The 288,358-nt window shown below is 45.7% G+C and overlaps 1 long non-coding RNA gene across 1 annotated transcript; it reads left to right on the top strand.

Moving 5' to 3' along the window:
* The first annotated feature begins 28,872 nt into the window (after positions 1-28,872).
* Positions 28,873-132,872, top strand: LOC138288600 (uncharacterized). Its single transcript, XR_011202482.1, has 3 exons — positions 28,873-28,970; positions 126,208-126,356; positions 132,517-132,872. It is a non-coding gene; the product is annotated as an uncharacterized lncRNA (long non-coding RNA).
* The last annotated feature ends 155,486 nt before the right edge of the window (positions 132,873-288,358 follow it).

Raw genomic sequence — 288,358 nt, forward strand, 5'->3', positions numbered from 1 at the left:
GTGTTCACTGCAAATATTTACTACCAAATGCATGTTCATGGAAAATGTTTACCACAAATGGCACATAATTACGTAAAGTTTCAGAATGCTGTAATTTCATGATTTGTGCACAATAAGTGTAACCAAACTCTCAAAATTAGGTGAATTACACAGTCTTAACTTTAATTGCACTCAGGCCTATTCTTTATGTTACTATATATTTAACCCTGCACCTGAACCTAAATATAGCCCCTATTTGAATTAATACTCGGACTCTCACATTAACTCTTTCCATGTACCATCACATTTTAACATTTCTTGGTTGTATCTATTACTGAAGCCATTGGTGTAACTTTATTCTTTATACTTATTCTCAAACTACACCTATCCTTAACCCTCCCCTAGCTTTAACCCTAATCCAAACCTATAGTCAAATCTCGTTTTCATACCATAGACATAAGATGTAAAATGACACTTGATTAACCAATCCATATCAAATCGTGAAAGACACTTGCAAACACAATTAATGGACAATCGAAGAAATTATCAGAAGAAACTGATCTCTAAAACTTTCTGGAAACTAATTAAATGATTTTCTCTTACAAGTGATCGTGGAGAAGTTCCTCATACATCACTTGCTGCATCAACATCTACACTTATGCTAGTTAGTTATTGGGATTTTGGGGTGAAGGGTTTGAATTGGGAAATACCTTCATCGGGCTCTACAGCTGAACTCACAGTGATAGTAGGTCGCTTGCCTATAACTGAGAGATATGTATCTTGTGGAAACTGGGGCTTATTTACAAGACCCTCGACACTGCTGTAACATCACCTTTATGACGGTTCGACGGCGCACACTGCAGATCCATGTCTACAAGGCCACGTAAAACCACTCTTGTCCTTGTAGATATGAAGTGAGGCAATGCACGCAAGTCACTGCGTTGCCTCACACTGTGAAAGGAAGGTGTGCCATGGGTGTTAAGGTGGGTGTCCCTGCGTCATTCCCATGGCATTTGAAACATTCCATGATTTTGGGATTTCATAAACCTGGGAATGTGTCAAAAGCCTACGCCTTCCCAGCGGAGGTATAATGAGAATAAATAACTTTATTTCCCTTTGTTTTTTCATCTTTCTATGTTTGCTGCATTCTGAGGAAAAAAACGTCCCTTGATTGATTGCAGGAAGGTGTCCTCTCCTGCACAAAAACAATTACCCCTACAACGCAGACACTCTTGCACCATGGTGCAATGGTGCTTGTGTTGGCGCATGGCAGCCCATTGTGCACCAGCCCCAGAGGGAAGGACAGGAATGGGCCATATTTCATAGATGTGCAACATTCCTGCTGTTTCCTTTGATGCAGGACAGAGCAGCAAGATTCCTTGCAGTGCTGCTCTGCCTTTACACCTTGTAAATGAGGCCCTGTGTACATTACTAGCACTCATGATGTATAATTAAGGTCTTCCTCAATTGAACTGCTGTCAATGTACCAAAGTCAATAGAGAAAGTTTGAGAAAAAACATAATGGTGACTATTGTGTCTCTTTACACGTAATTTTACATACATAGACTCAATTAACATAATTACATTTGAAACTAAGGGCCAGATGTAGCAAAGAAACATTTTGCGACTTGCAAATAGCGAGTCATAGCGACTCGCTATTTGCAACTCGCAAAATGTTATGCAGAACGGTGTCTCAGACACCGTCTGCGAGTCGGTATGGGGTCGCAATGACCCACCTCATTAATATTAATGAGGTGGGTCGCAAATTGCGGCCCCATACCGACTATGGGCACTCGCAAACATGGAGGCCTGCTGTAGTCAGCAGACCTCCATGTTCGTGACTGCTTTTAAATAAAGCAGTTTTTTTTTTTTTTAAGTGTAGCCCGTTTTCCTTAAAGGAAAACGAGCTGCACTTAAAAAAAATCCGAAACCTTTAGTTTCGGTATTTTTTCAGGGTAGGTAGTGGTCCCTTGGACCACTACCTGCCCTGAAAAAATAATTTGGGGTCCATTCACAAAGAGGAAGGGGTCCCATGGGGACCCCTTCCAATTTGCGAGTGGGTTACCATCCACTTGAAGTGGATGGTAACTGCGACACCATTTGCGACCGCATATGCAGTCGCAAATGGTATTGCATACCACTAGGAATCGCAAATAGGAAGGGAACACCCCTTCCTATTTGCGATTCTGAAATGCATTTTGCGAGTCGGTCCCGACTCGCAGAATGCATTTCTGCATAGGAAAATGCGATTTGCGACTCGCAAACGGCAGTTTTTGCCGTTTGCGACTCGCAAATCCTTTCCTACATCTGGCCCTAAATTCCGATGATGTGAAGAAATGCGTTTATTAATGTGATTTAGTTGTGCCACATTTCTCTGTAATCGGCCATTATAGACTAGATAGATGTAATTTCTGTTGCTCACTCCTGCTCCTCCTCTCATGCACACCCTCTTTCCACAAGCTCCACAGCAAATGTTCAAACTGAGGTCATTTTAGATTATGTTGATTGCTGTATTGCTTATATGAACATTCTATGACATGGATGTAGGATTAGAAAACGTATCCATCTCATTCATTCCTTCACTGGATCTTTTCACTGAGAGAAAGTCTTAATGTTAAATGTTTTATATTTGTTCGAACATCTATGGATGACATTAGCATAGAGAATATTGAATATTTTTTTTTATAGAATTGTGATAGTACTTATGTGTTAAGGTAATGACGTGTATTATTATTGTGTACTGATTTGCTAAACAAACTATGGTGGTCATTATGACATCAGCAGTAAAAACCTCCTACCACCGTGCTGTCGGCTGCCCAAATACCGCCACCGCAGCTACCATCCGTCTGCCATATTATGAGCACTGCCTGACTTCCGCCACAAGAAGGGCGGAAATACAGCAGTGTTCATGGTGGTGGAAGGTGGAAAGCTGGTGCTGCAACCACCAGCACCACCACGCCAGAAGCTTGCCTCCAGCCGTATTATGATAATTCATACGGCCTGGCGGCGTTCTGCTGGTGGGGTGATGCTGGTGGTAGCACTGCCCCTTCCCGTTTCCTGCCAGAAGACCCCCTTGCTCAAGGTAAGTCGGGCTTCCGACAAAGGAGGGGGGTAGGAGGGTGGAGGGTGTTGTGTGTGCGTGTCTGAGTGTGTGCATGAATGTGTGAGTGAGTGGGTGAATGCATCTGTGTGTATTGTGTTGTTTGTGTGGTTGTATGCGTGTGAGTGAATGCATGTAAGAATGGTGAAGTGAGTGCGTGTCTGCATGTCAGTGTGATCGTTGTAAGAATGTGTGTGAGCATGTCTGGATGTATGCTTCTATGAATGCATGTATGCCAGTGTGTGTATGAATGCGTGCTTGCCAGTGTGAGTGATTGGGTGTGTGCATGTATGGGGTGGGGGGTGTCTGAGGATCGGAGGGGGTGGGAGGGTGCTTGGATGGAGGGGGTGTCAGGTGAGTATTGGGGGGGAGCCTCCTACCAGTGACAGGGAAGGAATTCCCTGTCACTTGTAGGGACTACCACCATGGTTTTCGTGGCACTGCTAATGCCACAAAAACCATGGTTGCAGGCAGGCTCATAATGCCGCCAGCGGTACTATGCCGGCCGCAGGGCTGGAAATACACATCTCTAGCCCAGCGGCTGATACCGCCATGGTGGTATGAGTGGAGAAGTGGCGGGTTGGCTGCAGCCAAACCGCCAATCTCATAATGTACGGCCAGCCTGTTGGTGGTCATACCGCCACATTAACACTCACCGCCGGGGTCATAATGACATCCTAAATGTTTGCTCACACCGCGATGAGTTTGCAGTATTGGTAATTTACTATGCAAGAATTGTGTTTAAGAACCCCTTGATTTTGGGGATGGACCAGAAAGGTTTCTGATTTTCCCATGCTGCTAGTGATTCTAATTTTTCAATGTTTTATTGCTCATTGAGTCTCTTAGAACATGTTCTGATTTTACATATATCTGAGAGTCTTCATGGCATTGCCTTTGCATCAATTTTTCTTTTATGAAATTTTGTAATGAAACCCTTTTATTTTTCATTGACCAAGAACTTACTTATTGAGTGGACCCCCTTACTAATGAGCTGTTGTACTCTGCTAATTTGATATTTATGGAGTTGGTGTAACGCTGGGACACATTGTCTCATCATATTGAGATTTAACTCCATCTCTGATCCAGTACACTCTGTGAGGACAGAATGAGGTATATTTTGGGGTGTCCAAATTGTGAGGTCCAGTCCTGCTCCCACATTAAGCAGTAGATGGTTCAACAGGAAACAAGGTAAAAGAGTGAATCTGTGTTCAGCAAGGGAGCTATAATTGGCCGATGGAGGTGGCAGAAAAGTTCTACTCAGGGTTGTATGCCTTTTTTATCTGTACCTGTAGGGAGCTGGGTTCTGGTTGCAGTACCCCCCACTTTTTGCCTGGTTTCTAGATCCAACTTTGACTGAAGTGCTCAGGGTTCCTGCTAACCAGGTCTCCATTGCCATTGTTCCTTCCCCAAAACAAGACACTTGGTCACCTGATCCCCAAGTGACCAGGCCCTTTAGCACCTCTGTAAGTCCCTGGTAAAAGGTACCACTGGTACCTAGGGCATGGGTACTTGAGAAGGCCCTTCAGAGCTGCAGCACAACTTGTGCCACTCTGAGGGACCCTGCACCAAATTATGCAGACTGCTAATGCAGATTGCGTGACAAGGTGCTCCCAAAATTGAAAACACTATCTGACACACACTTGTGTACCATGTCCCATAAAACACAGCTTGTAATATCTGTAAGTCACCCCTACAGCAGGCCTTCCAGCCATAAGGCAGGGTGCACTATGTTACAAGTGAGGCCATATATGCATGAGCAAATATGCCCCTACTATGTCTTTGTCAATTTTTAGACATACTAAGTGTGCAGGGAAGCCATTCTAATTACTTGTGCTGGACACTGGTCAATACAAGTTCCCCAGCTACATGATGGCTTCTCTGAACATAGAGATTTTTGGTATCAAACATGTTGTATCATAAACCCTCACTGAATCTAGTGATGGATGTATTGCTACATGCACCCAGAGGACCCTTTAGAGGTGCCCCCTGAAAAAACTACTGACTGCTAGACTGCTGGACTCAATCAGTTCAGCCACCGTACACACATTTCTGACCTCCTGAAGTGAAAGCCTATGCTCTCAAAGGACAAGAATAAAGCCTGCTCTGGTCAGAGGTGTTGACACCTTCTCCATGCAGGATGTGCATTCTAGGGTGGGAAGCTTCAAAGGCCAAGCTGTCTTTGTTATGCAACCCAGATCTCTCCAGACGGCAGAGATGACCACTCCCTTGTCCTGAACCCGCTTCTTAGCAGCAAGACAGGTGGGATAATTAGTAAGATTAGGAGGTGTGCCCACATCATGCCAGTCCTACCTCTAAAGTGGGCTAGCTGATGTGGACACCACTTTTCATATTCCTCCATCATGTTTTAGATAGAATTAGCATCTAATTTCAGGGTCATGCTCACTTACCATCAGCAGTGGTCATATAATGGGTGTAGTCACCCTAAAGGTAGGCAACCCATTGGCTGTGACCTGGCATTCCCCTTAACACCCCTATATTGAGTAGGTGGCACCCCCAAACCCTACAAACTCAGATTCAGTAGCTCAAGAGAAGAAGGATGAAGAAGAGTTGCTGCCTGGCGAGAACAACAGAAGAACTGTGAACTTTTAGCACAAACCTTATCTGCTCGCAACTCTCTCGACAATCGCGATAGATCTAACTGCCAGCTGGAGAACTACCAAAGACTCAGGTAGCCTGCCAGCACTTCAAAAATTGCTGCCAGTCTCCCTTGGAGAACAGCAGCTACTTCCCTGCAGACCACAGGCACTAACAAGCAGCATCCGCTCCACCGCCTTGCAGCTCCCTGGCCCGACCAATGCCGCAGATGACCAGGAGAAGGTACTAATGCTCTGGAGGACCAGATCTGTCTTCCCACCAAGTGTGAAGACACTAGGACCAGCCGAAACCATGCAGCACAACAGTGGCTTTAGGACTTAGGCGGTCATTACAACATTGGAGGTAAAAGCCGCTTACCGCCGTGCCGAAGATCCCCAACACACTGCTGCGGCAGCGGAAATCCACCACAGCTATTTTGACCCGCAGTACGGAATCCGCCAAAATTCAGACACCCACACAAGTCTGCCACACCAAAGGTCAGTGATAAACTGGCAAAAACAAATCCTCCACCGTCACGCCAACAGAAATACGCCCACACTATCACGAACCACGAATCCACACGGCGGTCTTTCAACCGCGGTATTCCATTGGCAGTAAACACCGCCGCGCTCAAAATGCACACACATATACAAAACACTACCACATTGGACAATTTGAAATACACACACCTGATACACATACACACAACACTCCCACACACCCATATAATATAAAACACACACCCACATCACCCACAAACCTCTACGACAACAATTACTGAGAGAAGGCCAGAGAGAGACACCACCATCAACAATACTAGCATCCACAGGCACACAACACCATCACCCACATAACTTCTACGCACCTCACACTACACACCACTACATATCAGCACACTTATCACCACACACACCACCCCACACATCACCTACACCACCCCATGGCACGGCAAAGACACTCCAGGTTCTCGGAGGAGGAGCTCAGGGTCATGGTGGAGGAAATCGTCCGGGTAGAGCCACAGCTATTCGGAGCACAGGTGCAGCACACCTCTATAGCTAGGAAGATGGAGCTATGGCGAAGAATTGTGGACAGGGTCAACGCAGTGGGACAGCACCCAAGAAATCGGGAGGACATCAGGAAGAGGTGGAACGACCTACGGGGGAAGGTGCTTCCGTAGTCTCAAGACACCACCTGGCAGTTCAGCGGACTGGCGGCGGACCCCCACCTCCTCCCCCACAACTAACAACATGGGAGGAGCAGGTCTTGGCGATTCTGCATCCTGAGGGCCTTGCAGGAGTAGGTGGAGGAATGGACTCTGGTAAGTCAAATCTTAACTATTACATCCCCCACCCTACCTGCATGCCAGCACATACCCCCACCCTCACCCTCACCCCATCACTCTAACTCCTCACAAATGTCCAAACATCACAAACCACATGTCCTAACACCAAGCCCTGCATCCAACAACAAAGCATGGACACCCATCACTAAAGCATGCCCACTGCACATACCCATACACCCCCCTAAACCACCATCACACAAGGTCCCACACAGGAATGCAAGCACTGGGGTACATGGTCACCCACCCATTTCACACCATGCCACACACATATATACTAAGCATCCATTTATACCCCTGCAGGACCCCTACCCAATGTCACCGGACAGGAGGGTCCACAAATGTCCACACCACCAACAGAAGAGGCCCACAGTGATGACAGCACCTCTGTCCAACTGGATCTAGATGACCAGCCCGGCCCATCGGGGACCTCTGGACAGTCGGTTCCCCTCACCCAGTCACAGGCCACCACAGACCTTTCCCCCTCTGGAAACACCAGCACAGCACCCACCCAGCGGGCCCATACCTCCGTCCCCAGGACACGTCAATCAGCAGTGTGTCCACCACTACAGGGAACCGACGATAACCCACCACCCCAACAACAACAGAGACCTGGGGGCAGTGGTAGTGGGCACAATGTCCAGGGGACGGAGGCCCAGGAACACAGGGGAACTGGGAGGGCTGCTGTGTAACAGGGGGTGGACAGGCCCAGGGAACCCACTCTCCACAAGGCCCTCTCCAACATCATGGGAGCCTACCACCACTCCCAGGAGACAATGGCAACGGTAATGGCCGAGTTTCAGGAGACCCAGCGCCTGCAGGAGGAACAGTATTCAGGCTTCAGGGAGGGACTCAGAGCCATCAATTCCACCCTGGGTGCCATCGTAGGGGTGCTGAAGGAAGTACTCAACACCAGGAGGGACACTGTAACATTACAAGGGGCCCCTGACACTAGCATGGACGATGAACTGCCCACCACCTCTGCTGGTGCTAGTGGACAGGAGGCACCGCCAAAGGACCACCACACCAGCACCCCACCCCCTGCAGAGGGAGAACCACCTCGCAAGCGGTCCCTGAGATCCAGGACAAAGACAAAGAACGATGCCAAGACCCACGCCAAGAAATGAGACCACCCTGATTTGTCATCCTACTGTCCCACTTTGTCACCCTGTCCATCCTTAAACTGCCCCAGCTCCACTTCCAATGCCCAGTAGGGCAAGGCACCTGTGTGACTAATAGACTGGACTCTGCCATGGACATTCCTCCACCATCAACCCTCAACATTTTGCTACCCCCTCCAATATTGAGCACTTAAATAAACACCCTTGAATTACAAAACAATCTGGAGTCAGTCTGTGATTTCGGAATACTGTATTAGCAGTCACTGTGGCAAAAAGCTCTTTCATTTGTAATGTCAACATACCTATGTCACACAGCTCTAGTCCATGAGGAATCAAAGCAGATGTCACACTGTGGGACCCACATCTGTGAAATCGTAAGGGAAAGTGACAACTCAGTGACCATACACTGGGTGAAAACGACAGACAGTAGAGAGGTAGTAGTGTTTAAGTACATGTAGTAGGTAGGTCTGTATTCTTACCTGTGTTTCACTGGAAATATTGCTGGATCACTGAGTCCCTGTTGTCCATGTCTTCTTCTTCTGCTTCCTCGTCTCCACTGTCCACAGGCTCCACAGCTGCAACAACACCGCCATCTGGACCATCCTCCTGCAGAAAAGGCACCTGTCATCGCAAAGCTAAGTTGTGAAGCATACAGCAGGCCATGATGATCTGGCACATCTTCTTTGGTGAGTGGAATAGGGATCCATCTGTCATATGGAGGCACCTGAACCTGGCCTTCAGGAGGCCGAAGGTCCGCTCGATCACCCTCCTGGTTCGCCCATGGGCCTCATTGTAGCGTTCCTCTGCCCTTGTCCTGGGATTCCTCACTGGGGTCAGTAGCCATGACAGGTTGGGGTAACCAGAGTCACCTGCAAATGGTGAGGGACAACTGTTAGACATATACTAACCTGTAGGGATATCCTCAAACCCAGAAACCATTCCTACTGTCTTGCTTCCAGGTGCTCACCTAATAGCCACACACGGTGCCTCTGGAGTTGACCCATCACATAAGGGATGCTGCTATTCCGCAGGATGTAGGCGTCATGCAGTGAGCCAGGGAACTTGGTATTCACATGAGAGATGTACTGGTCTGACAAACATACCATCTGTACATTCATAGAATGATAACTCTTCCGGTTTCTGTACACCTGTTCACTCCTGTGGGGGGAACCAAAGCCACATGTGTCTCATCAATGGCACCTATGATGTTGGGGATATGTCCAAGGGCATAGAAATCACCTTTCACTGTAGGCAAATCCTCCACCTGAGGGAAAACGATGTAGCTCTGCATGTGTTTCAGCAGGGTAGACAACACTCTGGACAACACGTTGGAAAACATAGGCTGGGACATCCTTGATGTAATGGCCACTGTTGTTTGAAATGACCCACTTGCTAAGAAATGGAGCACTGACAGCACCTGCACTTGAGGGGGGATTCCTGTGGGATGGCGGATAGCTGACATCAGGTCTGGCTCCAACTGGGTACACAGTTCCTGCATTGTGGCCTGTATGTGATGATCACATGTCTTTCCTCCATTGTCGACAGGTCCACCAACGGTCGGTACACCGGAGGATGCCACCATCTCCTCACATGTCCCAGCGGACGGTGCCTATGAAGGACTACAGCGAGCACAGAGTCAAACAACTCAGAGGTACGTACCCACAGCTTACACAGAACACCAATCATAATCTAAAAAGTGGCCTGTATGTGTGTTGGGTCTAGGCCTAGGTATGTGTGACGCAGTGTGGGCCCTTGAAATGGCGACTGCCTGACCTCTAAAGTGGGACAATGGGATGTGAGGTAACTGCTCTGGCGTTGTACACCGTCGCGGTAGGCGGTCGAAGACCGCGGCGCAATGCTGCATTGGTTAACATTGGACCCTATGGGTCCCAGGAGCCAATGACGATGCATGCCGGCGGTGACGGTACGCACCGCCGCGGACGTGACCGCCATTTTCTATCTGTTCAATCACTCGATACCTGATCTTCGACAGGAGAGGACCTACACTGCAATTGCTGCTGTGACTTCGGTATGGAAGAGACAATGGCTCGAGTATCTGGGGAAAGGGCCCCTGCCTTCACATCGGAGGAGTTGGAGAAACTCATGAATGGGGTCCTCCCCCAGTACACGCTACTCTACGGTCCTCCAGACAAACAGGTAAGTACACTGGGAGCATGCTGTATGGGCTACGCCTGTGTGATGGAAGAATGAAGGGGGGAGAGTGCAGCGTGCATGAACCGACAGTGAGTGCATGTGCCACATGGCAAGGGTAGGGATGGGGGCCAATGACTGTGACGGTGCAGTTGGTAATAAGTGTCTCTTCCCCCTGTACAAATCATGTAGGTCAGCGCCCACCAGAAAAAATATATTTGGCGTGCCATCGCCAAGGACGTCCGGACCCTGGGGGTCTACCACAGACGGAGCACCCACTCCCGGAAAAGGTGGGAGGACATTCGCCGCTGGAGCAAGAAGATGGCGGAGGCTTAGCTGGGGATGGCCTTCCAACGTGGGAGGGGTGCCCGTCGCACCATGACCCTCTGATGTTCAGGATCCTGGCGGTGGCGTACCCGGAGTTGGATGGGCGCTTGAGGGCATCACAGCAGCCACAAGGGGGTGAGTACACTCTCATTCTGCTGATTTAGTGCGCAGTGGAGGTGTCTGGGTGGGGGAGGTGGGCTGTGGGTTTCCCTAGACCAGGGTGAGTTCCGTAGGCAAGGTCCCTCCGTAAACCAGGCCATGTGGCACCCCACCGCACCTCTGTAGAGTGCCAAGTACACCTAGTCATGGCCCTGTGTCATCCATGTGTGCAGATGTCGTCCATAGCCTAGTAGGCCATTTCCCTGGAATTGAACAGTGGAGCCCAAGAGCGCGGCGTAGTGCAGGGGGCTTTTGTGTCTCTCGTGTCCGCCAACGGTAGCGGTAATGCATGCACTCAACATGTCTTTCTTCTGCCGTCCCCCCCTTTATGTGGTCTCCCTGTTCTTGTGTGCATTAGCATCATCAGGCGGAGGAGCAGTGGCACCGGACCATGAGGGGGCTGCATCCCACATGGCCATGGAGGGCCACACTACGGAATCGGACTCCACCAGTGGGACGCAGGGCGAGGGGAGCTCCACAGCTGGAACAGGAGCTGAGACCAGCGACACAGACTCGTCCTCTGATGGGAGCTCCCTTGTGGTGGCGGCAACATCTGTGCCCCCCCATCTACAGGTACAGCCATCACCCCCCCCTTCCAGCACCGCCCTCCCAGCAGCCCCTCAGTGTTTGCCCCATGCCCGCTCACCCGGGAGGGTGGGCATCACCTTCGCCCCAGGCACCTCAGGCCCTGCCCCTGTCACCCCTGCTGCCCTCAGTGAGGAGGCCATTGACCTCCTCAGGTCCCTCACTGTTGGGCAGTCTACCATTTTGAATGCCATCCAGGGTGTAGAAAGGCAGTTGCAAAAAACAAATGCATTCCTGTTGGGCAGTCTACCATTTTGAATGCCATCCAGGGTGTAGAAAGGCAGTTGCAAAAAACAAATGCATTCCTGGAGGGCATTCATTCTGGTCAGGCGGCCCTTCAGCGAGCTTTTCAGACTCTGGCCTAAGCACTGATCGCAGCCATTGTCCCTGTGTCTAGCCTCCCCCTCCAACTTCCTCCACCCAGACCCAATCCCCTGTACCCCAGCCTCTCCCAAGCACACCTCTAGACCAGCATGCACACGCGTCAACACACAAGGGAAGCTCAGGAAAACATAAGCACCACACATCCCACAGGCACTCACGCAAGCATCACACACATGCAGACACACCAACATCCACTGCCTCCACTGTGTCCCCCTCCTCCTCGTCTCCCTCCTTTCTCCCAGTCTCATCTACCTACACTCACACATGCATGCACTACCTCTACAGCCACTACTACCAGCACACTCACCACCACACGCCGCTCACGTGCAGTCACCACCCCACTACCATTCACACAGTGTGTCTGTGACGCCCCCTCCCAAGATACACAAACACAGGCACACACCCACCCAACAGCCATCCACCTCACAACAGCCTCCAGAGCATGCACCTTCACCCAAAATCAGCAAACGAACACCTCCTACAACCACAACCTCTTCCTCCACTCCCAAACCCCCTCCAGCTACCGGTCCCAGTGTCTCCCAAAAACTTTTCGTGTCCAACCTTGACCTCTTTCCCACACCTCCCCCACCCCTTCTGTCTCCTAGGTCCCGAACTAGCACCTCAGCCACAACATCTCCGGGATCAGTGGTGCCTGTAGTCACCGGAATCTGGAGTGTACCGGCCACCAGGGCAGCCAGTGTGGCACGGAGCCACAGCACAGACATTACCCGACCTGTGAAGCATCAGAAGTTGGCCAGTGGCCGGCGGGAGAGGGGGAAGACTCCAGCCACCAAAGCCGCTCCCAGGGGTCCCGGTGGGAGTGTGGAGTCAGCTGCGACACCTTCCAAGGTGGGGAAGGGCCACAAGAAACCAGGAAAGTCTGGTAAGATCGGCACGGCGGAGGAGACCGCCATCATCCCCGCTGCCCAGGAGGCCACAGCCATCATCCCCGCTGACCAGGAGGCCACAGCCGTCATCCCCTATGACCAGGAAGCCACAGCCGTCTTCCCCGCTGACACAGAGAGGACCGCCAGCACAAGCCCCGCTGGGACAGAGAGGACCGCCAGCACAAGCCCCGCTGGGCTAGAGAGGACCGCCAGCACAAGCCCCACTGGGCTAGAGAGGACCGCAAGCACAAGCCCCGCTGGGACAGTGAGGACCGCCTGCACAAGCCCCGCTGGGCTAGAGAGGACCGCCAGCACAAGCCCCGCTGGGCTAGAGAGGACGGCCAGAACAAGCCCCGCTGGGACAGTGAGGACCGCCAGCACCAGCCCTGCTGGGCTAGAGAGGACCGCCAGCACAAGCCCCGCTGGGCTAGAGAGGACCGCCAGCACAAGCCCCACTGGGACAGTGAGGACCGCCAGCACAAGCCCCGCTGGGCTAGAGAGGACCGCCAGCACAAGCCCCGCTGGGCTAGAGAGGACCGCCAGCACAAGCCCCGCTGGGACAGAGAGGACCGCCAGCACAAGCCCCGCTGGGCCATGAAGGAGCGCCAGCAGCTGAGTCACTGCAAAGGAGCCCGCCGCCCCAAGCACTGCTGAACAGGGCACCGCCATCTCAAGCACCGCTGAACAGGGCACCACCGTCTCAAGCACCGCTCAAGCACCACTGGCCCATGAGCGCCAAGGGCACTGACTTTACTGAGTCCGTCATGGGCAGAATGAAGCACTCTGGGCACCATGCCCCCTCCAGAACCAGTGGAGAGATCCATCCACTACCTCTGTCCTTAGCAGGATGAAGCACTCTGGGCACCATGCCCCCTCCAGAACCCGTGGAGAGATCCATCCACTACCTCTGTCCTTAGCAGGATGAAGTTCTCTGGGCACCATGTCCCCCCCAGAACCAGTGGAGAGATCCATCCACTACCTCTTTCCTTAGCAGGATGAAGCACTCTGGGCACCATGCCCCCTACAGAACCAGTGGAGAGATCCATCCACTACCTCTGTCCTTAGCAGGATGAAGCACTCTGGGCACAATGCCCCCTCCAGAACCAGTGAGCGATCCATCCACTACCTCTGTCCTTAGCAGGATGAAGCACTCTGGGCACAATGCCCCCTCCAGAACCAGTGGAGACTGTTCTCCACTTGAGAGACTGTGCCTTTGCACTCCCCAGGATTGAACAGTGGGCAAACCACCCACTGGAGAGACTTGTGAGACTGTGGCTTTGCACTCTCCAGGATGGAACAGTGGGCAAACCACCCACTGTAGAGACTTGAGAGACTGTGGCTTTGCACTCCCCAGGATTGAACAGTGGGCAAACCACCCACTGTATAGACTTGAGAGACTGTGGCTTTTCACTCCCCAGGATTGTACAGTGGGCAAATCACCCACTGTAGAGACTTGAGATACGGTGGCTTTGCACTCCCCAGGATTGAACAGTGGGCAACCCACCCACTGTAGAGACTTGAGAGACTGTGGCTTTGCACTCCCCAGGATTGAACAGTGGGCAACCCACCCACTGTATAGACTTGAGAGACTGTGGTTTTGCACTCCCCAGGATGGAACAGTTGGCAACCCACCCACTGTATAGACTTGAGAGACTGTGGCTTTGCACTCCCCAGGATTGAACAGTTGGCAACCCACCCACTGTATAGACTTGAGAGACTGTGGCTTTGCACTCCCCAGGATGGAACAGTGGGCAACCCACCCACTGTATAGACTTGAGAGACTGTGGCTTTGCACTCCGCAGGATGGAACAGTGGGCAACCCACCCACTGTATAGACTTGAGAGACTGTGGCTTTTCACTCCCCAGGATTGAACAGTGGGCAACCCACCCACTGTAGAGACTTAAGAGACTGTGGCTTTGCACTCCCCAGGATTGAACAGTGGGCAACCCACCCACTATATAGACTTGAGAGACTGTGGCTTTGCACTCTTGCACTCCCCAAGATGGAACAGTGGGCAACCCACCCACTGTATAGACTTGAGAGACTGTGGCTTTGCACTCCCCAGGATGTAACAGTGGGCATGTGGCCCTCTTGTGGATTTGGCGTCGTCCACTCAACCGGCTGAGGTGCCCCCCCCTTTCCCTCCCCCTGAGGTGCCTGTTTTCTTGCTCTCTGATGCCCCTGCAGTGCTCTCTCCGTCATGGTCGGGGATCTTGTGTGGGCCTCGCCCATACCGTGTGGGCCCAGTGTTCCACGGACTTAATTGGAGCACTACCTGGACAACTATGCTTGGTGTATATTTTGTTTATGGTGTATATATATATTTTTGCCTACTTTCTTTTAATATATTACAATGCTTACACTCATTTTGTTTTGTCTTTGCATTCTTCCGAGGGTTTAGGGGGTGTAACTATAATGTATCATGATGTATTATTAGTGTGTGTGTTGTCGTGGGTGAGGGTGGGGGTGGGGGTGGGGGTGTTGAGTGTGTGTGTCCCTGTTTTTTCCTTCCCCTGTGTCGTAGGTGCAGTACTCACTGTTGTCTTCGCCGCCGACGTTCGTGCTCCTGGTAGAGGAGCAGGAAGACTGTCGCAGGGAGAATTTAGAGTTCCGGCTCCATGGTGTCCTAGTTCCTTGTGGGGTGTGTAGAGGTGAGGGTTTTCCCTTCGGAATCCTGTTTCCGACGTGTTTTTATGCGCGGTGAATCCGCCCTGGAAAAGGTGGCGGATTGTTAGGTTGTGATACTGTGGGCTGTACTTTGTCCTCCGCCTGTCTGTTGGCGGTGACCGCCGCGCTGTTTGTTTGTACCGCCGTGGCGGTCGGAGTGTTAAAGTGGCTGTCTTTGTTGGCGGCTTCCTCGACGGTCGTAATTGCAAAAATTTTACCGCAGGCCTGTTGGCAGTCTTACCGCCGCTTTAACACCGACCGCCAGGGTTGTGATGACCGCCTTAATGTTTTTTTTTTACAAATGTCAGACATGAGAGCTGTAAAGAGATTTATGGCCATATTTATACTTTTTGACGCACAACTGCGCCAACGCAGTTGTGCGTCAAAAATGTTAACGCCGGCTAACGCCATTCCAAAGTGCCATGCGGGCGCCTTATTTATGGAATGACGTTAGCCGGCGCAGCTGACTGGTGTGCGTCAAAAAAAATTACCCACACCAGGCAGCGCCGGCGTAGGGGAAAATGGAGCTTGGGCGTCAAAAAATGGGGCAAGTCAGGGCTGAGGCAAAATATTGGCCTCAACCCGATTTGCGCCTTTTTTTTTTACTCCCAACCCCCATTGAAATGACTCCTGTCTTAGCACAGACAGGAGTCATGCCCCCTTGCCCAATGGCAATGCCCAGGGGACTTATGTCCCCTGGGCATGGTCATTGGGCATAGTGGCATGTAGGGGGGCACAAATCAGGCCCCCCTATGCCACAAAAAAATAAATAAAAAAATACTTACCTGAACTTACCTTAAGTTCCCTGGGATGGGTCCCTCCATCCTTGGGCGTCCTCCTGGGGTGGGCAAGGGTGGCAGGGGGTGTCCCTGGGGGCACGGGAGGGCACCTCTGGGCTCCTTCCGAGCTCACAGGTCCCTTTACGCCTGCCCTGACCAGGTGTTAAAAAATGACGCAAAGGCGGCTGGACGTCATTTTTTTTGACCCGCCCACTCCCGTGCGCCATTTTTGCACGGGAGTTTAAATAAGGCGCACATGCCTTGGAGTCATTTTTTAGACGGGAACGCCTACCTTGCATATCATTAACGCAAGGTAGGTGTCCACGCTAAAAAATGACGTAAACTCCAAGATCTTTGGCGCTAGACGGGTCTAACGCCAAAGTATAAATATGGAGTTAGCTTTGCGTCGGATTTGCGTAAAAAAAACCGACGCAATTCCGGCGCAAACAGAATAAATATGCCCCTTAGGGTTCTAATTTATTAGTCTCAGATGTTGCTAAGTTCTCATTGTTTTCATTCATTATCGTAATTCATTTCTACTGTTTACTTAGCTCTTAATAGAATACTCTTTCTTTGTCTACAGTAGAGGGCCATTTAAAATGTGAAGCGGATGTAGAGACAAAATGTATGCTGCCAGACAAGCTGTATATTAAAAAAAAAAACAATAGAAATATGTGCAATGTGATTCCCACTTTATGTACACAATCGTTTGCCAACACCCCACGTAATTTATAATGTACAATTGTTCCATAGTTAAGTGAGTGCTATATACATACCAATAAATACAAACTTCCAAATAAAGCAAAGCACTGACTGCATATTGAAGTTTTTGAGTGTGAGCAAATATCCAGAACTAAAATGCACTCAAGCCCCATTTTATTTTTGGCTATCTGCTAACCCCGAATTATAATGCTGTCACTGAACTTTAGGAAGCGATGAAACCTATTATGTATAACTTTAATGAAAGCTTTTGAGAGGTAATTTAAAACCTAAGTTCTGGCTAGGCTGTGTTTTTTTTTTTAACTGGATCAACACTGTGGCATAAACAGCATTGTGCCCCAAACATTTGTAGTTCAGAACAGTCCCGCATGAAAGATATTTCACCCATGCTTATAGAAATTAATTACAGTTTGTTCCTGCTCGCCTAGCTATTTTCTGTGGTTGAGGAAGTGCCTGGTCTAAGGACACGGTGATGTGACAATTGTGAATGCAATACACTAGATTTTTTGGGAACAGTCATGACACTATTAGCTTTTTGGTGTGTGCCACGACCTGTAAAGAGCTCAGGAAATGCAGGGATGGGCGATCTGTTTTGGCCCCACCAGACTGCTGCATGGATCCAACCCTTACTTATCACCCCTCTTCACTGGTGCCTCAGCTGGAATAGGCTATCTTTAAGAGTGACCCAATACGCGCGGTAACATCCGTTAACACATATATAACACATATATCACACTTATGCATTTGCATTTGGCTTATTTTAGCCATCTGGCAAACACTCGGGGCCAGATGTGCACATTAAGAATAGCAATTTTCTAATTGCAATTATCTCCAAAACACAATTAGGAAATTGCTACTCCTAACGTATGGGAATGTTTATTTTAAAATATTGATTGATTTTGGGGCACAAATCGAAGTATCTCTTGAATATAAATGAGGTAGGTCGTAACTTGCGACCCACTAGAAATCACACCCATCACAGACATTGTGGCCTGCTGGGTTCAGCAGAACACCATGCAATTGCTTTTTAATAAAGCATTTTTTTTAAATGCATCCCATTTTCCAAAAAGGAAAACCTGATACATTTTTTAAAAGAAAATTAAGGGGGTGATTCTGATATTGGCGGGCGGCGGGAGCCGCCCGCCAAGCGGGAACCGCCAGAAGACCGTACCACAGTCGAAAGACCGCGGCGGTCATTCTGGGTTTCCCACTGGGCTAGCGGGCGACCGCCAAAAGGCCGCCCGCCAGCCCAGTGGGAAACAGCCTTCCCACGAGGACGCCGGCTCAGAATTGAGCCGGCGGAGTGGGAAGGTGCGACGGGTGCAGTGGCACCCGTCGCGTATTTCAGTGTCTGCATAGCAGACACTGAAATACTTTGTGGGGCCCTCTTACGGGGGCCCCTGCAGTGCCCATGCCATTGGCATGGGCACTGCAGGGGCCCCCAGGGGCCCCGCGGCACCCCCTACCGCCATCCTGTTCCTGGCGGGAGACCCGCCAGGAACAGGATGGCGGTAGGGGGTGTCAGAATCCCCATGGCGGCGGAGCGTGCTCCGCCGCCATGGAGGATTCTCAAGGGCAGCGGAAAGTCGGCGGTACACCGCCGACTTTCCGTTTCTGGCCGCGGCTGAACCGCCGCGGTCAGAATGCCCAGCGGTGCACCGCCAGCCTGTTGGCGGTGCTACCGCAGTCATTCGCCCTGTCGGTTTTTACCGCCAGGGTTAGAATGACCCCCTAAGTGTTTAAGTTCCATTTTTTTAAATGCATACAATGGTCCAAGGACTCCTTTCCATTTGCGAATGGGTTACCACTAGGTAAAAGAATAATGTTTTGCCCACAGAAATCAGTTGCAAAACATTAATACATAGCATTTTGGTCTGGTATTTGGAAATGACGGCCCACCCAAATATCAGATCGGTATTCGGTATTTGATGGCAAACACAAATTGTGATTAGGTAAAAAGTTACAGAATCGCAATTTGCCCTTTGTTCATTGGAAAAAGCATTTTTGCGCTCGCAAACGACCCAAAACTGTGAATCAGGCACTTTGTAAAGCTTTGTAAATCTGGCCCTTGCTGCGATATCAATGAATCTCCTGATATATTGTAGCAGGTCAAACCTTCTGATATTTACTGGGTAAAAAAATATCTGTTACTAAGAAATAATGGATTATCCATTCGAAGCATCAAATACCTTTCATGTGTTTTTAGTATGTGCTAAGTAAATAATATATCTGTTTGTTAAGGTTCTGAAGAATTTATGTTCGAAAAGCTACATATTTCTTCTATGCACAACTAAATTCCATAGCAGGAATCTAGAATTGTGTAAAGTTGTGTTGCATTACTCATTGTGCTTGCTCCCACGATTTCATAATTGGAAAAAAGGTAAGTGAAGGGCTCCGTCATTCTTAAGACCGGTGTCAAAGCGCAACCTGCCAGTAAATGTCCCTCTGAATATTTCACAGGCAGAACATCTGCTTCTGTTTCCTGACTGATCACTTTGTTCAATTTACTGGAAACATAGAGCTACTGTAACAGAAAAACTCTAATGAACTAGACGAGGAAGGAAATCTTGCATATTAACTTTGTATCAAGCAAAATCCGGATGTCAGGTAAATAAAATGATCCAGAATGGCATTATAAAAAAGGACATATGAATACAAAATACGGCACTTATACAAGTAAGTAAACAGTGAAACATCACACCTCCCAGATAAAAACAATCCAAGTTCCTTTTAAAAAAATAATAGAAACTAGGGAAGGAAAGTATCTAACGCTAACGATAACAACATGGACAGGATCTGTGGCATTAGCTAAGTGATTAGGGACTGGAGCACACATTTTGCAGGAAAAATATTTTAATATGTTATAATTGCTCCTCTTTGTCTCCATTTCCTTTCCTTTCCAGATCTCTTAACCTCAGAGCTTGCATAGGTCTCAAACAAGGCTGTGGCCTTACTTCAACCTTACCCCAACATTGGGCTTCAGAAGGATCCAGGTGCTGAGAAGTCTCTCCCCCCCACGTTCCACAATCAGGAGGATGAACAGCACCCTTCCAGCAGTTGCGGGAGTTGGTGCCCCAAGGCAGTCTCAGATAGCCAGGGTTTCTGGATACAGTGGGTCCATTTTCTTCACAGTTCCAGACTGTAAGTGGGTGAAGCAGCAGCGCTATTGTATTTGACTTCTGGACTTGTTCCCCAGACCCTCACTTGCCGCTGGGAATACTCCACCACAGCAGTGGCTCCAGTGGTCTTAGTGGCCCTTTTCTGGGTAATGGCTGTCACAGATACAGGAAACAGCCAAAATCAGGTCAGATCCTCCTGACTATGACCCCAACAATCTCAAAGCCCCCTCCCCCCAGGCATGCAGGTGTCACAGACACAGGTGACCACCCGCAGTTTCAGTTTCATGGGCAAGGTCCCCAACATCACAGGAGCCTGACAGAGGCTGCCGACTTCCACAAGAGAGAGGAGAGCTCTTGCAACAATGATCCTGATGGGAGCTGGGCACCTCACACTTCGTTCATCAGAATCCATTCACCAACATCCGCTATGTGCCTCGCTCCCACTGTGCTCTTTCCTCCTCCTTACAGGGCACACTTGTCTCGGCAGCCATGCAGAAGGCTGATGCTCCAAGCATAGGGCAATTATTCTTGACTCCTGGGTGATGGCCCCTCACCCAGATGGGAAACTGTCAGAGCTTGGTCCCCAGTCCTGGTTCCATCAGGAAGATGGCTTTGCAGTTGTCCCTCTCTTGATGAGACAGTGCTTTTCAACAAAGTATGGGGCTCATGTTCCCACCTTTGTAGCCCAATACAGAACATATATTATTTAGTGTCTGGCCTTTGAAATTTTTGTGGGGAGCATCAGCTCCTTTGAAGTGCTCGCTTCTCTGAATTGCCATTTGTCAGATGACATTGTCCCACAGCAGGAATGGCTCCAATCTTACATTACTCACAACACAGTCCACGGAAATAACTGAGGACCACATCTGGCTGTCATCCTCCACTGAAATAAGCCCCATAAAGGTTCAAAGGACTAAGCCTTCCTCTCATTCCAGATTCCCAGGTAGTGTCATCCTTATCAGTTCCATCATCTCCCTGACAATGAGCCTAGGCTCCACTGTCTGATAACTCTTCCTGGAATCAAGGAGCTATTTAATGTGCACAGAGGATGCTCTGCTCATCTCTTCATTGTGTGCCCCCCACTCCAGCCCTTAGGAATATCAACAATACACATCTCCTGTCTGGGGAATATAGTCCTCACCTCTCCAAGCCCTGGGCTTCCAAAATGGAACTCACCGACTTCCATGTTATGTACCATCCGCAGGCACACACATGCAACTCAGCACACACATGCAAATATCAAGTGCTGTCTGATGCTACACACAATACTTGTAAGCCAAGGATGAGTTAAGTGTACAGCCTCTGTACAAGTGGGCCAGTAGGCTCCATACCAATGACACAGGGAAAAAGGCCTGGTCACATTACTGAGTCTATTGAATACAATACTGGTATCATGCCACCTCTAAACGCATGTCATTTAACTCCAGGTAAGGCCAGTAGCCTTGGGCACTCAGGGCAGGGGTGCACATCTATTGCCATGCGGGGAACTTTTCTGTTTCTACAGCAAAAAAACATGAACATTTCAGTTTGCAATATTTTGTTGCTTGTGCAGTAATGGATAAAAAACAGATTTTGCTCATTTCTATATTACTTACAGTTCTTTTGAATGAGGAAATAATTGTAAAATATGTAAGGGAGCAACTGCTAGCCAAGTATGACATGTATGGCTTGTAAATCATTTTGGCCCTCATTACAACATTGGCGGTCCAGCTCCGCCATGCTGGCGGTGGCGGTAACACCGCTGATGGCGTAGCGGTGCTGGACCGCCAGATTATGACAACGGTGGTGAACAAGCTGCAAAGCAGCCAGTTCACTGCCTGTTCCACCAGGGCGGTCAGACTGCCGGGGTGAAGGTGGACCACCTTCGCCTCGGAGGTCCACCATAGACTGCCGACGGTATTAGGAGCCTCCTTTCCACCAGGGATTCCCCAGCAGCAACACCGTCAGGAAATCCCTGGCGTAAAGGATACTGGCAACAGGAATCTACATTCCTGTCACCAGTATGCGAGTCTCCCCACCCCTCCACACAGCCACAGTCCTCCCTCAGCCCCTAGGGACCACTCCACCCCATCCAACATGCAAACGCACACTTCCATGCACACACACTCCATTCATCATCCCCCCTCCCCTATCGGATGGGCACTTACCTTTTCACAGTGGTCGTCAGGGAGGGGACGGGATCTTTGGGACCTGCTCCGCTGTCAGTGCTCTGTCGCCACAACACAGGTGTGGCGGTGTTGTGATGACGTGGCGGTGCAAGCATAGCACTGCACCGCCGACCACTAGTATGGCTGCTGGAGGCTCTCCGCCCAAATTCTGGCAGAGAGCCGCCAGCAGTCATAATATGGCAGTCGAATGACCACCATCTTTGGTGGTCTAGTGGCTGGCGGGACTTCGGCGGTCTAGGTTTTAGACCGCCGAAGTCATAATGAGGGCCTTTATGTCTTTAATGGAGATTTTAGCAGAGACAAAATAGTGTATGAGTAAACTGCTTTATAAATAAATTCAACAGATTGCTTGCTATGTTTTCTCTTCAACTGAATGGAACAAAATAACATTGCCTCAATCCTAAACCCATATTATATGGTATAGAAATGTACTTTCTCCATTTCTCATTTTCTTTTGAATTAACCATTGCTTACGTAGAATGAAATCAGTACATTCAATATTTAGTCCTGGTGCACACCTCTTGTTTGGATCCAACATGGTGCACCCAGAGTTGCCTTTTTTCCTCCTTTGCAAATTTGTTTAATGTGGACACCGTCTATGGAGCTATGGAATTCTGAAATCTTCCTTTGTGGGATTAAGTAATACTGTTTGTTTACGTTCTAATTTGAGTACAAATATGAAGGAGGAACATTAAACAGAATGGGACCGTTGATTTGATTGTCTGTTTGCAAATGAGACTGGTAGGATCTGAACTAATGACCTTACTACCCACATGCTGTTGAGGTTTAACGCCTGTTAATTGCCAATTCCTCTTACACTGGATCTCCACATACCTGCACGGAAAGAGTTAACAGGGGTTAACACCCTCTTTAGAGGGTGCTTTCCTGCACTGAAAACTACTGAGAAAAGTATCACAGCAAATGTTTCAGCTGCTCATATCCTAGGGCAGACTTTCTAAGAGGAAAATGTAAAGTAGATCCGGATATCTCTACGCCGCTTCAAATGAAGTGAAAATCTATTCGTGTGTGCATTCAGGTCAGAGCACTTTAAGGCGTTGGCAAAATCCGAGCCACAACAGGTGCTCGTGTCTATCTCATTAGCAATTCAGATTTATATACCGACAGTAACAGTGTTACAAATAAGACTGACTGATAATAACCTGCACTAGGACATATATTAAAGATTTTGGGGGCCTGGCCAAACGGATTTTGGGGGCCCTGTTCAGAACAGCTTTGAAATTATGATCCAATTTCAGGTCCCTCATGCCCTTTTTTGCCAGGTAACTGACAGTACACACTCGTCTACATTTTTAATGTGTTTACATCTATTATTCTGGGATAGTGATTGTGTTTTCACTACTTAACACAGCAGCAGCCACCAATATTACTGCAAATAATCTCTGTGATGCCCTTCCACTTCTCATATGTGAGGTCCCGTTTTGTTCTGAAAGACACTTTTTATGGTTGCGCATAAAACATAAACACAGCATTTCTCCGTAAAATGTCTGTAACAGGCTCTCATACATCACTCACAATAAAAATACATCAAAGCAAAACAGTATTTAAAACAATGTGTTTAAGAATTACTCAAGGTCATCAGGGAAAGACTCTTTGCAGAACAGAGCTGGCTCAAGGGGACCCCTTGAAAGGCTGGGGCCCTGGGCCAGATTTAAAACGTCTCTGAATCTGGGGCCAGATATATCAAAAGTTTTTGCATTTGTAAACGGTTCAAATTGCAAAAATCAGGTGCTTGTGAATGCAAAATCGCCTTCCACAATGTATGAAAGGCATTCACATGCCAATTTTAAGGAATCACAAAATTAGCGATTCCAAAAACTGTGACTCAATTTTGCGAATCCCAAATTGCGATTCACAAATAGGTAATCACAAATTCAATGTATCAACCATTCACAAATTGCAAATGGTTGCACAAACGGGGATTTTGCATGTGCAATTTACCACAAACTCAAATCAGGTGGTAATCAGGTGCAACCTACAGAAAGAGGCCCAGAGTGATTCAGCATTTTGAACAATGGCTGCACTCTACATCATGGCGAGGAGGATGAGGATCCTGGTGGGTTTGAGGAGAGGGAGGGAGAGACAGTAGTGTATTTTCAGAGTGAACATAACATTGTTTGACCAAACAGAGGAGGAGATTTATGACAAGTATAGGTTAAATTCAGCCATGATTTTAGACCTAATAGCATATTTTCAAACACAAATGCAGTGACACACACACAGAATAAATAAAATACCCACTCATGTGCAGGTGTTATGTTCCCTGCACCTCATAGCCTCAGGAAGCTATAAGGGGGTAATAGCAGCACCTGGAGGTGTGTCCCAAAGTGAGTTCTCTCATTTCTTCCATGCATTCCTGAATGTAATGTTAACCAAAATGAATGAGCACAACAAATTCCCCAACACCCCACAGGACTTGCATTTCTATCAGATACCCAAATCCCACACATCATTGGCTGCGTTGACGGGACACAAAGTCCAATAAATATATATACAGAATTCTGAAATGTAGCAATTCCATGAACATACAGGTTATCTGCCTCACACATCATCACAGATTTAGTGGCCAGGTTCCCTAGTAGCACACATGACTCTATATATTCAGGCATAGTAGAATCCACACACCTCTCCTTTGTGGAGAGTTTGGAGAAGAATACCTACTTGGTAATTAATCACAGAACAATCTAGCATAGTGTATAGATGCAGTTAGATATGACAATGACTCAATATTCACTCCTGTTATTGTAGGAGACAGTGCATATGCAGTGCAGTCCTTTATCCTCTCACCACACCTCAATCCAGCTACGCAAAGTGAGCTGCAATACAATGCTGCATATAGGAGGACGCAAAGTATGATTGAGAGGACATGTGGCCTGCTGAAGAGTCACTTTCAATGCCTGCACAAAAGTGGTGGGGCACCACAATACAGTCCTGAGACCTGCAGCAAGATTGTGGCTACATGTGTTATGTTGCACAACATTGCAACATTGAGAGGCATACCTCCGGAACCCTCAGATACGGAGTCTGATGAGGAAGATGACCCATTACCACCCCGTCATCCAGCAGATGTATTAAAGGTGTAAAAGGCAGACAAAGACATGCTGAAATTACTCACAATTATTTTTGATATAAGTAAAGAAGAGGCCGCTTATTGTTCCTGATTGCTACAGGTATTGCATTTATTGCCTTAACTTCAGGTCAAATATATAGACATACAACATAGGTAGTCCAAAAGCACAATCTGTACTCAAATCAAATGCTTCCCATAAACATGACATAGGTATTGCAATGTCACAAAACAACAAACCCCGGAACATGTCCCCATTACTTTTTGCGTCCATGCACTCCACTGAAACGGTCAGTGGGCTCAGCGGAATCTCTTGTTGAGGCTTCTGAGACAGCACTGTGTCTGGAACTGTGGCACCTATTCTACATCACAGGGGCAGTCACACTACTGAGGCTAGAGAGCTCAGCACTATTCCCACCACCCAGGTTACTGGTCAAGCGATCCGGGCTGCCCGCAACCTCTCCAGTGCATCGGTAACCTACACCAATCCCCGTGCAACGTCTTCACTACAATGTACCATTTCCACTTGCATGCCCACGGCACGTCGTGACAGTAAAGCAGTTGCATTTGTGAGGCGATAGACAGATCTACTAAACCCATCCAAAATACTCATCAATTGGTGAGGACACCTATGGTGGGTGACATGGTCCTGCTGCATTACTGTACAGTGCCTTAATGGCATTCGTCATCTCCCTTAAATTGTCTGCTGTTGCTTTCTGTCCTTCCAACACTGTTGCATTCAGCTGGCACATGTTGTGATTCAGAGACACCCACTGTCTGTGCATTGATTTCATTTGCTTACATTGTAGGTGCTGCACCTTCAACATTGATGCCTCCACACCTTCAAACATAGATGGGCCCTCACTTTCCTCTGAGCTCTGCCTGACATCTGCTCTATGTCTCCTGAGGGGAGTGTGTTGGTGCTGGAAAAAGGACTGGCATCTGTGAGTGCATCTATTCTCTGAAGGTGGTGTATGCAAGTCTTGTGTCATGTCATCACACTCCAGGTCGAACGCAGGGAGTCATTCCACTGTTGTCCTGCGTCTGGGTTGTGCATGTTTTGTGGGTGGTATGGACACAATGCTAGCGACCTCAAAGAGTGGCTGGCTTTCCTCATTTCCCCTAGGTTCTGTTTCTGCTGCACATGGTGCAGGGAGATCTGCAACATCAATGAGCAGTATTTCAGTTACAAATTCCTTTTGCATGTCTCAGTTCAGAGTTTAATTTTGAAGTAAACAGGTTCCCTGGCATGGTGTTTCTGCTTGTCATTTGACTTGTCTAGCTGTGTGGGGATTCACAATGTTGCAATGTTTGATCTTGGTTTACTGTTGGAGTATGGGCTACCACTCCCTTAAGGCATTGTTGGTTTGCATGGAATGAGTGGCATGGACTGTTTTTATCACTGAGTGTTAACATTGATTTCCTCTAGGGGACAATTTTGCCTGCATAAATGGTAATTCAAATCATTTTTGTCCTTATGTTTGCGAGGTGCCTGATGTGGCTGAGGTGTCTATGTCAGTGACCCCAACAATAGTTTCAGGCTGCAGAGTTGCCTCCACCATGTCCCCCAAGGGAATGGATGGTGTCTGGGTGGATGGTAATCTGCCAGTGATCCTTGCCTTCTTAAGCCTGGTCACTACCCTCTCCTTCGCACGTGTACGTAAATCATACCAGCGCTTACGTATCTCCTCAATGGAGTGCTGCGTCACGACCACTGCGCTGATCTTTGCCAGGATGTCGGTTCATATTTTACGGTACTCACTCTGGGACATGTTTTTTCCCAAAGAGCTTGTCATGGTTCTTTCCACCTCTTCAATGAGTACCTCCAGTTCCTGCTTATTGAACTTCAGTTTCCTTTTTCTGCCTCCAGCATCCTTTGCATTCCCCTCACTGGCCATGGTGTGTTTTGGTTCTGGGTGACACTACAAACTGGCTCCCTAATGCTCAGCTCACTGAGTCCGTAGTGAATCCTAGTTTGTTTTAATGGGATAACAGAAGTTAGCTTAGCCTTTGGCTTGCAGACTCGTGCCCCCGTCACCTAGTGACTTTTAACCTACTTAGCTTGCTCTGTCTTAGCCCATTTATTTAATTAATTCTTCTAAGATGGCTGCCGTGTTTATAGTTAGGCCATTTGTTTAAGTTTATGTTATCAGTGCCACTGTGCTAATGCGCCAAATCAAGCGACAAAGACAAACAAACTGTAGGTGTTCACATTAGGTACTTTCCCTCTTCACGCTTTTGAGGGAATTGTTTATATTAATTACTGTCCAAAGCATGCTGTGTTATCTATTGTTTGGGAACAACCTATGTCAGGGGTCCAAGTAGATCTGTATAAATACACCTCACTTTAGACAGATAAACAGAGGGATTCCGACCAGATACCATCGCTGCTATCGATGCTGCATTTCGCCTTGGCGCTGACCTGGACTTTGTGTTCATACGGAGTCTGAGCTAGAGACCTCATTCCAAGGTAACAAGGGTTGGGGGCTCTTCTCAGGGACATGGCATTGGCAGGTTTGGTTTAACATACCCAGCTCTTCTTTAGGTAGAAGGTTAGGCCTATCAAAATAGGGTAATAGGACATATTATACCATCTATGTCTTTCTATGTTACTGCAAAATGGTGGGGGTCTTTATAATCATGACTCTTGTTTTTACAATTCTGTCTCTTGCATTGTTCATTATCCTAATCATTGCAGCCCATGCAATTTACCGCAGATTTCAGATTGTGTTGAATACAAACTATTGAAACATTACTGCATTTTCGTTATTGCCTGTGTTTGGTTGAGACATGATGTATCTGTAATAAAGGGGTGATCTCCTTTTAACCACAACACTCCCTGAGATGGCAAACTCTTGAGTCCATGTGTAAAGGCTGCCACAAATCACCTTCAACTGTTTGGGTTTTTGGTGAGGCACTGCTAATGAGCCGGAAGGGTTGGGACTACAGTTGCGACTTGTTGCAGGATAGGCATAGTCACCTACAAATATAAGTACTGTCATCCTTAAACCAGCAGTCTTGCCTAGAACAAGAGTCCAACTATGACAAGTCCGCCTCCTCCTGATGCTCAGGCTTCTGGAAACAGCATGGACTGACCCACTTCCTGTTTGTGAGGTCATCAAGCTGCTCCAGAATGCAAAAATTGCAAACTGTGATTACCAAATAGCAATTTTCAATTTTACAGACCCGCTATTTAGTAATTGCTATTTGCGAATATTAGGTAATCACAAACAATATTTCGAATTCTATGTTACATCGCATTTAGTGATTTCCAAATAGTGAATCGGTAAAAATCACTATGTGATCATCGCTAATGCGGTGCGTCATACATATACCCAATGGAGATTAGAGTTTAGGGCAATTTTCAAACAGTCCATGTTTGAAGCAAAGCAAAAATTATCTAATTCCTTGTTCCCATTTAATGAGTCCCAAAAATGCTCTAGAGCGAGTTGTGTAAAATAGATCTTTGTGCATTAAGGCCTGGATTCACACAACCAAATAAGAATTTACTCCTTCTAGTTTTCACCCTAAACAAGGAGTATACTTTAGTTTTTTAGGGTCGAGCCAGCGTCTCATGCGCTCACGCATGTGTATCACTAGCGAGACGCTTTAGGTATTAAAAAAGGGCTCGGAGCCCCCTCGACGTCACGTCAGTGTCTCTCACTGGCAAGTTGCCTTGCCTGTTAGAATCCGCTTCCTTTGATTAGTGGAAGGCACACATACGTCATGCCTTTTCCGGTGGCTAGCCCTCCTCGAGCGCACGACCAAGTACAGAAAACATACGAGGCTCGCTGTTTTCTTCAGGTTTGTTGACTACTTTTTCTCTATTTTCGCAGCGCGATCTCGCTTGGCAGAAGTCGAGCACTTCGCATACTATCGACCTTGTAACACAGTTAATTGCACTCTTGCCGGTTACGTTTATAATTGCACTTTTGCAATAGGTATTATTACGTGTGAACTGTACCAGTGCGATCGCGCTGTTTTTTTCTTCTTTTTTAAGCGGCTGCATGAACGTGCTTTAAGGAGATTTCGAAGGAAACCCTTGTTGAACAATACAATTTATTTAGATCTCTAGCTCACTAAATCTGTGCTCAAGGCTCCATACATTGTACTGCACTGGGCATCTGTTCCAACAAGAGGGCATCCTTACACCGACTCATGCTGAGTTACGCTGTAAGTGGGGACTAAGAATGACACACTGTGGACGTCTGATAGACTGATATTTGAAGAGATGGGTGGAAACTGTAGAATTATTCTACGCGGCTAACACGTGCAAAGGGTCGCCGAGCTTCTTTAGACTTTTCTAACTGTTCTTAATCCGAATCCGAGTTTTTTTCTCTTCCCAATACATTTTCTGAGTTTACTCCGTGTGCCCTTTATCGTCCAATGTACCTCTTCAACAATCCCTGCACACGTTTTGCTTACAGTATTACTTCATGTTAATGAACAGTTGACAAACAAGGATCCGCTTCTCCACGGTAAAGTAATCAGTGCAGAAAGCCACGGCGCCTACGTGTTTGTTCTTATCTCGTGTTTGTTCTCATCTTATTGCAGCTCCCATATATCCTTCTAACATCTTTAGAAGCTAAATACATGCAGGGAAGATATTTCAAGCACATTTCTTTCTTCAGGGTATAGTACAAAAATGTGATGATTGTGACATAACTCACCATCGTGGGTGAAGTTATTTGGGGAGGGGTAGAGGCTTTGTGCTCCGAGGTAGGTGGTAGGCATCCCTTTGTGAACCCTAGAAATCATCACATCACAACATTGTTAAAACTCATGACTAGTTCTCGAGGGGGAGGAGGAGGAGGTGGGCAGCCACACTTTTAGTGGGTCAGTAGCAGCACAGTAAAGCTATGTGTACACGAATTAGAAGACTACATACTATCCTTGGCAGGGTTTTCATGCCCTACTGCGGCAGTCCCAACATTCTCTGCAGGGGCACACCTGAGGAGTTCTTATATTAAGGAATCTTCAAACAAGCAATGCGGGGCGATGCAAATGTTCAAAATAAGTAATGATTTTATAGTCCAATTTAAAATGGTATTGTCCAATTTAAAAGTTGTCTTGAGCGTTGCTCCTCAAGAACGGTGCAGTGAAGGAAAACGTCTGCATTTGAAAGTTCATAGGGCTAGTAACGATAATTAAAACTTGAAATGCATTCAGTATTATTTACTGAATCTAATTTTTGCCCTTTCTGCATTTCGTTCTACGAACGTTTTTTATGTGTCCTCTCTCAAATATTCCGAAACACCCATCCCCACATAAATATCAGTGCTTTAAATGGGCCAGTACTGTCCGGTACTGAGTACCAGCACTTTTTTATTTTGAGACGGAGAGTACCTGCACTTCTCAAGAAAAACGTAATACTTTTAATTGGACAGTACCTGCACTTCTTAAAATCAAGCACATATTCTGATACAGAGTACTTGCACTTCTATTTTTCCATTTCAAGCATTGCCCATAACTCGGGTCTTATTCTTTAGGAATCGTTCTCCTGCCTTTGCCACGCTCCTGCAAGCTCTCTCATCTTCCATTTTCTCTCCCTCTCCTGTTCTTCCTACTTTCTCTCATTATTCTCTCACTATTTCGATCTACTTCGCTTTTTACATTTCTTTCTCGTGCTTTTTCCCTCCGTCTTCCCCTCCATCTCTCTTCTTCTTACTCCAATTACATTTCTCTCTATCTTGTGCACTATTAACATACTTTTTTAGGTCAAGCACATCAGCGCAGGTGTTGGTTTGTATCTGGGCTTTTAACCATGCCCACCTCACGCCCATCACTTTCACTCATTCCTGGGTTTGCCTTTCAAAAATCCTTGGTTTCGTTGGTAAATGCTTTACATTTGTCCCTCCTTGAGGTGGTTTTGTTACCGCCTTGTTACTTTATGTTTCCTGTTTTGCAATAATTAAATCATTCTTTGAGATCTGTTATATGTTTATTGTGACTAACGCTACAGAGCTGCCTGTTAAATCAACAGCACTCCAAATCATACACATATTGCTGTTTTTCACACATCTCCTTTACAAAATATGCCATTTGCACGCAGAGAATGTAATAAGAATGTTTAGAATATTCTAACGAGCTAGTGAGTAACTAGAAGCACACGTTACAGGTAGACATTACAGGTAGACGTATAAATATTTATATCCTCATGATCAAGAGGTTTGAACCACAGCAGGCCGATCATTAGGGTCGAGCGCAAAGCCCTCTGATCCTGCTGTAATCTCTCTTTGGGCTTCTACCAACACCCATGTTACCTCAGCCACTTTCATTGGTTCGTGGGCTTGCCTTTTAAAGTCCGCTTGCCTTCATTAGACAAAGGCATGCATATGTCATGCCTTTTCTGGTGTTTAGCTCTCCTCGAGCTCACGAACCACTGAAAACATAGGAGGCTACGTGTTTTCCGTATGATTTCTGGACTACTTTTTTTCTTTATTTCTCAGCGCGATCGCGCTCATTTTTTCCAATTAATGTGGCAAGAAAAGTCCAGTTAGGAGTTTACAACGCTAATAGCTCTAACTCGTCGAAATGCGAGACCCGTTGCATTGTAAATGCTTGTTTTAATTTGCCACAATTCTCAGGGATACCCATCAAATGCTGTTACATTTGTATTTTACCTTGGAACCATTTATGAATTCCTATTTGAGACTATGCAAACCGATGTACCATATTACTGTAATTGCATTTTTCGATTCCTACATTTTTTTCTCCACAGGGAATATATTTTTACCACTCGTCCTCTCTATGATCTCATATTTTGGGGGTGTTCACTTGTGATTCCCATCCTGGAAATTAATTTAATTCTGCTCAAGTCAGCAGTAAATCTCTCACAATTTCTATAGTAGGAATAATCCGTGGATGATTTTGTGGGTACCCAGACTAGTGATATTTCCAAACTCTCCAGTGTTCACCTGTTCTAGAATACTCACTCACCTCCTATGTCCCCTATACAGTGCGAGCAAGAGCACACGTGCAGTCTCCTCTGTTCTGCTGCTCAAAAAGACTATTGGGCTGCACAATCATGCTGCCTAACAAATCCAAGAAACGCTGTCCAGACCCAGCAGAGAGTGTACTGTACGTGCTCTGTTGTTATTCTTCTTGGGCTAGGGATCGTAAATCCCTGTCAGAGGCACATGGGGCCCGCCCTCCCCCACAAGGTGCTCCCATTGCGGCCTTCCATATGTGGGGGCTCCCCTGATTTGGGGGAGCCCTCTGCATATGGCCAGGTACTGCCGAGGCCTCCCACCAACCCCAGAGTCTTCCTTCCTAAGGCTCCGAAATCACTTTTAACCCCTTCTGTGCAGGGGACGTAACGGTTATGTCCACAGGCACAGTGCTCCTGTGCCGAGGACGTAAACATGACGTCCTCGGCCTGGAGCTCGGAGGGAGCGCCAAGGCAGGGATGGAAGGGGAAGCCCTTCCCCTTCCACCCCCGAGCCCCCTTGATCTCCCCAGTGACATCTGATGATGTCAGCACGCGATCGCGCGCTGACCTCATCAGATGCCACTTCCCCATTGTGCTGGAAGCTCAGCTTCTAGTGCGATTGGAAGAGAAATGCTCAGCATTTCTCTTCTGATCATGTGATGGGGGCCTGAGAGGCTTCAAAGGGAAGGAAAGGAGTTTCCTTCCCCTTTGAAGTATCTCAAAGCATTTCAGAAACTGGATCGTGAAACAATCCAGCTTCTGAAATGCCCACTAGACACCAGGGATTTCTTTTATGATAAGAAATTGGCATAAGGGGAGCGACCCCTTGGGCAAGGGTCGCTCCCCAGGGGGGCAATTTTTTTTAAGGCCTTTTCTGCCCCCCGGTGGTAATTCGGCCTATTGTTATTAGGCTGATCTACACCCAGGGGGGGGTAGAAACCTCTAGGCGCCAGGGATAATTTTTAAAAAACTTTTTTGTTTTTTTTTGTTTTTTAGAGGTGGGGAGCGACCCCTTAGGTAAGGGTTGCTCCCCTGGGTGGGGCAAATTGTATTGAGATCATTTCTGCGCCCCTTGGGGGCAGATCAGCTGAATTTTGTTAGGCCAATCTGCCCCTAAAGGGGGCAGAAACCACTAGTCACCGGTGATTTCTTTTTTGCGCCAATTGCACATAAGGGGAGCGACCCGTTAGGCAAGGGTCGCTCCGGGGGGGGGTGGGGCTAATTTATTTTAAGCCATTTCTGCCCGCAGGGTGGCAGAAACCTCTAGGCGCCAGGGATTATTTTTGTTATTTTTTAATTAATTTTTTTGTTTTGTTTTTTAGAGGTGGGGAGCAACCCTTGGAGGGCAAATTTATTTTAGGCCATTTCTGCTCCCCTTGGGGGCAGATCGGCGTATTTCATTTAGGCCGATCTGCCCTCGGGGGGACCAGAAACCACTTAGGCACCAGGGATTGGTGTGTGTGTATGTGTGTGTTTTCTTTAGGGGGCAGCCCCTTGGATAAGGGTTGCTCTCCATGGGGGCACATTACTGTTGGCCATATCTGCCCACCTTGGGGGCAGTCTGGCCTATTTTTGGAAGGCCCTTCTGCCCCCAAGTTGGGGGGGCAGAAAGCCCACCAGAGACCAGGGAAGTTTTTTTTTCTTCTCCAAAATAAGAGGGTGGGGGTATGGCACCCCATACTCCCACCCCAAATAAATGGGCCCAAAGTTGTACTGCCCACCAGTGGGCAGATGGGGCAATTACCCCGATCCACACCCGGGGGGGTGCAGAAAGTCTACTAGATGCCAGGGAATAAAAAAAAAAAGTGGGGTGGTGGCTACCAACCAGTATGGGCCTGGGAATGCCCCCACCCCAACTGAAGGGGGTAACAGTCTTTCAGCTCTCCCCCGCACACTAAAACATCTTATCCCACGGCAAGCAAGAGGACATTTGATTATTTTGGGTTTTGGTTTTACATTTGGGCCATGAGAGCTTGGCTAACTCTCAAAATCGTCCCACTTGGAATGGTGAGGGCTGCACTTCATGGACTTTGGGACGCTGCCATGTAGAAAAATCCACAAGACCTAGACACATCTGAAAACTAAACATCTGGGTGATTCCAGGGTGGTGTGTTTTAAATGTGGGGTGCACCATTTTCTTACCCACAATGCCCTGCAAACCTCCAACTTTACTGGAAATCACACATTTTTTCCCACATTTTTGTGATGGAACCTTCCGGAATCTGCAGGAATCCACAAATTTCCTACCACCCAGCATTGTCTCATCTATACCGATAAAAATTCTGCGGCACTTGTCAGCCTTAAAATGTTTTTTTCCAAACTGCCCTTTTGGACCTGCTTTGGTTCCCCCACAATTTCAACATGTTTTTGGATCTTCCCTGTCACAAGCACTTGGCCCACCTACACAAATGAGGTATCATTTTTACCGGTAGACTGAGGGGAATGTTGGGTGGTATGAAATTTGTCCCGGTGCAGTGATCCCACACAGAAATGAGGGAAAAATGTGAATATTTAGCTAAATATGAGGTTTGCTGAGGATTCTGGGTAAGAAAACATTGGGAGATCCACGCAAGTCACACCTCCCTGGACTCCCTCGGTGTCTAGTTTTCAGAAATATCTGGTTTGGTATGTTTCCCTAGATGGCTGCTGAGCCCAAGACTAGAGTCGCAGGTGCCCCCCGCAAAAACAAGTAGTTTTGTATTTGATAATTTTGATGTGTCCAGATAGTGTTTTGGGGCATTTCCTTTTGCGGGCAGTAGGCTTACCCACAAAAGTGAGGTACCATTTTTATCAGGAGACTTGGGGGAACACTGGGTAGAAGGAAATTTGTGGCTCCGCTCAGATTCCAGAACTTTCTCTCACCAAAAAAAGAGGAAAAAGTGGGGGGGGGGGGGGGTTGGCCAAATTTTGAGGTTTGCAAAGGATTCTGGGTAACAGAACCTGGTCAGAGCCCCACAAGTCACCCCATCTTGGATTCCCCTAGGTGTCTAGTTTTCAAAACTGCGCAGGTTTGCTAGGTTTCCCTAGGTGCCGGCTGACCTAGAGGCCAAAAATCCACAGCTAGGCACTGCAAAAAACAGCTCTGTTTTCTTTGGGAAAATGTGATGTGTCCACGTTGTGTTTTGGGGCATTTCCTGTCGCGGGCGCTAGGCCTACCCACACAAGTGGGGTACCATTTTTATCGGGAGCCTTAGGGAAATGCTGGGTGGAAGGAAATTTGTGGATCCTCTCTGATTCCAGAACTTTCTGTCACCGAAATGTGAGGAAAAAGTATTTTTTTGGCCAAATTTTGAGGTTTACAAAGGATTCTGGGAAACAGAACCTGGTGAGAGCCCCACAAGTCACCCCATCTTGGATTCCCCTAGGTGTCTAGTTTTCAAAACTGCTCAGGTTTGCTAGGGTTCCCTAGGTGCCGGCAGAGCTAGAGGCCAAAATCCATATCTAGGCACTTTGCAAAAAACAGCTCTGTTTTCTTTGTGAAAATGTGATGTGTCCACGTTGTGTTTTGGGGCATTTCCCGTTGCGGGCACTGGGTCTACCCCCACAAGTGAGTTACCATTTTTATAGGGAGACTTGGAGGAACGCTGGGTGGAAGGAAATTTGTGACTCCTCTCAGATTCCAGAACTTTCTGTCACCGAAATGAGAGGAAAAAGTGTTTTTTGGGCCAAATTTTGAGGTTTACAAAGGATTCTGGGTCACAGAACCTGGTCAGAGCCCCACAAGTCGCCCCATTTTGGATTCCCCTGGGTGTCTAGTTTTCAAAACTGCACAGGTTTGCTAGGTTTCCCTAGGTGCCGGCTGAGCTAGAGGCCAAAATCCTCAGCTAAGCACTTTGCAAAGAACATGTCAGATTTCAATGTAAAAATTTGATGTGTCCATTTTGTGTTTCCTGTCCCGAGCATTAGGCCTCCCCATGAAAGTGAGGTGCCATTTGTATTGGGAGACTTAGGGGAACACAGAATAGCAAAACAAGTGTTTTTGCCCCTTGTCTTTCTCTACATTTTTTCCTTACAAATGTAAGACAGTGTGTAAAAAAAACCTCTATTTGAGAAATGCCCTGTAATTCACATGCTAGTATGGGCACCATGGAATTCAGAGATGTGCAAATAACCTCTGCTTCTCAACACCTTATCTTGTGGCCAAGTTGGAAATACAATGGTTTTCTTGATACCTATTTTTCACGTTTTATATTTCAGCAAATTAATTGCTATATACCCGGCATAGAATGAAAACCCATTGCAAGATGCAGCTCATTTATTGGCTCTGGGTCCCTAGGGTTCTTGATGAACCTACAAGCCCTATATATCCCCACAACCAGAAGAGTCTATATTGCTTTAAAAAAATCTGACATCGCAGGAAAAAGTTACAGAGTAAAACGTGGAGAAAAATGGCAGTTTGTTTTCACCTCAATTTCAATATTCTTTTAATTCAGCTGTTATTTTCTGTAGGAAACACTTGTAGGATCTACACAAATGACCCCTTGCTGAATTACGATTTTTGTCTACTTTTCAGAAATGTTTAGCTTTCTGGGATACAGCATTGGTTTCTCACCCATTTCTGTCACTAACTGGAAGGAGACTGAAAGCAAAAAAAATAGTAAAAATGGAGTATGTCCCAGTAGAATGTCAAAATTGTGTTGAAAAATTGGGTTTTCTAATTCAAGTCTGCCTGTTTGTGAAAGCTGGGAAGATGGTGATTTTACCACCACAAACCCTTTGTTGATGCCATTTTCAGGGGAAAAAACACAAGCCTTCTTCTGCAGCCCTTTTTCCCATTGTTTTGAACAAAACAACATTTTCGCTGTATTTTGGCTAATTTCTTGGTCTCCTTCAGGGGAACCCACAAAATCTGGGTACCTCTGGAATCCCTAGGATGTTGGAAAAAAGGACACAAATTTGGCATGGGTAGCTTATGTGGAGAAAAAGTTATGAGGGCCTAAGCGCGAACTCCCCCAAATAGCCAAAAAAAGGCTCGGCACAGGAGGGGAAAAGGCCTGGCAGCGAAGGAGTTAATCAATAAATCACATTCTTCTTGTCGTATTTTATTTTCAAACAAAATCATAAAATCAGTCTTCATTTAACACATTTATATGCAATAACCACATCATGTTTACAGCTTAATTTACATTTGTAGATGTCTAACCTTAACAGAGTATGCTAATACATCCGTTTTCCTGACATTATCTAAAATTCAGGTACTGCATATCCATTTCTGTGACTGCGGATGAGAACATGACTAGTTCCCATAGAAGCACCCAGTCCGGTTCCACCCACGGCTAAGTGGCCCAGGTGTAGGCCCTTTATATGGGAGAGCCCCACCCCCACACAACCCTCCAGGGTACAGTCTGTGCAGGGTAGCAGAGAGATCTCTTTCCAGGATACCTACCTTGGGCACCCCCTTCACCCCTTGGACCCCACCCCCAAAGGCCAATGCTAGCTTCATGGCCATTGTGCATGCGAGGGTGGTTGGCCCTAGCGACCAGATGCCAGCTATCACTAGCAACCCCACACGCCCCTGGATGTCACATTTCATTCCCAGCCAGCACCCCTTGGAGGGTCCCATGACCTTTGTGTCCTGCTCAGGTAAGACAGGTAATAAGAATTGCCCCACCAATCATGATCTCACCCTGCCACAGTCCAGCATAGTAGACCTACTATCTGGTCTCCTCCCTCCTCCAGTCTCTCCCCTACTGTGGGCAGTGTACCAACCAGGCCAATAAGTTTTCCAAAAACATGTAATTGCCAGCCTGCGATAGGTGCACTCCGTCCTGCAAGAAGAAGAGCTCCCCCTTTATGTAACCATGTGAAATGTCGGCCAGTCTGGATGGCCTGAATAACTTGACAATCTTGTTTTTTATCTGTCTCACTGAGTCATTAAGTGATCTGACTGAAATGCCTCCCCTCCACTGCAACCGGGGGATAATACCCAACCAGGCAAGCACTGCATGCGGAAATCTCTTAGCCAAACAACTGACGTCCGACACCACCAGCTCAAAAAGCTGCTGCCATCCAAGGAGAACCAAGTAATTACCACATAGGTGCAGAATGATGATGCCCATTGGCGTGCACCCCCATGGCAGCATCAAGTCCAGTGCCAGCCTCTACTGAGCGAGTTGGAGCCCTCCATGACTGTAAAAGGCAAGGTGGCGCCCTGCCTGTGGTGTGTGATACAAAGGCACTTCTTGAACACGGTTCACCAGCTCACCGCACATAAGAGTTGCCAATCACCCAAACATCCATGATCCCCTCAGCTCCTGCGTGCACTGGAACCCTTGAGATGTCTGACTGATCGCACCAGCCACCTAACAGACAGAGAGCGAAAGGGCAAAACAGTGTGAGTCACAGAACTTAAAGCATATGCAGTCTCCTATAACGTTTATAACAATCTGAGGACCACCTGCAAATCCTCTGTACGGCTGCACCTGAGAGCCCTATCGCCACAGACGCTGTGGCTGCCCCAATCCTAAAAGACTGAGTTCCGAATTCAGATGAGTCAAACCTCGCTGCAAAGTGCGTTTCAGTGTTTGTGAGAATTGGTATCTGGTCAGCGAGACACTGTCTGCGTGTACCAACACAGTCTCCCTCACCCTCTGGGTGAGTTAAGAAGACCTCCAAGTTATAGACCGGACAGCACTCACTGCCAGGAGCCCTATGTAACAGTATGTGGTCCCCCCTCCCTCCTTGATCCACCTTAGAACAAGGAATGTTAATCGCCAGGGCCAGTGCTCCATCCAAACATTGAATGTCCACCAGTTGTAACCCTCCCGCATCATTCCTTTTGTTCCTGGCCACCAACTCACTAAGCCTGAGTTTCCCATAGAAGGCCAAGGCAAATGCCGCCCTGAATAGGGTGACCTCCCCAGGGATTTACATATACCTCCAAGAGCCTCCAAGATAGCGGGAAGCTTGGTCGTATCAATGGGGCACCTAGAATCCAGTCTGGCCCCCTTGAGCTGCTGCCAGCCCTTCAAAGCCCTCCTCACCAGGAAAGATTTTATTCCATCAGGGGACCCAAACAGTTGAGCAAAGAAAGAAATGCACAAGCACATGCAACTGACCTTCCCTCATCCCTAAGCTCCCCTGAGAATGCCATGTCTGACGATGAATCAGACCAATCAGATAACCCCACATGCCCAAGATATTCGGAATAACCATTAAAGAACCCCTCATAGGCCTTCCTGTTCCTGGGCACTACACTGGCTGCCATGAGGACTGGTAATCTTGAGCACTAATGCGGCACATATGTTCTGGAAAGGGCGTTGGAAATTCCCCCATTCCTGGATGGTAGGACCTGAAAACCTGCATCTTAAAATGAGACAGAGTATTGTTCAAAACATGGGGCATATGCTTAGCTCTAAACAGAACGTTCAACCACAGACACAGGAGCACAATTTCTGTCAGGACATTCAGAATCATTCTTCTTTTTGCAGCTTGCTGATGGATACACCATACCACTACCATATTATCTGAACAGAAAATCACAGACTGATTGCTTGGGACACACTCTCAAAGCTGCGGGTATCGGGAACAGCTCCAGAAAACCAATATTTGCAACCAACCCAGAGTGCACTCACTCCTCGGGCCAATGCTGCGCACACCATGCAGAGCCAAAGATGGCTCCAACCACATACTGCCTCCTCATTAGACCTAGGCTGACTCGGCCACACAACTGTTCCATTAAAGTCACTTAGGAATGACCCAAATCCTCATCTCCTGTTTGACCTCGCTGGAGAGCCTGGTGTGGTGAAGTTTCACCTTCAAGCCTGACATGGCCTGAACAATCGAACAGGAGAAGGGGCACCTCATGGGAATGATCTGCAGAGTGAAATTAAATTGCCTCACAAGCCCTTGCAGCTGATGGAGCATGACTTTCGTAGCTCTTAGACATGCATGCAAGGCTTGTGAGAACAAATCAACCTTCCCCACTGGAAGCCTAGACACTCCTGCTACAGAATCCAACTCAATACCCAGAACCTCTGGATAGGCTTATCGTCTTGCCCTCTGCTATTGGGACCCCAAACTCGCCCATCAGTTTCTGAAAGACACCCAAAGGTTCAGCGCACCGCTCAGAGCCGGGGGGGTGGTGGGGGCTATGAAACAGAAAATCATCAAGGTAGTCATCCTTCCTGCTTCTTGCTACCTTTATCTCTGGAGTTTTTCAAACACTTGGATTCAGGGTGGGAGGACTGACCACAGAATGAACAGAAATGCTTGAATCTACAGGTTCTAGAGGTCAGGTGCAAATGCACCAGTTAAAGTCCCAGCAGGCCACTTTTCCTGGTCACCCGCCATACCAGTGTCAGACACTGATCCTGCTCAAAAGAGCTGACACCCTGTACCGGGGGTGGGACTATTAGCCTTAATCTTCCCAAAACTCTTTATCATAACTCTTCCAGGCCGTACCACCATATTCATCATGTGCACCCACAATTTGATTCTGATTGCAAGCCAGCTGAGCCCCCATATCATTGAAGCGCTCTGCCAAAATGGCCTAATAGGTCAAGAAAGCCATGACCCAATTAATCAGAATCTCCCCAACCTTCCTTTTTTTTAGGCCAATGACCTCCTTCCCTAGAGTGTGCACAGGGCTTGGCCTTCTCTTTCTCAGACTTATTGACATGTACATCAAAAATGTTCAAATAACCCCTTTTCCATACCTTTTCTTTCACCTTCATTGTCACATGCAAACCCAAGTGCTCATGCTCAGAATGAATATCAGCCAGACCCATAGGGTGTAAAGAGGGTTCACTACCTGTACTCACTTCTCCCTGGGCAGGGGGAGATGCCAGTGTAGCCACCACTCCCCCAAGGCACTCCCTATTGCCCTTGCCACCACTAGTCTTGCCTCAAGGGCTGTGCAGTAGCTGCGGCCATGTGAGGGCCTTTACTTTCTACTGGGGCTGTTGAGATGGGGAACTGTCCTCTCAGACCGTCCTCTGAGTCTGATCCCTGCCGCACTACCTTACCACCTTTAGCAGTACCTAAGTGAGAAACCAGGCAGTGAGCCCTTTCCATATCATTCCTCTCACCAATCCCTGCTAGTGCGTCCCCCACTAGAGGGGCAGACAGCATACCGACCTCAGAGAGCCAAGGCAACATGGATGCCAAATTACCTACCAAGTTCCGCTGTGCCTGCCCCTCTGCGCAGGTAACCCCTATAGCCATACCAGAGCCCACATTCTACACAACTCTACCAGCCATCACTGCCCCAGAGATTTTCACGGCGGTACCTTGACCAGCCACCTGGTCAGCACAATCGGAAGCCAGGACGACTCCTGAGGACAAAGCCGGTGCAATCATGGTTACAGGTTGAATGTTGCGTGACCAGGAGTGTCCAGGGCCAGAGTCAGATCCACCAGTGCCACCGACACACACAGCTAGGATCCTGATTCAGAGTTACCTATTTAGAGCCCAGCAACCCTGATGGGGTCCCCCTACTCTTCCTCTGCCCATGAGCTCTCTCCAGAACAGGAGGAAATGCCTCTTTGGGAGGCACTTTTCCCTTCCTTGGCCTTTCTGCCTGCTCACTGGGCACTTCATTTGGGACTGGGGCTTGTGACTTCAGTGATGCTATGGCCTGATCTATAGCATCCATTCTAAGCATCAACGCTACCAACTGCGCTCCGGTCCGAGATCGCTTGGCACCTCTATGCTTACCTGCTGACATGCTGAATGATCCTCAGAGACAAACACTGCTACAACCCCTTAAGGACAAAAATGCAATGTTACAAAAAAAAACATGCTACACAAGCTAGGCAGATTAAAATGTCCAGAAAATCACCCACCAAATGCTGCCAACATTAAGCAATCCTAAAGCTAAGTGCGATTCCTGGGTGGAATGACTAGAAAACAGTTCAAGGAAAACACTTCGCTAAGCCGAGCTCAGACAGAACACCCCACTGCTAGGAATGTACTAGGGGGCCCAGGAGGAAGAAAACAAACTTAAGAATCAATAGCCAGCTACACCAGCTAAACTGACATCAAAGCATTCAAAAGTTGCTGCTTACCTTTCCAACTAAACTTGTTGGTTCCAAGAAGCACACACAACCCTTTCCCTTTGACAACTAATTTGTAGGGCATTCCAAGAAACATCACTCATGTAAAGAAAGCAAAAAACATTGTATTGTATGATGCTCTGTATGCAAGGGGATGTTTTTAAGAGACAAAAATATGTCTTCTCTGTTCACAATATTGAACTTTACTAGGAAATTCTTGTGCATTTCTGTGCATGTTCGTATACCTTGTTCCTTGCAAATAATGTCACAGGGCCAAGTGCTCTATTAATCTTCTCCTTATTTCAGCAAACCCTTAGTATTAAAATTCTATGTTAGGACCCAATACCAGCAATATTTGTTAACTATTTTTTTTGCCACAGTCTGGATTCAAAACCAACAATATTTTCCTCACTAGCCAAACTACAAGTCCCAAGACTCTACACAAGAAGTCAAAATGCACTTGAAACAACAAACAATGTGTGATCTCCGCACCATTTAGTGTCCATTTCCTGGTACTTCCATGTCCAGCATTTATATAAGACCCTCTTAATCTCTGCTGATGTTCATTTTATTAGGTTGAACCCTACATGACAGTGCACCTGCTGGTTTGCCAACCACATCTTGGGGACATTCGGAAAGCTTCCCTCTGAATGCATTCCACCCATTGCTTACCATTGTCTTTGTGGTTTGTAACTCACATCTGCTTCCTTTCTATTTGCTACCTCCATTTCTTTCCAGTTTGAGTTTGTCCCTTCCGTTGCCCACATCCTGTTTACTGTATTCTTCCACCAGTATTAGATTGCTGTAAACAGACCTTTAAATATTGTTCATATCTTGTCACATTTGCTGAACAATTGAAGGCAGAGGTCAAAATGCCAGGCTTTGTCTTCCAGGGAGCTTGATATTTACTTTTCTTTCTCTGACTTCAAAGTGAGAAGATTTATGTGACAGTCATGATGGCTACTGGGGGTATGCTTGAGGCAGGTTGTTGGATGTTATACATGTTTCTAGCACAGCAAAATGTAAGTGTCTGTAAATGAAATGCGCAGATATTTGAGAATATATCAGGATTAGAAAAGCACAAATGAAGCACATTTTTAATAGTTCTGAAGGGTGATGGAAACAAATATTTAATCAAGATTAAAGCAAATCAATACTATAGGTGATGCCATTTCCCCCATTATCGTTTGTATGCTGCATACTTTTATCAGTAAAACTGTATGTCTGCGCTAATATAATGGTCTTTTCAATTGAAGATGTATTGTCTGTAATGGCAATGCATTACCACACCTTGCATACTCCACTTTACCCCACTCCACTCCATGCCACTTTAATCTACACTGCATCCTATGCCACCCTACTCTATGCCACTGTACTCCATTGTGTATGACCCCACTCTACTCTGAAACAATCTACTGTATGCCACTGCACTCAGTGCCACTGCACTCAGTGCCATGCCACTCAGCACCACTCCACTCTATGCCTCTTCACTGCCCCACTCAACTGTATGCCACTGCAGTCGAATCTGCGCTACCACATGCTACACCAATGCACTCTGAGCCACTTTACTCAAAGCCAATGCACTATATTCCACTGCACTCTATGCCTTCTACTCTGCACCACTGCACTTCATACCATTATACTCTACAATACTTTAAGCAATTGCACTCAATGTAATTTTACTTTATGTCACTGCACCCTGCCCCACTCTTTCCTACTCTGCACCACTGTACTCTATACCACTGCCCTCTATGCCATTCAACTCTGCACCGCTCTATGGCACTGCACTCCATATCAATGCATTCTATACTGCTTTACTATACACCACTGCACTCTGCAACAGTCTATTCTGCAACACTGTACTCTCTGCCATTGAACTCTATGCAGCTGCACTCTACGCCACTGCACTCTATGCTGCTTCACTCTAATCTGCACCACTCTAATCTACACCTCTCTACACCAGTGCACTCTATGCCACTATGCTCTATACCATCACACTCTGCATCATGCTGCACCACTCTACTCTGCAAAACTGTACTCCCCATTAATGAACTTTATGCCACTCTACTCTGCACCACTGAACTCTATACCACTGCACTATACTGTGCACCACTCTACTCTATGCCACTCTACTGAACTCTTCACCAATGCACTGTATGCCTCTACACTCTATGCCACTCTATTCTGAATCTCTCCACTGTACGACATTCAACTATTGGCCAATTCACTCTAAGCTACTCTAGTGCACCATTGCAGTTTATGACACTGCACTCGAAAACAGTACCCTCTATGGGCCAGAAGTATCAGTTCATTAAATTTCAATTACCTAATTGCGATTCCCTGTGACCACTCCACTTCACCCCACTTTACACAAAACCAATACACTCTATGCCACTGCACTCTACCCCAATCTACTCTGCACCACTGTATGCCATTATACTCTAATCTGGGACACTATACTCTACACCATTGCACTCTTCTCAACCATACTCTATAATCTTTCACTCTATGTCACACTACTCTGCAGAACTCTGTACCACTGCACCCTGCACCAATGCACTTTGTGTCACTCCACTCTACTTCACTGCACTCTGCAACACTCTACTCTACACCACTGCACCCTCTACCACTGAACTCTGCCCCTCTCTACTCTGCATTATTCTACTCTGTGCCACTGCACTCTACTCTGCACCACTCTGCTGTACACCACTTTACTGTGCTCTATGCCAGTGTACTCTACACCACTACACTCTATATTACTCTAACCTACTGTGCACCACAGCACTGTATGACATTGCCCTCTATGCCACTTCACTCTATTCCTCTCTACTTTACTCTTCACGACTCCACTTTATGCCGGTGCGGTGTACCATAGTCTTGTCTGTACCATTCCACTCTATGTCACTCAACTTTATGGCACTCTACTCTGTAACACTGCACTCTATGCCACTGCACTCTATTCCAATGCACTGTAAGTCACTAATCTATGTTACTGCAGTCTACCCACACTACTTCACTCTACTCTGCACCAGTACACTCTGAAACAATCTACTCTATGCCACTGCACTCACTGCCACTCTACTCCATTCTGCACCAAGCTACTCTAAACCACTTTACTATACACCACTGTACTCTGCCCCACTGCACTCTACACTGCACTACTCTACACTACTCTACTCTACTCTGCACCACTCTCCTCTACACCACTGTACTCCAATACAGTGCACTCTATGTCAATGCACTCAAAACTGTTATAATCAAAACTAATGCACTCTATGCCACTGCACTCTACACTAACTACTCTGCACCACTGCACTCTATGCCACTGCACTCCACATCAATGAACTCTATGTCACTCCTTTATACACTGCTGTACTCTACAGCAGTCTACTCTGCAACACTGTACTCTCTGCCACTGAACTCTATCTCAATGCACTCTATACCACTGCACTTTATGCCATTGCACTGTACTTTGCACCACTCTACTCTGCACCACATCACTCTATGCCACTCTACTCTGCAACACTGCACTCTTGGCCATTAAACTCTACATTGCTCTTCTTCACCACTGCACTCTACTCTTCACCACTCTACTCTATTCCAATCTATTGAACTCTTCACCAATGCACTCTACCCCACTCTACTCTGCATTGCTCCACTCTATGCCATTGCAGTCTATGCCAATCCAGTCTAAGCCACTCTAAGCTACTCTGCACCATTGCACTCTATGACACTGCACTCAATGCCACTGAACTCTATTTCACTGCACTCTCCTCTGAAACAATGTACTCTACTCCACCACACTCCTTGAGACCCTCACAGGTGAATAGCAGTGCTCTACAAATCCCTGATTGATTGACTCTACACCACTCTACTCCAGTCTGCGCTATTCCACTCTATGCCCCTCCACTCTATTCCAGTTCAATCTATCCTGTACGACTCCACTCCACACTACTCCACTCCACTCCTCTACACTACACACCACTCTATGCTATGTCTCTGCACTCAATGACACTGTACTCAAACTCAATGCACTCTGCACCCCTTTACTCAAAACCAATACACTCAATGCCACTGCACTCTATGCCAATCTACTCTGCACCACTTCACTGTACACCACTATACTCTACTCTGAAACACTATACTCTACACCACTGCAATCTATGGCTCTCTACTCCACATCATTTCACTCCCTGTGACTTTACTCTATGTCACTTTATTCTCTCTATCACTCTGTGCCACTGCGCTCTGCACCACTTTAGTCTACACTACTGCACTCTAAAACACTCTACTCTGCAGCAATGCACTATCCTCTACTGAACTTTACACCACTTTACTCTGCACCACTCTACTCTGTACCACTGCACTCTACTCTGCACCGATGCACTCTATGGCACTACACTCTATGCCACTGCACGCTATGCCACTCTAATCTACAGTGCACCACTGCACTCTATGACACTGTACTCTATGCCACTTCACGCAATGACTCTCTAATCTACTCTGCACCACTCTACTTTATGCCAGTGCAGTCTACCATATTCTACTCTGTACCATTCTACTCTATTCCACTCAACTCTATGGCAGTCTACTCTGCAACACTGCTCCATATACCACTGCACGCTTTGCCAATTCAAACTAAGCCTTTACTTTTTGCAACTGCACTCTACCCTTATCCACTCCACTCTGCCCTGCACCACTCCACCCTGAAACTATCCTCTCTAAACCACTGCACTCTATGCTGTACCACTCTATACCACTCTACACCACCTTTCACCACTCTACTCTAAACCACTGCACTCTACCCAAATGTTCTCAAAACCACTTCACTGAAAACTAATACCCTGCACCACTGCATTCTATGCCACTGTACTATACTCTGCAACACTCTATATCACTGCACTCTATGCCACTGCATGCTACGTCACTCTATTTTACTCTGCACTGTTGTACTCTATGCCATTGCTCTCTGCACCACTCCACTCTGCACCACTCTACTCTGTGCCACTTTATTCCATGTCACTGCACTGTATGCCACTCACTCTGTGCCACTCCACTCTATAAGACTGTACTCTTTGACACATAACTCAGTGCCACTCTACTCTTCACCACTGCACTAAATTCCACTGCATACTACACCACTGCAAACTACACCACTCAACACCATTGCACGCTATGTCACTGACTCTATGCCACACTATTCTACTCTGCATTACTGTACTCTGCGCCACTCTACTCTGCTCGGCACCAGTCTAATCTACACCATTCTGTTTATGCCACTGCACTCTACAACATTCTACTCTGCAAGACTGCAATCCATGCCACTGAACTCAACAGCATTATACTCTGCACCACTGCACTCTATGCCACTTCAGCCTATGCAACTGCATTCTATGCCACTGTACAACATTGTGTTCTATGCCACTGCACTCCATGCCACTCTATTCTACTCTGTTCTATACCTCTTCTCCCTGCACCATTATATGTTGCATCATTCTACTCTGCACCACTCTACGCCAATGCAATCCATGCCACTGCATTCTATACAACTGCACTCAATTGTGCATCACTTGACTCTATACCATTCTACTGCACTCAATAGCAATGCACTCTACACCACTTTATCAAAAAACAATGCACTTTATGGCACTTCACTGTGCGCCCATCTACTCTGCACCACTGTACTTTATGCCACTTCATACTAGGCCATTCAACTGTACAACACTCTGTTCCACTCCACAACACTACTCCACTCTAGGACATTCAATGCAACTTCCTCTATGCCTCATCATGCCACTTTACCCCACTCTTTTCTATGACACACTACTTCATTCTATCTCCACTCCACTCTTTGCCACTCCACTCTATGACACTCTATGTCACTCCACTCTACTCTATGCCACTCAACCCCACAACATTCTACTCCAATCAATGTCATTTCACTCCCCTACGTTACTCCACTTAAAGCCACTCCACTCTATGACAATCCACTCTGCTCTACTTCATTTTACTCTAGAACACTCTACTCCACTCTATGCAACACCCTCTAGACCTCACCACTCTGCTCTACACCCCTCCCGACCACTCTATGCCACTCCACTCTATGACACTCTACTCCACACTGCCACTCCACAACACTGAACACCACTACATGATACTCCTCTTCACTCCACACACTCAACTCTACTATACACCACTTAATGCCACTCCAAGCCACTCCATAACACTTCACTCTACTCCATATTACAACACTCCATGCCACTCTCTTTTACCCCACTAATTTTTAGCCATGATGAACAGCGGCCATGTTGGTGTACAACATGGCTAAAACATATTGACAAAGCCAATAGGTCTTACATTGACGAGACCTATTGGCTTTACTAATGCCTGTTATTGAAATGACTGAATAGTAACTGTAAGGTAATTAATCTGCTTGGATCATCATACAGTAAAATACTTCTTGGTTCAACCACTATCTCTATTGATTTTGAATTCTCAAACGATTCTGTACAGAAAAGTCTATTTTTTTCTTGCTGATTAATGTGTGTTCTTTTTGTATCCTGATATGGAACAATGCATTTAAGATCCTGTGCAATCCTTGGATCCATTGTATGTGACACCAAATTCCTCTGTAGAACCTGACTGCCTGATCAGGTTTACAGTTGTGTTGTACTTGTCTAAATGTTTTCCAGAGATGTCTCTCAGAAATCAAAAGGCCTATTGCCGAATTTCCATTCTTTGGCAATATCTCTTCAAAATTCTGTTGACCTTGCCTTGGGCCACAGAACTTTGCGGAACTATATTGTGCACTGTTGTTTACAAAAAAGGCACATGCTTCTCTGGGGTAGTAATTCAGGAGTGTGGATACTTCTAAAGCATCAACAATAGAAAATAGTCATTTAAGTGCTGCTTCCAAAGAAGCGCATACCATTCTTTTAGAAAACTTGAGTGTTATACTGTTGTGCAGAGCGATGTTGTTTTGAGACTGCCTTTTAGTCGTGTTTGTTTTTGTTTCCTGCCAAAGTATACAGAGTATTCACTTCCGGGCTTGCATTCCTACAATACATGCTCCAGAAACCATAGAAAAACCTGGGCTGGATGAGTTATTCACACTTTGAACTGGGAAACATGACAGCTGTGAAGTGTCATTACCACTTTGTCATGTTTAGAATGTCTTTGCTTTGAATACCTCTGGCTGTAATTTCAGCACTGTTCTTCCAAATGGTTTTGCTGCCAAGTGTACTCATCCATATACGTCATGTGTCCTACCCTCAGCCATTCCTGGCTTTTTATAGAATACCATAATGAATTCTGTGTATTGTAAACAATGCTTTTAACATCACATGTTCAGCGTTCCAGAATACAAAGGTCTGCTGAATAAGAAGCCAGGGCCTAGCGAAGATGTCTCTTATGACATGAGCCACTACTTGGTCTCTGTATTGTAAGTAGAACAGGAATCAATCAATCAATCAAGGAATTTGTAGAGCGCTCTACTCACCTGTGAGGGTCTCAAGGTGCTGAGAACCTCAAGGGCTAGGAACCCAACCACTGGGAAAACTTGATCACAATTGTTAGGGCCAGTAGGACCAAGAGAATGAGCAGAAGAAGGAGGAACCCAAACAACAAGGCCACCAGATGGTCCAAATCCAAGAGGACCAGAACAATGAGAAGCGAGGCTAAGATAATAAGGATCAGCAGGTTTGTAAAAAGGGAGACCAGGAGAACCTAGAAAAGAAGAGGCAAGAAAAGGAGAAGGACCTGCACCGGGAAAAAAAAGACCATGAACAAAAGGATTCAGAGGCCCAGCACCACAGAGAGGAACATAAAGCAGGAGAGGATGAAGAGAACCAGGATACAATGATAAAGATGACCTCAACCAGCATGACAAGGGCTAGAAAGGCTAGGACCAGAAGGAGCTTGGCTAAGAAGACAATGATCAAGAAGACCAAAAGGCCAAGGACCAAAAGGGGCAAATAGACTGGGAGCACCAGAAGGCCTAGAATCACGAAGAGAAGGAAGTCACCAAAGGGATTCAAGTCCATATGTATTTACACTTAGTCGTAGAATCCACATCTTGTCTAAATGGCTCTTATTGCAGTCTCCTCCAACCTTTTCACCTCATTTAAAGCACTGAGGATGTCACTCATTTAAGCAGACTAATGGAAAGGAAATCTGAGCCTCAAAAAGTTTCAAATAACTAGGGAAATATATTTAGAAAACGTTAGAAAATATCAATTTTGCACTAGTTACTATATTAAAATTGAGAAAAATCTCAAACCCTCGTTAGAAGGTGGTAGCTACTTCATTCTGCTTCACAGAAAACCTAACTCTATCACTTGGTTGTGCAAGATTGTGACTGAGACAAGTGTGCACATAAAGCTCTAGTTTCCTCACACAGAGAAAAATAGTTCACCTCCCGAGAGATGGCCCACTCACACAAAAGGTTTGTGCATCATACATGTTAATTTTCTTCTGCTAAAGAGGTAATTTGCAGGTTTTAGTTGAACTTACATGCACAATTTTGTGAATTGTATGTATGTGATCATGCTGGCCAGAGGCACCTGCATGGTTAATCTGGATGCTAAAACTGATACATGCACTGTGTGAGGGTCTATGAATAATGATTTGACATTTGAGACTGCTTGATGGGGATCCAATATATTGTATTTAAGGCAGACATAGTATAGTCAGACTGCTTTTTGTAAGACTGGCTGCAAAGTTTAGAACACTGTGGCCCTTATTTATACTTTTTGATGCAAATCAGCGCTTGGGCAGATTTGCGTCAAAAAGTTTACTACCGGCTAACGCCATTCCAACGTGCTAGCCGGGCGCCTTATTTATGGAATGACATTAGCCTGCGCTGCGGCCTGGTTAGCGTCAAAATAAATTACTCTAACCGGGCAGCGGATGCGAAGGGAAGACTGGGGGTTGTGCGCCAAAGAATGGTGCAAGTCAGGTCAGAGTCAAAAAAATTGGCTCTAACCTGACTTGTGCCATTTTTTGATGCACATCCACCATGGAAATGACTCCTGTCTTAGCGAAGACATGAGTCATGCCCCCCTGCCCAATGGCCACGCCCAGGGGACTTCTGTCCCCTGGGGATGGCCATTGAGCACAGTGGCATGTAAGGGGGCCAAGTTAGGCCGCCCCATGCCACTTAAAAAATATATATATATCTACTTACCTGCACTCACCATAGATGGGTCCCCCCATCCATGGGTGTCCTCCAGGGGTGGACGAGGGTGGCAGGGGGTGTCCCTGGGTGCAGGGAAGGGCACCTGTGGACTGCTTCCATGGTCTCCCACCATGGAAATTAGCCCACAGGTCCCTTAACGCCTGCCCTGACCCAGGCGTTAAAAAACAGCGCAAAACCAGCTGGGCGCCATGTTTTAAGGCCCGCCTCCTCCTGTGCGTCATTTTGACGCTGGATGATAAATAAGGCGCACATGCCTTAGAGTCATTTTTTGCACGGGAACGCCTTCCTTGCATGTCATTATCGCAAGGTAGGTTTTCACGTACAAAAAATGACTCAAACTCCATAACTTTGGCGCTGGACGGGTCTAGCGCCAAAGTATAAATATGGAGTTAAGTTTGCACAGATTTTGTGTAAAACAAATGACGCAAATCGTGCGCAAACAGAGTATAAATATGGGCCTGTATGTCTTGTGTATATGTGTGGTAAATCCAGACAAATGTCATTGCATTACTCTAGTTGGTGCATTAACGCTGAAACAAAAAGAGAAATCCATACATCAGCTGTTTCGTTGTCATAAAGAAGCCAGTCCTGCATTGTCAGCTAGAAAATGCTAGGCATTTTTGGACTTGTAAACGCATATGGAAAATGGGAGAGATGTAAACAAAAGTGCGGCCTGATCAGTGCTGCTAGAAATAAAATCATGATTGGCAGAAATAAATCACCCCAATGACTCAAGGCAACGTAACAGTGACATTAAAACAGTAAATAGTGTACAAGGATACAAATTGTATCACTAAGGCATTTTTCTTCAATGGGGCTCAAAGATTTCGACGTTATCCAATGAGACATCCATGTTCCATTCCATTTTCGTAAGAAGAATAAGAGAACTTTCCAAAGCAGATTGTCGATTTCTAGAGACAGAATTAATTTTCAATGACAGCATACTCAAATATTTGTGCTGGCAGATCAAAGGCTCAAGGCAGGTTTACTAAATATTTCATCAATATTGCAGACTTGCGTTATCATTCTACATAAGAAGCAGCGATGGACACTGCTACCATTTTACCAAAAAACATAGACTCTGCACAACCACAACCACAATGTACACATCTTCCACTTATCAATGCCATGTGCCGCCTCAATACCTAAGTCACACTCTGCAAACAAAGCATGCTCTACACTGTTGAGTTGCTGTTTTCAAACACTCTGCCATGCAAATTTCTTCTACTGACACTTCCCCGCTAACTGTGTGTGTGTGTGGATTTCAGCTGGGGGGACACTCCTAGACCTGACAGCCTCAGGGTGGTCACCCCTAACTTTTTGCCTGCCTCCCTCCACTTTTTGGATATTGTTTTTGCTAATTTTAGGACTCTGCACACCAGTGCTAAAGTGCATATGCTCTCTCCCTTAAAACACAGTGACATTGGATCATACCCAATTGGCTTATTTAATTTACTATATAAGTCCCAAGTAAAGTGCACTCTATGTGCCCAGGGCCTGTAGATTAAATGCTACTAGTGGGCCTGCAGTACTGATTGTGCCACCCACTTAAGTAGCCCTTTAACCATGTCTCAGGCCTGCCATTGCAAGGCCTGTGTGTGCAGTTTCACTGCCAATTCGACTTGGCATTTAAAAGTACTTGCCAAGCCTAAAACTCCCCTTTTTCTACATATAAGACACCCCTAAGGTATGCCCTAGGTAACCCATAGGGCAGGGTGTTGTGTTGGTAAAAGGCAGGGTATATACATGTGAGTTTTATATGTCGTGGTAGTGGAAAACTCCTAAATTAATTGTCCACTACTGTGAGGCCTGCTCCCTTCACAGACTATTTGGGCTACCCTCACATACTGTTTGAGTGGTAGCTTCTGATCTGAAAGGAGTAACAAGGTCATATTTAGTATGGTCAGAATGGTAATCCTGCTGACTGGTGAAGTTGGATTTAATATTACTATTTTAGAAATGCCACTTTTAGAAAGTGAGCATTTCTCTGCACTTAAATCCTTCTGCGCCTCACAATCCTCTTCTGGATAGGTTTAGTTGATAGCTCCCTTGTGCATTTACTCAGACAAACCCCAAACACAGGATGTTTAGTCACACTTGCATTCATCTGCATATTGAATGGGTCTTCCTGGGCTGGGAGGGTGGAGCGCCTGACACTTACATGTCAATGGACTGTAGCCTGCCCTCACGCAAAGGACTGCCACACCCCCTACTGGGACCCTGGCAGACAGGATGGAAGTGAAAGGGGACCTTGTGCACTTCTTAGTTGCTCTTTAAAGTCTCCCCCACTTCAAAGGCACATTTGGGTATTTTAACAGGGCCTCAACCCCTACCAACTCAGACACTTTCTGGAGAAGAAACTCTGAACCAGAACCTGCAACCTGCCAAGAAGAACTGCCTGGCTGCCCAAGGGACTCGCCTGACTGCTTTCTGAGATGACTGCTGCCTTGCTGTTGCCCTGCTGCCTTTCTGCTCTCTGGCTGTGCTGAAAAGTGCTCTCCAAGGGCTTGGATACAGCTTGCCTCCAGTTCCCTGAAGTCTCAAGACCAAAAAGACTTCACTCCTGCAAGAAGAACTCCCTGCGTGGCAGAAATCGACACATAGCCAGCAGAAAATGACGCACAGCCATGCAACGCCCACCGGATCAACGCAGCCCCTGTGACTTCGTCCTGCAAGTGCCAGATTTCAACGTATCATCCCTGGTGCGTCCGAAAACACCGCAACCCGAAGAGGATGCCAGTCTACACGCCGGAAATCAATGCAAAGCCTGCCCTGCGTGAAAAATCGACAATGCATCACCTGTTTGCGCCGGCAAAAAATTGACGCACACCTCCTCGTTTTCCACGCACCTCCTCCTCTGCGGTTCCTTGCGGAGAATTTGAATGCAAACCAGGTACTTTGTGCTTGCAAGAGACATTTGTTGCTTTTAAGAGACTAAAGACACTTTATATCATTTTCACAGTGATATTCCAAAATATACTTATTGCATCTTAATCGTTTTGACCTGCATTTTATCAGATAAAATATTATATATTTTTCTAAACACTGTGTGGTGTATTTTTGTGGTGCTATACTGTGTTATTGCATGATTTATTGCACAAATACTTTACACATTGCCTTCTAAGTTAAGCCTGACTGCTCAGTGCTAAGCTTCCAGAGGTTGGGCACAGGATGATTTGGATTGTGTGTGACTTACCCTGACTAGAGTGAGGGTCCTTTCTTGGACAGGGGGTAACCTGACTGCCAACCAAAGACCCCATTTCTAACACATTGTACCTACATCTGGCCCTTAGTGACCTGTATAGTCACTGCCATGCACTGCAGTTGACTGTAATACAAAACAATCACCCTTGGACATAAGAATGCAACAATGCTACCAACCAAATAGTTATTTCATCCAAATAATAATCATGAAAATATTCCTTTATAAAAATATCCTCTAACGGCACAGTTGGTGAAAAAACTTGCTTGGCGCTCTCTTATCAGTGAGGCACATATGTGACAATAGCGATCAAAAATATATATCTAAAAACAAGAAAAGCACAGTCCATTCTTGGCTAATCAACAATATAGATTAGGGTCCACAATTTCAGTCGACGGTGCGATCCCTAAGGGGATAAGGGGATCATCATCAGGACTGCACATAATATTTCTCAGTTTCCTTTTCTGATGCTTCATTAAACTACAGACACCTAATTTTAATAAGCTGTTATCACAGCATACTGTTTAATGCATCCTTGATTTTTAAGTATGAATGTTATATTAATGATAATTGTATATTAGACTTGAACAAAATGATCTATTAGCAATATTAAATCACAAATGCAGATATCCACTTATTATACTATGTGGGCTAATATACCCCTAAACATTGACTGTACGATGAAACAACGACTTCAAAAACAACTACTGCCTTAACAACGAGGTCGGAACACCGACCTCGTTTCTACTACTAATGATTTTACCATGAATGCCTTAACAACAATATTTTGTTGTAAAGGCATTCCTGATAAAATCATTAGCAATAGGCACCATTCACCCTACATCCCTCACCCCACCCCCCCCCAATCCCACCCCAAAACCTAAAACCCTCTGACCCCCCACCCACTCCCCAAAACCAAAAACGCCCCACCCCCCCAACCCCACCCCAAAACCTAAAACCCCCTGACCCCCACCCACTCCCCAAAACTAAAAACACCCCACCCCCCCAACCCCACCCCAAAACCTAAAACCCCCTGACCCCCCACCCACTCCCCAAAACCAAAAACGCCCCACCCCCCCAACCCCACCCTAAAACCTAAAACCCCCTGACCCCCCATCCACTCCCAAAAACGCCCCATCCCCCCAACCCCACCCTAAAACCTAAAACCCCCTGACCCCCCACCCACTCCCCAAAACCAAAAACGCCCCACCCCCCCAAACCCCACCCCAAAACCTAAAACCCCCTGACCCCCCACCCCCTCCCCAAAACCTAAACCCACCACTTACCTTTGCCAACTCAGTTCTTTGTGCCTTAACCACGCATGTTCGTTGTTCAGAACATACGTAGTTAAGGCACAAAAAAACGGAGTCGTGGTTAAAAAAAGCGTTGTTGCGCTTTCGTTAACCACGACTTTCGGAAAAAAAAAGTCGTAAAAAAGGATGTTCCCCCTAAACATGTATTGCATATGGTAAGTTTTGAGTTTTGTGAAGTGGGATCCCTAACATAAATTGACTATGTAACTCTGCCCACACCCCACTCACTCATTTAGGGGCAGGAAAACAATAGGGCCAGATTTACAAAGCTGTCACCCAAAGCAGCGCAGCAATCAAAGTTGCCGCACTGCTGCGTGTGAAGGAGACAGCAGAACATTGACATATCCACTATGTTACTCTCTCCTTAGCACTGGTGCACATTCAGACTGCATCGTGCCATGCACGCACCTTTGCACCATGACTCATATTGGGGAAGAGCACACTCCAAAGCAAATCGAACATCAAAAGAGTCCAAAAATGTCAATTGAAATTTTACTCCTTTATTTTTCTTCAGAAAACAAGCAAAATAGCCAGTGTGTGTCATTCCTTTAGCATTCAGGTCTGAGACTAAAATAAATAAGGTGCATTTATGTCTATGAAAAGTACACAACTATACTTTCAAAGCTTAATCAGAATAAAAGTTACACCTATTACATTAAAAATTCATCACAATTCCTCAACGGAGGAAATAAAATTCCTCTGCATAAAAATGAGTAACATCTCAAATAGTTTTGAAACGAGAATATTTGCAATAATAGAATCACAAGTTATTGTCACAATTATGCCATGTTCATATACTTTCAATTACAATGAAGATCATACAGTGAGAAAGTGTGGCACGATATATTCATGTATCAATATTGTTGTTTCATATCCATATTACTTTTTATGTGCAGCCACATGATAATGACGCTGCAACAAATTATACAACAGTCCTTTAGTTAAAAGATTATATAATTATTTAATTGTATTGAACACACTTCAGTAATTCCGGTCATCATATATCAAAACAACACAATTCTGCCAATATATATATTACAATGTACAGCACATCCTAATCAAGTACTCTGAATCCTGCTCATATTCTCAGAGCTCTACAAGGTTCTCAGCACCTATTTCCTATGTGAAGTATTCAAAAGATTCACTACCTGACACTAATAATTCACATAAGGTGTCACGGTACTTCGTGCTTTATTCTGTGTAGAGACTATTTAACTATTAAGGGAAAAAGGTTTATCGAGTGTGCTTGGTAACTGTATAACACATCTTGCTGCCTCTCTAACACCCTAACAAAGCAAAAAACACTCTCCTTTCAGTAAAACTTTGCTAACTTACCATGGGAATCCTACTAAACTCATTATTATATCGTTGTTAGAACTGTACAAATACAGAAATGATCCCAGGCACCATGTTCCTATGGGATTCCCAATATGAGCATGAAATATAGAAGTGATAATTGGATTTCTGACAAAAAAGCAAAAGGTAAACATTAGATGTTGAACACAATTCCTAACAAACATTGTGGTCGTAGCTGAGCAATCTAAGCAGTACAAAACTTAGGGGCGGATTTATGGAAAGTGGCGCTGCACGTAGTGCAACGCCACTTTCTTTGTGCGACTTAGCACTCCCCTACCGCCACCATGTGTGAGCCGTATTTAAAATACGGCACACCATGGCGCAGGGTAGGGGGCAATAGCGTCATCTTTCATTACGCTATTGATGTACTCTGCAGGAGTAGCTCCAAAATATTGGTGCTACTCCTGCACTGTACATAGGGCCCTATTATAAAGAATGGAAGGCCCCTTTTAACGCCTGCTCTGGAGCAGGCGTTAAAAGTGCCATAAAAAATGGCCTTATGCCATTTTTCCGGCTCTCCTAATGGGGGAATTCCCCCTTTGCATATATTATGCCTGGTGCAGGCATAATGTAGCGCACAGGGTTACAGAGTGGCACAATGCATGCATTGCGCCACTCTGTAAATACAGGCCGAGGATTTGTCAAAATAAATGACGTTAATGTGGTGCAAGGTGGCGCTAGGGGCCTATAAATATGCCCCTTAATCCCAAAGGGATCACAACCTGACCATCATAGTTCAAGTGTGTCTGCAAACTATCTGTATATGTTTTCTGCTGGAAGGATCGTGTCCCAGTACACAATACTATGCCTAAATAAACTTTAAGACTTTTCCCACTTTAGATATATGCTGTGCAGTGCAGCACACATGCAAACTTGGACAAGTTAGGGGAAATAAAAACATTTCCCCTTTTTACGCCTGCCTGAAAGAGGTGTTATTTTTTGGTGCAAACCCAATGTCCTATTGTCTGTAGATCGGGATTTTCATCCAAACCATGGGTGGTTGTTCAGGACCACCCATGTACAAGTCATGTCACAAAGTACTTCCAGGCAGTTTTCCTGTGTAAAACACATTTTTTACTGGAAAGTATATTTCAAGTATATATTTTGCATTGGTTTGCATCACTGGTGTGATGCAAACCTGCTGCAAAATGTTACTAATCCGTCCCTAGGTTTCTGATAGTAGAACGTCAGCCTACTGCACATTTGGAAATCTTTCACCAGAGGCCCCTCAGCAAACCTATTTAGGGCTTGAGAAGCATGGCACTCATATGATGGAAACAGAGGAAATTCACCAGACGCACAGGGAGAAAACTCTCTGTGCTTTAGTGACTTTTTTTTTGTTTCTCAAAAACATCCCATCACAACAGGTATTTGCTGCTCGGAAGCAAAAACATTGTTTTTTTATTATTTTATGTAACAAACATAAAAGGCACCATTGTAAGTATCATCATACATGTCTGCATTTATACAGCTACCCAATCCAGATTAAGCATTTTTAGAACATTGGAATGCTGGGGGCTCCATTGAAAACAATGGAGTGCTGCGGGCTTTTACTGGCCGGTAAAAGCCCGCAGCGCCAACATTCCAATGTTCGCTTTGTTCACAGCAACAGCTGTGAACAAAGCTTCACGGAGCCCGAGGGGATTTTAATCCCCTCGGGCTCCGTGAACATTTTTTTTTTAATAGAACATTCTGCCCTGAGTGGCAGAATGTTCTAATAGCCTTAGAACCCGCCATAGCGGGTTCTACCGGCTATTAAAGTCCCTCTCCCTTGTTAAATGCCCTCGACTTCGGCTCGGGCATTTAACGCGGGCAGTGGGCCTTTAATAGCCGGTAGAGCCCGCTACGTCGGGTTCTAAGGCTATAGAAAAGCCCATCACAAACTTCTAATCTGCAAAATGTGACCATAATATTCAGACAGTGTGGCTCATATCGCAGAGGTTGCAGTTCTCAAACAGTAATGAGAGCATAGTATATTTTTTCATTCTGTCGACAGGAGACAGTAGACCAAGAACATTGGTTTAATTGTGCTAGAAATAACCTGAAAGGCACCCATGCATCTTTGGCACTGGACATTATTGTTTACATATTTATAAACAGTTCAGCATATATGTTCCAGAGAGTAACATTTTTGTCCATCCAGTGTGTTTTGGGTTGGCCCCTTCACCCAATTGATGGCTCTCTCTCTTTTAGTAAGCAGGAGCAGTTTCGGTCCCCCTAGGTGCCAGAATGCCCCCTTTGCATACAGTATGCCTGGAGTAGGGATAATGTGGAACATGGGGTTACAAAGTGGCACAATGCAAGCACTGCACCACTTTGTAGATATGGCACAGCGTTTTTGGCCTTCCGACTCCACATTAGCTTAACAAAAATTATGCTAATGTGGCATCGGAATGGCGCTAGGCCTCCTTAAATGTGGGCCTTAGTATTTTCCCCAATAGTCAGCAAAAACCTGGCATGCCTCTGTTAGATGAAGAAAAGCAGCCTGTGAATGGTTACATCAGGGACATTCACGTGGTCTAGTATTGTCAAATTTGGGTAATTTAGCAGGTGAATGATATGGTCTATGTATATATATTTTAAATGCAATCGTTTGAGTTTATAGCTCATTGGGACTGCGTCCAATGGGCACTACAAAGAGTCCAATTTTGAACCTCCAAAAGTTTCCTAAATCCTTTTCCCAAAATATCATTGTCGGTGTGGCCATCATGCAACTCTCCATTGCTAATTTGTGAATTTGCGAGACCCAAACCTTGGAACACTCAACGTTAATGAGCTGTGCGAGGGGTATAAACTCCTGAGATTCCTGCAGAAATCCTGAGGCATCGCAATCTGCAATCTATGAGAAATAAACATGTCGAGAGTGTTAGGTTTGCCACTGTCTCTGAGCTGCTTTAATGTTAGAAATGTTCAATTTACATAAATATGTCCCATTTCACTCATTTTATGTTTGATTAGTGACTCTTTTACTATTTTTTCAGAGGTTATGGGAAATGCTGGATTATCCATGAGGGGAGCCCTCCGCGAATACAGTAAAGGCAATCTTCCCAACCTTCTCAATCTATGTCAGGCACTATTAGTGGCTGAAACCGTTCCTTTATTAGTTCTAGGCTTTAATAACCTTTTAAAGAGGCAAGTCTGTAGATCACCCGATCCCACTCTGTCAGTTTTGATAATCAAGCGTGATATAGAAGTGGCTGTGGGAGGTACCAATAAACTGCAAAAAAGTCTTAGGTGATAAATAATACAATTCGTTGAGGTCTTGAACTGCCATTTCCCTTTTAGCCAGCAGTGAGGTCATGATCTCCCATAGCATCTCACCTTCACTCCTGCAGAAGCCGGTTCTTAGAGCTTTGAAGCCGTATGTTTATAAAGAGGTAGATGAACCTAGGCATGACTGCCATTTTTAAAATTGCTATTCTGCCAGCTAATGCGGGTTAGTTTTATTCATTTATATGTCTGTGTTCACAGTCTAGCTGCTACCGTGTAATAGTTATTTCTAAAAAACTACCTCCTTATCGCCATGCATTTTGATACCTCGGTATCGGATCAGACCCTGTCTCCACAGCATAGGATATTCCAAGTCAACCTCCCGAGTGGCTGGCATAAGTGCAAATCTCAGATTTGATCCAGTTTATCACTATCCCAGAGTAGGCCCTGAATTTTGTAATCTCCCAGAGTGCAGGCTTCAAGTTTTGCTCTGGACTTTTGTGATGAGTAACATTACAACATTAATGTATATCAACAGGACTGAGCACTATTTGTAAAGAACAGTCCCCTGTGTGCAGGGTGTTGCCACACTTTACGGGCCAACGGCTCCATAGGGATGTCCGAAGGAAGCAGCCTCGTCACTCTTGTGAGTCCGACAAAGGGTTATTAATCTGCACTCGGGCAGTCAGACACGTGTATAATAATGTTATCATGCGTATTATTTGCGTTCCCGGCCTTAGTGTTCACAATACTGCAAGGAGAAAAAGCTATTGCAGTGAATAAAAATCCTTTTCAGCTTCCAAGAAGACCCAACATGCCGAGAGCTCAGGGTTTATCTGATATATAATAGCAAACAGCAGGCGAATATTATGGGTGATGAATATGAACACTGTCTTGTCCTGGAGGACCAGTCCCTTTCCCCCATGTTAATCTATTTGCAATCTACTTTGCTACCTAAAGGAAAGACATGGAGGGGGCTTGTGGGTTTTTATTTGACAATTTGTCTGTAGGGCCTCATTATACACCTTTAGCAGATGCGGACAGAGTGCATGTTTAAATGTATAAGTCTTGATATTGGCCAGGCTAGTAATTACTTCATCTTGGTCTATGGCCAAAGGTTCATTCAGAGGTAATCTGTCATCATGTTCCAAACAAGTCACGACAATGTTATCCAAACAGTCAGACATTTGCAGACATTTGTGATTCAGTAAAGTACACCTTGGCGGTGTATAAATCCATAAAGCAGTTAGTAAAAACCTTCAGAAGTTTGTCTGAAGTCAGCTGGAGGTCCCTATTCTCATCCCTTACTCTTGAAATAATAGTTCTTTTCGGATGATCTCTGAACAAGTTCTAGGGGGAGGCTCCCCCTCTCCTTATTGCTTAGCTTCTGTCTATGTTCCCAGGACATTCTCCTCCTGTCTGCCGTTTTCCTAAATGCTAGTAGGGTCAGGCGCATTTCAGTTTTCACAGTCAAGTTATTTGTGGTCTGAATGGCAATTCCCAAAGTTTTAGAAGTTGACTCTTGCATTTCTGCTCCTGCATGTTTTTATTCTTTTAGACTGTCTCAGTATGTTTTATTACTTTGCTATGCGTTCATATAACTAATAGAAGTTCAAAATAATTTCATGTCTTGAAGAAAGTGGATAGTATAAGATCATCCCACCAAAACGCATCGTTAAAATCTCGCACTGAACAATTTCACTTGAAAAAGTGGTTCATATTTGTACAGTGATATATTTTGAGTGATGTGTGTTTTTAAAGACTGATGAATTTGTCTGTTTTTAATTCATCTGTGGTTATGTTTTACACTTAAGTATATGTTTGTTCTTTTATTAATGAATTATGCCTGAAAAGGAAATACATGTTTATAGAAATTTACAAAACATAATTTCTATATATTTGAAATAAAACAAAAACTATAAATGTATATATATATATATATATATATATATATATATATATATATATATATATATATATATATAATATATATGATATCTATGTTAGTTTAAACATTTGGAATTCATCTCTATTCCATGAAGATTTCATGGGGCGATCATACTTGTACTAGTGCAAATGTGAGTTGGCCAGTTAGTACTAGTGTTGACATTATTATGGTGAGTCATCATCTGATGTTGTGCCCGCACAGTAATAAAAATAAGAAACATCTGGCAACAGCTTTTCCATCCCACCCATCTCACAAAGCACCGATCCATCAAACTGTCCGCGGGCCCACCCACACTGGAAGCCCCAACTGTCACCGAATATACCACAGGGGCGGGGTGGGGGTTACAGCAGTTTTAGGAGCGGGGTGGGAGGGTTGGGATAATTTTAGTTTTTAGGGTGGGGTCAGAGTAGTTTTAGGTTTTAGGGGCGGGGTCAGGGTAGTTTGAGGTTTTAGGGGCAGGGTAGGGGGATCGGGGTAGTTTTAGGGGGGTAGGGGGTTGGGTTGTTTTAGGTTTTAGGGGCAGGGTGGGGGGTCAGGGTACTTTTAGGGGCGGGGTGAGGGTTCAGGATAGTTTTAGGTTTTGGGGATGGGGTGGGGGGTTGCAGTAGTTTTAGGGGCGGGTGGGGGTTGGGGTACTTTTAGTTTTTAGGGGCAGGGTGGGGGATCAGGGTAGTTTTAGGTTTTAGAAGTCGTTTTAGGGGCGGGGTGGGGGGTTGTAGTAGTTTTAGGGGTGGGGTGAGGGGTTGGGGTAGTTTTAGGGGCGGGGTGGGGGTCACAGTGGTTTTAGGGGTGGGGTGGGAGATCAGGGGAGTCGCATGCTGGAACCATGCATGCCATTCCACGCATGCCTTTACCAGGAATGCCTTTACAACAAAAAAATGTTGTTAAGGCATTCGTGGTAAAGGCATTAGTGGTAACAACGTGGTCGTTGTTCTGACCACATTTTTAGGCATGTGTGGTTCCAGCGTGCGTTGTTCCGACATATATTCGAAATCTGGTATTTTACAGTGAAGTCATGGAGATAGCATGTATGTAAAGCTGCCTATGGTTTGTTTAACTTCACTCCTGGCCTTTTAGTCCTGGTTTGTGTCTCCTGTCCTCAGCAAGGATTATGGCAGAGTTGCGGTGTAATTTGTTCAGTGATATTGTTCTGTAAATGTCAATACAGCCTTGTGGTCAGTGAAATATTTCAGCTTCTCTCAGTTTCCAACTGCAGTTCTGCTGAATGTTTCATGGTATACCTGATACCCTTGGAATGCAGTAATTTTTTGACAACCATGAATTAATTTCTGGCATCCTGTATCACAGCAAAAAAGTCAGAGTAAATAGCATGGGAGGACCCTCTTCCTTAGTAAGCAGCAGAACAGTATTGTTTTTACACTAGTTAAGTAGGTGTGCAATGATCAGGAATGAAGGCTCACCTGGTATGAAAATAGGCATCTCTGTGGAATGGGTCGACTCAGCTACAAACATGGCATTGAAGTTGTCAAGAATAAACAGTTCAGGTTTGATCATGTGTGTGGAATCTGTCAGTCCCTTAATCCTAACATTATTGCAGCTGGAAGGTGCCTCTAGATTCTCATTCTGCGCTATCACTACCATCAGCACCTTCTCCATACCTATTTATTTCTTAATTTGAACAGTGCCACCATCCTCTAGATTAGAGATCTGGCTTTCAGCTCCATCTAGGCAGATGTTATGCCTGTTCAGGGGTTCCATTAGGTTATCTATTTTGGTCTTCATCGTATCCAACTTCCCATCTATTGTTGTCTGCCTGTCTTCAAATAAAGCAGTAGCAGCTTGGTTTCACCATCCACGATCTAAGTAGAGGGAAACTCGATCTCTGATGCTCTTGCGATGCTAAAATTACAATTTGCCCTGTTTTTGGTCAGCTCTCCTCATAATGAACTGCCATGCATGGTTCACTTATGTTCACAACAGTATAACACTCTCGTGCCTTATAGAAAGTATTAATGTAGATGTTCCCCTGTGCTCTACGGCCTAATCAGGTATTCTCTGATTTTTCATGGCATGAATTGACAGTTCCAAGCAATAATAGTGGTCAAACCATCTGGCCAGTAACACCTCTTCAATAGCACAAGGTCTAGCAACAAACGTATCCAGGCATCCTCCACAGGGCCCTTTACCTCCAAGGCAGGCCAGTGGTATCATCAGTCTTTCGCTGCAGTGTGTGGCAGCAGGAGGAAAAATGAAGGGAACATGTTTTCTGGGATCCACAGTGCACCTCTGGCCTGCCCATGCACCTAGTGCCAGACACTCTGCAGTTTTCATGCCTGCCAAGGAAAGGAGACAGCTATCGCCAAAATCGTCCAAACACTGAAGATCTCACAGCCGTTGTGGGTTAGTGAAATCAGTGATCTCTGCCCCCAATGAACGGCACAGCACCAGGGTGATGAACACAAGAGCCCAGGAGACTTCTCTCATAATTCCTTGGGCCACAGCTTTCCCTTTACAAGATCCTCAGATGGTGTGCCTCACTACCTAAGTATTAGCCAGCCAGAGGTTAACGGCCAATGCTGGGGACAACCAAGGCCTAAAGGTTGCCTCAGATTCTTCTGGATGCACTGCATCTCTTACCGCATGCCAATTGCTGATAAAAACATGACCTGACAGAACGTAGTAGGGAGAATAATAGCAATTTTCAATTCCCTTGTTCTAGTGGCATTTCATAGCATTCCATGTCATGATGCCCACACCAAAATTGTAGAGTAGGCCACCATGACATGGCGGCCATCCCCGCAGTTATTTTTAAATCAAAAGTGCTCTCAACTTGCCTGCAAGAGCACTTAAGTCAGTCACAAATGGTCTGCTGCCTGAGTCAAGTACTGTAGTTTGGTCTTTTCTTTGCCTGGTGGGTGAAGGAGAGGTCCCCTCTACACCAGCAGGCTAACAGGCTCTCTGCCGTACTTAAATTCATACAATGAGTGATATTTTATTTTGGGGTCACAAGTACTTTATACAGAGATACACGAGGTCACATGAAATCTGTTGATAGTTCTTAGAAAATAAATCAGAAGCTAGGTATTCAGCTAAAAAAAAGGTATATTCACAGTGCCTCATGATATAAGAAACCGTTTAAAACTAAACAAAGACATTTTTACAGTGTGTTCAGTAAGGGGACTGCCATTTTAGAAGTGACACGACTACGAAGTGTCAGTTAAGCACTTTATTCAACTGCTGAGCAGGCTGCATAAATGTGTGCCTTGGCATCTCTTCCTCCAGCAACTGTCACATTCTAGAACCCCTTAATATGTGAGAATTCCATTGTGCATTATGGTATAACAACACAACACCTCCCCTCTTTGTATTAAAACCTAAAATATATACAATGAATAATACATCTCTAAATATAAAATGAATAATTATTAAAATAGCACAACACTTAAGATGCCAACAATGGCCAATATGTGAACAATGTATGATAATAACAGGAAAAATAAATATTAAAATAATACAAAGCTCATAAAGCTCAATGTAACAACAGTGGTATACATAACAATACAAAATACATTGATCAAACTACTTACTTGTTGTACATTATGTAATCTTTGAGCCAACAAAGAGGTTTCCTAGCTCTCTGAGAATTGTCCTTAAGGCAATTCACACTCTTCACTATCACCAGGAAAATTAGAAAATCCAGAACATTTTGTAGAGTCATGATCCACAATATCAGGTACTTCATCTTCACCACTACATTCAGGAATGTTTGGATTCACTGCATTAGGCACATCACATTATTCACTACATTTAGGAACACTAGCTAGAAGTGATCCTTCTGAGTTATCATCTAATTCATTGAAATCTTCCTCAAAAGCCACACTACAGTGACTCCCTTCCATTCGTTTAGACAGGACTGCAACTCTTTCAAGGTTCCACACCTTCTAATTCCTTAATTTTACTGCATTATGTAACACCTCAACAACTTATTCAAATTCATAAAGCTGAGGTTCACCTTTACAAATCTTGCCTAGTCTCCAAGGCCGAACTGGGAACCCAAGGCAGCCCTGGCATTTTTGCCGGACCGGCTGTCAGGAGGGGGGGGGGTGGCGGAACCATTGCTGCTTTTGTTCTTTTGTTACTGGGGACGATATTGCAGCACTGCTGCAAAATTAAAAGTAATAAACCTAGCTCCCACTGCTAGAGTACTGTCCCTACCCTTCCAGCCTCCCAGGAAAATGCCCAATTCCTGCTACAGCCAGTACGGCCCTGCTAGTATTTTGATGTGAACCCAATCACCCACCTCAATTTTCACAGATTTAGCTTCATCGTTGAGATCATAATACCTTTTACTCTTGTCTAGACACTGCTTCATTCTATCACACACTTCTTGTAAAGGCCGTTGCACCACACCAGTGCTGCATAACCAACCTGGGTTGTATTTAGACCTTGGTTTCCTTCCCCTCATAATCACAATTGGTGAAAGATCTGTGGCTTTAGTACATGTGACACAGTAAGCCCACACAGCCTTACCAATATGTGTGATCCAGCCCTCCTTGTTACACTTGGCCAACTGAATAGAATCCTTCGACAGGTGGGTGAATCTCCCCACCATTCCTTTACCACTTGGATTGTATAGGGAAGTGGTTCTATGTTTTATACCAAGTATGTCAAAATAAATGTTTGCTTTTTTATACATAACTGTACTCCTTTATCACAAACATACGATCCATAAATGCCAGTATAGTGTCTGTATCTGCCTTTTCTTTACGTCAACCACAAGCCATCTCAAAACTACAATATACTTATGAGAGAAATCCACTGGTCCAATCACATCAATTGCTACACACTCCCACTGATACTTGGGTACAAAACCCACACTCATTGGAGGCTGTAAGGTGTGTAACAGTTTGTCATCCTTCAGGCATGCAACACACTCATGTACAAATCCCTCCACAGCTAAATCTACTGCTGGCCATAAAAACAGTTTCTTCAACATGGACTTTGCCCTGATAATTCCAATATGGCCTTCATGACACAAATTCACTGAATGATTCCTTAATTTTTCAGGGGGAACAATTGTTTTACCTCTAATAATAATTTTGCCATCCACAGAGAACTCTGACCTCACCTCACAAAAAGACCTTATCAATGCATTCAAAGTTTCTTTCTTGGGTCAGGCCTTCAAAATGTACAATTTCACTTGATATAAAACCTTGTCACTCTTGTATTAATTTTCCCACTACTATAGTTTATTAGCAGAACAGCCCTAATTATGAATTGAGGCAACATTAAAGCCATTGCATCTTTCATCCTCACATTCCTCTATCTGAACAGGTATCCTTGACAGAAAATCCACAATCACATTGTCCTTAATGGCAGTGTAAATTATCCTATAACCTAAACCCTGCATACAGAAGCAAACTCTTGCCAGAAGCACTGACAGTTCCTTCGGTTGTTCAGATTTTGACTAAAGGTTTGAGATCACAGTGAATTATGTATGGTGTACCCCAAACAAAAGACCTAAAATTCTGTGAAGCGCAAGCACATGTCAAGATTTCTCTTTCAATGATTGGATAGTTTTCTTCTCAAGGAGGTAAAGTTCTAGAGGCATGAGCAATTATGTGTTCCAATCCTTTGGTGTCTTCCTGAGTTAATATGACCCTAAACCCTTGCTACTGGCATCCATGGTGATGATACTGTCTGCAGTAGTGTCAAAACTTTCCTAAACTACTGGAATTAGCAATCGCTGATATGATAGTACAAAAATGTTCCTCACATTCAACAGAGCAATGAAATGTTTACTTATAAATTTGCTTGATATTGTAGGTTTTCCTTGCAAAATTGGGTATAAATTTAGCACAAAACTCAGCCAACCACAAAAAGGATTTAGGCCCATATTTATACTTTTTGATGCAAAACTGCGCCAACGCAGTTTTGCGTCAAAAAAATTAGTGCCGGCTAACGCCATTCTGAAGCGCCATGCGGGCGCCGTATTTATTGAATGATGTTAGCCGGCGTTAGCCGCCGGCGCCGTCTGGTGTGCGTTAAAAAAAACGACGTACACCAGGCAGCGTCGGCGTAGGGGGATATGGGGCTTGCGCGTCAAGAAATGGGGCAAGTCAGGTTGAGGCAAATTTTTCGCCTCAACCCGATTTGCGCCATTTTTTACGACTCCCAACCCCCATAGAAATGACTCCTGTCTTAGTAAAGACAGGAGTCATGCCCCCTTGCCCAATGGCCATGCCCAGGGGACTTCTGTCCCCTGGGCATGGTCATTGGGCATAGTGGCATGTAGGGGGGCACAAATCAGGCCCCCCTATGCCACAAAAAAATAAATAAAAAATAGTTACCTGAACTTACCTTAATGTCCCTGGGATGGGTCCCTCCAGCCTTGGGTGTCCTCCTGGGGTGGGCAAGGGTGACAGGGGGTGTCCCTGGGGGCATGGGAGAGCACCTCTGGGCTCCTTCAGAGCCCACAGGTCCCTTAATGCCTGCCTTTTGCAGGCGCTAAAAAACGGCGCAAAAGCGGCTGTATGTCATTTTTTTTGACCCGCCCACTCCCGGGCGTGATTTTTGCCTGGGAGTATAAATCCGACGCACATGCCTCGGAGTCGATTTTTTAGACGGGAACGCCTACCTTGCATATAATTAACGCAAAGTAGGTGTCCACGCTAAAAAATGACGCTAACTCCATGGACTTTGGCGCTAGACGTGTCTAACGCCAAAGTATAAATATGGAGTTAGTTTTGCGTCGAAATTGCATCAAAAAAAACGACGCAATTCCGGCGCCAACGGAGTATAAATATGCCCCTTAATATCATCTTTACTAGTATGAGGAGTAGTAGTATTCACAATTGCACTCACCAAATTGAGTTATGTTTTAACCCCATGCTCATGATGATGTGACTCAAATATGTCACACTATCCTCAGCAAATTTGCATTTGGGAAATTCAACTGTAAGCCCCTTTTCTTCCAGGGTGCGTAAAACTCGCATTAGTCTGGAATCATGTTCTGTCTTGTCTGTTCCATTTACCTGACTACCATCCTGGAAAAAAGTTGCACCTTTTTTCTTTTTAAACAAATTGAACAAATCAACAGTTAAAAAAACGGCTGCAGACAATGCTAAACCGAATGGCATGCGTTTGAACTAGTAACTCCCAAATGAGTGAGAAATGATGTTCAAATCTTAGCTTCAGGAGGCAAGGAAGTCTGGTGATATGCAGAAGATAAATCAATTGTGGAAAACCATTTTGCACCCTTAAGGCAAGTCACCGTTTCAATAATCTTAGGTAAAGGGAATCTGTCAATAATGATGCTATTGTTTAGATTGTGCAAATCAATACATAGTCTAATCTTTCCATTACTGCATCTCACAGCACCAAAGGGAGAAATCCAATTAGAATCTTTAATTGGCTCAATTATTTGTGAAGCAACCAACTTATCCAGTTTGTTTAATACCTTGTCCCTAATCAAAATAGGAATGTTCCAAACTTTTTGTACCTTTGGAACCTCATCCTCCTTCAGTAATATTTTGTGTTCAAAGCCTTTAAAATAACTTAGTTTGTTACCAAATACACATGGAAATGTTTTCAACTTTTTATTATCAACAGTAGTTCCTTCATAAAACACAAACACTTGTTCACTACTGTTGGGATCAAGAATTGTATCAGTTTCCTTGATCAAATCAACCGAACACTAGTGGTCCATTCTTTGTTACATATAACTTTCCCCGAACCTGTCTGTTTTATAACATGAATGTGAACCATCTGAAACCAATTATGTAAATTCTTTCGCCAGAGTACCTTTCTGGCTGAATGTTGGGATGATTCAATTTGTCACACACCTTCTCCACAAAATATATTTTCCACGTATCTTCATTAATGATTGTGTAAGGTGAGATTAAGTCGGCAAATATTCACAAATAGTCATCCAACACTTGGGGTTGCTTTTGCACATTTCTTCATTAATGTTTAAAACTTAGGTATTGTCTACATTAACAACTAACTTGTTCTTACAAACATTGTGTTCAGACTCCTGTTTAGAATATTCACCATTTTCTTCCTCATTATTCACACACTTCACCTTTGCACCTTTCTTCTTTCACACTTTAAATTACCCATAATTCCACAATGACTACATTTTTGCTTGACTGCAGGACAGCTCATACTATATGCTAAATTGTTTTTACTGCACAATGATGCCATCTAGTTTGTGATTTAGATTTCCTATTGTGAAACAAAGCACTACAATTCTTTTCACTGCTTGAGGTAATTTTCACAACCAAATCAGCATATTTTACATCTTGTTTAAGGACTACAGCACACCTCCCTTATATTTCAGCCTTGCTCACTATGACTAACACATCCTTTAAGTCTGCATCTCCATTAACCCAAAGGCATTCTTGGATAACAGGATTGCTACCTGCATGACTATTTGACCCCTCATCATATTGTCATGAAGATTTCCAAACGTGCAATTCTCTGGTAATTTCTGTAGCTCTGCAACATATTCATCTACAGTTTTTTTATTAACTTAGTTTTCTTTGATAGAATTTAAATGTAGTTATGCCAATACACACACACTTTTGGCTTAAAATAATTATCAAGGTAAAATATGGCTGTATTGAAAACTTTCCCATCCCCAGAACCACTGGCTTTAGACATCTGATTGTAAGCCTCGCGGACCCAAAGAATGCAACAAAATAATTTTTTATGTTCAGTAGACATTTCTTTGAACACATCCACTGCTGCAATGTAATTTTAAAAATATTCCTTACATTCTGCCCATTTTAATGTAGGTTCCTAACCAAATGGTCAGAAAACTTGCAAAGGATTAATGCTGAAGCTTTGTGTGTTCATGATGTGGCTTCTATAATTGTTCAAAGGCAATACTTCACCAATTGCACTAGTTCTATTTCCTCACTTTACCAGTAGAGAAAGAAGCAGACTGAATTTCCAGAGGCCAAATAAATAAATTACTAAATTATTCACTCACTGAAAGAAAAAAGAAAAACTCTTTAATCCTATTTTTTAAGTAAATTACCATATGACTAATGTTTCAAGTCTTAACATCTTGTGCTGCTTTTCTACTGTGAAATATTTCCAGTTTCTGTATAGTATTCAAAGAGAAAACACCTAAAATGGGGGCTCTGCACAGTCACGTGACCACATGTGATGACATCACTCCTTTATTGATATTTCTGGACGTTTTCCAAATTTTCAATCCAATTTAAAAATGACAGCTGCACGTACCGGCCCAAACTAAAATGTCCGCTATGCGAGGTCATGTTGCATGAAGCCATGCGATGACATAAAGCAGCCTCTCAGAACTCCTTGCCCGAAGCAACCTCACTTGCGCCTCGTCGAACACAGGTGTGTACAGCATGTCAGAACTCCTTGCAGGTGGAGCAGCTCTCCAAAAGTCAGTCGCAGGTGCCTCAACAGTAGGTTTCAGACTATGCAGCAGTCGTTTTTTAAATTTTAAAGTAGCTTATTGCACAGTTGTAATTCGCTGAGTCTACACAACCCTGAGGTTGTAATTGTTTTTAAGAGTGTTGTTGTTGGTGTAGTTTTCCACTGAATAAATCATGCTCTCACACTGCTCAGGTTCCACAACTCACTCCAAGAATATTTCAACGCAAGTCTACTCCTCAGGTCCTTGTCTCTACTTGTTATGTTAGAAATGACACAACAACGAAGTGTATTCACCTGAGGAGTGCACCACAACACAACTACCTAGGCATCTCTCCTTCCAGCAACTGCCATTTTCTAGGACCCTTTTATATGCATGCATTTCATTGTGCTTTATGAGATAACAACACAAAATGGACATTATACAAAACTAATGGAAAATTGTGATTCCGCAGACATGGGGGGCATATTTATAGTCCGTTTGCGCCAAATTTGCGTCGTTTTTTTCGACGCAAATTCGACGCAAAACTAACTTCATATTTATACTTTGGCGTTAGACGCGTCTAGCGCCAAAGTTCATGGAGTTAGCGTAATTTTTTTGCGTGAACACCTTCCTTGCGTTAATGATATGCAAGGTAGGCGTTCCCGTCTTAAAAAATGACTCCGATGCATATGCGTCGTATTTATACTCCTGGGCAAAAATGACGCCCGGGAGTGGGCGGGTCTAAAAAACCCGCATTAGCGCCGGATTTTAGCGCCTGGGTCAGGGCAGGCGTTAAGGGACCTGTGGGCTCAGAATGAGCCCAGAGGTGCCCTCCCCTGCCCCCAGGGACACCCCCTGCCACCCTTGCCCACCCCAGGAGGACACCCAAGGATGGAGGGACCCACCCCAGGGACATTAAGGTAAGTCCAGGTAAGTATTTTTTTTAATTTTTTTTTGTGGCATAGGGGGGCCTGATTTGTGCCCCCCTACATGCCACTATGCCCAATGACCATGCCCAGGGGACAGAAGTCCCCTGGGCATGGCCATTGGGCAAGGGGGCATGACTCCTGTCTTTGCTAAGACAGGAGTCATTTCAATGGGGGTTGGGCGTCGTAAAAAAATGGCGCAAATCGGGTTGTGGCGATTTTTTTGCCTCAGCCTGACTTGCACCATTTGTGGACGCCCATACGCCATTTTCCCCCTACGCCGGCGCTGCCTGGTGTACGTCGTTTTTTTTAACGCACACCAGACAGCGCCGGCGGCTAACGCCGGCTAACGTCATTGAATTAAATACGGCGCCCGCATGGCGCTTCAGAATGGCGTTAGCCTGCGCTAATTTTTTTGGCGCAAAACTGCGTTAGCGCAGTTTTGCGTCAAAAAGTATAAATATGGCCCATAGTGTTTTCCTTGTAAATATTAATTTGCTACACACCTGGCCAACTTACTATCTATTGCACAATCAGGGTGGGACTGGAACAGAAAATCAGCCCTGGCACCAAAGTAAAAGTGGCCCTAATTAGCAAATTAAATCTCTAAATAAGTGGCCCATGTTGCAAACTAGGGACGTTTTGAACATGTACAGACTCACTTTAGTGCTTTAGAATGTATGGAAGACTGCACGGATGTGATCTTGCTGCAGGCAATGTTTGTTATGGGCCAGCGCAAAGCGCTCCGTCCCATTCTATAATCTCTCTTTGGGCTTCAAACCACTCCCATGTCACCTCAGTCACTTACATTGGTTCGTGGGCTTGCCTTTTAAAATCCGGTTGCTTTCATTTGTGAAAATCATGCATACGGCATGCCTTTTCCGGTGTTTAGCCCACCTACACAGCACCGGTAAACTACTAAAAATATACGAGACTGGATGTTTTCAGCCTGGAGTCCGGACCACTTTATATGTTTATTTTCCACGCAGCGCGATGCTGCATTTTACATAGTGCAATCGCGCTGCGTTTTTTTTTTCTTTACCACGCTAATAGCTCTAACTCGAGCTAATGCGAGACCCGTTGCATTGAAGATGCTTGTTTTTATATTAGGGAAATCAACAGTAAAAACTAGTAGAGTAGACCATTAAAAAGGCTCACAAACAGCTAAATCACCTTCCCAAACACCAACCTGTCAGACCAGCCCGTCGGGCACTCTCCCAACTACTTCATATTTTGGAAAATGTTAAGATATATTTTGCTTCTAGCTCAAACACATCAAAAGCTTCATCTATTCAATGCTGTATACAGGCATTTAAAAATGTCAATGTTTGAACGATTGTAAATTCGCAGTTCATGGACCGGTGAAGGTCTTTTGAATGCATCCGAAAACAAAGATATTATACAACTAAATACAATTCAATCAGGCTGGGAGGAATGCTTCCTCTTGTGTCAAGAAAATGTTTTGTTTCAGTGTTCGCACAAGTTAATGCTTACATCACTGACACTATTCTTAAAGCTGCCGTTTTTTTAGAAGGCATTGTCTAAAAGAATCCTAGACCAATTCCTCATTTCTAGCATCTCTTTCAATAATGCTTTACATTTTAAAGTGACTTCCGATCATCCACTTACATAAGAAGTCTTAATGAATGATGCTCCCTTACCGGGTTTTTTCATTCGAGAAAGGTGCTATTAGAGACAGTATAGTGTAAATGCAAGTTAAACAAGCAAGTAAAGGCAGATTTTTAGAACAAAAATAAGAAGAATAGAATTAATGAGGCACATCCTTTTAATACCAAAAGCGAGTAATTAGAAACTTGCACAAATTGTTTAGCCTTTACATAATTTATTACATCTGGGAGGTATAAAGGAAAGCTTTAATATAATCACCTGCGTTTCAACGGAAGTGACAATTATTAATTGTTTGTGAATAATATTCAGCACTCGAATCCATTTTATGTAAATGTGTCAAAATAGCAAGATATTAATTCTACTAAGTGTGGTGCTTGATTTGACTTTGACCGATGTATACACCACATACATTCTCATTCCTTGACGCTTAAACTGTGTTTCCTTCCCATGCAGTTTTGTCAACCCTGCTGCATAACTTGGTATTTCACTTCAGCATTATTCCAAGGAACCTGATTAGTCTAAAAAGTACTAAAAACATGATTTTGAAACAGCCAGGATGTGTCATGAAGTTAAGAAAAATTGCTGCAGTGTTTAGAGTGACTGAATTTAGTTTTTGGAAAGTGCACGTTGATATACACCTATTTTATTTTTCGTCAAAGTGGGAGTTGGATTCAATTATTTTTTGTGAGTACCTAGAGGGCCTCATGCGCAAAGGGCTTTTGTATTCAAACCTTCAAGGGCCAGATGAACAAAGATTAGTGTTTGCCATTACCAAATTGCAATTTTTTGCGAATTGCTATTTGGTAATCACAAACACCTATATCCGAAAGTGTGTTTTACACTTTCTGCGATTTCCCAGTCAGTCACAAATAGACCTTCCTTATGAATATTAGCGAGGTAGGTCTCAGTTTGCGACCTATTGGGAATTGCAAAAATCACAGAGATGATGGCCTGCTGGGGTCAGCAGACCTCCATGTCTGTGACCTTTTTTTTAAATGCAACCTACTTTCCTTAAAGGATATTATTGTTTATTTTTTTAAGAGTAGGCTGTGGTAAGTGGACCACTGCCTGCTCTTAAAAAATATTTTTCTTTCATTTTCAAACAGAAAGGAGTCCCACACGGACCCCTTCCCTTTTGCAAATGGCTTACCACCAACTTCGAGTTGGTGGTAAAATGCGATTGTTTTGAAACTGCATTTTGGGTCACAAAACATTTGTACATACCATGCAAATCGGTATTAGGAAGGCACATCCTAAACATGCCGATTCTGAATCACAACTTGGACTTTGTACATCTAAAAATGCCTTTTTGTGTTTGCAAATGGCCTGATTCTGCAAATCGAGCCAATTGAGAATGCAAAAAAACCTTCATACAGCTGGGCCCTGATTCAGTAAATTAGATGGTTTGTGAACACTAAAGCACTTTTTAGGTAGCAGCCTTCCAGATAGGCCAGCTGTCTGGTTCGCTAAAGACATCTTGGGGACTTTCAGAAAATTGACCTAGGAAAGCATTGAGCCAGTTGATTACCATTGGCTTTGTGCTTTTTACTTGCTGGCTTTATTTGCTTTAGGCTCGCCAACTTTAGTTTATCCCTCCCGTTGCATAAACCTTGTTTACTGTATCCTTCCTCGAAATTTCTTTCTGTATACAGGCCTTTAAAGCTTTTTTCTTATATTGTCACTTTTGCTGTGCATTCAAAAGTCGAGGTCAAATGTCAGCCGCTGTCTTCTGGGGGTGCTTGTTTACTTTTCTTTCTCTTACTTCAAAGTGAAAGCATTTATGTGACAATCATACTGAATACTCGGGGTAGAAAAACGTTTTTTCTAGCACACAAAAACATTGAAAAGAATTGTGTAAGTGTTAATACCACAAATTAAGCATATTGTTGTCATTTCTGAAGTGTACTGGAAACAAATACAATAATCTGTTCAAAACAAACCATTACACTAGGTGATGCAATTTCTACACATTTTCATTTGCGCACAATATAGTTTTGGTAAAACTGTATGTCTGTGCAAATGTAATTTTCATTTCAATTGAAAATGTGTTGTCTGGAATGGCAGCCAGCTATCATATCATGCATACTCTGCTCTATGCCACTCCACTCTAGTCTGCACCACTCCACCCCACTGCACTGTACTCTGAGCCACTCCACTTTACACCACTCCATGCCACTCCACTCTGCACCACTCCACCCTATGCCACTGCACTTTATGCTACTTCAAGCTATGCCTCTGTACTCCACCCTGTACCTCTCTACTCTATGCCAATGAACTCTTCACCACTCTACTCTCAACCACTGCATTCTACACCACTCCTTTCTAGGCCAGACCAATTTACTCTGTACAACTCCACTCTATGCCACTGTACTCTAAGCCATTCTGCAACCCTGCACTCTATGCCACTTCACTCTATGTCAAAACACTCAACGCTTATGTACTTTACTCTGTAACACTAAACTCTATGCCCCTGCAATCTACGCCAATCCACTGTACATCACTCTAATCTACTCTGCACGATTGCACTTTATGCTTCTGCACTCTACACCACTTGACTCTATGCCATTACACTCTATGCCACTCTATGCAACTGCACACTACCCTGCACCACTTCACTCTATGCTACTTCACTCTACTGTGAAACAATCTACTCTCCACCACTGCATTCTACGGCACTCTACTCCACTATGTGATACTGCACTCTATACCAGTGCACTCTGTGCTAATCTACTCTTAACTACTGCAGTCAACACACCTGCACTCTATGTCACTGTACTGTAAGCCCCTGCACTCTACTCTGCATCACTGTACTCTATGCCACTGCTCTCTATGCCACTCTACTCCACTGCACTCTGACACTCTACTCTGCAGCACTGCCCTCTTCGCCACTGAACTCTACACCACTGTACTCTGCACTACTCAACTCTAAGCTACTCCATTCTTTGCCACTGCACTCTATGCAACTGCATTCTACGTCAATATACTCTCCTCTGCATCACTCTATGCTACTCTACTTTGCACCACTCTATGCCACTGCAACCTATGCCATTCAATTCTACTCTGCACTCTATTTCACTGCATTTTCATGTCCACATATTTTTATGAAAGAGCAAACACATGACAAGTTCATTATGCTTGCCACAGGATGGCCTTTGAGCTGTATAGTATGTGAGACAAAGTATTCCTGTCCTACATTATAAGGATATTGCACATCAAAGAGGAGTTCCTTTAGAAGGCTGGAACCCTGAGATAACTTGCAATATACTTTTAATGTATATCAGAAAAAAACTGTACTCCTTTTATTACATGGTTATACCTTTCACTTTTCCCATAAGGTGCCTAAATCCTTGTAATTTTGTCCTTTCATTTGAAAGAGACAGTATGTTTGCAGACATGAAAAATACATGTAGAATCTGTAGTGCACAATCAAACACAACATAAACAGTAGCAATTTGTTGTACAGTATTTAAATCAGTTTAATGTAAGTAAGATTAAAAATGCTGTAGCTCCGAATGCACAGAAGCATGCAGAGATTCTTATTTGCTGTAATGACATATAGGGCCTTATTACGGCATTGGCGGTCCAATGACCGCCATTGTTGCGGTGGCGGTCGGACTGCTGCCAATGCGGGGGTCCAACCTCCACATTACATTCGCAGTGGTAGCGTAGCGGTCAGACCGCCAGCACCACCAGTGTTCGACTGAACGTCGGTCTGGCATTGCTGGTGGCCCTAATCCACCAGGACAGCGCTGCTAGCAGAGCTGCCCCGGGGATTACAACTCCTGTCTCTGCCAGCGGATCCATGGTGGTAGCACCACCATGAAACGGCTGGCAGAGACGGGGGCCCCAGGAGGGGCCCTGCACCGGCCATGCAATTGGCATGGGCAGTGCAGGGCCCCCCCGGCCATCCCTATCATAATGTTTACTGTCTGATTTGCAGACAGTGAACATTTCAATGGGTGCTGGTGCACCCTACGCACTACAGCATTGCCGCCAACTGTATTATGAGCCGGAGGCAATGCTGTGGGCTGTTTTCTGCTGGGCCAGTGGGCTGACCCCTGACCCAGTGGGAAACTCATAATGGGGCAGACGGGGAGGCAGCCACACTGGCGGCAGTCTACCCATTGGGACTTCGGCAGACTGGCTTTTCCCTCCGCCAAAGTCGTAATGACCCCCATAGCGTTGAAAAAAATAAACATGTTACCTTAAATATCTTCTTTTGGGTGACCTTTCTTTGTTTAAAATGTGACTTGCTGTTCATTTTAGCTGCTGACTCTGGGAGAAGGAATTATGCTATCACAATTCAACTTTAAGAAATTAATACAGGTGACCAGCTATGCCATTTTGTTATTAGATGCCACAACAAGACTTTAGTAAGAAAATTAGAGGTGGGCTTAAATATAGAGATTGGAGGCTCCAATGTATTATAATATTAATTCAGTACCATAAAGGAATCCTCAACTATTGTAAAGTATAAAATGTTATAAATATAATTGCAATGTGCCTTTTACAATAGAATACATTTTTGCTGCCTTTTCAATCTGATTTTACATTCCACTGATGTCCGACACCTAAACACCTACAGCAGCCAGGGTGTGCTTTTGATATAAAGCTAACCTTTTTCCTCATTTGCAAACTGGGAACACAATTGAGTTCCAAGGTAGGCCATGCCTTCTGATATGTGCATGAAGACATTATGGGGGTCATTCTGACCTGGCAACAGGCTGGCGGTGCTTCCTTGGCGATTCTGACCGCGGCGGTAAAGCCACGGTCAGAAAAGGGGAGCCGGCGGTTTCCCGCTGGCCCAGGGAATCCGCCATGGCGGCGCTGCTTGCAGCACCGCCATGGGGATTCCGACCGCCTTCCCGCCAGCCTGTTTCTGGCGGTGTCCACCGCCAGAACCAGGATGGCGGGAACGGGTGCCGTGGGGCCCCTGGGGGCCCCTGCACTGCCCATGCCACCGGCATGGGCAGTGCAGGGGCCCCCTAACAGGGCCCCACGAAGATTTTCACTGTCTGCTTAGCAGACAGTGAAAATCGCGACGGGTGCCACTGCACCCGTCGCACCCCTTCAACTCCGCCGGCTCCATTCCGAGCCGGCTTCATTGTTGAAGGGGCTGTCCCGCTGGGCCGGCTGGCGGTCTTCTGGCAGTCGCCCGCCGGCCCAGCGGGAAAGCCGGAATGGCCGCCGCGGTCTTTTGACTGCGGAGCGGTCTTTCGGCGGGAACCGCTTGGCGGGCGGCGACCGCCGACCGCCGCGGTCAGAATGACCGCCTATGTTTATTAAACACAAACAAAATGTCGTCCTCTGATATTAATTTAATCTCAACATTCATTTTCTCTTCCACTGTGCTATGCCTGTCAGTGTAAAGAATACCAACAGGCCATTATAAGGTTAAGGGGCATATTTATACTCTGTTTGCACCGAATTAGTGTCATTTTTTTTAACTCTAATTTGGTGCAAAGCTAACTCCATATTTATACTTTGGTGCTAGACCCCTCTAGCGCCAAATTTATGGAGTTAAAGTCATTTTTTGAATGTGGAGACCTACCTTGCCTTAATGAGATGCAAGGTAGGCGTTCCCATGCAAAAAATGACTCTATGGCCTTAACGTCATATTTAGGGGCATATTTATACTCTGGGGCATATTTATACTCTGTTTGCACCGAATTAGCGCCATTTTTTTAACTCTAATTCTGTGCAAATCTAACTCCATATTTATACTTTGGTGGTAGACCCGTCTAGCACCAAGGCCCTGATATATATTGTTTTTGTGCCTCATTAACGTCATTTTTTTACCTAAAAGTGGCGCAAACTTACAAAATATTGGCCCTTATTTTTACTTTTTGCTGCAAAACTGCACTAACTCAGTTTTGCACCAAAAAGTTTAGCACCGGCTTGCACCATTTCTGTGCACCAGCCAGGCACCATATTTATGGAATGGTGCAAGCCGGTGCAAAGGGTAGGCTAGAGTAAAAAAAATGACTTTAGTTGGATGGGACTGGCAGTATAGAAGAAGAGAGTTTAGCACCAAAAAATGACTTTAGGCAGGTTAGAGTAAAAAAAAATGACTCTAACCAGTTTAGCATCATTTTATGGTGCTAAACCTACCATTCCACATGACTCCTGCCTTAGAAAAGGTAGAAAATTGTTATTTGAGGTAAAGCTGAAGGATGAGAGAGAGAAAAAGTAAGCGAGAGAGAAGGCGAAAGAGAGAAAAGAGGTCCATTACGAAGATACATCATATTGTCAGCAGTCTATTCAAGGAAGTAATCAAAATAAAGAGTCCATAATAAGATCTCAAGCCTTAGAAACAAAGGCTGTCTAGAACAACCACCCAGTAAAGGAAGCTACAGTGTTGGAGGACAGCTTATTTTCAAAACACTGAAGAGATAATACTGGTCTGTTAATGACTCAAACCTGAAAAGAGAGAAAATATTTTTTTTCAGTCAAAGCAAGGACATGGATTGTTCATAACATGCATCCATGAAGCCTGTGACCTCTGATAAGAGGTCTCACCACAAGTATCCCTTGGAGAGATAGAGGCAGATTTTGATTCTTTGATAAGTGTCTGCCAGTACCTTAAGATAACCTTAAAATGTGTCAATTGATAGGATGACTGTGACAATTCTTAGGTAGATAAGGGATAGGCAGACCATTGTAGCAGAAAGGTTATCGAAATCCAAGCAGTGTCTTTAGAGACTTGACTCTTTACTGAGATGGATCCGAATAAGGAAAGACACTTATCTGAAAGAAGTAGTCTCAGAGTGGAGCAAGGTCTTTTAAAGGAGGATATTTAGTGGAAATTATTAAATGCTTTTGAAGTGCCTTCATTTCAATAGCAAACCCAACTCTGAGTTGTTTGTGATTGCTACCAGGTCCAAACGTGCAGCAAAGGGCAACTGTTAAAATTCTAACTATGGGTAATGTAGTAAGAGGGCCTCTATTAAGAAGAGAAGATGGCAGGGTAGGTCTCCTGCAGAGATTCCTTGGCAAGGAAACACAGAGTTGCCTGATGTTCTTGGGGAGGAACCTAAAGTGAAGCCTGTGGCTCAGCTATGATTTGAAGAGTCTACCTGAAAAGAAGATCTCTGTAGGAGACATGAGGAGTAAAGAAGATAAACAGCATGATCAGGGCCCACTTGAAGGATACCTTTATTGTATAAATCTCTTAATAGGTTTGGCTCAGGCGATCTCCATTGCAAGACATCACATTTTCACTAAAACCCATGAAAAGTCAGCTTCCTATCTTCACTACCTCCAAAGTTGTGGCGCTAATCCTGCAGAGTACATAGGGGCTCATTGAAAACAATAGTATGTCCCCTTTTAACACCTGCTCTGTGCAGGCATTAAAAATAGCCGATAAAAAGGTGCAGTGGAATCTTATAGATTCCACTGCACCATTTTTGCGGCCCCCCCTTATAGGGCGTACTCCCCCTTGCATACATTATGGCTGGCACAGGCATAATGTGGTGCAAGGGGTTACAAAGAGGCACAATGCCTGCATTGTGCCACTTTGTAAATATGGCATGGGTAATTGGCCTTGTTGGTCCACATTAGCATCATAAAAAATACACTAATGTGGTGCAATAAGGAGCTAGACCCACTTAAATCTGGACCTACATTTGTGGGAAGCACTGGTATAGTAGGTAAACTTTGCAAAACTTAGCAGATGATCTGAATCCAATATTGTGCAAAAACATTTTAACTATACCTACTCACATACAGGTCATGTGTTCATTACATCTACTTGCCTTAGGAACCTACCAGGACTTACGTACAGTAGCTGGTGAAATATCACAAAGTTCTCTTTCCTGTGTGTTTGGAACTTTCCTTAGCGCATTTCAAACAAAATACAGTATCCCATACCTTTTATGCATAATCAACAGTACTTATAAGACGCCTTGGTTATTTTTATTGTAGAGCACAATTCCTTAAAGACATTGGTTGTATAGATGGAACCTTCAGACCCAGTATAACTTTACAGAAACAGGAAAAATCGGCATTCACTTAATAAATGAATGGTATGCAATTTAAAGTACCTTATTACAGACGTGGTGGCCAGTTACTCAGGTAGTACTTATTATTCCTTCATGTTTGAACATTGTACCAGTATGATCCTTTAGCAAGAGGAGAGTCTGGAGATGGATAACTCTTTAGTAAGGGAAGGTATAGCATTTTAGAGCCTTAGCATTGGTTTAAACACAATAACTTAAATACTTAGGCCCATATTCATACTCTGTTGGCGCTGGATTTGCGTCATTTATTTTGGCGCAAATTCAGCACAAACTTAAGTCCATATTTATACTTTAGCGCTGGACCTGTCTAGCACCAAAGTTATGGAGTGTGGGCCATTTTTGTACGTGAAAACCTACCTTGCGCTAATGACATGCAAGGTAGGCGTTCCCGTGCAAAAAATGACTCTAAGGCATGTGCGCCTTATTCATCCTCCGGCGTCAAAATGACACAGAGGAGGAGGCGGGCCTTAAAACATGTCGCCCAGTTGGATTTGCACCATTTTTTAACGCCTGGGTCAGGGCAGGCGATAAGGGACCTGTGAGCTCATTTCCATGGTGAGAGACCATGGAAGCAGTCCACAGGTGCCCTTCCCTGCACCCATGGCCACTCCCTGTCACCCTCACCCACCCTTGGAGGCCACCCATGGATGGGGGACCCATCCATGGTGAGTGCAGGTAAGTGCAGGTAAGTATCATTTTATTTTTTTATTAAGTGGCATTGGGGGGCCTAACTTGGGCCCCCCACATGCCACTGTGCCCAATAGCCATTCCCAGGGGACAGAAGTCCCCTGGGCATGGCCATTGGGCAGGGGGGCATGACTCCTGTCTTTGCTAAGACATGAGTCATTTCCATGGGGGTTGTGCATCAAAAAATGGCACTAGTCAGGTTAGAGCCAATATTTTTGACTCTAACCTGACTTGCACCATTCTTTGGTGCACAACCCCCAGTCTTCCCTTCGCTCCGCTGCCCGGTTACCATTATTTTTTTTTTTAAGCTAACCAGGCCGCAGCGCCGGCTAACGTCATTCCATAAATAAGGCACCCGGCTGGTGCGTTATAATGGCGTTAGCCGGCGGTAAACGTTTTGCCTCAGATTTGCATCAAAAAGTATAAATATGGGCCTTAATGTGATGTGTGTGTACTTTTTCACCAGGAGACAAAGCATGTGTCATTATGTTTATGTATTCTGCATAACAACCCTGATATACCATTTTTGTGGTCACCAACATTCCAATTCAGTGTTAGCGACCATAACAATTCATTTGTAGATGTACTAATCCCCTTTTAGGAGTCAGAAAAGTTGTTCTGACTCCTAAAATGGAATTGCAAATGTATATCAATTAGGTACCTGGCAAGGTGATCTTGTAGACGGCCCTTCCAAATACCAAGTAGGTATTCTATGTTTGAATGTCTTGTGACCAAAATCCAGTAGCAAAATAATAAAAAGGTACCTCGAAGGAGGCAGTAATCTAGTTACAAAAGGGAAGGGGTCCCTTTGGGACCCCATCCCCTCTGTGAATTGAAAATAAAAATGTATTAGTGCAATGGCCCCAAGTGGTCTCAAACAAATTAAAAATATTTTTGTTTAATGTGTCAATGGTCTCAAGTGGCCTCTAACAAGTGTTTAAAAGATGTTCTTTTTAAATGCACCTTGTTATCACTGAAAGTTACCAGTTACAGTTATCTCAAGAAACAATAGCTTGTGCCCTAAAGTAACTATAACTCCACCCCCACCATGCACAGTGTTGTCATTAAATGTCATTTCAGATGTTGCATCGATTTTATCAATGATGTCATAGAGCGTGTCATGAGTAACGTAATATGGGAGGTAAATAGCAGTGCATGGCTAGGGCGCGAGTCATACTTACTTTAGGGTAAAAGTGTCTGCCCTCCAGCTATGGAGCATAAAGCTCCAGCTTGGAGTGTTTTTAAAATTATGATAAGCTCTTGTGGGGTCATGGATAAAGTATTTTAAAAATGTAATGTAGCTAGGGGGCTGCTGTGTTTTCTGCAGCCCTCTACAATATTTTAAAAAGAGTGTGGTGGTGCTCCTGCTTAATTGAGGACACTACTGGGATCACAAAATGAAATTAAAAAGCCCTCAAGAACATTATGGGGCACTCCTCGCCTGGACCAGTGAATAATAAATTAATTACAGGCCACTCATTTATTGTTCATTTTTGGAGGGTGTTCCATTCCCATCTGGGACCCCCACACTTTATTTTCACATTATGGCTGTTGATAGAGGCCCCTGGCATCCACATGCCCTGCCGGCCCCCACCAAGCACCCATGCTGGGTGCAGGCAGGAACCAGCCATTATTTTAACATGGGTGCCCCAATGCCACCTGGGGCACCCACAACTTTGGTAAATGTTTGGGTCTCCAGGGGGAGCCCCAAGGCCCTGTTGCCCTCTGCTGGCTCCCCAGCCAGTACCCATACTGGGTGCTGGCAGGAGCCAGCTCTGTTGTTTTGCTCTATCCCAGGTGGGAGAAGCTCTTATTACTGCTCTCACCAGCTGAGTGCGAAACTATGGTCCCTGCCAGGGTAGAACAAGACAGTGTCCCGGGGGTGGGGTCTCCAGGACCCTGTTTCTCTTCGGGCCCAGGGTGGGGCCCTAGTGGCCACTGGATGGGTCTGTGAGGGGGGCCACATCTCCCTTCCTATTACAAACCAAATCGGCCCCTGGTGATGGGTCTCCAGGGCCTTTCAGAAGCTCAGGAAGGGGGGCAGCACACCCCAAACCCAATAAAAATAATTTCAACAATGGGGGATGAGATCTGTCGAGCCACTGAATGGCTTAGGGAGGGGCCTCTATGCTCCTCTCCCATTAAAATATTCAATGGCCTTTAGGGATGGGGTCCCAGGGCCTTCCACAAGCTTGGCAAGAGAAGCTACATGCCCATCTCCCTTTAAAAATAACCAACCCCAGGCTATGGGTCCCCGGGGTCTTCCAGTGGAGCAGGCAGGAGGACACATGCATTTATTTCATTTTTACTGCGGATCTGCGATACCGCAAAATAAAAATAAAAATTGTCCCCAGGAGTGTCCCTACCGTGCCCCACTATGTGTTTTTTTAGATATTTTTACAGGACAGGGGACTGAGTCAAAGGAGTCATAAAATGGCTGCTGCTGCATCTTTGTTAATGTTGTGGCAGCCAATCCGATCTCATCTTTGGATCTTTCAAATCTCTAGACCTTCCAGTGTGTTGAAATTTAAACCTTAATTTCTCAAAAAATACTGAATGGATTTACATCAAATCACAAAAAACATGCTTTCTGGTAAAGATTTAACTATCTTCCAAATTTGGTGTAATTCCGTTTGGCTGATTTTGCTGTAGCTGTGTCAAATTGTTCTATGGAATAGTGCATGGGGAAAATGTGTTACGGGTCCCTCTTTTTCTTGATTGATCGCCTCAACGTTTCCTGAGAAGGAGCTCAGGTGTATGAGACTTTGGTTTAGGAAAGTTTCATGAGGATTCATCAAACAGCTCCAAAGTTGTAAGCAAGCCAAAAGAAAAACATTGCCTACAGAAACTCGGTCCTAACTATAGCTACCTAGAGGTTACTGCCTCTGGATAACATACTACCCTAGAATCCATTTCTTTCACTGTAAACATTTTCAGTTGAGTGGACGTTAAGGTTAAATATCTAGCTATCAGACTCTGGTAAATTAAAATAAAAAAGATTATACATGCACTGAAGACACTTTGGTTAGCTGACATTAATGTTGCTCAAAACACTGGAAATTTAACAAATATGTAAGCTACACAGCATTACTCCTCCCTGATGCACTGCCCCTGACTTCATAAATGGCACCACTCGTTGCATTGAACGTTTCATCACTTTCAACATCACAAATGACATTAACGACCATGCTGCATGTGATATCACCATTTGCATCACTGATGATAGCACACAGAATTACCTACATCCGCAGTTTCCATTACCGCCAATCGAACTCTTGTACCCGGTAATTTATAACGCCAGTGGTGTCCTAGCTCTTTTCTGCAACACTTATAGCTGCCAGAAAGCAGGATTAAAAAACATGCCAAAAACAGTACCTTAAAGACTGCTAACATATGCTAACATATTCTAAGGTGACTTAACCATGAATTACTTGTTAGTACATGGAGTGTGTGTAGACGTTAATCGGAAGAGAAAACTGTTTATGGAGTCTTCATGAGTAGTGGAGGTTAACTTCAAAGCAAATGGACATTAGATGTATTTGAAGAGAAAACACGCGTACCACAAGTGTGTATGAGCGAATGTGGCAGTCTGATAAGTGCAAACAGTGGTGTCTGGTACATCCGCAGGAACGTTATGTGTGCAGAACACGAAAATATCAAGCAGGTGCATGCAAAGTACAGTCAAGGGTACCTGGTTGACGTCTGGAAAGATTGTTTGTTTTGGCTGGGCACAGAGGGAGAACGGAAATCCTAGAGAAGTGAGCAAATGACCCAAACTTATTTATTGTGACTTATTGTGAGTGACATATGGGAAGCATAACTGTGTATAACTGACATATGTAGCAACACTGAATCAGTGGAAACAGGAAAAAATAATTAGTACATACCTTTCCAAACACGCATGTAAAGAACATGAGTTGAATAATTGTCTGTATTAACAATATGCATTACACATTTGGAATGCTTAAAACAAATACAGCTACCAGGAGGATTATCCCTCCATCCCCTCCCCCCTCCCCACACACACACACACACTACGGGAATCTTTGAATTCACAGAATCATACATACGTAAATTTATAACAAAAAAACACTCCTAAAAGCATTTAGGTTTCGAATTTTATTTTGAGTTTGACACTTTTTAGAAGTGGTTTTCTTTAAACCAGCTGAATCACGATTAGACCACACTGAAATGTATCTTTAGTCTAGCACTCTTTGAAGTTGGTGCAAAAGAAGAATGTAACTGCAACCATAATATAAGGGCTTGCTTCTTCTCTTGTTTAGAAATAGTAGATGTACTTAGAGAATAGCTGCACTTAATTATAAGGTCAGTCTACTGATTTTGGCTCTTTCCTTCATGTTGTAAGTTGAGTACGTATTTAGCCTTTAGTGACAATAATAGAACAATAAAAGGATAGTCCAAGTCTGCTTTTATTATGTGTTGTAGCTGAGCTATTCAATATAGAAGTGCTCTTTAGATCCTCACCAGTAGAAGCGTTATTTATAACTAGAAAGGTTGTAACACTGTTTGGCTGGTTTTAATTCCCAGTCCATGCCTGCTGTCAAAGGTTGCAAACTTCCTGATTTTCACACATTGAGAAGCTGCAAAGATTTCTGGTTTAGGTTCTACTTTGGCCTTGTGAGGTTTTCCAGTGTATTGCTCTATAAGTTCCACCCAAAACGAGCCAAGATGGAAAACAAATGTAAACTTTTTTTCTGTGCAAGTTTACCTCTTGCATTTCTTTTATGTACAGTGACAAATGAAGTATTTTGTCAATTTACTGCTCACTACATAAATTGTCAAACAAGTCACAATTTGTACAAAGGTGTCAGCTAGTGTAAGATTTGTTTTACTACAACTCCATGAAGGTTGTGAGGAAAAGAACATTGCAAGTATGGGACTGATGTACAAAGGTAGCATACTATTTTGAATAATTTACAATTTTGAGTAAGCTTACAATGTTTTGGCTGTTCACAAAATCCAAGTGTAAATTTACTCCAGACTTACATGCCTTCACCAAACTGGAAAGATCTGACAACTATTCAGAAACTGCAGGGTCTATTCACAAAGGTAATTTACATTTTGATTAATTTACATGTATTACTTACTCTTACGCTTCCAGGTAACTTTACTACGTTTGGCTATTCACAAAATCCAGATGCAAAGTTACTCAAATGTGTGAGAGTAATTTGCATGTCTAAAGGATATCTTATGAAGAACACAGAGTTCTTGTGTAGCCTCAGTACCTCATCCAGGCCCTCCACAATTTGAAAAAGCACATGTTAATATTTTTCATGATGTTACATTTCTTCTTTGTTGTCATTCAGAGAACTTCCGGTCCACTAGGTACAGCTTCTAAGATATCAGTGCGCACATAGCGATGGGAGATAAACCAATCACTCTCTCCAGCAAGGGCCCAGATGCAACTCAGTATCAACCAGGAAGCTGGTTCTAATACAAAGATGTCCTTCCTTCACATTTATTTTCCAGAGACTCATGAAGCCAATTTGTGTTGTGTGATGCTCAAGAGCAACTTCCAAAGCTTGGGTTCAGTGGTATGAAAGATCGAAGGACTAGGTCTTTTCCCAGCCATGCAGCAGCAGGATTCTCATTCTTCAAGTCTTCTTCCAAATCCAGTTGTATGTTCAGTGCAGGGATGGGAAATTTATTTATAGTAGTCACTGGTGATAGATAATGTGACATAAACCTAGTCTAACAAATTCCCCATGCTCAGATAAACACTCTTTAGCATGCATTTATGGCACAAAAAAATCCAGGAAAGCACTATTCCTGGGGCTTTTGTTGGTGGTAGAATGTAAACTCTACTGCTGGAGCGCCATCAGTCTTTCCATTGGCATGTCTTTAGCAATTAGTGACCTCTTCTATTCAATAGTGGAAAGCCTACTCAGACTGTTCAGAGACAAGGTCCCCTCCTGAGGGGACAGAAGACAGCCTTGCTAAGGGAAAACTAGCATTGGAGGTAGGTTCTTGTGAACGCCCTATTTTAGTACAAACATGCTACTGTCATAGATCCTGACTGGTCTTTAGTTGTGCATCTGGAATGAATATTAGAATGAATGTTAGAATGAATTAGCGAATGGTAGAATTAATGAATTAATGAATTTGTAAAGAGCCCAACTACTCAAAGAGTGACCCAGCACTAGAAAACTGAATATCCTGCCAAATTAAGCATCACAGCGAGGTGAACATAAAGGTTTTCAGGACTTTCCGAAAAAGGGAGTCATTTTGAATAGCCCCGAACCCTTCTGGAAGTTTATTCCAAACCCGGAAGGCTAAGATTGTTCTATCCCCTACCTTCACAATCCTCAGACAATTGGAGTTGAATGTTCCTGTACATACTATGTTCAGGAGGCTACTGGACAAGCAGAGGGTATTGGTGGTCAAGGTTGCTGGTCTCTGGAGGACTAAGGTCCATTTTACCATTGCTCAGCAAACTTAGTCAAGTACACAACATCTGCTCTTGATGCTCATGGTAGCATGGCCTACCCTCGCTGGCAGCACAGAAGCCCTGGACTCCAGAGGGCGGCAACAACGTGACCAGACCATAAGCACATCAGAAGGGGAATGAAGCTGCAGTGAATGCCCCAGTCGAACTTGACATGAGAGGAGTCTTTGCCCTCACCGCCAAGGCCCCCTTCTGCCAAGGCCCTGTACAGGTAGCCTAACAAGGGTCTTCACCTTGAGGAGATACTGTTCTTACTTTTTTACTATACCTAAGTCACCCCTAAGGTAGTCCCTAGATAGCCCTGTGAACATGGAGTTGTGTATGTAAAAGTTAGAACCTATGTCTTTATGTACTATATGTCCCAGTAGTGACAAACAGCCTATTTAGTTTCCCACTACTGTGAGCGTTGCTCCTCTCATGGGATTGCATTAGAAATGCCCTTTCATATGACTAAGTGGTATTGTCTGATCTGTGATGGGTGGTGTAGGCATGTTTGGCATGATTGGAATGGTAGTGAGAAAATGATGCTTACTGATGTAGATCAATTTTTATTACCCTTGTAGAAATGCCACCTTTAGAAAGTGGGCATTTCTCTGTACTTATAACTCTGGTGCTTTTGCAGCTTGACTCCAATCCACACCTGGGGTAGAGTGACAGCTGGGCTTTGTGCATACTTTCCAGACAGCCATCACACAGGGAGGGTGGAGGTGTAAGAGGATTACCTCTGAATACTGAACGGTCTTCCTGGGCTGGGAGAGTTAGAGGCAGGGCACACTTACATTTGAATAGGGTGTGCCTTGGCCTCACACAAAGGGCTTGTTTACCCCCTACTGATGTCTGGATCCAGTGTTGGAGGAGAATGGGACATTCCCGGAACCGGTTAATGTTGGTCGAAACCCCCCTCCCCACCTTTGTGGAAGCTGAGCAGAATACGTTTAAGGACATGTGGTTGTCTCCTACATTTTAAGACACTGTATGGACTGGACCCTAGAGGCAGCTGCAAGGATTTGCTAGGAACCACCATTGAAACTGCCCTGATGATGTGCTGAACTGTGGCCTGGTAGGTCACAAGGAGGACTGCCACCTTGTGCTCAGGACCTTTGTGCTGGCCTGCCTGCCTGCCCCCTGTTGGGTGCCCCCAGTGTACCCCAGGGGTTGGGTGGTGAGCTCCCTCCCCCCCCCCCCACGGATGGTGGTCAGTGAGGTCTGCACCAGTCCCAAATGATCATCACCAAGGGCCACCAAAATGCACACTTTGGGATCAGCTTGCCAGCCTCAATTACTGCTGGTTTCCCTGCCTGAGAAGGAAAAATTATTGCCTGGAAACCCTTCACCTGGGTGGCTCCTCCTCCCCCCTTTGCACTGATGTGGACTGTCTGGAGGGCCCAGACACCATTACCGTTTCACTGGTACCTGCTGCCCGAGGACACCAAGAATTCAAGTCCGCCACTGCCGTGGCAACCCAAAGAAGTGGCAGTGCCCCCGAGCCAGCGGCACCCCGGAGTGAGGATGCACTGATCAGTGGACCCCAACAATATCACCAGTTTGCCAGTGCCTGTCTCCCGGGGATGTCAAGATCTCAAATCCGGCCCACAACTTCAAACCACAGCGGCGGTCGTGTCCCCGAGTCAGCAGCACCATGGAGTGAGGCTGTACCCGTAGGAGGGTGTACTCACCAGACTCGGGCCCGACCTACCGGTGGGGTGAACTTTGGTCGCCCTCATCGGAGGAGCCCACCCCTTGTGCTGCACTCTTTGGCCAGCTGGAACTTGCCAAAGATCAGGTTTGATTCAAGGAAAATCCTCTGCCTTCCTCTGGCTTTTATCTCTCCTGCAACAGCGCCCCTTTCCTCCACACAAGAAAAGGCTCTAGACCACCTCGGAAACATCTTTCCCAGCTACACGTTTGCTGAGAGTGAAACTGTAGAAATACTGTATTTGCCTGAAGTGAGACACACTCACATTCTTTTTGCTCTTGCGCCTCGTCACCACAAAAAGGTACTGAATTGGCCCACTCCTAATGTTGCACGGTGACAGGCAAAGCATGGGGGTCCTCCTCCCCCCCAGATCGCCTGCATACCTTTGCTAGTGCTGCATTTTTGGCACAGTAAACAGGACAGGATGGGGACCCTCAATGGAGGTCCCAGATCCTTCTATAATTATTTGAAGTACCCCCATCCTGATGTAATAGGAGCTTGGTAGCTCCTCTATCTGAAAAGGTGGATTGGGGCTTGCGTACCATACGTCATCTAAAGGAAGCACAGATGTGCTACCACTTGCAGGAAGAATGTGATGTTGGTGATTCTTGTAGGAACTGCATTTCACCATTGTATTTCTGCCCTCCTTATTAGGCTGCATATTTTTGTGACCTGTTTCCTGTTGCAGGTTGTACTTGCCATGTTGGGGTGATGCCCAGGTTTTCAGGGTCTACCTTCTATGCAGGTGGGTGGAGTTTGTATGAGGACATGTGCAATATGGAAATGTTCCCTTTATTTGCATTTATGATGATGTCTTGGCATTCATGAAAATGTGATGACCTGACTACTGCTTGTGTTGCAATATACTAGTAACCTATGTGTTTGTCTGACTACTGCTTGCCTTCACAGAGTACGAGTAGCCTATGTTATGTTCTGACAACTACTTGTGTAGCAGGGTACTGCTGATACAAGTAGTCTTTTTGGTCTAGTGATGTTTTGTGCAATACAGTTTATTTTTTTATAACTTGTTGTGGAGTTTTCTTTGTGTTGTGTTTATTGTGTCACTAGTGTTGTGCAAAAGCTTTACACTTTGCCTCTGGGATAAGACTGACTGCTCATGCCAAGCTACCAAAGGGGAGAGCAGGGGTTATCTTGGCTGTGTAGCTCTCTTGCCCTGACTAGAGTGGTGGTCCCTGCCTGGCTGAGGTGCCTACCCTAACCAACTAGGAACCCCATTGCTAACGCAGGGTTCCAAATCTCCCAGGATTTGTTGGAGCAATTTCTGAATGAAATAAAACAGAAGGTTAGTATGATTTCCATGGATCTGAAGGAGTGCATAAAGGACATCCAGAAGGACATCACTGACCTAGGGCCCAGAGGGGATGATCGTGAACAGAACATGGACACACGATCAGATGAGAATCATCAACTGGGTATCCAGCTCTTTGCATTGGAAGACAGATGCCTTGAAACAGGACAACCTGGAGAATGGGTCTAGGAGAAATAAAATACTCATTCAAGGCCTTCCATGTGGTGCGAAGGGCCCGGATACCCAACTCTATGTCCAGAAATGTTTGCATCACCTCAACGGGTAGACCAGAGGACCCTCGTATTTGCTTGGACCACAGAGCAAATCCCAGGGGGCAGAGGAGAGAAGCACAGCCAGACCTTTTAACCAGAATCCACATTTTGGAGGAGAAGCAGGAACTCACGCATAAGCTCGGGTGATGGGAGAGACATCAGTTGAAGGCCATAAAATAATTTCTAGCATGATACTGCCCTGCCGACACTCCAATGAAGCTAAGACATGAAACTGATTGCAGATTTCCTTTGCGGCCACAAGATCCCCTGCTAGTGGTGACACTTCTTCAGACTGATCTTCGAATGGAAGGGGCAAAGGCACTACAGCAAGACATAATAAGATGCACAGTGTATCCTCTGGATCACAAAGGAAGAGGAGGTCCAGGCTTCTTTAGGTTTGGACCAGAGAGATCTGAATCCACAGCGTCAATGGCAGAGGGTGAAACAAAACTGGGGGATCAGGCCCCACTTCAGATGGAGAAAGAAAAGGTCAAATGAGCGATACTCAAGGAGGCCGGGAAGATGACATGACTATCACAAAATCAGGAGGAGGGTAGGAATGATCACAGCCCTCGGCTGACCCCAAAACAGTGAAACTCAAGATGGCCCTGGGTGGGGTGGGGTGGGGAGTATTGAAGATAGGGGAGAGGTATGACAATGGGGCTTCTCATACAGATTAGGATGACCACCAGCTGCACAAGACATTGGACTTTGAGTTCAAAAGTTTGTTGTACTTAAACATGTTCTTGTTCTTTGAGGTAGGAGAGGAGTAGGGAACCCAGACATGATCACTTTCTTGGGATGAGTACAAGGACACACAGGGGAGCACCATATGCAAGAAATATGGACATATGCTTAATGAGACTAACAAGGGCCTATACTTAGCGAGACTGACAAAAACCCTTATACATGGCAAGCAACCACTCACTAGCGATAAATATTAGCAGTCTTAGGGGGTCATTCTGATGACCGCCGGGGCCAGGGTTGGCGGGAGCACCGCCAACAAGCTGGCGGTGCCCCGCAGGGCATTCTGACCGCGGCGGTTCAGCCGCGGTCAGAAAGGGAAAACCGGCGGTCTCCCGCCGGTTTTCCGCTGCCCTGTAGAATCCTCCATGGCGGCGCAGCTCGCTGCGCCGCCATGGGGATTCTGACACCCCATACCGCCATCCTGTTCCTGGCGGCTCTGCCGCCAGGAACAGGATGGCGGTATGGGGTGTCGTGGGGCCCCTGGGGGCCCCTGCAGTGCCCATGCCAATGGCATGGGCACTGCAGGGGCCCCCGTAAGAGGGCCCCACTTTGTATTTCAGTGTCTGCTTTGCAGACACTGAAATACGCGACGGGTGCCACTGCACCCGTCGCACCTTCCCACTCCGCCGGCTCAATTCTGAGCCGGCTTCCTAGTGGGAAGGCTGTTTTGCACTGGGCTGGCGGGCGGCCTTTTGGCGGTCGCCCGCCAGCCCAGTGCAAAACCCAAAATACCCTCAGCGGTCTTGCGACCGCGGAGCGGTATTTTGGAGGGGGGAACTCTGGCGGGCGGCCTCCGCCGCCCGCCAGGGTGAGAATCACCCCCTTAATGTCAAAGTCCTAAACTCCCCTGCCAATAGAATGGCAATTGTACACTTTTTAAAAAGCATGAGCTGGTATCTATTTACTGCAGGAGACCCACCTACTCAAAGTGGACCACTGTAGGATATAGATGAAATATTTCCTGAAGCAATACTTCTCCTCTGAAATGACAACCTAGGCCAGGGTGGTGATCTTACTTAGAAAAGACTTTAAGGGGGAAGTGAATGAAGCCTTTTCTGATATAAAAAGGAGGGCTCTGGGAGTCGTAATTCACATGGGCAAACCATAACCACAATATTATCATAGTTTAAACACCCAATACAAAGGAGGTGTCCATAAATCGGCCATTAAAACACACTCAGGGAGACATGATAGTGGGAGGGGATTGAATACAGTGATGGATAACAGAGACAGAGCCCCTTGAAATATGATGGGGTTGTCTTGGTGTTTGATCCCTTCAAGACCTGTGTGGAGTAAATAGTGCTAATCAACACGTGTTGCTGGTTACACATGGTTAGAGCCAAGACTACACACTCTGCTCTGCAGCACACAAATCAAATGCCTGCTGGACCACTTCCTGATTGCTGTCCTTCTACGGATCTTGCTGTGATTGAGGTACTATTTTTTCTTTTCTGTTGCTTCTTCCCTTCAGATCCCATGTCCGAACTGCTTCTTTCCCCTCCAATCCTCACCCCCAGAAGTCTGTGCTACTTTTTTACCACCACCCCCAGACCTGTTGTTCGCGTTCTTCTTCCCCTTCCCACCCCTGTTGTCTGTGTTGCTTCTTCCCCATCCCCCATCCTTGCCTCTGTTCCTTTCTCCCCTTCCACCTCCACCCTCCCGTTGTCTGTGTTACTCACCTCCCACCCTGCATAAGCAAAAAAGAGAGATAAGATGAGGACAGCACTGTCTTCATTGCCGCCCCTTGTTGACCTGTTCCCTTTCCCTCCTACCTTCTCTCTTGTCCGTGTTGCCCATTGCCTACCACCCTCAATTCCGTTGTCCATGTTGCCACGATGCAGAGCAGCCACATTGCTCTACAAGAGCTAAAAGACATTTGCAAAGTCAATAACTCTTGCACGGGTGAGAGCTATTGGTTTTGCCAGTACTTGTTGCTTCTCACAACCTCTGAAAGCCTTCACTTATTTACCTATGCTTAAATAGAACACACCACCATGTGCTTGCTTAATAAAATTATTAGCTGATGCCACTTGGTTCCAAGACAATACTATCTTAACTTGCATACCCTGCAGTTCTCTTAAGGATGCTCCTTAACTTTCATGGGGCCTGATCCATAGCTTGTTATCTCTTTCTAAAGATCTTAAGGAGAACAATAGGACTTCCCACCTTCTGACTGAGTTTTTAAAATGATCCTAAAAGCCAGTGGTGGAGTTAAAAGGCAGAGGGATAAAGGGGACAATGACCCTCCAGTTTAGTTTCTTGTGTCTGACGTGCCCCCACCCTTTGCCAGGGTATGAGGACACAAAAACAAAAGTGCACGTCCTCTTGATTGAAATACAAGAAATGTATTTGCAAAAGCAGACAGAATGCACTGAGTGGCTACTGCAATTTTGGAAATGAATTGCTTGCATTTAAATGCAAATTCTTTACAATTAATTTTCTAGTACTCTCTCTGTTGCCTGCAGCCTTCTCCCATGATCTCCACTGCATTCAACAAGGGACACGTACGTTTTTGTTTTTCCTCCTGTGAGCTGGTTTCTTTTGGCTCAGACACACTCTCTGCCTGTGCTGGTGTCATACTACAGGCACCTTAGAGGATGCAAATGCTGCACTCTGCTTGTTTCATTGTAGTTGGATGGGTCTTTTCAGCCTCTACTCCTCCAGTAACTGGTAGGAGCTGAGCTATCACTCTGCTAACCCCCAGGACCTGTCATGAGGTGCACTAAAGGTGCCTATCTGTGGCTGTGACTGAAAGGCTCTCAAAGGCCACAGGCAACATCCCCTGAGCCCAGAGTAGGGTCCATTGTGTGCATGACTAGTACTGCTTGTTGCTGTGTGAGACCTGAATGAGTCATCACTGTGTAATCACTTACATACAGAACAAGCATTTGCAATTAGCAATACGTTTTGCATTTGCTTGCGTGGGAGCTATTGGCGTTGTAAATTGATAACTGGACATTTCTTGCCACATAAATTGGTCAACCCTGCCTCATAATTTGGCCTTTCCTGCCACATAATCCTAGTGGCCCTGCATTTAACTAAAGCACTTTCATTTACATTCTTCCTCTATCTGCAGCAAAAAATGAAAATGTAGCCATTTTGCATCCTAATTTAAATCTGCCATGCTTATTCATATAAACCCAATAAAAACCTTTTTCAGAAATAAACCTTTGGAATTAGACTGCAATTATAAATTAAGCACTGCAAGCTAAAGGGGTTAAAAGTGATTGTACATATATTAAAAATGCCTGAGATTGCTTTAGAATAATGGTACCTCAGTATTCACATTGAACTGCAACACCTGCGTGTTGGAAAGGAAAGCTTTATCCACCACCATGTGACTATTTACAAATTAAGCACTGCAAGAGTGAGATAAAGTGGTTGAAAGTGGCTGCACATATATTATAAATGGCTGAGGTGGCTTTAGAATCATAGTGCCTCACTATTCACATAGAACTGCAACAGCCGCTCATTGGAAAGGAAAGCTTTGGGGACCGCCATTTGATTATTTATAAATTAAGCACTGCCTTCAAAGGGTTTAAAGTGGTTGTACATACATTAAAAATGCCTGAGACGGTTTTAGAATGACGCTGCCTCAGTATTCACATTGAACTGCAGCAGCTGCGTATTGCAAAGGAAAGCTTTAGGCACCAACACATGTATTTTTTTACAAATTAAGCACTGTGAGCTAAAGGGGTTAAAAGCGGCTGTACATATATTAAAAATGGCTGAGATGGCTTTAGAATCATGGTGCCTCACTATTCACATTGAACTGCAACAGCAGCACATTGGAAAGGAGAGCTTTAGGCACCACCACTTGAATATTTACAAATTAAGCACTGCGCTAAAGGGGTTAGATGTGGCTTTACTTATATTAAAAATGCCTGAGATGGCTTTACAATAATGCTTCTTCAATATTCACATTGAACTGCAGCAGCAGCGTGTTGCACAGGAAAGCTTTAGGCACCTGCATGTGATTATTTTCAAATTAGGCACTGCAAGATTGAGCTAAAGAGGGTAAAAGTGGCTGTACATATATTAAAAATGCCAGAGGTGCCTTTAGAATCATGGTGCCTCGCTATTCACATTGAACTGCAACAGCTGTGCATTGGAAAGGAAAGCTTTAGGCACCGCCACTTGATTATTTACAAATTAAGCACTGCTTTAAAGGGGTTAAAAGTGGCTGAACATATATTAAAAATGCCCGAGGTTGCTTTAGAATAACACTGCCTCAGTATCCACATTGAACTGCAGCAGCTGCACATTGCAAAGGAAAGCTTTAGGCACCGGCACATGATTGTTTACAAATTAAGCACTGTGAGCTAAAGGGGGTTAAAAGTGGCTCTACATTTATTACAAATGTCCAAGATGGCTTTAGAATAATGGTGCCTCAGTATTCACATTGAACTGCAAAAGCCACACATTGTAGAGGAAAGGAAAGCTTTAGGCACCGGCATGTGATTATTTACAAATTAAGCGCTCCACTAAAGATGTTAAAAGTGGCTGTATATGTAGATATATATATTTAAAATTCCAGGGATGGTTTTTAAATAATGGTGCCTCAGTATTCACATTGAATTGCAACAGCCACGCATTGCAAAGGAAAGCTTTAGGCACCGGCATGTAACTTTTTACAAATTAATCTCTACTGTTATATATTATGGACACGTAGTAAGATAAAGAAAAAGCAAATCCTACGATTAATGGTAATAATTTTAATTACGATAAAAATATAATCAATTAACACAGGTGAAATCTTTTAAACTAAAACTGAATTAGTTAGATTTAGTTTGTGTAAATGTGTTAATTCAAAGATCGCTGTTAAAACAAGCTATACCATACCACTATCACAAATTTACTCACCAACTGGAATACTAACTATGCTGCCGCAAAATGCCAGCCCAACAGATCATAAAGTGCTATACTGTCGCAGCACTTTCTTGCGCGTACAAAACCAAACCCAAAAGAAAGCACTGCTCCATTATAGCAATTTATTATAGTTGCTACAATATAACATTATATATGTTGTTTGATGTCACTTTTCCATGTAAATGTATTTTTAAAAGCAACCTTTTAAGTGTTTATCTGCTTATTTTGTCACCACGCAGCTCAAATTACCATATAAATACACAAAAAAGTTTGTTTAAAATGTATTCAAACAGCACCGCAATATGTAGCGCTTTATTACTTGTTCCACCACCTGGACAAAACCAGTATTTATTTTCAGCAACATGAGTGCAAAACATGGACAAGTATATGTTCCAAAGTAACCTCAAAAGAAAGTGCTGCTAAAACATAGCACTTTATTACAGTTGCTATATGATATATTGTATTTTTTTTGTGTGTAACTGCAATAAAGTGCTATAGTAAAGCAGCACTTTCTTTTGAGATTGTCTTTGGAACATGTACTCATCCATGGTGTGCACTTAGGTTGTCAGGTAAAAACAGTAGTTTTATTCCAGGTGGTAGCACAAGTGAAAAGTGCATAAAGCACTATAATGTAGCAGAGCTTTCTTTTGTGAACAAAGGCAATCACAAAAGAAAGTGCTGCTACATTATAGAGCTTTATTACAGTTGCTACATTATAACATTATATTTAGTTTGATGTCTAGTTCCGCGTAAAGGTATTTTTAAAAGCAACCTTTTGTGTGTTTTTCTTCTTATTTTATCACTACGCAGATCCGTTTACCATATAAACACACAAAAAGTTGTTTTTTTAAATACATTTACACACAACTGAAACATAAACAAACAACTGTGACATAAACAAAAAAATCAAACGCTACCTAAAAACAATGTAAAAACAACAACAAACATGAGCCAAGGCACACCAGCAATCACATGCTTTTAAAAATGTATTTACGTTCATCTGTGACAGAAACAACAAAAAACAGGAATAAACAATGGAAGTAAACTGGTTGGCATGCAAATAGCTCCGTGCTCGTGCTGTGTAGGGGATAAAAAGAAAGAGTAATCCAGAAACCATGCTGAAAACACAGAGCTGCGTATGTTTTCAGTAGTTGGCCGGTGCTCTCGAGTAGGGCAAAACACCGGAAAAAGCATGACGTTTGCATGCCATTCGCAAATGAAATCAAGAGAATTTTAAAAGGCAAGCCCATAAACCAACCAAACTGATGGGCATGACTTGTGTCTGGTTAAAAGCCCACATAGATATCAACAGGTTGGAAAAGCAGCGCTTGCGCGCTGCTATACTCAACCTAAAAAGCAGCAACGAGGTGATGCAAATAATATTTTCCTTAAGTGTGTGATACAATCCGTACAACTCAATGTCGCTGCCTAGTCAAAGATACCACTTTAGAGGCTGCAGACAGTGTGGCGCCTCAGGCTACTACACAGTGGAAAAAGAAAGAGGCTTCATAGCTTATTAACTTGCTGGAGCCAGAGCCAAGAAAGGATGCAGTAGAGGTAAAACGTCAAAGGTAGATCTGTCACTTTTGGCATGATACCGACGTTATGGTTTGTGCGTGCAGACAAGCATCACATGGGAGGAAGTAGTGAAGGAAATAGGGGACCAGATTCCCTAAACTCCATTCCAGGACAGGCTATTAGCATAGGACAATAACATACACTCTGCCCTGCAACATAGGAACTTAGAGCCTGATGTGTATTGTGGTGGTATGTCTACTCCATCACATACAACCAAGATAATTGCTCGCCAGCGAAATGTGAAAGTGGGAGGACCTTAGAGTTAATCACAGCTGACTCTACTGAGCCGTGATGACCCCTCCGCGCCCCTATGAAGTACGGGCAATTAAAGGCAGACCTCTAATTCCACCCATCTAGTTTAAATGGGTGAAATTAGCGGTCAGTTTTCACTGCCCCTCACCGCCAGGAAAACCCTGGTGGTAAGAGGCAGTGAAAACAGCTGACTGCTCCTCTTGCTATGGTGAAGGGAGCATTTTCTTTTTGAAAATGAGAAAACAGTTTGGTGCAGGGCTCTATCATGTTGCATCAAACTGTAACATTTCAGCACACCTTTGATGCCAAGTGACTCCATGTCTTGTGCGGTACCCTCTATGAGCCCTTACGTTTTAGTCAATAGAGCTAGACATGTGTGTAGTTCATTTTTCACCAATGCCATCTTGCCCACTGCTCTTTGCAATATGAAAACTTGCGCTCTTTGAAGATTACTATGCACTGACCTGTTGAAGTCACAACACTAAGGGGTAAGTATCCCTGAACTCCCATCCTTTTATCTAACTCACTGGAGGTGCATGGTCCAGACACCATAACTGACAGCAAGCATCTTCTCTCAGCCTCTCATTGCAGTCATCTAAGTCTGTTGATAATTTCCAAGCCTCAAAGCAATGGCATTCAGTAGTTGCCTTGAGCAACTCCTTTCCACCCCTCTACACAGCAGGGACTGGCTTGAGCACAATCACCTTAGAGCCCATAGCACTTGTTACTTACAGTGCATAGAAATGACAGAAATACCATATGAAGTGCTGTATAAAAACAGGTTTGAAATAAAGAACTGCTTTGCTCTGCCATTGGTCTCAGAGAAACTGTGCCAGTTCAAGAGCCATCAAAGCTAAGCCTAAATTAAGAAAAAAAAAAAACACTGCGCGTTCATTCCACACAAAACGATGCTGGGTGGTCATTAAAAACGAAAACTTGTGCAGAAGGTTGTGCGGTGAGAAAAAAATCTAAAAGCCTAGTTTTTTCAAATAGGGCCTACCATAAACTATGAATATAAACTAGGTTATACAACACGAGGTTACTATGATGCACAACGAAATGAGGTTTTGTGTGGGCTTGCTTGATACGTGGTAAATTAATGTATTTAACTCTTCTAAAACGGTTGTCACAAACGTCTGGTTTCGACTGCACACATCATGCCACACCTGCATTAAAGCGTATACAATACATACAATACTGTGGCTAGAGTTAAGTAAATGCATTTAAAAGTATATGGTTCGCTGGCATGGTACCAGAGACTGACTTTTGTTAACAAGTAAGCATGTCTCCTTCACACTGCTTTTAGCTGATGACCAAAAAGCGTTCTGGCATACAACTGTACATTCTACATCCTTTTTTCTGCCTTCGTCGCTCAAGTCATCTTTCCCTCCAGCTTTCCCCGGGAGAGCAAGCACTCCTGTGCAGTTCCCACCTCTTAATGCGCAGAGCAGCACCCGTTTCCCAAGCAACAAAGCCCGCCTGCGCCTGGTCCCAGGCTGAAGCTACTTGGTAGAGGTGGAAAGGCGAGCCCCTCGAGCCCCATCCATGCTGCTCAGTGTGTAGGCATGACGTCGGCAAGCACGTGTACGACCCCTTTACTCTGAAGCCCACGAATCCAGAGTTGGGTCAAATACCTGAGCAGGCAGATTTCAAAGACTTCCAATTCCATGTCCATAGGCCCACACTGCGCGCGAGGACAGCTTAAAAGGTTTTTGTAGTCAATAGGGATAAGCTTAAGTTTCCATATTTGGGCAGACATAAGTAAGGGCCTACCCGTGGCCCCTATGAGTCTGCCTTCCATGCAGTGGCGCAGCCTTACCGCTGTAACGGGATCAATCCACATCCCAAAAGAGTCTCTTGGGACACTGTCGTGCTTGTGTACATACCATTTGTATAGCCATCAGGTGAATACAATACTCTATTAAAAAGGGAGAAACAGAAAGTCAAGCGTTGCGGTGTTGGAGCAGAAGGTCTATAGAAGCCATTATTGGCCCTGAGCCACTCCATTTTCTTCAATGAAGCTCTCAACCTTCCAATTTTGTCTTATAACACCGTCACAGTGAGATATTTCTGTAACGCTTTCATATACATAGCATCTTGGCTTTTGGGAAAATGCTAAATAATTTACAGTTCAAAAAAAGAATTAATATGGCACACATTTTGGCTTTATCTACAGACACTAATTTTAAAATAAACTGAAAAAGACAGATAGTTTTATTTCTCTTTTTCCTTTCTGGCAAAATTGGAGAGCACATTATGTTTTCTAAGAAGCGAAAAAGAGTGCCCGAGTCCTTGCAGGCAGCAGTCGACAGGAAACTAAAGTGCGTTTGCCCGAGGCGTCTCTAGTGTTTGGCAGCAAACTCTGAGGAATCAAAGGCCATAAATCATCCATAGTTTATCAGTGTTTAAAAGTGTCAACAGCTCCTGCGCAACAGAAGTAAAATTATCTATGCAAACCACGGACAGGCAAAACAAATGGGTTGCAATTAAGCGACTGGAGAGCGAGCCTGTGAACTTGTGACACTGCAAGGACTGAAGCTGGCTGTTATTTCTGAGGAATATATTTAATGAGACGGTTTAGTATGATATCCATTTCCTCTTGAGGGGTAATGAAATGGTTTTGAGAACAGTCCAAGCCCTACTGCGTTTGATAACTTCGGCGCTGAAGTCAGTGGTTCAAACCTTTGAAGCGCTACTCTGGCCTACAAGGCATTTTTTTCAATCTAATGTGGAGAAGAACAGATGTGGGCAAAAGTGAACCCTGACCACAAGCGTGAAACCAACATTCTTTTCTGCATTGCAGAAAAAGCCACTTTCTTAAAAACACACACCAAAGTGGCAATCCAAGAATGTAATGAGTTGGTGGCTCTAGTCATCTTTACAGTGAAGAAGTGACAGCAACCTATACTTAAAGTAACGCGCATGGCATTATGGCGTCACACAGGCCCTGTGGGGACACCACCCTTCAGCCCACCCTCTCCCTCATTCAGACTAAAGCCTATGAACATCTGTCAGATCTGCGCTTCTGTAGAGCCCTTCACCACATTCTGGAGAGGGGCCCACTGTCAGTGCAGTGCTTAAGGTGGTTGCAGGTGGGGCACACCTGCCCTCTTTTTTGGGGCATGGGACTTATTTTAACTGAACAGACTTTAACCCAGATCAAGAAAGAGAAAATGGCAGCAAAGTGGCAAAGAATGAGGAAGAGAAACAGTGAAAATAGAGAATAAGGGAGAACGCAAAGAAGAAAATTAACCCCACAGAGTGAGATAAAGGGTTAGAGAGTGGAGGCGAATGAGATATGCAGAAGGTGAAATGAAGCCTAGAAAACGTTCGTGTTTGTTAACTTTGACATGGCAGTGACGCTGGATTGCTTATGGAAAACAAATTGTGCCCCGGGACTTATTTTGCAAATTAAGTACTGTCATTGTTAATAAACTCGCCTCTGTTTACTTTTGTATTTGTGGGGAGATTGACACGAAAGAAGATTTATGGACGCTCCCATCCCCGGGGCCCCTACTTCATTCTCACTGCCTAACGTTAATGGTGGATGGGTGGATTTTTGTTGTTGTTGCTGTTTTTACTTTTTGTGTGCATTTAAATAACGTGTTCGATTTTGTTTTCAGGGTGCTTTAACCCTCTACCGTTTGCCTCCTCCTTGCTAATTTTCAAACAATCAGTTCAGACTTATTTGGTTCTTGCAAGGTCACATGATGGGAATACTGCTGATCCCTTCCTCCCACACCAGTCCTCTTCTCTCTCCCACGCGAGCTCTCTCCATTAATGGTGAGACTGGCACCGGTGAAAAAGGTTTTAGGTCCCCCTCCACTTCCAAGGTAAACTACTTCTAGTATACTGGCTCATGGGAATTTTTACGTTAATTCATTGATCCTCCCACCCCCTGGATCTCACTGGATCTATTGACATTTTGAAAGCTGTACTACTGTTGTTCAAACCCTTTAGAGACGCAAGGATCACATTCTGCCGAGGTTAATGGTGAATTAGGGAATCGTTTTTATTGTTCGTTTACATATTTTTACACGTCCAATATTCTTCAAGGTTGTCTTTCCCCTCTGCCCCGATTCCCCTCCAAGCACGTAGTCTGGACTGAAAAATCTGAATTACATGATTGGTCTTTGCGAGGTCACGTTATCAAGTTCCAGTAACTTCTTAACTCTTCCTCTCAGGATTAAAGGTAAAGAAAGGAGTGGTGAAGGCCAACTTCCAAATGGTGACTTCTTCCACGTTCAAAGGCCGAAATGCCAGGTCCTTCCTAATCACTGCTGACTACCGGTCCTAGAAGGCTTGCTCAGCACTCTATCCAATTTGTATGACTGTATTGTCTTAAATCTCCTGGTGGTTTTTGGAAACAGTGTCTAGGGCTCCACCCACATGCTTGTTGGCTCCATAGAGATTTTGACTTAGGTGTTTTTTCAAAGGTGCATCTCCAAAAAGTCTCAGAGCATCCTTACAACGTATCTCGCCAAAGGAAATACTGATTGAGAAATATTTTGCTAATCCCCTCGTCATTATCAAACTTTCCTCACCCCCTCTCCATTTCTACTGTTCTAATCCCTCTACTTATAGGGGAAACTAAGACCTTTATTGATTCCTCCTGTTTTCCCTTCTAACCCAGGTCATATAACCACGCTCTGCTCCTACTCTTAGCTAACTACCATACACACCTTTTTTACTTTCCATTTCCTCCCAGATCAAATCCACCTTTCCCTGCAAGTGACTCCATCTCCCACAATAATGTGTCCATTTTCTTCTTTCCCTCCACTTGTAATAATCATGTGCCCCATTTCAACATCCCTGCCTCATTTCCACTGTCTTTCTCCCACAATCATCCATTCCTTCCCAACCTCTTGGTACCACACTTGACCGTTCTGCCTCAGCTCTGTCCCGAATCTACCCTACCTCTCAACTTTTCACACCATTCCAGTCCTGTATAGTCCTTCTGCTCCTCTACTTCCCAACAGCAGTGTAACCCTCACTTTCTTCTTTTGTCTTCCTTCACGACTCCTACCTCTCCTTCCTGCCACCAGCCCACCAATCACCTTCTAACACTTGAGCCCTTTGTCTCCTTCGAAACTCTCTCCTCTTTAAGCCTTCCATCCTGCATCCATCCCACATCTCACCACCATACCTTTACTTCCCTCCACAGTCCTACTCTACCTTGTCTTATCACTTCTCAGCACTGAACACCTTTCCTCTTTTCTGTCATATCCATGAGTCTCTTAACCTAGCTTCAGTTCTCCTCAGCTTCTAGCAATCTTCCTCTCTCCTAAAAAAATCCCTTCTAGTCCCTCATCTAAGACACAGTCAAACTGCACAATGCCCAGCAGCGGCCTAACATTCATTCCCTTCTCTTTGACTCTCAAACTTTTAGCTCACTTCTCCCTCCATAAAATATATTTCCCTTACAGATATCCAATTTAAAAAGAAGGGACAACTGTGGTATATCATCTCACAATCTTCTCACATACACTATTGCAGGCATCCAGCTCTCAACATCTCATGCCCACTGCATCACTGCATCTGTCAACCCACCTCATACCTCATGACAGATTATTTGACTCCACTCTCACCTAACCTGTAGTCACTAAATCGGTTAATGAGAAGGAAGAACATTTAATTAACCCACATCCCCTTTCTTATTCTTTAATTTCATCTCCTCTATAGATTATTGGTGCCCATCTCTCCTTCCATATTTGGCTTACCATTTTTCTTACCATAATAACACCCTCATCGTTTACACACTCCCTTTACTTTCCGCTCTGGCCTACCCTCTCTTACATCTTCAGTTGATCTGGTTGCTGTTCAATACATAGTTAATGAGCAAGAATCAACAGATTAATATTCAACCTGCAAGCCCCAAACAGCACCATTAGTGTCATGCTTCAAAGAATCAACTTGAATCACAATCAACCCTATGTTCTTCTGTGTATTCCAACGTATCTACATGCCGCTGCTGAACAATAGAGCTTTCACAGAAGCCTTGATGACATACAAAACCATCTCAGCCTCTGTATATTGGTTGACGTGAATATTTGGTTTGACAAACCTTCCTTCTCACAGCCAAGGACCATAAAAGCAAATCTTGAAGAATACAACTTCTCTCAGCAAGGCAATGGTGCCACACTCATGGCCAATAAAACACTTGATGCATTCCTTGCTCAGCCTGGACTCATCACACTCATAGGAAACAACCACACCTTCATGAACTACAAACACCTAATTTCTCTCAGATATTGGCCATCAACTCTCAGTGCTTTCAATAAATAATGAAACAAAAACGTCACCCAGCTGTACAGCTAAATCTCCAAAGCCTTTACCAAACTCATCCCTCTCAAAATTTAGATACACCATGAATGATTAACCCATTCTCTGCCAAGCCTTTTCCCCCTCAGGTGCCAGGCTTTTTTTTGGCTATTTGGGGCAGTTCACGCTTAGGCCCTCATAACGTTTTGTCCACATAAGCTACCCGTGCCAAATTTGTGTCCTTTCTTTCCAACATTCAAGGGATTCTAGAGGTCCCCAGAGTTTGTGGGTTCTCCTGGAGGAGACCAAGAAATTAGCCAAAATACAGCGACAATTTATATTTTAATTGAATGGGAAAAAGGGCTGCAGAAGAAAGCTTGTGGTTTTTCTCCTGAAAATAGCATCAACCAAGGGTTTGTGGTGCTAAAATCACCATCTTCCAAGCTTTCAGGAACAGACAGACTTGAATCAGACAGCCACATTTTTCAACAAAACTTTGGCATTTTACAGGCACATACCACATTTTTTCTATTTTTTGTGCTTTCAGCCTCTTTTCAGTTAGTGACAGAAATGGGTGTGAAACCAATGCTGGATCCTGGACAGCTATACATTTCTGAAAAGTAGAAATAATTCTGAATTCACAAAGGGGTCACTTGTGTAGATCATTCAAGGTTTTCCTGTAGAACGTAACAGCTAAAATAAAAAATATTGAAATTGAGTTAAAAAAAAGAGCCATTTCTGTCCACATTTTTTTCTATAACTTTTTCCAGCTAAGGCAGATTTTTTAAAGCAATATACCGTTATGTCTGCTGGACACTTCTGGTTGCGGGTATAGATAGGACTTGAAGGTTCATCAAGAACCCTAGGTACCCAGAGCCAATAAATGAGCTGCACTTTGCAATGGGTTTTCATTGTATACTGGGTATACAGCAATTTGTTTGGTAAAATATAAAGAGTCAAAAATAGGTTTCAAGGAAACCTTTATATTTCCAAAATCGGCATAGAATTAGGTTTTGAGAAGCAGTGGTTATTTGCACATCTCTGAATTCCGGGGTCCCCATACTAGAATGTGAATTACAGGGCATTTCTTAAACAGATCTCTTATTTACACACTGTCTTCGATTTGGAAGGAAAGAATTTAGAGAAACACAGGGAGCAATAACACTTGTTCTTCTATTCTGTGTTCCCCCAAGTCTCCTGATAAAATGGTACCTGACTTCTGTGGGTAGGCCTAATGCCCGCAACAGTAAATGCAACATGGACACCACATTTTTACATTGAAATCTGACGTGTTTTTTGTAACATGCCTAGCTGTGGATTTTGGCCTCTAGGTCAGCCAGCACCGAGGGAAACCTACCAAACCTGTGCATTTTTGAAAACTAGACTCCTATGAGAATCTAAGATGGAGTGATTTGTGTGGCTATCACCAGGTTCTTTTACCCAGAATACTTTGCAAACCTCAAAATTAAGGCAAAAAAACACTTCTTCCTCACATTTCAGTGATGGAAAGTTCTGGAATCTGATGGGAGACACAAACCTCCTTCATCCCAGTGGTCACCCAAGTCTCTGGCTAAAAATGGTACTCACTTGTGTGGGTAGGCCTCGTGCCCGTGCCAGGAAATGCCTCAAAACACAACGTGGACACACATCACATTTTCCCAAAGAAAACTGACCTGTTTTTTGTAAAGTGGCTAGCTGTGGATATTGGCCTCTAGCTCAGCCGACACCTAGGGAAACCTACCAAACCTGTGGATTTTTGAAAACTAGACACCTAGGCGAATCAAGAATGGGGTGACTTGTGGGACTCTCAACAGGTTCTGTTACCCAGAATCCTTTGCAAACCTCGAAATTTGGCATAGGAACACTTTTTTCTCATATTTTGGTGATGAAAAGTTCTGGAATCTGAGGGGAGCCCCAAACTTCCTCCTACCCAGCGTTCCCCCTAGTCAACCCATAAAAATGGTACCTCACTTGTGTGGGTAAGCTTACTGCCAGCAACAGGAAATGCCCCAAAACACAACATGGACACATCACATTTTCCCAAAGAAAACTGACCTGTTTTTAGCAAAGTGCCTAGCTATGGAGTTTTGGCCTCTAGCTCAGCTAACACCTAGGGAAACTTACTGAACCTGTGGATTTCTAAAAACTAGACACCTAGGGCAATCCAGAATGGGGTGACTTGTGGGGCTCTCACTAGGTTCTGTTACCCAGAATCCTTTGCAAACCTCACAATTTGTCAAGAAACACTTTTTCCTCACATTTCAGTGATGGAAAGTTCTGGAGAAAGTTCTGGAGTCAGAGGGGAGTCACAAACTTCCATCTGCTCTGCGTTCTCCGAAGTCTCCCAATACAAATAGTACCTCACTTGTTTGGGTAGGCGGAGTGTCCGCAACAGGAAATGTCCCAAAACACAACATGGTCCCATTACATTTTCCCAAAGAAGACCGACCTGTTTTTTGCAAAGTACCTAGCTGTGGATATTGGCCTCTAGCTCAGCTGACACATAGGAAAACCTACCAAACGTGTGCAGTTTGTAAAACTAGACACCTAGGGAAATCTAGGATGGGGTGACTTGTGGGGCTCTCACTATGTTCTATTACCCAGAATCCTTTGCAAACCTCAAACTTTGGCAACAAAAAACACCTTTTCCTCACATTTCGGTGATAGAATGTTCTGGAAACTGAGGGGAGCCACAAACTTCCTTCTACCCAGCGTTCCACCTAGTCTCCTGATAAAAATGGTACCTCACCCGTGTGAGTAGGCCTAGTGCCCGCAAGAGGAAATGTCTTAAAACACAACATGGACACATCACATTTTCCCAAAGAAAACTGACCTGTTTTTTGTAAAGTGCCTAGCTGTGGATTTTGGTGTCTAGCTCTGCCAGCACCTAGGGAAACATTGCAAACCGATACATTTTTTAAAACTAGACATGTAGGTAAATACAGAATGGGGTGATTGTGGGGCCCTCACCAGGATCTATTACCTAGAATCCTATGCAAAGCTCAAAATTTGGCAAAAAAAATAATCTCTTCACATTTAATGATGGAACGTTCTGGAATCTAAGCAGAGCCACAAATTCCCTTCCACCCAGCATTCCCCCAAGTCTCCCAATAAAAATGGTACCTCACCCGTGTGAGTAGGTCTAGTGCCTGCAACAGGAAATGCCCCAAAACACAACATGGACACATCACATTTTCCCAAAGAAAACTGACCTGTTTTTTGCAAAGTGCTTTGCTGTGGATTTTGGCCTCTAGTTCACACAGCACCTAGAAAAACCTAGAAAACCTGGATATTTCTGAAATCTAGACACTTAGGGGAATTCAGAATGTGGTGACTTCTGGGGATCTCACCAGGTTCTGTTACCCAGAATACATTGCAAACCTGAAATTGCGGCAAAAACACTTTTTCCTCACATTTCAGTGATGGAAAGTTCTGGAATCTGAGGGAAGCCACAAACTTCCTTCTACTCAGCGTTCCCCCAAGTCTCACGATAAAAATGGTACCTCACCTGTGTTGGTATGCCTACTGCCTGTGACACAAAATGCCACAAAACACAACGTGGACACATCACATTTTCCCAAAGAAAACTGACCTGTTCTTTGCAAAGTGCCTAGCAGTGAATTTTGGCCTCTAGCTCAGCCGGCACCTAGGGAAACCTATGCAATCTATATATTTTTGAAAACTAGACACCTAGGGGAATTCAGAATGGGGTTACTTGTGGGGTTCTGTTACCCAGAATCCTTTGCAAACCTCAAAATGTGGCAAAAAACCACTTTTTCCTCCCATTTTGGTGATAGAAAGTTCTGGAATCTGAGTGGAACCACATATTTCCTTCCACCCAGCATTTCCCCAAGTCTCCTGATAAAAATGATACCTGACTTGTGTGGGTAGGCCTGGTGTCCGTGACAGGAAATGCCCCAAAACACAACGTGGACACATCAAAATGATCTATTACAAAACTACCTGTATTTGCAGAGGGTGGCACCTGCGTTTTTGGTCGCAGGTGCCGCAGTCATCTAGGGAAACCTACCAAGCCCAGACAGTTTTGAAAACTAGACACCTGGAGGAGTCAAGGGCGGTGTGGCTTGCATGGATCCCCCAACATTTTCTTACCCAGTCTCTTCTGCAAACCTCAAATATAGCTAAAAAAAATTACATTTCCACACTTTTCTTCGTAGGTTCTTTGTGCCGGTACAAATCTCCTACCACCCAATGTTCCCCTTTGTCTGCCGATAAAAATGCTACCTCACTTGTGTGGGTGGCTCAGGTGCCTTCAACAGGAAAAGACCAAAAACGTGTAGAGATTGAGGGGATAGAACAGCGATTTGAGAAGCATATCTTTTGTACATTTTTAGGCTGACTCTGCTTTGGGGACCCACACAAGTGAGGTATCATTTTGCTTGGGGGACTGAGGGGGATGCTGGGTGGTAGGAAATTTGTGCCGGCGTGGTGATCCTACAAAGAAAAGTGAGGAAAATATGTTTTTGTACGTAAATTTTGAGGTTTGCAGAGGAGTCTGGGTAAGAAAATGTTGGGGGATCCATGCAAGCCACAGCTCCCTGGAATCTAGTTTTAAAAAATGTCTGGGTTTGTAGATTTCCCTAGATGAAGGCCACACCCTGGAAAAAAAGAGCAAGTTTTTAATAGATCATTTTGATGTATCCACATCCTTCTGTGATGTTCCAAAGTTTAAAATTGTGAAAAGAAACACACTTGGGTAATGTTAAAAACACCCCTCACCCACCAGCCAAGTAGGTGGCATGCTTCATCATCGGGGTCCCACTGAGACACCTAGCATGTCACAGGTGTGCTGCGATTCCTGATTACAGTGGAGGAGGTTTTCTTTCATTTTTACCACACGTACTGGTTGGATTTGGCACAAGGGTGAGTGATGGTTCAGTAGATCAAATTTTATTAACAAGAGATTTCATAAAAATGAAATGCACTGTTAATAACTGAAAGGCCAAAAAACGGAACCAATGACTCACAGCTTGTGAGCTGTCAAGCCATGTCAAGGCACCAACCGTTTTACAGTCAATTCACGCACCTTTCATATATGACATGAACAAGACCATTCATGCCACCAGCCTTGGGCCCAGCACATTATAACACTTGCATCAACAGACAGCGCCACTCAAGGGCCCATCACTTTCATATGCCCACATGCCTGATACAGCAATCACACCAGCTAATGGGAGTGTGTGGACTGGCATTTGGCTGGCGGTGTGTTACAGTGGCCAACAGCAAGTCACTATTTACACTTCCAGCCAAGCGCCACTCCACGCACAGAGCCAGCCAAGCACCACTCCATGCACACTGCCAGCCAAGCGCCACTCCATGCATACCGCCATCACTTTTCATTTAAACAACAAAGAAACCACTAACTAGTTATAAATAAGTACAAAACTACAAACACAAAAGTTCTAACTGAATACATAACAGTAATGCAGACCGTGAAACTGAACATATGAAAATATGAAACAGGAAGTTTACGCTCACTGTAGCTCCCAGTAATTCTTCTGGGTATGGTAACTCCTGAAACAGTCAGCCACACACAGCCTACACTTTGAAGGACAGTCCGGGCAGCATATCTGGAGGGAGGTCCTTTGGGCACAGAGGATGCATTTCTTAGTGGGCAAGTCTTTTTTGGAAGTGGGAGAAATGTGATCAGGAAAGTGGCGATCTTTCAATCTAGCCACATCCTCCACCACTGCTACACTTGGAACTCTTGCTTGTTCCACCACAATAATGCTCTCTATCACCAACTCCTGAAAATTAACACATTTCTTCTTTGACTTAGGGGAACAATCCTTGAACACAATAAAAGCATTAAAAGTTGCAAATGAAACAAATGGATGGCCAACTTCCTATGCCACTCGTAAAACTTACAAACAGCAGTGTAATGTTCCAACCTCTGATCTACTCTATCAACACCACCCATGTGCTTATTGTAGTCCAAAATGCATGCAGGTTTGTGCACTTCCGCAACCTGACCCCAAACAGTCCAGGGGAAGTACTCTCATCATGGATAGTAGTTAGCATGTACACATCCCTCCTGTCTGCAAATTTCAAAGCTATCAGCTCATTATTACGCAAGGCACTGCACTGTCCCCTCTCAAGTTTTTTACAGACAAGCTCCCTTAGAAATCCTTTGCAGTTAGAATGGCTTGTGCCACAAGCGACATTGTCCACTCTGAACAATTCCTTGAACAATTAAATGCCAGTGTAGAAGTTATCTACGTACAAATCAAGACCTTTGTTAAACAGTTGTCTACCAAGTTCCCACACAATTTTCTACGTACAAATGGTGACTTTTGTTAAGCAGTTATCTACCAAGTTCCCACAAAATTTTCTCACTAACTCCAAAACTGGGTGGACAACTGGCGGGGGGAGCGCTCAATATTGGAATCCAGTCTACCAGTGTAGACCCGGAAGTTATACACATATGCTGTACTACTTTCAGACAGCATATACATCTTAATTCCATACCATGCCCTCTTGCTAACCAAACGCCCCTTGAACAGGACCAAAGAATCATCTACACATATTTCTTTCCCTGGAACTTGGACCTCTGAAAACCAATCTACAAAATGATCAAGGACAGGCCTAATCTTAAAAAGACGTTCACAATCAGGGTGATCTTGTGGAAAGGCTAAAGCATTGTCAGCAAAATGCAGCATCCGAAGAAGCAAATAACGATTACGAGTCATGGTTGCAGTAAATATAGTCATTGCCATCAAGAGACTAGTAGACCAATAAGAAGCCAGTGACAGCTTCCTTATAAACCTTATCAAAAAAGTCAAACCCAGGAACTTTTTCAACTCTTCCAGATTTGTGGGAATCCACTGGGTAGATCTAGACTGAGGCTTAAGTCTTGTAGCATTGTCCCTCAAATACTGCTCCGCATACAAATTTGTCTTCTCAAGAATCTCTTCCAAAAATACATCGTCCATAAACAACTCAAAGAAATTGACAGGCAAAAATGTTTCCATATTCACTCCATACCCTGGTCAACCAGTAAAGACAGGCAACTATGGCTGCTCCATGTTTTGGGGCAACCCAGGTGTCAGGTCTTCCATTGGGAAATCTTTCAGCCCCAGGCTGTTGCACTATTGGCACATCAGTGTCCTCCTCTAAAACAGGCCCTTCATCTGCAATGGGAGTGGCTTCCCCATCAGAAGATTCCTCTCGGACAGAAAACTCACTTCCTCCTCTGCCTCAGATGCAGAGTCAGTCTCATAATCATGGTCAGAAGACGACTCTAAAAGCATGCCAACAACCTTCTGAGCGGTCACTCTGCAGCTAGTCATGATCCTTTCTAAGAAGTGTAACTTGACATATGCGCCAACAACAACCAGCACTGTCTAAAATAAGTAATAAACTAAGTGTGGCTTTGTCACAAAGAGTTACGTACTCAAAAATCATACCACTCACTTGCCTGAGAAAGCTAGACTCACCAGCAACTACTCTGCACAGACACAGCACTCACCAATGACATCCTACTAAAAAGGAAAAAGAAAAGCAAATTAGACATAAGACAACACAAATATAATTGTGCACAAATTTAGGGACTATGTCACACCCAATCGTGCATTTAGTACACCACCTTCAAACATGTCATTCATGCCTGGCAACAATACTCCTTTGGAGTAAATTGTTTTTACTTACCTAAAACATGCAACTATGCAAACTGCAGGTCAACCACTGCCAAAACCACAAGGAGCCACAGCAAAGGGAGCAAAAGCTTTGAACTAGAACAAAAAGGAGAAACAAACTGTTATAATCACAAATGCAAATACTTCGCCAGTTGACAAACACCCCGCCACCGAGCATTTAGAAAGTTTCCTGGTGGCTAAGTGGATTCTGCCCCCCTTGGTGGCAGATGGGCCTTCAAAAATAGACCAATCTTCCCCCACGGGGAGAGAAATTGCCAACAGTTCTGTGCTCCCTTTGTGGTCGATCTTTGCCAAAGGGGGAGCCCCCAACACAAAAAAGGGGAAAAAAAATCCTGGCATCTTGGTGGCTTCTGCCCCCCGTAGGGGAAGATGGGCCTAAAAAATCAGTAATGTGCTACCTTTGTGGGGCAACTCTTGCCCATGGGGCTGTCCCCCATACAAAACACACACACACACACAAGATCCCTGGTGCCTAAGCGGATTATGCCCCCCTTGGGGGCAAATAAGCCTACAGAAAAGAGGCTGATCTGCCCCCAAGGGGGGCAGAAATGGCCAACAGCTGTGTGCCCTGTGTCTGTTCCCCCCCAAAAAAACACCAAGGAGAAGGACTTACCTTTTTCACGTCCTCTCTCCTAACGCGCTGGAAGCAAATGGCTTCCAGCGCACCTCCAGCAGTATTTGATGACGTTGACGTGCTGTAAGCGTGCCAATGTTATCAGATTGCTGAGGGGGGAAAAGAGGGTGGAAAGGGGAGCGATTCCACTTTCATCCCTAGCTGGGGAGTGTGGGTCGGGTGCAGGAAGAGCTGGTCTCATCCTCAGCACCCGGCAACCGTGGCCGAGGACGAGATCAGCTCGTATCGGGCACCTGAGGTGTTAAATATAGTGCCATTGATTCATGAATGAATGAGGATGAAATCACAATGGCTGCACCACAATGACAGTAGAGCTGATACAAGTAGTTCACCAAGTTTGGGTATTGTAACATGTATATAATTATATATGAATATATATATAGAGAGTTGGGACCTAGTTTCCACAAGAGAGGTATTTTTTAACTTGCCTATATATTTGACGCTATTTGACAAATATTAATGACATTTTCAAAACAAAGTATAATGGAGAATCTTCTTGTGCATGGAAGGTTTCGGAGTGATCTATCAAGCAGGGACCAAGAAAAAGGGGTGAGGGTAAAAAAAAAGTGCATTTCCATTTTATTTCCTAAAGGGATTTTAGACATGACTACAGCCCAAACCACTAGACAGAATTATAGCAAATGTGGCAGAAAGGTGGCTGTTAGTCCAGAGTGTTTTTTGCTACTTGGTGTAAATCCATTCAGTAGTTTTTGAAATATTAAAAGAAAACCAAATTTGTAAATCTGAGGTGCAAACCCTTCGTGAATCCACTTGCGGCATATTTGCGAACCCTCAAGCCACAGCAATGCTCTTATTGGCTGGCCACAACCTGATCTGAAAATTCCGGCTCCCATTTTTAGGGGATATAGGCCTATGGCTGATATGTGATGAAAAAACATTTTAAAGGTGCCATTAGGGGTCACAGTGGAGATACTCCGACCCCATTAATTATTTAGGTAAGTGGTTATAATGACAGGTTATGAGTTTTCAAATCTGGAAGATGTTTTTATTTTCACAACATGGGTATTAGGGCCATATGTACGATCACATTTTCCCATAGACACAGAAGGTGTAAAACCCTTTGCTACATCTGGCCCTTAGTAAATCCATCACAATGCTCAGCGCAGTCTTCTGTCTAGCATTGCAACAAATTCTCAAATATCAGAAAAAAAGCAAAAATAAATAGGCACACTCCCTTAACCACTCAGAGAGTCATGCACCCTGTCACAGACCCACTCAGACACTCATGCACCCACTCACAGAACCCACTGACACCCATGCACCTACTCACAAACCTAATCACACACTCACACCCACTCACAGACCCACTAATAAATTCAAGCACCAACTCACAGACCAACTCAAAGACTCACACACCCACTCACAAACCCACTCAGACTCTCATGCATCCACTCACAGACCCACTCAGACACCTATGAGCAGACTCATAGACCAATCAGACACTCATGCACCCACTCACAGACGCACTCAGCCACTCACACATACTCACAGACCCTCTCAGACACTCATCCACCCACTCACAGACCCCCTCAGACACTCATGCACCCACTCACAGACCCACTCAGACACATCAACACCCACTCACAGAGCCACTCAGATACTCATACACCCACTCAGAAACCTAATGAGTCATTCATGCACACACTCACAGAGCCACTCAGACACTTTCGCACCCACTCAGAGAACCACTTAGAAACTCATGCACCCAGTCACAGACCCACTCAAACACTCAGACACCTACTCACAGACCCACTCAGACACTCATGCACCCACTCACAGACCCACTCAGACACCTACGAACAGACTCATAGACCAATCAGACACTCATGCACCCACTCGCAGACCCACTCAGACACTTGCACACACTCACAGACCCTCTCAGACACTCATCCACCCACTCACAGACCCCCTCAGACACTCATGCACCCACTCACAGACCCACTCAGACACACACACAACCCCTCACTGACCCACTCAGATACTCATACACCCACTCACAGACCCAATGAGTCATTCATGCACACACTCACAGAGCAACTCAGACACTCACATACCCACACACAGAGCCACCCACTCACACACTCACAGACCTCCTCAGGCCCTCATAAACCCACATATAGACACACTCAGACACAGTCAGACCCACTCAGAGATCCACTCAGAAACTCATGCACCCACTCACAGACCCCCCAGACACTTATGCAGCTACTCACAGACCTAATCACACACTCACACCTCCACTCACAGACTCAAACACACCTACTCACAGACCCACTCAGAAATTCAAGCACCAACTCACAGGCCCACTCAGACACCCACACACCCACTCACAGACCCACGCACAATCCCTGAGACCAAGACAGACACTCACAGACTCACTCAGACATTCATACACATACTCACAGACCCACTGGCACTCTCATGCATCCATTCTCAGACCCACTTACACACTCATGCCCACACTAACAGACCCGCTCAGACACTCATACATGCAGTCACAGATCCACTCAATCAGTCATGTACACACTCATAGACACATTCAGACACTAATACTCCCACTCACACACCCATCCAGACACTCAGAAACCTATTTACAGGCCCACTTAGATACTCATAACCCACTCACAGACCCACTATGAAATTCACACATCCACTCACAGATCCATTCAGACACACACACCAACTCACAGCCCCACTTATATCCTCACATATCCATTTCCAGACCCACTCAGATACTCACACACCCACTCACTGACCCACTCAGATGCTCATGCACCTAATGAGACAATCATATACCCACTCACATAGCCACTTCGACACTCATGCACCCACTCACAGTCACACTCATACACTTATGGACTCCCTGTCAGATGCAGTCAGACAGTCATGTACCTACTCAAAGACCCTCTTAGATATTTAGGTTTACTAATTCACACATTGATGCACCCATTATGTTAATCAGATTCACTTAAGTGCTTGTAAAATTTAAATGTTGTGGTGTGCATTGAATGCCTGCTTTTCTTTAGTGTATTCACAAACTTTTGAAAAGTAAAACAAATAGATGATAAATTAAAATCAACTAGTATTTGGGAAATAGGATGGCTCTGAGACGAGCCTTTGTGTTTATTGCTTAGTGGATGGTAACTACACATAATAAAGGATGCAGTGTTTTAAGTTGACGAGAAATACCATGTTGCCTTTGTTTGTGAAGTGAACATCATCACTTCTATAAATTCCACCCATATCAAAGTGGAGTTTGTTAGTGTAGATGGAGCAAATATTGTTGTCTCTGACAAATGCTGAAACTGTTTTATTAACATATTTCCTTGACTTGTCTATCTGTGGACAGAATTTGGTTCACCATTTCCATTTCACAGATGGACGCCTGTCCTTAGTGGTGGTAATTGCGTGGATACTTTTTTCAAACTAGTGTGGCAGGACCTTCTTATAGCGGAAAAAAGGAATAAGTCTTATTATCATAATCGTCATAACAATCTGTCGGCTGGGGAACTTGAGTGCCTTAAAAGTTTACGCACCAATAAGGATATTATAATTAGGGAGGCCGATAAGGGCGGCAATATTGTGGTCATGAATATTGCAGATTATGAATCGGAAATCATTAGACAGCTTAGTGATTCTGAATGCTATGAGCAGATTGAGATTAACCCTATACCTGCTCTCTCTAATAAAATTAATAAATTCTTGAAACTTTGTCTTGATCAAAGATTGCTTAAGGAGGATGAATATATGTACTTACGGGTTTTCAGACCCAGATATCCTTGTCTTTACACGCTGCCTAAAATTCACAAAGACTCTCGCTCGACTCCTGGCAGACCCATTGTATCTGGAATGGGTGGCCCGACTGAAAAATTATCAGAGTATGTAGATATTTTTCTACAGCCTTTTGTCACCAATCTTCCTTCCTATATAAAGGATACCAAACACATCTTAGGTATACTTGGTGATATTGCTTGGGAACAGGGCATGAAGTTAGTAACTTTGGATGTGACTTCACTGTACACTAGTATTGAGCACGATTTAGGCATGATAGCGTTACGTTATTTTTTACATAACCAATCAGCTAGCCTATACGAACACACTACGATGATCTTAGATATGATTAGGTTAATTCTGGATAACAATTTTTTTCTCTTTAAGAGTGAATGGTTTCGACAAAAAAGGGGTGTTGCAATGGGATCCCGCTTCTCACCAGCTTATGCGAATCTTTTTATGGGTTACCTCGATCATAAATGGATATGGGGGCCTGAAGCAAAGACCTGGAACTCTAGTATACTTTTTTGGGGTCGATATATTGATGACTGTCTCATGATATGGACAGGGGACCTCATCCAATTGAATGAGTTTGTGAATTTTCTAAACTCGAACCATTTTAATATAAGGTTCACATGGGATTATAGTGAAACTTGTATATCCTTTTTGGATGTTGAACTTTTCATCTGCAACAAGAAGATTGAAAGTCGTTTGTTTAGAAAGAGTACAGCCTGCAATTCCATTCTGCACGCCAGCAGTGCACATCCGAAACACCAAATTCATTCCATTCCTTATGGTGAAATGGTACGTGCCAGAAGGAATTGCAGCATTGATAGCGACTTTATCAATACCATTCAAGATATGACTTCTAGATTTGAGCTTCGGGGTTACCCTACAGATACTGTGACCAAAGCACGCAATAGAGTCGGTCGTTTATCCCGGACTGACACTTTGAGAAACAGGGATAAAGTATCTGATAACAAAATAAGATGTATAGTCGATTACACTCCGGCTTCATCAGCCCTGCGTAACAGTATGAAGAAATATTGGCTTATATTACGGGCTGATATAACTCTGAAGGGTTTACTATCTGAATCACCAATGTTCACTTACCGTAGGGGTAGAACCCTTAAAAATATTTTGTGTCCGAGCTATCCTACAAAATTGCAACAGGAGAATTGGCTCTCAATTCACAGCAAGGGTTTCTTTAAGTGTGGTCGATGTGGAATGTGCAGGTTGAGTAGATCGGGGATCTCATCTTTTGAGAGTATGACGGGTGAGAAATTTCATATCAACACCCACATAACATGTGATAGTTGTTTCGTGATTTACATGATTATTTGCAAATGTGGTCTATACTATATTGGTAGTACAATTAGACCCCTGAAAGTGAGAATCAGTGAGCATTATAGGGTTTTGAAATACCTTGATGAACGCTATCCCATTGTTACACACATGAGTCAGTGTTCTAGACAGACTAATGTACAGAACTTTGAATTCTTTGGTTTTGATTTGGTATATGCAAACTCTCGTGGTGGAAATAGAGAGTTACAACTAAGAAAGAGGGAATGCCTATGGATTCTTAAACTTAGAGCTGTGGAAACAGGACTTAATTCGAACTACGAAATGGAGTATTTCTTGGATTAGGCACCTAATGAAAAATAAAAATTGTTGTGTTGTATTATTAATTATTGAACTGTGGAATATGAATAATACTTTCAAATATTTGCAGTATACAATAATACATCTTTATGATATCTAGTACTTTATTTATATTTGTATAAGATGCTATTCCCAACATGTCTTTGTTTTAAACTTTATGATTTTCTTTATTATGTAGTCAATTAGATTGTAATACCTCACATCCTGAACTGTGAGGTGGGCACTATGGCGCGGACGTGCGTTTGACTACAAAAGGATGGCTACAGCCTTTCTGATTAGCTACTTTCTGTTATTATAAAATTACGTATTTCAATTATTGTTACTGCTTTGTCTAAATTTCAGGGTTAATTGTTGTTCGTTCATAGTACCTTACACTAATAAGAGCTTTGCTTTGTTATACAGGGACAATATGCTGTCTAATGTTAGTGTGGTGAACGCATTATAACATTAGTTAACATATAGGCGTCTTACTCTAAGATGGCGCCCGTGCACCGCCGGAGGTCAGCAGTAGTGCTGTTTGATCTGCGGTCGCGCTGTGATTGACACGCGCGTACCGGCATGCTCTAATAGCGTTTACTAATGGCGGCAGTGGTAAACGCTTATCGGGTAAACGTGGAACCGAATATTCGGACTCCTGGTCTTTGAGAAATTTATTTGGGTGAGTTTGAGAGGGGCATTATTATTGTAATTAAACCCTTTTTGTCTGAAGTGGCGGTGGTTTTAGTGCTATATTTGATTATTTCAGGCTTTGAATATATTCGCGGGCTATATGCTTTGATTACAGTAGATTGCGACGTACGGGTAGGTGATTCGAGTGTATTGCACTTTGGGTTTTGGTGGTGTACATATAATTCTATTTTGTTTTTGATTAACTTCTAACATTGTAATTTTGGCACTAATTACATTTTTTCTGCACAACAGTGTTCTTCTAAACGCTTAGTGGTTGGTGTATTTGAATCATTTTTGAGAGTGTCAGTGAGGTATGTTTTCTTGGATTTGGATAATTTTAAGTGATGATATGGGGACAAACACACTGTTTGGTTGGTGGTTATAGCCACTTGGTAACACTGATAATTACTCATGGATATTCACCATTTTGTAGTCATTCGCACTTTTGTGTTGTGGTTGATCACTTTCACTTTTCGGATGTGATGGTTTAATTATCAATTTGTACATATATGAAACATATAATTATAAAGTGGTCTATATATAACTGTTATTGATACAAACTTTTGGTTAATATTGAGATTTGGGAGATACCTATTTTCAGTTGTCTTTACAATATACATGGATGTTCTCTCTTGCAATTATTTTGTTTCCAATGTGTAAATGTCGCTTTTTGTTATGTTTTATAGCCTTGAAAAAGTCAAAGGGAGTATACTCCCCACGACGAAACACGTGTTGGCTGTTCTTCGTGGCTGTAGTTCTTTTCCCTTTATTTTGAATGATGGATTCCTTATGCTGCCTTTCGCCATATTAAAGACGGATTGACTGTGTTTACTGGATCATTGTTTTTTTATCTATTTTGTTTTTTATCTATTATGTATTGTTGGATTGTGTATTTCTAAAAATGTAATGGTTAGTTTATTGCTATAGAGTGCCTAGGTCCTTTTACTTACCATTTCCATTTCTGCCTTTAGCATATGTAGGAGAATACGAAGGCAGTGAGGGGAAAAAGAGCCATCAATTGGGCAAAGGCATCCTTCATTAGGACTTCCAGTCCTACCCCAGAAAATGTGCCCAGGTCATTACCATCACAGTGTGCAATTATGAATTGAGGGGGCTGGTAATCTCTAATGCTTTTTATCACAGGCTGCAATTGTTCCAACTTTAAACCTCTCTAACCAAACCATCTTTTCTCCACATTTGACAAACACAAGTCCCTGTCAATTCCACTATTTGTAGCATACTCACTTGCCCAAAACACAAAGCTGTGTCTTACAATCCACACTCTGAGCATTGTGAAGGCAAGAAGGAATACCTCACATGAGAAGGCTGCACAAGAGTGAGATATTCCAACAGTGAAAGACAATTAAAATGGAGGGTAGCAGTTGTTTGAAAAAAAGGATACATTCCATTGGACAGTTTTAATATGCAGATACTTAAAATTAGGTTTTGATTTTTTAAGGTAGGAAAGTACATCTCTGATTGGCTGTGCTTTAAATAAAAAATGTACTCTTGAATATGGTTACATTTGCAAAGAATCAAGCCTGCTGAATTTCAGTTGCATTCTAATTTGCAGTTTGCAAAAACACAAACTACACTTTTGACCTGGTGTTTCTGCTAGGTTGCCATGAAAACCCTGCCAAAGGAGTGTTGGGGGAAGGCTGCTAAAGAGATAGAACTATATTTAACTGAAATTAGATGTCTTTTCAGTTTTTAAACTAGAATGATTATGTATTTTATTAATGAGAAGTTGTATTTAAATGTAATATACCTGTAAAAAACGTAAGGTAGGTATGTTTTTAGCCCCCTGAAAATATTTCTGAATTCATCATAAAGTACACAGAGGCCTCACTGAAGGTCGCAAAGAATTCACTAATATTCAAAAATAGATTTCTATTTTGAGTTCTTCACAGAAGTAAAGAATGGATTACGAAAGAATAGCCATTCACAAGCACAATAAAGAAAGATAAAAATGGAAGGCATGTTTCGATTTGCTTGTTGCTACGTATGCCCTAAGTGGCAAGGGTATGCCCAGGCGAGGGTCCCTTGCTCGCTGCTCCACTGGATTCAAGCTAGCCTGACTAATAAGGGATGATAACACAAAACTGGTCTTAGGATGCTTTTTTCTGGTCCAGGGAGGACCTGGCTTGCGAGTTTGTGCTGGCCTGTTCCCATGGGTAGCAGGGTCAAGAATGATTTGCATATGGCTGGGTCCAAATTAGGATGATGTGGTAAGAAAAATAACAATAGATTAAACCCAGATCTGTGACAGGGGGTGAGTGTTTGAAAAGTTGGCTATCATTTCATTTTTTGGTGATTCTATGTTTTGATTCGCTGACCTTATCAGTTTCAGAGAGTGCAAAGTTGAAAAGGTTGCCATTAATGGTTTGTTTAGTGTAAGAGTGGTGTACCATTATTATGCTGGGTTTTTACATTTTGTGAGAGAATTAAAAGTATCTATTAAGAGCATCAAAAGAAACAATTTGACCAACTAACTTAATTTCCAGGTATTTCAATCAAATTAAATTGAAAAACAAATTGCATTTTACAAAGTATATGTATATCTCAGGTTTGGAAGAATTTCTGTGAAATATAGGGAAGTGTGAGTTGTTGTTTGACTTTTGTTATATATGTAAACCAGCCCCTCAATCTATCATTAGGTGTTTGTAAAGCATGGCTTCTCACCCTAGGGGGTATACTATCTCTGTGAGTTGTTGCTGTAACCTCTCATCAAAGAACCATGTCTTGAGCTCCCTCCTGAAGTTGAGGATGGTGTGAGTGGTACGCAGGTGGAGGAGGGAGGTTGTTTCACATCTTGGTGGGACAGCCAGGGTTCCTGGTGCTGTGCACGGTCCAGGCACAGATGGGTGCAGACAGGCTTGCTTTTGATAAGCCAGCGGCATGCCTACTGTGAGCGACTGCCATCAATTAGGTCCTGGGTGGGAAGGGTAAAGTGGGATGAGGGTGGATAGAAAAAAAGCAGGAAAAAACATGATGAGAACGCAGCAGGGGTGGGGCCAAACACACAGCACACAGGGGGCACCACAGGGAAAAAGACAAAGGCAGGTGAGCAAACCCACCTGCAACATGCAACCAACTCACAGCAGAGTAGGCAGAGATGGAAGGGAGGTGGCCAGACAGCGATGGGAGCTGGTTCTAGAATCTACTCAGTGGTATCACGCTGCAACTGCCATTAAGTAGGTCCTGGGGTTGGAGGGGCATAGTGGGAGGTGGGCGGCCATTAAAAAAGCAGAAAAAACAGCAGCAAGACAGCGGGGGCCCAACGCACAGCACGCAGGGGGCACAACAGGGAAAAAGAGAGTGGTGTGAACATACCGCACGCAGGGGGCACAACAGGGCAAAAGAGAAAGGGGGTGAGTAGACCCAGCTGTACCCTGCAACCAACTCACAGCAGAGTTGGCAGAGAGGACAGGGAAGGGAGGTGACCAGACTGCAAGGGGAGCTGGTACTAAGACTTGCTTAGTGGGGTTGCACTGCAAATGACATTAAGAAGATCCTAGGGTTGGAGGGGTGCAGTGGGTAGAGGGTGGGCAGAAAAAAGGAAAAAATTGGCAGGAAGGCAGGGGGGGCGAATGTGCAGCACCAGGAGGCAAAAGAGGGAAAAAGAGAAAGGAGGGGGAGCAGACAGAGTTGCAACCTGCAACCAACTCACAGCAGAGTTGGCAGAGATGGCAGGAAAGAAAGGCGACCAGACAGCAAGGGGAGCTGGTACTGTTCTATTTGAATTGCAAATACACTTAGAGTTATTGTTTAAATCTTGGCAGCTGCGGACTTGTTTGTTCCATTGCAAATCAATACTACAACTCACAGAATTCATAGTGGCAATACCAGAGCGCAATACTATTTCATGCTTTTGTGTTTGTTCTTATATTACAGACATAAGCATGATATGTTTATGTAGAGAAAGATTTTTGTTTAAATGTTGCCACTTGTAGTATTTCATTGTAAATTAATGCTCCAAATACCAGAGTGTGCAGTAAAAATAGTAGACTGCAACACTATATCACAAATTTAAATGTGAACGTTCTCAACTATGTACTAGATACCTTTTAGACACAGTGTAGTTATGTGTGCTTTACACATGTGTAAGGACTACTACTGATAAGCCTGTCTGTTTGTTTTTACATGTGAGTTTGAGTTGGCAGTAGACAAATGTGCTTAAAAGGTTTTAAACTGATCTCTTACTACAGACAATTGACCCCTCAGCTAGGCTGTAGGTGTGCTATGGATCATGGTTCTTTCTGATTAAAAGGTGAGAAATGCCTTTGAGAGTTTCATTGACTTAGATGTGCAATACCAGTTCCCTATGCCCAATTACGTATGCAGTATTCCACTCATACTGCAACTCAAGTATCTACTAAAATGATGGAAGCATTCAGACATGAAGCCAGACACTGAAAGAGCCGCTCATACATTCATGCAAACATGCAAACAGCAGCTGTGCACGCTACAGTCTCAGGACCACTTGCTATCTGATACACTCACATATGCTGGCAATTGCTCAGACAAGCTAGTGTCCAATCCAGAAAAGTAGTCCTTTAAACATGGGTCAGGCTTACTTCTGCTCAGCCTGAGTGTATAGTTTCAAATGTCAACTCAACTTGGCAGCAGAAAACCTGCTTGAAAAGTCTTAAACTGATCTGTTACTGCAGAAAACTCACCCTTCACCTAGGCTGTAGGTAGGCTATGAGCTATGCTGCTATGTGATTACAAGGTGGGACATGTCCTTGACACTTTCACTGTCTTAGAATTGTACTGGCAGACTCTTCTGCCTAATTATATATGCAAGGTCTCAGTCATACTCCAACTCATGTACCTATTTATAACAAGTAAAACAGTCAGACCCACAAACAGACACCAAAAGAGACATAGTACCCATTCATGGACACATCCAAACAGCAACTGAGCCATGGTGCTATGTGATTAAAAGGTGAGACATGTCCTTGAGAGTCTCACTAAATTAAATGTGCACTGGCAGACTCCTTTGCCCAGTTATATATTTAGAGTTGCACTCATACTTCAATTCATCTACCTACTTATAAGAGGATAGAGGCACTCAGACATGCACTCAGACACTGAAAGAGACACGCTTACTTTCATGTACACATCCAAAGAGCAGCTGTGCATACTGTAGTATCAGAACCAGTTGCTAACTGATACACTCACTCACGTATGTAGGCAACTGGTGAGATAAGTTAGTGTCCCATTCAGAAAAGTAGTGCTTTAAACATGGGTACGACCTTCTACTGCTGAGAGTAACTGTGTAATTTTAAACATCTGCTTAACTTGACCCTAGAAAATCTTTTCACAATTGTTAAACTGTCCTTTTACTTTTTAACTAATGGAGGTATAATTATTTGTTTTCTGTTTGTAGATATCTACTAATACCTAAAAGAAGAAAAGAAGAATGCTCACAAAAGGTCAAAGAAGAAAGAAAGAGAAGAAACATTCTTATCTCCTTACAAATCAGAAACAAAACAAGAAAAAAATGTACACAATCTAGTGAAAGAAAAAAAGCTGTTGGTAAGAAAAGAAAGACATTTCTTAAAATTGTGTGTGAAAACTGCTAAGTGAGGCTAAGTAGGCATAATCAAGTAAAGAAAAATTAAAGTTTTAAAGCAGCTATGAAAGGACATAATGTACATGCCATTAAGAGTAAAAAGAGGAACAATACAGAAGATAACTTATGAAGAACACAGAGCAGTTTATGGAGATTAGAAGTAGAACATTCCACAGTAGAGAAATTCAGAATCTTATGAAAACTATGAAACAGTATAAAAGGAGAAGAGGAGTAATGAAACAAAAGGAAGGTGTTGAAGTTGTAGTGGATTAGGCCTGGATAAAATAGTATTGTCTATGACAAAAAGAAGCCAAAGAAAAAGACTTGTAAATAAAAGTAACTTCTGCAAAATGTTTAGTGGCGAATGGAAGCATACTTACAGTACTGAGCCTTTCTTTACTGAAGAAAGTTATGACCAAGAGAACACATTAGTGCATGCAGTTAAAACATCTTGGCGATGTCATGAGATGAAGGAAGGTGCTCCCATTGCAAAAGAGGAGATGGTAAATAGAAATATTGAAGAAGAAATAGCTGGAGAGGTATGGGGAAAGCATTGATACGCATCTATGTACAAAGGTAACTGTAGCAGTATTTGTAGTGTATGGCAGAAATCAAGTGATTTACTGACAATGTTCCTTCATATATTTCCCTGCAAAACTCTGAAAAATAAAATAGCTATATTGCAAGGACTAGATCGATGCAAAGTAAGAAAGTACACAAATACAAAGTGTGCCAAAGCACATTTCATCGTTTTAGAATGTGAGCTGTACGTCACTCGAGAACGCACACTTTTGTTAGGAGGCTTTATTAAGTGAAAACACCAGCCCTATCTTTAGCAGAAATTAATAGAGTTCTTTAGCAGAGGTAGATAAGGTTTGTGATAATGTTCAGTTTCAATTCTTCGGTCCTGAACAAAAGAGTAGGGAAAATAAGGAGTATCACTGTGCAGGTGTAGACGAACAGGACACAGTAATTAATGTTGATAACTTTACAGAAGAAGTTAGGAAGTTAACCACAGCTTCTTCTGAGAGGCCAGACTATATTTGTATATATTGTCAACATACTAACTACAAAAGTCAAACTTGTAAAATTGATCTATACTCAAAAACTAAAAAGGAAAGCTGAGATAAGTGAGTAGGTTTTGCTTCGTATCTGTTTGTAGAGCAACACTTAAATTTTATAACAAGACCGGAGGCTCCTATTATGCAGTTGTCTTTTCTTTATTTTTAATAGCACCTCCAGTCAAGATTCACTACAACTCCCATAAGGCAAACCACCAGTAGCCAATGGGAGAACAACAGTAGTCCATAACAGTGCACCAATCACCGTCGTATCCACGGAATAATACCCATCTTGACTGAAAACAGCCCTCTTTTCTTGCTGCTCCTCAGTCAAGATAAGTATTATTTCGTTTCCTCCTCAATTTAAAAGTGGGCGCGTCGTTTGTATGTGTTTAGCATTAAAGTTTTGACTTTTGTTTGTTTAAGGGGATTGTTCGATCGGCTTTTCAGCCGCAAGTGCTTTCTATTCATTTTTCTGGCTCGCGCGCGGCCGGTAACGGTCTCTGTGACCGTTTGAGTTTCTTCAGCACGCGTTTGCATTTTTCAGCCGACACGCGTTGAAGAAACTGATCGCTTACCTCGGCGCTGCTCCTGTGGCTCTGCAGACGCTTGCTGGAGCAGGCTCACCGGCTTTGGTGTCAATTTCTTCCCGGCTCGGTCTCTCTTCAGTTAACTCCGCCCGTGGGCGGGGCCGGATACCTCCTTTCCTCTCTGTGAGAGAGGTTTAACCCTTACCTGGCTTGCTTGAAAGAGGATTGTGTTTTACTTTGTTACTATGGATAGTTCTCAGCCTCAGTTAACTCATGAGGAGGAGGAAGATGTTTTAAAGGAACACTTAAATGATTTTATTCAGTCTTCTGTGGATCAGGCTATGGCTACCTCTTGGCAAAAACTGTCAAAAAATTTGGAAAATTCGGTGGTTAATATTGTGTCCAAAACCATGCTGGCCCATTCTGCGGGGGAAAGCAGAAAGCGTCCACTCTCCTCAAAAAATAAAAAAGAGACGCTAACTGGAAGTGACAGTGTTTCACACATGGCGGAGGACGTGGTTCCTCATGGGCCTCCTAATAAGGAGGGGTTAATAGCTAAGTCTATGAGAAAATGCATGGTTAAATCCAAACACATTTCATCTCCTATTAGAATAACAAAGATTTTGGACACAGATGATGAAGTAAACGCTCCGGAGTCGGATGAGGGTAGTCCGGATGAGGATGTTGGAGAGTTGTTCTTCCCTCCTCCTCTCAAAAAACCCAAATATGTTTCGGAGTCCTCAGCCATTCTGGATTCTGAAGGGGTACCTATGTTTGATCCGGGAGATATACAACATCCGAATTCCACAGAGTGGCTCCCCTCAGAACATGTGGCGAATTATGTCATTGCCAGACTTCGTACTCCCTTGGATAAACAGGTCCGGCCGAAGTTAAAATCGGAATGTCCCCGCCCGGCTCTGTCTTCTAAGATAACGGCGACTCCAGCGATTGACTCTTCGCTCCTGACTTTCTTTACCAGATACGGCAAAGATCCCCGTAAAGAGGTGGATAAAGCCTGGTCCACATGTCAGGATAAGCTTTTGGACATTGTGGGTCCCTTGACTCGTATATTTGATATAGCGGAGGCAGCTCGGTTGGAGCAAGTCGAAATTGACCCTGAAGAGCTCTCCTTATGGGCACAGCGAGCTGTTTGTTTGTTAGGAAATGCTAATTCCTCCATTACCCACGAACGGAGGAAAGGACTCTTGCTCAAGTTGGACCCAAAGTTGGTTAATTTAGCCGGTTCGGATCCGGGGGTGAAAGCAGAAGGATTACTGTTTGGTGATTCCTTCATTAAACAGTTAAGCAAGTATGTGACCACTTTTTCTTCGTTGGATAAGGCGCAGCAATCTTTGAAAAAGATGTTTGCTTCTCGGGTTTTCACCAGGGCCGGCAGAGGTAGGAACCGCTTTGCCGGCCGATCTTATGCCAACCAAGGTTCCCGCGGCCCCTGCCAGAACACCTATCAGGATTACAGGCCTCAATTCTATCCCCAAAGAAGCAGGGGCTTCAGGGCAAAAGGAGGCCGTAACTCCAGAGGTGCGACTCAACTCGGTAAGTCAGTCTTCCTTTACTCCTGTGGTGGGGGGCCGCATTGCTCTATGTCTGTCAAAATGGGAGGATCTCACAAAGGATCCTTGGGTTTTAAACACAGTGCGAGGTTATGTTATAGAACTCTTGTCAGAACCTTTTCAAGAGGTTTTTCCTCCCCCTCCTCAGTTTTCAGATCAAATGACAGATTTAATTTAGTTGGAGATTCAATCTCTGCTGCAAAAACAAGCTATTGTTCCTTGTTCTCTAGATCCTTCAGGTTTCCTCAGTTCCGTTTTTCTAGTTCAGAAAAAGAACAAGAAAATGCGTCCAGTCATCAATTTGAAACAGTTCAACCAGTTTGTTCTTTATCGGCATTTCAAGATGGAGACTATTCTTCATCTCAGAGATACTCTTCTTCGGGGCGATTGGTTGGTAAGATTGGATCTTCGGGATGCTTATCTGTCAGTTCCCATTCATCCCGTCTCGCAGAAGTTTCTCCATTTCCACTGGGCAGGTCAGTATTTTCGTTTCACCTCTCTTCCTTTCGGCCTTTCCTCCGCCCCATGGTGCTTCACAAAGTTAATGAGGCCAGTGGCGGCTTTCCTCAGAGCTCGAGGCATTCGTCTGGTGATTTACTTGGACGACATTTTGATCATGAGTCAGACTCGCGATTTGCTTTTGTCACAAGTGCGTCTAGCTTGCGCTCTGTTGGAAGATCTAGGTTTTATTGTAAATTACGAGAAATCTTTTCTAGATCCAGTTCAGCAAATCGAGTTCCTAGGCTTTCTGGTAGATTCCGTATCAGCTACTCTCCTTCTACCATCATCAAAGATCAAATCCATAAAGTCCGAAATTCTCCTAATTCTTCGCAGTTCTTTTTTATCCCTCAGATCTTTAGCAAGAATCGTGGGTCGGCTTTCGTCCTCAATTCAAGCGATTTTTCCGGGTCCCCTGCATTATCGGGCATTACAAAGACTAAAGATTCGGCATATCCAAAAAGGCCTAGCTTATTCAGATGTTATAGCTCTGGATCAGGAGTCTCGGGCAGAACTCCAGTGGTGGATAGACCATTTAGACACCTGGAACGGCAGAACTATCTTTGCATCAGCCCCAGATCTTGTATTAGAGTCAGATGCAAGTCTGACGGGTTGGGGAGCCCGGTGTGGTGCAATCTCGACTGGAGGTTCATGGTCTCTAGAGGAGTCAAAATTGCACATAAACTGTTTAGAGATGCTTGCAGGCTCCTTTGCAATCAGGAGCCTCGCAAGAGACAGGATTTCTTGTTCAGTTCTGCTCAGAATGGACAACATTTCGGCAGTGCGTTACATCAATCGGTTAGGAGGCACAAAATCCAGGCCTTTGGCGGAATTAGCGAAAGGGTTTTGGGAGTTCTGTCTTCAAAACAAAATCTCGGTTCAAGCCGAATATTTTCCGGGCAATCTCAATTTGGTAGCGGACTGGTACTCCCGTTTCTTTCGGGACTCCAGCGACTGGATGCTCAACTTACAGGTGTTCAACGCCCTACTACACAAGTGGGGACCCTTCCACATAGATCTCTTTGCTTCACGGTTAAACACTCAACTTCCACGATTTTTCAGTTGGCTTCCAGACCCTCTAGCTCTAGCCTTCGATGCGTTTACTCAGGATTGGTCGTCTTCCCTCAATTACGCCTTTCCTCCTTTTATCTTGATTCCCAGAGTTCTGGCACAAGTCAGACGTCAGCAAGCTTCTCTAGTCCTCATAGTCCCTTATAGGCACTCCCAGATGTGGTTCCCTTCCCTCCTGGAACTGTCAATCGAATCCCCGATTCTGATACCCTCCTTTCCAGATCTCCTGACCAATCATCAAGGCCTCCGTCACAGTTTAATTCTTCAAGAGTCCCTGATCTTATCGGCGTGGAAAATTTCGGGGAATCTCGATCTAGCGTTTCAATTTCGACAGAAGCTGCAGCCTTCATTGACCGGGCTACAGCTCCTGGAACAAAGAAGGCTTATAGATCAGCTTGGTCTCTCTGGTGTTGCTGGTGTTTGGGAAGACAAGTTGATCCCATTACAGCGGATGTGTCTTTGATGGTCAATTTTCTGGCGTCGGAAGCCAGTAAAGGTAAGTCCTTTCGTACTATTAATTTATATAGATCTGCGATTTCTTCGACTCATGATTACTTTCAAGGGAAGCCTATTGGCGAACATCCGCTGGTTTGTCGTCTATTAAAGGGAGTAAAATTTTCTAATCCGCCAAAACCTAAATACAGTTGTTTATGGGATGTTAATACAGTTTTAACGTTGTTTGTCTCTTGGCCTGACAATCCTTTGTTATCTTTGAAGCAATTATCGGCTAAGCTAGCTATGCTTTTATGTTTGGTATCTTTTAAACGGTTAGCCGATGTTAGAGCTCTCGACGTTACTGCTCGCTATTTTAATCCCTCCGGAGTTCTGTTTAATGTAGTGAGACGTACCAAAACTAACCTTTCTTCAGTTTTTTATCCCTTTTTTCCTGATCATCCCAAGCTCTGTGTGGGTCAATGTTTAAAAGTTTATGAACAACGGACAGCCGATTTGAGAAAGTCTTCTTCTACTCAGTTATTGATTTCTTTTAGGAAACCTTACAATCCTGTATCCTCTCCTACTTTGGCCCGTTGGGTTCGCTGGATTATGTCTTTAGCTGGTATTGATACCTCTGCTTTTGGTGCGCATTCAGCTAGGGGAGCCATGGCATCTAAAGCTTTTTGGGCTGGTTCTCGTTTAGAGGATATTCTCAGATCGGCTGACTGGTCTAATGATAATGTTTTTAAAGTGTTTTATTGCAAACCGATTCAGCATGCTTCATTTAATGTGATTGATTTGCTTTAAAATTGCATAATAGGAGCCTCCGGTCTTATAAAATGTAGATATTCCTAGTAATTTATGAAGGAAAGTCTTAATTTTATTAAAGACACGGAGGCGAGTATTATCCCGCCGCTATAAATTCTAACTCTGTGATTTTATTACCCTCCCTTTTAGCTTCTACTTCAACACAGCAAACCTCTGCATAGAAATCGTTCAGGTGCGGTGGCTTCCCTGATGTTTCCTTTCAAGGATTCTCAAGCGACGAGTCGACAAGACCTGCCGGTTTTTCTTCAGAGACTTATATTTTATCTACAAGAAGTTTTCTCGCTTTGTTTGGCGCTTTGTGTTTGTTGGGTTATAATTCCATTGTTTACTTCTTATTGAGTTTCGCACAAGAAAAGAGGGCTGTTTTCAGTCAAGATGGGTATTATTCCGTGGATACGACGGTGATTGGTGCACTGTTATGGACTACTGTTGTTCTCCCATTGGCTACGGGTGGTTTGCCTTATGGGAGTTGTAGTGAATCTTGACTGGAGCTGCTATTAAAAATAAAGAAAAGACAACTGCATAATACTCGCCTCCGTGTCTTTAATAAAATTAAGACTTTCCTTCATAAATTACTAGGAAAATCTACATTTGGGCTTAAAGCAAATAATTTGTTAGTACTGCTATGATACATTAGAGGATAATAAAATGTCAGCTAAAGCAGTACATAACAAGTTAGAAAGAGCTTCAAGATTTAAATGTTTATGAATCAAGCCTTATACAATGTGTACATCTTTTCCAAACTATTGTTCGTATGGAACAGAAAACAGGTAAATCGCCTCCTACAGAACTTCAGAAAGGTGTTAAGGGAAGGGTTGTGTACTTGCCATTAGATTTCAAAAAGAGTACTGAAACTATAGGGGTACAAGGATATTTTAAAGATGCACTTATTATTTTAGTAAACGGTGTTCCTACAAAGAACAAAAAGATATGGCAAGAATTAGTAAATGTGAATAACGTAAAAAACAATGTTATAGCGACTAGTAAACAACATTTATTACAAAAATACAGACATTCTTGAAAATATAACACATGTAAAAGATGAAACATAGAAAATACATAGAAATAGAAATGTTGGATCAATCAAGATCAGAAGAAAATTATGAACCCTACAACATCCATCCCCTTCATTCTAAAGAAGTTATTGGTGATGCAATTGACCTTTTTCAAATGAATCAAGGAGCTCCCTGGAGTGTTTGGGAAAACAGTTTAGAAGTTCACTGTTTTCCACAACTGTTTCCCACTGCAGAACATGGCACTATGATGATCATCTTGTACAGACACCAGCATCTGAATACCTCAAGATTATATTCTGAAGATCTTAGATTTAGACACACACATTTCATCTTCTGTTGGAAAGTGACTTATTTGGACTTTCATAAGCTGTTAGCCATATACTGAACGTAAGGTTAAATCTTCAAAACCTTTCTGCAAAGGAGTTTGTTGATAAATTTCACGAAAAGGATGAAATGTTGGAGTATAGCTTGATTAATTTGATGGTATATCAACGTGGTCCCAACGACTATTGATACTGTCATCACAATAAGCTGAAATGTGTGTTAAGAAACCTAGGTGCACCTACTTGGTTCATGACACTCAGTTGTGCTGAGTATGAGTGGGATGATCTGCTTCATTTTTTTAGAGAAGCAAACTTAAATATTAAAGACATGGAACTGAAGACAGAAGGAGAACTCTGTTCCTGGGATCCCACTAATGTTTGCAGATACTTTAACCATTGATTTCAATATGATGTCTTTCATCTGCAACAAGTCAAAACCTCCTCTTGGGGAAGTAACTTATTTATTTTGATGTAAAGAGTACCAAGCAAGAGGTGCTCCTCATATTCAGATGTTGTTATAGATCAAGTATATACTTACATTTGGAAAAACACTGATGAGTCTGTCCTATCTTTCATTGAACAGTTCGTGACATGCATCATTCCAAAATATACTGGTGAAAAAGGTTTGCAGCAAATTCAGAGTTATGTGAAGTACTGCTGACAAAAATATAGAAGCAAATGTAAATTTTTTACAAGATTCCTTTCTAGATTCCCTCGACCTGTGATTTTAGAAGGAAGAGTAAGCAGCTTTCTATCTGTAGTGAGACATACATTGACGTGAAAGTCACCAAAAAATACTTGTAACTTAAGAAGAACAGAGGCTTCAAATTACATTCATTATTATAATCCAATCATTTTGAAGTTGAGTAATGCAAACGTGGACATACAGTTTGTAGCAGATAATTCTATTGGGATTTCTGGGTACGTGACATTGTGTATCACAAAGTCTGAGAAAACAGAAATGAACAAGATGTGGTAGGAGATTTCTGCAGGGAAGAGGCTTACTAAGAAATTATATAGTTTTAGCTTGAAACAGCTTTCCCACAGGGAAACTGGGTTTTATGAGTGTGCAGATAGGTTGAGCTCATCTATTTGGTTCTCAAGGTCTGGTGGAATTGTTTGGGCAAGTCTAGGCCTTGCCAATGCAAAACAGAGTATTAAAGTCTTTCCCAGAAATTCAGTACTTAGCAGAGTTTGATCTGGAGAGTACAGATATTGTAAAAACAAATATGTTAGATACCCACTATCGAAAAAGAAGTCCACATCTCGAAAATATGTCTTTATGAAATTCTGAAACACTACAGGTTCAGAAGCAATGTGTCGGAAAACATAGATGAAAGCAAATATGCTGTAGTTGATTATGATGATTGATTTGGCATGCAACAGGTAACTTAATAAACCATAGTAAACTTACTTCTCAAACTAATGAGAAAAAATATTTTTTTTGCTTATCACTTCTCCATCTATGCAAACCTTGGCGTTCTGAAGCAGAGTTACTTGGACAATATGACTGCTATGAAGAGTCTTTCAATGCTGTAAAAGACAACATTGAGGCCCTCATTACAAGGCTGGTGGTCATCAGACTGCCACCCTCGCTGTGGCCGTCTTACCACTGTGGAGCCAGCGGTAAAGACCACTACATTACAAGTTGTGGGTTTTGACAGAATCAAAACCTCCACAACGCTGCCTGGCCCGACGGTGCTGTCGCACTGACGCGGTTGGCGGTGAGCACCTCCAGCCCGGCAGTAGGCCTCAGCCTGCCGGCCGGATTACAGGGCTGCAGACTGCCAGGCTTTCCGTGCTGGTCACCCCACCATGAAAACCCTGATGGTAATGCACCTGGCAACAGGAATCCCCATTCCTGTCACCAGCACACACATGTACACAGGTACACATGTCTCTACACCTCCATGTACCCCCCACCTGTCCACACACTTACAAACAGCCCCACCACTCAATACACTTCCAAACAGCCCCCAAACATACACATCTACACCCGCACTCACACTGAAATACACACACCCCCACTGCCACATACACACCCCCCTCTGCAAACATTCAAACTTTCCTCCCCCACCCCCCTGCACCGCATACATATACTCACCTGCTCTCCGCGTTCACTCACACATACACAAACACATGCACATGCACACATGACCCACAAACACCAACCACCTACCCCCATCCACAATCATTCATACCCCCACCTGTCCATGCACGGATACATTCACACACTCCCCCTCCACATTTGCACACTTGCACACTTGCTCTCCACTCACTCACAAACTTGCACACATGCACCCATATTTGCACATACCCACACACACCACACACATGCACTCCCCACCCCCTTTTAGATGATCACCTTACCTTTTCTGGCAAGCTGGTCATCTGGGAGGGGATGGGTCCTGACCATTTTGCACCACCATCACCACCATGCCAGCAAAACTCTGCCAAGCCATATTACGGCTCGTTACAGGTGGAGTCTTGCTGCTGTGGTGGTGCTGACGATGCACCCGCCTCGTCAACTTCATTGGCCAGACCGATGGAGTTGGGCTTCCACCCATAAATGGGCGGAAGCCCTCCAATGTCTCGAAATATGGCGGTCAGCAGACCGCCAGAACTGGCAGTCTGTTGGCAACAGTGGCTTTAGTGGTCTTTGAAAAAGACTGCCAAAGCCGTAATGAAGACCACAGTGTCCAATATTTGCCAACTACCTGAAAATATAACATGAAGAAATTAAACAAGAGGAAACAATTGCTACTGAGATAGCAAATGATAGTTCATAAAGCAGCCAGAGTTCCGGACCACTCAGTTAAGATCCTCTTAAATCCTCTCGGATAGCCAATAATTGAAAATGAAGTCGCCATAGCAATGAATGAGGTGGAAACAGCAATCCAACAAGCAAGAGAAGAAAATGTTGACTTGTAACAGTTAGTAGAACAAGTAAATGTTGAGCAGAAAAAAAACCTTATGGAAGTCAAAGAAAAAATCGAGCATGGATTCCTCCATAAAACCCATCAATGTAAATGTTCAAGTTTCAAGCCAATTGTTTTGTATGTCAACTGACAAGCTGGAAAAGGAAAACACTTTTTAATTCAAGTTCTAACTGCTTATCTATAGAAGACTACAGACTCCATTTTGTCATGGGTAATAACAGCCACTATAAGATTAGCTGCGCACAATATCAAAGGAATTACAATGCATCGTCTACTTATGCTACCTGTTGAATACAATAATAAACTGGAATACCAAAAGTTAACTAGTGAAGTTTGTCACGAAATTTCCAGAGACCTAAAAAAAGTAAGGGCCATATTTATGAAAAGCGGTGTATCATGTGATGTGCCACTTTTCTTGTGCCCCATTTTTCTGGGCTTCCTGACGGGGTAACACCCCCATTGCATACATTATGCCTGGTGCAGGCTAAATAGGGGCTCATAAATATGCCCCCTAAACTTTTCATCATAGATGAGGTGAGCATGGCCTCAAACGTAATGCTTGTCTATGTGCATTTGAGAATGGAATAGATATTGGAGAAGGGTATGATGTACATTTTGGAGGAAAGCATTTAATTGCTTTGGGGATTTATTGCAACTTACCCCTGTGAATGGACAGCCTGTGTTTAAGACACAATTACATGAAGAAACTTTTAATTATATATGAAGCATAGGAAATGTAAACATTTGCTTGAATTTCCAACACAAAGAACTAATTAGAAACATGCGTCAAGCATTTGAAATAGCAATATGGAAATATTCTGAATGATATTAGAGAAGGAATACTGTCAAAAGAAGGAAAACATTGCTTGCAAACTCGACTTATAAAGAACATACTCTCTCCCAGAAAATGTGCAGCACAGCAACAAAAATCCATTGTATGTCTAATGCCTACTCTTTAAGGATGTACCTCTTTCAATGAACAATTGCTACAAATGGAGAAAGAACAAATACTCGAACTGACATCAGTTGATAACAAGGAACAGCAGGCACTGACAATACTATTGCCTGAAAAACTACAATCAAAACTGAATTCTCTGGAGAAGGTTGCTTCCAAAACTGCAGGATTAGAAAAGTGTTTACGTCTTTGTAAGAACTGTGGGGTGATTTTGCAGCGTAATTTAAATGTTGATGAAAGATTAGCTAATGGAGCCATGGGTAAAATAATTGATTTCATTTTGTATAAAATCAGAAATGAGGTTAAATACCTAGAAATTAATTTTGATGAACTCGAAGGTGAAAAACAGATAGCAAGGTCTGTTGCACATTTCTTTCTTGTAAAAGACTTGTATGTTCGCAGAAAGCAGTTTCCAAAATCTCTAGCATATGCTCTAACAATACATAAGTCTCAAGGTTTAAGTAGATGAAGCATTTATTAATATTGGTAGCACTGTATTCAAAGAAGATATGTAATATGTTGCATTGTCACAGGCTAGAACTTTGTCCGGTTTGTATCTGATAGAGTTTGATGTCAGTAAAGTAAATGCTGATTCCACTTGTGATAGAGTATAATCGTTTGAGAAGCTTGTATGCTCCTCATTTAGGACAGTACCCAGTTTGTGAAAAGCCTAGAATCTTACAGGAAAAAAATATTTCAAAGGATCATAGAGAAGTTCCTGAGAAAAATAAGAAAAAAAGAGAAAAAAGAAATATTGGAGAATAAAATTGTAAAACTACTGATGTAATTGTTGGTTACCAGTTCTCAAACCTCTCTGGAGTCCACTGCTATGCCAATGTAGTTCTCAATGCACTATTGTCCTTACCTCCTCAGGTTCATGCAATTAAACTGATAAAGGATAAAAAAATGGTTCTCTTTTGTACTCTTTACATAGTTATAACGCTTGTGCAGTGATAAAACATATTTTGCATCTTGCATTAGAGATCTTGCAGATATATACACTGGGTCTGTACACTTCACTCAAAACACTCAAGAAGATGCACAAGCATTTTTGAGCATCCTATTTGTTATCTTAGAAGAAGAGATTGTGTCTAGTGATGAGCTATTGGGACTAAGTTATTCCTGGCAACATGACTGTGAAAATTGTTCCTTTTCTTCAAAAACAAAAAAAGATTAGAACAATGTATCTACTTAACTCTACCAGAATGTAAAACTGCCAGTGTTGAGAAATTGTTTAAAGATGCATCACAGAATAACATCTTCACAAAATGTAACCCAGATCTTCTATCAATTTAGAACATAAGAAGAAGCAGCAAGTGTATCATCTTAATGCTACAGTGATGCAATGCAGATGGAACTAAATTGAAAACTCAAATTACACATTGTAAAGCTGCAGAAATATCTGCCTCTTGTAAAACATATATCTGTATAGCCATTACTTTTCATGAAGGAGTAAATGTTATATCTGGACACTACACCATCTACTTAAAAAATACAATTGTATAAACAGTGTAATGATAGCAACCCTACATTCAAGCAGAGATTACCCTATAAACTACCAAATTCTTACCATCTCTTTCTGGAACCAAATTTCTAAGGAGAATTACTACTGACAAAAATTGAATAATACACCTCTGGGACTTCTAAAACAACAAGTTAAGACATCATTCAGCATACCAATGGTGATGTCTTCATAATGGATTCTAAATCTTGAAATGCACTTATTCTTGCAAGAAAACTACAGAGATACCACTAAATTGAAATCACAAACTACTAAACAAGACAAAGATGTAATGAAAGAAAAATAAATACTGCTAAGCTTATGTTTGAAGAACAGCTGGAAAAACGTGAAAAGAATTAAAAAATTACATCACTGATACACTCTACTCCTGTTTAATGGATTTACCAGATTTACTCTAGTCCTGTTTAATGCAGCTTACCAAGGGTGTTGTCTTTAAATGCCTTTTCACCTACCACGATCATTCATACACTTAACTTGTATTATAAAACTATAATATACTTTATATTATTTACCAAGTATGGGTGATACAGTTGGGTAAATATTTGTAGCACGTGTGATGCATAGTAATGTTAATTTGAAATAACATTTTGAAATAGCATGTTATGTAATTATGTTTTTTTTTACAGTCTGTATGACTGTCTTTCCTCCACCGTTCAGTGGTGAGTATCTACACACACTTCATTTATAGTATAAAAGTATAGAAGCTGAGATCAGTGAGGAAGGGAAATTAAGATGCTTAAATAATATTTATAATAATTGATATACAATGATGTATATGTCTTGTGTTTTATTATTAACAATGCTTTTTATATTGCAGGTAATGAAAGTAGAATGGACAAAGGCATAACATGAAATTTAACATCTATTTATGTTTTCTTTCTTTTTGACAGGTTAATGGACCTATTTATTGTTCACCATTCATAAACTATAAAATAGTCCAAACTAAACATTGATAAGTATACTGAAACTCAAAAATACACTAATGAAAACACTTATATATCCACATGCACATATTTATATACACTAACTCACTAAATTAAACACCCACCTATTCAATAACACACCCAGACACTCACTTATGCATAGACTGACACACCCAGGCAAACACTAATGCATACATTGACATACCCAGGCAAACACTGATGCATATACTGATACACCTAGGGACACACTCATAGATACAGTGACACACCCATGTACACACCACTCCGTACACTGACCCACCCAGGCACACACTGATTCATACAGTACCTTACAAAGACACATCCTAATGCACACACTAATGAACCCACTAATAAACCCAGGCACATACTGATACATACTGACACACTCAAACAGACACCCTTCAGAAGAGGAAAAAAAAATGTTCCCCTCTTTTTTTCCATCTGACAGAAGAAGGGAAAGATGGGCCAATGAAGGGAGGCAGTCCCATTTTCACAACACAGAAAAAAAACATTTTTACAGTTAAATCAGTTCAAAATCTTAACTCCCGGATGCTAAATCCCACAAACAGGCGCAGTTATTATGAAAAAATACATTTCAGGATATAAAGAAAGTAAAGGGAGTAAATAAATATCAAAGGTGAGATAGCCCAGTCACAAACTGCAGTTTTTTTCACAATGATGAGCTTGGGTGGCTTCTCAACCTTACATTTGGAGCATCAATTATTGACAATTTAGTGACCTGATTTAGAGTTAGACAGTTGAAGTTTCTGCTGCGGATTTTATTCCCCTCCAAGTCAAGGAGTAAAAATCTGCTATATTTTTATCTCTAGCCCAGGAGCCAACAGGAGGCTACAGCGATGTCCAAACGTGGACCCTGAAAATTAACTCCTAATGTGAGAGTTCACAGCCGATACTCACCTATGTAAACACTTTAACTTGATTGAATGCTTCTGAACATTTTAAAATAACTTTATTGATGTTACAATGAAAGACTACCTTCATATAGGCTTTCACTGAGGAAAACCTGCATACCAATAAGCCTAGATGTTGTTACAGGGTTACTTCTTTTCTTGCTAGTGCAGTTGCACAGCCAGAGGAATTTCAACCTGTTGGATATACAGCACTTGTTAACAGTAGCTGCCAGCGGCAAACAAAACAGGGGGGACGACAGGAGAATATGTAACCCACTGACAGGCATGAACAAAAAACAGCAGTGCCCTTAGCCTCAAGGCCAAAGCTCTCAATCGTGGCACGTTTTAAACAGTGTTTATAACAGGTCATGATTAAGAGCTTTAGTTGAGACTGAAAGCACTGTGAGTTTTGTCACAGTGCCTGTCAGTGTGTTACACAAAGTTAAAAAAAAAAAATAGACTGACTTATATATTGCCTTGTACTTGGTGCTCCTCTTCCTCTCAGCAGCCCGGTCTCCCAGAGCTCCAGTCAGCAACTCCCCTCTACCAATCGAGATGCTTACCTCATGCTGCTCAAGCAGAATAAGAGAAGCATCAGGATTGGCTAGAGTGCGCTGTTGCGACACTCCTTAAAGCACTGACGGTTTGTGTTTGCTCTCCACCCAGCTGTCTAAGACAGCTTGTGTTTGAGTATATAAATTGCACATGTCAGGCTGGCTGTCGCAAGACAGCTGGACAAAGTTACATGTGCACTTCAAACTGAAGTGCACACTATTCCTCCCTGCTTCTGATCAGCCCCCAGACTTGCCATCTGCCAGCACCAAAAACAAAATAGTAATATCTGTTTTATTGCTATTGATTTTTCATGTTTCCTGCTCTTCAGCGGGAGTGGTGATGCTCATCCACTTTAATGGAGTTACCCCCACTGCTTGCTAAACTCAGAAGCAGCATTCATCTAACCAGTATTGTGTAATGGTAAATCTGCCATTTTTGGCAGACTTACCATTACTATGTACCTCTAAGTCAGGTTCTCATTGTGAATTGCTGATTTGGTGCTTGAGTGCAGCATGAAACTATGACCCCTAAGCGCACACAGTCAGTGATGACAGTCAAGAAGTATGTATGTTACTCACTGTTCCACATATTCATTCTTTGATAAATATTTCTTCAACTGAGTCAATCTTCCCTTGTTAATATCTCTACCTGTTAAAACATCTGTCCCTTCTGATGCATAACACCTCTCCAATGATGCACTAAAAGACGGCTAGAAATGGGGTCTCTAGTTGGCAGTGGTTTGCATTCTGTCCAAGGAACAGCCAATATTTATCTGAATAAAACAAGGCCAAAAGGACAAAAATTCAGCCTACAAAAATAAAGATACACTTTTTAAAGGTTTAAAAGAGTCTTATTTTATAGGGATCAATGGTTATATCCATTTAATGTACAGTACCTGGGATGCATTGAAAACAAAGAGAATTTGGACCACAAAGGAGGTGATGCACCAGAAAAGCAAGCGATGCGTTGATTCTTTCCTGCGCAGGGGAGGCAATATGTTGATTCTTCCCTTGGGGTGAGGCAATGCATTGATTCTTTCCTCGCAGGTGAAGTGATACGTCAGTTCCTCACTGCGGGTCAAGAACAATGAGAAAATGACACCCAGGGGTGATGTGTGGAAAATCCAGATGTGCTGTGTTGATGGAGCCATGCTGCAACAGAGACTACATCCATTCTTCTGCTGCAAGACCGGTGCTGCATTGACTCTTTAGCCTTGAGGCAGATGTTGCTTAAATTTTGTCGACTGCGCCATGCCAATCCATGGATTTTCTTCTTCAGGTCACCAGCTTCCACTTCCAAGGGCCCAGGGCCTGGATTTGGAAGTACTTGGAAAGTTAGGACTCTCAGCAGAGGAGCCCAGGCACTGACAGATGAATTCTTTGATGTCCATGAGACTTCTTAATAGGAGGCAAGTTCAGTTCCAGTCCTTGGAGAACCTTGGAACGCAGGACGTAGAAAGTAAAGTCCAGTACTTTCACTCCTAGGATTGAAGCAACAGGCTGGCACAGCAAAGCAACAGGTAGAGTGCCAGTTCTTCCTACAGCATCCAGCTCTTCTTCCTGGCAGCATGTCCTCTACCCAGAAGGATTCTAACTTTGTGGAGTTTAGAGGTCCAGTACTTATACCCCTTTCTGTCTTTGAAGTAGACTACCTTCAAAGGCAAGTTTCTGTAGTCCACAGGACCCTGCCTTTTCCTGCCCTGGCCCCAGACCCACTCTAGGGTGTTAGAGATTGCTTTGTGTGAGGGCAGGCACAGTCCTATTCAGGTGGAAATGTTGGTTCTTCCCACCACTCTAGCCCAGGAAGACCCATCAGGGTATGCAGGGCACATATCAGCTCCCTTTGTGTGACTGTCTAGAGTGAATTCCTATACACCCCAGCTGTCACCCTGACCCAGATCTGCATTCTAGCAGAGAGGCAGAAGCACAGAATGGTTAAGCATGAAAATGCCCACTTTCTAAAAGTGGCATTTTCAAACTTACAATCTAAAAACCATCTTCAAAAGATGTATTTTTTTAAATTGTGAGCTCAGAGGCCCCAAACTCCACATCTCTATCTGCTCCCAATTGGAAATTACATGTAAAACATATTTCAAGGCAATCCCCATGTACATCTATGGGAGAGATAGTCCTTGCAGTACTGAAAACTGAATTTAGCAGAATTTCACTATCAGGACCTGTAAAACACATCAGTACATACCCTACCTTTTATATACACTGCACCCTGCTGATGAGGCTGCCTTGGGCCTACCTTAGGGGTGACTTACATGTAGTAAAAGGAAAGGTGAGTGCACTTGCCAGGTCGAACTGGCAGTTTAAAACTGCACATATAGACCCTGAGTGGGAGGTCTGAGACATGTTAGGGCTACTCATGTGGAAGGCACAATCAGTGTAGTAGTATTTAATGTAAAGGCCCTGGACACACAGAGTGCACTTTACTAGGGACTTACTAGAAAATCAAATATGCCAGTCATGGAGACACCAATCACCAATACAATTTAGACAGGGATCACTTGCCCTTTACCACTGGTCTTAGAGTGCAAACATTATTAATAAAAAATGTGTCATTAAAATAGAATGTGAAATAACATGTATTAAAATTACTATCTGAAATTATGTATTAGCAAATAATAACGTGTAGCTGATATGATGGATACCATAAACATCAACATGAGACTATAATGTCTAATGAGCATGTATTTTGCTTAAATATAATTAAATATATTGAAAAACACGAGTATAAATATGTACTAAAAGGGTTAATGATTTAAATTTAAATGAAATGTTTTATTCTTTATGCTCAGCATTGGCTTGAAAAGGTCTCACTCTTTAGTAATTTTCCAAAGGCACAATGCCTAAATAGTTTTAACACTGCAAAATAATGTTTCTTCAAATATCCTGTGGGACTTGCTCACTGTGGAAAAGTTATGTTCCTTGCTTGTAGCATTAGTTTCCTGAAATGAGATAGTAACGTACAAACTACACAAAAGACTTCAATGCTCAATGTTGTCTTTAATATTACAATATTTGTACTTGCTTGAGTTTTAGTTTTTGGCATGAAGATCATTTAATGTTTTTCTACACTGCTTAAGTGTAATTTTTTAGAAGAAACTGGTGATCAGGAGTGAAAGAAGATGAGCCAATCATGGGTGCAGAAAATTAAGAATTATATTTCTGAAACGTGGATCAGAGGGTATTGGTTGAATACTAAAACACCCCATAGTCTGACCAATGGAAGCTTAGCTAGTTGCTTTCTAGGATTATAGTATATCAAAGTTTAGATGATGTAAGGGTATTTCCATTCAGTTCTTAGCAGCATGCAGAATTTCTTTAACTTCAGTGCTGTTTAGATGTTTTAGCTCTTTGCCTATGATTCTGTCAGTTCAGATGCAATAAGGCCAAACATTACTGAACTGTTTCCTCATTCATAATACTGATGCTATACAATGAAGCCAGATGCTCAGCTGATGAAGAGAACACTGCTTGCTGATTCATTAAGGAGGTATAACCAAATGTGCATTTGTTTTTCTTTTCTTTCATTAGAAAATCCAACCGCTATTTTTGGTTAGCGCCATACACAGATGTTTTCCAAATTAATTTTTGTCTTGTTTTCTTTTTGCATGGAGCCCAAACATGCTTATTGAATTAGAGTAATAGTTATAGATACCAAATTCAAAATGTAACTGTTTTATATAATTTGTTTGTAAACAATTCATCTAATAACTAAATGTGTTCCATTGCCTTCATTCATCTTTTATTGTTGTTATTCAGCATGGTGATTTTTGAATGTTTAATGATAAATATTCTGTCTAGATTGAGTCAGCCTGTATTGTTTCTGTACTTATATAATTTGGGCTTGCATTTGATTTACGTGATCTTACCATTGTTAATCTAAAGGGCAATAAATGTTTTATCTTATTTAAACTGGTGTGGTGATTTATAGCCACATAGGTCATGGTGCGTATAAATTACTGACTCCAAAATTGAAATTGATGTTTATTGATTTGATATTGTTAATGTTGATTGTTAGGACGTTATCACATTCCTATCTGAGTCAAGAGGTTCAGGCCAACCTCTAAGAGTTATAGATGGTTACCCTATACGTGTCACCTCATGAATAAATTAGTAATAAATCAATGTAATGATTTCATCTCATTAGGAAGGAAATGTCCTGTTTTTAATAGTTATATGTCATTTTGAAAGAATAGGAAGATTTGGTTTTACCACTACTTATTGAAATTTTGAAATTTGGTTTTGCCATTGCTTATTTGGATGAAATTTGGTTTTGCCAATGCTTGTTCGGTGATGTTCCCAGTGTTCCAAGTGTGATTTGCGTTTGGGGTAAGGTTTGCGCTTGCAGTGCTTTAGCAAATTGCAAGTGAATTGTAATGTTTGTGAGAAATAGGGAGTTTGAGTACTCCAATGTAGTTTGTTAGGGAGAGTACATACTCCAAAGGGTGTATGTAGGGAAGTTGTCGTACTTCATTTTAGTGTGGCCCACTGAGCTAAAAAATTGACCACGTGGCTGTTGATGAATGGACCCTGCGTGGTGTAAGACTCCAGAGTATTGTACAAGTGTAGGAGACACTTGGTTGTTGTAACTTGTCTGTTTTTTTGGTCAATCAGGCATGGTTGACAAATAGTATTCCTAAAGTCTGTGTTAAAAAGAATGTTAGTTTGACAGGTATTGGTGATTCCTGAGTGCAGAAGGAGGATCTAGTATTGGTTAAGGGTGAAATTTGCTGGTCAAATTTTACTTGCGAGTCAGAGAAAGCAAAAATTGAATGAGTAGTTGTTAGAGCTAGAAGCCATAATCAAAATATTAATGAAGCTTCCGAAGTGATTGTGTGTTGATTTTTCTTTCGTGCTCGCAATTTTACATTTAATTTTAAGTGAATCAGTTTTGAAAGATGAACCTGCAAGACTTTTTCAGCCACTGTGCCTGTGAGTGTGACACCACTAGGTCCATGCTGAGTTTGGTCAGTTGGTGAGAACGAGCCACGAAGTGATTGGAGAATAATTCTGAGGCATTATTGGTTGAGAGAGACAAGTGAAAAGGATTCTGGGATTGAATTACTTCCTGTTTTGAATTTAAATTGTGGTTTTCAGCACGATCAATCAAAAATGAACTTTTTAAAAAGCATTCAATACGGCGCTTAAGGGAGGTGCTTTCATTCCAGTTAGACTATGAGAAATTTCCCAGCAAGAAGGTACACCAACATATATAGTAATTGAAGAGGAAGGTACAGCAGTATGTATTTGGTTGAAACAGTGGTGCAAAATTACTGTGAAGGAAGGGAGCTTAGCGTTTCCTGCCTATTGAACTTTTACTATGAGAATTTTAGGGAATTTGAGGAGAGTGTTGAACGAATTGAAACCTCATCCGAGACCAGAACAATTTGAAGCTTTAGCTATTTGGGATTTAGTGTCCAAACAACATGAGAAATTTAAATTTGAGAGGCGAATGAGAAAAGTTGAGAAGGCATCATTCGAGGTAAGCTGGGATAGTGAGCAAACATTTTGGAGAACTGACTCTTTACAGGGTACTAAAATGTGTCCTGCAATTACACAAGAGAAAGAGAGCAGTGTCAGACAAAAGACAAAGAAAAAAAATAAAGACATTTCTGAATGAGGTGAGACGTAGTCAGATGAGGCTTGGAAATCATTAACTTATGATGATGACTCAGATGATGATGAAATTATAATACAGTTTTTGAGAAGTCATCCTTCTCCAAGAGACAAATCCAGGTATTAGTATTGGTCCAAGTGCACCAGTACCAGTTGTGGTAACACAGAGTCAAATACAGGTTGCAACTAACGTTCCTACTATTACCGTAACTCAGACACCTGTGACTCAGGTTGAACTACCTATAGTCTATCCTACAATTCCTGTTGTAAGCTCTGCACCGAGAATTACAGTACCTGTCACATTCTTCACAAAGACCACAAATGGTGGAGTCTACATCTAGTCCAAGTTCAGACAATGCCGAGGCATGCACCGGCAACAATATCACAGTTGAGTTCTTCAATGGTTACAGGTCAGAGTTCTGGAGTACTTTACTTGAGAAATCAGAATGTTATTTCAACTCCAGAAGCATTATCTGTCCCTGTTATTATTGGTGCTATTGTACCATTGTTTGCCTAGGGAAATAATGATAATAATGTACTGAATATTTTGATACAAATGCAGAAATGGAGAGACTCAATGCATCTGCTGTAATTATGTCACCAACAATCAGACTTTTGACAAGGCAGGTCCACTGATTGATTTAAATTACTCTAGGACTTCACAGAATTTGGGAAAGTCAGATTTGAATTCAAATTTGTTTTTGATGACACCTAAGTCTACATGCATCACTCCACAAATTGTGCCACACTGTAAATAATAATGTCTTGGTACAAGGTTTGATAGCTCAGCAGATAACAGACTGGTTGGGGAAAATGAGTGGAAAAATGCTCAAGGGGTTAAATCATTGAGTCTGGCAAGACTTAAGTTAGAATTAAATGAATGATTGAAGGAACACTTGAGTTAAATATAATTGACTCATATAATACAGAAAAGGTATGCTTTATGTTTAAAAATGTTACAAACAGAGCAGGATTGGCTCACCAGAAAGTTTCAGAACTTGGAGAGAAATATGAGGTAGAAATTGAGAAATCAAAACCATTGAAAAGAAAGTTAGAATTTACAGATCACAAATGACTACCGGAGACTGAGAGAAACTAGTGGCTTGGTACCAGCAGAAAGATAGATTTGTGAAACTTGCAAAATGTCTGTGGGAGGATTTAAATACCTTGTTAGAAATAGTAATCCCAGCTGATTTGTGGGTAGAATGTAAAAGGAGTGTTGACTGGCCAACAAGAGAGCCTCCACGAAATCCAGTTACCGGTGCACCATCTGCTAATATAATCAAATACTATTCCAGAATGATTGCATTTTTGAAAACGAGAATTTCTCCTAAAATTACTGATTGGCAGAGAATCGATAGGACAGCACATTAAGCAAAATAGTCAATACATGCATATTATGAGAGATTTGTGCAAGCATTTAAACATTACAGTGGTACAGAGACAATTGAGCCCAAAGACATGATTTATTTTGTGTTCAGATTTATTGAAGGGTTGAGACCTGAAGTTAAGTAGATGCTTAAGAGTCATTTAATTTGCCTGCAAGCAAAACCGGTCAATGAAGTATTACAGTTTACTAAATACTGTAGTGACGAGATTGAAATGAAGCAGAAGAAATTGGAGGAAAAGGTAATGGTGATGCAGATTAAAGAGGCACAATCAAGGATGCAGGGAATTTTTTCACAACGGGGAAACATGCAGGTGTTTCAAAATCAGGGTCATGTGAGAGGTAGAGGTTCAGGTGGAAATGGAAATGGAAACTGTGGCATTGATTTGAATACTATTGGTTATCCAGTTAATAAACAGACAATGAAAATCATGTTGCTTGTCACGCTTGTGGGACCCTCTGGCATTGGAAACAGGAGTGTCTAATGATGGTGCAGGAAGGTGTTGTTACGCAGATGAATGAAAACAATCTTTTTCCAAATTTGAGAGGACCGAGAATAAGAGGTCTTAATTTAAATGTCCAGAATATGAATAATCAAATGCAGATTCTTCAGCAAATGCAGAGTTCCCAACCAATGCAACAGATACATGTGCAACGTTTTAAGGTGCCACAGTCACAACAAATGCAAGCCCAAATGCAAATTATACCAAAGTAACAAATGCAGATACCTCAAGCTTCAATAGCACAGCAGCAGGTAATGCTTTCTCAGCAGAACACACGTCAAAAGTGAAATCAAAGTAATCAAATGGTGCAATATTTTACACTACACAGTGAGAATTAATTGAATGATCAGTTGACGAGTGTGAGTTCGGATGAAGAAGAATGCGTGTTAGCAGCTTCATTGGAAGTGGATCAAAAGTGTCCTTATGTAAATGGAAAAGTAATGGGTCATCAAGTTTCATTCCTAGTTGATACAGGAGCTACACGCTCTACAGTAAGAACTGCAGAGGTTCCTAATGTACCACTTTCTGGGAAAGCAGTGCTGATTGTAGTAGTCGCAAATCAATATCTGACAAACCCGATCAGTAAACCGGTTGCTGATAAAATTGATAACTTTGAAGGTTTGCAAAAATTTGTAGTCTGTGACTCAAGTTTAGTTTGCAAAGTGTTTGATTACCTGTACAAATGATAGAATTGCTATTCAGACGAATAGTGATGATGATGACGATGATTCATCTATGCCTATTCAATGTGATTCAGTTAATTATTTCCACTGATTAGTCTGAATCCTGCATTTACAATACAAGATCTGCCAACTGATTTACAAGGCACAGTTACATTAAAGGTTTGGGATCTTTCTGGAAAAGACATTACTCTAATCAAACGAGTTGAACCAGTTAAAGTCACAGTCAAACCTAATGCAGTTCTTCTGCAAACTCCACAGTATCATATGTCACCACATGTAATTGAAGGAGTTACTCCTGTAATTGCAGATTTTGTGAAGCAGGCAGTTCTTAAAGAAGTGCTGAGCAGCCCATGTAACTCTCCTATTATGGACTTGCGAAAACCAGGTGTGAAATTTCGTATTTTTCAAGACTTGAGAAAAATGTATGAGATAATAGTCAAATGTTGTCCAGTGGTACCAAATCCAGCAGTGATTTTGTTCCAGGTCCCATGTGATGCAGAATGGTTCACAGTGGTGGACTTGTCACAAACATTTTTCTCAATGCCTCTTCATGAGGATTTCTTTTCTGTTTCAAATTCGGTAATGATGTATATTGCTGGTGTCGATCCCACAAGGCTTTTCAGAAGCTCCGACAATATTTAATCAGGTGTTTAAAAAGAATTTGAAATCATTTGAAATGCCTTTCCAATGCGCATTAGTTCTTTACATTGATGATATTTCGGTTGCTTCAAAGATGAAGTAAGCATGTAGGCAAGATACTATTGCCTTATTAAATCATTTGGGTGAAAATGGACGTAAAGGCCCCCATTAAGACATGGGCGGTAAGTGCAGCCTACCGCCGCAACAACGGCTGCCAAAAGACCGTCGCCGCGGCTAACATCCATCTGCCAAATTATGACCACAGCCGAATTTCCACCACAAAAAGGGCAGAAATCCATCTGTGGCCAAACTGGCGGATGGTGTCAAGGTGGCACTGCTATCACCAGAAGTGCCGCACTAGTAGACCGCCATCAGCCGTATTGTGAGAAATAACACATCCTGGCGGTGTTCTGCTGGCGGGCACTGCTGGTGGTAGCAGTGCCCTGTCCCGTTCCCTGCCGAAGTACCTCCTGGATGCAGGTGAGTTGGGCTTCTGACAGGGAATGGGGGTGGGGGCTGTTGTGTGTGTGTGTGGGGTTGTGGGCATGAATGTGTGAGTGTGTGCGTGAATGTGTGTGTAGTGTTGTTTGCGTGGGTGTATGCATGTGTGAGAATGCGTGTATGAATGGAAATGTGAATGCGTGTCTGAGTGTCAGTGTGAATGTGTGTACAGATGTGTGCGAGGGAGGGTAAGCCTCCTACCAGTGGCAGGGAAGGAAGGTAGGGCCTACCCCCATGGTTTTTGTGGCATTGTGAACGCCATGAAAACCATGGCGGTAGGCAGGGTCATGATGCCGCCGGAGGTACAATAGTGCCCGCCGGGCTGGAGATTCTTATCTCCGGCCCGGCGGTCAGTATGGTAAATTGGCGGGTTGGCTCTCGCCAACCCGCCAATGTCATAATGTGGTGGTATGTACTGCCAGCCTGTTGGTGGTACTACTGCCACATTATCACCGACCCCCGGGGTTATAATGACCCCCAAAGTGTCCCCAGCGAAATTGCAGTACTATTAGAAAGAAGTGAAATACTTGGGACACCAAAAAGAAAAAGGAGCAAGGAAAGTTTCCTGAGAAAGAGTTACAGCTTTTTGGCAAATAGATCCTCCAGTTACACAAAAAGATGTCAGGATGTTTTTGGGAATGGTGCGTTACTTCTGCCAATGGATTCCCATTTTTTCTGTTATTTCAAAGCCATTGCAGAGGCTGACCCACAAAAATATTTCTGACCCAGTGCCCTTTGATGAAGCTTGTATGAAAGCTTTTACTGAGGTGAGAGAGAGTCTGTGCAGAGCACCAGCTTTGGGAATGCCTGATTACACAAAATAATTTTTTGTTGTTTGTCATGAATGTGATTGTCCTTATACAGGTACATGGTGGTATAAATCACCCAGTAGCAAATTCTTCTGCTACTTTGGACCCAGTCACAGCAGCTTTGCCTGGCTGTTTGAGGACTGCGGTGGTGGTTGGTTTATCCCTCACTCAATGTGAGAGCATTGGGATGGGACATCCTTTAATTGTTCTTGTCCCACATTTTGTTGAGGTTTTGCCTACCCGAACAGGGACCCAATATTTATTAAACACCAGGCTCACGATGCATGAGCTTCTGATTTTGGGCTCTCCAAATGTATCCTTAAAGAGGTACACTGTGCTTAACCCATCAACCTTGCTCCCAATAGACAATGTTGAAAATGAGAAATTAAAAGAAGTTGAACATGACTGTATTGTGTACGAAACCCAGACCTGATATTCAGGATACCAAGTTGGGGGGAAATGATCAAAATATTTTTTGTTGATGGTTCTTGTCTTAGAGATAATGTGGGAACATTGAAATCTGGATCTGCAGTGTGCACAATTTCTGGTATACTCGAAGTTTCATGTCTTCCAAGAGTATTTTCTGCACAAGTGGCTAAATTGGTGGCTCTTACTAGAGCATGCTGCATTTCTGCACAGCTTAAAGTCACAATTTGTACAGATGTTCAATATGGATTTGGTGTAGTGAACAATTTTGGGAAGTTGTGGTCACAGAGAGGTTTCATGACCTCTTCTGGCTCACCAATTAGAAATGGTGACAGAATTCATGATTTGTTACAAACCCTACAATTACCTGAGAAGTTTTCTGTGGTTAAATGTAGGGCACACCAGAGATCGAATGATTTTGTTTCCATGGGAACTTCTTATGCAGATCAGGTTGCACGATTTTGTGCCCTGAATAATGTTATATTTAATGATGAATGGAAAAGTTTAATTCAAGAAACAAATGTTAAGGAAACAATCAAAGTTACATGTTAACAGTAATTGATACGTGATAGGAAGTTGAAATGGATGCTCCTGATGATGAAAAGAAAAGCTAGATAATACTGAGATGTTAACACAGGGATGCTGATGACACATGGGTTTCAAATGAGTAACAAGTGACTTTGCCAAACTGTCTACTGATGCAAATGGCAAGATATTATCATGGTTAAGCACACATTGGCAGAGAAGCAATGATTCACACATTTAAGCAATCCTGGTTCAATCGAAAGTTTAGACAAGTTGCTGAAGCAATTTGTCACAGATGTGTTACATGCCAACAAATGAATGTGGGGAAAAGAACAATTATCAATTTGAGTCACATTGGAAGAGCAAGAGGTCCATTCAACAGAATGCAAATGGATTTTATAGAGATACCTGTGTGTGGTGGTTTGAGATACATGTTGGTGATTGTATTTTTAGTTACTGGATTGAAGCCTATCCCACACATAGAAATGATAGCCTCACAGTAGCAAAGCTGTTACTTAGGGAGTTAATCCCTCATTTTGGTTTTCCGGCCTCTTTAGAATCAGAGAGAGGAAGTCACTTCAATAACGAAGTGATAAAATTACTATGTTTGGCCTTAAACATTGAGCCGAAGTTGCACTGTAGCTATCAACCTGAAACTTCTGGATTGGTGGAGCAAATGAATGGTACTCTGAAGGCACGACTTGCAAAAATGTGTGCATCTACAAATCTGAAATGGCCAGTTGTGTTGCCTTTGGTTCTGATGAGCATGAGAAACACACCTGACAGAAAGACTCGACTCTCTCCCCATGAGACCCTCATGTGCAGAGCAATGAGATTGCCAGCTGTTCATGTAGATGCTCTTATGATTTAACAGATGACATGGTGCTGGGTTACCGCAAGAGTCTAGCTGATGTGGTTCGCTCTTTTTCTCGCCACGTGGAAGCTACAGCTGTCCCACCATCCCAATACCAGTGTCACTGTCTGCGAGCTGGTGATTGTGTGGTTGTCAAGAAGCACATGTTGTTGAAAAGTGCCCTATCCTTTTGATGATGAAGAAGAGTTGTTGAGAGCACCAACAACTACTATACAGCCTCAAGGAGCAATAAGAGAAACTGTGGAGACAGAACCAGAGACAGAGCAAATTGGTGAAGATCCAGGTACAGCTCTAAGGGATGAAACAGAGGTTCCTGAAACTGCTTAAGCATCAGTAGTTTTAGCAGGAGAGTCAGGTCAGAGGAGGTCTCTCCCAGAAACAAATGATTGGGAAGATCAGTTGAAAAAAATCACGTTTCTGGAACCAGCTGAGAAGGGAGCTAAGTTGAATCAAAGTCATGCAGATTTCACTCCTCCTGAAATAGCTGATGGTGCAGGTACATTAAGTCAAAGGTAAAATCCTGCTGAACCAAGAAGAGTTGTAAGTTCAGTTTGGCAAACAACACTGTCAAGAAAAGCTGTGAAAGGAGACAACTGGCCCGAACTGCAAACAAATGACAAGGTTCCAGATATGCTGTCAGCTATAAATGAGGAGACAGATACCACAACAGGAGTAGATACAGAGGAAGATCTGAGTGAAGGAGAAATAAGTGCAAGTCGGAAATAAAAAAGGAAAAGATTAATAAATCAAAGATACTTAGGTCCTGAATGGGTATATTTTGCAACGGATGAGTGGCAATGTGAATTTTTATCCTTTTGTTTTGATGGTGAAATTCCAGCTCAATTTTTTTGAACTTGAAATTGCTTTTGACCGGAGATTTGATTGCCAACAGAACAGGAGAGACATTGCAAGCTACAAGTTATAATTTCTGAACAATAGAAAATGATCTACTGAAAAGACTTTTGAAAAACCTGATTTTGACAAGCTACTAAACCAATTTTTGACAAAGTTATGGTGAAGTCTGAAAGCTGTTGTATATAACTGTAAAGGAGACTGAAGATTATTTTTGTTTTTGATTTTTGACTGCATAGTTAAATAAATATTTTCCCTTTTCTTCTATTTTCTGATTCTGTACAGGTCATGGATAACAATCACAATTGCATTAAAAACAATAGATGTTGCAAGTTTATGTGTGTTGGAATAGCAGTTGTGAGTGAATGTATGTCGGAACAACGCATGCTGGAACAACGCATGCCTGAACAACGGGGTTGGAACAACGACCACGTTGTTACCACTAATGCCTTTACCACAAATGCCTTAACAACAATTTTTCATTGTAAAGGCATTCCTGGTAAAGGCATTAGTGATAGGCATGCATGGTTCCAGCTTGCGTCCCCCTGGCCCTAAACCCCCACCCCTAAAAATTACTGCGACCCCCCCACCCTCTCCCCTAAAACCACGCCAACCCCCAACCCTTGCCCCTAAAACTACCCCACCTCATCCCTAAAATTACTGCGACCCCCACCCTGCCCCTAAAACAACCCCAACCCCACCCCATCCCTGAAACCTAAAGTACCCCAACCCCCACCCCTTAAACCTAAAACCACCCCTGCCCCTTAAACTACCCCGAGCCCCCGCCCCTAAAACCTAAAACCCTCCAACCCCCCCACCCCGCCCTAAAATTACCCGACCCCCAAACCCACCCCTAAAACCTATAACCACCCCAACCCCCACCCCTAAAACAACCCCAACACCCACACCATCCCTAAAACCTAAAGTACCCCAACCCCCACCCCTAAAACCTAAAACCACCCCAACACCCTGCCCCTAAAAAAATACCCCTAGCCCCCACCCCACCCATAAATCCTAAACCCCCCCACCCCACCCCTAAAATTACCCAACCCACCCCTAAAACCTAAAACCACCCCAATCCCCCACCCCTAAAAACCTAAACCATCCCGACCCCCACCCCCAAATACTAAAAATACCCGACTCCCCACCCCGTCCCTAAAACTAAAAATACCCCTCCCCAAACCTAAACCGCCCGACCCCCATCCCTAAAACTAAAAATACCCCAACCCCCACCCTTGCCCCTAAAACTAAAAATACATCCCCTCCCTCCCCCACCCTGAACCTAAACCGCCCCGACGCACCTCCCCTAAAGCTAAAACTCTAACCCCCTACCCCCGCCCCTAAAACTAAAAATACCCCGACCCCCGCCCCTAAAACTAAAACCCTAACCCCCACCCCACCCCTAAAACTAAAAATACCCTGACCCCCCACCCCACCCCTAAAACTAAAAATACCCCTCCCCTTTCTCCCTCGCCCCTAAACCTAAACCGCCCGACGCCCCCTCCCCTAAAACTAAAACCCCAACTCCCCACCCCAACCCTAAAACTAAAACCCCAACCCCCCACCCCGCCCCTAAAACTAAAAATACCCCGACCCCCCACCCCGCCCCTAAAACCCCAAACCCCTTCCCCACCCCACTTACCTGACTCATCGCGTCATCCTCCTCAGCCGACTCCCTTGTTATGTGCCTTAACCACGCACGCACAAAACAACAAAGTCGTGGTTAACGAAAGCGTTGTACCGCTTTCGTTGTCCACGACTTCATTGTTACAGAGTTGTCGTTCTGGGCGTTTCCCGCTGTAAGTGTTTTAATACGTTTCTTGTTGATTGTAAGTATGAGAATTTCTGGCAAAGACAAAACTAATTATACACCTTCTTTAGAGACAACTACACTTTCAAAGTTAGAAACATTTAACAGGGATGAGAAATATTTGCACGTAGACAACTCACAAGGAGATCTTTCTTCTAATGTTTTCTGTCACTTGTATAAATATGTTGAGATGATGAATGTGAGAGAATGTTATGTTTGCATGCAGATTCCTTCATCAGTGCAGGAAGGAATTACTTATCATTGGCATTAACATATGGGTTTAGTTGTAATCTTTTACTAACAAGGCTTTATAATCAAGAGCACATACGATATTTCTCTCATATTATGATGTGGTGTTTTCTTTTGTTCCAATTACCAACACTTGAGTAGTATAGCTAAAGAGAAAAATATTGACACTGTGGGAGATTTATTTGAGCCTACATTAACATTTGGTACTGCTTACGCTCATCGAAGCAACTTAACATGCTTGCTTTGGCCAGCAGAAAAATCTTTTCTAGATCAAACTGATGGCAGGAGAAAAACATTGAAAGAGAAAATAGAGAAAGGGTTAGTGAAAAGGACATTTAGGAATGATTATGCATAGAGCAAGACTAAAACAGAAGGAAAGCTTCCTTTAGATTAACAACATGTAGGAAAGCTTTGTATTTACAGTCCTCAATTCAGAACTGATACTAAGTTTGCTCCAAATATATCCCCAACTATTTCAGAATAAGTTGCTCTTTTTGATCTTCGTCTTTGCAATTAATTTGGTATTGTGTTATCTATATTGTCAAGCTGGTAAATCTTTGGGAAGACCACTCCCAAATAACAAGTCCCATACCAACCCATTGGGAGATGATAATTCACACTTTTTCCACAGATGTAATATACTTCAGGAATCACAGGATCTTGTCCATTTAACATAAAATTGGATTTTGCAAAGTGTATATACAGATAAAAAGACAATAGATGAAAACTTATCAGAGGAGGGAAGAAATTAAACTAGAAAACATGAGAAGCAGATATTTTCATGATTTGAGAAAAACTAAATACTGGAGAAACCTGAGAAACAATAGATATTGTAGACAAACTACATTTTGAACTGGCTCACAAGTATTAATAAGTATTTTTTTGTGACAACACATATAGGGCCATATGTACGAACACTTTTTCCCATAGTCACAGAATGGGTAAAAACCTTTGCTACATCTGGCCCATAGTCATGAGAGGAGGGATTGTTAGAGTGCAAACATTATTAATAAAAAATGTGTCATTAAAATATAATGTGAATTAGCATTTATTAAAATTACTATCTGAAATTATGTATTAGCAAATAATAATGTGAGGCTGATATGACGAACACCACAAATATCAACATGAGACTATAATGTCTAATGAACATGTATTTTGCTTAATTATAATTAAATGTATTGAAAAACATGAGTGTAAATATGTACTAAAAGGATTAATGACTTACATTTAAATGAAATGTTGTATTCTTTATGCTCAGCATTGGCTTAAAAAGGTCTCACTCTTTAGTAATTTTCCAAAGGCACAATGCCTAAAGAGTGTTAACACTGCAAAATAATGTTTCCTCAAATGTCCTGTGTGACTTGCTCACTGTGGAAAAGTTATGTTCCTTGCTTGTAGCATTTATTTCCTGAGATGAGATATTACCGTACAAACTAAACAAAAGACTTCAATGCTCAATGTTGTGTTTAATGTTACAATATTTGTACTTGCTTGAGTTTTAGTTTTTGGCAGGAAGATCATGTAATATTTTTCTTCATTGCTTAAATTTAATTTTTGAGCGTAAACTGGTGATCAGAAGCGAAAGAAGATGAGCCAATCGTGGGTTCAGAAAATGAAGAAACATACTTATGAAACGTGGATCAGAGGTTAGTGGTTGAACACTAAAACACCCCATAGTCTGACCAACGGAAGCTTAGCTAGTTGCTTTCTTGGATTTTAAGATAGCAAAATTGAGATGATGTAAGGACATTTCCTTTCAGTTCTTAGCAACTTGCAGAATTTCTTTAACTTCATTGCTGTTCAGATGCCTTAGCTCTTTGCCTATGATTCTCTCAGTTCAGATGCATTAAGGATAAGCTTTACTGAACTGTTTCCCCATTCATAATACTGATGCTGTACAATGAAGACCGGGTGCTCAACTGATGAAGGGATTGCTGCTTACTGATTCATTTAGAAGAGGTATTAGCAAATGGGCATTTGTTTTTCTTGCAGATTTTTATGTTTTCTCTCTTTAGAAAATCCAGCCGCTATTTTTGGTTAGCGCCATAGACAGATGTTTCTAAATAAATTTTTGTCTTCTTTTCTTTTTGCATGGAGCCCAAACACGCTTATCGAATTAGAGTAATAGTTACGGATGTCAAAATCAAAATTCAACTGTTTTATATAATAATTTGTTTGTAAACAATTCATCTAATAACTAAATGTATTCCATCATTTGTCTGTTATTGTTGTTATTCTGCATGGTGATTCTTGAATGTTTAACGATAAATATTCTGTCTAGATTGAGATTCTTCAGACGATTTTGTCAGCCTGTATTGTTTCTGTACTTATATCATTTGGTCTTGCCTTTGATTTACGTGATCTTAGCATTGTTAATCTAAAGAGCAATGAATGTTTGGACTTTATTAAACTGATGTGGTGATTAATGGCTACATAGGTCATGGTGCGTATAAATTACTGACCTCCAAAATTGAAATTGGTACATTGATTTGATATTGTTAATGTTGATTGTTAGGACATTATGACACTCCTATCTGAGTCAAAGGTTCAGGTCTACCTCTAAGGGTAATTGATGGTTACCCTATATGTGTCACCTTATAAATAAAATAACAAAAGAAATATAAAGCTGGAAACACCCACACTGGTCAGCAGTGGTGAAATGCGTAGAGTCCTAAAGACAGCAACAACTAAATTCAGCAGAAGATAAAAAAACAGGAGGTCAGAAGCAAAAAGACTAGGGGAAACCACAGCAAAAGCTAACAGGTCTAACAAGGACCAGAATAACTTATTTCCCAGTCAAAGGAAATATAGAATGACAATTTGTACCAGACTGTCACGCTGAGGTGACTGATTTGCATACGAATGGTCTGTATCTGTGTACAGAGAATAAAAAATCATGACGTAGAGTGCTGGTAGTTTTACTGGTAGTTATTGATTGAAGCATTTTACTCATCATATTTTCTTTTGTTCTCAGTGTGTCAGTCTCATTAATATATCCCAAGTCATGGGTCCCGCATCTCATTGTGCCATTGGACACAAGCTGTCCTTCACAAAGGAGACCCAATAAGGCAGAAAGACACATGGGATGCTTGTGTTTCTATGAGACTCGGATCCTGAATGTAGTAGTTTAGTGAGAAAAATATATTGAAATGCAAGGCTATGGTTTTTATCAAATTCAGGTCCTAAATGTGATACATTTTTGTTCACTGCAGGACTGTTCACAGAGCATTCACATCACAACATGCTAAAATAGAGTACTATGAAACTGCAAATAGGCTGTGCCTAAAAGCTCCACATCAGTGAGGTTTGTAGACTGATAGTTGAAATTCCGAGACTTTTTCAGAAATATATCCTGAATACGAAAGTAAGAAAAGACACAGCCCACCAGAATACTTCTAGTGGACATCATCAGACACCTCAGCTGCAATTGTGTTAATGAGCGCAGGGCTGTAGTGTGCAGGCAAGTGTGAGAGTCCTGCAAAACCGATAAAAAGCAAGCGCACGCTACAAAGAAATATCTTTTAGGCAAATCGCTAGCTTGTTTCGCCCAGAGAAATTGTTGACACATATTAATGATATCTATTTGGGGTGCACCCAACCTGGGAAAGAACTCTGGAGGGCTTCAGCACTGCTGTGGAAACCCTTCTTGCAAAATAGGCCTCTGTTTTACCCATAGATCAAGTGAACTTGGCACAGCTCTTATTTGTCACTGATCCCAACAGCCTGTGAGAGGAAGCATGTCCATGCGACTCTTCCGTTTTGTAACCCTAGCTCTTGTGTAAGATTACACACAGCACATTTCTTCTCCGGGAACTCTCTCTCGGAAACTCAAACTTTCTAATTAAAAAACAACGTTGTAGCAATGTCCACTCCTGACAATATCGGTGCTGTTCTTACTGCACATTAGCATGCAAACCAGCTTCATTCCGGATGTGGTCTGACACTGCTGTAATTAGCTTCATTGTACTTTAAGTAAAATTGTTTGTTTTGGGCAGTGATAGAATGTGCTGGGAACAGGGGCAGTGAAGTGTTCCTAATGACTGGGAGAACTGGGTCACAAACACAGCTCTTATTTGTGTGGACTGCTCTGTGGTTCGCTCACAGAAAGGCCCCTCGCCCCCAACGAGGCCGGAAGTTCAAAAAACTGAGGAGACTGCCGGCCTGTGAATTTCAGAAAAACACACTGCCGCTACTTTTGCCTTACTTCTTGTGTGCAGTTTAGAAATTGAAACGTTCTATCATCCCACAGTGGTTCTTCCTTTGGGGAAGAATCAGGAAAAATGCATGTTATTTCAGTGGCGTTTGTTAGACTGGCAACTCTATTGGTTATATTCAGAAAGTTAATTTAAGGTATTTGCAAGTTACTGCAACAGACTTTCACAGACGTATTTCCAGAGAAAAGCATGCACAATACATGAGCCCTAACACGTGACAACCTTTTTAAGAAGCTGTCCAACGGGAATCCATTAGGTCACAGATTTGAATCTGTATGAGAAAGCTCAGAGATACAAGTTCCAAAGTACTTTAGAGAACTCACTGGATTCAAATGCTTCTGTGAAACCTTGAGAGGCCCTGCAGGGATTGATCAGCCCTTATTCTTTTTTGTCTGATGAAATGCCTCACATGTAAGAAGTGATTGTTAGTATGCCTTAACTGTACATACACATCTATTTACATGCAATTCAATACCTAGGTGGTCATTACAACCCTGGCGGTCGGTGTTAAAACTGCAGTAAAACCGCCAACAGGCCGGCGGAAAAAAATGGAATTGCGACCGTGGCGGAAACTGCCAACATAGAAAGCCACTTTAACACTCCTTCCGCCACAGCGGTACAAACAAACACCGAGGCGGTAACCCCCAACAGACAGAAGGAAGACAATGTACCAACCACATTATTACAAGCCACCAATCCGCCACCTTTTCCGGGGCGGATACACCGCGAACAAAAACACGGCGGAAACAGGACTTGGAAGGGAAAACGCTCTCCTCTACACATCCCACGAGGAACCAGGACGCCATGGAACCGGAATTTCAGATTCTTCCAGCCCTTATCTTCCTGCTCCTCTACCAGGAGCACGAACTCCGGTGGCGAAGACCTCGGTGAGTACTGCACCTACGACACAGGGGAGGGAGAGGGAAAAAACTGTGACACACACACGCAACGTGCAACAACCCCACCCCCACCCTCACCCACGACAACACACACACTAATACATCATGATACATCACAGTTACACCCCACAATCCCCCTTGGAAGACTGCAAGGACAGAAGGAAAAGAGTTGAATGATTGCAATATATACAAAGACAGTAATCAAAAATATATACATATATTAAGATATTCACACTATAAACAAATATATACACTAAGAATACAAGTCCAAGATATTCCACTATCATAGTTCGTGGACCACTGGCCCAAAAGGCATGGGCGAGGCCCACACTCAATACCCGAAAAAGACGGAGAGAACACTACTGGGGCATCAGATAGAAATAAAACAGGCACCTCAGGGGGAAGGGGGGGGGGGCACCTCAGCTGAATGAGTCCACAACGCCAGATCCACGAGGGGGCTCCATGCCCACTGTTCAATCCTGGGGAGTACAAAGCCACAGTCTCTCAAGTCTCTACAGTGGGTGGGTTGCCCACTGCTTTATCCTGGGGAGTGCAAAGCCACAGTCTCTCAAGTCTCTACAGTGGGTGGGTTGCTCACTGCTATATCCTGGGGAGTGCAAAGCCACAGTCTCTCAAGTGTCTACAGGGGGTGGGTTGCCCACTACTATATCCTGGGGAGTGCAAAGCCACAGTTTCTCAAGTCTCTACAGTGGGTGGTTTGCCCACTGTTCAATCCTGGGGAGTGCAAAGCCACAGTCTCTCAAGTGGATAACATTCTCCACTGGTTTCTGGAGGGGGCTTTGTGCCCAGAGTGCTTCATCCTGCCAAGGAATGAGGTAGTGGATGTGATACTCCAATGGTTGTGGAGGGGGCTTTGTGCCCAGAGTGCTTCATCCTGCCAAGGACTGGGGTAGTGGATACCTTTCTCCACTGGTTCTGGAGGGGGTTTTGCGCCCAGAGTGCTTCATCCTGCCAAGGACTGCGGTAGTGGATGTGATACTCCACTGGTTCCGGAGGGGGCTTTGTGCCCGGAGTGCTTCATTCTGCCAAGGACTGAGGTAGTGGATGTATCACTCCACTGGTTCTGGAGAGGGCTTTGTGCCCAGAGTGCTTCATCCTTCCAAGGACAGAGGTAGTGGATGCCTTTCTCCACTGGTTCTGGAGGGGGCTTTGTGCCCAGAGTGCTTCATCCTGCCCGTGGCGGCCTCAGTAGAGTCGGAATCATTGGTGCTCACTGGCCTGCGGTGCTGCTGGTGGCGGTGTCCTGGGCAGCGGTGCTGCTGGCGGCGGTGTCCTGGGCAGCGGGCTGGTGAAAGCGGTGTCCTGGGCAGCGGTGCTGCTGGCGACGGTGTCCTGGGCAGCGGTGCTGCTGGTGGCGGTGTCCTGGGCAGCGGGGCTGGTGGCGGTCTTGTCCGCCTTGCAGATCTTCCCAGACTTGCCGGTTTTACTGTGCCCCTTCCCCACCTTGGATGGTGGCGCAGCTGACTCCACACACCCAACTGTACCCCTGGGAGCGGCTTTGGTGGTTGATTTCTTTCCCCTCTCCCGCCGGGCACTGGCCACCTTTTTATGCTTTACAGGTGGGGGACTGTCCGTGCTCTGGCTTCTTGCCACACTGGCTACCCTGCTGCCTGGTGCATTCCAGAAGCCGGTTACTACTGGCACCACTGGTCCCGCAGATGTTGTGGCTGAGGTGCTGGGTTGGGACTTGGAGAGTCGGGCCCTAGAAGACTGAAGGGGTGGGGGAGGTGAGGGAAATAGGTCAAGGTTGGACAGGAAAAGTTTCTTAGGAACACTGGGACGGGTAGATGGATGGGGTTTGGGAGTGGAGGAAGAGGTAGTGGTTGTAGGAGGTGTACGTTTGGTGACTTTGGGTGAAGGTGCATGGGCTGGAGGCTATCGTGAGGTGGATGGCTGTTGGGTGGGTGTGTGGCTGCGTTTGTGTACCTTGGGAGGTGGCCTCACAGACACACTGGGAGAGGACATAGGGGATGTGTGAATGGTAGTGGGGGTGGTGACTGCACGTGAGCGGGGTGGGTGTGGTGGTGGGTGTGCTGGTGATGGACATAGTGGCTGAGGATGTAGTGCATGCAGGTGTGAGTGGAGACGAGACAGGGAGGGAGGAGGAAGACGAGGAGGAGGGAGACACAGTGGAGGCAGTGGATGTTGTTGTGTCTGCATATGCGTGATGCTTGCGTGAGTGCCTGTGGGATGTGTGGTGCTTATGTTTGCCAGAGCTTCCCTTGTGTGTTGAGGTGTGTGCATGCTGGTCTGATGGTGTGCTTGGGATAGGCTGAGGTACAGGGGTTTGGGTCTGGGTGGAGGAAGTTGGAGGGGGGAGGCTAGAGGCAGGGACAATGGCTGCCATAAGTGCTGAGGCCAGAGTCTGAAAAGCTCGCTGATGGGCTGCCTGACCAGAGTGAATGCCCTCCAGGTATGAATTGGTTTGTTGCAACTGCCTCTCTACACCCTGGATGGCATTCAAAATGGTAGACTGCCCAACAGTGAGGGACCTGAGGAGGTCAATGGCCTCCTCACTGAGGGCAGCAGGGGTGACAAGGGTCTGAGGTGCCTGGGGCGAAGGAGATGCCCACCCTCCTGGGTGAGCGGGCACGGGCAAACGCTGAGGGGCTGCTGGGAGGGTGGTGCTGGTAGGGAGGGTGGCGGCTGTACCTGTAGATGTGGGGGGCACAGATGGGCCCGCCACCGCAAGGGAGCTCCCATCAGAGGAGGAGTCCGTATTGCTGGTGTCAGCTCCTGTCCCCGCCGTGGAGCTCCCCTCGCCCTCCATCCCATTGGTAAATTCAGACTCCGAAGTGTCACCAAGTCTATGCCCGATTGCTGCACACATGGTTGTCACAGGAGCCTGACTAGGTGTAGTTGGCACTGTACACAGGTGGGGTGGGGTGCCACAGGGCCTGCCTTAAGAAGGGTCCTTGCCTACTAAACTCGCCCTGGCCTAGGGGAACCCACAGCCCACCTCCCCCACCCAGACACCTCCAATGCGCGCTGAATCAGCACAATGAGAGTGTACTCACTCCCTTGTGGCTGCTGTGATGCCCTCAAGCGCCCATCCAACTCCGGATAGGCCACCGGCAGGATCCTGAACATCAGGGGGGTCATGGTGCGACGGGCACCCCTCCCACGTTGGGAGTCCATCCCCAGCTGGGCCTCCGCCATCTTCTTGCTCCAGCGGCGAATGTCCTCCCATCTTTTCCGGCGGTGGGTGCTCTCTCTGTGGTAGACCCCCAGGGTCCAGACTTCGTTGGCGATGACACGCCAAATGTCCTTATTCTGGTGGGCGCTGACATACAGGAATAGTACAGGGGAAAAAGATAAGTTATTACCATCCGCACTGTCACAGTCATTGGCCCGCATCCCTACCCTTGCCATGATGCACATACAGTCACCGTCGTTTCATGCACGCCTCATTCTCACCCCCCCTATCTTTCATCCACACCACTCCACACAGGCATTGCCCATACAGCATGCTCACAGTGTACTTACCTCTTTGTCTGGAGGAACGTAGAGTAGCGTGTACTGGGGGAGAACCCCATCCACGAGTTTTTCCAACTCCTCTGTGCTGAAGGCAGGGGCCCTTTCCCCAGACGCACGAGCCATTGTCTCTTCCAGACCGAGGTCACAGCAGCACTTGCAGTGTAGGTCCTCTCCTGTCGAAGATCAGGTATCGAGTAATTGAACAGATAGAAAATGGCGGTCACGTCCGCGGCGGTGCGTACCATCACAGCCGGCGTACATCCTCATTGGCTCCTGGGACCCATAGGGTCCAATGTTAACCACTGCAGGATTGCGCCGCAGTTTTCGACCGCCTACCGCGACGGTGTACAACGCCAGCGCAGTTACCTCATATCCCATTGTCCCACTTTACAGGTTAGGCAGCCGCCATTTCATGGGCCCACATGGCATTATTTTGGACTGCGTCACACATATCTAGGCCTTGCCTAAACACTCATACAGGCATATGTCGATTTGCTAATATTTCTGAGTATTCTGTGTTTACGTACCTCAGAGTTGGTTGACTGTCTGCTCGCTCTTCTCCTCCATAGGCACCGTCCGCTGGGGCATGTGAGGAGATGGCGGCGACCTACGGTGCACAGACCGCTGGTGGACCTGTCGACAATGGAGGTGCGACATGTGATCATCACCTACAGACTCGATTGTGCCACAATCCAGGAACTGTGTGCCCAGTTGGAGCCAGACCTGATGTCAGCTATCCGCCATCCCACAGGAATCCCCCCTCAAGTGCAGGTGCTGTCAGTACTCCATTTCCTAGCAAGTGGGTCATTTCAAACTACAGTGGCCATTGCATCAGGGATGTCCTAGCCTATGTTTTCCAACGTGTTGTCCAGAGTGTTGTCTGCCCTGCTGAAACACCTGCGGAGCTGCATCGTTTTCCCTCAGGTGGAGGATTTGCCTACAGTGAAAGGTGATTTCTATGCCCTGGGACATATCCCCAACATCATAGGTGCCATTGATGGGACACGTGTGGCCTTGGTCCCCCCGCAGGAGTGAACAGGTGTACAGAAACCGGAAGAGTTACCATTTGATGAATGTGGAGATGGTGTGTTTGGCAGAGCAGTACATCTCTCATGTGAACGCCAAATTACCTGGCTCAGTGCATGACGCTTACATTTTGAGAAATAGCAGCATCCCTTATGTGATGGGGCAACTCCAGAGGCACCGTGTGTGGCTATTAGGTGAGGACATGGACCCTATACAGTGTGACTAGGTGTCTGGGTCTGGGGTTGTCCCTAAGGGTTAGTGTGTGTCTAACAGTTGTCCCTCGACATTTGCAGGGGACTCTGGCTACCCCAACCTGTCATGGCTAATGACCCCAGTGAGGAATCCCAGGACAAGGGCAGAGGAACGCTACAATGGGGCCCATGGGCAAAATAGGAGGGTTATAGAGAGGACCTTCGGCCTCCTGAAGGCCAGGTTCAGGTGCCTTCATATGACAGGTGGTTCCCTATTCTACTCACCAAATAAGGTGTGCCAGATATTCGTGGCCTGATGTATGCTTCACAACTTGGCTTTGCGACGACAGGTGCCTTTTCTGCAGGAGGATAGTCCAGATGCAGGTGTTGTGGAAGCTGTGGAGCCTGTGGACAGTGAAGACGATGACGCAGAAGAAGAGGACATAGACAACAGGAACACAGTGATCCTGCAATACTTCCAGTGAGACACAGCTAAGAAGACAACACAGCCTGCAACATCTGATTTAATTCTACTACCTCTCATCTGTCTGTCATTTTCACCCAGTGTATGGTCACTGAGTTGTCACTTTCCCTTAAGATTTCACAGATGTGGGACCCACTGTGTAACATCTGCTTTGTTTCCGCATGGACTAGTCCTGTGTGACATAGGTATGTTGACATTACATTTGATATAGCATTTTGCCACTGTTATTGCAAATACACATTTTCTAAAGCACAGACTGACTCCAGATTGTTTTTTGATTTAAGGGTGTTTATTTAAGTGCTCAATAGTGGAGGGAGTTGTAAAATGGTCAGGGGTGATGGTGGAGGAATGTCCATGGCAGAGTCCAGTCTATTAGTCTCACAGGTGCATTGTCCAAAGGGGCATAGGAAGTGGAGCTGGGGCAGTTTAAGTATGGACAGGGTTACAAAGTGGGGCAGAAGGATGACAATCAGGGTGGTCTCATTTCTTGGCGGGGGTCTTGTTCTCTGTCTTTATCCTGGATCTCAGGGACCGTTTGCGGGGTGGTCCTCCATCTGCAGGGGGTGAGGTGCTGGTGTCGTGGTCCTGTGGCGGTGCCTCCTGTCCACTAGCTCCGGCGGAGGTGGTGGGCAGTTCATCGTCCAGGCTAGTGTCAGGGGCCCCTTGTTGTGCCACAGTGTCCCTCCTGGTGTTGACGAGTTCCTTCAGCACCCCTACAATGGTGCCCAGGGTGGAATTGGTGGATTTGAGTTCCTCCCTGAAGCCCAAATACTGTTCCTCCTGCAGCCGCTGGGTCTCCTGAAACTTGGCCAGTACCGTTGCCATGGTCTCCTGGGAATGGTGGTAGGCTCCCATGATGTTGGAGAGGGCCTCGTGGACAGTGGGTTCCCTGGGCCTGTCCTCCCCCTGTCGCACAGCAGCCCTCCCAGTTCCCCTGTGTTCCTGGGCCTCTGTCCCCTGAACCATGTGCCCACTACCACTGCCCCCAGGTCCATGGTGTTGTTGGGGTGGTGGGTTAGCCTGGGTTCCCTGTAGTGGTGGACACACTGCTGATTGACGTGTCCTGGGGACAGAGGTATGGGCCCGCTGGGTGGGTGCTGTGCTGGTGTTTCCAGAGGGGGCAAGCTCTGCAGTGGCCTGTGCCAGTGTGAGCGGAACCAACTGTCCCGAGGTCCCAGATGGGCCGGGCTGGTCATCTAAATCCAGTTGGACAGAGCTGCTGTCATCACTGTGGGCCTCTTCTGTGGGTGGAGTGGACATATCTGGACCCTCCTGTCTGGTGACGTTGGGTAGAGGTCCTGCAGGGGTGTAAAGGCATGATTATTGCATCTGTGTGTGCCATGGTGTGCAATGGGTGGGTCACCATGTTCTCCAGTGATTGCATTCCTGTGTAGGACCTTGTGTGATAATGGTTTAGGGGGGTGTATGGGTATGTGTAGTGGCCATGCATTGGTGATGGGTGTCCATGCTTTGGTGTTACATGCAGGGCTTGAGTTTGGGATTTGTGGTTTGTGCTATTGGGACATACGTGAGGAGTTGGAGTGATGGGGGTGCGGGCAAGGGTGGGGGTATGTGATAGCATGCAGGTGGATGGGGGATGTAATAGTTAAGATTTGACTTACCAGAGACCATTCCCCCAGCTACTCCTGCGAGGCCCTCAGGATGCAATATAGCCAAGACCTGCTCCTCCCATGTTGTTAGTTGTGGGGGAGGAGGTGGGGGTCCGCCGCCAGTCCTCTTAACCACGATGTGGTGTCTTGAGACCACGGAACGCACCTTCCCCCGTAGGTCGTTCCACCTCTTCCTGATGTCATCCCTAGTTCTTGGGTGCTGTCCCACTGCGTTGACCCTGTCCACGATTCTTCACCATAGCTCCATCTTCCTGGCTATGGTGGTGTGCTGCACCTGTGATCCGAATAGCTGTGGTTCTACCCGGATGATTTCCTCCACCTTGACCCTGAGCTCCTCCTCAGAGACCCTGGGGTGTCTTTGCGGTGCCATGGGGTGGTGTGGGTGATGTGTGGGATGGTGTGTGTTGTGATGTGTGGGGTGATATTTAGAGGTGTGTTGTGTGAGGTACGTGGATGTTGTGTGAGTGATGGTGTTGAGTGCCTGTGGATGCTAGTTTGTAGATGGTGGTGTCTCTCTCTGGCCCTCAATCGTAATTGTGGTCGTAAGGGTTTGTGGGTGATGTGGGTGTGTGTTTTATATTGTATTCGATGTGTGGGAGTGGTGTGTGCATGTGTATCAGGTGTGTGTATTTGGAATTGTCCAATGTGGTTGTGTTTTGTATATGTGTGTGTGTATTTTGAGCGTGGATTCGTGTGTCGTGATAGTGTGGGCGTATTCCTGTTGGCGTGACAGTGGAGGTTTTGTTATCGCCAGTTTATCACTGACCTTTGGTGTGGTGGACTTGTGTGGGTGTCTGGATTTTGACAGATTCCGAGCTGTGGGTCATAATGACTGTGGCAGAATTCCACGGCCGCGGCGGTGTGTTGGCGGTCTTCTGCGCGGCGGTAAGCGACTTTTACCGCCAATGTTGTAATGACCCCCATATTTTGCTCTGCACAAACTGGGGACAGAACGCAGTTTATAAACACGCCTTTTTCAGCCTGGTGGTGCCGTCTGCACTGTGTTGCTGGGTTGGAGACAGCAGGCACAGGCTCCTAGTCTACATGGGAGCACCAAGCCACGGCGCTTAGGCCAATCCTAACACTGCTCTCATGTTGCCAGAAGCATGAGAGCAGTGTTAGCATTGGCCATAGGGCAGGCTGGGAACCTGTGCCTGCAGTGAGTGAGGACAGAGGAGCAACGGCGAATCAGGAATTTTTTTTAAATTGTTTTATTTTTTATTTGTAGAGCTGTTTGTTTTGTGAACCACTGCTTTTCCTGACAGGAGCCATCCCTGCTGAGATAGCTCTATTCAGTCCAAAACCTTTAAATATCTATGGGAGATCCATAATTTTACCTCATCCAACTGACGGAAACAGCAGTTGAGTGCATGTAGGGGAGGAGCAGACCCTCCTATTCCTCCCCTACCCACACCGATCAGCATCAGGCATTGTTTTCCAACCGTTTGACAGGAGTCAAACAGTGTTTGAATAAAGATTAAGGCTGTGCATGGTATTCCCTATCTAAGTGAGTTGTTGAACACCTGTGTGATACTGGTGCACATTGTCATAACTCAACCATTAATGAGATGACGGGAGGACAGATCGTATGTCCATGCTAGCTCATGTTCTCCACTTCTTAAGAACTAACGCTATCTCATTCTCCCCTTTACATCCAAACCAAAAAGAGCCACTTGAGTTCTGATTGCATTTTTGCCGTGCTGAAAAAATTGCATAATTGCATGGCATAATTTCAGGAGTTTTCATAACAAGCATTACACAAGTTTCCCAAAATTACATGTGATTACTGTGGTGTAATAGAAATTTCACCTGGGTCTAGTGATTAGAAAAATTGAACTATCAAAATTTTTAATGATAAACGCATATAAAAGTTTGATCCATAGTCTATAATTCATTAAAAGATGACCAAAGCAAGGATACATTCCAGCAGGGACTAGATTAGCCTAAAGTATTCATGTGGCACGCAGTGAGATTGCTGGGATTTGATTAACCATGTTTGAGAGAAAACTGTTTTCTTTAATGAATTTAGAATAGAGATTTGGAAGGAGCTCCAGAAGTCAAAATGAGAGCATATATTCTATGAAGTCATACTATCTTCCTCTGCCATGTGAGAATAAAGTCTGACATTGTCTGTAAAATGTACTTCCAACAGAAGCAGTACTCTGTCAGTTGATTTCCCTGTGTTCTACTGCAGCCTCCCTTAGGGGGTCATTCTAACCCTGGCGGTCGGTGTTAAAGTGGCGGCCAACCCGCCAACAGGCTGGCGGTCCAAAAAATGGAATTCTAACCCTGGCGGGAACCGCCAACACAGCCCGCCAACTTAACACTCCGACCGCCGCGGCGGTACAGACAAACAGCGCGGCGGTCACCGCCAACAGGCAGGCGGCAGACAATGTACCGCCCACACTATCATAACTCACCAATCCGCCACCTTTTCCGGGGCGGGAGCACCGCCGATAAAAACACGGCGGAAACAGAATACGAACGGGAAAACTCTCACCAAAACACACTCCACGAGTATGGAGGACAGCATGGAACCCGAATTAAACATCCTACCTGCTCTCGTCTACCTTCTCATCTACCACGAGTACGAAATCCGGCGCAGACGACAACGGTGAGTACTGCACCTACGACACACGGGAGGGGGAGGACGAAAGGTTACGGGCACACACATATGCGACCCCCCCCCCCCCCAATCATGTACTCACCAATGCAGAGCACCAAGTCACAGTGACACCACCCAAACACCCCTGAAAAATGCTAGGACATAATCATATTTGGAATAAATATTTATGTACCAAAAAGCTCCAGTAAATTAGCGTACAACCATGAAAGATATCCACAACAAAACAAATGACATACACATCAGTGTATAACTGAAGTACCAAGTCCTGCACATCCTACGAATTCAGCATGTCCGTGGGCCAAAGTCTTGAGAAACAAGGGCAAAGCCCACACAGGAGACCTGAGTCCTTTGGAGAGAACACTGCAGGGGCATCAGATGTAAAAACTACAGGCACCTCAGGGGGAAGGGAAGGGGGGGGCACCACAGCCACATGAGTCCACGACGCCAGATCCACGAGGAGCCACCATGCCCACGGGACCATCCTGGGGAGTGCAAAGCCACAGTCTCTCAGGTCTCTGCAGTGGGTGGATTGCCCACTGGACCATCCTGGGGAGTGCAAAGCCACAGTCTCTCAATGTCTCTACAGTGGGTGGGCTGCCCACTGGGCCATCCTGGGGAGTGCAAAGCCACAGTCTCTCAATGTCTCTACAGTGGGTGGGCTGCCCACTGGGCCATCCTGGGGAGTGCAAAGCCACAGTCTCTCAAGTCTCTGCAGTGGGTGGATTGGCCACTGGACCATCCTGGGGAGTGCAAAGCCACAGTCCATCAGGTGGATGACAGTCTCCACTGGTCAAGGAGGAGGCATGGTGGGCACAATGAACCATCAACGGTGCTTGAGACGGCGGTGCCCTGTTCAGCGGTGCTTGAGACGGCGGGGCCCAGCGGAGCGGTGCTTGAGAGGAAGGGCCCAGCGGAGCGGTGCTTGAGAGGAAGGGCCCAGCGGAGCGGTGCTTGAGACGGCGGGGCCCAGCGGAGCGGTGCTTGAGAGGAAGGGCCCAGCGGAGCAGTGCTTGAGAGGAAGGGCCCAGCGGAGCGGTGCTTGAGACGGCGGGGCCCAGCGGAGCGGTGCTTGAGAGGAAGGGCCCAGCGGAGCGGTGCTTGAGAGGAAGGGCCCAGCGGAGCGGTGCTTGAGACGGCGGGGCCCAGCGGAGCGGTGCTTGACAGGAAGGGCCCAGCGGAGCGGTGCTTGAGAGGAAGGGCCCAGCGGAGCGGTGCTTGAGAGGAAGGGCCCAGCGGAGCGGTGCTTGAGACGGCGGGGCCCAGCGGAGCGGTGCTTGAGAGGAAGGGCCCAGCGGAGCGGTGCTTGAGACGGCGGGGTCCAGCGGAGCGGTGCTTGACAGGAAGGGCCCAGCGGAGCGGTGCTTGAGAGGAAGGGCCCAGCGGAGCGGTGCTTGAGAGGAAGGGCCCAGCGGAGCGGTGCTTGAGACGGCGGGGCCCAGCGGAGCGGTGCTTGAGAGGAAGGGCCCAGCGGAGCGGTGCTTGAGACGGCGGGGCCCAGCGGAGCGGTGCTTGACAGGAAGGGCCCAGCGGAGCGGTGCTTGAGACGGCGGGGCCCAGCGGAGCGGTGCTTGAGAGGAAGGGCCCAGCGGAGCGGTGCTTGAGAGGAAGGGCCCAGCGGAGCGGTGCTTGAGACGGCGGGGCCCAGCAGAGCGGTGCTTGACAGGAAGGGCCCAGCGGAGCGGTGCTTGAGACGGCGGGGCCCAGCGGAGTGGTGCTTGAGAGGAAGGGCCCAGCGGAGCGGTGCTTGAGACGGCGGGGCCCAGCGGAGCGGTGCTTGAGAGGAAGGGCCCAGCGGAGCGGTGCTTGAGAGGAAGGGCCCAGCGGAGCGGTGCTTGAGACGGCGGGGCCCAGCGGAGCGGTGCTTGAGAGGAAGGGCCCAGCGGAGCGGTGCTTGAGACGGCGGGGCCCTGTTCAGCGGTACTCTTCTGCACCGCGGGCCCTGTTCAGCGGTGCCTATCTCCACGGCGGGGCCCTGTTCAGCGGTGCTCTTCTGCACCGCGGGCCCTGTTCAGCGGTGCCTATCTCCACGGCGGGGCCCTGTTCAGCGGTGCTCTTCTGCACCGCGGGCCCTGTTCAGCGGTGCCTATCTCCACGGCGGGGCCCTGTTCAGCGGTGCTCTTCTGCACCGCGGGCCCTGTTCAGCGGTGCCTATCTCCACGGCGGGGCCCTGTTCAGCGGTGGGCCCTGTTCAGCGGTGCCTATCTCCACGGCGGGGCCCTGTTCAGCGGTGCTCTTCTGCACCGCGGGCCCTGTTCAGCGGTGCCCATCCAGCAGGTCAAGGGAGCCAGACCTGGCCTGGACTCCCTGTTCAGTCGCCCTCGGACCGTGACGTTTCTGGACCCTTCGGGGACGGACTCCTGGCCTCCTTAGTGTCCTCCTTCCCAGCTGGGATGTGGCATGTGGGGTCCACCTTCTCCGCGCTCCTGCTGCCCTTCCGCTCCTTTGATGGGGCTCTCGGGCCCTTGCCTCCCCCAGATGGTGTGGGTGGTGAAGTGGCCGCACATTGCTCCTTGGGGGCAGCCCTGTCGGTCCTCGCACGGCGGTCCTTGGTTTTGCGGGTCCTCTTGCCGGGGGGGGGGCTGGACGTGTCCTTGCTGCTGATCGATGTGTCACTGCTGGCAAAGGGTGGGCTCCAGAACCCAGGCACAACAGTGACACCCGAAGCTGGGCTGGTGGTGGCTGCGGTGCTCTTGGGACTCTTTGAAGATGGATGGGGGAGGTCATCGGGGGGAAAGAGGTTAAGGTTAGCCAGGAAAAGTTTTTTAGGGCCAAGGTAAAGGGTAGGAGAAGTGGAGATGGAAGTGGAGGTAGAGGAGGTGGTTGTAGGAGAGTCAGGTGTGCTGTCATTGGGTGAAGGTGCTGGTGCTGTAGGCTGTCGTGAGGTGGATGGCTGTTGGGTGGGTGGCTGCCTGCGTTTGTGTGTCTTGGAAGAGGGGGTGACAGACACAGTGGGAGAGGACACAGGGGACGTGTACATGGCAGTGGGGGTGGTGACTGCACGAGTGTGGACTGTACTGGAGGGTGAGGTGGTGATGGAAGCACTGGCTGATGTTGGGGTGCATGCAGGTGTGAGTGTAGACGTCACAGGGAGGGAGGAGGGAGATGAGGAGGAGGGGGACACAGGGGTGGCAGTGGCTGTTGGCATGTCTGCATCTGGGTGTTGCTCAGGTGAGTGTTTGCGGGATCTGTGGTGCTTGTGTTTGGATGAGCTGCTCTTGGGTGTTGAGGTGTGTGCAGGCTGGTCTGATGGTGTGGATGGGATAGGCTGAGGAACAGGAGACAGAGACAGGCTGGAGGCAGTCAGAAGAGGGAGGCTGGAAACAGGGACAATGGCTGCCGTCAGTGCTGAGGCCAGAGCAGTGAACGCTCGTTGATGGGCAGCCTGACCCGAATGAATGCCCTCCAGGTACGCATTGCTCTGTTGCACCTCCCTTTGCACACCCTGGATGGCATTCAGAAGGGTCGTCTGCCCAACAATGAGCGTCCTTACCAGGTCAATGAGCTCCGCACTGAGGGCAGCAGGGGCAACAGGGGCAGGGGCTGAGGTGCCTGGGGCGAAGGAGACGCGCGCCTTCCTGGGCGAACCGGCACGGAGCGAAGACTGAGGGGCTGCTGGGAGGGCGGGGCTGGTGCGCTGGGTGGCGGCTGTACCTGTAGAGGCGGGGGGCACGGATGTTGCCGCCACCCCTAGGGAGCTCCCATCCGAGGACGTGTCGCTTTCGCTGCTCTCACCAGCGGTCCCCGTCGTGGTGCTCCCCACGCCCTCCGGATCACTGGTGCCCTCGGTGTCTGTTCCTGGGCCCACCGGGGCCTTGTGTCCTGCAGCTCCCTCGTGCTCCGATGCCATATCTCCTCCGCCTGATGATGCTAATGCACACATGCACAAGAAGATGAAGAGAAAGGGTGGGGGGAGAAAATAGAAGACCAGGTTGAGTGCATGCAATGTCAACACCGTTGGCGGAGAGGACAGACACAGGTGCCTAATGCACTAAGCCGCGCATTCGGGGTACCCTACTCAGTACTACTGACTAAGACAACAGGCCAAGAGACGTCAAACGCGCACATGGGAGATGCTGGACCTTCAATGGCTGTACTTGTCACCCTACAGAGGTGGGGGCCGGGGGCACAGGGCCATGCCTAAGGGAGAGGACTACACTACAGAAAGCGCCCTGGCCTAATGTCACCCACAGCCCTCCTCCCCCACCCAGACGCCTCCACTGCGCAGAAAGATAGGAGAATGTGCTGATACTCACCCCCTTGTGTCTGCTGTGATGTCTTAAAGCGCCCATCCAATTCAGGGTAGGCCACCGCCAGGATCCGGGACATCAGGGGGGTCATGGTGCGACTGGCACCCCTCCTAGGTTGGGAGGCCATCCCCAGCAGTGTTTCTGCGGTCTTCCTTGTTCCGCGGCGGATGTCCTCCCACCTCTTGCGGCAGTGGGTGCCCCGTCTGTTGTGGACCCCCAAGGTCCGGACTTCCTTGGCGATGGCACGCCAAATCTCGATCTTCGGATGGGCGCTGACCTATTAGACATGTACAGGGTGGAAAGGAGGAAATCACCAATGGCCTGCATGTTAGATGTAATTGCCCCCCCCCACCCACTTTGCCATATGGCACATGCTCTCATCTGTCAGGCGTTGCACTCCTCATTCGCCCCCCACCCCACCAACTTACATCCACCCCAATCCACACAGGCATAGCCCATTCCATTAGCACCCGGGGTACTCACTTGTTGGTCTGGAGGACCGTAGAGTAGCGCATACTGGGGGAGGACCCCATCCACGAACTTGTCCAATTCTTCAGACGTGAAGGCAGGGGCCCTTTCCCCAGTCACAGCAGCCATTGTATCTTCCAGACCGAGGTCACAGCAGCACTTGCAGTATAGGTCCTCTCCTGTGGATGATCAGGTCTCGAGTGATTAAGCAGATAGAAAATGGCGGTCACGTCCGCGGCGGTGCGTACCGCGGCAGTGCGTACCGCGGCGGTGCGTACCGCGACCGCCGGCGCACTTCGTTATTGGCTCCTGAAACCCATAGGCTTCAATATTAACCAATGCGGCTTTGCGCCGCGGTCTTCGACCGCCTACCGCCACGGTGTGCCCCGCCAGCGCAGTGACCTCACATCCCATTGTCCCACTTCACAGGTCAGGCAGCCGCCATTTCAAGGGCCCACATGGCTTAATTTTGACTGCGACACACAGGCCTAGGCCTTGCATTGCCACACATACACGCCTTTCAACCCATTGCCATTCTTTAACTGTGCAAGCTGTCTGTACGTACCTGTGGTTTGGCTGACTCTGTGCTCCATGTTGTCCTTCCTAGGCACCGTCTGCTGGGACTTGGGATGAGAAGGAGGAATCCTCGCGTGTACCGACCGCTGGTGGACCTGTTGACAATGGAAGAACGCCATATAATCCTTCGATACCGACTTGACCGTGCCACTATCCATGAACTGTGTGCCCAGCTGGAGCCAGCCCTGATGTCCCCCATCCGCCAACCCACAGGGATTCCCCCTCTGGTGCAGGTTTTGTCAGTCCTCCATTTTTTGGCCAGTGGGTCATTCCAGAACACAGTGGCCATGTCATCTGGAATGTCTCAGCCTATGTTTTCAAAGATTTTGAGCAGAGTGTTGTCTGCCCTGATGAAACTCATGCGGAGCTACATCATTTTCCCCGAGGAGGGTGACTTGCCCACAGTGAAGGGTGATTTCTATGCCCTTGGACATATCCCCAACATCATTGGTGCCATTGATGGGACCCATGTGGCTTTGGTACCCCCAAAAGACGATGAGCAGGTGTACCGAAACAGAAAGAATTATCATTCGATGAATGTCCAGGTGGTCTGTTTGGCTGACCAGTACATCTCCCATGTAAATGCCAAGTTCCCAGGGTCAGTGCATGACGCGTATGTGATGCGAAATAGCAGCATCCCCTATGTGATGGAGCAGCTACAGAGACAACGTGTGTGGCTAATAGGTGACTCTGGTTACCCCAACCTGCCGTGGCTACTGACCCCAGTAAGGAATCCCCGGACAAGGGCAGAGGAACGCTACAATGAGGCCCATGGGCGTACAAGGAGGGTGATTGAGCGAACCTTTGGCCTCCTGAAGGCCAGGTTTAGGTGCCTGCATATGACTGGTGGATCCCTAATGTACTCACCAAAGAAGGTGTGCCATATCATCGTGGCGTGCTGTATGCTTCACAACCTGGCTTTGCGACGCCAGGTGCCTTTCCTGCAGGAGGATGGTCCAGATGGTGGTGTTGTAGAAGCCGTGGAGCCTGTGGAGAGTGAAGAGGAGGAAGACTCTGAGGACGACACAGACAATAGGGACAGAGTGATACAACAGTATTTCCAGTAACACCCAGGTAAGAATCACCCACGCCATTTCACAATTGCTTCTAGCCTCCTGCATCTGTACTTTCTGTAGTTCCCCACAGATGTTTTTTATTAATTTATGCCTTTCCCTTCCCTTCTCAGTGCTGTCTGACTCAGTACCTGACTTCTGCTTGGTTCGCCCATGAAATACAGCGTATTGACATTGGTATGTTGTCATGACTAATTGACAGAACAGAAATTGAACAGTAATATGTTATCCCTTTGTTAATAATACAGCATGACTCAAAACAGGTTTGTGTGCAAAATGTGATTTATTTACAGTGCTAGATACCGGTACATGTGATTCTAAGGGTGATGGGTGGGGGTGGAGGAATATCCATGGCAGAGTCCAGTTCTCAGTCTCACAGGTGCATTGTTCTTTTGCCTGTGGAAGGATGGAGCATAGGCAGTTCATGGTTGGACAGGGTGGCAATGTGGGACAGTGGGAAGACTTGAGGGGGTATGTCCTGCTGGCGGGGGTCTTGACATCCTACTCTGTCTTTTTCTTTGGTCTCAGGCTCCTCTTACGGGGTGGTTGTTCTTCAGCAGGAGGTGGGGTTCTGGGGGGCTGTCGAGGTGTTGGGACCTCCTGTCCACTAGCGCCGGCGGAGGTGGTAGGCTGTTCCTGGTCCGGCCTAGTGACAGGGGCCCTGTGTGGTGCACCATGGTCCCGCAACGCGTCCTCTATCCTGTGGAGGGCCAGGACGATGGTCCCCATTGCGGTCCCGATGATTCTCAGCTCCTCCCTGAACCCCATGTAGCGTTCCTCCTGCTGTGCCTGGATCTCAGTGAACCTGGCCAGTACCGTCGCCATCGTTTCTTGGGAGTGGTGGTAGGCCCTCATGAGGGTGGTGAGGGCCTCTTGGAGAGTGGGTTCCCTGGGCCTCTCCTCCCCCCCCTGTCGCACAGCAGCCCTCCGAGCTGCCCGGTTTCCCCCGGCCTCTGTCCCCTGGCCGGTGTGCCCGCTCCCACTGCCCCCAGGTCCCTGTTGTTGTTGGGGTGTCGGGTTAGCCTGGGTGCCCTGTAGTGGCAGACACACCGCTGATTGAGCTGTCCTAGAGACAGTGGCATGGGCCCGCTGGGTGGGAGCTGTGCTGGTGTCGGCAGAGGGGGTCGGGTCTGGTGTGGCCTGTGTCTGGGTGAGGGGAACCGACTGCCCAGAGGTCCCCGATGGTCCGGGCTGGTCATCAGGTTCACTGTTGACAGAGCTGCTATCCTCAGTGTGGGCCTGTTCCGGTGGTGGGATGGACACTTCTGGACCCTCCTGGCTGGTGTGTTGTCGTTCGGGTCCTGCATGGGGTAAGAGAGTTTGGTTATTGTTTCTGTGTGTGCAATAGCATGCGTGTTGTGGGTGCCCTTGTCCCCCAGTGCAGGCATTCCCTGGAGGGAGGTGTTGTGAGGGTATTTAGTGGGGGGGAGGGGTTAGTGCAGTGGTCATGCTTAGGTGATGGGTGCCCATGGTTTGTGTTGGCATGCAGGAGTTGGTGTTGGGATGGGTGGGTTGTGCTGGTGAGACATTGTCAGGAAGGATGTGTGCTGGGGGGTTGGGGGTGAGGGTGGGGGTGTGGGTTGGCATGCTGGTGGGGTGTGGGGGATATAGTAGTTGAGATGGGACTTACCAGAGTCCATTCCTCCGGCTACTCCTGCGAGGCCCTGAGGATGCAGGATGGTCAAGACCTCTTGCTCCCACGATGTAAATTCGGGAGGGGTGGGTGGGGGTCCGCCGCCAGTCTTCTGGACCGCGATGTTGTGCCTGGAGACCATCGACCGGACCTTCCCCCGTAGGTCGTTCCATCTTTTGCGGATGTCCTCCCTATTCCTGGGATGCTGTCCCACCGCGTTGACCCTGTCCACGATCCGCTGCCATAGCTCCGCCTTCCTGGCTATACTGGTGTGCTGCACCTGCGAGCCGAAGAGCTGGGGTTCCACTCTTAGGATTTCCTCCACCATGACCCGGAGTTCTTGGTCCGAAAATCATGGATGCCTTTGGGGTGCCATGGGGTGGTGTGGGTGAGGTGTGGGGTGGTGTATGTGATGAGGAGTGTGTTGGTGAGTGGTGCTTTGTGCTACTATGTGGTGTGTGTGATGGTGTAGTGTGCCTCAGTGTGTCTTGCTTTGGATTGTCTGCTGTGTCTCTCTCTCCTTCTCTCAGTAATTGGGGTTGCAGGGGTTTGTGGGTGATGTGGGTGTGTGTTTTATAGTTGGTTGATTGTGTGGGAGTGGTGTGTGTATGTGTATCAGGTGTGTGTTTTTCAAATTGTCCAATGTGGCTGTGTTTTGGTGATGTGTGTGTATTCTGACCGCGGCGGTGTGTAGCGCCAATGGAATACCGCGTTTGAATGACCGCCGTGTGGATTCGTGGGTCGTAATGGCATGGGCGTATTTCTGTTGGCGTGACGGTGGAGGTTTGATCATCTCCAGTTTATCGCTGCCCACCGAAGTGGCGGGCTGCAGTGGAGGACGGATTTTTGGACGTTTGGCCGTTGTGGGTCAGAATGACCGTGGGGGTTGACCGCGGCCGCGGCGGTGTTATGGCGGTCTTCTGACCGGCGGTAAGGGCATTTTACCGCCGAGGTCAGAATCACCCCCTTAGTGTTGTTATGAACAACTAGAGTGCTAACATTCTTCTTTATGATAAAAGTGTGGCACAGGTGAAGCCATCTTGATTGAAACAAATCTGTAAAACTAAAAACCCTTTTTTAGAAAGTAACAAAATGAGTTCATTTTCATATTTTGTCATATAAATTATGATTAATGCTGTAGAAAGAAAACTGAGGGTGCATTTTCTGTTAGTTCTCAACTATCTTCTCCATCCATTTCAGTAAAACATTCTGTCAGATACCTTCCTAGTGATTAATGGCAGCTTTTCTACAATGTTCTAATGAGCACCTAGAGTGCTAACATTCTGTAGTTATGGCAAAATTGTGGCACACCTGAACCCAATGTTGATAGAATAAATTCTGTAAAACCTACAAAGGAAACTGCAGGAAATAAAAAAGTGAGGGTGTTTGATAACAAAAAATTCTTCCAAGATGGCCACTCAAGAAAAAAACACCCAAATGGAGTCCCTTTATAACCCAAATGTACGTCCCAAAGACAGAATTGAGCAAAATGTGTATCTCACGCACCAAATAATCAAGTGATCAATTGGACAAAAAAACATAAAATAGCAACTCATTCAAAAGGCCTTTGTCGCTATTTGAGAACTCCAAAAATATGTCCTCATTTTGGTTTTCCAGAGCACTAATCATAATTTCTATAGGATACAGAACCACTTATTTTGTTCATTTCTAAAGGAAGTGCTTTATGTTTTAAACATTTGATTACATCAATATCACTTCAGATGTGCCACATGATTGTCATAAATACAGAATCTTAGAGTACTAGCTGTAACACTGTGGAGAGGAAAGGAGCAGAACAACATGTCTTCAAGGGCAAAAAGGAGGGACAGTGGCAGTAAAGTGGAACGTGGATGGCAGGAGGGATGAAGTAGGTCCTGGACTATGACAATGGAGGATAGGAGGTAAGTAGCAGAGGTAGCAAGCTGACCTCACATGGCAGACGGCAGGGTTAGTAGCAGCACAATGGACTATGCAGATCAAGAAGGAGTGAGTCAGGTCATATACATAGACAACAGATGGCAGAGGGAGTGGTAGCACAGCAGACAATGGAGGTCTGGAGGGAGCAGAAGTGGCAACATAATGGGCCATGATGATGAGCAGGAAGGAGAGGGTAAAGACACTGACTTGGACAATGGAAGGTAAGAGGTAGAGGGACAGGGGCAGCAAGCTGACCACACCGGACAGGTGGTTGGCCATAATCAGCACAACTGGCCATGCTTGGCAGGTGGGTGGAGTATTGTAAGCACAACAGATTAGGGACAGCAGTAGGGATGGGGCAGACACATGCACAGGGACAACAGAGCTCAAGGTGAAGGGCAGTAATTGTGATTACACAGGGCAGGCAGGAGGAGCAGTGGCAGCACAATGGACCATGTGAAGTAGAAGAGAGTGGGTGGGGCCTGGACATGGACAACAGGGGGCAGCAACCACTAGCTCATACTTGTGTAGTTGGTTGGTCACAAGAGGTTTGATACTTGTAAAGGCATCAGTAAAGGGTGAAGGCTGTGGTTAGTGGGGCTGGCCTCTTATATTGCGTTTAGTTGTCTGAACTAGTGGGCTCTATGTGAAGAACTGTGCACCGAGTGGAGGCTGTGCGCAGTAGGGGCTTGTCCATGTAATGGTGCTTGAGTTTCTAGAGGAAGGTAGGTTTCCGTGAAGAGTTGAGTGAAGGGTGAAGGCTGTGTATAGTAGGTGTTTGTTTATGTAAAGGGGATTGAGCATGCACATTGTTAGAAATGGGGTCTCTAGATGGCAGGCAGCTTGCACCCTGTCAAAGTAGGGACCCTCACTCTAGTCAGGATAAGGGAGATACCCAGCTCAGATAACCCCTGCTCACCCCTTTGGTAGCTTGACATGAGCAGTCAGGCTTATCTCAGAATCAATGTGTAAAGCATTTGCACATAACACAAAGTAATACAGTGAAAACACTACAAAAGGACTCCACACCACTTTTAGAAAAATAGTCAATATTTATCTGTGTAAAACAAGACCAAAATAAGAAAAATCCAAAATACAGTAATAAAGATATGATTTTTGCAAAAAATTAACTTAAAACTACAGTCCCTTGAAATCAATATCTCCATCTGGGACTATCAAAGCGATGTCAACAACAAATCCAACAGTTCAGGTCGGCCGGCCACAGCATTGTGGGACAGCTACGGTGTCGGGAAGACCCGCAAACAGTACATTGGAAGTGTAGGCCGTCATGATCCTCGCGATGAGATCCAGAGTGCGGCTTCGCTGGTGTCGCAGGCATTGGTTCCGGAGGTTGGTGCGGAGGTCATCGAGCCCTTGAACACGCATTGCAGATTGAACTCCAGGCTCATGACAATGTCAGGAACGCTGACGTGGATGGCATTGTGCTGCGATGCAAAGCGGGACAATGCGACATACGCTGCACACAGGTCATGATGCAGGCAGTGGCTCCGTGACCCCGTCCTGTGGCATCAGCGAGCCCAGTGCTTTGGTGTGGAGTGGGGCAGTGTGACGTGTGGTGTCTCCAGGTCACGGTGCAGGCAGCGGCATCATCATTGCAGAAGCACTGTGGTCGGTAGGACCAAGATGGTGGTGTGGCACCCATGGGTCGCAGTGCAGACAGGGGCGTCTGTTGACAAAACTGGAGTCGATGGCACTGGTGTCGGTGGACCAGGGCTGCGGTGCGGGATGGGACGGTACTTCTTGTACCTCACGAGCAGTGTCCACAGCCCACGGTGCAGGCAGCGGTGTCGGTGTCAGCATGGAGTGGTGTCATTGGGGATGTCAAGGCTGTTGTGTGAACAAGGCGATGCAGAGTGCGGAGTGTGGGGCCCACAGATCATGGTGCAAGCAGCGGCCAAGTGGCGGCATTAGGTGGTAAAATGATACCTCACTTGTATGGGTCCCCAAAGCAGAGTCAGTCTAAAGATGTATAAAAGAAAAATATGTGTTTATCAACTTGCTGTGCTTTCCCTCAATCTCTACAGGTTTTTGGCTTTTTTCTATTGCAGGCACCTGGGCCACCCACACAAGTGAGGTTTCATTTTTATTGGGAGACTTGGGGGAACACTGGGTGGAAGGACATTTGTGGCTACTTTCAGGTTCCAGAACTTTCTGTCACCCAAATGTGAGGAGAAAGTGTTTTTTTGGCCAAATGTTTAGGTTTGCTGAGGATTCTGGGTAAGAAAACACTGGGGGAACAACGGACGTCACAACTCCTTGGACTCCCGCTGGTATCTAGTTTTCAGAAATGTTTGGGTTTTGTAGGTTTCCTTATATGGCTGCTGAGCTGAGGACCAAAAACGCAGGTGCCCCCCCCTGCAAAAAGAGGAAGTTTTGTATTTGATAATTTTGATGTATCCATATAGTGTTTTGGGGCATTTCCTGTTGTGGGCATTAGGCCTACCCACACAAGTGAGGTACCATTTTTATCAGGAGACTGGGGGGAACGCTGGGTGGAAGGAAATGTGTGGCTCCTCTCAGATTCCAGACCTTTCTGTCACCAAAATGTGAGGAAAAGGTGTTTTTTGCCACATTTTGAGGTTTGCAAAGGATTCTGGGTAACAGAACCTGGTGAGAGCCCCACAAGTCATGCCATCTTGGATTCCCCTAGGTGTCTAGTTTTAAAAACTGCACAGGTTTGCTAGGTTTCTCTAGGTGCCGGATGAGCTAGAAGCCGAAATCCACAGTTAGGCACTTTGCAAAAAATACCTCAGTTTTCTTTGGGAAAATGGGATGTGTCCACATTGTGTTTTTGAGGCATTTCCTGTCACAGGCACTAGGCCTATCCACACAAGTGAGGTACCATTTTTATCGGGAGACTTTGGAGAATGCACGGTGGAAGGAAATTTGTCGCTGCTCTCAGATTCCAGAACTTTCTGTCACCGAAATGTGAGGAAAACGTTTTTGTTTTTAAATTCTGAGGTTTGCAAAGGATTCTGGGTTACTGAACCAGGTAAGAGCCCCACAAGTCACCCCATCTTGGATTCCCCTAGGTTTCTAGACCCATATATATACTTTTTTAGCACCGCATTTGCGTAATTTTTTGACGCAAAAGCGGTGCAAACTTGCAAATTACAATTGTATTTGTAAGTTTGCGCCATTTTTGCGTCAAAAAGCGGCGCAAACGCGGCACTAAAAAAGTATAAATATGGGCTCTAGTTTTTAAAAATGCACAGGTTTGGTAGGTTTTTCTAGGTGCCGGCTGAGCTAGAGATCAAAATCCAGAGCCAGGCACGTTCCAAAAAACACGTCAGTTTTCAATGTAAAAATGTGATGTGTCCATGTTGCATTTCCTGTCACAGGCATTAGGCTTGCCCACGCAAGTGAGGTACCATTTTTATTGGGAGACGTGAGGGAACACAAAACAGCAGAACAAATGTTATTGCCCCTTGTCTTTCTCTACATTTGTTCCTTCCAAATGTAAGACAGTGTGTAAAAAATACGTCTATTTGAGAAATGCCTTCTAATTCACATGCTAGTATGGGGACCCCGGAATTTAGAGATGTGCAAATAAGCACTGCTTCTCAACACCTTATCTTGTGCCCATTTTGGAAATACAAAGGTTTCCTTGATACCTATTTTTCAGTCTTTATATTTCACCAAATAAATTGGTGTATACCCGGTATACAATGAAAACCCATTGCAAGGTGCAGCTCATTTACTGTCTCTGGGTACCTAGGGTTCTTGATGGACCTACATGCCCAATATATTCCCGCAACCAGAAGAGTCCATCAGACGTAATGATATATTGCTTTCAAAAATCTGACATCTCAGGAAAAAGTTACAGAGTAAAATGTGGAGAAAAATGGCTGTTTTGTCATCTCAATTTCAATCTTTTTTTATTTCAGCTGTTTTTTTCTGTAGGAAAACCTTGTAGGATCTACACAAATTACCCCTTGGTGAACTTAGAATTTTGTATAATTTTCAGAAATGTTTAGCTTTCCAGGATCCAGCAATGGTTTCACACCCATTTCTGTCACTAACTGGAAGGTGGCTCAAAGCACAAAAAAATAGTAAAAATGGGATATGTCCCAGTAAAATGTCAAAATTGAGTTGAAAAATGTGGTTTTCTGATTCAAGTCCACCTGTTCCTGAAAGCTGGGAAGATGGTGATATTGGCAATGGAAACCCTTTGTTGATGCCCTTTTCAGAGGAAAAAACACAAGCTTTCATCTGCATCCTTTTTTCCCATTAAAAAAAAATAAAAATAAATGTTGCTGTATTTTGGCTACTTTCTTGGTCTCCTTCAGGGGAACCCACAAACTCTGGGTACCTCTAGAATCCCTAGGATGTTGGAAAAAAAGGACGCACACTTGGCATGGGTAGCATATGTGGACAAAATGTTATGAGGGCCTAAGTGTGGACTGCCCCAAATAGCCAGAAAAAAGGCCTGCCACCTGAGGGGGGAAAGGTCTGGCAGTGAAGGGGTTAATTAACAGAGGTGTTCAGCCATGTGGTCTGCAATAGTAATGTTGAAATTAGTTCCATAATGATTATTGCAGATATATAAAATGCTGTCTGTTTTGTGTTTCCCAAAATTACTTCACCGTCTGTTGAAACAATTTATGTATTGTTTTTTCAATAGTCAGCACTAGGGTGACCACCCGTCCGTAAATTTCACGGACTGCCCGTAATTTCGCCCTGCCGTCCGTTGTCCGTGATGAAAGGCTTAACGGACGGCATTTGTCCGTAATTTTAGCCTTTCACCAAAAGGACAAGGGAAGGTAGAGCAAAATTACGGGCAGATTAGTTTCCCCAGCAGGTTTCAAAGGCAGGGAGACTCGTGTGCTCTGAGGGAGGGAGGGGCAGACAGATAAGAATCAGACCCTCTTGCTAGGGTGTCTCCTTCCCTAAAGACATGCAAATGTGGGCAACTGGTAAATCTGCAAATGCAAAGGGGCTTGAAAACCTGCATTGACTTTGCTAAAAGGAGTCATTTGAGGTTTTCTGGTGGCAAAGATATTTCTTTTAGAGAGGTAGTATAATGGTGTTCCAAAGTGAGCTGTGGAGTGTGTGGTTTTAATGGAGTGTTATAACATTTTTTAGTACTAGGTATATACTCCATATTATTCAAATCTCCACAGTTCTTTCTGGGACCTCGGTACCTCATAGTACTAACAAACATTGTCAAAGCCAATAGGTCTCGTCTACGAAAGAGTTATTGTCTTTGCTAATGTGTTTTAGCCATTAGCCACATTATACACCAGAGTAGCTGCTGTTCAGCATGGCTTAATGTTAGTGGCATAGTTGTGTGGAGTGGAGTAGAGTGGCATAGGAGCAGTGGCGTAGAGCCAAGTGGTGCAAAGTACAGTGCAGTGGGGTACGGTGCAGTTGTTTAGAGTGCGTTAGCATAGAGTGCAGCAGTTTAGAGTGCAGTGGCATGGAGTGGCGTGGGACAGAGTAGAGTGGCATAGAGTGCAGTGGAGTAGAGTGGCATACAATAGAGTGGCAGAGAGAGCAGTAGTGTAGAGTGGTGCAGTGGCATAGATTGCAGAGTAGACTCGCGTTGCGGGGAGTGCAGTGGCGTAGTGTAGAGTGGTGCAGATTAGTGTATAGTTCTGTAGAGTGCAGTCGCATAAAGTGGAGTGATGCAGAGTGAAGTGGCATAGAGCGCAGTGGCATAGAATGTAGTAGTACATCGTAGATTGATGTATAGGACAATGGTGGAGAGTGCAATGCTGTAGAGTAGAGTGTCAGTGCAGTGATGTAGAGTGGCACAGAGAGCAGTGGCATAGAGTACAGTGGTACAGAGTAGAGGGCAGTGGCATACAGTGCAGTTGTTTAGAGTGCATTGGTGCAGAGTGCAGTGGCATATACTGTAGTGGCATGGGGTAGAGTTACATAGAGAGCAGTGGAGTAGAGTGGCATACAATAGAGTAGCAGAGACTGCAGTAATGCAGAGTGGTGCGGTGTCATAGAGTGCAGTGGTGTAGAGTGGTGCAGAGTGGAGTATTGTAGAGTGGTGTAGAGTAGAGTATAGTGCCTAGCGTTCAGTGGCATAGAGTAGAGTGGTGTAGAGTGCAGAGTTGCAGAGTAGAGTGTCAGTACAGTGGTGCAGAGTGGTACAGAGAACAGTGGCATAGAGTACAGTGGTTCAGAGTAAAGGGCAGTGGCACACAGTGCAGTTGTTTAGAGTGCACAGGTGTAGAGTGCAGTTGCATAGAGTGGCATTGGGCAGAGTAGAGTGGCATAGAGTGCAGTAGAATAGAGTTTATTGGTGCAGAATGCACTAGTACAGAGACGAGTGGTGTAGAGTATAGTGGCGGCCAGTGCAGTGTTGCAGAGTAGAGTGTCAGCTTGCAGTGATGTAGAGTGCATTGAACTAGAGTACAGTGGTCAGAGTGGTATAGAGTACAGTGGCGTAGAATAGATTGTTTCAGAGTAGAGTGCAGTTGCATAGAGTGGAGAGGTGCAGGGTAGAGTGCAGTGGCATAGAATGCAGTGGCATAAAGTAGATTATTTCACAGTAGAGTGAGGTGGCTTAGAGTGGAGAGGTGCAGGGTAGAGTGGATAGAGTGGCATAGAGTGCGATGGCATAGAGTATAGTGGTGTAGAGTGCCGTGGCATTGAGTGCAGAGGTGCAGAGTAGATTAGAGTGATGTACAGTGTATTGATATAGAGTGCAGGGGCATAGAGTTGAGTGTTACAGAGTAAAGTGCATTAGCATAGAGTGTATTAGCTTAGAGTGCAGTGGCATACAGTGCAGTGTTGCAAAGTGACAGAGAGTGGTGTTGTGCGGATTAGATTGGTGTTGCCTAGACTGGAGTGGTATGGCGTGCAGAGGGGCAGAGCGCAGTGATGTAGAGAGGCGTAAAGTGCAGTGGCATAGAGTAGAATGGTACAGAGTAGAGTAGAGAGGCATAGTGTGAAGCAGCATAGAGTGGAGTGGCATAATGTGGAGTGTTCAGAATGGAGAAGAGTGCAGTGCAGTGCAGTGGCATGAAGTGTTGCAAAGTGGAGTGATACAGAGTAGGGTGCAGTGGTGTGGAATGGTGCAGAGCAGAGTGGAGTGGAGTATGCATGGTGTGGTGAAACACTGCTATTATAGACAACACATTTTTGTTTGAAATGACCATTACATTTGCACAGATATACAGTTTTTCAAATCAAACTATACTGTGTACAGACGATGATGTGTGGAATTTGCATCATCTAATGCAATGGTTTGTTTTAATCATGTAAAGGTATTTGTTTCCAGCACAGTTCAGAATTAACAAAAATGTGCTTTATTTGTACTCCTAATTCTGATATATTTTGAAGTTTATTTAAATGTTGTCATGTGATAGAAAAAACTATTTCCTAACCCCAGTATCCAGCAAGATTGTCGCATAAATCCTCTCACTTTGAAGTCAGAGAAAGGAAAGGAAACACTAAGTTCCCACCGAAGACAAAGCCTGACATTTGACTTTGTTCTTTGAATGCACAGCAAATGTGATGAGATAAGAACAAGATTTACAGTCCTGTTTACAGAAAGGGAGCACTCAGAAGGATACTGTAAATAAGGTTTTAGCAAGGGAAGGGACAAATTCTAGCTGCATAATCTAAAACAAATAAAGCCAGCAAATTGAAAGCAACAGATTGTGAGTAACAAACCACAAGGCCAATGGCAAGCAACGGGCAAAATGCATTCACAAGGAAGCACTATGAATTTACTCAAAGTGACAGCTGTGGGATACTTTGTGGGGAAAGTCCAGTATTTTAGTGCATATCTTGCAGAGGTTTGGCCACATCAATCACCCAGTTAATATGACGAGAAGACCTGGAGTGGTTTCCATGTTGCAGGAAAGTTCTGTACACCCATTCTATCAGTTTGCCACCATTTCCTATGGTATAGAGTCTCTGCCACACCTTTTGTAGGGTTAGTGCTAGGTGGCAGACATGAAATAGGGCATTTAATGATTATTTAAGGTGGTTGTAAGTAAGGGGTTGACTGGGGTGAAGATGGTAGTCTGCCACAAGGGTTTGGAAATTTAGTGGCTCGCTGTTCAGAAACAAATTCCCCAATTTTAAGATGCCTGCAACATGCCACTGATGGAGTTGCTCTGAGCACAGCCATCCTGTGCGAGTGGGAAGGCTTAGCAAAGGTAGTGCAGGAGCATAGGGTTTCTTCATGTCAGTGAGTTTACAGGTTCTGGCAAGGCAAGAGAAAGACGTGCATGATAACCCCAGATAGTGATCCGTAGAATGGTCAGTAGGAAACAATGAGCAGTGTATTAAGCCTTCCTTAAAAGTATTTACTGGTAAACCCCATCTCATGCAGGGAGATGGGCAGAAAGCCAGCGAGCCACCCATTGGACCTGCGCAGCTGAATAATAGCATTCTAAGTCCAGAAGACCTAATCCACCCACAGTCACAGGTAGCTTTATAGTGGAAAGAGCTACCCGACGGCGCCGCAGCAACCAAATCAGATGTGTGGCCTGTCTGAAGAAGGAATGAAGGACAAGCAGGGGAAGGTTTGCAAAATAATACTATCATTGGGGTAGCACACCATCTTCGCTAGTGCCACATGGCCCACTACAGAAAGCAGAAGAGAAGACCAAAAAGCAAACTGGGCTTGGAGGGACCGTTCGCTCTGCTGAGATTTTCATTCTGGAAATCAGTGTAAGAATGGTAGATCTTAATCACTAGGTATCAAAAGGTAACTGGTTCCCAGTTCAATTTGAGATCTAATTGTATATAAAGGGGAAAACAGTGCCATATGTTAAAGAAACACTAATTTCATTTTAAAATTTGTACATTTTGTTTGTAAAATTTACATCCCAAATATTTTGAAGATTCTATGTGTACTTGGCACTTAGGGATAACCGAGATCCCTAGTTTGGCTTTTGCTCAATTTCAAAACCATTTAAAGACATGGACAAAGCAGGCAATTGCATTGCACAACCTTGCAAGGAGTCTGGCCCCTACTCACCCTTCACAAGCACTAACAGTGGACCATTGCACTAGAAGAGTTTACCAAGGTGGATGGGTGTTGCTTGTTCAACCACTTGACAGTGCCTCTTCTGTTTCGCTCCTGTGTGCAGAGACAACTCCCCAGGTACCCAATACCTTCGAATAGTCTTGGTGGACCCATCTTGTCTGATTTTAGGAATTGTCCCACCTTGTTCTTCTCTTCTTTATTTATCCAGTTTTTAGCAACAACCCTTTGAATTACTTGCTGTGGATCTCCCATTTGATCTCAATTTCATCCTCCTATTTATTATCTTTGGTTGGTAGTCCAGGCTCCCATTTCTGAGATAAATGTAGAGTCCCAGACATACACTCAAGTGCAGTGAGACTACAGACAAGTTACCTCACATCCTGACATTAGGTGTGAGACTATCGTCCACACCATCTGCCCTGCCTCTTTAAAAAAAGTTTAGGTTGAAAGTCCATGGGCGGTTGGGGTAAGCCAGATGTTTTTGTTCAATTTGTTTAAATTAGCATAAGGCTAATTACCTTAATATTTCCCATACTGTTTGCCAGGGGTTTTAAAATGTTCAAAAACATAATCAAAATGTTGCTGTTACTTTCTCTTCAAGAAAGATCGGGTAGATTTGGGTAGGGGTGATGGGCTTGCCGCAGTACTGAAGGGCATTCATTTACTACTGAACAAGGACGTAATGTGACACCTGAATGTAGCATACCAGGAGGCAATCACAAAAAGACCACAGTGAATAATTAGTGCTATGTTAAAAAACAGTAAATAAATGCACTGACATGGCCTCTCTTGCGTGTGTCTGTAAAACTGACGTTTGTTCTTGAATTTTTGTCCTGAATTTTGACCCTTTGTCCTGAATTTTGTCCTGAATTTTGACCCTTTGTCCTGAATTTTTTACAGTCCTGTCCAGAATTTGCCTCAATGCCGGGTGGTCACCCTAGTCAGCACATATTTTAGCATATTTAGTAATGGCAGCCATGTACATTCGAAACAAGAGTAGAGTGGTGAAGTTCTTTGTCGATTTTGTTGGTTGTTTAACTTTTCACGGAGTATATATTACTGAAACTATTATGGTGCTCGACATCGTTACCAAGGGCAGTGATGGCCAAAACAAGTTTATTTGAATGTGTCAACTGTAATAAAAATGTGATGTTCAATCAACATCTGTACCTGGAGTCCCTTCCCTTTCATACCACAAGACGATATATATATAGGTATGAAAAACACATATATGTGGACTAAAGGACAGTAAAATGTATACCATCTTATGTATGTTATGTAATGATATTTGTAAAGTGCACTATCACCTGCTGGGGTATATACTTACATTCATGATATTTTGCTACTCAGTTTTGACCATGATAATTTGGTATCACGATGTATCCTCCTCTTTATTCTGGCAGTATACTTTTCTGTCAGATATTTCTTCTTCTGACAAAAAAGCTCAGAATCAGTGTCGTCCGCACCGCCATGGTGTGGGTGGCCTCCTGAGCTCCAGGGAGCACCCTTAGCATGGTACACTGTGCACGGACGGAAAATCCCTGACTGGGTACGGGGGCGTGGGCGCCACCTCCAGGTACTTTGCATGGCCCCCCCTCAAGTTTCGTTATGCCATTGCTCAGTATATAGGAGCACATGCGACAGCCCCGCATAGTTTGATTCCAGGACTTTGTAGCAGCCTAAAACATATGTGTTTTTGTTCGATAATGCATAAGTTACTGACTTTATACCGAAGTACATACATTGACTTGAGATAAGAGTCTACCCCGGGCACAATTTCTGGACTGGGTTACCTTCACGTGCTACTTGCAAAGCATGAAGCAAAAGTTAAAACATTTTCCCACAGGTTAAATGGACACAAGGAAGAATTAAAGTTTTACATCTGCTAGTTATTAGAGAGGCGAAATCCTCTCAGATCGAAAATGCAAACGAGGATTAGAATAACAAGCATTTACAATGCAACGGGTCTCGCGTTTGCTCATGTTAGAGTTGATCGCGATGTAAACTCTTAACCCGACTTTTCACCTATCGGGCAAAAGTGCATTTATGTACATAACCTGAAAAAGTTAAATCAAGGGGCATATTTATACTCCGTTTGCGCCGAATTTGCGTCGTTTTTTTCGACGCAAATTCGACGCAAAACTAACTTCATATTTATACTTTGGCGTTAGACGCGTCTAGCGCCAAAGTTCATGGAGTTAGCGTCATTTTTTTGCGTGAACACCTTCCTTGCGTTGATGATTTGCAAGGTAGGCGTTCCCATCTTAAAAAATGACTCCGATGCATATGCGTCGTATTTATACTCCCGGGCAAAAATGACGCCCGGGAGTGGGCGGGTCTAAAAAACCTGCATTAGCGCCGGATTTTAACGCCTGGGTCAGGGCAGGCGTTAAGGGACCTGTGGGCTCAGAATGAGCCCAGAGGTGCCCTCCCCTGCCCGCAGGGACACCCCCTGCCACCCTTGCCCACCCCAGGAGGACACCCAAGGATGGAGGGACCCACCCCAGGGACATTAAGGTAAGTTCAGGTAAGTATTTTTTTTAATTTTTTTTGTGGCATAGGGGGGCCTGATTTGTGCCAGAAGTCCCCTGGGCATGGCCATTGGGCAAGGGGGCATGACTCCTGTCTTTGCTAAAAATTGCCTCAACCTGACTTGCCCCATTTTCTTGACGCCCAAGCTCCATCTTCCCCTACGCCGGCGCTGCCTGGTGTAGGTCGTTTTTTTTAACGCACACCAGACAGCGCCGGCGGCTAACGCCGGCTAACGTCATTCAATAAATACGGCGCCCGCATGGTGCTTCAGAATGGCGTTAGCCGGCGCAAATTATTTTGGCGCAAAACTGCGTTGGCGCAGTTATGCGTCAAAAAGTATAAATATGGCCCCAAGTATGTAAAGTGCTCGACTTCTGCCAAGCGAGATCGCGCTGGTAAATTAGAGAAAAAGAAGTCCATGAGCCCGATGGAAAACAGCGAGCCTCGCATTTTTTCTGTACTTGGTCGCTGCGCTCGAGGAGGGCTAGCCACCGGAAACGGTATGACATGTGGGTGCCTTCGACTAATGAAAGCAAGCAGATTTTATTAGGGAAGCCCACGAACCAATAAAAAACACTGACGTGAAGTTGACAGGGCTCCGAGCCCTTTTATAAATACAAAAGAGTCTCGCTGCGATATGCATGCGCGAGCGCATGCAACGCAGGCTCGACCCTAAAAAGGGCCTACTGTGTACTTGAATACCCGTGCGTGGTCAGGTGGAAGATGGCCGCCACTGCAATCATGGCTGCCGGTTAATATTCAGACTTGGCCGGCAGCCTAAATCACTTTGTTTGTCTTGGAGTAGTCTAGGGTGGATCATTTCACACATCTAATCATCTGGTACAATGAAATCTCTGCTCCAAACAGGCCCAGGACGTGGGTAGCAGCGGAGATATCGATCAGAACTGCAATTAAGTAATATTCTTTACAGGAGAGGATCCTTGTTGAAATCCACAAAAGAACAGACTGACTCTCGTTTATGACAAGCCATTAGTGTCGTTCAGGGTACAAGCTGGCATCTGCACAGAGATAATGGTAATTTGAAGTAGCCAACATGTCATGAGTCAAAGCCATGGGTATGATATAAAAATGTAAATACAGAAGTTGAAAAAGTGCCATTTTTTGCAGTTGGGCTCCCTCAATGTTACACAGTTGTTTTCAAATACTTTGAGTTCATACCTGCTGTAAGGCAAGCAACGCTTTCATTGGCAAAGAGACATGTGATTAACAACCCTACTACGTTAGCTTTCGAGGATCATTCAAAGGTAGGCGTTCAAGGGACATTACCAAAATTTGGCCGATGCCCAATCAACTAATCTATCGGTTGTCCACCTCCTTTAGAAACAGCTTGGGGTCAGGCATCTAGCTTATCCATCGGCTGACCTGTCATGCGAATGACTGGCTTTCTGAATGAAGTCAGGGAAAAAAAGCTATCAATGTCACTCACTCGTTGGGAGAAAACTGTCAGCGCCTTAAAAACATTGATGTAAAAAAAATCCATCTCTTTAAGTGTTTGTGTTTGAAAAAAAAAAAAAAAAAACATTGCGACATTCCTCCTGGCATCGTGAGCTGATTGACTTTGAGTGTTCCCAGCAAAGTGGTACTACATTGTTGGCGGCAGCACGTGCGAGAGACAGCCAGGGCCGAGAGTATGTTGGGCAAGATGCAGATGGGTTGTTGGGGAGGATGCGCCCATTGCCCAAACTGAGAGGCATATTTATACTTTTTGTTGCAAAACTGCACTAACGCAGTTTTGCATCAAAAAGTTTTGCACCGACTTGCACCATTCCTGAGCACCAGCCGGGCACCATATTTATAGAATGGTGCAAGCCGGCGCAAAGGGTGGGCTAACGTAAAAAAAATAACGTTAGCCGGATGGGAGTGCGGTATGGAAGAAGGGGGTTTTGCACCCAAAAATTACGTTAGGCAGGTTAGAGTAAAAAAAAAAAAATGACTCTAACTAGCCTAGTATCATTTTCTGACACAAAACCATCCATACCACATGACTCCTGACTTAGAAAAGACAGGAGTCATGCCCACCACCCCAATGGCCAGCACATGGGACCAGTGTCCCCTGGGCATGGCCATTGCACCCAGTGCCATGTAGGGGGCCCCCAATGGCACTTAAAAAAATAAAGTAAAATACTTACTTTTACTTACCTATACTTACCTGGGATAGGGTCCCCATCCTCCGCTGTCCCTCTGGTGTGGGTGGGGGTGTCCTTGGGGCCTGGGGAGGGCACCTGTGGGATTATTCCATGGTGTTAAATAGGCCCACAGGTCCCTTAACGCCTGCCATGCGAGCTTTGCACCATTATTTGATCCCTCCTCCCCGTGCATGATTTTAGCACAGGGGGATAAATATGGCACTGTCATCATCCACAGAATACTGTTTTTGCTGCTAATTATTATCCACAGGGTGTGTTTAGTTCCCCTTCTTCAAAGCACACACATATATATATATATATATATATATTTTTTTTTTTTCACTGAAAAAACAAAGGCTACGGTGATGTTGGGTTCTGAATTTACTCGTACAAAACTATAGAAGTTCAGTAGTTATACTTAGAGTTATTTAAAGTAACAATAACTTGCGCCCTAAGGTAAATGGCAATTGCTCCCTTGCCATGCACAGTTTTCTTATCAATAATTTTATGGCAAATGTTGCCGAGATATTATTGAATATGCCATAGAAGATATCATCAGTACTATGATAGGTGGAATAATTAACTGTGAATGGCAAAGGTGTGAGTTATAGTTACCTTTGGGCACAAGTTCTAGTTACTTGAAATAACTCTAACTATAACTGCTGAATTTCCATGGTTTTGTACGAGTAAATTCAGAACTTAACTATAATGTCCCTGTAACCTTTGCTTTTTTCACTGAATTTCTATGTTTTTTTAACGTAAAGTAATTTTAATTACTATATGTTAATCCAACCACCGCTGAGCACGGCCTTTGGCCAAGCGCAGCAGGGGTTGGCCTGCAACCAAGCCCTTATAACCACCCAACCCAGTGATGCGCAAGGCCTTTGGTCATGCACAGCGGGTGTAGGCCACAGGGCCTGTATCTTTCAGTGAATCTGCAAGTGGGTGTGTGAGTGTCTGAGTAGGTCTGCAAGTGGGTGTGTGAGTGTCTGAGTAGGTCTGAAAGTGGGTGTGTGAGTCTATGAGTAGGTGTGAGTGGGTGCATGAGTGTTCGCATGGGAGTGTGAGTCTCTGAGTGCATGTATGAGTGAATGAATTCATGTATGAATAAGTCAGTGATTGTTTTTAAAAAATCTTTTTTGCATATTCTCTAATATTCTGGAATATCTTTGGATATTTGAAGGTATTCAAGAATATTCGAGGATAATGCGTATGGTGAAGAAAAATCATTTTAAACCCATAGTTTGACACCCCTATATCACACCCCTAGGGTGAGTGTACCTCCCCCTGACCTCTTATACCAGTTATCATTTCTATTTTCAGCCCCAATGGCCCTCTTTCATAACATTAAATGGTGGTTGCAACTTTCTAGTCAGGTTGTGACCACACAATTACAAGACTTTTATTCAGGTGCGCATTTGCAAAAATGTGTTATTTATTTGCGGCCAGAGATATACAAATTCGGATTTTCCTTAACTTCTCGTAAACTACTGAACGGATTTACACCAAATAACCAAAAGGGTAATCTGCATAGCAACAGCTAGCTTTTTGCTAAATGTGGTGTAATTCCGTCCAGCTGTTCGGGCTGCAGTCGTGTCTAAACGTTCTATGGGGATTAACATGGGAAAAATAACTTTTTTGACACCCCCTTTTTCTTGACCCCCAATTAATGGATCAACCCAAAAATTTACATGCGCAGCAAGAATCAGTGGGGCACTTCTATTGAAAAAATTTGTGAAGATTCGTCAAACGGTGGTAAAGATACAAGCAAGTCAAAAACGCTTTTTCTATGGAAACATGGTCCTAACTATAACTATCTACTGACTAGGTTATGTGTATGTATGCATATATATATTAATAATAAGAAATAATAATAACAATATTAATAATACATTTTTTTTATTTATTATTGTTGTTATTATTATTATTATTATTAACGGTCCATTTAAAAACCTAATTGGTGAGTGAGCACTGATTACAAACTGGTAATATAGAAAACCGCTGAATATATATGTCCCCTAATTCACACATTGTACTGAAATACCCACACACACATAGCCACTCCTCATCCTTCTCTATGAAATATGGACTCAGTCTAAGCTGCATGTCCTTTGACAGGCTGACAAAGCAGCAGAAATCTTCTTTCCGCAACTGGATTAAGTACAACTCTTGAACATTCAATTGAATTCCTTCCCTTAAGGGGTTGTCAGTTTTTTCATTCTTGGGTCTCTTTAGTTTGCTTGGAAAATCTAATTCTCATTGATTTACGGAACTGCGTTCCTCGGGCGCCCTCTGCTGCCTTCACCACTCACCAATGTCTCCCTCAAATTGAAATGTTTGGTATCTTGGAATTAAATTATCAGTTGAACAAGGGTGCCTCAAATTAATTTGTCCATCTAATCCTGAATCATTTAATGTCACCTTCCTTGTGTTATTTTCCTTCCAGTTGCTAATTTTCTTTGTGTCTTGGACCTTACAATAACACAGATTAATATCTACTCTTGCACAAACCAAGAACCTTCAGTTGAGGTCTAACATGTAAAAAATTATTATTGGCGGGGTCATTTACGCTGTGCGTTTATTATGTTACAAGCTTTTGTTCAGCAGAGTTACATCGTTCATATAACCACCTCGTTCAGTGTGCCTTTGTCCACAACTGAGTCACAGTGAGGTGTTTAAGTTGAGAGTACCTGTTATGGGTTTCATTCTCAAACTTCCTACTAAACCGATGTAGACACACCCATACCTACTGGAACTTGTAATACGGCTGGTGGTATATCCATCACATTTGGGACGGATCAACACCTCCTCCAAAGTTGTAATCAGGCCCTATGGCTCTTAGTTTTGCTTTTTGTGCGTCTATCCTACATTCAGTCTTATCAGGATGCCACCATTCTCCGTCTTGCTTTTGGCTTCTGTCCTACAGTCTTATCTGGCTACGATCATTCGCAGTCTTGATTTTAGCCCTTCTGTACTACAGTCAGTCCTACCAGGCTGCCATCATTTCAGACTTGCGTTGTGCTTCCTTCCTGCACTCTTAGCAGACTCCTAGTGTTCACATTCATGTTTCTGTGCTTCTGTTCAACAGTCAGTTTTATCAGACCACAATCATTTTCAGTCTTGTTTTTACTTCAGTCCTACAGTCTCATTGTTCTCCATTTAAAAGATTACACATGGAGGTAGCGTATTCTTGCTGTTGCTGCTGATTTGTTCTGTTTTCACAATGCCACTGTCCTTTATTTTTTTGTGGAACAGAAGAAGATGTTTCCATACGTTTCATATGATCTTGAGGCCTTCAACCAAACTGTGCATATCAGAGCTAATATTGAGCTAAGGTTGCAAGTATTAATGGAGCTCAATAGCCATTAGTTGGCAATGTTAATGTTTAAAATGCTTGTATCAGGGCTAAATATTGAAGCCAGTGTAAGCATTCCAACATTATGCATGGAATCACACAATTTGGACAAGCAGGGAAGCAGAGACTGATTCTAGATTTTCCAGTTTCACACTGTGCAGTGTAGTCATTAGATGGATATATTTTTCTGACATCAAAATGTCAATGGTTTGTCCTTACGTTTAGGAGGATAAGGTCAGAGCATTGGACAAAAGACACACACTACATTTTTTTTGGCAGAGTGAGATTTGCCAGCATTTAAAAGTGCTTCCACATGCGCATTGGTTGGCAGCTGTTGCCACTAAACCACATCACCTTCTGTGTTTTAAACATGAACTTAGAAGCATGGACCACTCCCGACCCACAGTGACTAAGGTGGTCATTCCAACCTCGGCGGTAAAAGGTGCTTACCGCCGTGCAGAAGACCGCCATAACACCGCCGTGGCCGCGGTAAACCGCCACGGTCATTCTGACCCACAACAGGCAAACCGCCAAAATACAGACATCCATAAAAGTCCGCCACACCAAAGGCCAGCGAGAAACTGGCGATGACCAGACCTCCACCGTCACGCTAACAGAAATACGTCCACACTATCACGACACAGAAATCCACGCAGCTGTCTTTCAAATGCGGTATTCCATTGGCGGTACACACCGCCGCGCTCAAAATACACACACATATACAAAACACAGCCACATTGGACAATTCGAAATACACACACCTGATACACATATAAACAACACTCCCACACACCCAACACAATATAAAACACACACCCACATCACCCACAAACCCCCACTCCTAGAGATTTGTGAACACGCACAGAGATAAGAGACCCGAGCACCCTGACGCGCAATTCACTGTCACCCAGCAATATTACCACGCGCTTCAAACTACACACCAATACACATCACCACACTTAGCACCACACAATCCACCCCACACATCACCCAAACCACCCCATGGCACCGCAAAGACACCCCAGGTTTTCTGAGGCTGAACTCAGGGTCATGGTGGAGGAAATTGTACGGGTAGAGCCACAGCTCTTAGGGACACAGGTGCAGCACACCACCATTGCCAGGAAGATGGAGCTATGGAGCAGAATAGTGGACAGGGTCAACACTGTGGGACAGCACCCAAGAAATAGGGACGACATCAGGAAGCGGTGGAACGACCTACGGGGGAAGGTGCGTTCCATGGTATCCAGGCACAACATCGCGGTGCAGCGGACTGGCGGCGGACCCCCACCTCCTCCCCCATAATTTACAACATGGGAGGAGCAGGTCTTGGCGATCCTGCATCCTGAGGGCCTCGCAGGAGTAGGCGGAGGAATGGACTCTGGTAAGTCAAATCTCAACTACTTCATCCCCCCTACCCCACCAGCATGCCAACTCATACCCCCACCCTCACCCCCACCCCCATCACACCTACTCCTTTCAAATGTCTCACCCTCACAACCCACCCATCCCAACACCAAGCCCTGCATGCGACCTCAAAGCATGGACACCCATCACCTAAGCATGCCCACTGCACATACCCATCCCCCCCGGCCAAACCACCATCACAACAGCCCCCACACAGGAATGCAAGCACAGGGGTACCCAGGCACCCACCCATTGCACGCTATGGCACACACAGAAGCAATAACCATACTTTTATACCCCTGCAGGACCCGAACGCCACGTCACCGTGCAGGAGGGTCCACAAATGTCCACTCCACTCCCAGAAGAGGCCCACAGTGATGACAGCAGCTCTGTCTCCCTGGATCTAGATGACCAGCCCGACCCTTCGGGGACCTCTGGACAGTCGGTTCCCCTCAGACAGCCACAGGCCACAGCAGACCTTCCCCCCTCTGGGAACACCAGCACAGCACCCACACAGCGGGCCCATATCTCTGTCCCCAGGACACGTCAATCAGCGGGGTGTCCACCACTACAGGGCACCCAGGTTAACCCACCACCCCAACAACAACAGGGCCCTGGGGGCAGTGGTAGTGGGCACACGGTCCAGGGGACAGAGGCCCAGGGAAACAGGGGAACTGGGAGGGCTGCTGTGCGACAGGGGGGGGACAGGCCCAGGGAACCCACTCTCCACGAGGCCCTCTCCAACATCATGGGAACATACCACCACTCCCATTAGACGATGGCCACGGTCCTGGCCAGGTTTCAGGAGATCCAGCTTCTGCAGGAGCAACAGTATATGGGGTTCAGGGAAGAACTAAGAAACATCAGTTCCGCCATGGGCACCATCGTAGTGGCTCTGAATCAGGTAGTCACCACATTGCGGGACAATGTTGCACCACAAAGGGCCCCTGACACTAGCATGGACCAAGAACTGCCTACCACCTCCGCCGGCGCTAGTGGACAGGAGGCCCCGACACAAGACCAACAGGCCACCAGAACCCCACCCCCTGCAGAAGGAGAACCACCCCGCAAGCGGGCCCTGAGATCCAGGAAGAAGACAGAGTAAGATGCCAAGAACACAGCCAGGAAAGGATACCTCCCTGATTGTCATCCCACTGTCCCACATTGACACCCTGTCCAACCTTACACTGCCCCTGCTCCACTTTCCACAGGCATCTGGACTATGCACCTGTGATACTGATAGTCTGGACTCTGCCATGGACAATCCTCCACCATCACACCTCAACGATTTGCAACCACCCACCAATTTTGAGCACTGTAATAAACACACTTATTGCATAAAACAATCTGGAGTGTGGCTGAGATTTTGTACAAATGTATTAGACATTACCGTGCCAAATAGCGTATTCACATTGTGATGCCAACATACCAATGTCACACAGCTGTAGTCCATGGGGAATTAAAGCAGATGTCACGCAGTGGGGCCCACATCTCTGAAATCGGAAGGGAAAGTCACAACTCAGTTACCATACACTGGGGGAAAAGGTCAGACAGTAGAGAGGTAGTAGGGGTTAAGTATATGTAAAATGCCTTTGTGGATTCTTACCTGTGTGTCATTGAAAATACTGCTGTATTACTGTGTTCCTGTTCTCTATGTCGTCCTCTTCGCCTTCCTCCTCTTCACTCTCCACAGGCTCCACAGCTGCTACAACACCACCATCTGGACCATCCTCCTGCAGAAAAGCCACCTGGCGTCGCAAAGCCAGGTTATGAAGCATACAGCAGGCCACGATGATCTGGCACACCTTCTTTGGTGAGTACATTATGGATCCACCAGTCATATGGAGGCACCTAAACCTGGCCTTCAGGAGGCCGAAGGTCCGCTCGATCACCCTCCTAGTTCGCCCATGGGCCTCCTTGTACCGTTCCTCTGCCCTTGTCCTGGGATTCCTCACTGGGGTCAGTAGCCATGACAGGTTGGGGTAAACAGAGTCTCCTAATAGCCACACGCGGTGCCTCTGGAGTTGACCCATCACGTAAGGGATGCTGCTATTCCGCATGATGTACGCGTCATGCACTGACCCAGGGAACTTGGCATTAACATGGGAGATGTACTGGTCAGCCAAACACACCATCTGGACATTCATGGAATGATAACTCTTCCTGTTCCTGTACACCTGTTCACTCCTGCTGGGGGGGACCAAAGCAACATGTGTCCCATCAATGGCACCAATGATGTTGGGTATATGACAAGGGCATAGAAATCAGCCTTCACTGTAGCCAAATCCCCCACCTCAGGGTAGACGATGTAGCTCTGCATGTGTTTGAGCAGGGCAGACAACACTCTGGACAACACCTTGGAAAACATGGGCTGGGACATCCCTGATGATATGGCCACTGTTGTTTGAAATGACCCACTTGCTAGGAAATGGAGTACTGACAGCACCTGCACTAGAGGGGGAATCCCTGTGGGTTGGCGGATTGGTGACATCAGGTCTGGCTCCAGCTGGGCACACAGTTCCTGTATAGTGTCTCGGTCAAGCCTGTATGTCAGTATGACATGTCTTTCCTCCATTGTCGACAGGTCCACTAGCGGTCTGTACACAGGAAGATTTCTCCATCTCCTCCCATGTCCCAGCGGACGGTGCCTATGAAGGACAACAGCGAGCACAGAGTCAATCTACCCACAGGTACGTAACCACAGCTTGCACATAACTCGATTCCCAATGCATTGAATGGCTTGTATGAGTGTTGATGCAAGACCTAGGTATGTGTGACGCAGTAGAAAATAAGGCATGTGGGCCCTTGAAATGGCGGCTGCCTGACCTGTGAAGTGCGACAATGGGATGTGAGGTCAATGCGCTGGCGTGGCACACCGTGGCGGTAGGCGGTCGAAGACCGCGGCGCAAAGCAGCATTGGTTAACATTGAACCCTATGGGTCTCAGGAGCCAATGACGATGTGCGCCTGCGGTCGCGGTATGCACCGCCGCGGTACGCACCGCCGCGGGCGTGACCGCCATTTTCTATCTGCTTAATCACTCGATACCTGATCTTCGACAGGAGAGGATCTACACTGCAAGTGCTGCTGTGACCACGGTCTGGAAGAGACAATGGCTCATGCGACTGGGGAAAGGGCCCCTGCCTTCACTGCTCAGGAGTTGGAGAAACTCGTGGATGGGGTCCTCCCCCAGTATGCGCTACTCTACGGTCCTCCAGACCAACAGGTAAGTACAGTGGGACCATGCTTTGTGGCCAATGCCTGTGTTGAGTGGGGTGGATGAAAGATGGTCGGGAGGGGAGAGATTGAGGCATGCATCAAACAACAGATGAGAGCATGTGCCACATGGCAAGGGTGGGGATGGGGGGCCAATCACATCGAGCATGCAGAAGGTGATGATTATTCTTCTCTCCCTGTACATGTCACATAGGTCAGCGCCCACCAGAAAATCGATATTTGGCGTGCCATTGCCAAGGATGTCCGGACCCTGGGGGTCCACCACAGACGGGGCACCCACTGCCGGAAGAAATGGGAGGACATCCGACGCTGGAGCAGGAAGACGGCGGAGGCTCAGCTGGGGATGGCCTCCCAACGTGGGAGGGGTGCCCGTCGTACTTTGACCCCCCTGATGTCCCGGATCCTGGCGGTGGCCTACCCCGATTTGGATGGGCGCGTGAGGACATCACAGCAGACACAAGGGGGTGAGTACACTCAAATCCTGGTGACTTTGCGCGCAGTGGAGGGGTCTGGGTGGGGGAGGAGGTCTGTGGGTATCCCTAGGCCAAGGCGATATCTGTAGGCTAGGCCCCTCCGTAAGGCATGGCCCTGTGCCCCCGCCCCCCACCTCTGTAGGGTGCCAAGTACAGCTATTCATTGCCCTGTGTCATTGTATGTGAGCAGAGGTCTCCCATAGGCTTGTAGGCCATGTCCCACGGATTGCGTAGTCGACCCCAAGTGCGCAGCGTAGTGCAGGAGGCTTCTGTGTCTGTCCTGTCTGCCAACGGTGTCGCCAATGCATGCACTCAACATTTCTTTATTTTTCCCCACCCCCCCCTTTTTTGTTGTCTTCCTGTTCATTTGTGCATTAGCATCATCAGGAGGAGGAGAAGTGGCATCGGAGCACGAGGGAGCTGCATCTCACATGGCCATGGCGGGCCATGCAACAGAATCGGAATTCACCAGTGAGACGGAGGGCTAGGGGAGCTTCACAGCGGGGACTCGTGCGGATGTCAGTGACAGCGACTCGTCCTCTGAAGGGAGCTCCTTTGTGGTGGCGGCAACATCCGTGCCTCCCGAACCAACAGGTACAGCCGCCACCCAGCGCACCAGCACCGCCCTCCCAGCAGCCCCTCAGTGTTTGCCCCGTGCCCGCTCACCCAGGAAGGTGGGCATCTCCTTCGCCCCAGGCACCTCAGGCCCTGCCCCAGTCACCCCTGCTGCCCTCAGTGAGGAGGTCATTGACCTCCTGAGGACGCTCATTGTTGGGCAGTCTACCCTTTTGAATGCCATCCAGGGTGTAGAAAGGGAGGTGCACCAGAGTAATGCATACCTGGAGGGCATTCATTCTGGTCAGGCTGCCCATCAGCGATCGTTCAACACTCTGGCCTCAGCACTGATGGCAGCAATTGTCCCTGTCTCTAGCCTCCCCCCTTCAACTTCCTCCACCCATACCCAATCCCCTGTACCTCTGCCTATCCCAGACACACCATCAGACCAGCCTGCACACACCTCAACACCCAAGGGAAGCTCAGACAGACATAAGCACCACACATCACACAAGCATTCACACAAGCAACATCCACATGCAGACATACCAACACCCACTGCCTCCACTGTGTCCCCCTCCTCCTCGTCTCCCTCCTCCCTCCCTGTCACGTCTCCACTCACACCTGCATGCACAACATCTTCAGCCACTACGTCCATCACCAGCACACACACCAGAACCCCCCGCACACGTGCAGTCACCACCCCCACTACCATTCACACGTCCCCTGTGTCCTCTCCCAGTGTGTCTGTCACCCCCTCTTCCAAGCTACACAAACGCAGCCACCCACCAAACAGCCATCCACCTCACGACAGCCTCCAGCCCAAGCACCTGCACCCAAAGACAGCAGACTTCAAACTCCTACAACCACAACCTCTTCCTCCACTCCCATACCTACTACACCTACCCGTCCCCCTCTTTCTAAACTTATTTTCCTATCAAAACTTGACCTCTTTCCAACAACTCCCCCACCCCGTCCATCTAATAGGACTCCAGTCAGCACCTCAACCACCCCAAAAGCGGGCCCTGTGAAGACAGTCTGCCATGGACTGTGGAGTCCCCCACCCTCAAGGTCAGCCAGTTCAGTAGGGAGCCAAGGCACAGCCAGCCCACCCCCGCAAAAACATGCGAAGATTGTGAGTGGCCGGCGCGAGAGGCCTGCAACACCTGGGACCAAAATCCCTACCATGGCTCCGGCAGGGAGTGTGGTGCCAGCTGGCACACCTCCAAAGGTGGGGAAGGGCCACAGGCGAACAGGGAAGGCTGGGAAGGGCAGCACGCCCGACAAGACCGCCAGCAGCCCAGCTGTGCAGGAGGGACCCGCATGCCCCATCCCAGGTGGGCAGGAGGACACCAACAGGCCCGGGACTGGGGCCCAGGAGGGCCCCACCAGGCCCATCCCAGGTGGGCAGGAAGGCGCAGCCAGCCACAGGTCAGGTGGCGAATGACCTCCACGCCATGGGCGGATCCGCTGAACTGGGCAGTCATCCGAAGCACCGCTGAACTGGGCACCGCCGTCTCAAGCACCGCTGAACTGGGCCCTTCATCTCAAGCACCGCTGCGCTGGGCACCGCCGTCTCAAGCACCACTGAACTGGGCCCTTCATCTCAAGCACCGCTGAACTGGGCACCGCCGTCTCAAGCACCGCTGCGCTGGGCACCACCGTCTCAAGCACCGCTGAACTGGGCACCGCCTTTACAAGCACCGCTGAACTGGGCCCTTCATCTCAAGCACCGCTGCGCTGGGCCCTTCATCTCAAGCACCGCTGAACTGGGAACCGCCGTCTCAAGCACCGCTGAACTGGGCCCTTCATCTCAAGCACCGCTGCGCTGGGCACCGCCATCTCAAGCACCGCTGCGCTGGGCACCGCCGTCTCAAGCACCGCTGAACTGGGCACCGCCGTCTCAAGCACCGCTGCCCTGGGCACCGCCGTCTCAAGCACTGCTGCGCTGGGCACCGCCGTCTCACGCACTGCTGAACTGGGCACCGCCGTCTCAAGCACCGCTGAACTGGGCCCTTCATCTCAAGCACCGCTGCGCTGGGCACCGCCGTCTCAAGCACCGCTGAACTGGGCCCTTCATCTCAAGCACCGCTGAACTGGGCACCGCCGTCTCAAGCACCGCTGCTCTGGGCACCACCGTCTCAAGCACCGCTGAACTGGGCACCGCCGTCTCAAGCACCGCTGAACTGGGCCCTTCATCTCAAGCACCGCTGCCCTGGGCCCTTCATCTCAAGCACCGCTGAACTGGGCACCGCCGTCTCAAGCACCGCTGAACTGGGCCCTTCATCTCAAGCACCCCTGCGCTGGGCACCGCCGTCTCAAGCACCGCTGCGCTGGGCACCGCCGTCTCAAGCACCGCTGAACTGGGCACCGCCGTCTCAAGCACGGCTGAACTGAGCCCTTCATCTCAAGCACCGCTGCGCTGGGCACCGCCGTCTCAAGCACCGCTGCGCTGGGCACCGCCGTCTCAAGCACCGCTGAACTGGGCACTGCCATCTCAAGCACCGCTGAACTGAGCACCGCCGTCACAAGCACCGCTGCGCTGGGCACCACCGTCTCAAGCACCGCTGAACTGGGCCCTTCATCTCAAGCACCGCTGAACTGGGCACCGCCGTCTCAAGCACCGCTGGCCCATTGGCGGAAGGGGCAGGCCCGCATCTGTGTCGGGCAGGGCTGCACAAAGCACTCTGGGCATTGGTCCCCCTCCAGTACCAGTGGAGACTGATATTGACTTGAGAGTCTGTGGCTTTGCACTCCCCAGGATGGAACAGTGGGCAAGCCACCCACTGTAGAGACTTGAGAGACTGTGGCTTTGCACTCCCCAGGATGGAACAGTGGGCAACCCACCCACTGTAGAGACTTGAGAGACTGTGGCTTTGCACTCCCCAGGATGGAACAGTGGCCATGGAGGCCCCTCGTGGATCTGGCGTCGTGGACTCATCTGGCTGAGGTGCCCCCCCTTACCTTCCCCCTGAGGTGCCTGTAGTTTTGGTATCTGATGCCCCTACAGTGTTCTCTCCGTTGGAGTCAGGTATCCTGTGTGGGCTTTGCCCATGTGATTTGGGCCCAGTGGTCCACGAACAATGCCTGATACAAATATCGGACTGGACAATTTATGTATATAAAAGTTTTATATGTGTGATATATTTTAAAGCCAGTCATATAATATATTCCAATGTTTATAATCATTTCCTTTTGTCTTTGCATTCTTCTGGGGGGGTTGGGGGGGTAACTGTGATGTCTTGCTATGCATTGATGTGTGTGTTGTAGTGGGTGAGGGTGAGGGTGGGTGTGTCGCAGATATGTGTCCCTGTAATTTTTTGCCTCCACCCTCCCCTGTGTTGTAGGTGCAGTACTCACCGTTGTCTTCTGCGCCGGCGTTCGTGCTCCTGGTAGAGGAGCAGGAAGACAATCTCTGGGAGGATGTGGAGTTCGGGTTCCATGCTGTCCAGATTCCTCCTGGGGTGTATGGAGGTGAGCGTTTTCCGTTTGAAATGGCTGTTTCCGCCGTGTTTTTATCAGCAGGGCTACCGCCCCGGAAAAGGTGGCGGATTGGTGGGTTGTGATAGGTTGGGCGGTACATTGTCTCCCGCCTGTCTGTTGGCGGTGACCGCCGCACTGTTTGTTTGTTCCGCCGTGTCGGGCGGTGTGTTGAAGTGGTGATCCATGTTGGCGGTTTCCGCCAGGGTCAGAATTGCATTTTTTTAACCTCCAGCCTGTTTGCGGTATTGCCGCCGCTTTAACACCGACCGCCAGGGTTGGAATGACCCCCTAATTCTTTTGTGATCTAAAAGGGAAGCCTGTAGTAATGCACAGCTTTACTTGGACCTGGATTCTTGTTAAACAGGAAGCAACATTATAGTCTAGTAAATGAAACACAAGGGCGATTTTTGTCCAGAGCACATCCTGAACTCACATATTTGAAGGTGCGCTCATAAGTGAAAATGGAAGAAAAGAAGATTAACTAAAATTAATTACTTTCCTAGGATAACACAATTTTGACAAGCCGGAAAGCCAGAAAAGCCTGGGATTGTAGGAAAGGAATCCCACCAACATTCTGAAGTGGGAAGAAAGATTCAGTGCCCCCAAAAAAACATTGTTGCTGTTTCAAAGTATTTTAATTTACTGGTACTACTGTAATTCAAATCAGAGATATTCAATGTTTCAAAGTAGGAATGCTGAAAGGCTAAGATACCTTGTCTGCCTATGAACTTGACCTACAGGTGGTTACAGAAAGATGCAAAAGCAAGCAATTAGTTTACTGAGCGATTTATCTGGGTTTGTCATCTGCTACCAAAAAGTAGCCTCACAGTGCTTCTTGAGAATTTTGAAGAGAAATACTGAAACTATAACTGGGAATGCATAAAAGAATATACAAACAAAACATAGAAAGCAAATATACCACACAATCAAACTAAAACACAATTCATAACACATCACACTCTTGCTAGTTGCAGCTTTTACTTATAGGGAAGGGTATTTCTTAGAAATTATTATGAAAAACATGTAGAATTGTCTTTTAAATGTTTCCCTTCTCCCCGTGTGGTGCATAATAAGTGGTGAGTGTTCAATAAATTAAGAGACATCTAGGGAACTTACTGACCTATTGACAAGGTAAAGTTACACAAGAGTAAATCAATTCAATTCAATGAAGTCTTTATTCGATATTTCATCATAAAAGACATGCTACACATCATAATACTTATAAAATTATCAGTGCTAATGATTATAACAATAAATACAATATTTCATAAAAGCTACTAAAAACGTATTAAATCTATCTAATGCATCATTTGTTAAATATTATGACAAATTAAAAAAAAAGGGAGTACATTACTTTAAGAACTCAGTTCTAAAATTCAAGATAGTTTACTTATCTAAAACATGTAGCTGTTTTAGTAATTCAGAACGGATTATCCATGCCCACCCCAGGAATTTGGCCACCCCTATAGATGTAGTAGGGGAAAGATCAGTTTTAAGGATCCTACAAGCAGTCTCAGCCGATTGTGTGCCCAGACTTTTGCATAGGGGTACCAACCACTTCTTCCTTGGGGCAGCATATAATGGACAGACAAAAAACAAATGGCTCACATTTTCCCGCATTTCTGTACACAATGGGCATTTATCTGGGCCTCCAGTGCCCCAGGTTGAGGTTAAACACCTTAATGGTATTGAGCCCACTCTAACTTGGTGATATAATTTGCGGTCCATAGGTTTTGTGATAACATCCCAGTACTTTTCAATTGCAGAGGCATCTTTCACGTGTACAAATGTTGTTGTAAGGGAACTACCTATAAGGGATGAGTGTCTTATGCCTACCACCCATTCCCAATATAGTTGTTTCAGCTCTTTTTTTGAAGGAAAAGTAACTGAGTCTGGGTTGAGCCAAAGGGCACCTAGACCCATGGCACAAAGGGTGGTTCTAACACCCTTAAACCAACCAATCTTATCGGATCCTAGGGTGTCCCTTACCTCGAGGCATGCTTTTGCATATAGTAACAGCTCTGGGGTAGACCACAACCTCCGCCAGAAGGCCAAGGGCCGAAATCTGGCTTGATCTTCCACCGGTTGGAGCCCAAGGTCATAAAGGAGCGGGATACGTGGGGATGATCTCGGAAGACCAACCGCCCCTCTTGTAAATCTGTTTTGGGCCAACGTCAGTCGGTCCAGATTGCTATAACCCCAAAGCTCTGCCCCATACAAGACTGAGGGAAGAATTTTTGACCCATAGATTTCCATAAGTGGGGACATCGGGCGGGTAAATGATCTTTTATGTTCCTTAAGAAGGGCACCGCCTAGTTGAACATGTTTGAGTGCTTGGATATCAATCTGGGGTTTCCAACTAAAATTATCACTAAAATGCACACCCAGATATGTAAATTCATTAGTTTGCTCAAGAATAGCACCACCCATTTTGACCCTTGCCACAGTTTGTGTTCGACCTCTTAGTACCATAAATTTTGTTTTAGAGACGTTTATATCTAGCTCATGCTCGTCACAAAATAACTCAAATCTGAGTAGGGCCTGCTGGAGCCCTTGCCTTGTCTTTGATAATAGCAAGGTATCATCCGCGAACATGAGCAATGGTACTTTCATTCCCGCTATCTGGGGAGCATCCGTGGGATGTGTTGCAAAATATTTGGTAACCCCGTTAATAAACAGGGAAAACAAAGTGGGAGCCAGAACACATCCTTGTCTAACACCTTTCAAAACATGGAACCTGTCCGTAACCTCGCCAGGCTTACCCCAGCGGACTTGGGCATAAGTGTATGCATGGAGATTCATTAAGAGTCGCACTAGAGCCCTGGGCATTCCCTGTTCCAGTAAGCAATCCCATAATTTAGTCCTAGGGACCAAGTCGAAAGCAGATCTTAGGTCCACAAAAGCTGCATACAACTTGCCCTTACCCAAAAAAACTGTTTTCATATATAATAGGGCAAAACGAAAAGCTTGATCAAGGGTGCTTACATGAGGTCTAAAACCCGCCTGCAACGGAGTCAAAATATCTGAGTCTATTATCCATTCCTGTATCCTCCCTAAAATGAGGCGCGCTATAATTTTTTGGATCGCATCAATAAGGCTGATAGGCCGATAATTTGAGGGTACTGAGCGATCGCCTTTCTTGTATATAGGCAGGATTTCTGCCCCGTACCATGAGTCAGGAATTTTAGCGCCTGCTGCAACTGCATTCACCAGGTGGAGTATATAAGGTACCCACAGGTCCTGGTCTTCCAAAAAAATGTCAGCTGGAATACCATCAGGGCCAGGGGCCCTCCCTTTGGGAATGTTGTGCAGGCAATTGATGACTTCAGTAACTGAGAATATTAACGGCTCGGCGGGCTCAAGACAGTGGGGTATAGTCTCTTCTACTGTATGACACTTAAACTGATCCTCAAAAATTTTTACCCACTGGTGATTAGAGACAGATGCTGGGCTATAGTGGGCGTCCTGCGAGATACCCCATTTTATGAGGTACCAGAACTGTTGCATATTGCGTTTACCACAGGCTTCTGACAGCATAAGCCAGCGTTCCTCGTCCCACTTTTGTTTTGCTTTGCGTTTTGCCTCATTATAGAGTTTTCTACAAGATCTAATCTGGCTATGATTTTTGTTTTTAATGGCCTCAAAGAGAACTCTTTTTGTCTTACTACACTCTTTATCAAACCAGGTAGTGGATGAGTATTTCTTGGTCCTAGGTAGTTTAGGGATAAATTTGATGAACAACTTTTTAAGTTCCTGAAACAGGTCAGAATGGGTACGTATAAGTTTGCTGTTAATCTCGTCCTGTGAGCCACAATTGTTTAAAAGCTCCACAGAACTAGACACTAAGGTTCTTATCGCCCTACGGGCCCCAGCGTCCACAGCTATTTTGGACCAGCGTACCCTGCGCATATCATTGCTCACAATGACCTCTTTTCCTGTTATATTAGGACCACTGCCCACAGACCTCTGAAAGCTGGAATCCCTTAGGGTCAAAACCAGCGGGTCATGATCGCTCTCTGGGCGTTCCGTAACTAGCATATCAACAACTGCAAACCACTGCCTCACATCGACCAAAATATAGTCGATACGACTACTGTGTCGGCCGTTGTTGAACGTATGCCTACCCTTCCTATCAGACTTGACCCTTCCATTAACAGCTCTCAGACCCATATCCAGGCATAGCCCCTTGATATAGGTGGCTGAGCTCGACCACTTAGCAATCGAGGGTAACTCGAGTTGGGGAATACCCCAGGATAGATCCTCATCCTCAGTGAGCGGGCCGTCCTCAATACCCAAAGGCTCAAAACAAGTATTAAAATCCCCCATCACAATCTTGTGGCCATCGGTCGTTGATCCAGATAAAATGTCATCCAACAGGAGGAGGGTCGGAGAAACCCTTCCTCCCTGGAGGCCCCTGACATAAATATTAACCAACAGGATGCTTAAACCTTGGTTGGACTTTATCTTTAAGGCAATTATGTCTGGACTATCAGTTGTCACTTCTTCAACTCTTACACCCGCACTTTGGCGGACCCAAATTGTAAGACCTCCAACAGGACGCCCTTTCTGGCTTCTAATTGCTGGCTTGCTAAAGTTCAGATACCCCACCCGAAATATCGGTGTGATAGCCCATGTTTCCTGGAATGCAATTATGTCGCCCTGATCTATGAAGTCCCTCCAATCAGGAATACACTGGCTGGACTCCAGACCGGCTATATTCCAGGATTTATACCTTGATACCATATCAACAGGCTCAGCAAAAGCAGAGGGTGAGTCCGTACTAAAATTGGGTAATGCAGACAATGTACCAACGGGGATAATGTCAGGGTTATTACTTTGGTCTATGGCAATAGCCTTCCAACTTATATCTTCTATGTGGGGGGATTTCAATAAAGTTAAATTATCTATTTCTTCTCTACCAGTGAGTCAATCATTCTCATCTAGGCAGGATAACGGGCCATATTTCCCGGCAGTAATCAAGGGTTCAATGCTTACTGGTGCGAACCAACCCCTGGGAGGGTTAATGACATTTTTGTTAATCTGGGATGGCACCTTCACCTCGGGATACACCGTAGGATAAAAATCAGGGAGTTCCCACGTGACTATTGGTCCATCTGTAAGTTGTGGGCACCAGCCTCTCAAAAATGGGACCACATTTGTACTCCTGAAATTAACTATTACCAGATCACCTGGAATATCTTTAGTCATGTGGCCAAGCCAACCCACCCTTCTCACATTTAAGATTTTACCATCAATGGAAGGGAGGAGGGGTCTATTCTTAGTAAGCCAGAAGGCTACTTTATTTTTTAAGTCATTGTAACCTTCTTTTTTACCTGAACTAAGTTCTGGGACTCCTGACAGTATACATACAAATGGAGCGGCCTCCGGTGGGAGATCAATCCTAACATTATAATTATTGTTGTGCTCTCTTGCGTCCTTATGGACTCGAGTTGGTTGAGACCTACCCTCTAGGGACCCTCGGATCACTTCCCTAGGTATAGTGGGCTCCGCCTCCAAACTTGTTTCGTTACATGGGGTTTTATGTCTTAAACTGCTACCCGCGAGTATTGCCTGCTCAACACAATTTCCAGATGGTGAATCTAGAGGTACTGTTAGAACATCTGCTGGTGACGAAGTTACTTGTACCCTTAGACTATGAACCTCTTGGGTGAGTACTTCAATTTTCAACAATAATGTGCTAAAAATTTCAGCCATTTTTGTCGCTAACTTATCCTCTACTGTTGCCAGTATATTTTCTATATACTGCCTGTTATGACAGCAACCCACTGGCTTATCAGATCCCCCGTCTACTCCCTTTGTTTTAATAGTATGCATTTTTGCTTCGAGGGGCTTTCGAGAATTGCTGACCTTCCCCACTCCTCTTTTGCCCAACGACTTTCTACAAGCCCTAACTTCTCTTGCTGGTTGGGGGGGAGTCTCTGCCATAACCACGGGGCTAGATGGGCTCTCGCCAATTATACCCATTGAGTCTAAGGGATTAGAATGTACCTGTGCCTCAGTTAGTATCATATCCTTGTCAGTGTTGGCGCCCAGATCCTCAAAAGTAGACACTATATGTGGGGAGGAACTAGGGTGTGTCTGAATGGGGGAACCTCCTTTCCCTAGGGAGACTCTGCGATCGCTATTAATCTTTTTAACCACTTTAACCAGGTAGTTATCAAGCATAGTAGCCCCTAGATTTTTGGCGGAGTTATTACAGTTAGCCATCATAGATTGGTTGCAGTAAGTACCACCAGCTATAATTCAGCAATACAAAACACAAAACCGCGTAATCAAGATGTAATACAGCTAATTTACAGTTTTAGGCAGAGTCCCGTGCCCGTGCCCAGTCCAGTCTCTTCAGGCCTCTCTTCAGGCCTCTGAGGGCCACTGGGGGCCCGCCCCTTGCCCAGTGCCGCCCGCGCGCGTCCCGCGGTGCGGTGTACCTTGGTGTACCTTGTTGCAATTTAAGGGCCCGGGGGCGTAACAGCACTTTCGCGCCACTTGGCGCACGGGAAACCCAGAGGATTCTGGGTATTGTAGTCCTCCCAGCATGTATTGGCAGGCAGCCTACAACGGCGGTGGTGGTCCGAGCCGGCAGCCCTATGTCCTCATCTGCTCCCAAACAGTTGGCCCTTCTCTTCCGACCAGGCTGAGCTGCCACTACCACTGGTCTCCTTGCAGAGCCATTCTGTGGGAAGATAGAGGCTGGAGCCGTCGCTGCGGGGGCTAGCTGGGGGGGCTAGCACAGGGGTGGCAGGAGATACAACTTCCACTTTCCGCCTCAGAACGGGAAGGGTTTTACTGCTTGCTGGAGCTGAGGCTGGCTGGAGAGACAGATCCAAATTTTTCCTCACTTCACGCTCAGGAGAATTAGGCCGGGAACCAGAAGGGCCATTTTGAAGACTTAACCTCCTTCTTTGGAAACTGGGTTTTTTTAAGATCTAATCGGTCATGCGTAACCCATTCATCCAAACGCTTGTTAAAGTTAAAGTTAAAGTCAAGTTAAAGTCAATGTAATGCACATAGAAGAGCTTCTTCCCACTGAAATCATTCACAAGAGATTTGTATTTGCTTCTTCTTTTCTGAAGTGGTAGTTTAATAGTGTTTTTCTTGCATATAAGTTACACTATATGACTTATATGACGTACGCCGTTCTGGTGTGCCACCTTGTTAAGTGAAAATTTGCGTTTCAAATACCTTTAGTCTTAACGGAGTCATATATTACTTCTCCGCGGTCCAACTCTGCTGGCCTGTTTTTGGCTGAGGCAGGCCGCGATGATTAGATTTGTGATGTTTACTCAAAGCTTGCTTCCGCGTTTGCCTCTTTCTATTGCTATCTCAGTCCGGTAGCCTTAGCACGCGCAGCTTTCTCTGCTTCCCGCTCGCTTCCCCCTTCCCGCTCGGTCTGTTTCTCCTAGGGGGTGGGGGGAGTTGGAGGGTTGGAGGATTGGACTCGCGTTATAATGGCGGATTCTGTGGTATGACGAAAGTCCCACAGCTGGCATAGATGCAGTTCCAGAAATGAGTTTTTTCTGGCTCCGTCGTAGCTTAATACATCGAGTAACCCAGCACGGACCCGAGGAAGGTGGTATCAGGCGGGCACTTGTACAGTTGTACGGTTGCTGTTGCTACCACTGCTCGGCCTCCAAGAGTACGATAGATACATACCACTGGTATGCCTGCCTGGCCGCTCCGCTCCTCCGGCGCCCCGCGTGCCGGGCTCTCCTCACCGGGCTCCCCCTGGGTCTCCCCCGCTCTCCGGGGCCGGCCGAGCTGTCAGACCAACGACGGACCCAGCGGAGCTCTGTGTTACGTGCTCCGAGACTCGAGACTCGAGCGCCACTCGCCAGTCAATAGCCCCACCGCAATCCGTACTCCGTGCTCCGTGCTCCGTGCTCCTTGCTCCTTGCTCCGTGCCTCGCTGCTTCCGCTCCGTGCCTCGCTGCTTCCGCTACCTGGTCCAAGAGTAAATCTAAATTTGTAAACTGTCTCTAACACTTTGAAGTGAACGTATCCAAAGTGCAAATTTGCTCCAAAGTGTTGACTTACGTGTCTCCACCTCCTGAAACCAGGGAGTGGAGCCAAATTTGCGAGTGTAAATTTACTACTTGGGTGCCCAAATCATAAACTGCACTTTGTTGTACGTAAAGTAGCACTACAGCAGTAATACTTATTTACTATAAAATGCAATTAACAAACCTGTGGGTTGAAATCTCCACCGTCAACTCGGCTATCTTTTCTACAGGGAGATCGCCACAAATGTAAATTCACCACTTTATCCTGTGATTCACTGAGATACACCTGCAGGTAAGAGGAACAATTTCACTCCTTCTTTTAATCTAGTCTGAACCCAGCTCCGACTGCTAGCAAAATATGACATGGTGTAACACCTGTTACTTTGCACAAATCTGGTACCACTCACTGGTGTGTTTGGACTTTGCTCTAGTTAGCTCTGTGCTCTCTTGTTGCTCAAAGAAAGCCAGTTTTGCTTGCTGAAGTTTGTAAAAGCCCTTTCTTATTCCTTTCTGGAGGTTGTGTTTTTATGTCTTCTGATCTGTGCTCTCCTTTCCTCTCCATGTACTGCCTATGTGGTCTTGCATTCCCCCACCAGTTTCTGACTCTTGTTCCCTTTGTTTGTTCTGTTTACCCTTACCACAGCCTCTTAATTTACTGTCTTCCACTCTGCTTCTTCTCTAATTTCCTACTCACCCACACTGTGTGACCTCCTACTGCCCCTTCCCCTACTGCTACAGACTCTACTCGACTTTCCTTACTCTGCTGTCCCTCTCCAGAGCTTCTATTTTTTCAGTCTTTTGTTCTTTCTGCTCTCTTTCTCTTCCTCACCTCTCCACTAACCTCTTGTGTGATCTCGCACTTCCCCCACCATCTACTGACTCTGATCACCTTTCTTTGCTCTGCTCTCTCTTTCTGTAGTCTCAGTCTTCGTCTTTCTTCTGCCCTGCTCTCTTTCTCTCCTTTTGCTCTCTACCCACCTCCTGTGAGATCTCACATTCCACCCCACCACGGCCCTGCCCCCCTTTATTTTCTCTGTTTTCCCTATCTTAAGCCTCTGATTTTTCTGTCACACACGCTGTACTCTTTCTCTTCTTTCCTTCTCCACTCACTCTGTGTGTGATCCTTAGAGCTTTGACTTCTCCCTGCTCTCTCTGCCCTCTTGCTCTCTCCCCTCACAGGTCCTGCTGACTTCCTGAGTCTAATGATCAACCAAATAGCGGTAAACTTTTTAACCCACAATCAGATGGAAGACTTAGCAGCTTTGAATCAGCTTTTTGTGACAACTTTTGCTGTTAAGTTTGTAAATTGTGTGTAATTGTGCCTGTTTGCCTGCTGTTTCCAAACATTCACAGCTGCAAGATCTGGGTCCTCAGTTACAAGCCCCTTGCACTACTGGTGCATAATTTTTATTTTTACGCAGTGGTGGCACTAGCAGTGTGCTACAATGCCCCATATTTACAAACTGATGGATTGGGCCCAGTGCTTCCGTTTGTAAAGCCCTGTGTCATATTATACCTGCTTCAGGTATAATGTATGCAGGGTGGGCATTTCCACGGAAAAAGCCACGTAGAACTGATGCAGTTAAATTTGCAACTTTTCACTGCCTCACTTTATAACTCCACTGTGTCAAAACGTTACCCTCTGCTCAGACCATGTGTAAAATTGATGCAGGGCTTTTTCTGATATGACTCTCCTAGCATTGCTTGAGTTGTGTCAGTTTAATGGCACAAGTCCAGAAGTGTCTCACTTTAGTGCTAACTGATACATCAGAATTTCTGATGCATCTGTGAAAGCGTGTGCCATGGAGTTCTGTATTGTAAATACAGTGCTTTCATGGCGTCATTAGGAGATGTGCGGTAGGCACGTGCAATGCATCAGTTTTTTGTAAATGAGGCCCCTAGTTTTCCTGCCTTCCTCCTCTCTTCCTCTCTTCCTTTCTCCCTACTTGCTCTCCCAGACACAAATTCTATGTTAGAAATCTGAACACACCCATATTCAGGTTCACCCATTTGGTGGTTGCTGGGCGGCTATTGGGCTTGGATCGAAAGTGAATCTAAGAACCTGAGAGAGGGTCACATGACCTTTACACCAGCCTATCCTAGTCCTCTTCCCATGGAATATCGGCCAGGCCAGAAATGCTGCTTGTTAGGTCGAGCATAGCAGCGCACAAACTCTGCTCTTATCGACATGTTATAATCTATTCTGTGGGCTTCAACCACGCCCATCTCACGCCCATCACTTTCATTGGTTCCTGAGCCTGCCTTTCAAAAATCCCTTGATGTTGTTGGTAAATACTTTACGTTTGTCCCGCCTTTTAGCTGGTTTGTTACCGCCTTGGAGACTGACCCTGTTACATGGATTATTGCACGATCAGTGAGATACCTTGATGCGGTGCACAATGTTTTTCTTTTCTCTCACCGCTTTGCACCGCGTGGCCTTATGTTGTTTCTTCCTCTTCCTTTTTTTTTGCAGTTTTATGTAGCACAAACTCGAAACAAAGATATCTGCTTTATTTATTAATTTTTTTGCAGTTTTTATTCAACTCACAGCTCACTGCTAAGCCTCAATCCAAAACACCTATCCCCACTATAAGACTGCCCTATACTGTACATAGCCATACTCCCTCATACTATTTATCCTAAATCCTTCCATTGCCCATTTCCATCTCTAAATGTTGTCCATCCTTCCCTTCCAACTCTCTACTCAGCTGTCTAGCATACCCTCATCCAATATAACCTTCCTCTTCTTGAGGCCCATGCCAATACTCCTTAAAGACTCTTTTCTTCCAATAGGGCTACCTTTTCACCCTATTCACCTTACAACTATACATCCTATCCCCATCATCCCAGTCCTTTACATTGAAAACCTACATTTCAATTCACTGTACCAATAGTGGACAATACTATGCCACTAAATCAAACCCACACAATTTTCTATGTATAGCATCTCAGGCATTCCAAAACTCTCAATTTCACTACACCAACACACATCCTCCATGCACTTAATGCAAACACAAATAGGTCAAATCGACACACATCTCAACCTCACAGTTTCCGAGCAATAAAGATGTCAACCGCTCAGTCCACAAAACTCAGGAACATTACTCACTCACCACTCATTCATTACATAATTATGATACAGAAAACCAGACACAGGATCCTATCCTCCAGACTGGCACACCATCTCAAACTCCCAGCATACAAGGAAAAAACAATGGCTGGTAGACCTTTTTCTGTGCAAGTACCTAAACTATGGAATTTGTCACCACCACAAATAAGGTCTACTGAGAATCATCTCAGCTTCAAAAGAGTAGTCAAAAGCAGGCTGTGTCCTACACGATCACAATACTCACAACACAACAATCTGCAGAAATTGTATGAACAAGACATTAAAATGTATATTTTAACTAGGAAAGTACTAAATTTGTATAATTAACTCTTGTACAATTATGCAAAATTATATCAAAGTTACAAGAAATGTTATATGTGTTTGTGTATACATACCTATATCATTAGAAACATAATAATAAAAAACTCTTAGGTATAGAACAATGCATGCCTGTTTATGCATTAGATGGACAAGAATTTGCGGTTATATAAATTTGACTGTGTGTATGTACATCTGTCCAGATAAATTAATTTATGCATTGAATAAAGATATAAGAATCACATATAGAAGTTAAATAATTATGTTATGTATATGACAATAAATGTAGGTCCATGCATTACATATATATGTATGTCATAGTATGCAGATAACATATATGCACATGGTTGTATGTATCTTTGTTTATGTTTATCTTATAAGAATACATTGACATATATGTCAGGGTATGTAGATTCAATTATATTAGATTATATGTGGGTTCATGTACATAAATATATATATCTATATATATATCTATATATACTATATATAGATATATAGATATAGATGTATGCTTTCCATCAGATTATAAAATATATTTGATATAAAAATAATTTAATGCATGTATATATAAAAATGTAAAAGAAATGTAGGTGTGGGTATGTATAGGATGTTGTGTATGTATATGGGTTTATGTTTGTTTGTAAAGTGTACGACAGTGGGGCTCTTTGTATATACCCCACACTTTTTGCCCCATTTGAACCCCTAGACACTGTTTTTTCAGTCTGATAATGCACTGAGACCTGCTAACCAAGCCCCAGTGTATGTATTCTCTCTCTAAATTGCCATGTCGACATGGTGAATTCCTGATTGGCAAAACTTTACCCTTTTGTAAGCCCCTAGTAAATGGTACCTAGAGTACCCAGGTCAAAAGTGATAAAGGGGTGCCCAGGGCTGCAGCATAAGGTTGTGCCACCCTGGAGGACCCAGACAAACTACTGGTTGCAGGCCTGCCATTGCAGACTGCCAGAGCAGTGCAAACTGCTTGAGTTCAACTGTGCCCTCGCTATGAGTGGCACAGTCCCATGCACTTCCTTACAGATATGTCAGACACCCCTAAGGAAGGCCTCTGCAGTCCAGGAGGCAGAGTGCATTATATTTGAGGTGCAGGCATGTAAGCACAACCTTGCATGCCTCTATAGTGTCCTTTCCATCAAGGTACACTATAAGTGCAGGCAGGTTGATAGGCTTGCATGGGAGTCAAGACCTGGTGTTTCAGAGCTGCTAGCTCCATTATGGTACCGCCTAGGTATGTCAAGTTTGGTGTCAAATAACTTGCCTTCTCTCCCCCAACACAAATCTCATGTCAAGGGACAGCTGGTGTGCACCCAGGTTGTACACTAAAGGTTACCCACCTATTTACCACCTTCCTTTGTGCTCTGGTCAAGCAGCCCACGCTTTCCCCCATGCTTGCTGCCTCCAGGACAGAGTTCTGACCTCCTTCCAGGAAGCATGGGTACTTCTAGTGGTCAGGACAGGGCAGTCAGCTTTAAAGGCTGCACTGCTTCTGTTAGCCATCTGTGCTGTCCTTCATTGAGGAAACAGCGCTTCCCCTGCCCCAGGAACATTTGCTCATGGACATGCAAAAAATGAGGTACGCTGGACTGTGCACACCCCCAGCAGGCTGACCACACCACTTGGGTAAACAGCCTAGTCTGTGCATTAAATTTTAGTTTCTCCCATTTTATGAGCGGCAGATTAGAGGTTTCTGGGTAGCTAAAGGTGACCTGTCCCACAGGATGCAGTCACACCAGGGGTGGATTAGCTGTAGGAGGTAGCTGCTGATTTCCACTCCCCTAGCTCCCCTAAATCCAGAATTTAAGGGACACCCCTTACATCAGAACCTCATATTTGATGGACAAACTTCAAAGAAGGACACACAGAAGCTCTGCATCACCGAAAACCAAACTCTGCCCACTGCCTCAGAGCAAAAGAGGGAAACTCTCTCCCAGAGGTAACAGACTGGGAACTGTGTGATCAACCTTCGTCGTTGGCTAAAACTCATAACTCCTGACCACAGGGACAGCTGTGGAAGCAAGAAGAACCCTCAGTCTCCCTAGGACTGGTGGCACCAGTCCCCTGCAAACTGAAGGTAAAAAGATGCTCTGGAACCAAAGAATTGCCAACCCATTGGGCCTGCTGAGGTATCAACTGGATTCAGTTGGTAAAGTGCATTGTGGGAGTTGCAGTCCAGCCTTCCACGAAGTTACATGCCGCTACCACCCTGCTCCTGACCTCCAGACATCTGCAAAACATCTTGCTGTGCTCACCACTGCCTAGGCTTGTCGGTCACCAGCCAGGTGACCGACCCCTTAACTCGACCCTGCAAGAGAAGAGCACTGCCAAGCACCTGTAATTGACATCAGTAATGACCCCAAAGCTGAGTTTTTGCACCGTGTGTATGGTAAAATCAGCACCACCATGAGCCCTGTTCAGCACCATACACAGCGATGACAACTGTGCACCTGGACCCCATGGACCTGGTAGAAACAAACTAACTGTTGTGGCCTTGTCCCAGGGCTCTCACTAGCTTATCCCTGGAAGGGTTCCCCACAGCTTGACCCCTAAGTGGTCATTTGTCACCAGTGGCATCCCTGCCATTGACTTAAACGTGAGTCCCATACAGAACCATGGACTGCCAGGACAACTCTGCACCCGACTCCATGGTCCAGGTAAAATTGCTTTGACTGTCGTGATCTGGTCCCAGGGACTGACTGAGCTTACCCCCCAAGGGTTCCATGCAACATGTCTTTTAAGTGCATTTTTGCAACAGGTAACATTTTCCCATTGACTTCAATTCAATGTTTAAATGCCATTTCTGCAGGGATTTTCTATTGCTTCTAAAATCGATCTCACTAGGTCTCTCAAACCTATGCTGTTTGTTTTGGTGTCTAAATTTATATAACAATAAACTCGATTTTTATAAATTGGTGTTGAATTTCTTTCAAGGCGTGTTAATTACTAAACATTCATGTTTGTACTGTGAAGTGCTTAACACATGTTACTCTAAGTAAAGCCAGACTGCTCTTTGCCACACTACCAGGACTGAGATAAGGATTTACTAGTGTGAATCCAAGGACCATCTCTGGAATATTGTGAGAGTATTACATGGTGAGAACTAACCCCCACACCACATAATACTCCATTTTCCTACAACAAGGATATATATATGTGTATATATATATATATATATATATATATATATATATATATATATATATATATATATATAACTAAAAAAGTAATGCCAAAACAGTATATGTATATTTATGCATTACACATACGTATCTTGGCCACCCCCCTCCCCCACCTGACAGATCGGTGCAAAGCTTTCTTGAAGTGTGCTGAGATGTATTAACTGTTTTTTAGGAAGGTTTTGTGAAGATTCATCAAACAGCTCCAAAGTTGTTAGAGAAGACAAAAGATGCTATTCCAACAGATACCTAGACCTAAGCAGAGCTTCACAGTGGTGTTCACCAAAAAACCTGTAAAACATTTCATGTGCTCCACTGAAGTATTTTTAATTCCAATGTTCTCTATTTACAATTTACAAAAGCAATGTGTTATTCCGTACCATGATTTATTGTGTGTGTGTGTGATACTTCTGCCCTTGTTGTACAGCTTATGCCTCTCCATGGTATGAGGGATTTAAAAAGTTTACCGCTAGAGTTTCACATCTTGGAACTGATCATATACCTGGGAGATGAAAAGACAGTGGTCTACACACAATGAAGTTCTTCTGCCCTCTGTGGAAAAATCCCTGTCCATTTTCAAAAATACTCTAAATTTCCCCTTTTTAAAGTGATTTACGACACATTCCGCCCTTTAAATGAAAGGTACCTGTGGAGTAGAGAAGGGAGTGGTCCGCATAAGTTTCTCTTGATCTCTCCAACTTCCTTCAGCCTCTCCAGTCCTTATGGAGAGTAAATAGTAGGTGGGATTGAATGCATGTCTCCACCTCCTTCTCTTTAATAGTTGCAAAACCAGCCTGGTGTGGTCGGTGCTCGTTTCTACCTCCCAATAGTGGTTAACGGGCAAGGGATTTTGTGACCCCAATCGTTTTATATTTGTTCCTGGTTTGTGTTTGTGACACTCCCTGTATCATGGCGGGCCATTTCCTCTACAGCCCCTTTACCCTTACGCACATCTGAGGGAGAAGTATTGAAGGCCGTGTCTCCTTTCCTTCCCTTCTGTGCCACTACCCTCACAACTGCAACTCCAGCTTATACAAAACCATCCAGAAGTCTACTACACTTTCAGGAAAGCATCCATGTCAAATTTTCGAGATCACTGATCAATTGTATCACCGTGAAGCAAGGATCATCGTCAGGAGTGTAGTCCTGATTCTGAGGGACTCAGAAACCTCTTCTCCCCTGGTGCCACTGAACTTGACAAGCCGGACGGGGTGTCAGTTTTCAGTAATTGGCAGGATAGGTAGTACCTGTGCGCCCTAGTATTACAGTGGGTACCATTCACAACTCTCACTAAAGGCACAGTGCAGACAAGGGGTATGTGAAGTTGCGTATTTTCTTGAATTTGTCTATAAAAATGTCATAAAATTGCACAACATTATACTCTCAGGGCGAACTGCGCTTTGCCACTATCTTCTGTGATATTTATTATGTGATAGGGGACTCTCGGTGAAGCATTTTCTGTCACCAAGTTTGCTGTTGGCATCTGACAAAACATTTTGCAAGCTACGCACGACTTTAAAAAAGTTACGCTAAATTGAGTAATGCTACATTTCTAGAAACGCCTTTAATTTCGTTTAATGCATTATTCAGGAATTTTGTGAATTTTATTGATGTAATCAGCATATCTTCCAGGCCTAGTGCAGTTGCAAAATGATAGCCAGAGTTGAAGATACAGGGTGGCTAGAATGCAGCAACGTAGAGCAGACCCACATTAAAAATGTACAGAGAACTGGGATAAAAGACTGCATGTAACTAATAGTGGTTTAACACGAGTTTGACAGAGTTCACCCTCAACTTTACAGTAGCCACACATGTATTTTTTTCCTCTTCCCTTGAATACATTTAATTTTTAAACATGGAAACCGGTGCTTCTGGCAAATGGAAAAAATGGAAGCCCTCTTTATGTTGTTGTTGCAGTCCTTGTAAAGGCATTTGGCCAGCTTGATCCAGGGCACCCCGCTACTGCAAAAACACAACACGAAACACTGTCCCACTCTCCCTAACTCCGGGTGAGCAGCCAACAAAGGCCCATATTTATACTTTTTTTGCGCCACATTTGCGTCATTTTTTCACGCAAAAGCGGAGCAAACTTACAAAATACGATACGGGCCTAAGTGTTTCTGAGCCTTAATATTTTTTAACGCACACACAAATGACACAGACACTCTAGAGATGCCATGAATTCTGGCAAGTGATTAACTCAAATCTGAGCAATGCCCCTCCCCCCAAATAGAAAGAGATGCCTGAAGACAGGTTAACACCTTTCCGTGCTGACACAACCTAGAGATTGTACATGGCTGTTAGAAGTTCATGGGCCCATTGTCCTTGTCAACAACAATTGTGTTTATTCAAGATCATAGCTACATCCTTGTTGTCTGTATGTTTGTCTTCCAGCCGTGCTGTCACGGTGGACAGTCAGCACTGTAGACAATAGGACATGTGTAAGCTTCATTCAAGTCATTCAGGCAGGGTAGTGGACCTGTCTTAACTCTGAAGTCTGCCCAATCGGCACATAGCAGAGGCTCTCAAAATCCAACCCACCACAAAATGCCCTTCTGTTGTCTGGCTTTTCTCTCACATCATCCAAATTGTGTTGAATGACTGCCTCGCTTCCGCTCTGAAGCATCTGACTTATTGATAAATAAGGCTCCTAGAGCTCAAATTTCAAGAACTGGAGATTGAGACAGAGCTTTGAATGACAGTGTCTTTCTGACATGCAGCTCTCTTCTCTACTTCCCTGTGCATCTTTTTCAGTAGCCATGGAAAGAGGTAGCAGTGGACGAAAAAGAGTGACTATCATAGTGGTTGCTGCTGTGGCAAAGAAAGCTTATCTCCTATTGCTGCATTCAGGGCACTTGCTAAGCCTGAATGGCTGTCGCCTTAGCCTCCAAAAGCTAGAAATTAGCACAACTCAACTCACGACAGAGGGAAGTGCCCTTACACGTGTCAATTAATCTTCCTTTCCCTGAACTCTTCCCTAATTCTAATTACAGTGTGATGTGACTTCCATTGATCTGACAGTCCTGACTGATGACAACGTGATGTTCCATATACGCCAAAACCATCGATTAGAGATCAACCAGCATCTGGCTTTGGAAAGTGCACACTAAGGGACATATTTTCAAGGCCTGTGCACTGTTGTGCACCCTGCAGCACAAATAGGAATGGGAAATGCCTGGCAGGATTGTTTTTGTGGAGGAAGGTGTGCCTTTCTTCACAAAAACAATCCTGCTGACAACGCAGACACCCTTGCGCCATAATGTAAAAGTGGCTGCATTGGTGCTAGGCAGCAATTTGTGCACCAGCGTGTGGTAAAGGATAGAAATGCACTGTATCTTGTAGATACGGTGCATTTCTGCCCTTTCCATGTGGGGCAGGGCAGCAAAGTTACTTGCTGTGCTGTGCTGCCCTGCACCACGGGGCTCGTAAATATGCCCCTAAATGTTAAAGGACATGACTTTGTATCCAACGAAGCTAAGAAGGCAAGTGAATGCTCATCTGACATATTCTTGATTGATGAGCTGGAGCCTCCAGCAATCTCTCATTAAACTAATTGTGAATTTATTAGGGGATTGCCTCAGTACATCCAGGACTTGGCATGCTTAGAATGAGGTAAGCATTACATTGGGTAACCTGGTCATTCTCATGCAACCCCTCCAGAAACAGGTTATTCCAGAGCAATAAATTCAAAGCACAGGCTTGAAAAACCTAGAAGGGCAACCTTTGACACTATAAAGATTTGGCATTGCCAGTTACTGCCGAACATGATTCCTACTTCGAGGAGAAGCCCAAAGGCAGCCATGGCCCTTTCAGCGTGTGCTGTACTAAATCATCACGACTGCGTTCAGGGTGCTCTGGACACCTCTCTAGTTAGAGTCATTGCCCTTCTTCACTTGCCTGTGTGGAATGGGTCACTTGGAAAGAGTCAAGGGCATTCTTCCCTGTCTTCTAGGTACTGACCCAGGCATGGTGATCATATCAAATTTGTGACATATTTTGAGCCTCTGACAGGTCATGATTCTCTGGAGCAATTCGATCATTTGAAGCAATCAATACAACAAATAATGAATTTATTCTATATTCCATAATAGTTTTTATTTCTATAGCAACACCTTGTTGGTGTCAAGTGACTACCTCCTGTGCACAGATCGTGAATTGTGTTGATGGAGTTATCTATTCCGTATTTTTTAATAGAAACTGCAATAAAACTTTCATGCAAAGAGAAGCGGCTGGACATTACATGTTATGCTTGAAAAAACTACCATTACAAGTAAAACTACATGCACCAAATAATCAAGATATTTTGTGAGTATGCATGTGAAAAACAAAATTGGTTTCGCTACAGGCATACAGGGAGTGCAGAATTATTAGGCAAATGAGTATTTTGACCACATCATCCTCTTTATGCATGTTGTCTTACTCCAAGCTGTATAGGCTCGAAAGCCTACTACCAATTAAGCATATTAGGTGATGTGCATCTCTGTAATGAGAAGGGGTGTGGTCTAATGACATCACCACCCTATATCAGGTGTGCATAATTATTAGGCAACTTCCTTTCCTTTGGCAAAATGGGTCAAAAGAAGGACTTGACAGGCTCAGAAAAGTCAAAAATAGTGAGATATCTAGCAGAGGGATGCAGCACTCTTAAAATTGCAAAGCTTCCGAAGCGTGATCATCGAACAATCAAGCGTTTCATTCAAAATAGTCAACAGGGTCGCAAGAAGCGTGTGGAAAAACCAAGGCGCAAAATAACTGCCCATGAACTGAGAAAAGTCAAGCGTGCAGCTGCCACAATGCCACTTGCCACCAGTTTGGCCATATTTCAGAGCTGCAACATCCCTGGAGTGCCCAAAAGCACAAGGTGTGCAATACTCAGAGACATGGCCAAGGTAAGAAAGGCTGAAAGACGACCACCACTGAACAAGACACACAAGCTGAAACGTCAAGACTGGGCCAAGAAATATCTCAAGACTGATTTTCTAAGGTTTTATGGACTGATGAAATGAGAGTGAGTCTTGATGGGCCAGATGGATGGGCCCGTGGCTGGATTGGTAAAGGGCAGAGAGCTCCAGTCCGACTCAGACGCCAGCAAGGTGGAGGTGGAGTACTGGTTTGGGCTGGTATCATCAAAGATGAGCTTGTGGGGCCTTTTTGGGTTGAGGATGGAGTCAAGCTCAACTCCCAGTCCTACTGCCAGTTCCTGGTAGACACCTTCTTCAAGCAGTGGTACAGGAAGAAGTCTGCATCCTTCAAGAAAAACATGATTTTCATGCAGGACAATGCTCCATCACACGCGTCCAAGTACTCCACAGCGTGGCTGGCAAGAAAGGGTATAAAAGAAGGAAATCTAATGACATGGCCTCCTTGTTCACCTGATCTGAACCCCATTGAGAACCTGTGGTCCATCATCAAATGTGAGATTTACAAGGAGGGAAAACAGTACACCTCTCTGAACAGTGTCTGGGAGGCTGTGGTTGCTGCTGCACGCAATGTTGATGGTGAACAGATCAAAACACTGACAGAATCCATGGATGGCAGGCTTTTGAGTGTCCTTGCAAAGAAAGGTGGCTATATTGGTCACTGATTTGTTTTTGTTTTGTTTTTGAATGTCAGACATGTATATTTGTGAATGTTGAGATGTTATATTGGTTTCACTGGTAATAATAAATAATTGAAATGGGTATATATTTGTTTTTTGTTAAGTTGCCTAATAATTATGCACAGTAATAGTCACCTGCACACACAGATATCCCCCTAACATAGCTAAAACTAAAAACAAACTAAAAACTACTTCCAAAAATATTCAGCTTTGATATTAATGAGTTTTTTGGGTTCATTGAGAACATGGTTGTTGTTCAATAATAAAATTAATCCTCAAAAATACAACTTGCCTAATAATTCTGCACTCCCTGTATATCAAGGAATAAGTAACAATGCCCATAATAATACCAAAATTCCGCACTGTAAACTGAAGTGCTTCATAAGCACTGGCAGGAATTTACTCATTGAGACCGTATTCTTAAATAAATGAAGTAGAAAATGTTTCTGCCATGATCTAGTAACTTGAAAACACTCTCACTCATGATGTTCTGCAATGGAAACACGATATGTAAAATAGTGCAGAGTTTGATCCTTGTAAGTGATAAACTAAGAAGAACGTAGAAGTAGCCTCTCAGCGAGTATTTATGAAATATTCTGATAAATCCCTCCTTTCTTTCACTGACACAAGCAAAGAGGGCAGTAGTTTACCGTTGTTTCTAATGTAATTATTTTTATTTTCGTTCACTCATTATTAGCAGCTTATGAGTTTCTAAAAACAGCTAGTATAGGACTTTGGTGCCACAAATGTCATTTTTTTAAATCCACGTATCTGTCTGGTTAAGCACGTCAGTATCCGACCACCTCGTGGTTTGTATTACTCAAGCTTCGATTTCTGCTGTCAGGTTGCAAAGGCAACAGCACCTTGGCTATTCATTACAACATAACTATGTTGGGATAGTACATGACGTACTTGTGGAGCCAGGTGATATCCTATCTTAGAAGTTCAGTTGTTTTCGTGGTCTTGACAGAGCGTCAAACAGACACGCAGAAAGGACCTGAAACCCTGGTCACTTACACGCCAATGATGCTGATGCCCGCTCTATTCTGAACTCCATTTGGGGCGAGTAAATTATGTTTCCGTATCCATCTGCATAACTCTCAAAAACTAAAGTATACATGATGCCCTGGAGCCCTATCACAAGTTGATCAGAGCGGGTTGGTAAAGGGATACCACTCCTTGGAACTACATCTTTCCTGGTGTGTCCAGGCAAAGAGACATCAGGCCTGGACTTCCCTTCAGAGCTGCTGATGCTGAGGGTAGCTGCAGTGCCTGGACCCTTCCTGCCCACATCTTTCAGCAAGGGGTGGTGGGGGGGGGGAGGGTGTAAAAGCAGCTTCTCCAGCTGAAGTAAAAGGGAACCACCTCCCCCCAGCATACAAACTATCCCGCACAACCTTTACCTCCTGCTCCAACCAGGTGGTCTACGTTTACAGATTTGGGCCAGTTATTTCCCCCAGAAAAGGAAAGAGATGCAGAATTGGACCTGGTATCTCAGAATTGTAAAGAATTCATTTGTCCTGCTTTGTCAATTTATTAAAAGCGTTGCTCCATCATAAATGCCACAGCCTGGTTTCTTGTACACATGAAAACTCCAACCCCAAACCCCTCACTGCCTCACCATACATGAACCCACTGATGACACCTACCGATTCAGCTAATGTGTCTTATTAGCATCACATAATTAGGCCAACCTTTCTCCCAGGTGGCACTTCTAACAACTCTCATGCAGCACCTCTTCCAATCGTGAAGCTAAGTCACAACAGATCTCTTTTTGTCACCCTCTGTACGGATCCCATCTTAGTACGCCTAGGCTTCCTGTTCTTTCCAAGTGTTGTTGTGCTCCTCACTCACTGCCGAACCTACAGATTGTGATGTTACCATGCACCGATTACTTTTCTATTAACCAACGTTGCACTGATATTTTATGCAACGCATTTCTGACTGAAGTGCTCAACAAATAAGTAAATTCACTTTGTGCAAATGTACTAAATAATCAGAACCGAACATCGAATCATATTTCATGGCCAGCTTGTACAAATTTATAATAATTCAGTTTATGGCAATTCGTTTGGGAGAGCATCCCCCGCTGTGATAGGTGGCAATGGTTAGTAAATGGTGCAGGCAACACTTGCATGCTGTGCATGGGGAGCAGCCGAAACCATAATACATATCAGTCCATATTTATACTTTTTAGCGCCGCATTTGCGTCAGTTTTTGATGCAAAAGCGGCCCAAACATACAAAATACAATTATAGCCCATATTTATACTTTTTTGAGCCGCATTTGCGTCACTTTTTGACGCAAAAGCAGCGCAAACTTACAAAATTCATTTATATTTTGTTCGTTTGCGCCGCTTTTGCTTAAAAAAATTACCCAAATGTGGTGCTAAAAATGTATAAATATGGGCCATAGTTTGTATTTGTCCTGCACTCCTCAAGGACAGAAAAGCACTACTGTTTAAATCCTAATTTGCAGATTCTTACGTAGGACAGGCCCTCATAGGAGCATTGAACCCAAGAGACATATCACTGAGTATATGATTGTTAGATTCGTTAGATTCTTGACCTTAGCGCAAAAACGGTCATCTCTAAGGTAGACCGATAGCAAAGGAACCGACACTCGCCTGCCCGGCATCGATGTCAGATTGCCTTTGAACTGTACGTAGGAAGCGTTTAATACGCACTGAATATCAAGTCACTCGTTCCTTTGCTTTATTCAAATGTTTTAGTTGTATTGTAACTCTCTTTGTCTCGTGAAAACAAATTTAGCCATCTAGGAACAATGTGTTTGCTCCCAAGCCCCACAAAACTTTCTAATCTTCTACATAGTCCCCAAGGTATGAAATAGTAATAAACTATTGCTTTGTTTTAAATTGTCTTCTTTTGTATACCCTGTACAAGCAATGATTTTAATTAATCACGCATGATTTGAATGAACTTCTAAACTTCTTCTAAACCTCTTCTTTGTGCAATATGAGTTCCAAGCAGTCTCTCCAAAAAGATGCACATACATTTTTTTCCTGTTAATTTCTCACGAAGCAAACATCTGGTGTCCTCCCTTATATACAATCCACTGTAATCGAAAGAGTTTGCTTGTGTTGCTTCATAACTTCAAATATATAAATTGTCTTGTTTCTGTAATTACATATTTTCAGGAGTACTTAATCTCAAGCTTGACAGCCTCAGAGGGAGTCGTTTTGCAAGTCATTTGCGTTGAACTTGTCCTGCATTTCTTTCAGCAGTGAAGACAAGCGTGGCTTACCTCAGCTGACTCCATGATGGAATGCGTTGACTGTGCCAGTTCACAGGTTATTTAATACAGTATGTCTGGAACCAGAGGCTCGTGCAGATTGTTTTGGCTAAGAATTATTCCAAATTGGTTCATTGCTTAACTATGTGTTTTATTGGAATATATGAAACAAAGCCCGAAATTACTTAATGGAATCCCCTTGTTTGGAAAATAGATTTCTTGAAGAACCATCACTTTCTAAGGGTTTTAACTTGAAATATGGCTACAATTGATATCTAGGGACCTCGTTGCATATTAGGCAGAATTGAGTGAGGTATTTAGCACAAGTGGTAAACAGAATTACCCTAGGGTGAGGAAACAACTGAATGTTCTAGATCCCTCCCAGGGGCGATTTCTTTATTGGGCTGTGGGGGCGTTGCCCTGCTGTATGTTTCTTTGCCCTTGGGCCCCATACTAAATGTTTTGATTCCATTTTTTTCCTAGCCCCAGCGGCGGCTAATGAGGTTTAAAAATTATGAGGAGTAAATGTTGGGGATGAGTCATGTTGTAAGCAAGTAAGCCCAACTGACAAAATGGGGCGTTGTTTGAGAAAAGAAGGGGTCCCCAAAAAAATTGTGAAAAAAGTAGCAAATTGTGTATTTTAAGCAAATTTTAGAAACTAAAAAAGGTTTACCAAGCAATTGTGAACATGTAGGCTTGAAATATTTAAAGAGATTAAATACTGCTCCATATCTTCCTGCATTAAATGTGTTCCATGTCCAGTTCCAGTCTCACAATGGGTGGCAAATGAATCAATAGGCCCCAGAGCATCTTAGCATGTACAGGACTTGGTTGGTAGAGGCAATTGATTTGCTTGCACAACATTCGAAAATATTGGCTTGAAGGGTGGGGATATTGTTTCCCTTACGGGCACACCTCTGCCAATAGCACCATCAAAGATCCCTTATTACCCATGATGAAGTTAGACATGAGCTTCTATGATTTTTATTACAAAAGTATTAATGTAGTGCACTTCCAGCACAGGCCATTTTCCTTTCAGTTTCTGCCTGAGAGAGTGAGGGGTGGGGATTAATTGGCACAGCCTGTATGAGTTCACCTGGGCCTTGGAGTGAAGTGTGTATGTCAGGTGAGACGGGTGCCTTGCTGTGACAAGCCCGACATGTGCACTTTAACTTTCTCCTACCTGCGCAATATTGGAACCTAAGAGATTACAGCCACAGCCCCAAGTCTCCTAAAGAGCACTGGGTTTGCCTGACTGAACCAATCCTCACACTGCCCTCATGCTGCTTACTAACATAAACAGAAATGGAGCAGCATTTAGATTGGCTAAGGAGATGTGAAGTTGGAGGTCCAAGTTGTACAACAAAGCGTGGTCACAAGATTCCATTACCGAAGTACACCCGGCTGTGGAGACAGCCGCAGCTCATGAGTTCTGAGCAGATGTTTCAGTAGTAGGTAAGAAAAGAATTGTGCCATCTCCTAAGAAAACAGAGTAGTTTTTAAATTGCATTACTGTTCTGAAAATATGCTGCTAATCGGCAAAAACTGTTATTGGGAGTATGCACTGTGCTTTTGCTGTGCTTGTCTCGAGCTGCTTTACTTCATATTTTCATATTATATTTGAGGGACAAAACATAATTTAAGAGTTGGGGCCTCGTTACGAGTTTGGCGGTGGTGGTTGCACCACCAACAGGCTGGTGGAGAAGACTGCCAAGTTATGACAATGGCGGTATTCTGAACAGAGTATAGCCAAAGCACTGGCGGCAATGCCACAGCGGTCTGGCCACCACCTACGACGGTAGCCACCTGCAGACCGGTAGAGATCATGTTTCAGCGGAACAGATTAAGAGGTTGCACACCGCCAAGGTTTCCACTGCGGTCGCACCCCCACGGAAATCCAGACGGAAATTAACTGCATAAAAAGAGACACCACCCTTCAGGAAGCCATACTCGTCCGGAGCTGTTACACAAGCTGAACTGCACGTCAACCCACTGCTTGCACAAAGACTTTGGAATCTGCAGTTATTATGACAGCAACCATAAGTACACACACTTATCTGTGACTGTTGTATATTGTAAATTTTTGTACGCTTGCACAACATACATTCGGGAAGAGAGTGCGAGGGGCACACTCACATATAACAGCACACTGACACTGACTCTCACATACAGCCACACACACAATCACACATACACAACAAGCATACTACAGCCACCACGCATGCACACACACACACATCACAAACAGATACACAAGGAAATACTGCACAGGCACACCCTCACACAGTACCACACAACACCACAACACATCACAACTACAACATGAAAGCACCCTTGGAGGCAGGCCCTTTGAGATGTGGCTTGGGACGGGGGGATTTACTTTGTTTTAGGTTTAGGAGAGGGTTGTGTTTTTTTGGGAGGGGTAGGCTTCTTGTCAGGGGGAGGGGCATGGGTACTTGCAGGGGGGCAGGGGAGGTCTTGGAGGTGGAAGGGCCGGACTTGGAGAGGGACACTGAATGTCTGTGGGTATCTCGGGGTGGGAGAGGAGTAGAGAAAAGTGCAAACTCAGAAAGAAAGGAAAGCTTTTTTACACACACATGGGGATGGTCATAGCAAAGGGTTTGGGTGTGGAGGGAGAGGGAGTGGCTGTCTGAGATGTTGGTGTGGATTTCTTGGGTGCATGTAAGTGCAAGGTGTATGTGTGTGTTATGGTTGTCTTTTGGGTGAGTGAGTGAGGGCTTTTATGTGTCATGGGATGAGGGGAGGTGGATGTGCTGGAGGATACCATGGTGGGTGGGTGACTGTCTGTTGGGGTGGTGACTGCAGGTATGATGGATGTGCTGCATGTAGGTATGTTAGTGGTTGTGGTGTCTGATGGTGTGGTCACTGGGGTGGATTTTGAGGGTCTGTTGTGGTGCTGTCTGTGAGTAGGATTGGTGTAGTGACTGGATCTGTGAATGTTGGTCGGGTGTGTGCAGGTGTGTCAGGTGTGCTCTCAGTGATGCTGGGGGTGGAGGAGGTGTCAGGGCAGGTTGTGACTGTTGCTGTGTGTGCATCTGAATGTTGCTTGTGCACATGCTGGTTGTGTGTCTTGTGGTGCTTGTGTTTGTCTGAACTACCCTGGGTGTTGAGGTGGATGCATGTCTGGCTATCTTTGTGCTTTGGCTGGGTCGGGGTTGAGGGGTTTGGGATTGGGAAGAAGAAGGTAGAGAGGGGATGGGAGACAAGGTGTGAGTGTCTGCCATCTCTGTGGAGGCCAGAGCCTGAAAGGATCTCTGTAGGCGAGCCAGTGCACTGTGAATGCCCTCCAGGAACGCATCACTCTGTTGAATCTGAGTTGCAAGTATGGCATTCACAATGGTTGATTCGCCCACAGAGATGGACCTGAGGCTGTCAATAGCCTCCTCGCTGAGGGTAGCAGGGCTGACAGGGTCAGAGGTGCCTACGGCAAAGGAAATGTCCACCGTTTTGGTTGAGCGGGCACAACCAACAGGGTGGGGAGCTACAGGGAGGGCAGTGGTAGTAAGTGGGGACTTAGATGGTGCTGGGGTGGTCCCAGATGGGTCCGCCACAACGGGGGGTTCCACTGGAGGAAGATTCTGAAGATAAAGTTGTGGATCCTGTCTCTTCTGTGGTACTCCCCTCACCCTCCGAGCCACCAGGTCACCTGGTGTCGGTGGTATCAATACTTCAGGCCCGTGGCCAGAAGCTTCCCCACTCAGCTGTGCCCTGTTGCCTTTGCCTGCTGATGCTCAGAAACAGAGAGAGACACTCCCAGGTAGGAACCATTATGTGCCAACATCATGTCACAACGACATACTTGCCACAACCCTATATGAGAACAAAGTCACACACAACATAAGCCAACTATCTGACCAGTACATCACCATCTTATCAGTACAGCAATAATACAAACTATTCCGCAAGCTATTGCGCAAGATGATTTGTCAACATAAGAAGTGTGTCCCTATACAGAGCTTTATTGTGAAACAAGAAACCATCAATAGGAATTAGTGTTAACTCTGATTTCAATGTCATGCATACTCCAAATCTACACTTGCTCTGTCCAATTTTCCCAATGTCATGGTCCATGAAAGTGATCTCATCACATTCCAATTACATCACAGCATGTTGCTTAGCAATCACATCCATAACATGTAACTGTGTCTATAAAATTCACAATGGCAAAAACCACAGATACACCTACTCCGTTTGTCATATAAATTTTATGAGTATATTAGACTTCAAATCCAGTTCATCAACACATGTATCAATTGAGTTTTTGCAAAGGTTTATACAGACTTTTTGGACCTACTCATCTTAGTCATTCTCACAAAGAAAACAAAGTCATGTACAGCAATGATGGCCTACGTAGCAAACAGGATTTACACACAGATAACCCCAGGGAGCCTGCCAACACCTTCAATACAATGGACACCTGTCATTTTCTACTAATCATGATGAGTATCAACTTCAAACTAATAATATCAAAATACCAACATCACTATCAACACTTCAGACATGAGTGACCTTACATCTTTGGAGTAAAGTTACACTGAAATAAAACATTTCTAAAGTAACCATGATTGAGACATACACCTAGAGTCAAGCAAACTGACTGATAACATCTACCATTCCACCAACATGTAAATGTCAACTACAACTCCTGCAACACAATGAAGTCAGTGTAAATTAGTCTCAGCCATACCAAAATCCAATGAAGCAGATTCAGAATAGCAAAAGTAAGTATGCCAAACTTGACTCGCAAATCTTAAAAATGGAAGGAATTACCAATGTACACATGATGTTGGCAAACAACAGTGTATATTGTACCTATATAGGAGATGTCCTGCCCTATGCTTAGGGAACAGCAGGCTTGCCACTTGTCTTCACAATACCATATATATGGTTCAAATAGTCTGAACGATTGTGTCAATGATATGTCATTTACTAGGAATGTAGTATTGCCACCATGCTTTTCATCATGTAGGATGTCCACCCTGATTAAACATCATGTTTGCCAATGTGCAGGCCATACTTAACAATGGGGACACCCCCTCATACCTCTGAGTAAGTATAGCAAGTATGCCATGTGAAATTTCAGATTGAGATCACACCCTCACATGAACCTTATATCTATTTCACAACTCAGGAATATTAAGACTGTTTCCCACCCGTTAGACCCTATGTTGCACATAGAGTTAGATCTAGTAGAATAGGAATGGAGAGAGACCAAAGACCTGGACAGCTTTCCAACAGGATATCTGGAGTATGGTTCAGTACACATATATATAGCAGTATAGAGGTGCACGTATGACACAGTCACATGTACACCACCACATGCTGTTATACAATAGGGTTAACATAGGTGAGTAACATGTCCCTATACACAATACAATGTCCACACCTGTGTATCAATGACAGCAACTGTACCTCTATGTGTTCCTAGGAGGCCCTTTACCACTTACCACACTGTCACAGTTTAGATACTTACACATCAGACACTGAACTGGCAGAGGGATATGCATGTGTGTAGTCAGTACTTACCCCCTTGTAGCTGCTGTGCTGCCCTCAAATGCCCATCCAACTCAGGGTAGGCCACTGCCAAAATGTGGGCCATTAGGGAAGTCAAGCTCCGACGGGCAGCCATCCATCCCTCCTTGGGAGGGCATCCCCAGCTGGGCCGCTGCAGTCTTTCAGGCCAGCCGTCTCAGGTCCTCCCACCGCTTCCTACAGTGGGCGCTCCATCGGATGTGGGCCCCCAGGTTCCGCACTTGCTTGGCAATGGCACACCAGATTCCCTTTTTTTAATGGGCATTGACCTGCAGGGATGACACAGACAAAAGGAGAAAGTTATGCACCATACCACCACAGATGGTCAGAACACTTCCATCACAGCAAGTAAGCAAACACTCCCTATTGGTTCAAACTCCTTCCCAATTTTCCATTTTCAGCAAGCCAATGTGTGAAGTGGAGTCACCCATACAACATGCATGATCAGTACCAGGTATTGACTAGATACATATGACTGTGGTGAGCGCGTTTTTCGTAATTGCTGCCGTTTTTACCCACTGTTAGCCGAAAAGTTCCTGCTATCTTGCGATTTTACTGCTCTGTTTGAATCTGAATTGGCACTTATTAATCTAGCTTTTATGGAACTGGAATTTACTGTTTGCTTGTTTTATAAAAATTTATAAAAGTTTTCTTGAACGTCAGAACTTATTTAATGTATTTTAACTTGAAGGGTTGGGATAAGCAACGCCCCTCCTTACCTGAGTAATACCTGATAGAGAAAGGGGTTTTCTTTAATTAATGGTGATCTGAGACTCCGACCACTCTCTGTGCAGGAAGTTGGGCCGCTTAGAGCTCACTTCCGGTTTCGGGGCCTAACCGCGGTTTGCGGTCTAGTGGTTTGGTCCCATCAAGGGGGGATAAATGTCGGCTCAAACACGGCCGCTTTGGACTGTGGTGAGCGCGTTTTTCGTAATTGCTGCCGTTTTTACCCACTGTTAGCCGAAAAGTTCCTGCTATCTTGCGATTTTACTGCTCTGTTTGAATCTGAATTGGCACTTATTAATCTAGCTTTTATGGAACTGGAATTTACTGTTTGCTTGTTTTATAAAAATTTATAAAAGTTTTCTTGAACGTCAGAACTTATTTAATGTATTTTAACTTGAAGGGTTGGGATAAGCAACGCCCCTCCTTACCTGAGTAATACCTGATAGAGAAAGGGGTTTTCTTTAATTAATGGTGCTCTGAGACTCCGACCACTCTCTGTGCAGGAAGTTGGGCCGCTTAGAGCTCACTTCCGGTTTCAGGGCCTAACCGCGGTTTGCGGTCTAGTGGTTTGGTCCCATCAAGGGGGGATAAATGTCGGCTCAAACACGGCCGCGCAGCGGGCGCGCCGCTGGCGTGCCGGCAAGCCCGTCTGCGCCCGTCCGCGCCAGAACGGGCCAGAGGGCCAGGAATTTTTTATCTTGTCCTGGAAAAATTAGTTACACCATAGAAGAACTCAAGAAGCTGGCAGGCCCCCGGTGCACCCACACCCTTAGCCCTGACACTGCTTGCGCCTGGAGGTGTGCGCAGTGTAATTGGATGGTGCCTATACCATCTTTGATGGGAAAGCAGAAAACCCAGGGTGTTTGGGGTGCTGGGGAGAACAATTTTGACCATGCTTTGGATGGATTTGTAAGGGAGGGCAGAGCGGGGGGCTCTCTCGCTCTTATAAATGTTAGATCCCTCCCTAAACACAAATTTGAAATTAATGAGCTCATTCTTACTCTCAACATTGACTGTCTCTTCCTAACAGAAACTTGGGCGAGGCCTGACTCGGACCCCGATTTTATGGAAGCAACTCCTACCGGCTTCTCCTTTTACAGGGTGGACAGGAACACAGGCAGAGGAGGAGGCTTGGCCATTATTTGTAGGTCTGAGCTCATCTGTACCTGGACTAGAGCCAGTCACACTCCAGAGGTCTGTGAAGCTATGGCCTTTAAACTACTCCGTGATAAATCTCTAGTTTGGGAAGGCCTGCTAATTTACCGCCCCCCCGGCCCCGTTTTGAAGTTTCTTTCGATATGGCCCTCAGTATTGGAACCTCTAATCATGGCCCCTAAAGCCATCATCTTGGGTGATTTCAATATCCATTTTGATAATACGTGTGACTCGCAGGTTGCGGAATTCCTCAATCTTATGATGGTTCTGGATTGGGTCCTAAAGGATGGGATGGCCACTCATAGAGCTGGGCATACCCTAGATGGGATTTTTACCCGTCCCGAGGAAGCATTATATCTTTTTATCACCCCATTAGAGTGGACAGATCATGCCCTCCTGACGTTCAAATTTCTGGCCAAGCAGCAGCCCATAATATCCATTCCACAGAAAAAACTGATAAGACCCTGGAGAAAAATTGTAGTAGAACCACTGAAAGCTACACTTCTACACAATTGGAATGATCCAAAGGTGTCCATGCTGTCTCCGCTTGCTAGATTCAATCTGGGCATTAAACAAGCAATGGACACGCTAGCACCGGCAAGAATCTCTGCTTCCCGTATTAGGAAGAAACTTGATCAACCTTGGTTCTCTCAAGCCCTCAAAATCCTACAGAGGAAATATCAGCAGAAGGAGCGCTGTTGGAAACTCAGCCTCTGTGAAGCCGAGAGGGTGGATCTCAAGCTCGCACTTAACACTTATAAAGAAGCTTGTCGGGTAGCCAAATCGGACTACTTCACATGTAAAATCAGCGAAGCAGCCAACCCTTCTAGAGAACTATTTAGAACTGTTAATGCTCTCACCACTCCTTTAGGCTCTCCCAAAGTAGAAAATTCCCAAGACTTCTGTAATAAAGTAGCCAATTTTTTTTAATGTAAGGTTCTTGATATTTACTCCAGCTTTAGGCTGGAGAAGAAACTAGCTAGCCCGTCCCCCTGGCTGACTGTTCATCTGCACCCTGAGGTGACTAGACAAGCCACTCCTATTTTCAAAATTTAAGATGCCCTCTCATGAGGCTCTGTGTAAACTGCTCTTGGAGGGTAAATCTGGCTCCCCTATGGATCCCTGCCCCCCGGCTATCCTCCAATTAGTACCTGAGGTAGTGGTTTCTATGCTGGCCCCTATTTTTCAGGAAGTGCTAGCATCGGGCTGTTATCCCAGGGTTTGGAAAGAAACTACCATTATTCCGCTAAAAAAGAAGGCAGGTGGTAAACCCGATGACTTGACGAATTTACGCCCAATAGCCCTTCTCCCCTTTGCGGCCAAAATCTTAGAAAAACATCTTAATAAATAATTGGTTGATTTCCTGTCTGCCTCTAAAGGCTTGGACAGCTCGCAACATGGTTTTCGGAAATCCCACAGCACTGAATCAGCTCTTATTGCATCATCGGACACCATACGCAGATTGGTGGATAAGGGGCAGGGGGTCTTTCTGGGGTTATTGGACCTGTCGACAGCTTTTGACACCATTGCTCCCCATATCCTGCTTGACCGCTTATATCAGGCAGGCATTAGAGACCAGGCCCTTAAATTGATCGAATCTTTTCTATCTGACAGGTGGGCCACAGTTAGCAGTGGCGATTTTAGATCCTTTTCCTACCTTTTGCCGTGTGGGGTTCCTCAGGGCTCCTCTTTAAGCCCGACGCTATTTAACGTGTATGTGGCACCGCTGGCAGAGCTGGTTCGCTCCTTTGGCTTTATTCCCACTTCATATGCAGACGATACGCAAATTATTATCCCTATTGATAAAAATCTTGAAGAAGTGGCTATCCGTTTCAGCGCCTGCATGACAGCAGTCAATCACTGGATGAAGTCCAACTGGTTGAAACTCAACTGTGAAAAAACTGAGATTCTGTGCTTTGGAATTGAAAGGGTACATTGGTCTTCTAGCTGGTGGCCTGAGGAGTGTGGGACGCTTCCTGTTCCACGGTCTACCTCAAGAAATTTAGGAGTAGTATTTGATGAGCAACTGTCATTTAAACCTCAGGTCAATCTGACAGTTAAGTCCTGCCTGTGGATTATGAAGAAATTTAAAAAAAATATTTCCTTTTATTCCACAGACCTGTAGAACCACTGTCATTTTGGCTTTAGTTATTTCCAGATTGGATTATGGAAATGCACTTTTTCTCAATCTGGATAAAGAATCTTTACACAAACTACAGTTGATGCAGAATACTGCGGCCAGGCTATTATTAAAATTGCCTCGTGGGGCCTCTGTTAAGAGCTGCCTTAAAGATCTACACTGGCTGCCGGTAATTCATCGGCTCTCTTTTAAGGCTCTCTGCATCACTCACAAGGCTGTCCATGGGATTGGGCCTATGACACTTACCACCAAGCTGCAATGGCACAGGCCGAATCGGCTGTTGCGCTCGGCCTATGCCTATCAAATTCAAATATCCCGCACTAAGAAAGTAAAGTGGGGAGACAGAGCATTTACCATTGCAGCTGCTAAAATCTGGAACTCTTTACCGCTGAATATAAGGCAAGAACATAACTATTTAACATCTAGGAAATTGGTCAAGACCTGGCTGTTTCCTCAATAAGTTTGGGAGATCCCCAGTCTAGTTACCCCGCCTCACCCAGTTAGTGCTTCGATGCCCTTGGGCCGGAATGCGCTTTATAAATACTCAATACATACATACATACATACATGCATACCAGGCCACATGATTATCCATAACATGGTATGCCTCTATTAACATTTCTCGCGCCATTATTGTTATAAATGCTGCAATCTTTATTGTGTATAAAGAAAGTTAGATTACACACTATCTAACATGTATCACTACTGTATGTCTGCCTATGAACATGTACACATGTCCATTGTTGGAAAATGGGTTATTGGTAGGGCAGGTAGGTACCTACACCTAGCAACAAGCCACTAACCTCCACATAGGTACAGTTAGGTCTCAGTAAATTAATCCCAGCTCTACCCTTGGTAGCTTGGCATCGAGCGTCAAGGCTTAACTTAGGAGACAAAGTGTAAAGCATTCAAATATCACAAAACAGTTATTAAATAAAACACAGGAAACAGTTTAAAAATCCAAATCCAATTTATAAAAATAGCTTATATTTTTATCTTTAAAATGACACAAAAACGATTAAAATCGGTTCAGGGGAACCGGAGATATGAATTTTTAAAGTATTATTATTTTCTAGCGCTTAGAAACAAAAAGCGCCAATCGGGTCATCTGGTTGCACTAGGACCGGGGCAAAGTCAAACTTTCAGGCCGACCGCGATGGAGCCCTGCTCGGCTACAAGTCGCGGGAGGCCTCGGTTAAAAAGTTACCTTCTGACTTAGTCTCTTTTTTGATGTTTTTCTTCCCCGGGACGAACCTGCCAGTTGAATCCGACCTCCTGGAGCCCTTGTCCGGATACGCGAAGTCGGTTTCCTCGGTGGTGATTTTTACCTTCGGACTTAGTCGTTTTTTCGAGATGAAAATCCTTCGACCGGGGTAAACCTGGATCTTGATCCGACGTCCATGGAGCCCTTCTCGGATACGATGGCTGGGAGGTCCTGGTCAACTTTTTACGTTCGGACTTAGGCCCTCATTCTGACCTTGGCGGGCGGCGGAGGCCGCCCGCCAAAGTCCCGCCGTCAGATTACCGTTCCGCGGTCGAAAGACCGCCGCGGTAATTCTGACTTTCCCGCTGGGCTGGCGGGCGGTCGCCTTCAGACCGCCCGCCAGCCCAGCGGGAAAGAGGCTTCCACGATGAAGCCGGCTCGGAATCGAGCCGGCGGAGTGGAAGCTGTGCAACGGGTGCAGTTGCACCCGTCGCGTATTTCACTGTCTGCGCCTGAGACAGTGAAATACATGTAGGGGCCCTCTTACGGGGGCCCCTGCAATGCCCATGCCAGTGGCATGGGCACTGCAGGGGCCCCCAGGGGCCCCGCGACCCCCCCTACCGCCATCCGGATCCCGGCGGTCGGACCGCCGAGATCTGGATGGCGGTAGGGGGGGTCGGAATCCCCGCGGCGGTGCAGCAAGCTGCGCCGCCGTGGAGGATTCAATGGGGCGGCGGTACACTGGCGGGAGCCCGCCAGTGGTGCCGGTCCGACCGCGGCTTTACCGCCGCGGTCGGAATCCCCATTGGAGCACCGCCGGCCTGTCGGCGGTGCTCCCGCGGTCCTCCGCCCTGGCGGTCAAAGACCGCCAGGGTCAGAATGACCACCTTAGTCTCTTTTTTGGATGTTTTTCTTTACCGGGACGAACCACGAAGTCAGGCCGGGTCGCGGTTGAGGCAAGCCGGCTAGAATTTCCGCGTCGGGTCGGTCCCTCTCTGGAGCTTTTTTCCAAAAATTCTCAAATCTTTTCCAAACTTCTGGGGCTTCACCCAGATGTTCTTTTAAGGTTCTTTTGGGGTCCACAGCTTACCCCAAGGGTCCAGAAGTTCTGTGATGGTCCTTGGGGGGTGCGGACTTCAACTCCCAGAATGCACCTGGCGCGAACTCCTTTTTGGCCACTGGACAGTGGTCAGCTGGTCGCTTTCTTCAGGAGTTGGTGCAGGGGACTCTGGTTTAGCACTTTTTCACCTGTAGCAAACAGGGAGTCCCTCCTTGAACCAGTTGAAGCCAGGCAAAGTCCTTCTTGTGGTGAAGCCCAAGTGTGCAGCTGGTGCAGTCCTTCTGAGTGCAGGGTCCAGGTGCAGGCCAGGGGTCCAGCAGGGCAGTCCTTCTTCTTCTTTAGTTCCTTTCTTGTTGAATTCTGGAGGGGATCTGAGGTGTGGGTGCAGGTCTGCCAGTTTTATCCTTGCTCCTGGGTGAAAAGCAGGGGGGTCCTGGTTCTCCAATCAGGGACAGGGTCGTCCCCCTGTGATGACCACTTCCTGGGAAGTGTGGCAAAAATCCATCCCAGAAGGCAACAGTCTCTAAAAATCCAACATGGATGAATCTGATTTTTGGAGGTTACATCTGGCTGAGCCCACCCACTGGTGTGGCTAAAAATCATAAACACACCCCTCTCCTGCCCTCTCCTAATCTAATCAAGGGGGCACCTAGTTGTCTGGGGTTGCAGGATGTGGGGGTGTTGCTGGGTGCTCCAGACGTCCTTCTCTGCCTTTGAAGACCAGTTTGGCAGCCCTCCCCCTTCCTGCCTCACCATCTGCTGAGGGGAGATTCTCTCCCCCAAGCACATTCCTTTGTGTGAAGCCTGGCCACTTCACACCTCATCAAGGCAGCCTGGCAGAAGCTGCTGCAGGCTGGCCAATCAGAGCACAGCAGCAAAAACAATGCAGAGCTGAAATTGGCAACTTTTTAGGTAAAGTCTAAACTTTTTACCTGAACTAGTTATATTAAATCCAACAACTGGAAGTTGTAGGATTTATTACAACAATTAATTTGATACCAAATTCTTGGTATGCAACATTTAAGGAGACTTTAAAATTTTAAATAAAGTCTGCCCATTCTAGCCTATGAAGGCCATTTACTTCAATGAGGGAAAAACGAATTTGGCTGTTTTTACCTCACCAGGGCTTATAAATCTATTTTTATAAAGTCCCTGCTTATAGTTACATGGCACCCAGCCCTAGGGGCACATAGGGCACACCTTAGGGGTGACTTATATGTAAAAATAAGGTAGTTTAAGACTTTGGAAGTACCTTTAATTCCAAAGTCGAATTTGCATATAACTTTAATTTAAAAGCAGCCAGCAAGGCAGGCTTGCTTTTAAAATGACACTGGGCACCTCAGCAATGCACCTAGTTGTGCACCACCTATGCTGTGGTCCCTAAACCTACATGCCCTACCATATACTAGGGACTTATAGGTAGGTTAACTTAGCCACTTATAATGAGCCTAATTTGCATATCCATTTTACACAGAGCACAGGCCCAGGGACTGGTTAGCAGTACCCAGGGCACCTTTAAAGTCAGGAAAACACCAGCAAAAAGTGGAAAATGGGGGCAAAAAGTTATGGGGCCTCTGCAATCAGCCCTGTTTTCTCACACAACCCCCCCCAGCCCACACGCCCAGGAGACTCAGCCCAACCCTGGGAGAGTCTTCCTGGCTTGTTAGGCGAGGAAGACAGTGAAGAAAACTGGCTGTCCCTTTGCAGGGCCTACTCTGCCTTATATCCTCCTGTCAGGGTCACTCCCTATGGGTAGTGAAGCCATCCCAACAGTAAAAGGACCCAACACAAACTGAAACTTTCCTCTAGGGGGGTCTTCCTCCTTTCTCTCTGCCAACTTGGGTAGTGAGGTGCCCACCTCCCCTACTCCAAACTTTGCTAGGGCAACACCTAGCTTACCCAAAGAGGTCACCCAACACTTGAGCAACCCCACCATGACCAATAGGGTCAGGGGGCCTACTTTGCTATTGGCCCTGGGGTCTGCCTCCCAGGCCAAGTACAGTGCTGCCAGGAAGGCTAGCACCCAGCAGAGGCTACTGACAGCTGTCAGTACCCAGAACCACACCCTAAGCTCTCCACTGACAGGTGGCTGAGCTGCTTTAGGGGCATCTTTGGGGTCCTGGCACCCCTCTTGCTGTCTAGAGTGGGGGGCTACCACCTCCTGTGGCAGACACCCTCCTTCCACTCTCCCTTCTGTCAGTGCAGGGGCAACACCTTGCATCTGGGCAGCTGCCTGACTACTCAGGACTTCCTTGGGGTCAGGTGAGGCCTCACCAGTGCCAACTCTGGGCTCCCCCCCTACTGGGGCAGAAGGCCCTTGGCTCCCTGGAACTCTCTTTAAGAGTGGCCTACCCTTCCTTTTCTTCTTTCCTTTTCTTGGGGACCCCTGTCTCCTAACTGTAGGGACTGACTCCCCAGGACTTTGGGTTGGGGGGGCGCCCTGGGCGACTACCCCATCTGTGACCAGACTCACCTCTGGGAGGTCATTGCCCAGGATACAATCTAGGGGGAGGTCAGCACTGACTACCACCCTAATCCAGTCAAGGATACCCTCCCTCTCTAGGGGCACTATGGCTACAGGTTTGGAGGTGACCTCCCCTGTGGCTATCCTGACTTTCTTTGTCTTTCCTGGGACATACATGTCTGGCGTCACTAACCGGTCACTCACTATAGTGTGACTGGCACAGGTGTCCCTCAGGCCAGTGGTAGGGATCCCATTCACTTGAATGTGGTGGAAGTGCCTACTCCCACCCTCAGGGATCACCAGCTTACCATCTGGTCCTGTCTCCCAGCACAATGCTAGGAGGACTTCATCATCTGAGGAATCCTCCTCTATGGCTACACTGGACAGCCCAGTGCTAACCACCTTCCTTGGACAGGCTGCATCTCCTCTGAAGTGACCTGTCTGCTGACAGTCAAAGCAAGCCCTACTGTCCCAGAGTTTTTTTAACCCTGGGTCTCCCTGTCTCTGCTTGTCAGAGTGGGAGTGGGATTTACTCTCCTCCTTCTTAGGGTTCTGGGGTACAGAGGGAGTCTCTGTGGTGGGCTTACCACCTCCCTCCTTCTTGGAGTCTCCCCCCTGGGACTTGACAACCACCCTGGTTCTCAACCACTCATCAGCTGCCTCCCCTAGCTCTCTAGGGTTGGTCTGCTTAGAGTCCACTAGATGCTGGTGTAACCTTTCTTGGGTACAATTGGTCAAGATGTGCTCTCTCATGATCAGATTGTATAACCCCTCATAAGTATCTACTTTGTTACCAATAATCCAGCCCTCTAGTGCCTTTAGTGAAATGTCCACAAAGTCAACCCAAGACTGGGTACTGACCTTCTGGGTGTCCCTGAACTTCATTCTATATTGCTCTGGGGTCAGACCAAACTTCTTGGCTAAGCACCTCTTCATACTAGGGTATGAATCTGCCTCCTCCCCCCTTAAGGTCAGAAGCCTATCCCTCCCTGAGTTGGGGACCAACTCCCACAAAAGGGAACACCAGTATTGAGGCCTAACCCTTCGCATTTGGAGTGCCCTCTTAAAGGCCCCCAGACACTTATCTATGTCATCCCCCTCTACATAAGCAGGAACTACCCCCTTGGGTAATCTGGGGCAAACTCCCCCACCCATGGACACCTCAGCTTCTTTATCGCTGCTTCCATCTCTTTTCTCTTTGTATGCCCACTTTTTCTTTTCTAGGGCCAGCTTCTCTGCTTCCAAAGCTATGTATGCTAGCTGGGCCTCCAGCTCTCTTTCTCTGATGGATGGGTTCTCTCCTCCTGAAAGGACCCCCTTCCCACCACTAGCTTTGGATCTGCCCCTAGTGACTGTATTTACTGAGGACCGTTCTTCCTTGTCCTCACTTAGGGTCAGATGCCTTCCCTCCCCTGAGTGGTTAGAGCTTGCATCCTCCCTTCTTTCTCCCTCCTCTGGAGCTTCTTCTGACTCTACCTCTTGGGCCTCAGCCCATGCTGTCAGGGATGTGATCAGGATTTGCTTCCTGAGATCAGTTTTTGCAGGCAACCCTCTTTCAATACACAACCCCCTAACCTGGACTACTGTCAGTGTGGGTAGGCTAGCCAGATCAAGCTCCATGGTTCCCTAGTTTTGTGTCAACAAAAACTTTTTGCAAAAATTGGAAACAAGAATTTGGAAAAATTACAAAAATTCAATAATTGAAATTAATCCAAATTAAAAATTAAAAACAATTTTTGCACTAGGACAATTTAAAGGATTTTTAATTTGTTTTACCTAAAACTGTAACGTGATATTGAACACAAGTACAGGATCCCACCGCTGCCACCAATTATGTTGGAAAATGGGTTATTGGTAGGGCAGGTAGGTTCCTACACCTAGCAACAAGCCACTAACCTCCACATAGGTACAGTTAGGTCTCAGTAAATTAATCCCAGCTCTACCCTTGGTAGCTTGGCATCGAGCGTCAAGGCTTAACTTAGGAGACAAAGTGTAAAGCATTCAAATATCACAAAACAGTAATTAAATAAAACACAGGAAACAGTTTAAAAATCCAAATCCAATTTATAAAAATAGCTTATATTTTTATCTTTAAAATGACACAAAAACGATTAAAATCGGTTCAGGGGAACCGGAGATATGAATTTTTAAAGTATTATTATTTTCTAGCGCTTAGAAACAAAAAGCGCCAATCGGGTCATCTGGTTGCACCAGGACCGGGGCAAAGTCAAACTTTCAGGCCGACCGCGATGGAGCCCTGCTCGGCTACAAGTCGCGGGAGGCCTCGGTTAAAAAGTTACCTTCTGACTTAGGCCCTCATTCTGACCCTGGCGGTCGGTGATAAAGCGGCGGCCAAGCCGCCAACAGGCCGGCGGTCTAAAATATGCAATTCTGACCCTGGCGGGAACCGCCAACACAGCCCGCCGTATTAACACTCCGCCCGCCACGGCGGTACAAACAAACAGCGCGGCGGTCCCCGCCAACAGCCAGGCGGCAGACAATGTACCGCCCACCCTATCACGACCCACCAATCCGCCACCTTTTCCGGGGCGGGAGCACCGCCGATAAGAACACGGCGGAAACAGACTACGAACGGGAAAACGCTCACCTCTACGCACTCCACGCGAGATTCCGGCAGTATGGAACCAGAGTTGCAGGTCATCCCCGCACTCCTATACCTGCTCATATACCAGGAGCACGCCCGGGGGCGCGGAAGACATCGGTGAGTACTGCACCTACGACACAGCGGAGGGAAAAGATTACCGGCACACACCCACCCACCCACACCCACTACAACACACACATCAATGCATTCCCACAGATCACTGTCACAACCCACAAACCACCCCCCTCCGAAATAATGCAATGACCAAAATAAGAGATCATAAACGGGCAGATATATTGAAATATGTACACCAGTAATCCCAATAAATAAATAAACTATGTACAAAATATACACAGCTACTAAATGTAGTCCAACCACTGTCCGTGGATCACAGGGGTCCTGTGCAAAGGGGCAAGGCCCAGTCCCACGACAAGAACTCCACGGAGAGAACACTGCAGGGGCATCAGAAAGAAAATAGGACAGGCACCTCAGGGGGAAGGGAAGGGGGGGCACCTCAGCCACTTGAGTACACGACGCCAGATCCACGAGGGGACTCCATGACCACTGGGCCATCCTGGGGAGTGCTAAGCCACAGTCCAAACAGTCCATACAGTGGGTGGCCTGCCCACTGGGCCATCCTGGGGAGTGCAAAGCCACAGTCCATACAGTCCATACAGTGGGTGGCCTGCCCACTGGGCCATCCTGGGGAGTGCAAAGCCACAGTCCATACAGTCCATACAGTGGGTGGCCTGCCCACTGGGCCATTCTGGGGAGTGCAAAGCCACAGTCCATACAGTCCATACAGTGGGTGGCCTGCCCACTGGGCCATCCTGGGGAGTGCAAAGCCACAGTCCATACAGTCCATACAGTGGGTGGCCTGCCCACTGGGCCATCCTGGGGAGTGCAAAGCCACAGTCCATACAGTCCATACAGTGGGTGGCCTGCCCACTGGGCCATCCTGGGGAGAGCAAAGCCACAGTCCAAACAGTCCATACAGTGGGTGGCCTGCCCACTGGGCCATCCTGGGGAGAGCAAAGCCACAGTCCATACAGTCCATACAGTGGGTGGCCTGCCCACTGGGCCATCCTGGGGAGTGCAAAGCCACGGTCCATACAGTCCATAACAGACCCCACTGCCACTGGAGGAGGCAAGTTGGCCAGAGGACATCCTGCAGCCCTGCCCGAGATAGATCCTGCCCTGCCACGTCTGCCAAAGGGCCAGCGGTTCTTGCCTTGAAGGGCCCAGTTCAGCGGTTCTTGAGATGGCGGGGCCCAGCGGAGCGGTGCTTGAGACGGCGGGGCCCAGCGGAGCGGTTCTTGAGACGGCAGGGCCCAGTTCAGCGCTCCTTGCCTTGAAGGGCCCAGTTCAGCGGTTCTTGAGACGGCGGGGCCCAGCGGAGCGGTGCTTGAGACGGCGGGGCCCAGCGGAGCGGTTCTTGAGACGGCGGGGCCCAGTTCAGCGCTCCTTGCCTTGAAGGGCCCAGTTCAGCGTTTCTTGAGACGGCGGGGCCCAGCGGAGCAGTGCTTGAGACGGCGGGGCCCAGCGGAGCGGTTCTTGAGACGGCGGGGCCCAGTTCAGCGCTCCTTGCCTTGAAGGGCCCAGTTCAGCGTTTCTTGAGACGGCTTGGCCCAGCGGAGCGGTGCTTGAGACGGCGGGGCCCAGCGGAGCGGTTCTTGAGACGGCGGGGCCCAGTTCAGCGCTCCTTGCCTTGAAGGGCCCAGTTCAGCGGTTCTTGAGACGGCGGGGCCCAGCGGAGCGGTGCTTGAGACGGCGGGGCCCAGTTCAGCAGTTCTTGAGACGGCGGGGCCCAGTTCAGCGCTCCTTGCCTTGAAGGGCCCAGTTCAGCGGTTCTTGAGACGGCGGGGCCCAGCGGAGCGGTGCTTGAGACGGCGGGGCCCAGTTCAGCGCTCCTTGCCTTGAAGGGCCCAGTTCAGCGGTTCTTGAGACGGCGGGGCCCAGTTCAGCGGTTCTGGAGACGGCGGCCGGTCTATGGCCAACTGCTCATTGCCTGGTGGTGCCCTCCTGGGCAGCGGGGATGGTGCTCCTTCAATGCCCACCTGGGCTGTGGGTGGTGGGGCCCTCCTGGCCAGCTGGGCTGGGTCCTCCCTGGGCAGCGGCTATGGGGGTGGTGGGCTCTCCCGGGGCAGCTGTGCCGGTTCCTCCCGGGGCAGCGGCTATGGGGGTTGTGGGCTCCTCCTGGGCAGCAGGCCTGCTGCCTGACCTCTCCGACTTGCTGCCCTTGCCCTCCTTAGTCGTGGGCCTGTGGCCCTTTCCTCCCTTTGGAGCTGTGGCTGGTGACTGTCTCTGGGTGGTGTCCGGGGGGGATGTAGAAGGCGGGCTCCTGCGGCGCCCCTTCCGCCTTCTGCTCCTCTTCCCAGGGGGTGGGCTGGCTGTCCCCTTGCTGCTGGGCGAAGATCCAGACATGCGGGCTGGCGGGCTCCAATACCCCTGCACCCTTGTCAAGGGGGCTGCAGGGCTGGTGGTGGCTGAGGTGCTCTTCTTACCCCGACGAGAAGGAGGGGGGGGGCTCAGGGTCAGGAAAGAAGTTAGTAGTGGCGAGGAAGAGTTTCTTGGGACAATGGAGAGTGGTAGGTACAGTGGGAATGGGAGTGGAGGGAGAGGATGTGGTTGTAGGTGAGTCACGTTTGCTGTCTTTGGGTGCAGGTGCAGGAGGGATAGGCTGTCGTGAGGTGGATGGCTGTTGGGTGGGTGGGTGGCTGCGTTTGTGTGGTGTGGAAGAGGGGGTGACAGACACAGTGGGAGAGGACACAGGGGACGTGTAAATGGCAGTGGGGGTGGTGACTGCACGTGTGCGGACTGGAGTGGAGGGTGTGCTGGTGATGGAAACACTGGCTGATGGTGAGGTGAATGGAGGTGTGAGTGTAGACGTCACAGGGAGGGAGGAGGGAGACGAGGAGGTGGGGGTCACAGAGGTGGTAGTGACTGTTGGCATGTCTGCATCGGAATGTTGCGTGTGTGAATGTCTGCGTGATCTGTGGTGCTTATGTTTGGATGAGCTTCTCTTGGGTGTTGAGGTGTGTGCAGGCTGGTCTGATGGTGTGGGTGGGACAGGCAGAGGAACAGGAGACTGGGAGGAGGGAGTTAGTAGAGGGAGGCAGGAGACAGGGACAATGGCTGCCGTCAGTGCTGAGGCCAGAGCCTGGAACGATCGCTGATGGGCAGCCTGACCCGAATGAATGCCCTCCAGGTACGCATTGCTGCGATGAACCTCCCTCTCCACCCCCTGGATGGCATTCAAAAGGGTAGTCTGCCCAACAATGAGCGTTCGGAGGAGGTCAATGACCTCCTCACTGAGGGCAGCGGGGGTAACAGGGGCAGGGCCTGAGGTGCCTGGGGCGAAGGAGATGCCCGGCTTCCTGGCAGAGCGGGCACGGGGCGAACGCTGAGGGGCTGCTGGGAGGGCGGAGATGGTGCGCTGGGTGGCGGCTGTACCTGTAATGGCGGGGGGCACGGATGGTGCCACCCCCGCAAGGGAGCCCCCTTCCGAGGACGTGTCCGTGTCGCTGCAGGGTCCAGTCGTCCCCGTCGTGGAGCTCCCCTCGCCCTCCGTCTCACTGGTCCAGTCTGACTCTGTGGCATGGCCCTCCTGGGCCATGTGAGATGCAGCTCCCTCCTGCCCCGATGCCACTTCTCCTCCGCCTGATGATGCTGATGCACACAAGCACAGAAAGACAAACAAAAAGGGGGGGGGAGAGAGAAATAAAGGGATATTGAGTACATGGATCTCCGGTACAGTTAGCGGACATGACAGACACAGATGCCCCCTGCACTAAGTTGCGCACTTGGGGTCCGCTACGCATTCCGTGGAACATGCCCTACACGCCTAGAGTTGACAACTGCACCCATGGATGACACGGCCCAGGGATGGCTGTACTGACAAACTACTGAGGGTGGTGGCTGGGGACACAGGGGCTTACGGGGGTGCCCAGCCTACAGATATCGCCCTGGCCTAGGGGGACCCCCAGCCCTCCTCCCCCACCCAGACACCTCCACTGCGCGACAACAGAGTAGATAATGCTTGTACTCACCCCCTTGTGTCTGCTGTGCTGCCCTCACGCGCCCATCCAAATCAGGGTAGGCCACCGCCAGGATCCGGAACATCAGGGGGCTCAGTTGACGGCAGGCACCCCGCCTACGTTGGGAGGCCATCCCCAGCAGAGACTCGGCGGTCTTCTTGGTCCCGCGGCGGATGTCCTCCCACCTCTTGCGGCAGTGGGTGCCCCGTCGATGGTGGACCCCCAGGGTCCGGACTTCCTTGGCGATGGCACGCCAAATCCCAATCTTCTCATGGGCGCGGACCTATGTGACACGTACAGGGAGGGAGAAATACCACGTTCAAGTTTGTCAGCATTTTCCTTGCCAGTGGCCCAACGCCCCCCATCCCCGCCAGGCCCCCCGCCATGCCCCCCGCCAGGCCCAACATGCCCCCCATCCCCGCCATGCCCCCCGCCATGCCCCCCGCCAGGCCCAACATGCCCCCCATCCCCGCCAGGCCCCCCGCCAGGCCCAACATGCCCCCCATTCCCGCCAGGCCCCCCGCCATGCCCCCCGCCAGGCCCAACATGCCCCCCATCCCCGCCAGGCCCCCCGCCATGCCCCCGCCAGGCCCAACATGCCCCCCATCCCCGCCAGGCCCCCCGCCAGGCCCAACATGCCCCCCATCCCCGCCAGGCCCCCCGCCATGCCCCCCGCCAGGCCCAACATGCCCCCCATCCCCGCCAGGCCCCCCGCCATGCCCCCCGCCAGGCCCAACATGCCCCCCATCCCCGCCAGGCCCCCCGCCATGCCCCCCGCCAGGCCCAACATGCCCCCCATCCCCGCCAGGCCCCCCGCCAGGCCCAACATGCCCCCCATCCCCGCCAGGCCCCCCGCCAGGCCCCCAAGCCAGCCAGTGGCCCCAAATCCAGATTGAATTAAACTCACTTGTTGGTCTGGAGGACCGTAGAGTAGCGCATACTGGGGGAGGACCCCATCCACAAGTTTCTCCAACTCCTCTCCAGTGAAGGCAGGGGCCCTTTCCCCAGGCGCAGCAGCCATTGTCCCTTCCAGACCGAGGTCACAGCAACACTTGCAGTATAGGTCCTCTCCTGTGAAAGTTCAAGTCGCAAGTGGATAAGTAGATAGAAAATGGTCACGTCCGCGGCGGTGCGTACCGCCACCGCCGGCGCCCTTCGCCATTGGCTCCTGAAACCCATAGGCTTCAATGTTAACCAATGCGGCTTCGCGCCGCGGTCTTCGCCCGCCGCGGTGTGCCACGCCAGCGCATTGACCTCACATCCCATTGTCACACTTCACAGGTCAGGCAGCCGCCATTTCCAGGGCCCACATGGCTCAATTTCAACTGCGTCACACAGGCCTAGGCCTTGCATAGCCACTCAGACACGCCATTCACTGCATAGAGAATCGTTTACTGTGCTAGCTGTGAGTACGTACCTGTGGGTTGCTTGACTGTGTGCTCCATGTTGTCCTTCCTAGGCACCGTCCGCTGGGTTGGGCGAGGAGACGGATGAATCCTCCCGTGTACCGACCGCTGGTGGACCTGTCGACAATGGAAGAACGCCACATTATCCTGACCTACCGTCTTAACCGTGCCACTATCCATGAACTGTGTGCCCAGCTGGAGCCCGACCTGATGTCCCCCATCCGCCAACCCACAGGGATTCCCCCTCTGGTGCAGGTCATGTCAGTACTCCATTTCTTGGCAAGTGGGTCATTTCAGACAACAGTGGGAATTGCTTCTGGGATGTCTCAGCCCATGTTTTCGAAGGTGTTATCCAGAGTGTTGTCTGCCCTGATGAAATCCGTGAGGAGCTACATCATTTTCCCTGAGGTGGGCGAATTGGCTACAGTGAAGGGTGATTTCTACGCCCTTGGACATATTCCCAACGTCATTGGTGCCATTGATGGGACCCATGTGGCTTTGGTTCCCCCAAGAGACAGGGAGCAGGTGTACAGGAACAGAAAAAATTACCATTCAATGAACATCCAGGTGGTGTGTTTGGCTGACCAGTACATCTCGCATGTAAATGCCAAATTCCCAGGGTCAGTGCATGACGCCTACATCCTAAGGAATAGCAGCATCCCTTACGTGATGGAACAGCTACAGAGACACCGTGTATGGCTAGTGGGGGACTCTGGGTACCCCAACCTGTCGTGGCTACTGACCCCAGTAAGGAATCCCCGGACCAGGGCAGAGGAACGGTACAATGAGGCCCATGGGCGTACTAGGAGGGTGATCGAACGCACCTTTGGCCTCCTAAAGGCCAGGTTTAGGTGCCTGCATATGACAGGTGGATCCCTAATGTACTCACCTAAGAAGGTGTGTCACATCATCGTGGCCTGCTGCATGCTTCACAACCTGGCTTTGCGCCGCCAGGTGCCTTTCCTGCAGGAGGATGGTCGAGACGGTGGTGTTGTGGCAGCTGTGGAACCTGAGGAGAGTGACGAGGAGGAAGACGACGGGGCTGAAACAGACAACAGGGACAGAATCATTGAACAGTACTTCCAATAGGACACAGGTAACATTTCAAAGATAATTTAGTAAATGTGAACTACTCTCCTGCATCTCTGCTGCCTGTCTATTTGCCCCAGTGTATGATGACTGAGTTGTGGCTTTTCCCTCCCTATTTCAGATCTGGGGTCCCCACTATGAGTCCTGTGCTTCGTTTCCCCATGGACTACAGCTTTGTGGCAGCTGTTTGTTGACTTCACCATGTACAAGGACATATTTGCACTGTCATGTCAATTACAATATATTGAAATCACAGCCAGACTCCAGATAGTTTTGTGCAAAATAGGTGTTTATTTAAGTGCTCAAAATGGGATGGGTGGTTTCAATTGGGTGGGGGCTATGGTGAAGGAATGTCCATGGCAGAGTCCAGAGTAACAGTCACACAGGTGCATTGTCCAGAGGCCTGTGGAGAGATGGAGCATGGGCAGTTCAAGGATGGACAGGGTGACAATGTGGGACAGTGGGATGACATCAGGTGGTATCCATTGCTGGCGGGGGTCTTGACATCCTACTCTGTCTTCTTGCGAGATCTCAGGGCCCTCTTGCGGGGTGGTTCTTCTCCTGCAGGAGGTGGGGGTCTGGTGGGCTGCTGCTGTGCGGGGGCCTCCTGTCCACTAGCGCCGGCGGAGGTGGTTGGCTGTTCTTGGTCCAGGCTAGTGGCAGGGGCCCTTGGGTGTTGTTGAGTGTCCGCCCTGGTGTTGACGAGGTCCTGCAGCAGCCCTACCATGGTAACCAGGGTGGTGTTGATGGCTCTGATGTCCTCCCTGTACCCCCGATTGTGTTCCTCCTGCAGTACCTGGATCTCCTGGAACCGGGCCAGTACCGTCGCCATCGTCTCCTGGGAGCGGTTGTATGCTCCCATGATGGTGGTGAGGACCTCGTGGAGAGTGGGTTCCCTGGGCCCGTCCCCCCCCTGTCGCACAGCTGCCCTCCGAGTTGCCCTGTTTCCCTGGGCCTCTGCCCCCTGGCCGGTGTGCCCACTACCACTGCCCCCAGGTCCCTGTTGTTGTTGGGGTGGTGGGTTATCCTGGGTGCCCTGTAGTGGTAGACACACCGCAGATTGACGCGCCCTGGAGACAGAGGCATGGGCCCGCTGGGTGGGAGCTGTGCTGGTGTTCCCAGAGGGGTTTGGGTCTGTAGTGGCCTGGGCCTGTGTGAGGGGAACCGACTGTCCAGAGGTCCCCGATGGTCCGGGCTGGTCATCGGTGTCCAGGTCGACAGAGCTGCTGTCATCGCTGACGGCCTCTTGGGTGGGGGGTGTGGAGAATTCTGGCCCCTCCGCCGCGGTGTGTTGACGGTCGGGTCCTGCAGGGGTATAGAGGTATGGTTATAGTTTCAATGTGTGGCATATGGGTGTATCTATGGGTTCTCGTGTTCCCAAGTGCTGGCATTCGTGTGTGGGGGCTTTGGTGAGGGTGGCTTGTGGGGGGGATGTGTATATGCATTGGGCATGCTTTGGTGATGGGTGTCCATGCTTAGTGGACGCATGCAGGCCTAGGTTTTGGGATGTGTGGGTTGTGATGGTGAGACATTGGCGGGGAATAGGTGTGCTGGGGGTAGGGGTGAGGATGGTGGTGGGGGTGAGGATGGTGGTGGGGGTGGGGGTGAGGGTGGGGTTCGAGGATGGGGGTGAGGGTTGGGGTATGATTTGGCATGCAGGTGGGGGGGAAGCAGTAGTGAAGCTTCAACTTACCAGTATCCATTCCTCCGCCGACTCCTGCGAGGCCGTCAGGATGCAGGATGTTCAAGACTTCCTCCTCCCATGATGTGAATTGTGGGGGTTGAGGTGGGGGTCCTCCGCCAGTCTTCTGCACGGCGATGTTGTGCCTGGATACCATGGAACGCACCTTCCCCCGTAGGTCGTTCCATCGCTTCCTGATGTCTTCCCGATTTCTGGGGTGCTGTCCCACAGCGTTGACCCTGTCGACAATCCTCTGCCATAGCTCCGTCCTCCGGGCAATGCTGGTGTATTGTATCTGTGTGCCGAACAGCTGGGGCTCTACCCGAACGATTTCCTCCACCATGACCCTGAGTTCTTCGTCTGTGAAGCGGGGTTGTCTTTGGGGTGCCATGGGATGGTGTGTATGATGTGTGGGGTGGAGTATGTGTAGTTAAGTGTGTTGAGTGTGGTGGTGTGTGTTGTTTTGTGTGTGGATAGTGTGTGGGTGATGGTGTTGAGTGGCTGTGGCTGTTAGTTTGTGGATGCTGGTGTCTCGCTCTGGCCTTCTTTCAGAATTTTTTTGCGTAGGGGTTTGTGGGTGATGTGGGTGGGTGTTTTATATTGTATTGTGTGTGTGGGAGTGGTGTGTGTATGTGTATCAGGTGTGTGGGATTCAAATCGTCCAATGTGGCTGAGTTTTGTTAGTTTGTGTGTATTCTGACCGCGGCGGTGTGTCCCGCCAATGGAATACCGCGTTTGAATGACCGCCGCGTGGATTTGTGGGTCGTAATGGCATGGGCGTATTTCTGTTGGCGTGGCGGTGGAGGTTTTGTCACCTCCACCTTTCCGCCGACCACTGGTCTGGCGGTCGGTTGTGGCTGTCTGATTTTCGGAGGTTTGCCTTCTGCGGGTCAGAATGACCGTGGCGGGTTTCCGCGGCCGCGGCGGTGTTATGGCGGTCTTCTGACCGGCGGTAAGTGCATTTTACCGCCGGGGTCAGAATGACCACCTTAGTCTCTTTTTTGATGTTTTTCTTCCCCGGGACGAACCTGCCAGTTGAATCCGACCTCCTGGAGCCCTTGTCCGGATACGCGAAGTCGGTTTCCTCTGTGGTGATTTTTACCTTCGGACTTAGTCGTTTTTTTTAGATGAAAATCCTTCGACCAGGGTAAACCTGGATCTTGATCCGACGTCCATGGAGCCCTTCTCGGATACGATGGCTGGGAGGTCCCGGTTAACTTTTTACGTTCGGACTTAGGCCCTCATTCTGACCTTGGCGGGCGGCGGAGGCCGCCCGCCAAAGTCCCGCCGTCAGGTTACCGTTACGCGGTCGAAAGACCGCGGCGGTAATTCTGACTTTCCCGCTGGGCTGGCGGCCCAGCGGGAAAGAGGCTTCCACGATGAAGCCGGCTCGGAATCGAGCCGGCGGAGTGGAAGCTGTGCGACGGGTGCAGTTGCACCCGTCGCGTATTTCACTGTCTGCTACATGTAGGGGCCCTCTTACGGGGGCCCCTGCAATGCCCATGCCAGTGGCATGGGCACTGCAGGGGCCCCCAGGGGCCCCGCGACCCCCTTTCGGCATCCGGATCCCGGCGGTCGGACCGCCGGGATCTGGATGGCGGTAGGGGGGGTCGGAATCCCCTCGGCCTTGGAGGATTCAATGGGGCGGCGGTACACTGGCGGGAGCCCGCCAGTGGTGCCGGTCCGACCGCGGCTTTACCGCCGCGGTCGGAATCCCCATTGGAGCACCGCCGGCCTGTCGGCGGTGCTCCCGCGGTCCTCCGCCCTGGCGGTCTTTGACCGCCAGGGTCAGAATGACCGCCTTAGTCTCTTTTTTGGATGTTTTTCTTTACCGGGACGAACCACGAAGTCAGGCCGGGTCGCGGTTGAGGCAAGCCGGCTAGAATTTCCGCGTCGGGTCGGTCCCTCTCTGGAGCTTTTTTCCAAAAATTCTCAAATCTTTTCCAAACTTCTGGGGCTTCACCCAGATGTTCTTTTAAGGTTCTTTTGGGGTCCACAGCTCACCCCAAGGGTCCAGAAGTTCTGTGATGGTCCTTGGGGGGTGCGGACTTCAACTCACAGAATGCACCTGGCGCAAACTCCTTTTTGGCCACTGGACAGTGGTCAGCTGGTCGCTTTCTTCAGGAGTTGGTGCAGGGGACTCTGGTTTAGCAATTTTTCACCTGTAGCAAACAGGGAGTCCCTCCTTGAACCAGTTGAAGCCAGGCAAAGTCCTTCTTGTGGTGAAGCCCAAGTGTGCAGCTGGTGCAGTCCTTCTGAGTGCAGGGTCCAGGTGCAGGCCAGGGGTCCAGCAGGGCAGTCCTTCTTCTTCTTTAGTTCCTTTCTTGTTGAATTCTGGAGGGGATCTGAGGTGTGGGTGCAGGTCTGCCAGTTTTATCCTTGCTCCTGGGTGAAAAGCAGGGGGGTCCTGGTTCTCCAATCAGGGACAGGGTCGTCCCCCTGTGATGACCACTTCCTGGGAAGTGTGGCAAAAATCCATCCCAGAAGGCAACAGTCTCTAAAAATCCAACATGGATGAATCTGATTTTTGGAGGTTACATCTGGCTGAGCCCACCCACTGGTGTGGCTAAAAATCATAAACACACCCCTCTCCTGCCCTCTCCTAATCTAATCAAGGGGGCACCTAGTTGTCTGGGGTTGCAGGATGTGGGGGTGTTGCTGGGTGCTCCAGATGTCCTTCTCTGCCTTTGAAGACCAGTTTGGCAGCCCTCCCCCTTCCTGCCTCACCATCTGCTGAGGGGAGATTCTCTCCCCCAAGCACATTCCTTTGTGTGAAGCCTGGCCACTTCACACCTCATCAAGGCAGCCTGGCAGAAGCTGCTGCAGGCTGGCCAATCAGAGCACAGCAGCAAAAACAATGCAGAGCTGAAATTGGCAACTTTTTAGGTAAAGTCAAAACTTTTTACCTGAACTAGTTATATTAAATCCAACAACTGGAAGTTGTAGGATTTATTACAACAATTAATTTGATACCAAATTCTTGGTATGCAACATTTAAGGAGACTTTAAAATTTTAAATAAAGTCTGCCCATTCTAGCCTATGAAGGCCATTTACTTCAATGAGGGAAAAACGAATTTGGCTGTTTTTACCTCACCAGGGCTTATAAATCTATTTTTATAAAGTCCCTGCTTATAGTTACATGGCACCCAGCCCTAGGGGCACATAGGGCACACCTTAGGGGTGACTTATATGTAAAAATAAGGTAGTTTAAGACTTTGGAAGTACCTTTAATTCCAAAGTCGAATTTGCATATAACTTTAATTTAAAAGCAGCCAGCAAGGCAGGCTTGCTTTTAAAATGACACTGGGCACCTCAGCAATGCACCTAGGTGTGCACCACCTATGCTGTGGTCCCTAAACCTACATGCCCTACCATATACTAGGGACTTATAGGTAGGTTAACTTAGCCACTTATAATTAGCCTAATTTGCATATCCATTTTACACAGAGCACAGGCCCTGGGACTGGTTAGCAGTACCCAGGGCACCTTTAAAGTCAGGAAAACACCAGCAAAAAGTGGAAAATGGGGGCAAAAAGTTATGGGGCCTCTGCAATCAGCCCTGTTTTCTCACATCCATACACCCACACATGATTACCTAATCCTTCACGAATGCACATTACATGTACACCATCATACACTCCACCTTTCACACATTGGTACGCCATAGACACACCTGCTTTTCTGGTGAACCATATAGGTGTACATACAGGGATAGTACCTCATCCGCAGGCTTGTCCAGCTCTTTCGGAGTGAAGGCTTGGGTCCTATCACCTGCAGGACATGGCATAATAGCTCCCAGAGGCAGTACACAGCAGCTCAGGTAGTAGAGGTCTTGCTGGCAGCAGTGTCAGGAGTCAAGTGAGCAATACTGCAGAAGATGGTGGTCATGTCCACCTTACCCCTCCGGCAGATGATTTCATGGCGGTAGGCAGTTACAACCGCAGTGGAAATTGCCATTGGAACACATTGCTGCCTTTGGCGGACTTGGGCCAATGGCGATGTCCGCTTGAGGTGACAGTCATGTACACCGCCATTGGACCAAGTCCTCCAAAGGCAGCAGTGTGTTCCAATGGCAATGTCCCCCACAGTTGCAACTGCCTACTTTCGTTCCACTAGCAGCCGCAGATGTTGAAGGGCATGATGACTCGGCCTGATGTTGTTTGCTGATCTACTCAGGCTAGTGTTGATGTCCCTCAGTACCCCAGCAATGGAAGCCAGGTTGGTATTTTGTGCCTGCCACAGCTGCATGGCTTCCTGGCGTTTGTCCCTCTGAAGCCATTGAATTTCCTCGATCACAGTGAGTCCCTGGCCCATCATGCCTTGGGAATTTTGGTAGGCTCCCAAGACTTGGGAGATGGTTTCCTGTTCAGTATTGCCCCTTTGAGCCCCCATTCTCTGTCTAGCACCATCCATCCCACGCACCCCACCTCCATGTTTCTGTACCCCTGGCACAGTGTGCCCACTCCCAGTGGTGGTAGGTCCATCATTGTCAGTGGTGACAAAAGGAGACTCAGGTATCTGTACTTGGGGGACACACAATAGAAGAAACAGTCCTTTGGGACATAGGTTTGGGGGAGAATAGTTGATGTAGATGCAACAGGGCTAGGAGTAGTCAATCTGGGCAGGGTGAGACTCACAGTTGTTGACTTACCAGGTGTCCATGATGGGTCAGCTTCGTCGTCAGTGTCCAAACATTCAAAGGTGTTGTCCTCACAGGGACCTTCATCGAGAGGGGTTGTGGCAGTCTCTGATATCCTCTCCATGGTGACAATGGCAAGGTTACTTATAGGAGAAGTGGAACACACAATTGCTGTATGTGATACAACAAGTTATGTTTAAGTTTGAGTAGTTGTGATGTTGTGTGAGATGCACACACTGCCTTAACAAAATCCACATAAATTTCAATGACAGCTACTACCAGTTCTTAGTTAGAACAAATTTAGACTCAGATATTTTAATACCGTACACCATGCTCAAAGATGTTAAACTATGTTTGTAGTTGTATGACTGCTGATACCCTCTTATGTTGTCTGCCTAATGACATGGGTGATAACCTTTTTTGCCTAGTGAAGTGTATGGCATGATACATGGCACTGAAAGCTGAACAATGCACAATAGTGTCAGAATAGGGAGACAATATAAGAGTAAGCAATTGACATTGACCTCTATCTGGATGTACTGCATGTGCATCCACATTGACATCTAGATTTCCACCCCAGGTGAGTAAATTTCTGTCTGAGGAATCTTTTTCTATGAGCAGTTTGATTGGACACTCAGTTGTAGCTGTGTTTTGTTTGTAATGGCAGTGGGACTGGACAATTACATTGCTGTCATTGCCATAAACTGTTTCACAGTGGAACAATCATGATGGGTTCCATTGGTTGTGAGTTTAAAATGCAGGAAATCTCAAATTTGGTATACTGTTCTTGTTTTTGTTATGGTGGAATATTGCCTTCTGGGAGTTGTAGTGCTATCAGTTCTCAGGACTTAACATGCCATTCCCAAGAACTGTGGACCCAGGTGAGTTTAGTCGACATGTGGCATGCCAAAGAGGGGTATTTGTACATTTGGCCCAGAGTGGTGGTGGTTGCTTTGGTGATTGAGGTATTCCTGTCAGACCCTCAGGATGCAGGATATGCAAGACCTTCTCCTCCTAAGATGTGAAAGTAAAGGGAGTTGGTGGGGGCCCACTGCCAGTTTTGAGTACCACCACCTGGTACCTGGATGGTATGCAATGCACCTTCCTCCTGAGGTCATTCCACCTCTTCCTAATGGCCTCCCTTGTGCCTGGATGGCTGCCTACAGACTTCACCCTGTCGGCTATTCTTTGCCACAACTCCATTTTCCTCACTGTTGATGTTTGCTGGACCTGTGCTCATAAAAGGTGTGGCTCTACCCTGACAATATCATCCACCACGACCCTCAACTCATCATCAGTGAAACAGGGGTGTTTTTGTGGGGACATGGTAGTGGTGGTAAAAAAAGGTGGAAGGAAACATTAGTGATGAGGTCTAAGTACTGTGATGTGAGTGGGTGACGGTTTTTGTGTATTGTGTGTGATAGTAAATTGTGTGTTGTGTGTGTTGTGCAGGTGTGGGATGTATGAATGGTGAAATGTGTATAGGTGTCAAAAGTTTTTTTTGCAAAATCTGGGATATTTATTCCTTCTCTGTGGCTGTGTGTGGCGTTCTGTTTGCAAAAGATTGTTGGTTGCGTAGGGCTGTGTTGTATAGTGCAATGTGTCGGTGTGTCAAGTGTGTGGATGTGTGTCAGTTGTGGGGTGTTCAAACTATCCAATGTGGTGTGGTGTTCTGTGTGATGTTAGTAGAGACCTCTGCGGTTCGCACCGCCAATGGCTTTCCGCCATGGAAAAACCGTCATGATTTTGTGGATCGTAATCTGCTGGGAGGATTTTTGTCAGGCTGGCGATGCTCATGGTGGAACAGCCTCTTTTCAGCCCCCCAGTGTCCTGGGGGGTTTATCATTTTGGCTGTTTTTAGCAGACTTCATAGTGTGACTCTTAATATGGCGGTTGGATTACCGCCAACATGGCAGTGTTTTGGAAGACTTCACCGCGGCGATCTTCACAAAAGACCGCAAAACTCAAAATTACCCTCTTAGTCTCATGTGCATTCAAAGACATAGATATGCCATGTTTTGTGATTGTGAACACTACAACTTTTTGACCCGTCATATTTCTGAGTCTCCGGTTCTGCAGTTCAGGCAGATGCTACCCAATGCAAAATAGCGCAATGCCCTTCCATGCACATTTAAGACAGCAAAGGCAACTACTTGTTTGAACATGAAGGAAGCAACCAGGAAATCGCACTTCTGTTGCCAAAGCATTTTCATTAAAATCAAACTCCTTGACTTCAGCAGAGTTGATAAATAATATGAGTAATCTACCCTCTACATCAGGACAGCATCAAAGAAAGTCAAGCCTGTACATTACTTCAGCCACGCGTTCAGCCACAGCGGCCCAGAAATACCCAACATTGTGATTGTGAAAGGGGCATGCTTTTCCTAACATTTTCAACACCTGTCCCCACCTTGTTTTTATTGTTTTTTCTTTTATTTATTATTTTATCTTTTACTATTTATTATTGATGTTTCTCCCAATTTCTTTGTCTTTTTTTATGTTTTCCAAAATAAATAACAGTGTCTTGTCTTTTTTTTTAGAACTGTGTTCCTACGTTTTATCTTCTTCAAGAAAACATGGACATTTACATTTTACAACTGCAGACTTCTGAACCAGGTCTGCATAAACTGGTGATGCTAGTGCTTCACCGGGAGAAAGGAGCTGTAAATGAAAACACTTGTCGAATTCAGCCAGCTTCCACAGAGTCAATACATTTTTCATAGTGGGTAGAATAAAGGGTGCTTTTTAACGTGGTCCTTATGTAGATTGTCCCACGGGGAACGTCCTTTTAAATAGGTCAGGACTATGTTGCATAACACAGTCAGAGGGGAATTCTAATTACATATTAAAAAATCATACTCACTCACGTTCATATCCTACTTGATGGTGCTATTGTCAGAGGTGTGTCTAAGAAGGAAACTATTTTCTCCCTCTAGCCATCATATTCAAACGTCTTGCAAGCAGATCAATTGGCATCTATCTGTCTGCCTCCACGTCACTTAAGTGCTAAGAAGCACAGGGCTGACTGATTCATTTTCCACCCATTGTGAGACTACAACTGGACATGGAACACAGCGCATGAATATATGGGACAGTTTTTAATCTGCTTAAATATTTCAAGACAGCATGTTCACAATTGCTTGGTGAACATTCTTGGTTTCTCAAATTTGCTTTAAAGTACACCATTTGGTACTGTTTTTTTTCTCCAACATTTCTTTCAGGACTAGCCCTCCCCTGTCGTCCTCAACCACCCAACGACGTCCCATTTTGTTAGTTGGACTCCTTGCTTGCAGCATGACTCACCCCCCAACCTTTTTGCCCCACCACGTTCAAACCTCACCAACCACCACTGATACCTCCAGTTTTGTGGTTGTAACTTACAAATGAGGCATAACATGAGGAATCAATATTTTGTAGAGTAAATTCTGTGTTTTTTGCCTTTTTACAGGTCTTTTCCCAAATCCGTTTTGGCAGGTTTGACCTGATGAAATCCCTTAAGGGAAAACAACATGAGTGTAATAATTATAAAATAACTCGTAATTTCGATCCCTGTGGAAAGAAAGTTTTGCGCACGTATCCTCACTTTTCGTTTCAATTGTAAAAAAGGTGTATCACTCAGACATCATGGGTTCTAACGCTCACAACTTCTCATGGTCTCTAAGGGATCCACACACTTGCAGAAATAAAATTCTATTGAGGTTCAGACTTCATGCTTGGTTTTTTGCCTCCATAGCTCTTACACTCCAAATGTCAGGTCTTTTTTGGCTTAATAGTCTTCCAAGGACGCTGATGCACTAAAATATTAGGGGTAGCAGAAAGGACATGAATTCCAATGAAATCACCACGTTACGCCGTCATGCCATCTTTGCCCATCAATAGACTAGTATTTGCAGCTGAGGGGCACGGAGTAAAAACTCTAGAAATGAATAGATCTCTTAGAGTTGCTGTTCCTGTCATCGATTAAAGGCTCTGAAGTCAGAAGTAGCAAGATCAGTGCTGGGGGCATCGAAGGGGAACCATGAGTCGCAAGTACTACCGTTGGTGAGCCTTCATTGGTGTTCATGCAGTCTACTGCACAGCAATGCAATATTTTGCAACTGCTAACCATCACTAGACGTGGTATTTGGAAGAAAACAAATACCACGTTCAATGTAATTTCCTAATCCAATGTTTTGTGTTTCCAACTTTTAATTATGTTTGCAGTAAATAAGTGTTCTTTTAACAGTATTATTTTCGTTTTGAAAAGCATGTATTTCTATGTTAAAGAGAACACCTCATCAGCCATTATTTATAATATGTAAGGTATACAGACACCCTCTACCACTAGATGACTGACACAGGGAGATTAAGCAAGCTATCTAAGTAGAAGAGAAGCCATTTTGAGAACAGGCCCAATATCTGCAGCTCATGCATCCAGTATAGAAAGTGTGCCAGGGTAAAGCAACTCGAGTTTTCGGAATGTAATGTGATCTATGCAATGCAAACTCACCGCCCCTAAATTGAAAGAGTTCCAGAGATCCTAGGCGCCCTTGCTCGTGCAATCACAGACTCCACTGTCTAAGACACATTCGTTTCTTTATTGGTACTGAACAGCCTATGCCTTGCCTTCCTGGAATGTGCACCGAGCACATGCAAAGACTGTGTAGCCCTTAAGACACTCCATCAGAGACCGTTTTATGAGACTGACACATTGAGCATGCGTGGACGTCAATTCACCGAAATGCCAGGGGTAGCGGATGTGGCATCACAAGCCCCTTGACTTCCACTTTTACTCACACACACATACTTACACATACATACAAATTCACGCATACACTCTCTCTCACATAAACACACTCTCACCTGCAGGCATGCACACAACATACATTTAAAAGATTTTTTTTACTTATCTCAGCTGCTAGGGAAGGGAACATTCCAGTTAATTGTACTCCATTCTTATTACACTAATAGTAAATAATATCTTATTATTCACTATTAGTGCAATAAAACAGATGACAAAAAGCAAGGAGATTGGAACCCCAACCGATGTCCACAAGGACGAACTGCCCCTGTGTTCCATGGCCCTGATGTTGCCACCTCTGCGGCCAGGGGTGGCAAAGGCAGTGGTAGGGGTTGTAAAGGGCAAGTTGCGGGTCGCAGCTGTGTCCACTGATGACCTCTAAATGACATCCATGTGAGCATGTGCCTGCACGGATTAGTATGAGGTTGATGCTCTCAATCAGGTCAGGCAATATCTCAGTAGACACATCTTGGGATATGCACCTGAGGCATTTCATCTGTGCCTGTTACTTGTTTCTAGTGGCAAAAACACCTGAACTTTTGTTAGAGATATCCTTCTACATCAGCTCAGAAACTAATTGAGGCGTAGATTCGAAATACTGAGCTAGGCAAATGTGTATGCATTATAAAATTAGTTAAACAGATATATTGTTGCATGTATTATTCACCAGAAGTATCATGTTTTCCTCTGTGGAAGCCTATGTTTCCCTGTTACCTATTTAGGCTTGCCCTTTTCTTGCTTCATTTTCTGCTCAAACTTGCTTTAAAATGGCTTTAGTCAGTTTTGTATTGGAAGGTAACACAGTCTCATTGCGAATGTATGCTTTTGTCATCTCTGTTCTCGTGCAGGGTGAGATAGAATGTAGATATGTCACAGCTTGTGTAGGACTGGTACCAGGGCTAGAAGCAAATGTAAGTTGAATGATTGTGGTGGTAGTGGGGAAAGACCATACCAGTAGGACACACCCTATCTTGTACGAAACAGGGACTAATTAATAAAGGGTAGCCATTTGTACTTATAGTAGTCCTACTTCTTCAAGTAGGTCTTTACTTTGACATTACAGGAGGGATTGGTCCTAGTTCAAAATTGGCTCCTGGTTTCTTGTTAATTGTTCTTTTATTGTTTTATTTATTTGAAGTTCCTGCCAAAGGACCCTACAAGTTATAGATAAATAATTAAGTGCAAGGCGCTTCATTAAGTGAGATCTGGAATTCAAAAGACGATTATTTACAAGGATGTTTGCTTTTAGTTGAACTGAAGACGTTGAGCCTCTCTTCCTCTTTGTTAAGTAAGGTAAACGTTTTTCATGAACTTTATTAGAACTTTTCACTAAAATCTCATGCTTCAATTAATATGTGTTACCATCTCGTCAACTGCTTTGGTTACAGTGGGAAATAGCCTTAGAAAGATATTGGACTCAAAGAAGCATTCACGATTGCTCTAGACCATGGGTACTCACAAACTTTTTCTCGGGGGCCAAAATTGCAGTATGGTTTGCGGCCGAGGGCCGCACTGAAGTGACAGCGGGGGGCGGGGCTTAGAGGGGGCGGGGCTTAGAGGGGGAACAACCACCCCACCCCCTTTTTCAAAACAATGCCCCTACCCCAGTAACACACACAGCGCGCACACATACAGCGCCATCTGCTCTCACCCCTACCCCAGTAACACACACAGCGCGCACACATACAGCGCCATCTGCTCTCACCCCTACCCCAGTAACACACAGCGCGCACACACACAGCGCCATCTGCTCTCACCCCTACCCCAGTAACACACACAGCGCCATCTGCTCTCACCCCTACCCCAGTAACACACACTGCGCCATCTGCACACAGCGCCATCTGCTCCCACCCCTACCCCAGTAACACACACTGCGCCATCTGCACACAGCGCCATCTGCTCCCACCCCTACCCCAGTAACACACACAGCGCCATCTGCTCTCACCCCTACCCCAGTAACACACACTGCGCCATCTGCACACAGCGCCATCTGCTCCCACCCCTACCCCAGTAACACACACAGCGCCATCTGCTCTCACCCCTACCCCAGTAACACACACTGCGCCATCTGCTCCCACCCCTACCCCAGTAACACACAGAGCGCCATCTGCACACAGCGCCATCTGCTCTCACCCCTACCCCAGTAACACACACAGCGTGCACACACACAGCGCCATCTGCTCTCACCCCTACCCCAGTAACACACACACACAGCGCACACACACAGCGCAATCTGCTCTCACGCCTACCCCAGTAACACACACTACATTAAAAACAAATAAATAAAAAACCAAAGAGCCTTACCTGACTCAAAGCACTGTAAAGATGCCACAAATGTGGAACAGCGGGCAGCAGACGTGGAGCCGGTGACAGGAAGCAGACGACCAAAGCCCCATAAAAGTTAGCTGCAAGCGCTGACTTTTATGGGGCTTTGGCTTCCAGGATCGTCAGGGCAACGCCATAAACAATGGCCGCCATATGTAAACATAGAGGAGGGCCGCGGGAGCATGCTCCCGCGGCCCTCTTCTATGTTTACATACTGCTGCCATTATGATATGGCGTTTGGCGTAGGTCTCGCGGGCCGCCAAGCTAGGTCCGTGAGGCCGCTGGCGGCCCGCGGGCCGTACTTTGAGTACCGTTGCTCTAGACTCACTGAGCAGGCACCCAAGCTATAAATGGCCTTCCAGACTGGAGAGGAATACTTCGAAAGGACGTGTGCGTAACCGTAGAGCTACTTTGGTAACGACCAACCACACACAAAGGTAACTCGACATGCTACTCTGTGGTGGGAAAATCATTTGGAGTGTTCACCCAAACAGTTCTATAAGTTACAACTCTGACTCTCTACTTATTTACTCCACCTAACTGTTTTTCACGAGCTCATAAACAATCTACCAAGAATAATGGAATTGCGCTCCACAGAGACTTTTATTTAAAACGAATCAACAATGTCCATAGTTTTTCGCGTCTCAGCAGATATAGACAGGAATCCCTTCTTGGTAAATAGGTGTCTTTATTGTCAAACCAACCAAATCAGCACCAAACATATGCAGATGGTAAGGTGATCCTCTTTCACTGCACACCACAACCTAACATTGATAGCTGGGCAAAAGACATACATCATCATCGGGAACTGAGAAACCAAAAGGTAGAGAACTCTGGTTTAGCGACACAACGCACGAGGCAGATCACACCACACTTTCATGCAAACAATAGACAACCAAAGGCATACAGATGGCAAAGTGACTCATTCCAACACTGCAAACATTTCTATACACTTTGAGGTGAAGGACACAAATCACCCATGCGAAAAACAACGAGAAATGGTGAGGTCCTGTAACTCGCTGGCTTTTACATCAGAATATTAAGCAGAAAAAAATAATCTGAACCAAGAGAATTAAATATTGAAGACCAAAATATCGAAATGGTGCATATAGATAATTCTTAACCCTACATTGAGGTACATTGAAGATATGTACATATTTATTCATGGTACACGTATGTGAAGTTAAGTACAATATATCAGTACTTTCCATGAAAAACGTACCTTCTTGATATTTTGTTATTTAGGTCTCGATATTTTAGCCCCAGTATATTCTCTACTCAGTATTCTGGTGAAATACCGACTGAACTAGTCACAAATACAAGCCTCACAAGGATTAGAATTCTCCAAGCTAGTCAAAACACAGTATGTATACCTAGGGCTCTGTAATAATCCAAAGAGCATCTTCACAACCCAATGACCACCACACAAACAGACACAATACAAACTCTTGGGCCTCACCACCTTTCTCAAGCAACAGTGCTCAAAGTTTGCAGTGCACCATAAGAAACAACTATGAGGCTTATTTATATCATGGCAGACAGCCCATTCTTCCACCAGGGGTGGACTAACTGCATCACTCTGGTGAAGAGACCGGCCACCAAATTTATGAATTACTGCCTAGTTGATGTTCATTTATAAAGCAGTTGCAGGAACCCCCGTCATAGTGGTTTCTATCAATGTATATTGCTGTTTGGTGCAGGGTTGTATCAACATGATGCAACCCTGCACCGAACAGTGTTTTTTTTGTTTTGTTTTTTGTATTTTGAGAAAGAAAACTATAAAAAGAGATCTTTAAAAAATAAAAAAATAAAACAAATAATGCTTCCCACGCGATGGGAGTTATCTCCCATGGCAGGGGGTTACTGTCCATCACTGTCAGGTAAAAAAATGTCTACATGTCCTCCCACCCTGAGCTGACATGAGCTAGTTCTCTGTAGGCCCTCACTTTGTCAGACTGTTGGAGGTATTTGGCTATGGCACGGATGGCGTACTCACTGCCATAGCAAAACCTATGGCCCGTCCGCAATTAAATTGGGTGTGCGGACCGTTATCTTGGCAGTGTGTGTAGAAAAGTGGAGTATTATGTGGTGTGAGGGTTAGTCCTCACCAAGAAATACTCTCACGTACCCCAGAGATGGTCACAATAGTAAATCCTTAGCTCAGTCCTGGTAGTATGGCAAAGAGCAGCCAGGTTTTACTTAGAGGAACATGTGTTAAGCATTTCACAGCACAAGCATGGAAGATAAGTAATTGAAATGATGAGAAAGAAATCCAGCATCATTTTATAAAAGCAGAGCTTATTTTTATCTTAAGCTATACACAAAAATGAACAGAATTGAAGAAGTATAACCGGAGTTATAGATTTTAGAAGCAATATTAAATTACATCAGAACTGGCATTAAAAGTTGCATCGAAGTCAATGGGAGAAATATCACTGGCTGCAAAAACATACTTAGTTGCGTGAAACCCTTTTGGGTTACATCCCTAGGACTAGATCACAACAGTCAGTGCAGTTTTACCTGGCCTGTGGCATCCGGGTGCAGAGTTTTCCCTGCTGTACGTGGTGCTGAACGGGACTCACTTTGAAGTCAATGGTAGGGAGCCACTTGTGACGAATGACCACTTGAAGGTCGAGCTGTGGGGAACCCTTAATGGGTTAACGTTATGTGGGTCCTGGGACTAGTCCACAGCAGTCAGTTCACTTCTACCTGGTCCATGGGGCCCAGGTGCAAAGTTGTCCTGGCTCTTGGTGGTAGTGAACAGGAGTCACACTGGTGCTGATTTTACTGCCTACACAATGATGATGACAAGAGGATGCAGAATCTCAGCTGGGACTGGTTTGCCGAGGTCTGATGCAGGTGTCACACTGTGCCCTGCACCTGCAGCATCAAGTGTGGGGGTTAGTTATTGGTCTGGCAGCCAAAAAGCCTTGGCAGCAGTAAAGGTGCAAAAATCCTTAGGGAACTTCACAGGTTCCGAGGGAGCGAAGTAGTGGCCTAAAACTTGGAAGCAGGCTGAACTACATCTCCTAGAAGGCACTGGACCACCTGTTTTTCATCAATCCCATGGCGGACCCGATGGCTGGCGAACCTTCAAATCCTGTGAGTATTTTTACATACTGTATATTTTGTAGGGGACTGATGCCACCAATTCAGGGGAGTCTGAGGGTGCTTTTGGCTTCCACAAGGGTCCCTCTGGTCGGGAGTGTTGATGTTCAGCCAAGGACAAGTTGGATCATGCATTTCACAGTCTATATCCTCAGGGACATAGTATCCCTCTTTTGCCTTGGTGCAGTGGGCAAAGTCCGGTTGTCGGTGATGCAGACATTTTCCTTGTCTTTTTTTAAATCAGTCAGTCAGAACTGAGGTTCTGGTGTCAGGTGTCTCCCTTAAAGCCTGGATCTAGGGGCATTAGTGGTGTGGAGACTATTAGCCAATGGACAGCTACCTCCTACAGCAAATTTGCCCCTGAGGTGACCACATCCGATGTTACAAGTCAGCTTTAAAACCTTCTATTGTGCCACTCCTAAAATGGCAAAAATCAAAATTAAGTGTGCAGACTGGGCTACTCACCCTAGAGGTATGGTCAGCCTGCTGAGGATGTACTCTGACCTGCATAGTTAATTTCCCAACTGACTATGAGAAAATGTGCTTTGGGGCAGGGGGAAGGCTGTTTCCTCGCTGGGGACATCGCAGAAGGCTGTCAGGGGCAGTGAAGCCTTTGAAGCTCACTGCCCTGATGGCTCTGTTCATTAGTCTGGCTGAGAAGTGGAATGTGTGACCTCCTTCCTGCCTCAGCCTTTGTTCGTGGCCTCTGGGAGCACCCAGGCTTCCTGGCAGGAGGTCAGAAGCCTGTCTTGGTGGTAGCAAGCCCGCAAAAAAGTGTGAGCTGCTCAGTCGCAGCAGAAAGAAGGGTGGCAAACAGGTGGGCAACCTCTAGTGTGCCACCTGGATGCATGCCAGCTGTCACACAACACCAGATTCATGTTGGGAGAATTCAAGCAAGTTGTTTGACACCAATCTCAACATATCTAGGTGGTACCATAATATAGCTAGCAGCCCAGGTCTGCCAGGGCTTAAGTCCCATGTTTTCCTATGGGCCAGCCTGAACCTATAGTGTACCTTAATGGAAAGGATGTTACAGAATCACATAGGCTTGTGCCTAAATGTCTGAACCTTAAATGTAATGCACCCTGCCTCCTGGGTTGCAGAGGCCTACCTTAGGGGTATCTGACATAAATGTAAGGCAGTGCATGGGACTGTGCCACTCATGGAGGGTACACAGTCAAACTCAAGCAGTGTGCACTGCTATGACAGTCTGCAATAGAAAGCCTGCCATCAGAAATTTGTGTGGGGCACCTAGGGTGGCACAAGCTCATGCTGCAGCCCTGGGGATAGCTTTACCACCTATACCCTGGTTACCTTTTACTAGGGGCTTATAAGGGGGCAAACTCTTGCCAACTAGGGAATCACCAAGTCGACATAACAATTTAGGGAGAGCACAGGCACTGGGCCTGGTTAGTAAGCTTCCAGTGCACTAACAGAGTCATAGCATTGTGGGCAAAAAGTGGGGGTTGACCATACATGAAAGGGCACTTTCCTACAGTGTGTATTCTCTGTCACCTTTGTGCGGAGTATACACACCACCAACATATAAATCAGACCCTATGCACTTAGAACCTGGTTCCAGTACTTGAGAAATCCCTGTAAACATGCAAGTGCTCTTATGACAGACCCTAGCACTATACTATGATACCAAAATAATTGCAATAATCAGCTAAAATGCTAATAATTTAAAGCAGCATAACCTAATCAAGTGTCTTCTATCTCTCTCTCTCTCTCTCTCTCTCTCTATCCTCTCTCTCTATCTATATCTATATATGTGTGTGTGGGTGTGTGCATGTGTCTGTCCAAGAACTACACTTGCTATCATGTGTATGAACCCATTTTTAAAGTAATCCACATCTGTGACAAGTGATGGTCTGAAACCAATGCTGATGGTCACCCTGTAATTCACTGCCCAACACCAGCTCAGCCAATGTAATTTGTGGTTGAAAGGGGTTGTCCAAAAGTCTATGTATGTGTGTGTTGTGTGTTTGTGTGATTAAATGAGCTCTCATCAGACAGAAATGTAGTCCATATAGGCCAAATAGTTTGCAAACCTAAATTATTTTGGTTGAAAGTGAAGCAGTGGACGTACCTTCATACCTTACTGTTTTATCTGCAAGTGTATTTTCAGCACAATAATAATTTTACCCAATTTCTAAACTTAAAAATATCTTACAATGTGAATGAGTTTAACTGGAAAATGCAAATGATAGGCCAAACTGTGTTACCCAATTAACATATTAATATTTGTACTAGCTTTGGCCAATGTGGTTTACCTGGATGATTCTGGAATTGACAAAGACTGCGGCATAGCTATTAATGATACAGCAACTGCAGGGGCGCCAGGTGAAGGTAAGGTGTCCACTGCACCCCAATAATGCTTATGGTACACTTTCCCTGTTTGCGCCACTGCACACCTTTCAAAACAGGATTACAAATATTACGGTGCCCCCAAGGCAGATGTGAACTGGTGCCACCCTGGGGGCAGCGCATTCATGTGAAAAACAGAGTGATTGGTTCAAAGTCACTCCGTATTTCAGTGTAGGTAACATGCTGCCTACACTTTCAGGAGGTGAGATATGTCCCCTTGCAGGCGGGTGCAGTAAGTGACTGCACTCGCCTGCAGGCGGATGTCTGGGGGATCCATCGGACCCCATTTGTCCCCCAAGAGGGCTGTCTTTAGAAGTTGCAGTGAAAGTGGGCCACCTTTTTGTGGCTCACTGTCTGTGTGCCTCCTAAAGGCATGTTTGCCTCTCCACCCAAGTAGCAATACTGGGCTTACACAGAGGCAAAGTAATTCCCTCATGAGAGGACACCCTCTCATAACAGTGTTGGTGCTTCATGTGCGCCAGCCCTATCAGTATGACAGAAAGGTACGCTCAAACATCTGTGGCCCCTTCTGTAAAACCATTGTGCCTGTGGGCTCATAAAATGAGAGTACACGCCTGTTGTGCCCCCAGGGCCACAATATATAAAACTATCCCAGGAGCAAAAGGAAGCCATTTTGCTTGTGCTTTAAGGTTCATTGCACCCTTGTCATGCCACTTGACAAAGATGCACGGGAAAGATGCGTCTGTTTCTGCTGCCATCCATCACATCTGTCTGGGATTGCAGTAACCTCTAATTTAGGTGGAAAAATGAATCATGAGGTCCCACACAGAGCTTATTGGAAACATTTCATACGATTTTATGTTTAGTTATAGGGAAGGAGGCGCCAGGATGAAATGCATGCTTAACTGTTTAGCTTACTATATTTACATTTTAGCTAAGTGAAGACATATTGAACCCAGACTTTGTTTTAACAAGATCGAAATCAAATCTCTGATTTTAGCATTAAATGGTATTGAAAAGCAATTAAGGAAGTTGTTTAAGCAGAATTTTGTTACTCAAAAACGGCTGGGGCTCTGACGACACACTTCTGCAGAAGATGTTTTTTTTCGCATGCTACAACATCTTAAACACATACAAATAGTAAAATTTAAACACACTATACATACTGTTTTTTAAAAATACATTCTGGGGTGAAATGTATTTATCATTGATTACACCTCGCTAATTTAGATTTCATATTTTGAACCGTTTCTGTATTTGTTAAACAGTTATAATTACTAATTAAAGGAGATATTGTCTGTTCTGATGATATTAAAATCTTAAAATCAATGTGATGTAATTTAAGGAAAGCATAAGATGCCTGTAAAATAATTAGGTGGGAAAAAAATATATTTTAGCCCTCAATATAGTTATGAGAACTCTCTTGCGTTGGGCCCAGACAAGGATTTTCGGCATATTAGATGATGGCAATGTTGCTTCCACCTGATTTAGTAGTTGGCCCTTAGAGCATGGGTGCACAATACAGGACCAGAGATCTGGGACTTTAGCAGGTTTTTCAGGATAGCAAATAAATACTTTAACGAGTCCCATTAAATGTATCATATGTAAATGTATCGTATGAGAGTATCCTGAAAATCTGCTGTGGATCTGGCCCTCCTGGATCTGCTTTGGACACCCTGTTCTAAGGACAATCTAGCACCCTCTATTGGTGATGGACTAGCTGGTTGCTTGGAATTGCCTTTCACTAGTACCGTCTCTCTCATACTGAAGACATTGTGTAGTCAGTCGCAGATCGCTTTGCTCGAAAGGAGCGGGACGGGTGTGGCGCGTGGGGGTGCAGTGGAGTGGGGGTGGGACCACCTAACATTTAATAAAATTAAATTAGAAAACAAAACACCTTTTTGGCGCGGTCCCGTGCTGCGCTCCTCTTTCCTGCTGGCGTCTATACGCAGGTACAAGCTCCCAGCCTGCCTTGTAACCAGTCTTGACGCTGCGCAAAGCAGCATCAGGATTCCCTGGGAGCATCCGGGCTGGGCACTCCCAGGCTGACTGGAAGCCTGTGCAGGCTCTCTCCAGCCCAGCAACTGTGTTGCCGGGCAGGAGAGAGCCTAACGTGCATGTGTGTTTGGCCGGCCCAAGCCGGGTGGCCAAACATATATGTGCAGTGAGGGGAAGTGTTGAGCACTCCCCTTCACAGCTCCTCACCCCAGATGTCCCCCCCCCTTTCACAACGAGGGGATAATAAACATAGGGGCATATTTATACTCCGTCTGCGCCGATTGTGCGTCAAAAATTTTGATGCACAATCAGCGCAAACGTTGCCCCGTATTTAAACTTTGACGCCCGCGGACGACAAAATTCCGCCGTGTGCGTCATTTTTTGGATGCGGCAACCCGCCTTGCGTTAAATATATGCAAGGTAGGCTTTCCCGTCCGAAAAAGTCTTAAACAGCAGTGCGTCGTATTTATGCTTTCGGGCAAAAATGACGCACGGCCGGGAGGCGGAGCCGGAAAATGACGCACAGCCCGATTTGCGTCAAAAATTAACGTCTGGGTCAGGGCAGGCGTTAAAATGGGGCAAACACACCTGTATTTAATCAGAACACACAGAACAAACAGCAGAGCAGCAACAGGGAGACATGGAGGTGATACTAATCCAGCGTGCACGCAGACGCAGAGCCCAGCAGCAACAACAGCAGCTACAACAACACCAATGGGGACCCCAAAGGCAGCGCAGAAGGCAGGAGAGGATATTCCGCCCAAGAACAACCCTTCAGGGCCTCAGGAAACACGACATCATACAGAGGTACCGGTTGAACTGGCAGGCCATTCAGCAGCTGCTGCGAAACATTGAACAGCAGTTGGCCCCCACTTTGGTGACACCCCGCACCATCCCAACAGAAACAAAGCTGCTTGCCGTACTTCATATGCTGGTAAGTGGCTCTTTTCAAACAACTGGTGCCCTGGTTGGCGGAATATCACAACCATCATTCTCTGCCTTTTTGCCCAAAGTACTGGACGCCATCATTCGACTGACACCCGCCACATCTGCTTCCCTAACACACTGCAGAAGCAGCAGGAAACTAAACAGGGGTTCTACGCAATCAGTGGCTTCCCACATGTCCTTGGTGCAATCGACTGCACACATGTAAGCCTTCTGCCACCTGCTGCAACTGAACACCTCTACCGCAACAGGAAGCACACACATTCCATCAACGTGCAGGCCATTGTCGATCACCGGGGATTGATCACCAACATCGTGGCTAAATATCCTGGGAGTGTACATGACTCATACATCTTCCGTCACTGCACCATCAATGAACACTTCCAGGATGGACGGTATGGCAATGGACTACTTGTTGGTAAGTACAAAAACCTACATATATATACACTGCACAGCAACCCTCTAGGACACACAACACATACACCACAACAGCAACATGTGAACAGGAACATGCTGAGGTCGTGACATCGCTAGCCATGTTTCTTAAGTCACCATTGAACCTGTCACACATTGGAATTTACTGTACAGCCTAATGTGAAGAAGTCAATGAGTGTGGTTGCCGAAATGTCACCTTGTAAATTGTAAGTGTCCCAATGACCTTTACATTAATACATTGCCTAAGTCTAAAGGTATGGGATGTCCAGGGTACTTTGATATGAACGTGTTAACAACACTTTCAATTTTAACTGTGCATGGAACTATCATCTCACCCCCAGTGAAGACACCCGGACACCTGTATCACAAGTCACAATGCTAGGGATGGCACACTGTACTGCAAATCCCAAAACATACTGCTGACAAACGGTTAGCAGACAAACACTTGTTCAGCCAAGGAAACAACACAATGCAGATGGTATAGCTTACAAGCATAGGATGTCACATTAGTACACAAAGGAGTCACAGACAACACAAGACAACTACTGCCATTAAAGGTATTTTCAATAGTGCCATCTACATCAACATGATCCCATTCATTTTCTCTTGCAGCTGATCAGGGGTATGGCATCCAGCCATGGATTATGACACCATTTAGCAACCCGAGTACAGCTGCAGAGCGTGCATACAATGAGGCCCATAGGAGGACACGCAGCATTGTCGAGCGGACCTTCGGCATCCTCAAGTCAAGGTTCCGCCGCATCAACATCAATGGTGGTAGCCTCCTATATTCCCCCGAGATGGTCTGTAGGATCATCCTCACATGTGCAATATTGCACAACATTTGCATCAGAAGAAACATTCCCCTCCTGGAACCAGAGCCACACATGCCTGAAGAGGAGGAAGAGGAGGATGCTGGCCTGCAACAGGAGGGGGAACTACAGAACACAGCTGCTGGTATACGCAGGCGGCAACAGATTGTAAATAATTTCTTCTGAATATGATCACCTTCACCACTTTAGTTAACTAATTTAAATAAACACCTATTTTAATCACCATATCATGGTCTGGCTATTCCTTTTTACACACCTTCATCTCTACTTATCAGAATAAGAGTGTTGCCTCGTGGAGCATTGCTGAGATACTGAGTAGGACACGGAACATCCCAGAGCTTATGTGATGCCTAACATACAATGGTCACATATACACACACTCTTAATGACATATATCATGTACATGTCTCCTTTGAAGGCCTATAGCAGAGGACCACAACTATTTCACACATACATGTTGAAAGCAAGGTCCAATGCAGCATATGGCACACAACTATGACACCATCACTCAATAAGGGGAAAACAAGCCTCATACATGAGGCAGTCAATGTGCTTTGGCATCACTAACAGGAATGTCTGACAAGACCCTTGACAGCAGTTAGTCCAACTGCATCCAATATTTGCAAGGAATATCTGTGACTAGAGTTCCATAGAAGCAGAACATAGACAGCACAAGTGCCACAAATATGACATGCATTGCGCACATGACATTCCATGCACATGTCAGCCCATTTCCTAACTCCTGACACACCCATGCACCTGGTCACAACCCACCTGTCAGAAGAGGTCCCTGGACTACTAAGATGTGTACCCTGATAATACCTCCTCTACACACACAGACCAACATTAGCAAACCAGTGTGCTACACCCTTTCCTAAGGTATGCCATTGTCATAGAACATCTGACTGCATGGATGTCAGGTCAATATATACACTGACTTCTAGTTTCAAAGCCCTGTTAGCACATGTAGATTGCTTCCCCTTGTGAAAATGTCTGTTGGCCCTTAGAATGCAAGCCTCACCTACAGGACTGGTGAGAAACAGATGCAACCCACACCTGTGATCACCTCCATGCACACCACCCATTACAAAAAGCACTGCCCCTGATGATGCCTGGAACAGCATAGGAGTCGCCATTATGTCAAATACACCGTCAACCATTGATAGTAATTAAGCCATGTAACACAGCCCTTGGATTCATTTGTCACCTTCAAAATCACAAGACGTACACAGATTGACATGTCAACTGTCTAGTTGGTCCTCCAAACAGTCTCAGTCAGACCACTGATTATGTAACTTGTCCAGTAGCTGGCTCCTGAATCATCTTGCATTCTGTCAGCCTGACTGGCAACTGTCTGTGCATCACACTAAAGTATCCCTGTGTCTACATATGTACCACACTTGCGTTAGCAAACCTGCCATTCATCAGGGGGCATTGAGCATGGGCTTCTTCCATGCATACACAAATACATTGTATAGCATCATCTGCCTTTTAACTGTACCATTTGAGTTAAATCCTCTTGGAAATGCAAAATTCAAGGCCCATCCCTTGTCTGGGCTGCATTTATGCATGAATGACAAAGTGTGACAGTGTCCCAGGGTCATAGGCAGGGATTGGGTACTGGGCTTTCAGCACAACCAGCAACCTCTGATAATGTACATGACTAATACACAAATGTCAGAACCATGACAGTTCACACACAGCATCACAGTGCGCACAACATAGTGATGGGCCGTGTGTGGTGAATAGCTGCGAGAATAAACAGCACAGAGGCTATGATGTTCCCAGATGCAGTGGGAAGTGCAGAGGCCAACCTGTGTACAAATGTTGTAATGACACCTGCCGGAACATGGCAATTGAGACATTATCTCACTCAGCACACCAAGGTTGCCCTGTTGACTGTCTCATTACACGTCTTTAGTGACAGGGTGGGACCATCCACATGTTGGTTCACATGTCCACATCTACTTTACTCACATTGATCAACAAAGGGTACTCAGTAGTTACAGGAACAGCTGTCACTGACTCATGATGAGTCCTAGTCCGAACTGTGACAAATTACACCCCAAACAATCTACAGGATCATCATTGGACCACACACATGAACAAGACACCTATGTGCAATTGATCACTGGAAATATGTGGACACGTGCTGTCTTGTATGCTGGTCCACCACAGCCACTTGATAGTTGGGGCTTACTTCTATGGCCTCAACTGTCGTGTCATCATACATATGAGATTGACTCTTGTCTGTCTGTGCAAACAACATGGTACCCACTTCCTCAATGCATGTGAATGACTCACTGTGGGATTCATCAACTAGTGCCTTGGAAGCTCTTACCAATACTCTAGGACATAGGATGTAGAAATTGTGGACCTTTGACATGAACATGCGTCTGCCATCTATCTGGTGCATGCTATGTCACATGTGGTGTCTACGTGACCCTAAAACTTGGAAGTATACTTTGCGGGTGTTGTTACATGTATGACTAACACATGCCCTTGCTCATTCCAATTTTTACTTGCATCTTAGGGTTGGACACATGGACGTCACATTCATACAACCAAATGTACAATAATGCTTCATGTGATGTACACACACACTTGGTCAACCAACAAATTAGTTGTCAAAGCACACACTTTGAGCCAAAGGCAATTAGGTATTGTACATATGTGCGTCACATTGCTATCCTCTCCTTATGGCAAACATGCACAATTTGTGCCACACGTATATGTAGGGCACACTTATGACCATCTATGACGTCAGCCAACTGTGAACATACTGTGAAGGGTGTAGTGGATGATGTTCCGCTGCAGTATGATGTCACACATGTGAACATACACCATCAACACCATACTGTCTTCAATTAGCCAATCTCTGATGTGTTCCAAATGTAAAATAACCAAAAAAGAAGTAAAAATGCCCCAAACCAGTTAATGCACTGTAATTTTGACGTCCCTAGCGGTGTGCGTAATTTTTTGTTTACCAAAACTGTATTTGCATCATTTTTTTTGATGCACAGGAGTGAAATTTAGGCCGCATCCAGATATTTGTACAGTCCATGTATCATTATGTGGATGCGGGTTAATATTCACGTCTGTGCGTCAAAAAAAATGACGCAAATACAGTTTTGTGCAACAAAAAATGACGCATAACGCGAAAAAGGTGGGACTTTTCATACAGGAAGTGATGTAATAGGATATCCTGTTTACAGATCATGTACAGTGGGTGTACTTTCACTTTCACTTTGCAGTCTATGATCCTTCTAGACTGTGTGACTGTGTAGAGAGTGTTGTCCTGAGATTTTGTGCTGTATTTGTCCTGTGTGCTATCTGTAAAGTCCTTTTGTGAAATAAATATTGTTTGTCTATACTGTAGTACTGTGTTTTGTCTGCATTTGTCCATTTATCTTGTGTATTTATTGTTTGTGGGAGTCTGTTGTGGGTAGTGTTAGTTTGGGGATAGTTGGGCTCTTTTAGTGTTTAGGTTTACTTTTTTTCTGTCTTTTTACCCCTACTTTCACCCATTTCCCCTTTCTATTTCTTTTACCCCTATTCCTTCTCTTCAATTATAAGTATGTCTGGTAGGCCACGTCTTGGCAGGATGGGGGAAGAGGAGTTGGGGGGCTTTATCTGGCTGGTGACACATTTCTTGCCACTCATGATCCAGGCAGGGGGCAGGGTCATACAGGGGTACCCGACAATGGCGCGCAGAATCCGGTGGGGAAAGGTGCTGCATCACCTGCAGTGTGTGTATGCCAGCCAGAGGAGTGACCACCAGCTTAAGCACCGGTTTGCTGACCTCATCACCAGGGAGCAGGATCTCTTGGACCACCTGGGAATCAAGATTGGTGGCACTGTTGGTGAGTACGACTATTGGTATTGTGCACGATTAAATGCTCTGTAGTGACATCAGTGGATTAGTGCAATGTCTGCCAGCTAACTTGATGACTGTGTGTAATTTTGGGGAAATATAAGGGGATCATTGATGCACTATGGCAAGGATCACAATTGCTAAATGTCAGGTAGCACGTGCTCAACAAACTTACAGGTAACTTTACCATGAAGGAAATTGGTGCAGCCATTTTGTCAGGACAGCTAACAAAATAGGAGCCAATCATTTCTATATAGGGTATCATTGACAGAGAAGTACAGATGTACCAACATTTAGGCCAACAATGTTGACACAATTGCTAGACTGACTTTAGAGTCACTACATGATGCTGAAAATGAGTGCTGCCTTCACGTCAATTAATAATAGCAAAGTGGCTCAAACATTGGTCTCATGTTAGTCTGGTGAGTGTGGAAGGAAAGCGTTCACAGAAGTACTATGAATGTGTGGGATTATTGTGTTTCTTGATCTTTTTGGATACATGTCAGTTAATGATTTGAAAACATTGTGAAAAGGTGTAAGGTGCCCTCAGCTAACATCTTAAGATGTTTGTTGGAATTGGTTGAGCCACAATCCAAATATGAATGGCAGTCCAAGTGTATGCACATGGCTTTACATCTCCATGGCTGGTGCAAATCACCATAGCTGGGCCACATCAATTGACTATACTGTAACAACAGGATGGCTTACAGGAGTACGTTTTACACGGAAGGGCGTTCGGTGCAGTCAGATTGATACTAACAAGATTAAATAGTGTGTGGATTTTTGGAAAACCCTTGAGAGTCATAGATCGGATCTGTGAACGTTTCTATTGGAGGCAAATAAGCACAGTTTTGCAGTAACTTCGTATTCAATTGGCTAACCATAGCCTGAAAAGCTCATAGAGAGTACAGGAAGACAAGCCTTGATAAAGTCCCCTACAGGACGAAACACGTGTCGGCTGAATCTGATCAGAAATCTGCAAACCAATCTTCTATATTGGATGATAAGAACTTTCACTGCTACAAGTCAACGAATTGGACATTGCATACTTGTTCTATGGACTAACTGGAGCATGGTGCATTGATGCTGTAGTTTCTGAAGAATATTTGCTTTTGACAGGATTAGAGGATTTGTGTTAAATGTGTGGTATTTATGTTTGTAATTTGATATTATCTTGACATATATGTTTTATTTCTACAATTTTCTTTTTGTATATATGTATGATATATTGGTATTCCTTGTATTAAAAGTGTAATTGTAATAGTACAGTCTTGGAACCATCATACACCTATGCTATATATTGTTTGACTTTACTATGTCTATTTATAGAACTTTCCAGTAGAATTGAAGATTCCATGGATACAACTAGAAATCTAACTTAATTTAACTATTCAAAGTGTGCTCCGTTCTCAATTTGAGTCATGGCTTACAGGAGTCCCTGCCCCTCCCTCTGTACATTGGGCCTATGTGCACTAAATGTGTCATGGCCACAAGGCATGTTTGACTGGTAATGCAGTCCTCAAGTAACCAGGCGTTGGATGTTTCTCTTGGATGCACATGATGAGACAATTACACTCCATATTTTTTAGTGCTCACCAATTATGGGGCAAGTTTGCAACCACATGATAGTTAGGGCCAATGTATGTGTGCAGATATGTGTGTAACTGTCACAGGAGACCCATGCTATGTACAAGTTGGCCGTGAAATATCAGATGCAGTACCATCATGTCTGAATGGCTGTCATGTCCTTATTCAGCCTACACATTGTAAATGATACTGAAAATGTTGCACTGTGCACAGATTTTGAGCACATTTCTTCCTTCCATACCTTACAGGTGGACCGGCGCCCTACACTGTGGGAGAGGTGGCGACATTTGAGGACCCCAACCACTAAAGTAAGTGTTGATATGTCTGTTATGTGTTGTGTTTGCTGATTATGGACTCGTGTGAGTTGGACGCATAGCAAGGTGGGATGCGGTGGGCAAGTTTTTCACTTGTTCCATGAGTGGGAATGCAGTTCTCACATGTTATGAGTTAGCCAATGCGTATCCAATGGTATCATGTAGGGATTGTAGGACATCCCTGTAGGCCCCACTGTGAGTACAGGGGATCGTCATGTCTCTGACACTTGTATCACCAAGAGTCGCAATGGAAGTCAACCCCTATTTAGTCAGCCTGTCAGACCCACATTCTCTAAGATTGGTGGAGCTAATAGCTTCCCAGTAGACATCTGCTTCACTATTTACCTACGTAATTTTGAAACAGTAGGTAGAACCTCCTAGCAGCATGTACTTCCACATGTAGTGCATCAAGTCTGTGGAACCTGAGTGTAATGGCCTAGGTGTGCATGCAATTCATGATCATGGGTGTTCTAGCAACTCTGTGTCTGATGTAAGTCAGGCCTCACTGGAACTATATGTTGTGTACTAAGTTCTGATTTTCCTGACATGTCTGACCCTATGAGTGCTCTAGGGTTTGCTGACTCCAAATTGTAGATAGACCTTACCTGTGGTGTGTCTGTAGAGACAAACATGTGTGGATTAGCCTATACACTCCTCGGTGTACATGTTGTTGGCAAATTATAGTTGTGTATCCACCGCCCCCCCTCAAACACGGGCATGGGTTTGTGAATGGGGTACCTAGTATTGATTTTACCAGTATGTTACACATACCTGTGAATAAGTGACGGTTTGGTTGCATACTAGTATACACACTCAGGTTTGGCACTTGGTACTATACTGGCAAGTCCAGTTACAACTCGCAGACCATGTGGCTTTAGTTTTGCTTTCCGTACACTGACATTTGTAGCCAAGCTCTTGGTGGAGGATATGCAGCATGATTCTTAGATGCTAACTGTCAGACCTCAGATTGCAAGTCAAGGCCAGTTGTTACCCATCTTGTGGGTTATGGATGTGCTTTGTGTGATGTGACCTTTGTTGTCTGGCCTGCCATGTACTTCCTCAGGGACATTCGATGCTCTGTATCGTGATATGAGCTGTTACAAGTACAGTAGATGTGATGTCTGATTAACTTGCTGTGCCGTTTCACACAATGCAGTTACTAATGTGGCATATCTGCATTTGTCTTCACAGCAGCTAACATGACTCCAGACCAGGTCCGTGAATTTCAGCGTCGGGCCATGCGATACCAGCACATCCTGATGGTGGAGTCAGGGTTCCGGAGGATGGCCCGGCGATATCGCCATGAACGTGCCTCCGGGGCATGGCGAGCCTTCCCACAGGGTGGGCCTACTGTGCCCACCACAGCTACCACAGAAACAACCACCAATCAGAGCCAGGTGGCCCCACCCACAGCTGCCTCTGTTGATTCTACATCTGCTGGACTTCCTGGCCCCAGCATTGCCACCGGTGAAGGACAGCCCACACAGACCTCCTCCACCGGTACCCAGACTGCCACTTCTCCAGCTGTTGACCCTGCAGCCTTCAATAGACTTGAACACAAGATGGACAAAGTGCTGCACAAGGTGAGCCACCTGAGCCTGAGCCGGGACGTGTGGCACATTAAACGGCGGGTCAAGGATATAAAGAGGACCCTCCGGAGGGCCAACCTCTAGACAGTTGAATAGATGGACATGATACCCTCCCCTCCCTCCTCTTTCCTTGTTCTTATAGTTAGTGGGCTTAGGGGACTTAGTGCTAGGTTAGTATAGGCTGTTAGTTTAGTCAGTGTTAGTGGGTGGGGGGTAGGGGGTCCTGCTTGTTAATTTTTTGACTTATTACATGTGTGGGGCTATGTTGGGGTTCTTGTGTGTAAAAAAAAATACCAAAAAAAGCACACCAATTTTTTTTTACCAAAAATATATATATTTGTTTAGGATAGTATAGTATGTGTTTAGGTTAGTATGTGTTGTCCTCTATGTGTCCCGTCTCATAAGGGAGGTGGGGGGTAGATGTTTAGAACATTTTGTTACATGTGATAAGTAAGTGTAGCTTAGGTTAGTTAGGGACAGTTGTGGGTAATGAGTAGTCAGGGTAGATTAGGGTAGGTAAGATTTTTCCTTCAGTTTCCTCATCTATGGTTAGCTTTTAATAAATATTTGGTTACCCCTTAATAGTATGTGTTGAATGGTACTTGATCGTGGGTTTGGATTCAGTGTACATCTCTTTTGTACTATAACATCTGTGTCCAATGCTACAAACAAATTCCAACTGAGCTGTACGATTGGCAGCTAACCCAGAGCTACCTTGCAAAGTGTCTACCCTTTGTTGCAACCACCAATCACAGTTAATATGGATCCCAATGTGTTTCTGTTGATAAGTGTGTTTTCAAAGTCACTAACAGTGCTTCCAGACTTGATATTGGGGAAACAGTTTTAGGTCTGACTGTAGTGTGATGATCATGCACACCCTTATAAGATGAGTTCTCATTGGCAATCTTGTATTCTTGTCTTCATGACCCTCATACATCATTTGTGACACAGTTCGGCATGAGTACCTATTTGTATGTTAACTCAGACACCTTCATTTGTGCAGTTTTTTTTTCTATTTACTTAGATTAGTGTGGCATGTTTATTGTGTTATTTTTGCATGTTGGCAACATTTAGCGGCACTGTTTGATGACTTAGTTATCCCCTGAGGAAGCATTCTTCTGTCCTACACAGCATGGTGGTGTATGGTTTCTCACTTCATCAGATTATTCCCTCAGGATGGGCAGAGTATGATGCAGTCATGGTCACTGTGCAGATTTCTCTAACTACATAATATCTGGACAGTTGTATTGACAAGCTACGTTATTTGACAGTAGGGACATTTCAATTATCTACTGCGCAGTTGATATGTCACATTACCCAGAGACAGATTTGTTGTGTAAGTGCTATTTATTGAACAGTGCTGTAGTGCTATATGTACATTGTCCATGATTGTGAGTCCATTATAGTGATATCTTCCAGTGTGATCCAACACAAGGGTTTACCAAAATGCTTTTGTCATGCTGGGGTTGCTGTTTCAGACAGTGCAGAGGGACAGACTTAGCCAATGAGTAGGAGAGAGACAATCACTGGGCTGGGTGACAAGATATACAGTGGTTAGCAGAACAGTGCTTGAGTACAGTTGTTGTAAGACTGTCATGTTTCAAAACGCAGGACTTTGGTAATAGTTGGCCATGTGGCAGGGACTAGTGCTTCCGGGTACTTTTCCTTGTGAATGTGATCTGTTCCATGTCTTCTTCTTCTGATGTGTGTGTTGCCTGCTTTGTCCTTGTTGGTTGTGAAGGGGCAACACACACCTCAGTGTTAGAAGACGCGGAGTCAGACATCCCGGTCGCTGCTCCCTGTGAAGGTCTTAAGGGCAGTACTGCTGCAAGGAGGGCCTGCTGGTTCTTGAGAATAGCAGCCACATCACAATGGTAGGCAGCCAGATCGGCCCTGCGGGGTTCAATGTTGCATTCGTGCACGTGTTGACAGGATTGCTGTTGTAGGTGTTGGGTCAACTGTATTACAGCTGTGCTGATTTCCTTCTGGGTTTTCTGCAGTTCCTGCAAGATAGATGTTAGGGCTTGCATAGCTGCTGCCTGATCTGCAGATGACATAATGCACAAACGCATCCCCTCAAGGCTGGCTGCCATATTTTGCATCCCCACCGCACCTCCTTGGCCAGCTCCCGCTGTACTCCAACTACAGTTCTCTCAAAGCTGGTGCCAGTGTCGTCTGAGTCCTCAGCTGTATTGGAGCTGGCAGGTCTTACAATTGGGGTGGTGGGTGGTTCCTCTGCGATGGCTGCTTGTTCTGTGCTCCTCCTTGTGACTGAAGGTGGGGTCTGGAGGGTGTCAAGGACCTTTTGGATAGTCTCCTGGGGAATGTTTATCGGCTCGTCATCCATGTCATCAGGGAAATCTGAAACAGGCATAACGGCAGGAGATCCATCTTCCTCAGCAATGAAACAGGGTACAATTAGTGTGTCTGTGTTGTGACAATTTTGACGTAACGTGCCTGCCTTTTGATGAATTCACTTTGTGATCTTGTTTTGTATTAATATCTGCAGTCCTTCAGATGGGCATTGTTTCAGGCCTATGGCCCACCTGTGTGTCACATGTATGTTATTGAGTTATCAGACTTGTCAGCTTCATCGCCTCTAGGTGTTGGTTTATGCCAAATAGAGAATTGCCACCTTCTTGTCCTACTCGACCCTCCGTGTATATCCATTCTCATGGTGAGACCTTTCACTGGCTGTGGGTGTTCTGATGGACCTGGCAGCACACTTAACAATCTGGACCTGCCCCAATCCCTGATCGTTCACATCGACTTAAATGTAATTGACATGTTGCATATCCTATGCATGGCAATTTTATGATCTGATATGGATGTTGACATTGTTAATGGGTCCTGCTGATGTTGGGTAATGTGTGTTACATTGGATTGCCCTGATAGTCGTATCAGTGTCCTATTTTGTCCTCTGACTGTGCAGGTGTATTTCAGTGACCAGTTACATGTATCCCCTCCTCAATGCTGTTGTCTGAGCAGTATGACATTTGGGATGTTGCCTTGTTACCCAGGCACAGGATGGACCCTGACATATGCAGCATGGGTGTGTCCTTAGTGCTGTGTCGCTCCTATTGTTGTTTTCTTTGGCTGATGTTTGTGACAACTATGGGCATTGACATTTGAGTGTACTGGGGCCTTTGTCTTGTTTCAGGGGATTGTTGCAGATGTCATCCTCACCCCCTAATTTAGGTGTGTACGTACCATGGGGAGGTTACTGCCATTGGCTACTTGAGCTGCACACAGATCAGAGGTGGTAGTGGCAACTGTTGTCGCAGTTACATTGCAGTTGTCGGTTTGGCTAGAGGATTGCTAATAGGGCCCTAGTTAATGTAGGAGGTATGTTGGCTGATGAATGCCAGGATGTAAGTTTGACGTAGTGGCCTTCCCTCTTGTCGTGGCTTTCCCTTTGCTCAATCTTTGGCATGACAGCATGCCTCCATGGGACTGTTGTTGGTGTTGTGTAATGGTGTGCCCCAGGTCTTCTCAGAACGGGCCATACTCCCATGCCGTGCCCCTTTACCCATGCCACTCCATGTATTAGACTTCCATGCATTTAGTGGTCAGTATCCCTCCCATGCTCACAGTTGACATTATTGCATTATAATTCCCCATGCGACTTACCCTGCATGTGCGTTGTCTCCTGGTAGTCTGTGCTGTCCTGTCCTTGAATCCCTGTGACGATCTCCTCAGGGATGACGGCTGTGACTATCTCCTCCATGTGGTCCAGGGCCTCCTGGTGTGCTGGACTCCCCCCTCCAGTCTGCAGTGCTGCCTTCCTGTTACTGGCCATCTTTTCCTTGGTCCTGTGTTTGCAGTCATGCCAACGTTTCATGCACTCGATGACTGTTCTGCGTACTTCAGCCACACTGTTAACCTTGTCGACAATTTGTTG

The sequence above is a fragment of the Pleurodeles waltl genome, chromosome 4_1, assembly GCF_031143425.1.
Source record: "Pleurodeles waltl isolate 20211129_DDA chromosome 4_1, aPleWal1.hap1.20221129, whole genome shotgun sequence".
Classification (NCBI taxonomy): Eukaryota; Metazoa; Chordata; class Amphibia; order Caudata; family Salamandridae; genus Pleurodeles; species Pleurodeles waltl.